The sequence below is a fragment of the Schistocerca americana genome, chromosome 7 (assembly GCF_021461395.2).
Source record: "Schistocerca americana isolate TAMUIC-IGC-003095 chromosome 7, iqSchAmer2.1, whole genome shotgun sequence".
NCBI lineage: Eukaryota > Metazoa > Arthropoda > Insecta > Orthoptera > Acrididae > Schistocerca > Schistocerca americana.
Window position 1 is genome coordinate 425,316,712 of NC_060125.1, and position 282,703 is coordinate 425,599,414.

At 42.4% G+C, this 282,703-nt stretch overlaps 1 protein-coding gene and 1 pseudogene across 1 annotated transcript; one reads left to right on the forward strand and one right to left on the reverse strand.

Moving 5' to 3' along the window:
• The first annotated feature begins 7,895 nt into the window (after positions 1 to 7,895).
• LOC124622980 (putative inorganic phosphate cotransporter) lies at positions 7,896 to 158,349 on the forward strand. Its single transcript, XM_047148769.1, has 9 exons — positions 7,896 to 7,941; positions 48,551 to 48,735; positions 66,872 to 67,105; positions 67,187 to 67,274; positions 92,095 to 92,339; positions 103,863 to 104,021; positions 104,110 to 104,239; positions 150,897 to 151,138; positions 157,882 to 158,349. The coding sequence occupies exons 1-9, from the start codon at positions 7,896 to 7,898 to the stop codon at positions 158,035 to 158,037; spliced, it is 1,485 nt and encodes a 494-aa protein (XP_047004725.1). The 3' UTR covers positions 158,038 to 158,349.
• On the reverse strand, positions 47,306 to 47,423 carry LOC124623361 (annotated as a pseudogene).
• Positions 158,350 to 282,703: the final 124,354 nt, after the last annotated feature.

Below are 282,703 nucleotides of genomic sequence, written 5' to 3' on the forward strand. Positions count from 1 at the left end.
TAGCGAATATTACAACAATGCCAACCATCCACAGACTGTACACAGCACAGCCAGTGATTTTCATACAGAACGCTACGTGGCGTTACCAATATAAAAACCTAAACAGGCTACTTACAACATAAGAGGATGGTAGTTCTGCCAGCACCATCACCAGATGGAATGCTATAGGCTGTGTACCCTTAAATGTCCAGACACAGCTCCAGGTGTACTTCTTGAAGGAGCATGATATCCAGGTCCGCCACTTGGAGCATGTCATCGAACTTGTGCGTTTCGATGATAGAGTATACGCCATTGACATTGACTGTATGCACATGGTAGGACTGGAGCTTCTTAAGGCAGAGTACGTAGGTGGAAATGGCGGCCTCTCGGTGTTAATAGAGACAATAGACCACCCATCGTTGTGGCAGGCATGTTTAAGGTGTCAGACACCCTCCCCCTGTTTTTGAGGCGGCTGCGCCATGTGATGGATGAGCCTCAAGGGTGGTGTCTGTTGTGTCTTCTGTCTCCATTTCAGCAGCCCAGTCACCAATCAGGGAAGGGGTCGGTGACGGCGTGTCGTCGTGGGTAATGAGCTCCATCGCCTAGTCTTCATCCTGAGCAGTATCTGTCATGGAGTCGTCTGGGGTGGACGAGGCTGCCGTCTGGTCCTCATCGTCTGATGCCTGCCTTGGTACTGATAAAGCCCATTGGCAACCATGAGCCAGAGACAGTGTTGGCAGCTTGCTCCCTGTCCCCACTCCATTGGTCGTCATCTGTCGCGAGAAGCCTTCCATGTGACGCTTCAGTGACCATTGTATCTGGGACCGCGTGTCCACCCCATCGAAGGGCTGAGGTCAGCACCTTCGGTCGTAAGGCCGACGTCTGGAAACTAAGCCTCTGGCACGGTGACAGTTGTGGTGATGGCAGGCATCGTGTCATTCAAGGGCGTCTCTTCGCGTGGCGCTGTAGCCAGCACGTCGTCGGCGGCTGAGCTCGCGTTTGCGTGAGGCTATGTCACGGGCGCAGTGTCTGCGCACACCCGTCGCACCGCGTCCACGTATTTCAGCGGCAAAACGGTCTACACCCCTGTCTGTACTGGTTCCACACGTAACACCTGGACAAAGCGGCGCTGTACGCAGTTTGATTGGACGTGGTCCCCTTGCCCACAGCTAGAACATGTCCGCAATGTCCGCCATAAATAATGATGGCTCGGTAACTGCCGATGAACGTACGATGTGTTAGCAGAGTTGGATGCTTACCTGTCGGACACCATTGAGAACGTGATACTTTTCAAAGGTGTTCCACTTCTCTTCCATGCAGCCTGAGATCGTGCCTTACGGTCGTAATGCGTCAATGGCGAGCGAGGCCGGGACTTTGAACGGCAGATCGAAGATGTGCGTCATCGCACCCACATACCTGCATGGTCCACGTTTACCGAGCTGACGTTACCGTCAACATGGCAAAAGCGGCAGCCGCTGATGGAACGTCGTACTAGGTTAACACACGCCTCTTTGTTCTTCATCTGCATGTGGACTGCACAGGAAATGATGGACAGATGAATACCTATCAGGTCGTGGGGATCGACATGCATGTTGTCTCTCAAAAACCGTTCGATTTTGTAAGCTTTTGGACGCCTCTAGGATTCGTCGACCGTGAGTTTCACCATCGCCTGGTAGTAAGAGAACACCATATCTAGTCACAGCTATAAATCTCAACTACGATCGCGGTAGCTCGCGCAGGCGAGTAAACAAACACTCGCGCAAAGCACTGCTCGGCTCGCCGCGCATATGCGCCGTGACGCAGCTGAAGGCCGACTGACTGAGCTACACAAGCACGACTCACGACCCGTCTTCACAGCTTTACTTCTGCTAGTATCTCGTCTCCTACCTTCCAAACTTCATAGAATATCTTCTACGAACCTTGTAGAAGGCCTCATTGCTTCTATGCCATGACGTGTCGCCGCTGTTATCCGTGCCAAAGGTGCACATACCGGCTATTAGGTAGGTGGTCATAATGTTCTGGCTAATCAATGTAACTGAAGTCGATTTACAGTAGAATTTTAGGACGTGTACTATTCGAACACTATGAATTACCTCTAAGACAACGATCTATTGACATAATGTCAATATGGTCTCAGGAAGTAACGTTCTTCTGAAACACAACTAGCACTTTACCCGCACGAAGTAATGAGTGGTATCGAATGATTGTTTCCATATTCCTAGATTTCCAGGAGGCTTTTCATACCGTTCCTCGTAAGTGGTTTCTAATCAAGGTGCCTGTTTATGAAGTATCGTAGCAGTTATGTCACTGGATTCGTGGTTTGCTGTCAGAAAGTCACCCATTAAAACAAGATGGTATCTGTTACTTCGGACATGTCCGAAAGAACAGATACCATCTTCATATATATATATGGTTAAGACTCACCGGACATTTGACCATCTTCTTCTGTGCGGATGTACAAACAGTGCCCGAACTCTTACAAGAATCGGTAGTAAAGCCGCGAGTAATGAGTATATGGGCAGGGGCGCTATGAGTATAGTGCGGGACAATAAGTTGCGAATGTGGGTCCCACGACAGGCGTGCCAGAGATAAGTTCCTGCAGTCGCACTATCCTCTGTGTGCTCGTTAGCTTAGATGCCGGCACGGTAGCTCAGCGTGTTCGGTCAGAGGGCTAGCTGCCCTCTGTAATAAAAAAAAAAACTGAGTTAATGGATCAACAACGAACTGAAACGGGTGTCTTTCGACGTCCGCCCAGAGCAGATACAACGAACGAAAACGAACAAAATGAGATTTAAAAAAAAAGCGTGTTCAGTCAGAGGGTTAGCCGCTCTCTGTAACAAAAAAAACTGAGTTAATCGATCAACAACGAACTTAAACGTATGTCTTACGACGTCCGCCCCGAGCAGATGCAACGACCAAAAGCGAACAAAATGAGATTTTAAAAAAAAAAATGATGGATAGAGCGTCTAAACAGGAGATCCCAGGTTCGAGTCCCGGTCGGGGCACAACACATTTTCACTCTCACCGTTGACTTATATCAACGCCTGTATGCAGCTAGAGGTATTCATTTCATTGTAAGAAGTGATACATGACATTCTCCAAAAAAAAAGTACTGAAGGACCTTATATCGTGCGTGCTCGTTTTGACATCGATAGCTCCTGCTCGTTATTAGCCTCTCTGGCCGCAGTAACTTCTCGAGAACTTTTTGGCCTGCAGAGGGTCAGCATTTAATGGCTGTCGCGGCCAGGAGGCGCTCTCGAAGTGACGGGTGGTTGAACGGTGTGTTTGACAGTGGCTGAAGTAAACGCCGTGACGTCGTGTCCGACCGTGTCCTCGCTCGCTGCTAAGAGTTGCGTTTTTGGTCACTGCTGGTTGGGTGGGATTGAATGTCGGCTGGAGCCGTGATGATTGCTCTTTGAAATAGCTATATCTACACAATGCATCAGCCCGACTTGCTCTCTGCATTTGAATTTGCAACAAGCCTGTGTCCACTGTGGTGCCGCGTTGGGTTCCTGTCTGCCGGTTCCAAAAACTGGATGCAGTGGCATCTGGTGTGTAGCACCCGTTGGTTCCTGATTCTTAGTATCTCGCCATAACACTTACTTGATGGCAGCCCTCGGTCGAGTGGTCCTTAACTTACTTTTCGATCTGCCAGAAATTGTGGTGAATGTCCGATTACTGCGTGCTTGATTATATTGTGCCACGTAGTGACTATTCTTACTCGCTATTCTGGTTACCCATGGTGACGTGTAAACATCTTCATTCACGAATACTTTTAATGATCCCACTCAAGTTACATTTCTATGAACGTATGTGACTAAACTAGTAGAGCTTGAGCTAAGTTTGGTTGCATCTATGTTAAAAATTTGTTGCTTATTTTGCAGTTAGATCCTTCATGCGCAACGTTCACTTTTTTACTTTTATTTACCGTGTCTACCCGCGTTGCAAATGAAAATTTTTAGTTAGTGGTTCGTATGTTAGGGGTTAACTTGACGTATCTGTTGTTTATATTATGGGTCCAGCTAAAGAGGCCTGAGTATTATAAGTGCTTTTACTGGGAGTATGTATCTCTCTAAAGGCGATCGCCATCCACACTTAAGTGAAGAAAGAGAAACTGCATGATTCTACGACTCCTATCTATATTATACTCGCTCGCTTGAAACGAGAGGTCTTCCTTCTAATTATCTGCAAACAGCCAAGTGATAGTGGATGGCTGATGTTAACGACCTGTTAGACATTCTGTATTCAGACATAATTGTCGAAGGAGTGTGACTAAATGTAAGTTAAATGTTTATTTGACACTACAGTAGTGAAGCCCTGGTCAAAGTACATAAAATTTTTCTTTAAATTAAATTTAAGTTGTCCTTTTCAAATGTAAAACATCAGTTGGAGAATATGTCACTTTTTTGAAAGAAAAAAAAAACATGTACTGTGACTATGGCTTCAATATTAAAGTGTGAAATAAACATTTACCTTGTTAGCTACTTTCAACATGTTTTTGAAACTAGTAATGTGGAGTATGCAGGTTAATTTTATAGACTTGTGATCTGATAAGATCTCTGTGCTAAGCATCTCTAAATTTTTTTTTATAACTTAATGCTGGTGCCAAAAAATATTTTTTTAAATTTCATTCTGCCATTTCTGAAAAATTGTGTAATATATTTCAACAGTTACGTTGTAAGTTAATTTAATTGATTCTGGGGGTAGCTGCTCAGATTTCCTTACATCATTTTCTATCTTTTAATAAATTGGAAAAATGCACAGATCTACTAAAGAGACTGATTAAATAAACATGTTAGTACATCTGTGGCTCAACATCCTTCCACTCAGCTCCATATCAGACTGCAGCTCTCTGCTGTTCCCAATCTATGTAAATGGTTTAGGAGACAAATTGAGCAGCCCTCTTTGTTTGCAGACGACGCAGTCGTTTACCGTCTAGTAAACTCATCAGAAGATCTAATAGAAAAACGGATTAGGCAACATATCTGTCTTGTGTGAAACGTGGAAATTCACTCTAAATAAAAAACGCCTCAGGTCACCCACATGAGTTCTGAGAGTAATCCATTACATTTCGGTTACACGACAAACCACACAAATCTAGACAGTCAGTTCGCTTAAATATATATTGATTACTATTACGGACAACATAAATTGGATCGATCACATAGAAAATATCGTGAGGAAACAAATTAAAGACTGCATTTTATCGGTAAAGCACTTAGAAGATGCACAGATCTACAAGAGAGACTGACTACACTACTCTTGTCCGTCCTCTTCTGAAATATCCCTGCGCGATGCGGGATCCTTACCAGATAAGAATGCTAGAGATTATCGGAAAAATTGAAAGAAAGGCAGTTCGTTTTTTGCTATCGTGAAATACAGGAGAGAATATCACGGATATGATACGTGAGCTGCGGTGGCAATCATTATAACAAAAGCAATTTTCGTTCATCGAGACATTTTCACGGAATTTCAATCACGACCTTTCTCCTCGGAATTTCAAAATAATTTGTGGGTGGCCACCTACGTAGGGATAAATGATCATCGTAATAAAATAAACAGAGATCCTTTGGGAAGATGTAGGATTTCGTTTTTCCCTCCCACATTTCGAGAGTGGAACGGTAGAGAATTAGTCCGTACGTCGGTTCATAAACCTTCTGCCAAGCACTTGAGTGTGAAGTGCAGAATTGTCATATAGATGTAGATGTAGATGAAGGGCATCCGTTACTTGTTCTTGAATGCAGGCGCAGATGACAGGGAGGTACGATGTTCATGTTGCACAATACTGAAATCCATCCCTGTAGTGGTCAGACATGATCCACGAAAGCTTTTGCAACTAGTATGCCTGCCCACATGTTTTCTCGTAGTTCAATATCGGGCCATTGTCACATACAAATTCCCCTCAAATTTGGGTACAGCATGATTCGAACAGTCGGCCAAATGATGACCCGCAGAGTGGTCTCATTCAAACTCTGTCAGGCCCTGATAACGGAGTCTCACACGTGTAGGCGGCATCTAGGTGTCTCGCACAGTTATCAGCACACGGCACCGTTCACGTTCTTTACACAGGATGGTTGCTATTAAAGTTTAAAACAAGTCGAAGCGAAGTGGATGAGGCTGAGGCAAATATTTTAAAATAAGGCACATGGGCCGCATATGTCGGGGAATACCCCAAAAAGGGATGACAAATGTTGAACCTGTGGCATCTTCAGATGGCATACCTCGCCGCACTTGCAGCATTGGAGGGTATCGGTCTATCGCACGTGATTATAGCAACCCTAGTCAAGTATTCTCGTCGGTTGGGCTCTGAGCCTACGTGCCCGACTCGGCGTGTGAGGGATAGGGCAAGAGTCTTGCGTCTGGAAGGCAGTAATTTTTTCACTGCGTTATAAGTTATGTGTTTATATTGGGATAAGATTATTAGATTATTTACCGGTATGGCGACCTCCTATGACTAATTGCAAAGTACAGTACAACAAAAATCTACCACATTTCGTCACAGATAAGTGAGTATTAGCTTCGGAATTGTGTCGCTAGCAATAAATCATCTATATGTTCCTTACTAAATAAAGTATACAAACAAAACAAGAAGAGACAAAAACAAAGAAACACAGAATTAAAACAGCTTTTGCTGGATTACAGAGAGGACAATAATTTTATAACTTCTAAGTTTACAACAGATCGCATTTGCAAAAGGTGTTAGGTAACAGATTAGCGTAGAGGTGGGATGTGTGGACTGCTCCCTTACCGGCGAGGATAGAATGGACAAGCCCAATCGCTGAGCCTGCGGCGAGGTATGTCATCTGGTGACGTCACATGTTCAGTATTTTTCCTTCAGTTATGTGGTATTGCCCGATATTTGCGGCCCCATGTGTCTTATATTAAATTATTTTTCTCTGCGTCACCTACGTCGCTGCGGGGGTTTTTAAACGTTTATGAGTCACACTGTATACACTATCAGGCCTGATAACACCACTAAACACGAACAACACTAATGTACCCTGATGGCCTTTCTACCAATCTCAGTGGACTGCATTTCTAAGCGTTTACGTAACCTCCTATGCCAGTGTATTTCAGTAGAAAAAAGCTACAATATGAATCATATAGCAAAACATTTACTGCTTTGCAGACTTCCACTTGTCGAAAAGAGTGTTTCGGCATTTCGATCAGTTTATGGTGAAGAAGTTAATACTAGTGAAATGATCACAGACGGATGTGGTACGAAGCCATGTCCATAACTGAAAAGAAGGATTGGGTTTTAACATCCTGTCGACAGCGAGGTCATTAGAGACAGTCATACACACAAAAAAAAACCGTTGCTTTGAATTAAAGCAGATGTAATTCTCGAGACTACATTGTTCAACACGCCTCACTAAAACAAAACAGCTATATGCCTACCATTATTCAATTGGTGAAGTTTGTACTGCTATTTTGTGGTGATATTCCAACAATTTATCTCGTTGCCATTTTTCGCGAAACTAAAAAAGTGGAGAATTGTAGTCATATATGGGTCCGAAACTGAGATGTCTTTGCGACAAGTTCAAGCCAGGACCTTCACAGTCGCGTACAGCTAATTATGATAGTCGCCAGCATTGCGAAATAGCACTGGAATCTGCACAGAAGGTCCTCCAAATTCACGTGCAAAGGCCTTTAATCGGTGATTGCCTAATAAATTTTACTGATAATAGCTGAAGAGACATTCTTCCCATTCAGTATAATCAATGGGGAATTGGAATAACCAAGGAGTAGTTGGAGAGGAGCAGATAAGCTACCGATACTGTGTGTCCGAGATCTGATGCGAAGATTAGTTTAAATAATCGTGCTTCCAAATGGTACGTCTTCGCTGGCCACTCGGGGGAGATAGTGCTATAAATTAAAGAACGACTGCTACTATCAGTTTCAAACAGTTTCTCACCATGTCTGCCAGCATGTCATCCCCTTCTGCTCGCTGCAGAACATTTAGTGAGTACTTTCATGCAACGGTTTCCTATTTAGTTACTGGTCTCTTATAGCAGTGATGGAGTTCAAATGTATGTGAAATATCAGCCCTATACAAGCGGACACAGACTTCTTGTAGTTTCCATTTAACTGTATGTACATATATTCATCGTATTGAAGGAACATATAGTGTAAGACTATCCTTAGCCGAGAAACATTTCATTTAACATTTACTTCCTAAGGAGTCTTAAGAATAAAACTCGACGGGCTTCGAGCGTTTATTCTCATTTATAGCTTGAGACGTGTCAGATTTTTTACATTTGGATAAATCTAAAGCTTTGTGATTAAATCAGCGGAAAGCATCGTAAATGTAAAAGTACAAATCATAAAGCATCTGAAATATTAAACCAGTTCTCGGAAGTATCTCGTTTCGCATGGTAAACAGATACGAATAAATGATTATTAGTAGGAACTTTTTCCTCACTGAGTAGTAAGCTCGTATTAACACAGATGCATACTTTCCTGTAACCGAAGCTTAACGGATGAAATGCCTATCAATACAATCGGTAGCTCAAGATATAATAAGCACTCACCAGCGAACGAAATTATTATAAAACTGGAGTCGAATAAGCATTTAATTTATTTTTCATGACAAAACTTTTCCGTCCATCTACAATTTGAAAAAGAAGAGCTACGCTGGCGGAGAGGTACTCTCCACGCTGATTTCCCCGCTTTTCCACTCTGTATGGCAAAGTTCGTCACTGCTACCATCAAGAGAACGCTTTGTCACCCTGATACAGAGAAACGGTATTTTCTAAAAGCTTCTCAAACCTTCTATAAATTCATAAAATTTCAATCAATAATTTGGCATCCATTCAGCATGTATAGAAGGTTAATCGGACCGTAATCTATCGTTTTCCAAACTGCAGCGACCTCAATATTACATGAGGAGTTACCACCACCTCGGTTCTATTGAATCTCTGGCATTATGGACTAGCCGCCGATAGCGTTGCTATCACTAGAATTAACTACGTTGGACTAAAGGCATCCTTATTTATTAAATTAGCTACAGAGGGGTCAAGAAAATTGCAGCTACTCTTTGATAATCAATATTAATGGAACAAAATGACATACCGTCACAATTCTTGTACTGGGGGAAGGTCGTTTTATGTGTTCAAAGTGACCTCAGTTAGCAGCTAAACAACGCCAGTGTCGCTGATCTACGGCTGTCAGTGTTGCCGGTGTGACAGCCGCACAGGACGCCTCAATGGTTTCTCGTGGCTCGTTCAGTGTAGCTGGCTTCTGTTGATAAACTTCATTTCTCAAGCTCCTCCAAATGCAAGTGCAAAGGCCTTTAATTAGTGATTACATAATAAATCTTACTGATAATAGCTGAAGAGACATTGTTAGGTCTGCAGACCGTGGTGGATACTCAACAGCTACTCCTCGATCTATCCATCATCCAGGTAGATTTTCATCCAAGTAATCTCTGACATCTCTGTGGTACTGAGAAGGAGCGCCATCTTATTATAGGTAAAATGTTTCATTTCCAGACACGTCTCGGACGGCAGGTAAACTCGATGATTGCGGCATATGATAATACAGCTCACAAGTTACGGTTCCTTCAAAGAACAATGGGCCAATCAAACCGCGCGATGGCAGACCACACAACACGTTAACATCTGGTAGATTAACATGTTTGTCCACGTGAACGTGCGGGTTTTCAGGGCACCAGTACATTCAGATGGGGAGGTTTACAGTGCCGTTCAGTTCTAACTGCACTTCGTCAGACCAGATAACCATCCCTGCAAACCGTTCATCCTCGCGAAGCATGGCTTCGAACTGCGTCGTCCTCGCTTATAGCGTGCACTGATCTTGGAATGTACACTTTCCACTTTGCAGCCTTCAGAATTCGTCGTACGCTTGATCGGGATACCCCACATTCACATGCACCCTGCTCCGTACCGACTACTAACAACTCGTGTCCTCTTCATCGTCTCTTCAACTTAGTTTTCTAGCTTATGATGTTAACTCGCTTGTACATGCAAACACGTCTGACAGTGAACTTCAGAAAATAAATTGGCTAACGAATCAACTTCATCAGTGATTGCTTCCAATCGATTTCCTTTCCTTATTGTCTCAATCTGAATATGAGATGTTATCTATTTCCTTACATCCTGCAACTGATACTTTCTTTTTCCTTATCTGAATTCACTTCATTTAAGATCATCGTAGTAAGATGTGATATCTCCTTTATTCGAAAATTAGTCTGGACAATTTCTTTATTAAACCTTACCATTCTCTTTATGTCACAGATTTTGCCTCACTATTCTATCTATATCTCTCTACTGCTCCTTTAGTAGAGGAGGATATTCAGTTTTATCTAACAACCTACCTCCTCTCACTTTTCCTTCAATAATCTCTCTGGGAGCAATCCCTGGTTGTCAAGGATTCGTTCTAACTCCACTAAGAATGCTGCCATTTGGTATATTTGTTGGCACAATAAGTTCGGCTTCGACTCCTCCACTCATGCCTACTCATTCTGCCAGGTTAACTTTCAGGTGATATTTAGCGGTTACACATGTTGCACATCACATGTACGTAAAATGCTTTAAAATTGTGGGAGATTAAATGAACACCAGTATTAGAAATCAACCTTGCTGGCTGTCCAACCTTAGGAAAATAACCACACTTCAAAATCCTAATTAACGCTTTCCTGTTAGCTACTTTAACTATATGTAAATTTACATACTTGGATCTGAGCTCGAAAGTAACTACTATATACAGGGTGTTACAAAAAGGTACGGCCAAACTTTCAGGAAACATTCCTCACACACAAATAAAGAAAAGATGTTATGTGGACATGTGTCCGAAAAGGCTTAATTTCCATGTTAGAGCTCATTTAATTTCGGCAGTATGTACTGTACTTCCTCGATTCACCGCCAGTTGGCCCAATTAAAGGAAGGTAATGTTGATTTCGGTGCTTGTGTTGACATGCGACTCATTGCTCTACAGTACTAGCATCAAGCACATCAGTACGTAGCATCAACAGGTTAGTATTCATCACGAACGTGGTTTTGCAGTCATTGCAATGTTTACAAATGCGGAGTTGGCACATGCCCATTTGATGTATGGATTAGCACGGGGCAATAGCCGTGGCGCGGTACGTTTGTGTCGAGACGGATTTCCAGAACGAAGGTGTCCCGACAGGGAGAAGTTTGAAGCAATTGATCGGCTCCCTAGAGCACGGAACATTCAAGCCTATGACTCGCGACTGGGGAAGACCTAGAACGACGAGGACACCTGCAATGGACGAGGCAATTCTTCGTGCAGTTGACAATAACCCTAATGTCAGCGTCAGAGAAGTTGCTGCTGTATAAGGTAACGTTGACCGCGTCACTGTATGGAGAGTGCTGCGGGAGAACCAGTTGTTTCTGTACTATGTGCAGCGTGTGTAGGCACTATCAGCAGCTGATTGGCCTCCACGGGTACACTTCTGCGAATGGTTCATCCAACAATGTGTCAATTCTCATTTCAGTGCAAATGTTCTCTTTACGGATGAGGCTTCATTCCAACGTGATCAAATTGTAAATTTTCACAATCAACATGTGTGGGCTGACGAGAATCCGCACGCAATTGTGCAATCACGTCATCAACACAGATTTTCTGTGAACGTTTGGGCAGGCACTGTTGGTGATGTCTTGATTGGGCCCCATGTTCTTCCACCTACGCTCAGTGGAGCACGTTATCATGATTTCATACGGGATACTTACTGTACCTGTGTTGCTAGAACATGTACCTTTACAAGTACGACACATGTGGTTCATGCACGATGGAGCTCCTGCACATTTCAGTCGAAGTGTTCGTACGCTTCTCAACAACAGATTCGGTGACCGATGGATTGGTAGAGGCGGACCAATTCCATAGCCTCCACGCTCTCCTGACGTCAACCCTCATGACTTTCATTTATGGGGGCATTTGAAAGCTCTTGTCTACGCAACCCCGGTACCAAATGTAGAGATCTTCGTGCTCGTATTGTGGACGGCTGTGATACAATACGCCATTCTCCAGGGCTGCATCAGCGCATCAGGAATTCCATGCGACGGGGGGTGGATGCATGTATCCTCGCTAACGGAGGACATTTTGAACATTTCCTGTAACAAAGTGTTTGAAGTCACGCTGCTACGTTCTGTTGCTGTGTGTTTCCATTCCATGATTAATGTGATTTGAAGAGAAGTAATAAAATGAGCTCTAACATGGAAAGTAAGCGTTTCCGGACACATGACCACATAACATATTTTCTTCCTTTCTTTGTGTGTGAGGAATGTTTACTGAAAGTTTGGCCGTACCTTCTTGTAACACTCTGTATAAGGGGCATTCAAATGAAACCCGGTCACTAGTGTAAAGTAACGGTAACGATTTTATTATCTCAAAAATGTAGTTCTACACAGTACACATACTCAAAAATACTCGCCAAAACTGTTGGCACATTTATCCCATTGAGACACTAGCCGGTAGATTCCATCGTTGAAGAATCTAGTATGCTGCTGTCGGATCCAGACCTGGACCCAGTCACACACTACATCGTCCACTGCGAATCGATGTCGTCGAGGGCTTGTTTTGGAGGTCCTAACACGTGAAACTCACACGGTGAAAGGTCGGGACTGTACGGTGGATGTTCCGGCGTTTCCCACCGAAACTTCTGCCGTTGATGGGGAAGCAACTGCGCATAGATTTTTCGGAAGATCAAGTGTTGATACATTCTTGTGTGCGCGGTGCCCACACCCAGTCACCTATGGATCTCGTCCACGGTGATTTTGCGGTTGTCCACAACCATTTCCGGTGGGATGACACGGTGATCCTGTCCAGGACGGGCGTCGTCTTCCAGTGACTCGCGCCCCTCAAGGAATCGTTCGCGCCATTCCACAGCATTTGAACGACTCAGACTGTACTCACCGTACACAGCCTTCATCCGTCGATACATTTCACGGCTTCCAGCTCCCTCTGCCGCCAAAAATAGAATCACTCCTCGTTGTTCCTGCTTACTCGCCTGCATGTTCGGTAGTGCACAATAACTTGTGTGACCACATTCACTTTGCCGTGAAACCACACTGGCGCTATGCAACATCAATCGGTGCACATGCGTCAGTCTCTCTACCAATAGATGGCGCCACCATACCCGCAGTTACGTGGTGTCACCCTACGTGTAAGGCAAAGGGAGACGCAGTGACCAGATTTCATTTGAATGAACCTCATAGTTCACACCCCCCATTCCTCAAGGCAAGTATCCAAAAATGTCTATCATGGCTAAGTCCCATAAATGAGAAGGTATTTTAGGATAAGACTAAATTTTCATTTTTAAGATTCAGTGTTTTGTCTCCTGATACAGTTCACACATTCGTATCTCCCTTCAGTTGATTCTTTTAATTCTCTCAACAGGAAACATTTGTAACAGGATGTAGACACTTTCGTATCCCAAGATGACCATGCACACTATGAATATACTATAAATTAACTTACAAATATACTTCACTGTTGTCCTAACCTTATTTTACTTGTATTAAAAAGAATACCCTTATAGCATACCCACATTTCTTTCCACGATTGACTCTCTGCGGTTAATAGCAATGTATTTGGGCTCTCCATGAGTCACTCCCTACTGTTAACAGCAATGTATAAAGAGCTTCATTGATCCAGTTATCCCTGTTTTGCACCTTTTCCAAGTTTTTGATAACCATTCTAATATCTTTTCATACTCTAAGTTGGTAACTCTACAAACATAGAATTCTTTCAACACCATTAATATCTCCCTATATACCTAATGGTAGATGAGACATTGCATCAAGTATTCGAGTAACTTTCCCTTTTACATATCTTATTTTCGGATTGTAAAGAAATATGCCCATCTAATCAGCCTGCTATGCAACAGTTTATTAGTAATTAAAAATTTGAGTGCCCAGTGATCTGAATATACTATTACTTTGTAAGCGTAAAAAATATTTAAATTTCTTAACAGCCCAGATAATTGCTGAGGTCTTCTTTTCGGTAGTGAATTAGTTTCGCTGACATGAAATCAACATTCTACTAGGAAAAACCAAGATCATTACTTAGATTTCTCATCGCTTGCTACATTCTTGAAACACATGACATCCGATCCCATATCCGAATGCATCAACTGCCATACAAATCTCGTTATCTAAAAAAAATTGCATGTCTGAAAAATTTTAGGATTACTCAGGTCAGCTCTCTCTTTAAGAAATCCTATTCTTTCTGACATTTTTCCTTCCACTTCCACTGTGATTCAGCTTCCAGTAGCTCACTGAGACTAAAGCAGCTCATCACATGATGTGGCACATATCTTCTACACAAAATGTTAATGCACAAGCGATTTTAATTGTTTTTTATTTCTGGGAGGAGGAAAATTTTTTATAGCTTCTATCCTTTTAGGATCAGGTGTGTTGCCTTTCTGGCTTGCAAAGTGACCCAGAAATTTTATTTCACTGCACCCAAAATGCGATGTTAATTGTTATTTCTTTCTCAGCCTCTGTAACAACGTTTCTAAAAGTACAATATGAAACTCCCAAGTTTTGCCACAATCAATACATCTTCATCTTATGCAAATACTTTTTCTAACAGTTCCTGTCCTAGAGCAAGATCCAGTGCTCTTATGAATTGAGCAACTGACACACGGCCTGAAAGGTAACACTTTAAACCTGTTGCACCTTCCGTCAAACAGGAAAGTTGTATGCTACCGAGAAACTGTCGCAAGGGAAGCCTGCCAGTATTCTTTTATAAGATCAGTTGTACTTAAACACTTGGCGTTGTGAAACATGACCGAAACCTTATCCACGGGAAGAAGTCGATCCCTCTCAATCTCAATGCTTCTGAGTAACATTTGAACATCAAGAATTAACTTAATGTCACAATTAGGCTTCCGTGCAGCTATAATTGGAATACAACAGGAACTGTCAGACCATTCAGTAATTCCTCAACTGGTCAGACAATTTACATTTTCTTCGGCGTCCCGTTATAATTGACATTTATTCAACTTAACCCATACTTGTTTATTATTAGCATTAATATACAATTGCTCTTTTGATAAGTCTAACAATAATTCATGACTAACCAATCAATCTATTTCATGTAACACTGGTAAATTTTATTAGCAAACACCAACATCGGCTGTTGAACGGTTATCTGTAAAACGCAGAACGTCAATAAAACTTTTTCGTCCACTTTCCTACCATTAGACCCTTTTCAGGCATCGACTTGCACATTAGTCACTGGGAAGGATAGGCATTTCCACTCATGGTCGTTATGTAGAAGGTTCACCTTACTATATGCATCCAATACAAATCTGCATCTAATATAAATACAATACTTCTCCTTCAATATTTCCGTGAACAATTAGGTAGAAATCTTTTTCTCTGTTTCCTTCCTTCACATAAGCAATTCTTCACTTAAAAGTTGCCTATCCTGGTATCTCAAAAAGCATTCTTATGTCTGTTATTACTCTGTTAAGCACTAGTCATAGGAATGGCTTGAATAATTCTGTAACTTCTTGTATAACTATTCGGTCTTTAGGTTGACCAGATACTGCATTCCTAAATTGAACCAGCTTATAGTTACTATGATTACTGTTATAAGAGTTACCTCTATTATTATTGTGGTGATTATTACTAACATGTTCATTCCATCCCCATGTGTTTGTCCTTTATTCTTAGGTCTTGGGAAGTAAGAACCCCTAAATCCATTATAGTTAATGCGTTCTTCCTTCTGGAATTTGCTTTTCCCATTACTCGACTTATGCCCGTTTCGTTTTACCTCAGCCCAGTTCGACATTCTGGTTTCAGTTTTTCCTTAGCCTTATGTAGGTACTTCAGATGATCCAACAGTTCTAATGGAGGTTGAGCCTGAGTCCACGTCTCTCCTACTAAATGCCCTCTAACTTTGTCGGGCAGGCATGTTATCAGTACTTCAGTCACGTATACGCCATTCACCGGTTCGTCAAAGTACAAACCTTGGTCTAAGTGATAATGTACAAAATTCCTATAACCATATCAATTCTCGACATATTTCTAATGACCAAATATTTCTAGTCTCAGTTTTCGTTGAGCATTTTCTGACTAGTATTTGGCTTCAAAATCTTTCATGAACTCGTCAACTATAGGAAACCTACGTAAATTCAGGATTCCTCATTGTAAAGCATCTTCTTCTAAATGACTAACAATAAACCGTTTAATCTTATTATGACCCCAAGATAAAAGTAAATCTCCACGAAAAGCCTTTAAGAAACTAATGGGATGTACAAATCCATTTTGCTCGAACCAAGGTAAGTTATTCCTGTTATTTTTTATCCTCACTTTCAACTCTTCCATTCAGTCCCTGCTATTCATGCCTGATCTACAGGTTTGGGTTCTGTCTACACTTCTGTTCAATGACCTTTGGATATAAGAGTCAGTGCGATCATTATGATCATTAGAACATCTTGCGTCTCTGCTCTCTGAGGTTGAAGTTAGACAACCTCCGTACTTAAACGAAGCTTCCTTTTCCACATTTCCCTTCTTTCCTGAAATACTGACTTCTGAAAAGGGCAAGTCAGCTTCCTTCATCTTTTCAGCTAAGCACCTGTTCTAATTCATGATTTTATATAAGTCTCAAATCTGATTTTGCATTTATTAATTATTTTATGCTACCTGTTCTGTTACGACTTTCAATAGTAGACTGACACATTTCCTGGGCCACCTGAAGCTTTTCAATCTGCCCAGTAAGTGTCTCAAGCTCCCGATTTTCCTATCAACATTTCCATATTTACGGCTGAATTCTGTGGGTAATATTTGTCTATCGCCCTTCGCATCATCCAATCCATTTTTCAGGTCCACCTTTAAATTTTCCTGTTCTGACTTTAACTCGTTTTGATGTGCAGTCAAACCTTTAAGTTCTTCCTCCATTTCTAATAATAGAATAAAACCTAGGCTTTTTATAAATACTCAACACCCTTATTAGATTTATAACTTAGCCTTAAAGTCCTAACACAATGAAGACCACCAAATTATAGAATAACAACATCGGAGTATTACACCACTAGGGCCAGTAAAACAACAAACCACTTCAGCAAGATAGTACAAAGCTACAAATTTACTATTTGCCTGAAAATGATCCCTTTGATGGTAAAATTACGAAAAAATTCTGAATACCCAATGTTTCTTTTAAGTTCAGGTTTCTTCGTGTCGCCTTCTACTGTAGAATTTTAGCATTGTTATCTATGCTGGCACGAAGGATCGCTGCTAGACCAGTCAGTGGTTCGCCCTGCTGCTTAATATCGCCAGCAAACCTGGACAGAACTTACAACTATTGCTTAACTACTGGTACTATTACAACTCAATAAATAAACTTCTGTCTTCTTTTTCGAGATTTAACCCAAGTTCCCGTAAATGGCTAGAGCTACCATTCCTTGTAAATTACATCCTATTCAAACTGTGTTGGAGGTTGAATAATTATTTGAGTATTGAAACCCACACACGTACCGTAATGCTAAACTCCAACATAATTTTCTCTAATAATGTAATATTGGGGAGAAGTTCCACACTCAATATAATGGCAAATAGCATATACGATTATTGCTCTCACAGAAAATATTATTACCTCATTCGCAAGCAAACTGGTGTCTCAGACTGCTTTTCGTGTTAGAAAACATCCTGGATCCCACAATCGCCAAAAATTCTGTGATGGTATGCGAAAGTAAAGTCCTGCTACATACTGTAAACCTGCTCCTTCCAACCAAAAATAATTTATTTTTTATGTTTGTTCTACGTAACAGCAACTTTATGCACGTTAGTGTCTTAGTTTTTCTTAAAATTATTCCAATCTCTCTGGGTTCTGAATGTTAGTACCATAATGTGGTTAAACACTCCGTAATAGGTAATTAAATTGTTAATACTGTCTATTTTTACGGCTGTTATGAGAAAACGTTGTCGATAGCAATAAAACCATCGGAAGCTTCAATTCAGCTAGAATTTTACCTTTAATTACAACAAATACGTGTGTTTGACTGAATCTGTAGCATCGGTCCTGTGGTTAATGTCTTAAGAAATCGTTAGCTTCTAGTCCTTTCCGTAAAGTTTGCATTAATAATATGTTGGTGATAGAACAAGCACTTTGTAGTTCAGTATCCTCTCGTTTGTAGGACTAATAGTAATCTGGTAGTGAAATCAGTCTAATTAACTTTCTGATAGACACTCATCAACAGCAGCGGAAGCGGACAGATAACTCGTTACTGAACAGGAGTAAATGATTTTTTATCTCTTACCTTGTTCGTGAAAAATCCCAAATTTATCGCCTGATTACAGATTCAACGAATCTGTAATCAGCCAATTCTATCGTATTAGAAGATACAAGACTTTACAAATTACGATACGACTCACGTTTCCCTCTTGTTAGTAACTTAAAAAACACTAGCACTGTCTTTTTAAACGTTTATTTCAGCCTCCTTGTTTTCAACTCAGAGGCAGAGCGTGAGAACGTGAAATCCACTAGTGACGCTCAGTGTTTATTCCTTGCAAGCATAGCGCATTTTGGAGTAAAAGTTTTTTCCTTGCTGATTTAGTATTGTGACTTCTTTCGTGATTGAAAAAAAAATGATGTTGTGAAAGATATGTGGGTTTCGTTTCTGATCTACAAAGATTTGCGTGATAACGAATCAGCGATATATTATTTACCGTTCACAGTTTGGATTCCGTAGAAATGTTGGAACACGTGAGGCAATACTGACCCTACGACTTATCTTAGAAGCTAGATTAAGGAAAGGCAAACCTACGTTTCTAGCATTTGTAGACTTAGAGAAAGCTTTTGACAATGTTGACTGGAATACTCTCTTTCAAATTCTGAAGGTGGCAGGGGTAAAATACAGGGAGCGAAAGGCTATTTACAATTTGTACAGAAACCAGATGGCAGTTATAAGAGTCGAGGGACATGAAAGGGAAGCAGTGGTTGAGAAGGGAGTGAGACAGGGTTGTAGCCTCTCCCCGATGTTATTCAATCTGTACATTGAGCAAGCAGTGAAGGAAACAAAAGAAAAATTCGGAGTAGGTATTAAAATCCATGGAGAAGAAACAAAAACTTTGAGGTTCACCGATGACATTGTAATTCTGACAGAGACAGCAAAGGACTTCGAAGAGCAGTTGAACGGAATGGACAGTGTCTTGAAAGGAGGGTATAAGATGAACATCAACAAGAGCAAAACAAGGATAATGGAATGTAGTCGAATTACGTAGGGCGATGCTGAAGGAATTAGATTAGGAAATGAGACACTTAAAGTAGTAAAGGAGTTTTGCTATTTGGGGAGCAAAATAACTGATGATGGTCGAAGTAGAGAGGATACAAAACGTAGACTGGCAATGGCAAGGAAAGCATTTCTAAAGAAGAGAAATTTGTTAACATCGAGTATAGATTTAAGTGTCAGGAAGTCGTTTCTGAAAGTATTTGTATGGAGTGTAGCCATGTATGGAAGTGAAACATGGACGATAAACAGTTTAGACAAGAAGAGAATAGAAGCTTTCGAAATGTGGTGCTACAGAAGAATGCTTAAGGTTAAATGGGTAGATCACATAACTAATGAGGAAGTACTGAATTGGATTGGGGAGAAGAGAAGTTTGTGGCACAACTTGACTAGAAGAAGGGATAGGTTGGTAGGACATGTTCTGAGGCATCAAGGGACCACCAATTTAGTATTGGAGGGCAGCGTGGAGGGTAAAAATCGTAGAGGGAGACCAAGAGATGAATACACTAAGCAGATTCAGAAGGATGTAGGCTGCAGTAGGTAGTGGGAGATGAAGATGCTTGCACATGGAGTAGCATGGAGGGCTGCATCAAACCAGTCTCAGGACTGAAGACCACATCAACAACATTAGTGTCAATACCCGTAAGTAAATCGCTTTTAATATAATTTATTATTTCATCTTGTCCTGTTAGGACTCAATAGTAGTTTTATGGGTCCTTTCCTTAAAAAACCTTCCAGTTTATTATTTTTTCTCTTGTCTTAAGTTAATATTCATTTTCATTACCATTTAATTAGTTAAGGAAACTGCTAACCGCCAAAAACAAAATCTACCTTTGGTATACCCTTTCGAGGGTTCACTTTCAGTAATAAAGAGTAATATCTACTCCTAATTTGCCCTTTATTTAATATTCTAATATTTTATTCTTTGTAGGACGTTAGTATCTTAACTTGTAAACTGATTGAAATCAAGGATCATGTCTCTATAGAAAAAGGGATTGAAAAGTTGGCTATCTAGTTTTGAATACATGTACTGAAGTTTTATTCAGTAAAGTATATTATGCAATCTTAATGGGGTGGACGAGAGCCAGTGAGCCCCAAACCTATTTGCCATCTGGCCTGTACACACACAAAAAAAAAAAAAAAAAAAAAAAAAAAAATGCTAATACTACCGTCAATTCAACCCTCGATCTAACATATGGAACAAAACTCAATCTCTCCAGGTGTTGGCGTCTGGTTGCAGTTTCATCTCAATAGTGCTGGAGAAGCCTCTGACACTTGTCATAGATTTCTCTTAGTGAATACTAGTGCTGACCGTGATTCAGTTTAATGGTTCCTGTACTGAAATTCTCAAAAGGGTGATGGAGAAAAATTATTATCCACGCTGCAAAAAAGAAATGGTTCAAATGGCTCTGAGCACTATGGGACTTAACATCGGTGGTCATCAGTCCCCTAGAACGTAGAATTGTTTAAACCTAACTAACCTAAGGACATCACACACATCCATGCCCGAGGCACGACTTGAACCTGCGACCGTAGCAGTCGCGCGTTTCCGGACTGATGCGCCTAGAACAGCTCGGCCACCGCGGCCGGCTTATCCACGCTACACAATTTATGCTAAAACACTAATTTCAAGTTCCGTAACCAACTGAATGGCACCTGATCGCAAAAAATACACAACGCTTGAGTCGTTCCTACAAATTCACTGATGTCTGCACAACTAAACACTGTCAGTTACAACCAGGAAACACACTGTCTCTAGAGAGAGATCTATGCAATCCTACCATTTCAATAACACGGAATCAAAATTGTAGTCAGTGCCGACTACCAGAAACAAGTGTCCTCTTCATCGTCCGCTTAAGCTCAGTTTTCTGTCTTACAGTGTTAACACATAACCACAATGCGTTTATCAGCTGTGTAGTACTAATTCTTTAATACTGAGAGGCACAAATCTTGTTTACATATCCTTTTTACCCGTAACGATATTATTTGGTTCTTTTGTACATGAAAACATCTTTGACTGTGAATAAATTGGCTAGCGAATCAACTTCATCACTGATTTCTTCCAGCCGGTTTCCTCCCTTATTGGCACAGTCTAAATATGAGATGTTATGTATTTCCTTACATCCTGTAGTTGATAATTTCCTGTGTCGTTGGCTGAATTAATTTATTTTAAGATCACTATGGTATGATGTGAACTATGGGGCGAAGTTTTATTCAGCAAAATATATTATACTGGCGATGGTGAGGTGTCTGGAGCTGTTAGCAGTCAGTGAGGTGGTTGGGTCCTGCCCAACCATGATGAGTCATGGAAGCATAGGTATCTGGAGTAACTACTAACTGCGACATCTGGCTGGCGGCATTTGGACCAGGCAGGCGCCCAGTGACTCAGTGGCTCAGAGGACTCGCTCGACACTCTGCCCCAGGCAGGCGGTCTGTTCAGGATGACAGCTGAGTCGTTACGGCCACATGGAGGAAGCCCACACTACGCCAACTCAATGACTCGACGGTTCAGTGTATAGATTGTCCAGATGGCCAGTATTTATACCTATAAGTGTGGGTTTCTTGTGATGTCGCCGCGTGCCGAAGTATTCTGGGTGTAGTAACTCACTGGTCACTGATCGACAGACTATACGTCGTTTAGTGAAGACTTTCTGATAGCTCATTGGTTTGAAAACGGAATTATGCTTCTGCAAATACTATATTGAACAGCTGAGCTGAATCACCTTGCACATTGTGCCATAATTGTTCGACGTCTTAGATCAGTGGTCAGCGCATGGGCTACCATACAGTGGACACATGTTGGAGTCCAGACTGGGTTGGAGATTTTTTCTACGCAGGGAATAGGTGTAGTGTTGTCCTCATCATCATCACTGACACGCAGATCATCCAGTGTGGCAACAACCGGAAAGACGTACAGTTCGGTGGCCGAACTTCCTTAGGTGTGGACTTCACATCACCAATACCATACGATCACTTCTTTTCTTCCCACTACACTGTTAGCAGGAAAGCTATTGCCGTCGAGTCGCATTACATGAAGTTCACTTGAAAGACACCACTTGTCATAGGACATAGGGACAAATAACTTTTTCCCATTAACTAATGACCATCATAAGATGCATCCAGATCTGTATGGTCTTTGATGAATCTGCTATGTAGCAGCGATTGACCTATTTATGTTCTTTAATTATACACAGTTTGGTTTCACAGTTGACTGTAGCCACATACAACACCAGAAGAGTCTTTACATGTGTGTACAGAAGCCATGCAGTTAAATAATTGCACGTATACCAGAATAAACAATGATGAATTGTGTGCTCAAGTGCTGCTACTGCTGCTACATAATCTTGACTAGAGCTTAAGCTACTGTAATTTAATATGATTTACACTGAAATATGCGATAAGGTGGACAAGACATTCACTCTTATCTCAAAGATAATAGAACACCTGGTGTTATCATGTTTGCTCAACCTGTAACATATCATTTTCTGGCTGACCCTGCTGCGCCAAGGTCTATGGTAATACGTTAGACAGGACTGCAGTCACATCTGATATGGTTTCCGTTTCTATAGCAGGATTCACATGTATTTGATAACGTATTAACATTGAAATGTAACGTATTTCCATTAATTACAGGATACTCACAGGAAATAAGTTATATCCAGGTGTTACAGCAGCAATATGAAATAGATGTAGAGGGTCCCTTAGCTGGTTCCACTGCCAGAATTGAGGGAGACTTTCTAGTGAGATGCGAAGGACAAGAGCAGGCGGCTTGCGTTTCTGGGATAATCGGCGATAATTTGTCACCTAGTTTTGTTGAAAATATTGAGGCGTAGCGCCGTATAACGATCCTGCCTTGGAGGTGGTTAAGTGGGAGATGTGTGTCAGAGCTGGAGAGTGACAGATGGTAATGCGAGACTGGACGCGCACGTACTTTATCTATCATCCGATAGAGGACAATATTGGATAGGAGGACTGTGATTTTGGTTTCGATTGTGTCCACTAGAGTGCAGTAATGTAATAGAATGTTTTTCATAAACCGTTCTAGTATTTTCATAAAGTGTTATTATTTCTTTTTGTGTATTTAAATGTTATAAATGTGTTTTAGCAGTATGAATGATGCGTGAGTGTGGTATAAGGTTAATATGGAGGTAATTGTTTTACGAGTTATATAGTAAGGTATAGTGTGGGAACATTTCGAAGAAGTATGGATATGGACAAAGGGGATTTTTGTAGAATAGTTTTGTAAAGTAAGTTTATGGTAAAGGGAAAGTTAATTCGGGTATAAATAACAATAGTAAATAACGTTATGCGTAAACAAAATTTCAGCATATTAGATAATTAAGTCGGTAAAAAGTGCAATCGTGAGTTTTACTATTTTGCGATTGGTTATTGATGAAAAGCGTGGGTTGACGCGGGAGAATGTTGTTTAGCTATTGGCTGCTGAGTGAATTGACCAATGGTAAAACAATATTCTTCGCGCGGCGTTCTCTTCTGGTAGAAAAGACTTAAGAGTGTTCTAGAAAGGAGTCGAAGCCCAGCCATGAAACAGATCGGACGTGTGTAGTAGTAGTTCCGATGGAAACGATAAGTTGCCGGATCTAGCAGTGTTTCATTCATCAAAAGTGTTGGAAAGTGACGCCATAATTATTCCGATGTATGTGTAGAAATTTCTGATTTTTTAAGTGAATTTTGTGACGAGAAAAGACATATATTCCGCGTGGCGTATTGAGCAGGTCGGTGGCTAAAAATTTTGACTGCATTTGGTACCGACAGACTTAATATTTGGCGAGCATTATCAATCAAAAAGAATCAGTATTTTTATAGCTATTACGTTTTCGAGAAATGAAATACCATAAACTTGCTAACGTGAGTGAAAGGGATTGTGAGTGACTGTTAAGACTAGCACGGGCTTGGCAGTGATACTTGTTCACCTAAGTTTCAGATTATATTAATTGAGGACAAGATTTCTAAACTTTCATTTCGTGTTTCTCCCGAAACGTAGATTAGTGACTTAAATTGGAGCCTGGTTCACATAGAAGTACAGTAGGTTTCACTCGGCTTTCCTACTGATGATCTACTGAGACAATATTCACAGGTAGATGCAGGTTCGTCGTAAAGGGACGGAAAGAACCGCGCCGCCGCAATATCTCTTAATGTTGTCTACCGAGATCCATTGCGTCTGGTGAACAAACACTTGGGTCCTCGGTCGGGATCTGCGAGAGAGAGATTATGGGATATTGTCAGACCACCGATTAAGGAGGAAACTTTTATTGGTGCACTCTGATCAATTATTGGAATTGCTACACGTTTAAAACAGTCTTTTATCGGTCGCCAGCCTGATTTTTGCTTCTTCCAGCTGTTACTGCAGTTTTTCAAGGCATGCTTCCAGCAATGTACAGTGAGTTCGACGCCGTTCAAAGACGTTCCACACATGCTAAATAGAAAACAGCTCTACTGAGCATGCTGAGGAGCATTTTGTTGAATGCCTTTGGTAATGTGAGAGCTGTGTACATGGACATTGAACTGTTGGGTAACGCCTCTGATTGACGTTGGAACAGAATGGACAGGATGGGTGTACACGACTACCCAAAATTAACACAAAAAGCATCAGAGGTAATGGTCACTCTAGTATCCCATCGCTCCAACAGTACAGAGACAGACTCGGAGAATGGCGACAAAGCTACTCGTAAAGCGCATCGTTTCGCCTTCGACAGCGGAGAGTCCAGAGTCCACGATAAACGTGTTTCTTGAAGATGGCTGTTCTCTACAGGAAATAAATATCTGGCCAGGCAGTTTGGTCAACGCTTCGTACCACGTTAGATTGAATCTCGAATAAAATTGTTATCTCCCTTTTTTTGGCCTTGAACTTTTGTTTTGGAACTCACTGTAGTGGAAGGTTGTGTTAGACGATTTTGGCTTTGTCTATCGTTACTGATTTGGGCTCACGTTACATCCAGTCGTCACATTCACTCTATCCTGCATTTTCGGCCATCTAGTTAGTGCTAATCTCGGTTTCTACGCGAAGAGTATGGAATGACAAAGAGTTACTGAAAAACATGTTGAACGAGTGCGAGTGTTTCACGCTTAGCCCCAAGAAATATCCCCACCGAAAGTTTGTCGGCCTCTCTTTTTCGGTGAATTAACTGTAACTGATGTTTCTTATCTTGATGTGCTACAGCTGTGGCCCGTGCCTCAATGGGAAGAAGCTGAACAACACATCTTTATTTGGGAGCAGGCTGGTGCGCCGCCTCACTGGCATAACTAAGTACGCGACTGGTTAAATGGCGTTGTATCCGACCGGTGGATTGGGCGCAAAGGGCCAGTTGACACAGAATTTCATGCATAACCGCAAGACACACGATCTGGCGCGATCATGTGTATGTGCCTCCGATATCAGGTGACCTATCCGACTTAAGAAACAGTGTTACTGCAACAGTTCAAATGGTTCAAATGGCTCTGAGCACTATGGGACTCAACTGCTGAGGTCATTAGTCCCCTAGAACTTAGAACTAGTTAAACCTAACTAACCTAAGGACATCACAAACATCCATGCCCGAGGCAGGATTCGAATCTGCGACCGTAGCGGTCTTGCGGTTCCAGACTGCAGCGCCTTTAACCGCACGGCCACTTCGGCCGGCTGCAACAGTTACTCCTGACACATTGGTCAAGGTTTCGGAACAACTCGCCTGTCGACTAGATGTGTGATCAGTCTTCACACTGAATAATTGTAAGAAAAACTGTTTGTGTTTCTCTTTCATTTTGTACATTATTTATAATTGTAAGGTGAATGTAATATGTGCTACAAAGCCTTAGAACCTTTACACTTATTTTGAAACGCTCTGTATTAATGAAGGGGACCATTTATCCAAAAAAGAAACAAGCGATCACTGTAACAATTTGGTTTATTATCGTAAAGCATCGACATATGAATTACCCACTGAGATATGTATGTGAATGTTTAATAGATGGATAGTGGAGATCGTAATTATAAAATCTAATCTTGGCATAGGTGGATGAACACAGTAACTGCATAATCATGGAACTAAGTTACAGATACGGGCAATGACTACGAGAAAAGTATGTAGTTAAAGAAAGAACGCGGAAAAATAGTTACGAACACTAGTAGACCCGCCAAAGTGCATTATAAAGGCCAGTAGCTTGCTATGAACGTGAAAGCTGTGCAGTTAGACCCTGTTGAAAGTTAACTTGCATCCCGTCTTCTTTGAGTCGGTGACTGCAGTGGCGGCTCATTCTTACCACTCTCACGCACGCGTATGTGAAAGGCGGAGACATCCTTTGTATGTATCGGTCGTCTGGCAGCAAGTCTTTTCCTTTCCATCTCGCAACAGCGGGTGTTATCTATCTTAACCCTCTGAAACGTGGCTGGTTCTGCCAGTGCAGCAGTCTTGCCGGCCAATAGCAACAGGCTTTGCGAGTTTGTAATTCCGTAAATAAGTTAAACGAACTCATACTCCGACAGATTTTTCTCTTGATTAACAAGTGTTGGCCTGCAATGGGCAAAGAAAAACAGAAAATCTCTCCCACGCCATGACACGCTTCTAAAACACCCCTGTCGAATGGCGTACATATAGGCAAATGTGGGAAGCGTGTGTTCAACGGAAATAGTTATTCTGAGCCAATCAGACAGAACATTGCAAGGGCTTCAGACTAAAATTCTTTCGTGCCAGACCACAAGTAACAGTGGACCCACGCTTCTCCTGTTTTAAACCGACCAAGGGGATGTATACATATCTCTGTATATACATTCATGTCACCTCCTTACGTCCGACTGCATGCGCCGGATAATCTCAGGAACTGCTGCAGTGATTTTTATCCGTTTTTACTAATGGATACACTAATTGACAGGGAAGGTTTTCGTATGTAATTTATAAAGATTTCGTTTGAGTTGCCTTACTTCTAGTTGTCACAGCTCGAGAGAGCGGCAGTGCCTTGATACAGCAGAAAGGGTGAACAAATATGCATCTCGTGTGCTGGTGTTATGGTGACGCATTTGGCTGGAAACCGAAATGTTGTGGCATCAAATCCTGGCTGGGTCACATTTTTCTTCAGTCTGCCTTTTAATTTATCATTGACCTGTCAGTGATATGGAAATTTGCCAGAAACGAAACTGGGTCCGGATTTCACGTTAGACTGTAACTCTCATTTTCCCTGTTGCATAACCGATTGGAGACATGCAAGTCACCTAAATGACATCCAACTGATTGCAATCGTTTCACAATAACTGCGGCGCAGTAGTTAGTACACTGGAATCGCATTCGGGAGGATGACGATTCATACTCTCGTCCGACCATCCAGATTTAGGTTTTTCGTAATTTCCCTAAACCGCTCCACGCAAATGCCGGAGTAGTCACACTAAAAGGGCATGAATGATATCCTTCCCCATCCTTGAATCGTTGGCACAATCCGAGCTGTGCTCCGTCTCTAACGACCTCGACGGGACGTTAAACCCTACGTAGCGGCAAAACAAGGAAATCCAAAACCTGTGGTTTTCAATTATTTATGCGTAGAGTAAAACGCAGCGTGGGATGCAACTTTACTTCGTTTTTATAAAGAAAGTTTTGTACTAGCGCAGCAGACGACACAAGTTTCAGCTTTCTGCTTTCCTTGAGTGAAACATAGTTGCAAACACGATTCTTTGCGTGGTGGTGTGTCAAATATTATTTATTTGGACACTTTGAAATTATAGAGAAGACTGGTAAACGAATCTCCGCTAGCTAAAAGGGGATTTAGCTCTTTCAAAGATCCTAAAGACTTGACTGGAACACTTTCTTTCAAATTCTGAAGGTGGTAACGGTCAAATACAGGGAGTGAAAGTCTATTTACAATTTGTACCGAAACCAGATGGCAGTTGTAAGAGTCGAGGGGCATTAAATGAAAGCAGTGAGACAGGGTTGTAGCCTGTTCCCGATGTTATTCAATCTGCATTTTGATCAAACAGTAAGGGAAACAAAAGAAAAATTCGAAGTAGGAATTAAAATCCAAGGAGAATAAATAAGAACTTTGAGGTTTACCGCTGACATTGTAACTTTGACAGATACAACAAAGGGCCTGGAAGAGCAGTTGAATGGAACTGATAGTGTCTTGAAAGGAGGATATAAGATGAACATCAACAAAAGCAAAACTAAAATAACGGACTGTAGTCAAATTAAATCAGGTGATGCTGAGGGAATTAGATTAGGAAATGAGACACTTAAAGTAGTAGACGAGTTTTGCTATTTGGGGAGCAAAATAAGTGATGACAGCCGAAGTAGAGAGGAAATGAAATGTAGACTGATAATGGTAAGGAAAGCGTTTCTGAAGAAGAGACATTTGTTAACATCGAGTACAGATTTAAGTGTCAGGAAGTATTTTCTGAAAATATTTATATGGAGTGTAGGTCTGTATGGAAGTGAAACATGGACGATAAATAGTTTAGACAAAAAGAGAATAGAAGCTTTCGACATCTTGTGCCACAGCAGAATCCTGAAGATTAGGTGGGTAGATCACGTAACTAATGAGGAGGTACTTGTTGTTGGGTTGTTTTTGGGGAGGGAGACCAAACAGCGAGGTCATCGGTCTCATCGGATTAGGGAAGGACGAGGAAGTAAGTCGGCCGTGCCCATTCAAAGGAACCCTCCCGGCATTAGCCTGGAACGATGTAGGGAAATCACGGAAAACCTAAATCAGGATGGTCGTCCTCCCGAATGCGAGTCCAGTGAAGGAGGTAGTGAATAGAATTGGAGAGAAGAGGAATTTGTGGCACAACTTGACTAGAAGGAAAGATCGGTTGGTAGTTCATGTTCTGAGGCATCAAGGGATCACCAATATAGTATGGGAGGGCAGCGTGGAGGGTAAAAATCGTAGAGGGAGACCAAGAGATGAATACACTAAGCAGATTCAGAAGTACGTGGGTTGCAATAGTTACTTGGAGATGAAGAAGCTTGCACAGGATAGAGTAGGATGGAGTGCTGCATCAAACCGGTCTCTGGACTGAAGACTACAACAACAACAACAACAACAACGACAACAACAAAGATACGAGCACAATCTTCTTGAATGTGATTCAGAAATAAATTGAGGATGAAGCCACGAGATTTCTAAATACTTCTACAGATGGTTGGGGGACAAATTTCATAGTATGCCGACAATTTAAGACAGTCAATTTCTGCTCCCTCTAGATTACTAATCACGAATCGCACCCTTCATTCACTGCGGGTTCTTCGAACAACAGGCAGTGAGTTACTGAGCTTTGAAGCAGCGTGATAAATATGACCATTAACGGAATGACAACTACCTTAATATCAGGCTGTGATGTGAGACTTATAATTTGAAATAATCAAATATTTTAACCTAGAGTTTCCCCGCAGTTGTCTGAAAACAACAGCATAGCGAAAAAGCATGAAAATAAAAAAAAGGAAAATGTGACGTATTGTGTTTTTAAGATTCAAACAAAACGTTTTCCGAAATACTACTTCAGTAACTTTGCTTAGTTTGCATACAGTACGTTCTTTCAGCAGCGCAGGAGATGACTCATCTTTCAACTTTCTGCTTTCTTTGAATCAGATCTACATATGGACACAATTCTCTGCATGGCACGGAGAAGAAGTCTGCCATAAAGAGTCCACGACAAAGAATTGCGGTAATGAGCAAGAACAACGCATTACAGTGCCTACTAAGCTGTACAAGAAAAGAGTTGTCACACGAGCTAATGTTGTAGCTCATGTGAGTTTTTTCCTTATTTTTTCTTTTACTTGTGCCACTTCAGGCAGCCACAAATACGTATTGAGTCACTCACTCACACATACACCCATGATTCGCGTAAAATGATTACATTGGCTGTAAACATGTTACTAACATCACGATGTGCTCCAGTCATGTCGAGAAAAACGCCAGTTCAATACAAAAGACATGACATTCACGCCTCCAAATAACTTTCCTGCTTTGCAGTGTTTACATCGCATAAGTTATGCGAAAATGATGGTATTCACTTATTTAACGTTTCGCTCTAGATTTTATTCATGGCCCCCAAATAAAATACGCTACGCCAATCAAACCATCTGACCGCAGATACTTAATGCTACCTGTGCGAAGCCGGGACGGATTGCTAGTAACATTATGAAATATGTCGCGTGACAGTCTGTGAATAAGCTCCTAATTAATATTGGTATCAGATTAAGAAAGGCTACGACACGAAAGTCACAGCAATCTATGACTGTTCTCACCAAAAAGAATGAACTTCTTTCTGAAAGTTATTGCCGATGCTCTAATCAGCGACACATTTGCAAATGACCGTCATTGATATCAATACGGTGTTTGTTCACACTGCAGATTAGATCCAATGCCACTGATCCCTCCACAGGCAACTGGAGAGCCATGGACATTAGCAAGCCGTTTCTGACATTCGATTTACGGAAGGCGGTTATCACTGAAACAACCGGTTTTCGGTTATGATAGAAGCTAAAGAAATGAATTAAAATTTGTGTTACAGCCGGAACTTGAATTCAGGTCTCCTTGCTTACTATGCATGTGTGCTCGCATTCCTACAGCTTCTATCATTATCATGAATAAAGTTGAGACTCAAATTTCTCAAGGAAAATGAAATTATGTCAGATCTGTAGACCACCCTACACCTGAGATACAGGCAGAATTTCCCCAACATGTCCAACACTGGAGCACTATTTCAATACCGGAGAGCCTAGGCAACAGTGACGATTTAAGAAGGGGAAAATAAGCTGGAGACTTGAATTGAAGCTTGTATTAGGGAGGGCACTCGTCTAGGGTAGTCCATGCAGCTGTATTACCTCTACTGCTGTGGTGGTATAATGGCTAGCACAATTGCACAATAAGCAAGGAAACCTCCGTTCAAGTCCTGGCTGTAGCAAAAATTTCAATTAATTTCTTCAGCTTTCATTATAATTGTTGGATGACTAAAGGCTGCAACGATGGTTACAGTACGACCGTGGAACATACACTATGTGATCAAAAGTATACGTACACCCCCTAAAACAAAGGTTTTTCATATTAGGTACATTGTGCTGCCACATATGGCCAGAAACTCCATATCAGCGACCTCATTAGGCATTAGGCATCGTCAGAGAGCAGAATGGGTGCTCCGCGGAACTCACGGACTTCGAACGTGGTCAGGTGATTGGTTGTGTTTTTGTGTCATACGTCTGTACGCGAGATTCCCACACTTCCCAACATCCTTAGGTCCACTGTTTCCGATGTGATAGTGAAGTGGTAACGTCAAGGGACACGTACAACACAAAAGCGTACAGGTCGACCTCGTTTGTTGACTGACAGAGGCCACCGACTGTTGAAGAGGGTCGTAATGTGTAGTAGGCCGACATCTATCCAGACCATCACACAGGAATTCCAAACTGCATCAGGATCCACTGCAAGTACTATGACAGGTAAGTGGGAGGTGAGAAAACTTGGATTTCGTGGCCGAGCGACCGCTCATAAGTCACACATCACGGCCGTAAATGTCAAACGACGCCTCGCTTGGTGTAAGGAGCGTAAACATTGGACGATTAAACAGGGGGAAAACGTTGTGTGGAGTGACGAATCCCGGTACACAATGTGGCGATCCGATGGCAGGGTGTGGGTATGGTGACTGCCCGGTGAACGTCATCTGCCAAGGTGTGTAGTGCCAACAGTAAAAACTCGGAGGCAGTGGTGTTACGGTGTGGTCGTGTTTTTCTTGGAGGGGGCTTGCACCCCTTGTTGTTTTGCGTGACACTGTGACAGCACAAGCCTATACTGATGTTTTAAGCACTTTCTTGCTTCCCATTGGCGAAGAGAAATTCGGGAATGGCGATTGCATCTTTCAACACGATCGAGCACCTGTTCATAATGCACGGCCTGTGGCATAGTGGTTACTCGACGATAACATCCCTGTAATGGACTGGCCTGCACAGAGTCCTGACTTGAATCCTACAGAACACCTTTGGGGTGTTTTGCAACGCCGACTTCGTGCCAGGCCTCACCGACCGACATCGATACCTCTCCTCAGTGTAGCACTACGTGAAGAATGGGCTGCCATTCCCCAAGAAACCTTCCAGCACCTGAATGAACGTATGCCTGCGAGAGTGGAAGTTGTCATCAAGGCTAGGGGTGGGCCATTACCATATTGAATTCCAGAATTACCAATGGAGGGGGCCACGAACTTGTGAGTAATTTTCAGCCAGGTGTCCGGATACTTTTGATCACATAGTGCAAGTGCAAGGGAAATGAGGTTTTCTCTAAAGTTTTTGGTTACAACAGGAGGTGAGTCGGACGGGCGATAGAAAGATCCAATTACCATTTTATGACCATTCCTGATACTGAGTCTTGCCCAAATAGTCTCGCATGCCGCTTCAATTTCTGTTTGGTGAGTCTGCAACAAATACACCGCCTTCATTTCCCATTAGCCTATCCTTTCAATGTACACTTGAATTTTTCCCAAAAATTTCACAGGTTTCAACCAGCTTTCTGCGCCTGTTGTTATGTGAGCTGCATTGCGTTTCAGGATCGTTTCAAACTCTGGGACTTTGTTGCAAGTGATTCGGCAGTTAACTATTAGTATTTTAATATTCCCGCCTGTGAAGGACATTCTTCTGCATTTTACACTTACACTTCTGGGACTCCTACAGCTATTGTTGTCTAGACTGGATCAATAGTCGCCTAATCCAGAAAACCCTTGTGTCCACCCTCCACACAGTCAGGTACGTGGGTAGCCTCTGATGGGTAGTGCACATCTGACCCATTTAGGGAGACGCTAGCATTCTCAACTCTATGGGACAAGTGCAGGAAGTCGCAGCCTAGCTTGTCACAGAACCTTCGAAGTGTCTGGTTCAGTCATGCTGTTTGATAGTGTGACTGGGTTCTGACATAGGAATAACGATCCATTGGGAACGACTAACCTATCCTTGCAGCACGGAAAGTTTATTAAAATTTGCAAGTGCGTTCCCGTGCGCGGTTGTCGAATTTTTACCGTTTTTATGCTGTTTGTAGGCGCGTATTGCAGCTTAATAAAGCCACTTGAGCCTGATAGGCAAAGGAAGCTTATTAATCGTGAATCTTTAATACCTATATTTTGACACAATATTGATTTTTCAGTCTCATACAGAAGAAAGGCTGACCAGCAGAAACGTGGAAATTTGGGCAAATAGAAAAATTGACAATGAAAGATGTTCACCTCACCCCTACCCTCACTGTACTCGGTTAACTTCATGAAACAACGACTATTCGACATACAATAAAATACCATGAAGTCCAACTAAAAGAATAGTGAAGAAGATACCTTCATATGAATAAATTCAACAACATAGATTGAAAGAGAAGCAAAACTAACGAATTAACGTTTACAGATATTTCGATTTAATGCTGATCCCAGTAACGTGAAGTTAAACGGAGAACAGAAATATGCTGCGAAGGCATAAATACTTATCACGATGATAAGTGCCAAATACTAGTACTGTATTATCAATATTCACTGGATTTTTGAACGACTGTACCAAGAACATCATTCAAGCTACTTATTCTCCAAGAAAATTTTACGTTCACCTTCTTTCTAAAATTTCCTAAATGAAACAGCATTTCAACAACTAAAATTCCTATGTTCCATGCTGATAAATGCAGTCCCAACTCTGACTGCAGTTACGACTCGTAGTAGTGATTTTCTTCGTGCATCTGATCAGTAATGTCAAAATAAAAGGCAATAAATCTCTATTAAATGTAATGCATGCTTACCGCAAATCTCTGATAAGGGCTCCTCAGGTGGTGCATTCTTCTTCCATGGTGTGTTTTGGTGTTATCTGTGGCCCCTATTACTTTAAAAATGTGTCTTACTCACTGATCAAATAATCCTGATCGACGTTATTCGGGCGACTTCTGTAACTTTTCATTAATTTTGAAATTGGCCTTTCATAAGTATTCCCCTAAAAACTGTACGCATCCAGTAACAATTGTGAGACGTGTTACTGTGCTTCTTCGATATAACATCTCCTCTACGTAATTACTCGTCACCGTGAGCAGACTCTACCCCCGACAGCGGTTAACAAATGCTCCGACTTGAAAATCGGTAGAAATATTCTCTTTTAAGTGTGTTTGGTTGGGAGTGGGCTTGGATTTTCTGGAAATTGCCCCTGTGTCGTTCGATCCTGTAGAACTCACACGGCGCGAGTGATTCTTGCTATGCAGAAATCATCAGATTCTTTTAGAAACAGTTCTGTAGCTTTCAGAACACTTGCGAATGTTCTCAGTTCCTCTGAAAATTTACGTAGTATTGTGTTGTTAAAAATGACAATAGGTAAAAAAACGATTGAGACAGAAATAACATTAATATAACATTAATTAAGAAATGAGATGTTATGAAATGACCTGGAATGTTATAAAATAATTAAATGGAGTGTTATGTTTAGAATTTTTGCTGTCTGAGAGTAGAGCCTACGTAAGATGAAGTTTTACTTGATCACGTTAGTCCTGAACAGTAATATAATACTAAAAATAGTGTCAGTATCAACTGAAAGGACCAAGCTGCAAGGAGCAAAGAAAGAATGTAAAGCAATGGAAATTTCGGTCCCTGACGCCATACATGGCAAATCAATAAAGGAAATTATTGTGAATAAAACCGACTAGCTCGCTTAGGAAAATTCTTTTATTTGTTACGCCGTTTCGGCTACTGCCATCACCAGATAATAAAAAACTTCGAACTTGCTAAAGAAGATTGAGTGCCAGTAGTAATACTCGATATATGATGATTGCAGCAGCCGAAACGGAGTGATAAATAAAGAAATTTTGCTAAGTGATTTGGTGGTTTTATTCACAGCATATGTATAATGGAAAGTTCGGGCCGATTATGTTAGCAGCAAGTGAAAGCTGAAAGGTGAATGTTTCATTCACAATTTCAGTGATAATAATGTAGATTCGTAGCCGGCCGGGGTGACCGAGCGGTTCTAGGCGCTATAGTCTGGAACCGCGCGACCGCTACGGTCGCAGGTTCGAATCCTGCCTCGATCATGGATGTGTGTGATGTCCTTCGTTTAGTTAGGTTTAAGTAGTTCTAAGTTCTAGGGGACTGATGAACTTAGAAGTTTAGTCCCATAGTGCTCAGGGCCATATGAACCATTTGATAATAATGTAAATTTTGGAGATAATAATTTTCACTTTTTTAAAGCCGACACGTTATAGCAGACATTTTATTTATTTATCTCTTTCACCTCATGCGATTAGAATCTGTAGGCCCTCTCTTAAATCAGACCAGAGTTTAAACTTAGAAAACTTGCACCACTTCGTTTCAGTAAAAAATGATATTTATGATATTGTAAACAGTAATATTAATGGTTGTAATAAAAGTGGAAGGCCAACGAGTTTTCCGCAGTGGTAACAACACCGGTTCCCGTCACATCAGCCAAGTTAAGCTCTGTCGAACGTGGCTAGCGTTTGGATGGGTCACCGTCTGGGTCTTCCGAGGGTTGTTGACAAGCGGACTACACTCAGCCCTTGTGAGGCCAATTGAGGAGCTACTTCATCGAGAACTAGCGACTCCGATTACGAAAACTGTCAACGGCCGGGAGAGTGGTGTGCTGATCGTACACCCCTCCATATCCGTATCCAGTAACGCCTATCGGCTACGGATGACACAGCGGCAGGTCGGTACCGTTGGGACTTCATGGTCTGTTAGGGCGGAGTTTGGTTTTTAGACAGTAGAAAATGCAAATTCAGTCAGGCCTAAGGGTACAGAAGTGAAATACTTTGACATATTGTGGGTAGCAAGAAATGCTGCCACTGCTAAGAACGTAAGGAAATAAGAACGCGTTGGTGGAAAAGTTGGCGTAATGGGGCAAATGGTTCATTTAAAATAAGAGAAAACGATACAGCGGTAGAGTAAGTTAGTTTCTACTTCACACAAAAATGGTTCCTTTTTCCTCAATGCGTTTCCGTAAAACGTGATGACGCATTCGAAAAAGTAACTGAGTGAAGTAAGGCGAAATCAACTGCTGAACAATAACGCAGTTGATATTTTGCTATAGTGTTATACGTGACCACCGCCCATGTGGACGTCAACATGCAACAAGCACCCACAGACGACAGATGGCAGCACTAGCAGTAGAGGGTATAACGGGGTGGGGATGGGGGCAGGGCGCGGACAGTTGTGCAGTCGTTGTTATAACGCGGAAACGGAACGATATATCTGTTGTCCAAAAGTGTAAGATCATTGGCTTTCGAAACGGCTAAGTTTGTAAGCTGTTCGCATGGGGCCATGGTTAAAATACCGTACAGGGCAAAATGGCGCTCTCCAAAACCGGCACCGAGGCAACTGTGGTGAATCATGGACGACAGATGACAGGGGCGACCGCCGTCAGCGGAGATGTGTACGGGTGAATAGACGTGCAACTGTTCAGCAACTGACCGCCCTGACGAACCAAGGGACTACCAACAGTGTCGCCTCAACTACCCTTTAGCGAACGTAGCTGCGTAAGGGCATCCTCAGCAGGTGCCTAGTTCATGCACCCATGGTGACTGCTGTTCATGGGCAACGAAGGCTGAATTTTGGATGCCAGTATCACTACTGGAAGCCCACTGAGCGGCGACAGGCGGGATTTTAGGACGAATTACATTCTATGCTCCATAGACATGAAATGTCTGAAAGTAAACACCCTGCAACAATCGCCGAAAGTCTCCAGGACAGGGAGAGTTATGGTCTTGGAAATGTTGTCGTGGCATTCCCCGGGTGGTTTCGTCATACTGGAAGGCACATGTCTCAACACAAGTAGACATCTATCTCTGAGGACTATGTCCAACCCTGCATGCAGTTTGTTTTTCCTCGTCACGATGACACCTACCAGCACGACAATGCAGCGTGTCACACAGCTCGCAGTGTATGTGCTTGGTTCGAAGAGCACCAGGATGAGTTTGCCGTACTGCCTGGCCACCAGACTTTGCAGATTAAAACCCAATCGAGAACCCGCAGGACACCTCAGTCGGTCTCTGGGCACCATGGGTCCTCAGCCGAGAAATCTAGCACAACTGGCCGTGGCATTGGAGTCGACATTGCTCGACATCCCTGTCCTTACTTTCCATAACATCACTGGCCCTCCTCCTGCACGTCACGTAGCGGTCCGAGCTGCAAATGGTGGTTATTCAAGCTTTTGACAGTTGGTTACGTTAATGTGACTGGACGGTGTAATTGCAAATCACGGCCAGATCAGCGTAAGACTGAAATTTGGTGTGTTGGAGAACAATAGCTACGTTTTGATACGTAACGGGAGTGTTACGCAGAATGTTGGTGACTCTTTGTAAAAATTAGTAATAAGAGGTTCCGACTATAGACATCTTTAAATCCTTCACGAAAAACCGAGCGCGTTAGCGCAGTGGTTAACACTGGAACCGCATTCGACAAGATAACGGTTCAAATGCGGGTCCAGCCATACATACCTGAAGCAAACTCCGGGATGTTTCCTTCGAAAGGTCACGGCCGATTTCCTTACCTCTCCTTCACCAATCCAATCCTGAGCTCCCTCTCTAGTGAACCCTTTGATGACGGGACGTTAAACACTACTCTTCCATTTCTCAAGGACAATAAAAGACACTGATAAATTTTGTACATAATGAATTTTTACATGGAACTTTTGACCGAACACTGAACACAAGCACTTTGTTGACAACTTGCAGTTATGCGCCGGTGTGCCGGTCGATGTGGCCGTGCGGTTCTAGGCGCTTCAGTCTGAAACCGCGTGACCGCTACGGTCGCAGGTTCAAATCCTGCCTCGGGCATGGATGTGTGTCCTGTCCTTAGGTTAGTTAGGTTTAAGTAGTTCTAAGTTCTAGGGGACTGATGACCACAGATGTTAAGTCCCATAGTGCTCAGAGCCATTTGAACCATTTTTTTTAAGCGCCGGTGTCCTGACATGCGCCGCATATCTTCTAAACATCATACGGTTTGCGTAAATTCTTCATATCATAATACAGTTGAATCTTCCTGTAACTGACCTTTTGAATCATTTATGTTGTTAAAAATTCGCGGTACATTATTTACTTACGATATACGCCGTTCTGGATAGCGTCCACGACATTTCCGGTCTAATTAAGAAACATTCTGTATATTGAGTACGACTTATTACACTGTCTAGATATAATGACTTGGGAATTTGACTGTTGTGGTTGTAACTGTGCAACAAGCTACATCTTCCGGACCAGTGACTTAACCTATAGCTTTCTGACACATCTTCCTTCTTTTTCAATATCCTTGATTTCTTTAATAATATGGAGGGCTTATTTCAATAGCGCTACAAGTCCATTACCTCCACTTTTATGCCTATAATACTTCTCACATTAATGATCCAAACTAATAGAAAGAAAGGTTCATCTCTAGCAAGAGGCCATAAGCTTGAATATTTCTGGTATCTCAACTGCAGATTTTTCAGCGCTCATTTAACTTTGGGACTCTGTATCTCAAAATGAACAAAAATGGACTTGTACCACTATTGAAATAAGCCCTACATATATAATAAATTATTCACCTTCCTACAGGGAAAAAAGAGTCCTTAGGTTCTGAAACAAAACCATTTTTGTTCAAAATTTTAATTTCCATGCAGAAATAAGAAAATGTCTCAATCATAAAGGCATTGTTATCGTGAAATATGGACCAATTTCGATAGTCTTCTACCAGACACAGTCATTCGCAATTGGCATTTAATTTTAGTTTTTTCAATTTCTTAACTATAAACTTCAAAACTAAAGTACAACTGATCGTGAAGACTTATGGGGACATTGTATGTGAAATTCGTTGAAGTTTTACATTTTCAATTTGTTACTCCATAATGTACTTTGGACTTTCCTGAACGTTTTGGTATATAATACATTAAAATCAGACAATTGTGAGACCTTCAAATAATATTTTGAATGTTGACATCTGACTGCCAAATTTCGTGGCTACGCGTACACTGCCACAGTTGAGCAGTCATATCTTGGGAACTACACAGTCTAGAAGGCTGTGAATTGCTTTGTTTTGTGCCTACTGCTATGTCTCAGATGTTGGAATTACGAATAAACAAATCAGTCATTTGTTTGTGATACTAGTTTTCGTTGAAAGTAGTGTGATTATCCGCTATTTTTAGTAAGCTAACTTCTATTGCTTCTTATACGTAAATAAAATGACTAAGCGTAAAAGTAACTTCAATAAACGCAAATTTGCGGGTAACATATATGTGAGACTTTTTTTCATCGAATGTCAGCCGATGAAAAACCATGTCATACTTTGTGTCCACCTCCACCAAACACTTGGTGTAAATAGAGGCAAGCTGAATTTTCTGGCACCCTGCATGAATCTACACATAAACATTCTCTTCCTTTGGCAGTAATGGGGGCAATCAAACCTATTTACAGAGATTTGGTAAATCCTGATCCAGAAAGTGAATGAGTCCTTCAATAACGTTGTGTGGTGCCGTGTGCCTAAAAATGTATTTGTTGCCCTTATGACTTTAAAGTTGGCAGTGTCTTATGCTGTATTAACTTTTAATGGGGGGAACTACAAAAGACTTAAGGTTCTGGAGAAGTTAGGGGTAAAATTTTGACAGAACACAGCTAAAGGACAGCGGGAACTGGATGAGCTTCGTGTACGTGAAGCAGAGTTAGCTGCTCAGCAAATGACAATAGAAGCAAGAAAGAAGAGGAGGGAAGCACTGGACTGTTGTGACACTGAAGAAGACGCAGACAATGGGCCAGGGTAATTCTAGTGCATAAAAGATGCAGAAATGTAAGTCTGTATAAGAATTTGTAATAAAAAAAAGTTTTAAACATCAATATCTCTGAACTACATTTTTTGCAATAAATGACCCGTTTTCTAAAAAAGTACTGATGGTAGAGAAGTGAGATTTTCACAGCACGCCAAGTGTGAGATTCAACATATATGTAACTAGAATAATTGAAATATCCTGAGTTATTTTGTTTTTGTCTTTATTTATTTACAAAATTCTGTCAAGAAATTAAATATATGAAGAAAAGAAAAGTTGACATGTCCCACAATACAATTTTAGTAACAATTCTAGTTCAGTGTATCTAGAAAGGTGCATTCAATAACTATGGAAAATTGTAAGTTAATGTCTTAAAAAGTTTCCAAGATAATGGGTCACAAAATTCGATGTTTTAACATTGGCGGCATAGGGCATACAATGTCCCCCTTAACATTCCAGTGTGCATGATACTTCTCTATTCAGCTGAGATATTTCTTATCTTTACTTTCGCTAATACACTATTATTGTAGCATTAATTTTCGTCATTACTCACATACCTAAGATTTACCAGGAATAGATTTACATGAGAGACTAATAAATGACAAACTGACGTTATGTACCCCAGTAGCTAGTTGAGAAAAGCCAAGTATAACGCCTACATAGCCCAATGCAAATTTCAACTTTAATTGTCGCTTCAGTGACATTGGAAAGCAATAATAACCTTCTAGGAAGATCCAAAACAATGAACACTATGCTATGAAGTGAAAGATTAGTTCTGGAAAAGTCGTTAGACTATGAGGAAACCTTTCACCTCCAAGTACTTTCTCCAACGGGGTCTAGTTCAGCAAAGAATGCGCAAGATATCTGATGAGTTTGGAATGTGTATGTGTAAGGGTTGGATCTTTGAGTCAGATCAGTAGTCTTGTCTGCGAAGAACGTCGTTAGGAATGTTGTCCAGTTGTCCACGAAAGACAAGTAAACGCCTTCTAGAGCTGATCCAGAACTTCGTTTTAATCCACGAGACAGTTTCCCACACAGGGAAGTTTAGATTTTAAGTACATAATTGTGAAGCAGCTTTTATCAGTAGAGTTTTTTATAATGTCTTACATCAATATGACGTGGAGGCAATATCTGTCTGGATTCGGCAATCAATGTATGTTTGTTAGAAGACTTATCTAGGCGTTGATAATGGAATCACTTGGCAATCAGTCAGTTCCCACATGAAGAGGTATTCTGTCTCACAAAGAAACAATAAACAATGAGTGTACTTCAGTTCTAAATTGAACAAGAGGTAGATTAGTTAAAAATTTAAGATATTCCATACATATTGGATATTTGTTTTTCTTGCTAACAATGTTTTTGTATTTTCGTACGTCTATACCGTATTAAGAGTGTGCATAAGGCACTGCTGCAAATTTACTGACGCAATGCAGAAGTCCAGCCTTTAACTTATTCTCGATTCATTTAACGGTAACCAATACCTATTTTGTGTATGTATCGTCGCCAAAAAACATTATCTTACTGGAAATTACTCCTGCAAGAGGTACTATTTATATTTTCAATGACACTGCTTTATGAGGATCAATTGATGAACCAATGACTTAAAATTATAAATTTAATAAGTAATTTGTCAATCTGTTTAGCTGTTTAGGTCCCAAATAACGGTACTCATTTTTTATCAGTTAGAAATTGACGTTTTGATCTGCAGTTTACTTTGGACGTAGAATCACATTTACTTTCAAATTATTTTCAATCAGCTAGAATTTTGTATTTCAGTTTGATCCGGTCAGAAGTGGTGAGAAATTGTTCCTAGAAACATTAGTAATTTAAATAGCTTGTATGTGACAGTATAATATTTTTTTTAAGTTTGTGGATAGTAATAAGAGTGTTAAAAGGAGAATTACTAATCGTCAGAAATGCGCTAAAGTATTAGGTTTGACCCCAATCCTTTCCACGGTCTCTCATGGAGCAAGGCTGTGTCACGCATTCATCGGACGGAGCCTTTAAGTCTAGCCGTGCATTTGATAACAGTGCACTGGAATAGACCGCATTTCATCCTAGCCTTTCGGCCTAATTATTGCCAGAAACATAAACAAGACTCGACTCTCTTATAATCATTCGTCAGAATCACGAACAATAAAGGGTTTTATTTAAAATGTAACTCTCACATTCCACTGCCATCTCTGTTACTCAAAGTAAGCGAACATGTGTGTACCGGGCTGCAATGCAAGAAGTGTTTTCGTCTTCTGTACAGTGTGATTGTCTGATAAATCTGTAATTAGCCGTGTTAACATTCTGCACTGATATTCACGATCTCGCATCCGAGTGTCAAATATGCTTCCTTTTAAATTAAGTAAACGCTTCATGATCGGTTGCGATGTTGCTAATTACCGAATTTGTGATGCAATCGCCGGTTCCAAACAACAGTACAACTCATGCCAACACCATTAGCACCTACTGAAATGCAGAGGGAATAATATGCGTATTTCCTAAATTTGTTCTTTATTTGACCAACAAACACAAGAAGGCAGTATAAAACACGAAGCCTTTTTACGGGAACCCTGTCAATATTTACCCGAAGAAATTTAGGGCCCTCTGCCGGAATAGCAGTCCACTGCTTTAACCACTGTTTTACCTATCAGTTGTCCTCTTTCGCCGTTTGGATATTTAAAAGGGAGCTCCGCATAAACTTCTGGTCAATACCTACAGCTCTTCTTATTAAAAATCTTAAAAAAAATCCTTCCTGTAAAGTAAAATCCTCCCATGCATAGAAAAATTCGTTATGGTCCGAGATAACAAACTTTCAAATTGCGACAAATTATCACTCACAAGACAATGTTTTTTCAGCAGCTGCATTTTTATTGAAACATGTTTCTGCAAGCACAGTACGGGAAGCTATCAGGGTCCCCTGTGCGGCGAATTCCAGTTCTGCAGGCATCTCTCTCTTCTTGGTGATTTGTATCATACAGAGTGAAAATTCGACCATTAGCCAAGAATGATAAACCAATATTATCATCTGACTGTAGGTCAGCTCGGTCATAGCCTTGGAGTATATTATTCATAAACAGCTGATGAACTGTCGTAAGCCTGATGGCATCCACGGCTTCCCAAAACACCATAGAAAAGCAATTGCATGAGCCAAAGATGCTGACAATATTACACAAGACTGGTCATTCTATTGTTAATAGAGGTATCGGGCTGTTAATTTACTACTTGCTTGGAATGGTGCATCGGAGAGTGAAATTTATGATTTCCGACAGGTGGGGTATCAGATAGTTCATTTATTAATTTTGGGAGCTGAGTTATCGCATAACTTGTATATGAATGTGCTTCTGTCATCCAAATCAGTTTTGTAGTAACATGTGTGTTTTTTAAATTGTATTTTTATATTTTATTAACTATTAAGCTGAATAAACTCCTAATCGAATGAAATTATGTGTTCCAAAGACATAGTAAGTCACAACTTTATCTATGATAATGAATACAGGCCAAAGCAACGGATTAAAATTCGTACCAAGGCCGGGATTCGAGGGAGACGTGCTACAGTATTCCAGTCAGCGGTGTTAGCCCTAGTGCCTCAGTCGTGTTGTGGCTCGAGTATCTTCTCAGTAAGTGCGAGACCTGAGTTTGAATCCTGGCCTTGCTGCAAATTTTAATTCATTCCTCTGGCCTGAGTAAATTACTACTTTGTTTCATTACTACTTTATTTTAATGTATCAAATGTTTTATCTGAGCTATTGTAAATACTATACTGAAACTCAAAACATATTTACAGCTGCTATACTCACCCAATCAGAGTCTATGAATACAAAAATAAATTTAAAAGAAATGATGATGATGATGATGATGGTGAAGTCCCATCCTCCTCGACAGCGCGTAGGGGACGATGAGGGAGACCCGCACCGCCGTACTAGGCAAGGTCCTAGCGGAGGTGGTTTGCCGTTGCCTTCCTCCGACCGTAATGGGGATGAAGACGACACAAAAATATCCATTCATCTCGAGGCAGGTGAAAATCCCTGACCCCGCTGGTAATCGAACCCAGGACCCTGTGCTCGGGAAACAAGAACGTTACAGTCCACGAGCTGCGGACTGTAAAAGAAATAACGATAATTAATTAAAAATTAATTTTATACAAAATAATAACTGAATTCTACAAAAAGACAACGTATCCTTAGATCAGTTTTGCTGTTAAACAATTAATTGTATGCATGATCCTTGCTCTCGCACCACTTTTGGCGGACATATGCTTCATTCAGTCCCAGTCGTGTTACAACTCATGTTGAGAGGAAATCAAAGTGGTATGTGAGAGCTCATGAAGATGGTGTGGAGATATTTAATATTCATAAATAGAAAAAAGTCATTCCTGAAAAATGAGTTTAAAAAAAGTTAAGTTTTGAAATACTAATCCTGTGATCCAATGTTAATATTGCCACGATTCTGGGACCAGATTACAATGGAATTCAAACAGTGGATAAAGCACTGGATGACAACAAAAGACCAATAATTTTTTGTTGCACTCTCAATTTGTTTAGCTAATTTCTTTTTCATAACATCCTAAGTAGCTTTTACACTTCTGAATACAATACAAAATCACATAACTTAGCCGTTAATAGCAAAATTGGGAAGCTACAACTGAAATTACAGCAGATATGATGCGACTGCTTTTTACATTACTTGATTTCAGCTAGGATTTTGACACTGTTTATTTTTATATATATTTTATGAAAATTAAACGGCAGAATTCCTCACAAAGTCCAATTGTATGGTCCAACAGGTAGCTGAAAAAATGCGATCGGTGAGTCTTCTATGACAAGAGAAATAATGGAAAAATTTGCTCACAGTTGTTTTCCTCTCTTTATATCAATATATCAGTGTCATTTCTCCTGTGTTATATTCCTGTAGTTGTAGTTCATATTCTGACGACATCTACCTGTATCTAACCGTCAGTCCTAAGAACTTATCTCCTGTCCTTTTTTTTTTTTTTTTACTGGTGTGGTGTGGTACACGCTACGTATTACTCTCCTGTGCCAACCTCTTCATCTCAGAATAGCACCTGCACCCAACCTACTCAGTTATTTACTGGATATATATACCATATCTGTCTTTCTCTGCAATTTTTACCCTCTGCTGCTCTCTCTACTACCCTAAGGTTATTTCCTGATGCCTTAACAGATGTCCTGCCATTCTCTCCCGTCTTCTTGTCAGTATTTTCCGTCTTTTCGTTTTCTCGCTGGTTCCCTGGAGAACTTCCTCATTCCTTACCATATCAGTCCACCCGATTTTTAACATTATTCTTTTACACCACCTCTCAAATTCTTCATTCTCATGTTTTTCTGCTTTCTCACCATACTTAACTGCTGTCCATACAATGCTGTGTTCCTAATGCACATTCTCAGAAATGTCTTCCACAAATGGAGCCTGTGTTTGGTACTAATAGACTACTTTTGGCCAGGATTGTTCTCTTTGTCATGTCACTGCTAGTCTGTGCTCTACTTACTGCTTCCGCCGAGAGTTACTTTGCATCCTCGGAAGCAAAATGCCTTCATTTCTTGTACTTCGAGTTCCGCTATTTTTGCTGCTCCTCGTTACTTCCGCCTTTCTTCGGTTTATTATCCATAGCGTGTGCTCATTACACTGTATAATCCGTTCAGCAGACCCTGTCATTCATCATCACTTTCACTGAGGACAGCAATGGCATCAGTAAATGTTAACATAGGTATACTTTCGCCTTGAGTTTTATACCCAGTCTTCCTTTTATTTCAGTAATTGCATGCATGAATGTCCGAAGGAAAGTTTCATCGTACTTTTGAACATCACAGATACAGAATAATGCATATACATAATGGATGTATGAGCGCAGGTTGTAGACACATGGTTGACGACATATGGAAGTTTGGGTCTGGTTGACAGTCGCGCTCGGGTAGCCCAATAGTAAGGCGACAACTAGTGTTAAGAAAGAAATTCGGGATCGAATCCTAGTCTGCCACAAAATTTCGTTGTCGTCACGCTGTTACACAGCTGATGGTTGTCTGTATCCGCAACTGCGAGTACATGTCATGTTTCATAATTGGCTGAATACAAACACGACTGATATATCAAACAGCCACACGCAGTAGTACCAATATTTTGGTAGAAAGCTGCTGTTGCAAACTTCATTTAAATTGTTATATAAAGTACAAATTACTCAATAAATGATAAAAGCCACATTTTTTAAATACACTCTTAGTTCTGTACTGTAAAGGATGCGCTAATTATCTTGACACACAAGAATTAAGTAGAATTCAGAAAAAAGTTCGGCCGCGTGGAGTGGCCGCGTGGTTTAGGGCGTCATGTCACGGACTGCGCGGCCTCTCCCGCCAGAGGTTCGAGTCCTCCCTCGGGCGTGGATGTGTGTGTTGTTCATAGCATAGGTTAGGTTAAGTTAGTTTAAATAGTGTGTAAGTCTAGGGACCGCTGACCCAAGCAGTTTGGTCCCTCAGGAATTCACATACATTTGAACATTTTTGAAAAAAGTTCGGCTTTCCAAGTAGTTATATAAACGGGTTGGTGATTTCTAATCTGTACCTGTTTTTCCTGCAAGTGTAAATTTTTGCGTGTATTTGTCTTACATCGCCTGTCATAGACAAAAGCAGGTGTGTGGCTAGCGGCATATAGCGGTATGTTCAACAGAAGCATTACTCTTGTGTAGAACTATTTTAGTGAAACTGTAGCCAGCCAATAGATGTATTACGAGCGATTGTAACTCACGGTGGTGACGGTTAGTAAATCCAGCATACATCAAAGGCACTGTAGCGTATGAAAGCTGTATTGCAGGATGTTTAAGAAATGGGCCGGTATCAGTAGATTATATTATGATTTTAGCATCATATTTAGATCGTTTTAGTTGCCGTCGGCAGGGGCAGAGACAGCAACTGGCCATTTTAACGAGGTTCAATGCCATTTCATCCAGATGTCACCGTAGTATTCGTCCCCAGTGCTATTTTGGTAGATAGTAAAGGCATATAATTTCACTTAATTATATCTATTTATTCACCGATTTTTTAAAACCGTGTTACATTTGTCCGAATATTACTTTACACTAAGTATCAAGAAGTCTTGGATGATACATTCCAATGAAACTTCATCACGGAACATTATCACGAATCAGTTTCTCCCACACTCCTTCATGGTTTCTACTCACTCTATTGAAAAAGGACTCCGTCGTCAGGCCACGAGTGGCCTACCGGGACCATCCGACCGCCGTGTCATCCTCAGTGGAGGATGCAGATAGGAGGGGCGTGAGGTCAGCACACCGCTCTCCCGGTCGTTATGATGGTATTCTAGACCGAAGCCGCTACTAATCGGTCGAGTAGCTCCTCAATTGGCATCACGAGGCTGAGTGCGCCCCGAAAAGTGGCAACAGTGCATGGCGGCCTGGATGGTCGCCCATCCAAGTGCCGACCACGCCCGACAGGGCTTAACTTCGGTGATCTCACGGGAACCGGTGTATCCACTGCGGCAAGACCGTTGCCGCACACTATTGAAAATCAGTAGAAGAATCTGTGCTACTGCGATGGATTTCAACTCAAAACGTAAACTCCGTCCACATGCCCTTGCAGGCCAATAGTAGCCGACCAGCCGACATGACATCCTCCGCGACTGGCATCACTAGATGGAGGGGCTAAGGGTTAGGACACCGCTCTCCCAGGCGTTGTCAGTTTTCGTGACCTGTAGCCGCTACTACACAGCCAAGTAACTCCTTAATTGGCATCATGAGACTCAACGCTCCCTGTTCAAATTCTCACACCAACGAAAAATCCCTGGCAGTACTGGGAATCGAATTTTGGGCCTCCGCATGACAGTTAACCGCATTGACCAATAAACTACAGAGACGATCGTGATGTAGTTCAACACTTCACAAACAGAAAAAACTCCAGGCACTACTGGCATGTGAGATTCCTCTCTAGAACTTCTGAAGAGAGGCCAGACAGTCAGTCATTAGGAATTGCAGAGCTTCCTCGCTTTTGGAGAAATGCAAACGTACAAGGTGCCGTGCTCTCCCCACTAATAGATTCAAAGTCATAGCCAGCTTGTCTCGCCCACTAGTGCAGCAATGCAACAATGACATTGGGTTCAATTACTGATGTTTACAAACAGAATTAGAAAATTCTTTGCTAACCTGCTAGTCATCGGCTTGCCGGTGTGGCTGAGAGGTTCTAGGCGTTTCAGTCTGTAACCACGCGACCCCTACGGTCGCAGGTTCGAATCCTGCCTCGGGCATGGATGTGTGTGATGTCCTTAGGTTAGTGAGGTTTAAGTAGTTCTAAGTCTAGGGGACTGATGACCTCAGATGTTAAGTCCCATAGTGCTCAGAACCATTTTTTTGCCAGTCATCGCTTATAAGTATAACTAACAATTACAAAGAGCGCCTTTCACTGGAATTAGGCTTACGAAAAATTTTATTACCGTAAAGAGATACAATTCGAGACTATAAGGAAAGTTTTTATTATTTTTTCCGACGGCAGATAATGGTTATGTTACACTCATGAAAATATAAAAAGAATTACGTTGTTTGAATACTGTTTCCACAATGTTGAGTGCGTCGAGGTCTATTGCAAAACAACTTTGTCTTTAGACTTGCATGTGTTACCTGTTGCAGCTCTGTTCCCACTTCGCGCTGCCATAGCATTTATGGGTATACTGGCAATCCTGTGCCAGTATATATTAAAGGTGACCCTGTCGGTGGCTATTGGAGGAATGGTCAAACCCGTTCCTCAGGAAAACTCTGTGGATGAAACTTGTCCACTGCCAGGCTCTGCAAACACAAGCTCGTCAGACATTGAGGTATGTGCAACTGCAGTGTAGTAACGCCATCTACAGTTTATTGAATATCACAGACGGAGTACAAATAGCGCAGATAAAATTTGTACCTGAAATGAAACTAAAGGGTTGACAGTTTAAATTTGTGCACGATAGATATTACTGAGTTTTCGATGTGGTATATGCTTCTCTTGTTTTGTATTTATTTGTTCATTTATTCAATTAACATGAATCAAGTTTTTGTTGATTTTGGATTTGATATGGTACTTATGTGTTTAAATAAAAGATAGTATTAGAAATTTATGTTTTGTATCCTTTGCAGTACAGGATCCAATGGATGTGAGACTTGAAGAAATTCATATCAAGGATTATATCCTTACAGCAGTTTTAATCAATTTCACCACACCATTTGTGGCAGAAGACGGTGATGATTGTGGTGAGGGTTGGGATTATAGTTAATGGCTTTATTACTGTTCTTAAATTGTATAACACATGTATACTGCCCAATATTTCTAGATACAATGGGAAAGGTGATAAAAGTGACCATTAATTAACTTAGAGAGTAGGTTATGTATACAGCGAACTAAGAGAAAAAGAAAACAAGGATAAAATCCAAAAAATAGTAACAAGAACTTTAATTATTAGTACGTAAACGGTGGTTAACATTTTCAGAACAAATTTTCACTCTGTAGTAGAGTCGTGCTGATTTGAAACTTCCTGGAAGATCGGAACTGTATGCTGGTCCGGGATCCAATCTTCGGACCTTTGTCTTTCGTGGGCAGCTGCTCTACCGACAGAACTATCCAGGCACGACTCAGACCTGCCCCCTGTACACCATCTCCCACCTTCCAAACTTATCAGGAGTTCTCCTGCGAACTTGCGGGACTGGTACTCCTGGACGAAAGAATACTGCAGCAGATATCCACACTATCCTTCCATCCAGGAGTACTAGTTCCTCAAGGCTGCAGGAGAACTTCTATTAAGTATGGAAGGTAGGAGATGGTGTACAGCCGGAAGTAAATCAATGAGGGCGGGTCGTTGCTAGAACGCTTGCCCGAGAAAGGAAAATATCCCAAGTTCGAGTCCCCGTCCGGTACACATCTTTAACCTAGGGTGTCAAGATGTTTAGCATCTATGATACTACAGTTGTATTTAACATAGTTAGAAAAGATGGTATAACTGTGAACTTTTAAGTAAATTCTGGAAGTAAAGAAAACATGCAAACAATTTGATCTCATTAAGGGCCTTATATTGGTGTGCATCACTGACACTGAGGAATACTCGTCACATGGAAGTAAATGTCTATTTTTTTAAATGTGTTTGGAGAAGGATCCGAAGCGTTCCATTGAGCGAGAAGGTAAAATTGAACATCAGAGCCGCAGCTGCGTAGTTGAACGCGCACGCTGCAGCAGTTTCTGTTTATATACATGTTTTAGTTTAACCTTTGTTCTCAAATGCTTCTGTGAGGAAATGAATTGCATGCGTGTATTGAACTGTGTTGACTGGTGTCGATTAACTGATTCTAAGTTCTTACGAATTTTTTCGAGCGGTAGTGTTACGTGAGCTGACTTTGTAGGGTAGTGACAGCTAGAAAAACTGTACCAGCACTACTTACTGCATCTCGCATCTGCTAAGGTTAGTGTTATATTCCTTGCTGTATTCACGAATATAGACTAAAGACGGATAGGGACTACGCTTCTTGTGTACGGTTGCTGGGGGAACTTGTCACTGTTCGCAAACAGAAGATGTGTTGGCCACAGTAGACAGACTACAGGCTGTGCCCGGGGCTGCAGTGAAGTTGAGCCATCTGGAACAAACGCTTTGGCACCTCTGGTGCCTATACCGTCACCTGGAGACTAGAAATCAGAGAAGAGCTCCGTATACTCGCTTTAAAATCACCAGCGAGTCCTGTGACGTCATCACCGAACTCGCCGTCTCCGTGTGCCCCGTAGAAACTGCCGCAGCCCGCCCGTCGCCTGAGTCTGTTGTCGGGTACAAGTGGACTCAATTCGCTCTGGAAGGAGAGCGATTACACGAGTTGGGAAGTATAGCCGCGGACTCGCGGCATTCTCGCTACATAAGCAACTGTTCTGAAAGAAATTTCCGCCATTAAGCTGTAAATTACTATCCATTTGCTTCACACGATCAAGATTTCAGCCTCATAGTCAGTCGCAACTGCAAGTTGAAATGTCACAAAATGTCTGAACCGCCGAAATGACAGAAGCAAGTTATATACCACTTTCAAGATTCCATTATGCAGCCACCCGGTTGCAAATAACTTTTAGGTACGGAGGCCAAGGTTTAGACACCTATTAAGGATGTCTTCATTAGAATAAAATTTTGATAAACCCAATAAAATAATACAAATGGTTCAAATGGCTCTGAGCACTATGGGACTCAACTTCTGAGGTCATCGGTCCCCTAGAACTTAGAACTACTTAAACGTAACTAACCTAAGGACATCACACACATCCATGCCCGAGGCAGGATTAGAACCTGCGACCGTAGTGGTAGCGCGGTTCCAGACTGTAGCGCCTAGAACCGCTTGGCCACCGTGGCCGGCAAAATAATACAGAGAAAATTAAGTATGACAAGAAACATGTTAACCAAGACGACGATTTTTACGACGTACAACGTTTACTTACATAAAATTACATTGCTAAAAAGCGATAGTCAGAATTTAGAGCAGCTATGCTCAAGTCAAAAGTAAAATGAAACGTTCCAGCCTTTGCCACGTGTGCCCCACTAGGAACAACATCAGACTAATAGGCCAGTGGCTTCCATTGCTGCCACGAAAACAACGCAATTTGCTCGGCCTATCTGACGCGGTCAGTAACATGTGCCCATTTGAGACATTGTATTAGAAATGATTCAAAAAACGACAGTTAATTTTGAAAAAAATATGTGAAGGAAGAGATATTTTCATTAAGTCGCCGGAAGAGAAATACTTCAATAATTTTTCAGCTGCTGATCTGGTATTTTGCCTTATGCTCGGTACGTAGAGACCTTCTGTTCATATACACTAGTTCCCGGGAAAGAATTCAGCATTTGTTTGAAACTTTTAATAGTTTTCATGAAAAAAAAAACAGCTTTACTTGTGAATTAGAAAATAAAAGGCCGCCAGCTTAATTACTTGGATCTCAGTATTGTTATTGACAACGACAGACTTTTTTTCGGTATTTTTCGAAAAGTCACTAATACAGATCAAATTGTGCCCGCTACGTCAGTGCATCCTCATTCCCATAAGATAGCATTTTTCCATTCAGCCATTCATCATGCAGTTTCTCTACCTTTGTCGCCTGAATGTAATAAAAATTATTGGAGTTAATAACGGCTATGATCCCTCGTTAGCTGAAAAGCTCTTCAAAGCTAAAACTGACGCTAAAGTAACCACTTTACACAGCAGTGCTGCTCCTGACAGTAACAAGTACAAAAAAATTTTCTCGATTCCCTTTTTAGGCTCTATTTCGTATAAAATTTGTCATCTTCTGATTAAAAACGTATACATTCAAAGTTACCTTTTTCTCGAATAATAACTTGCAAAAAATCTCATTCTCTACCTCAAGTCCACAGTTGTTCCTATACACTTTCAGGAGTGCATCAAATCACTTGTCATACCTGTCCCGTTTATTATGTAGGACAATCTGGAAGGTCTTTTAGTGTCAGGTACAAGGAACATTTGTTAGGAAAAAGAAGCACTAATGTACACAATCCTGCTTTTGCTGATCATCTGCTAATTTCCGGACACAAACCGAAATGCGCTGAAGAAATTTCCATTTTACGTAGAGAAAGGAAAGGTCATAGGCTTGATGTATTGGAAGAGCTAGAGATATTTCTAAGAACGATGGCGTTATCGTAAGTGAACAGTTACAACTAAGTAACAAAAAATTTTTCAGTGGTTTTAGTCCACTGCTCGGGCAATTTTGATTCCTTTATTTTTACTATGTTTTCCTATTTCTGGTTCCGAAATATCATTTTCTTCGAATCTCATAGATATGTGCTACTAAAGTTACCATCATGCAAATATTTTCTGGATTGTACGGCTGTTTCTAAAATTCTTCTATATCATTCTGCCTTTACATAATAGTTATTTGTGTAAAGCTCTTAGTTATATTTGATATGATTGACTACTGTGTATTTTCAAAAAGATATTAAGCCTCCTTCTTTATATTTGTTTTTTTTTTAAATTAACTGTCGTTTTCCCAATTATTTCTGTTATAATGTTTCAAATGGGGACATGTCACTGTCCGCGCCTGATAGGCGGACCAGCTTGTATTGTTTTCGTGGCAGCAATGTAAGCCAGTGGACCAATCAGCCCGATGTTGTTCCTAGCTGGGTACACCTGCCAAAGGCTGGATTGTTTTATTTCACTTTTGTCTTGAGAATATCTGCTTTGAATTCTGACCATTGCTTTTTAGCAATGTAATTCTACGTAAGTAACCTTTGTACGTCATGAAAATTGTCATCTAGGTTAATGTGTTTTTGTAATACTTAATTTCCTGTGAATTATTTTATAGGATTTATCAAAATTTCATTTTGATGAAGACAGCCATAGTAGGTGTCGAAATCTAGGTCATTGTACCTAACAGTTATTTGCAACCGATTGGCTGTATAATCCTATGTTGAAATTGGTATACGGTTGCTCAGTAACAGCCGTGTTTAAAACTGCTATATACAGCTGATCGTTTAGCAGTGAATATTGTTCTGTTTATACATACATTTATAAAGATACAATTTCTCGAAGACGGCTCTAAATTTATTTTAATATCTAGTACCTATTCAGAGAATGCCTAATATTTACATGTTTTCAAGGCGTTGCTGAGTCTGTAATGACAGTACCAGAAAACATGACATGAGGATGAAATGCAGTCTGAATGGTGGTTAATTATTCAAATAAATTACAGAAATAAATGATAAATCATACAACTCGTTGTTACCCTATAAACGCAAGTTGCCATTACCAAATGAATAAAAAAATAACACGTTTTATGGGGGCAGTATATGACAGCAACGTTAATGTGTGCCGGGTTTTCGTTCGATGCAGCACATATATTTTCTCACGGTGGAGCTAAAATAAACAAGAACACAACAATTTTGTTCGCACTGACGAAATTTGTGTGTTTTTCGTCTGAATCATGGACTGTAGCATGAAATTTATTCCCGATAACCTACCTCCTCCTAAAGGAACAGATTTGCAGTTCTGTAAACTTCCGTCTTACACCGACCACAGTATCAGAAAACACAGTTTCGTTAACGACCATCTGAGTCAGGCAATCGATCATTTCACATTGTCATTGCTGCATTAGAACAGCAAGACCACTAGTCACGACCAGCCTTACTCTCACAGCGCCACACTTCTGACTTGTCATATCCGCGGAATTACAGCGGGAACAAAAGAAGCCCATTAGCACTGATGTAATAGCGATGCCTTGATTTTTGAAGTACGCAGTCTGAAACATTTGTCTCGTTCTCGCTCAGTTTCTGATCGCTGCAGTAGACGCTGACGTTCCAGGGCCTTCCGATCCACTCTTCCTGGCCAGATCGACGTTTACCTCATGTCGTGAATCACAGTAGAGCAGCGATTAGCAGTCTAACAACACTTTATTACATAGCCACAGAACATACAATACAACATGTCGAAGATACACTGTCCTAAGAGTAAACAAACAGTTTCTCACTTGCCAGAATTACATCACTCTGTGACATCCTCGCCACCCTGGTCGACCACCAAAGGTACGGCCAGCTGCACAGGACGACTAATGATGTGACCTTCTGGTGTCCGGAGTATTATCGTCCTTACCCTGCCGTCTCTTCCTGGTAGTACCTTTTCTATCCTGGCTTTCTTCCACATATGTGGATCACCACGATGTCGCCAGGGCGAAAGGGGATGACTCGTCCTGATGGGCGTTTAACTTCATGGTAGTTCCGTAGCTCCAATAGGTATTCTTTAATCCAACGGTTCCAAAAACTGTCACAGAGTTGCTGTCTCAGTCGGAATTCCTTTGTTAAATTCGTGTTCGCTGAAGGCTCTGGTCCAGTCGGAATAGTCATAAGTTTTTCTCCCGTCAGAAAATGGGAAGGTGTGGGTGCATCAGAGTCATCTGCTGGTGTGATGGGCCTGAAGTTCACCGCGGCTTCAATACTGATCAAGATGGTGTTCAGTTGTTCCTCAGTGAGCTTTGCGAGTCCCAATACCTTCCGTAGGCAACGCTTTATAGTGCCCACCATTCTTTCCCCCACCATCCTCCCCACCAAGCCGCCCGGGAGAGAATGAATTTCCAAGTAATACCGTGGTGGGCGAGGAACTGATAAGTTTTTGTGGTGGTTAATGCCTTCCAGATAGTGTGGAGTTGTTCACAGTTGGTAGACCATTTTGATAAGGGGAGACTGGTCAATCTCATTAGGGTTACAAGTTCATAGTATATAGTTATAACCAAATTATCACCTTCTACTCAGATCACAAAGTCGTCCATGTATGCAGTTTCGTTTATAAGTGGCGCTACGGTGGTAAATGCTGTCATACACTTGTAGGCAAGTTCTTTTAGTGTTGCAGAAAGTAAAAATGGGCTGCAGGTCAGGCCGAATGGGAGTCTGTTAAAACGGTATTCTGTTAGTTCGTCCGTCGTTTGAAGATTTCCTGTTTGATCCTGGCTAATTTTGAACCAGAAGAATCTGATCAAGACTTTGTCCTTTTCGTTCAAGGATAATTGAAGGAAAGCTTGTGTGATGTCCGCGACGATAGCCGTAGAATATAGTCTGAAACGCAGTAAAATTTCCAGAATCTCTGTTAATAGGTTCGGTCCTACTTCTAATACCTCATTCAGAGAAGAAGATTGTTTTCGTGAGATGAAACGTCAAAGACTATTCTCCACTTAGTGGTTCCGTATTTCTCTTTCCTCACTGCATGATGAGGAAGATAAAATAGCTCCTTTCCTGAGAGTGGGGTGGGAGCGACCTCCACTTGCCCCTTCGTAATGAGCCGGCCGGAGTGGCCGTGCGGTTAAAGGCGCTGCAGTCTGGAACCGCAAGACCGCTACGGTCGCAGGTTCGAATCCTGCCTCGGGCATGGATGTTTGTGGTGTCCTTAGGTTAGTTAGGTTTAACTAGTTCTAAGTTCTAGGGGACTAATGACCTCAGCAGTTGAGTCCCATAGTGCTCAGAGCCATTTGAACCATTTGAACCTTCGTAATGTAGTCTAGCGTAAGATCGAAATACATTTGCTTAACTGTCTCTTGACGTTGAAATCTTTCCCTAAGGTGCTTGAATCGTTTTTCCGCGATAGGTCTGTTACTCGAAAGCACTGTATGTTGCCTTTTGGGAAGTGTAACCACTGCTCGATGATCCTTTATAGAGAAAGATGCTCTAAACTCTTCAAGAAGTCTCGTATCCTTGTTGTTCACAGATAGATCCTGGTCGGCAGTAATCCCTATAGTTTCTAAGTCCCAAAAGCGTCTGAAATCATTGTCCGAGTCCAGAGGAGATCGGTCAGTCTGAGCTAAATTTACCACGGTTGCATGCACACAGGCTTGTGACTTGTTATCACTAAGTATCCAGCCAAACAGAGAAGGAACTAACACTAAGGTTTCAGAGATGCGTATGGGCGAATTGTGCTCACTATCTTCCAATAAAAATCGCCCCCTACAAGAATCTCCACGGGAAGATCTTCTGTTGAATCGGTTTTCGGATCTGTTAGCGTAATCTTACGGGCATCTGGTAAACTCTTTATATGTTGTGGAACCGAAGGCTGGTGAGAAATAACATGAGTACTTTCGAAGGCAGTAAGTGGCACTGAAGAATTCTGCCAAAGCCCCTTCATATTAAACTGAACAAGCCTGCGGTGGCGTGGGCGTGTAGGGTTTGATTCAAAGGAACAAACGGTTAGTTCATGTCGGTCTACCGTTTGCAGTTTCAGATCATCAATCAGCGATTTTGCTATGAAGCTGGACTGACTACCTGCGTCCAGTAGACATCGCGTTGTCCTGCTCAATCCTGTAGGTCCTGAGACGCATACTTGAGCTGTCTGAAGGTACGTGTATCCGTGGGGAGCGACAGATACCTTTCCCACGGAAGTGACGTTTGTCTGACCCGCAGGACCCCTAATATCCTTTCGTTCCTCACAAATGGAATTATGATGCAGTCTTTTACAGTTAACACACCGAGCCTTTTCTTTCTTTTTGCAATTTGACACTTTGTGCCCACGTTGAAGACAAAGAAAGCATCTGTTTGCTAGTTTCAATTTATCTATTCGATCATTAACGCGTATGATCTTCTTACAGTATTGCGCCCAATGACCGCAAGATTCGCAAAAGACGCAGAACGGTCCCTTTACTCTGGTATCCTTCGGAGTCGATCTTTTAGATTTCACGTGTACGTGAAGTGTGGACGATGTGGGAAGGTTACTAGAAGTGCTGGAAAATTCACCGTGTATCTTCTGCATGGTAAGCGCCCCGTCGACTTCCTCTTTCAGAAACTCCATCAGTTGCAAAATGTCCCCTTCGGATATTCCTGTACGCTTGGCATGAATTATCCAGCGGCTGCATATGTCATCCGGAAAAGCGCGTAAAATTTCGGCGCGAGGACTCGGCCGTATCCGTTCACGTCTTCCCCAAGTGCCCGGAGAGCTTGAATACGTCGCTGGCATTCAATGAATGTTGAATTAAGTTCCTCTGGGGTGGACAACTGAATTGGTTTTATGGCTTCGAGATAATCTAAGTGGGCTTGAATTATTCGATCCTTGTTGCCATAACGTGCTCGGAGAATCCTCTTCGTTTCTGCGTACGTCTCGTCCGTCACCGCAATACCGTCCACTAAATGCTTTGGTTCTCCCGAGAGATAGCCGCGAAGAAAGATATGTTTATTAATTGTAGTTACCGTCGGATCTTTGTCAACCGACTGCTCAAACTGCTCCCAGAATCGCGCCCATGTCTCGAGATCGCCTGAAAAAGGCTCAAGCTTCATTGGCGGAAGTTTTACTGAAGCTGTGGGAACACTCATTGTTACAGATTGTACCGGCGGATTGTCGGGAATCTTTATGTCTGCTACCGATTTCGCAAGCTGTTTCTCTATTTCGTAAGACAATCGAGAAATTGTGAGTTTCGCGGTGTCTATATAATCTTCACATTTAAGAACATCTTCTTCGTATTCGTCATCGTCTAACAACTCGTGAATATCCTCATCTAATTTAACGAGGCGGTTCAGAACGCTTCCCAATTATTTTTTTTTCTTTATTGTGATTTTAATACCAGTATAACAGGTAGGCTGGCAGCAGCACAATACGCCGCTCTTCAGCCAAAGATAGTACAATGATAAAACAGAGAAGACATATGGGTTGGAACAAAACGCCGGGAGAAAAACAGGAGACACATGAACAGAAAAAAACATGAAGCCGTTCACACTCGAAGACAATGCACACTACAAACTGTTGACACGAGGCACAAACACTGAAGATGTTGATGGCACTGGTGAACGATGGAGTGTGACGGTGAACACTGAACACTAAACATGACGGCACACACGAAACACTGATGGCGGTGATCTCCGGCGCGCGAATGTCCACTTAGTGTGTGCGAATCCGGGGACCTGCCAAGAGGGGAACAGGGGTGAGGTGGGGGAGAGGGAAGAAAAAGGATGCCAATGGCTGAGGAGACGGGGGCAGGAGGAGAGGGACAGGGGAGGGGAGGCCCAGGGGAGGAGGGGGGAGAAAGGGAGGAGGGAGGGAAAAGGGAGAGAAGGGAGGGAGGGTGCCCAGAGGAGCAAGCACAGGAGGAGAGCGGGAGGATCAAAGTTGGTAGGAGGGGTAGATGGAGGGGAGGAGGGCATCATCAGGGAGGGGGAGCTGGCGGAAGCCACCTTGGGAGAGGGTAAGGAGGGTGGAGAGATGGAGACCGGGTGGACGTGTGAATACAGGCGCGGCAGTGGGCAGGGGTGGGAGAGGATCGGGGAGAGGAGCGGGTGAGGAGGATCGAGTTTGTGGGAGGTGTACAAGATCCGCATCCTTTCAAGGAAAAGGAGGAGGTGGGGGAAGGGGATGGATCGTACAGGATCCGCGTGGGGGAGGGGAGACGGATGCAATAGGCGAGGCAGGGAGCATGACGTTCAAGGATTTGGAGGGATTGATAAAAGGTAGGGGGGGCGGAGATCCAAGCGGGATGGGCATAACAAAGGATAGGGCGGATGAGGGATTTATAGGTGTGGAGGATGGTGGAGGGGTCCAGACCCCACGTACGGCCGGAGAGGAGCTTGAGGAGACTGAGTCGGGAGCGTGCCTTGGCTTGGATTGTCCGGAGGTGGGGAGTCCAGGAGAGGCGACGGTCGAGGGTGACGCCAAGGTACTTAAGGGTGGGAGTGAGGGCGATAGGACGGCCATACATGGTGAGATAGAAATCAAGGAGGCGGAAGGAAGGGGTGGTTTTGCCTACTATGATCGCCTGGGTTTTGGAGTGATCGCTTCCCAATCTGTCATTGTAATATTTATAATCCACGATTTCCGATGTGTCTGACAACCTTGCAACTTCCGCTACGAGTCGCGTAATGTTTGCTCTTTCTCTCATACGTTTTCTCTTTAGAGAGTGTAATTGTGCTTCTGGTTTGTGGTCTGTCATGCCCACTCCGTCCGATTACTCGAAAATTTAAAGCAGTGTCGGCTAGGGATCAGCTGGACCTAGTAAGGCGTTATCTTTGGAGCGCTAGTCGAAGTAGTTGAATCGATGGTCGCTAGATGGCAGCACTAGTCATAAACAATCTACAGGCGTACCGTAGGATATGATAATTCGTTAAAGCGCCAATCGAACAGCTACAATAGCAGTACAGAGCGGCAATAATGTAATCAGTTGCCTTTGCAAATGGCACTACAAAATATGTTGGGTGATAATTCAATTGAACTTAACTGTGAATGCAGCCGGTTGTCGGCGAAGAGCTTGTTGCGTGGTGTGACAAATCGCTGCGGTAAGCCCCCTCGTAGTATTGCCGCGTGACGTGCGTCCAGAATTCGTGTTTCACAACGGCAATCGTGGAAATTGTCTCCCGGGTTTCGGCACCAAATTTTTATGTCGTGAATCACACTAGGGCAGCGATTTGCAGTCTAACAACACTTTATTACATAGTCACGGAACATACAATACAACATGTCAAAGGTACACTGTCCTAAGAGTAAACAAACAGTCTCTCACTTGCCAGAAGTACATCATTCTGTGACACCTCACGGTGAATTATGAACAGTGGCGGGGTCACGGTTCTCTAGGCGGAAGGGGATACTGAGTACTGGCCGCACGGCTGTCGTCTTAGGACTTAAAACACGGTTTGACCAATGCTGAAAGTATGTCTGAGCCAGTACAGGGCGTCTCGTCTCCTGGTACTGGGTGCTATCACTCTGAAATATTTGGACTCGTATGGATTGTGGGTTTGCTGGCCACTGGGTGCTGGTTATGAAGCCCCTACGAAAAAAGCTGGCTTGTCGAGAAAGAAGGCCATTGCCCACCCTGTTTGCATGGCGGGTGGACTGAGCTCACTCGGCGCACCCAGATGCACATCGTGGCACACGTCGGCAAGAATGACACCTGCCGAACGAGTTCAGTGGCTGGTTGCTTTGGTGGTAAGAGCTAACCTCGCATGCATTATAGACGCATAGCTACCCTTCTGATGCAGCGTTCTCGAAATCGCTCGTGCTCTTCTGGTCTGCGCCCGGATGTAATGCTTGAATCAGATGTTAACATGTTTCTGGGACTATCTTTGATGCGTATTTCTCGATCTTGCCACGAAGAATTGTCAGAATAGGTTACGCGTACATTACAAGCAGGAAGCGGCTGCTAGGGTAACGCACGCGGTGAGCTCATATGGGTTTTTAGGATGACAAATACCTTCTCACGTACGATAAGATACGTTCCGATTTCAGAGAGGGAAGAATTTAAGTCCCATTAACTAATGGGACCAGATTCGTCGCAGCAGATCGGAGAAAGAATATCTTTGTATCGTGATAGTTAACGGCAGGAATGTCTATAAAGATGCCAGAACTAGTCTCACTCAGTATGCAATGCAATAAACGTTTTTATGTTGATGATAAAATGACAATCACTGCACCAAGATCGATCCTCTGCAGCTCTTCAGACATTCCACTATAATTTTCTAGCGTTGCGACTTCTCTGTATATAATAGCAGCATCCACGAAAAGCTTCACAGAAGTTCTTAAGTTATTCAGTAGGTCATTTCAATGTGTTATATGGTCCTAAAAAGCTCCCTCGGGTTCGCCTGAAGCTAGTTTTACGCCTGAACGTATTCGTCTGTTAAGAATGACACGTTGTGTTCAGTTCTGCTGGGAGCTATTCAGTAATGGTGGTAGTTCAAGCATGTTTACAGCTAATATTTAGTGAGGTTAGTATAAATTCCGAATGGGAAATAATTTGGGTGAAGTGTTCAAGCGGGGAGCGGAGTCAAACATAATAATCGGATGCGTTCATAGTCTCGTTACCTCAGGGGCAGCAGTGGCGGAATATTTGAGGAAACATATGTAGAAATAAGCGCGTAAATTATGGCGGATGCTACGGACAAAGAATAGCGTGATACTGTTGGAAAAGCCTCATTTGAAAATTACGTTGAGCAGTTAATCCGACAACCGAATCGCGAAGGTAACATATCAGATGTCCTGAAACCCGAATTTTATGGTTCAATTAACGTAGAACAGAATATCTGTGAGCATAAGGCAGATGCTGCCGGATTGGATATGACTGTAGAAAGGAATATAAAGAAAGGTACGAAGATACGAGGGTCATTCAATAAGTAATACCCCACTTTTTTTTCTCAGAACATATTTATTGTTAAGAGTCAGAATTTTGTGACAATATAAATCAACAAGTCCTGTCCATATCCTATTTTTCTACGCAGTCTCCATCACGTCCTATGGCCGTACGCCAACGTTGTGGAAGAACATGTCTTCCCTGTGGGTAAAAGCTTTTGTCCTGTAGGCGTAGCCACGTTTTCTCTGCATGACTGACACTCTCGTCATGTTCAAAGTGTGTTCCGCGTAGAGGTCCGTGACAGAAACGCCTCTCCGTCGGTTTCAAAACGCTCCAACAATTCAAATGAAATTCCTTTCTTTGAATGTCGTGGTCCGCTATGAGCATTCGTGGAACTCATTGTGAGCACCTCTTTGAATGTCCGAGAGTCTCGATCTTTGTAGACGCACTTCCAATGCTGATCGACAACTGTAGAGCCAATCGTCGAGTTGTGATGCGCCGGTCGCCACGAATAATAGCATCCGCACGATTCAGCATGTCTGGAGCAGTGGCTGTGACAGGACGTCCCGAACGTGGCTGATCACGGAGCTCTGTTTCTGCATTTCCTGAGGCTGTAACTTTCCTTACCCATCCCCCAACTGTACTCCTATCAATTGTGTCATCGGCATACAATGCACACAAACGCTTACCGCGTTCACCACGGTTTCTTTTTTTGCACACAAGAATTCAATAACAGCTCGCTGCTTGTAACATGAGTCCTAGGTAGACGCTATTTTGACGCCGTACTACGGCTCTGTCATCTGCCATAACGGTTCGAATCTTCACCGGCGCACAGAACAAACATCAAATGTGTAGCACCAACAAGGAGGTTTGTCTACATATGTTAGTGGCTTTGTAAAAAAAATCTGGGGATTTCTTATTGCACGACCCTCGTATTTGTGCTTAACAAGTATGACAAGAGACTGATCTCATATTACCTGAGTGTCAACATGAAATATTCACCTCTGAGACTAAAAATGTTGAACGTAAATGGGCAAAGTTCAAGATTATTGTACAATATACTATACCTTTGACAGGTACGTACAAAAAATTTGTGACAGACGGGAAATATACACCATAGTTCGACAACCACGTTAGAAAGCTGCTGCGAAACCATAGAGAGTTTCGCTGCTAATTTCAATGAAGCCAAAATCACATAGACAAACAAAAACTGAGGGAAGCCAAAAGTTATCGCAAGGAGGACCCAAATGTGAAGCTTTCTACTAGTAGGAAACTAAAACTTGTCTCTACCGAACCAACAGAGAATTCTCAGAAGAATTGGTCTTACGTTAAATCAGTAAACGGATCAAATTTGTCCACACACTAGGTGACCATTTTCGCATAGAAAAGGAGGATCAAAAGTATTTCACTGAGGAAGATCGTACATTGTCAGACAAACGTCATAATGACAGATATCAAAGTAAATGACAGCGGTACTGAAAATCTACTGAAATCGCTCAACAGACGAGAGACGGCTGGACCTGATTGGGTACCTGCACGACTGTAGGCAGAGTAAGTGAAAGAACTTGTTCCGCTTCTGTCAGAAGTATACTGTATATCACGGGAGAAACGACGCATTTCCATGGGTGCATTAATTCGGAGGAGATTTTCGTTTTCAAGAAGGGCAGTAGAACAAACGTACAAAACTATAGGCCTATATCACTGACGTCTTTATGTTGTATTTTGGAGCTCGCTTTGTGCTCTCCGCTGTAGAAATCAAATGGATTTCACAAACAACGGTCGTCCACGAGACCCAGAAGGCAGTTGACACCGACGCCCAAGTTGATGTCCTGTTCCTTGACTTTCCGAAGGCATTCAACACATTTCCGTGCTGATATCTAATGAAAAAAGTACGACCGTATAGAATATCAGACCAGCTTTGTGACTGGAGTGAATAGCTCCTAGCAGAATTGAACGCAGCATTTTATTCTTAATAGAGAAATACCTTCTGGCGTAAAACTAGCTTCGGCCGTGCCCAAGGGAGCTCTGCACGACCATATAACACCGACAAATGACTTTCTCAATAGCTTAAGAAATTCTATGAAGCTTTTCGCGGATGTTGCTATTATATACAGAGGAGTCGAAACGCTAGAAAATTGTAATGGAATGTCTGAAAAGCTGAAGAGGATCGATGCCTGGTGCAGTGATTGTTAGTTTACCCTCAACATGAACAAATTTAATGCATTGCGGATGAATAATCATTACTGCATGATAGTGCGATTACAGAACGATCACATGGAAAAGCCACATCCCATAAAAATCCGGGAGTGTGCGTACGGAGGGACTGCGTGAAAATAATCCCAGGTAAGCCAGATTCATTGGCTGGTTCAAATGGCTCTGAGCACTATACGACTTAACTTCTGAGGTCATCAGTCGCCTAGAACTTAGAACTAATTAAACCTAACTAACCTAAGGACATCACACACATCCGTACCCGAGGCAGGATTCGAACCTGCGACCGTAGCGGTCGCTCGGCTCCAGAGTATAGCGCCCGGAACCACACGGCCACTCCGGCCGGCGTAGATTCATTCATCCCCTAGAAGTGTAGTGCACCCACGAAGAACGTAGCATAGAAAACCCCCGCTCAATCAATACTTGAATATTCGTAATTAGTCTGGGCTCTGAACCAAATAAGGTTGACAGAGGAGACAGAGAATTTCCAAAGAAGAGCAGTGCATTTCGTAACAGGCTCAATTAGTAACCATGAAAGCATGGAAGCTCATGGAATTCCAGCAGCAGAACCATCAAGAGAGGCGCTGTTCATACAGTGTGATTTACTGCTAAAATACCGAGAACGTGTGTTCTCAAGCGATTCAACGAACATATTGTAGCCTTCCATGTATATCTTTCAGGAAGATCTCGGAGGTAAAATTAGAGAGATTGTAACTCACACGCAAGCTCATCAACAGTCATTCTTTCCATTGGCCATTCGCGATTGGAACAGGAGAGGCCAAAAGCGACAGTGCTGCACAAATTACCAGCCGCTACACGCCATAAGATGGCCTGTGAAGTACTGTTGTACGAGGGCAGTTCAATAACTAATGCAACACTTTTTTTTCTGAAACAGGGGTTGTTTTATTCAGCATTGAAATACACCAGGTTATTCCCTAATCTTTTAGCTACACAACACTATTTTTCAACGTAATCTCCATTCAATGCTACGGCCTTACGCCACCTTGAAATGAGGGCCTGTATGCCTGCACGGTACCATTCCACTGGTCGATGTCGGAGCCAACGTCGTACTGCATCAATAACTTCTTCATCATCCGCGTAGTGCCTCCCACGGATTGCGTCCTTCATTGGGCCAAACATATGGAAATCCGACGGTGCGAGATCGGGGCTGTAGGGTGCATGAGGAAGAACAGTCCACTGAAGTTTTGTGAGCTCCTCTCGGGTGCGAAGACTTGTGTGAGGTCTTGCGTTGTCATGAAGAAGGAGAAGTTCGTTCAGATTTTTGTGCCTACGAACACGCTGAAGTCGTTTCTGCAATTTATGAAGAGTAGCACAATACACTTCAGAGTTGATCGTTTGACCATGGGGAAGCACATCGAACAGAATAACCCCTTCAGCGTTCTAGAAGACTGTAACCATGTCTTTACCGGCTGAGGGTATGGCTTTAAACTTTTTCTTAGTAGGGGAGTGGGTGTGGCGCCACTCCATTGATTGCCGTTTTGTTTCAGGTTCGAAGTGATGAACCCATGTTTCATCGCCTGTAACAATCTTTGACAAGAAATTGTCACCCTCAGCCACATGACGAGCAAGCAATTCTGCACAGATGGTTCTCCTTTGCTCTTTACGGTGTTCGGTTAGACAACGAGGGACCCAGCGGGAACAAACCTTTCAATATCCCAACTGGTGAACAATTGTGACAGCACTACCAACAGAGATGTCAAGTTGAGCACTGAGTTGTTTGATGGTGATCCGTCGATCATCTCGAACGAGTGTGTTCGCACGCTCCGCCATTGCAGGAGTCACAGCTATGCACGGCCGGTCCGCACGCGGGAGATCAGACAGTCTTGCTTGACCTTGCGGCGATGATGACACACGCTTTGCCCAACGACTCACCATGCTTTTGTCCACTGCCAGATCACCGTAGACATTCTGCAAGCGCCTATGAATATCTGAGATGCCCTGGTTTTCCGCCAAAAGAAACACGATCACTGCCCGTTGTTTGCAACGCACATCCGTTACAGACGCCATTTTAACAGCTCCGTACAGCGCTGTCGGAAGTCAATGAAACTATACGAGACGAAGCGGGAATGTTTGAAAATATTCCACAAGAAATTTCCGGTTTTTTCAACCAAAATTGGCCGAGAAAAAAAATGTGTTGCATTACTTATTGAACTGCCCTCGTAGATACAGACCTTTTATAATTCCCAAGCAGCCTGCTAATATCCATACCAAACAATTTCGTTAACTCCTCATAAAATATCTTCCGAAATACATTTCAACCGTACTAAACAATCACTCCACCGGTTCTTTACACACTTTGTTCTAAACTATTTAAACCCCTACTTCCTTGCTTCCAACGTTTGCTTATTCCTTTCCAAGTTATCCACTCTAAACTAACCAGATCATTAACCAGAGTCATATTTTAGTTTTCATCTCGTTGCTCTGCCATCATAAAAGTCCAGACTCTTGCCTCATTTCGCATGTAAATCATAGGGGCATATTCATATTCTTTTTCAAATTTTAGAGCACACATTTGTTCTGCAATTAAATACATAGTTTTATTCAGCCATATTTGTCAGCTGTAGTGTTATAGTTTCTTCCCTACCGACTCTTCTCCTTATTTTATGACAAGTTTTAGAGAGCGAGAGGGATCACCATGATGTGTAAACACTAACAAGATATTTTTTATGTACTTTTACGATGTTTTAAAGATTATTAACTACGTTAATCTCTAAATAGTTTTGTTTTGGTGGAGCACCCCGAATACCAGCATCATCATAATTGGGAGTAGTGTGGTTTTCATACTCGGGTGAACATTTTGATTTAGGTTTTCCATCATTTCCTTACCACATGAGGTGAATCCCGAGAGGGATCTTTCAACAGTGTCGCGGCCCATTTAATGCTTGTTCTTATCCAATGTGAGGTAACGGTACGTCTTCGAAAACTCTTCATCACTGTCTTTAGAACGTTAACTTACAGTCCTAAACCATAAATTTTCTTCTGTTTTTGTTTAATTTGCATGTCTACATCATATTAACTCATTATCGCGCTGCCACAAAGATACGAAATACATCGCTGGTGGTAAATGTTCAGGTTTAAATTACCAGAATCAACTTTCGGTTCTGACGTTATAGGTTACTACAAAAAATATATTAGAACTGACCTGGCTTCTTTTCACTCCAGCTGTTGATGGATTGTGTGTCACGTTTTGTGTGTTTCAGGGAGGAGAATTTGAGTGGGATGAGGTGATGCAAGGTTACATACTGTCCTCCTACTACTACGGGTACGCAGGAGTGAACATAGTGGCTGGTTACGTTGCTGCCCGGTATAGTGCCCGCTGGGTTTTAACCATAGGACTGCTCGCTGCCGGTGTTTTCACGATCTTGGGTCCTGTCTGCGCCAGTGCGAGCCCGGTGGTTTTCATGATAACACGAATACTCGTTGGAACATTTTCAGTAAGTACTTTTGAGGTACGACGTAACACTTCTGTTCTGCAGTCATTTCTAAAATACTGAACATGTTACCATTCTTTTCAGGGTGTTATTATACCATCAATGCACGTTCTAGTTGGGAAATGGTTCCCCGAAAACGAGCGACAAAGACTAGGAGGACCTATTTTCTCAGGTAATGTCCATTTCGACTTTCTAAACGCAGTGGAAATATTCTTCAAAGAAGGCCAACTTCCATGGGACAACGTAATAAAACATGTGACTTATGCATAGATACTGTAACATTTTCTCTCACTGTTATCACATCAGTTATAATGAATCCCGAAAGAATTCCGTATGAGCTAACGTACACTCTAAGATAAAAAAAAAGAACGAACCACGAAGGAACTATCCGATGGGATGGAAATCGGTAGATGTTATGTACGTGTACAGACAAACAAACGATTACAATTTCAGAAAAATTACGTGGTTAATTTAAGAGAAAGTGGTTCACAAATTGAGGAAGTCAATAACGCTTTGGTCCACCTCTGGTCCTTATGCAAGCAGTTATTCGGCTTGGCATTGAATGATAGAGTTTTTGGATGCCTCCTGACGATATCATGCCAAATTCTGTCCAATTGGCGCATTACATCGTCGAAAACCAGAGCTGGTTGGAGGGCCCTCATCATAATAATCCAAACGTTCTCCATTGTGGAGAGATCCGTGGACTTTTCTGGCCAAGTTAGGGTTTGGCAAGCACAAAGACAAGCGGTAGAACTCTCGCCGTGAGTGTGAGGGTTGAAATGCCGCTGTGTTGCAAGGGTGCCGCGGATCACAACCAAAGGGGTCCTGCAATGAAATGAAGTGGCACGTCAGAATATCACTCCTCGTTGTCGGGACGTATGCCAGACATCGGTCACGTGAGTATCTCACTGCCCACCGGGGCATCTCTAGACACGTCGTCACTGGTCAGCGAGGTTCATTTTGAAGCTGGACTCCTCACTAAAGACAGTTCTAATCCAGTCAATGAGATTCCAGTCCGAAGACCTCTTTGATTGTTATCTGCAGCACCTTTACAGCAAAGCGATATGTCGACGATATTCTACGCCCATTTTTGTTGCCCTCCATGACATGTCATCCTGGGCTCACATTTCAGCTCGATAATGTCCGGCCACAAACTGTGAGAGTCACTGTGAGAGTTTCTACTGCTTGACTTCATGCTTCCCAAACACTACTTTGGCCAGCACGATCCCACCTCTCCCCAACTGAGAACCTTTTGAGTATGATGGGCTGTGTCCTCCAACTAACATGCGATTTTGATGATCTAATGCGCCAATTGGGCAAAATTTGGCACAATGTACTTCAGGAGGACATGCAGCAACTCTATCACTAAATGTCAAGCCAAATAACTGGTTGCGTAGGGGCAAGAGGTGGACCAATCCGTAACTGACTTGCTCAATTTATGGAGCTCTTTCTTTTCAATAACTCATCCAAGTTATCTGAAATTGTAGTCATTTGTTTATCTGTACATGTACATCACATCTAATGGTTTCCGTCCCAGTAGAATAATTCTTAGTCTTAGAGTGTATTTGATCTAGTCCAAAATGATACATGTTTAATTTGTGGTTCCAAACTGCGTTAATCACTCAATGAATTACTGTAAGTGACGACTGACGTAGACAACAAAAAGATTTCACAGAAAATGTTCCAAATGAGCAGCTGTACATTCATATCGCAACAAGTGTAGCAGATGTTATCCCGTTCTCCCAGTCATTTAAGAAAATTGGTATCTTTGTTGGATTTCATTCTCTAACATAGTTCGTTTAATTAATATGAATGAAGTGTCTGTGAGTTTACAGCCAGGCTCATGGGAAGGGATTTTAAGTTTCATTTTTGAGGTACAGTGGGTAGTCCATCTAATCAGATTAGTTCCAATCACACAAACTTTGAAAAGAGTGTTTTAGTTTTAAAATCTCAGCTATTCGCTGCTTACGATTTATACAAATATGTAACACTGCTCGAGGTAGTGTTCACACCTATATTCATCAAAAAGCACTCATATACTCAGATATCAGTTCTCCATAACAACTTCAGATCAATCCAGTGCGTAGTTATCCTTGAAAAGCGCAACATTCATTCCCAAATACTACTGATATTTACTCGCAAGCCAGATTAAATAAAATGATCAGAAATTTGAAATATATTATTCGTCGGGTAACTTCTGTACAATAAGTCTCGATAACTTCCTTTTGACATTTCCGTCACTGCTTACCTCCAGACAACGTAAGATTCCAAGATAATGGAAGGTTAAGCACTAAAAATTAAATGTGTTTTAATCACAATAGCTCAGGCAACAACACAGTTTAAGAAAATAGGGCGTGGTCAGTTTAGAATATACTGTGTTACATCAAGACAGCGTGAAACTTTCAGTGTAGTAGCAGGAACCTGACAATGGCGAAAAGTTATGTTTTAGAGCAAGGGCCAAATGGTTTCCAAGTAATTATGGATAACAATCTTGATTGAGATACCTATCACTAGAGGCAGTAAAGACACCAGAACTTAAAATTGGTTCCTCTGACTGGTCGCAGTTTCCTGTACGTAAACATAACATATAGTGCGTGTTCTATCTATAATTGATAAGTATAAGCACTTACTGTTTGCAAAAGACTGTAATAAATTCGACCAATTTCAAAAATTAATATAGACTAAAATCAGTTACACAGAATTTTAAAGTATTCTTTACAGTATTTAGAAGTGCATATGTGAACACCATTTCCATCAAGACGGTACATGTTTGAGAATTTGGTGCGTAGTTCCAAAGAGAAAAAGAGCCATGTCTAGTGTAGCATACAGATCCTCAAAGTCTTCCCTATCCAATTCCTCATTCTCAGAATACCAATCAATTATTCACTGCTTGCTTATCAACGGTGCCCGCATTTATCACCTTCCTGTCCCAAGCCCAACCATTCCGTTGCTTGAAATGCCAGAGCTACAACAACCATCTCACCCAAGATTCCAAAAATCCTCTCATGTGTTCCCATAGGAACCCCAATCAACTCCCAAAAAAACTGTCCCTGCCTAACTGTAACACCCTAAAAGAGTTTTTCAACTCATCTATTTCTCTGAACGTTATCAAAGCCTCCTCACAGTCAACTTGAAATGATCATCCACATCTGCCCTATCTATACACTATTCCATCCAAACGGTTCATGGATTCCCGTCCAGCCACTAAAGATATATTCAGTTTTGCAATCACAGTTTTCTAAAAAAAACAATCCTTCGACTGTTCTCATTTTACTCCGTGTTTTTAGTGAGCAGTCTACTGACTGGTTGATGTGAGCCACCACAGTTTCTGTTCCAGCTACTTCATCTCAGAGCAGCACTTCGTACTTTCTCAGTTATTTTTTGGATGTATTGCAACCTCTGTCTTCCCTCACAGTTCTTACCTTCTACTGTTCCCTCCAGTACCTTAAAATTTATTCCGTGATGTTTTAACATAAGTTTTGTCACAGTGTCCCTTCTTCTTGTCAGTACCATATGTTGTTTTCTTCATCTATATTGGGGAGAACCTCCTCATTCGTTTTCGGTTCGCCTAATTTTCAAGCACCACATCGGAAACTCTTCATTCTCATCTTTTCGGGTTTTCTCACCATCCATGATTCACTTCCAGTCAATGCTATGTTACAAGAGTAAATTCTCGGAAATTTCTTGTAGCAATGTCATGAGCGAATCTTATCGTTGATATCCTTTCACCCTGGATTTTGACCCCATCTTGAACCTTTCTATTATTTCAGTCATTGGTTCTTCGATGTATTAAAGATGAAGAAAAGAGTGGCGCACTTGGCGGCCGGCGTGCGATTCCTCATTCCAGTTGCAGACAAATGTTTAGCTAGCAAAACCCAGTCCCACCAATAGGTTTAAGAGAAAGGTGATTTAAAAAACTAAGATGCAGCAACGCACTGCATGCAGCGTGACCAAGGAGATGTGGCGTGAACTTTCCCAGTACTGTCTCTCGCGTCCGTCGGCCGTCGTAATTTAATACATATATTATTATTGTTATTATTATTTTTTGATTGTTGCCGACTTACATGGTGGGCCTTAATAAAAATGATATTTAAGTTGAACAATGTAATAAACTTTTCATATTAATTTCCTCGGCTAGTCAGTTCACTTTAAAGCAAGAAATCTTTAGTTATTAATTAAAATTGCGGCCCACACACGCGCGAGAGTATTTTTCTTACCTCCGTTAACCATTGTATTGTAGTCAGAGTCCTGGCTCTGGGTCTCGGCTATGGTACTGAAAATAAGAATCTTAAAGCTAAGTATTTTCTGCAACGTCGGGCGACTGTGGAGAAAAATTAATATTATGTTAATAGCGGGCGAGTTTTCGCTTCCGCTAATTTTTCATAAGTTAATATCGCCACGTAATGGCGTCGTTGGCTGCATCGGCCGCTGCGATTGTTGAGCTGTAAATTACTTGAATGCAGGTTAATTCAAGGAAGGCGGACATGAAATTGGGATCACCTCTTACAAATTAAAAGTGCACAATAATATTAAATCAGTATATTATATGCTTAACTCATACAAATATGCTTACATCTGCCAGCACTCTCAAGATGTCCCTCTATGTACATTCAAGACAAAAGAGGAAGTAAGTTCGACTAAAAAATTAACAAAAGAGTGTAACTTGTCGTCTCTTTAGATCATTCTGCCATAAATTATTTCTTTGCAATCTAAACCTACACAGAGAAATTATTATTTTACGGCACTGGGGACGCTATATGTCCCATTAGTTCAGTGAGATGAGGCAGTGCCGTGGGGAATGAATGAGCAGACTCGCCTGTGTTTCGAGTCGCGTTCTTGCCAAACTTTTTTTTTTTCAGTTACAGCATCAAAATTTATCCAATTTACACCTCCACAATGTGGTATCTTTTGTATTTCTATCTGTTGCTGTTACCTTTATCTAAATATTAAGACAAAACGTGAGCTTCTTACAGATGTATACGATCACTTTGTTTTGTTCATAACATAAATAAAACCAATAGAAAACGATAGTGAATACAGTAACATCGTCTGTACTCAGTGTGGTACAAAAAAACGCAATAAGTAGGCTATACAAGATTGCACGTTATGCTACGCATAATAATTCCAGTAAGTACGTTTGATATCTAGGCTTATCTTCACACAGAAACGTTCACTTTAGAGAAGATGTTCAAAGCTACCACCTCGAATTTGTAAACATTTATTCCAGTCAGTACGTTTGGTATCCAGGCTTATCTTCAAACAGAAACGTTCACTTGAGAGAAGGTGTTCAAAGCTACCACCTCGAATTTGCAAACGTTTATTCCAGTCAGTACGTTTGATATCCAGGCTTTTCTTCAAACATAAACGTTCACTTGAGAGAAGATGTTCAAAGCTACCACCTCGAATTTGCAAACGTTTCGCCACTCACTGGATCATACTTTGCTGGGCATTACGCAACACACCTGCATCCAACACTGCCGAAGTGACATGAACACGTGGTATTAGGTCGTGTACGTCCATGGGTGAAGTAATATAAACTTGTTCCTTTAAGTGGCCCCACAAATAAAAATCTAGTGGATTAAACTCTGGAGAACGTGGAGGCATAACAGTGGACCTCGACAACCAAAGCATTTCCCTGGAAACGCTTCACTTAAGGTGTTGGGTACATTCATTCCAACGCGTGGCGGTGCACCATCATGCTGGAACCGTAGCTGTCGCCGAATACGTAGTGGAACTTTTTCTAATACGTGAGGCAAAGTATTGCAAAGAAACATACGATACAAGGGCGCATTCAACTTTTCCAGCAAGAGATAAGGACCCAAAAGCCCTCCTCTCACGATTTCAACCCAAAGGTTTTTGCCAAAGCTTGCCTGAAATCCACTTTCACAGGTGACATGTGGTTTACTTTTCGACCAATAATGGCAATTATGGAGGTTGAAAGTACCTTCACGGGTGAAGCTAGATCCGTCAGTCCGTATCACATTATTTATAAAATGTTCGTTGTGTTCCACTCGCTTCAAAAACCATTCACAAAACTGTACTCGTCGAATGCGGTCTTCAGGCTGCTGGCGCTGAGTTAACATATAATGATATGGAGGCAGTTCTTCAACGTGCAACACTCCAACAGTGAGCCTTCCAGATATCTGGAACTGCCTTGCAATATCACGGGTACTTCGCCGAGGGGACTACTGAACGGTTTCTAGAATCGCGTCCGTAGTTTGTGGGGTACCTTTAGTCCTTGAACGACCTCTGTCCAGTACTTGCTCCACGCTACGAAAAAACATTCTTATCGGGATGGTGCATTTGAGGGTACCATGCAGTGCGAGCAGCGGCAGCACCAACAGCTTGGTTATCGGATGAACCCAGCACCAAAAGCATATCGACGTATTCATCGTGTGTGTACTGAAGCGCTTAACAAGAACCTGACAAAACCAGTTATGGTTGCGCTGTGCGCGGTTAGTAGACACATGAATGCAGTTTAATGGATCCCATTCTGATATGATAGGCTATTGTAATATGACAAAATGATGTCCTGCCTGTAAATGATGAGAGCTAGGGAATGGACGTCTACAAAATAAAAATGGAATCTAACGAGAATTCGAACCATGCCTCAATGGTTAATGTGGGTTCGATGCCACAGCTGTCTACTCAGTGTGCCACGATGCGTGATACAGTAGTGTGGTGTGATACACATCCTCTGTACATTCCTTTCGCTGCACGATGTGACAGTGCTGAAAACTTCTGGTTTTCATACATGTGTTTTGGTAATGCGCGCGATCTGATTTTGCCAGATAAACTTTCTTTAGATGTGTATTTACACTTTGAGATTTGTCCACGTCGTACATGCTTAAGTCCACTGTTACGAAATTTACTCTTCAAGCTGTCTCGCCAAGGGTTCCATTCACCTTTACAGTGTAAGACTTTGGCCCGTCTATTCGATAGCAGAGATAGGGTTTTTGCAATAGGGACACGCTTTTTGTAATTCCAAGAGTCATCCTACAACAGTACTTTTGCTTGACTTGTGTAATATTACAGAATTACGGACTTGGTCTTTCACGAATTATTCTCCTTAATTCTATACCTAATTCCATCAACGTAGACGTCCTATTCTCTATTTTACACATTATCATAATAGCCCCTTACGTCCTATCAGTATATGGAAACGATTCAAGTGTTCAACAAGAGGAAAATGACATAAATTATTTTCAAAAGAGGAATATGTGATAAAGTCACTGTTGTCACGTGTCTGATCCTAACTTCTGGAGAACGGCCGCTTAACCCACGAGTGGGCAACCGGCAAGCCCTGCAGATCCGGCCCGCGTTTGGTTTCATATGTCGTGAGTAAAGGAGGAATGTCCATGACGCGTAAATAAATGTAAACATCTGCTGAGGGGTGGACATAAAAAGAATGTACCATCAATAAATCGTGTCTTGAGACATATGTTGTTGGCGTGGCGTGACAGGAAAAGAGGTGCCATTGTCATTGTTGCGTTACCCCTAAACATTACCGCCGTCACGGACGCTACAGTTGTGACTCAGGCGTTAAGAGCGCTGCTGTTGCGTTACGTAACGAGGTGAACCGCGACCTTAAGCAAGTACCAAAGGTTCCCCATGCCTGTCTTAAACTTTAAAACTTATCCTCTTTTCTTCCATAAATGTAATCTTATCCCCTTGACCTACCAACAAAATTCTTCATTTACAGAGCCAGTTTCGGTCGACTGACTATCATCAGTTTCATAAAAATAATCACACCATCCTATTCGGCAAAATATAAAATCATTAACATAAGCTGATAAAATAAAAAATTAGACACTGTTATCATATAGTAATACCGTTAACGCCGACTGCAGTTACAGCGCGAATGAGTTCACTATAAAGCACATCACATATATATATATATATATATATATATATATATATATATATATATATATATATATACTTGGAGAACGTTAAAACCAACAAACTGCAGGGACGGATTCCTGGCTGGCCTGACTGGAAATGGAGGAAAAAAGGTCCTGTAGTCATGTGTACGGACATGCACCTTTGCCACGGTAGATGGCGCTGACGAATGGTACTCACCACGTGCCCTTTGGTCCTTGTGTTTTGCAGGCTATGTGATTGACGCAGCGTACTGTACACAGCAGAATGATCCGGTATTTGCGTCGGGAACAAGCCGAGATGGTGTTTGTGTACTGCCAAGCTGATGGAAACGGTCGAGAGGCAGCATGGCTATACCAAAAAAAAGCACCCTCACAGAAAAAAATGGGTCAAATGGCTCTAAGCACTATGAGACTTAACATCTGAGGTCATCAGTCCCCTAGACTTAGAAGTACTTAAACCTAACTAACTAAGGACATCACACACATCCATGACCGAGGCAGGATTCGAACCTGCGACCGTAGCAGCAACGCGGCTTCGGACTGAAGCACCTAGATCCGCTCGGCCACAGCGGCCGGCCCTCTTGGTTCTTCTTCATCAGCGGTAGTGCAGAGGAACGATTCGTCGCTGAACACAGAGTGACACCATTCGTTAGCAAAAAATGGTTCAAATGGCTCTAAGCTCTATGAGACTTAACATCTGAGGTCATCAGGCCCCTACACTTAGAACTACTTAAACCTAACTAACCTAAGGACATCACACACATCCAGGACCGAGGCAGGATTCGAACCTACGACTGTAGCAGCAGCGCGGTTTCGGACTAAAGCGCCTAGAACGGTTCAGGCACAACGGTCGGCCGCACCCTCACAGACACCAACTACATCTCCCATCACAACATTTCAAGCCCTCTTAGGACGTTTTTGTGATCATAGTCCCTAATAGTCGAACGTGCAATTAGGCGGCGGACTGTGCGTTCACCAGATTTGGAGGCCCGGATTCTACAGGATATTGAGAGTAACCCTAATACAAGCTCCATGCAAGTCGCCCGCCAACACGGAGTAAGCCAAAGTACGATCATGTGTGTCCTACACGACTACCGCTACTATCCCTATCACCCGCAGTCCCATGGAGATCATTTTAAACATCGGTTGTGACGTGGATGTGATGCAGCTCTGTAGTGTGTTCCGGGGCAATTTGTTGTCGTTGCAAGGACACCGTCACTGTTGGGACACATGTGCATAGAATCTTTTGTCTCTTCTTCCAGTCAGGAATCCGTCCCTGGAGTTTGTCGGTTCCATTAACGTTCACCCTGTAGACTGACGATACCGATTACGAAAATTGACAACAGCTAGGAGAGCTGTGTGCTGACCACATGCATCTCCGTATCCGCATCCGATGACACCTAAGGGCTGAGGATGACGCGAGGGACGGTCGGTACCGCTGGGCCTTCACGGCCTGTTCTGACAGTGTTTGTTTGTTTTCTTTTCTTTTGTGGATTTGCGCTGTAATTTATACTACGATATCACAACAACAATAACAATGATTTTATCATCTGGTGTTAATGGTTCTCTATTTCGTCTAATATGATGCTATGAATACTTTAACGCACCTGGTGATGGACAGTTGACCGTAACTGATTGTTTGAATAAGGAATTTTATCAGGAGTAAACATGACATTTTTCAAACACACTGCCGGAAAAAAATAGTACACCGGGAAAGACGACGCTGATTTTGATCCGATGACGGGATATACCACTTGGGTACAGTGGATGTGCTGATAATGGCTTCAGCGTCATCCGCCAACAGACAGTGTAGTGGCATAGCTATTAGAGCGTCATCTGTGTCTATTCTTTATTACGGAATGCTGACAGCCAGAACGCCAGGTGTAGAAATCGTGTGAAGCAAGCAGGCAGCCATGCCATGGATATGCACTCGTGTTTCCTACAGTTTGAAAGGAGGCAGACTGTGGTTTTCTGAGTGGCGGGAGGTTTTTTTTACGGAGAACTGCTACTCAAGTTGGATGTGCGGCATCGGTTGTGAAACAACGCTGGTATCAGAGGTCACGGAGCATTCTCACACTCGTGGACGAGGTTCTGGGCGTCCACAAACACATCTACATCGTACTCCGCAAACCACCTAATGGTGTGTGGCGGGGGATACTTTTTGTACCTCTGAGCCCTCCAAGCCTGTTCGACTTCCTAATAGCGCATGGGAAGAACGATTGGCTCCAATTTCTCGGATTTTCTCCTCATGGTCATTACGCGAGATTGTTGGGGGGAAGTAATAAGTTGTCCGACTCTTCCCGGAAAGTGCTCTCTCGAAATTTGAATATCAAATCCCTCCGTGATGCACAACGCTTCTCATATAATGTCTGCCAATGAAGTTTATTGTGAATCTCCGTAATGCTCCCGTGCCGACTAAACGATCCCGTGACGGAACGTGCCGCTCTTCGTTGGATCTTCTCTCTCTTCTATCAGTCCTATCTGGCTGGGGTCCCAGACAGATGAACAGTACTCAAGAATCGGTCGAACAAGCGTATTTTTAGCCACTTCCTTCGTCAATGAGTTATATTTCCAGAGAATTCTTACTATGAATCTGAGTGTGGCAACTGTTTTCTCACTATTTATGTTATGTTGTCATTCCACTTAAGGTATCATATTTTACGGCAGATATTACTTGCAGCTATTTTCCATCAATAATGTAGCTATACACTAGTGGATTTCTTTTCCTATGTATGCACAATATGTTGCCTTTACTTACGTTCAGGGTCAACTGCCAGAGCCTGCACCGTTCATCAGTTCTCTGGAGGTCATTCTCAAAATCGTTAATCTTCTGACGTTGCTACTTTGTAATAGACAACAGCATCATCTGCGAACAGCATTGGAAAGCTTCTGACTCTTTCTACTAGATCTTTTATATATATATATTGTAAACAGTAACCGTCCTACCACACTTCCTTGCCGGCCGCGTGGTCTAGCGGTTCTAGGCGCTCAGTCCGGAACCGCGCGACTGCTACGGTCGCAGGTTCGAATCCTGCCTCGGGCATGGATGTGTGTGATGTCCTTAGGTTAGTTAGGTTTAAGTAGTTCTAAGTTCTAGGGGACTGATGACCACAGATGTTAAGTCCCATAGTGCTCAGAGCCATTTGAACCATTTTGAATCACACTTCCTTAGTGTACACCGGAAACTACTTTTACATCCGTCGATTTTGTTCCGAGGTGTTGTCTTCTATCTGCAAGGAAGTCTTCAATCCGGTCGCAAATCTGCTCCAGTACTCAACAACCTCGTACTTTTTCCACTAAACGGCAGTGTGGGATGGTGTCAAATGGTTTCCTGAAGTCAAGGAAGACGGCATGAAACTGAGCGCAATTGGCTACGGCCCTGTGGGTCTCTTGGAAGTACAGAGCGAGCTGAGTTTCGCAGGATCTCTGTTTGCGGAATCCCTGTTGGTTTTTAGGCGAGATTTTCCTTTTCCAATAACGCTATAATTCTTGAGCATGAAACATGTTCCATAATTCTACAATAGATTGATGTCAGCGCCCGCCCTAATCGTCGTCTTGTAAGGGCAACAGAGGCAGATAGTACAGATACCACGGCACTTATAAAAGGGCTTTCGAGCCAGGGTCTGCCAACACGAACTATTGCGAACCAGTTACTAGCAGTGTGACAAAAGGGCACGCACATCTGTAGCCGTCTTACACTCCCGCCAAAGCATCGACGTGCATGCCTCGACTGGTGTCGTTAGAGGATTAGGTTTGATTATATGTACGTTTCGTTCCAGTTGATCCATAGTGAGAAGATCCTTCAGGATGTAGAATATGTCAGAGGAAAACAATACACAATAAATATTGACAATGGAAACAAATATGAAGATGCTAATGTACCTTCCACAGATCCTAAGCGGTATGATCGTCATGGATGTGGAATGAGTCAAAAAATATTTAAACAGATTTTCATTTATGAGGTATAAACGCTGAATAGGAGACTCATTTTACAACACATACTTACAATGATCACATTGCTGCACTGAATTTGTACGGAGATCAGATTGTACTAATATTAGTAACACACACACACACGCACACACACACACACACACACACACACACACACACACACACCAGTTATTTCTGCTAAGAAATTCATCAGTGGAGTAAGTGGAGTTGGCCACAATAAATCCTTTAGGCTCCTCTTAAACTGAATTGTATTGGTAGTTGAACTTTTTATGGCAGCTGGTAAGTTATTGAAAATGTGTGTTCTTCAATAATGGATACCTTTCTGGACCGAAGTAAGTGACATTAAGTCTTTGTGAAGGTTGTTCTTATTTATAGTATTGATTCCGTGAACTGAGCTGATGGTTTGTAAAAGAGATATATTTAAATGTCAAATTTCATTAAAGAATAAATATGTTGGTGAGCAGTAGTTAATATCCCTAGATGTAAAACTGGCCTCTGTAGGATGTTCTTGAGATCGCACCACAAATAATTCTTATTACATGTTTTGTATCCGGAGAACTTTAGCCTTTCTTGTTGGGTTATGCCAAAAAATAATCACATATGGCATATGACATTATGGAATGAAATTAAGGAGAGTATGACAGCTTTTACATTTTTATATTCCTTATGTCTGACAATATTCGCATTGCAAATAGAGATGCGTTTAGGCGCCTTAGCATTTCTGTGGTGCTCCTACCAACTGAATTTATTATCAAGCTACAATCGCAAGAATTTAACACTGTCCACTTCTTCCATCTATTTGTCATCATATTTTAGGCGTGTACTGGAAACCTCTTACAAGTTCTGAATTGCATGTAGTGTGTTTTTTCAAAGTTTAGTGACAAAGAATTGGCTAGAAACCATTTTTAATGTCCATCAAAACTTCATTAGTCGATCTTTCTATGACTACAATTGATTTGTCATTTATTTCAATGTTTGTATCATCTGCAAACAAAAAACCTTGGCACCCAGTAATGTTACTTGTGGAGGGTCATTGATATGCACAAGAAAAAGCAAGGGCCCTGAGATGGAACTTTGTGGGACGCCAGACGTAATTAGTTCCCAGTTGAATGATGGCTGATAACTGAATTCATGCATATTTCCTAATGACACCATTTATTTCCTATCAGAGATGTAGGAACTGAACCATTTCATAGCATTTCCTCGTATGCTGTTATATTCTAATTTACTTAAACGGATATTGTGAATTACACAAGATGGAATGGCGAGCCGTGGTCTTCAGTGGATTAAGCACATTCTGCCTGCACATAAGTGATAGTCGTTTGCGCGTATGACCTAGGCCTAATGAGCGCCGTCCAAAACACATTGGCCCCACACCAGGTCTTTTCGGCTGGGGTGGGTTAAGCTTCAACTCTCGTTCACCTTTGGTGTTTTTGGAGGGGACGCTAACCAGAGCTCGGTACGTGCAGAAAGTTGTTAGACCCGTACTTTCCCCATTCTTACAACATGAACGTGATGTGTAATGCTCGCCCACACATTGCCCATGAAACTTAATGTGCTCTGCAACAACTTTCCTGACCAGCGCGATCTCCGGACTTGTCTCCATTCGAGCACTTGTGGTATATGATGGGACGATAAATGACTCAGGCGACTCGTAAACCAATAACTCTTAAAGAATCACGCAAATAGGTGAGCAGAAATGGAATAACATCTTCTTTCTTCTTCTTCTTCTTTATCGTCGCCTTGTCCCACGTCAAGAAGGGTCGGTGTTGCTCTTCTGGATCCTTCTCCTACAATAGTTCCCATCCATTGCCTCTTCCTTCTTCCATCCTTTCTCCCTTAGGTCCCCGGATATCTTATCCTTCCACCTCATCTTCGGTCTTCCTCTCCTTCTCGCTCCTTCAATCTTTATATCTTCAACTCTGTTTCCAATATACTCTTCCCCCTTTTCTCTGTAAGTGTCCGTACCACCTTAGTCTGCTCTCTTATATCTTTTTCCCCGTGGGTCCCACTTTCACAGCTCTTCTAACAAATTCATTTGTAATTCCGTCCTTCCTTGTTACCCCACACATCCACCTCAGCATCTTCATTTCTGCCACTTCCTCTCCCTTTCCTGGGCTACTGTGACTGGCCATGTCTCTGCCCCGTGTATCATAGCAGGCCTTACCACCGACTTGTACACTTTCCCTTTCAACCCAATGCTCACCTTCTAGTCACACAACACTCCACTCATTTTCCTCCAGTTGTTCCAACCGCAATTTATTCGGTGTTCTATTCGCTTTCCAGTCCTCCATCCCTCTGTATGTACGACCCCTGGTATTTAAATTTGCAGGCCGATTTCAGCTCATCATCCTAGATCTTGCAAGACCTCATCTGCACATCCTTCAGTGCTAAATATTCTGACTTTGTCCTGCCAATTTTCATCCCTCTTTCTTCTAATGCCTTCCACCAATCCTCCAGCTTTTCCTCAAGTCTGTCGATGCTCTGCTCACAAAAAACCACATCATATTCCACGGTGCTTCCTTCTTCACATCTTTCACCAGTACATCCATAATCAGGTCAAAGAGGTAGGGACTAAGTGCAAACCCTTGATGTAACCCTGATTTTACTGGAAACTCCTTTGTCATGCCCACACTACTTCTCATCTGTGTCATTGCTCCTCTGTACATTTCCTTCACTAACCTCACATACTTCTCTGGCACGCACTGCTCTCTCATGCTTCTCCATATTTCGTCCCTTGGGACTCTGTCATACGCTTTCTCAAAATCAATGAAAGCCATATGTAGATCGGCTTGTAGCTCCCCGTGTCTCTCCACTATCCGCCTTAAAGCATGTATTGCATCAGTTGTTTCTCTTCCAGGCATGAACCCAAACTGTTCTTCACACACCACAGTCTCCTTGCGTAATCTTGCTTCTATAACTCTTTCCCAAATTTTCATTGTGTGTGCCATCGGTTTAATACCTCTACAGTTACTGCAGTCCTGCACATCACCTTTCCCCTTAAATATTGGGATCAGTACACTAGTTCTCCACTCGTCTGGCATCTCCTCCTGTCGCCAAAATTTTCTTCATTAAATCCCAAAGGGGCTCAATTCCCTTTTTACCGAGACATGGAATAACATATCCGAGGACAATATTCGCCATCTGTTCTATCAAATGGATGTCAGAGTCAGCGCCTGCTTTGCCATCCGTGGAGGCTACACTACTTACTAATATGGGTGTTTCAGCATGGGTCGGTGCCTGTACCTCAGAACCGCTTGTGCTGTTGATATATAGAAGTAATCATTTCATGTACTCCATAAGCACTGTTGTAACAATAAATTTTGAGTAAAGTCGTAACCTGTAAAAAGGTGTACTAATTTTTTCCGGCAGTGTATTTACGAGCTGAGGGACAGCACCTGAAAATATATCCTCTCATCCCCGAGAGACCCATTGAGCATATGGTGTTTCATGAACAGTGCAATACCACTGCTGTATTTATTCAAGCACCCGCGCTCTACCCGCTACAACCTGTGCACCCTTAATTCAACTCCTATTACTAAATACCACTTCCCCCTCGTCATATTTATCTGAAACCTGATATTTCACCCATTATGACTGTTATTCTTTACACTGATTCTGACAAATGTCTTAGGTACATTCTCTGTTACCATGCCTACTGAACTTCGAGGGACCAGTAGCGGTGTAACGACGACGAGTTCGCGAGGGTACTGTTAGAGGTGTGGAGGTGGTAGCAGAAGCAAACACAAGGTCCTAGAGAAACAGGCGGAAGCTTTGAAAAGCATGGTGAACTTATTGCATTATAGAGGAGGCCAGTGCATGATCTAATCCAGCCCTTACGCACCAAAGCGTAAGAAAAAGAACTTTGTCATGATTTACCATGGACCCTACCAAGTGATAGAGACTATTTCAATAGACAACGTTAAGCTACAATTGCCGGCGAGGTCAACAAAGGTGCATATCGAACGCTTGCGACTTTTCTGAAGCATCCCAGAGTTGATCCCAGGAGTAGTCTGCGTGGAGGCACAGAAACCGGGAAAAGTGGAAAAGTACAAGCGAGAGTACAGAGGCAACTGTTTGAAAGGTACCATATGCATTAAGATCGAGGAAGTAACATGGGTATTTTATATTGCAAATGTCGGTATTTACTCTTATTTACGATATTATGTGGGAGGTATCGAGTTGAAATATATTCTAAAAATAAAACAAGAACTAAGTTCCACTTAGGAATTATTCGAATGGGACACAAGTCGGTAGATGAGCTGTACATGTACAGACAAACAAATGATCATGATTTCAGAAAAGTTGAACCGTTTATTCAAGGAAAAGTGCTACAAAAATTGAACTAGTCAATAACGCGTTGGCCCACCTCTTGACCTTATGCAAGTATTTATTTGGTTCTGCATTAATTGATAGAGTTGTTGGATACCCTCCTGAGAGATATCGAGCCAAATTCTGTCAAGCTGGAGCGTTCGATCGTCAAAATCCCGAGCTGGTTGGAGGGCCCTGCCTATAAATCTCTAGACGTTCTCAACTGTGGAGTTAGGGTTTGGCAATCACGGAGACAGTAGGTAGAAACTCTCGCTCTGCGGGGGCGGGCATTATCTTGCTGAAATGTAAGTTCAGGATGGCTTACCATGAAAGGCAAAAAATTTGGGGCATAGAATAGAATATCGTCGACGGCTATGTTGTAAGGGTGCCAGCCAAACCGGTCATGCTATGAAAGGAAATGGCACCCCAGACCATCACTCCTGGTTGCCAGGCTGCATGGTGGGCGACAGTCATGCTAGGATGACGTCAGACACCTCTTCAGCTTAGAAATACGCGTATTCTTCAGAAGCTGACAATTGAGGTGATGAAGTACACAAAGCCATTGGAGGACACTGTGAATCGAGGCCTGAGGATTCCGCAGGCAGGGGTAGAGCTGCTGGACCCAAAAGTCATCAGACAAGATTTCTACAACCGCTAGCGGACAGTGTTTGGGACACGAGAGTGAAAATGACATGCTTACAACAGGCTCTTCATGACATATTGCACAAACAGTTGAATCCTGTTTTTCCGTAGCCCGTACAATATCTTTTTGGTTTGAAGTAAGTGCAGAGGGAAACTACTGTCAGAGATGAGATAGGTGGTGGCGTCCAGTCGACAGAGTTTGGCTTGCTGTTATCAGATGGCATCAGTAGAGATCAGGACGGATCAGGCACAGTTGTACCTACTGGTTAGGATCCCAGTAATGGGCAGGAGTGCACAATTTGACTAGAAGAACGGATCGGTTGGTAGGACACGTTCTGAGGCATCAAGGGATCACCAATTTAGTATTGGAGGGCAGCGTGGAGGGTAAAAATCGTAGAGGGAGACCAAGAGGTGAATACACTAAGCAGATTCAGAAGGATGTAGGCTGCAGTAGGTACTGGGAGATGAAGAAGCTTGCACAGGATAGATTAGCATGGAGAGCTGCATCAAACCAGTCTCAGGACTGAAGACCATACCAACAATAACAACGACCGTGTGGTAGTGGTAGCGAGTTGCTACGAGTAAAGAAGGCTCACAGGACTGAAATGATTAGAACTGTTGATCGACCAGACGGTATGTGACATAACATTTCCAACCTTCCATGTACCAGCTACGGTGGTAGGAATTACTCGCTTTGACATAACACAGCTGCAGCTGTATTGGCGAAACAAACCACTAGAGGTATTCCTAGAGCAGAATCTAACCATCCTGAACCGTACTTCGGGATCAGACCTGGTTCATTTCCTGAAATAGTTAACAGCCACACAAGAAGGGCGAATTTCTGCAAAATAGTTGGTGCGGCATGTTCAAAAGAATAGGGAAGGGCAACGTAGAGTAACCGTCACCTTGATTGTCGCTATACCTTGCTCTAACTCGGCTGTGCATAGCCTTGATCTCTTTCAGGTGAAGAGCTGGCCAACAAACCGAATTTCGGTTAAAAATCACCGAAAACTGGATCCCTGGAGTATGAAAGTGGTGAATGAAAAATATTATAGTGTAAATGTCAGAGAGACATGTATTTCTTAGTGTCTAAGAGGCTGTAAGCCCACAGATTAAGCTCTGAATATTTGCAAGGAGAACAGCGAAGGGGACAGAGAGCGAGAAGTATAAATGCTCAAGGTAATGAGTGTTCCAAGGAAAATAATGAACTGTTAACTAGGTAGTCCCGAGCAGCTAAGTGGTAGCGTAAGAAGAAATTTAGCACGTAATGTTTGTAAGTTAAATACAGACTCTCAGCTGTGTAAAGTGAGGCACAGGATATTTGTGTAATAGAAACTTGTGTGGTACATGTGATGCACTTTGCAGCTCAGTATTAAGGGAGACCTGAGGGGCCGGATCTTTTAGGCGGAGGAGGGTAGTGTATCGCCACTATTCAAAAATGGTTCAAATGGCTCTGAGCACTATGGGACTTAACTTTTGAGGTCATCAGTCCCCTAGAACTTAGAACTACTTAAATCTAACTAACCTAAGGACATCACATACATCCATGCCTGAGGCGGGATTCGAACCTGCGACCGTAGCGGTCGCGCGGTTCCAGACTGTAGCGCCTAGAACCGCTCCGCCACACCGGCCGACTTGCCACTACTATTTTGGGGCAAAATCTATGAGAGGATGTGGTGGAAAATTGCCTCAGACTCCGGTAGGTGGTGACAACAGTGTGTCGTCACTTGGGGTAACATAACGGCAATGTTGATTTGTTGCACGACCGGCTAGGCTCGCTCTGAGTGACCTACCGTCATAGTGGTAATGCATGGCACAGGCAAGCGGATTTCTCCATCGTTAGAGTTTCAGTAGTGTGGGAACAGAAACAGCACATTGACACAGAATGTTCGTTGCTATATGGAATAAATAGCTGTCGATTTTGCAACAGATTCATTGTCAGCCCAGCAACCTACCAGGATGAAGGGACTAAGCCAGACGAGGAGGCGCAGCAGCCATGGGTTCAAATCTCCGCCGCAGTAACAGTTTATTGCACTGAGTTCACCCTCTGGACTAGGTGGCACGGCACGACTTCTTACCTCACTCGATGGATTCGTACCCAGGGGCACTGAGTCACATCCCGGGCACAGCAGCTGTCTTCCGAGAGTGCAGTGGGCGCACACTCTCGCTGCACGCTTTGCCTGCCCATGTGCGGCTATTCATACCGTGGTTGGCCACCTCCCTTAGCCTCCTGTTCATCTCCACGCGCTGCTGACACCTGTGCCGTGGCTCGCGCAGTAGGTGAGCAGGTGTCAGCAGAGCAGGACGTGAGCACGTGATGCAACAAGCAGGCTGGTCGCCAGCACCCGTGACTCTGGGGAGTGGCTTACTCCCCACATCACCTCAATGCTGACGCAAGAGTAGGAAATAAATTGTTAATTTTGACAGCCGCTTCCCTCTGGACCTTCATCGGCATGTCACGCAGCCTCGTTCCTCAGCCTTTTGACATCCTGAAAATGTAGATACTCTATCATCCCGCCACCTACGAGACCAGCTATACTACATGTAGAGAAATGTTTCACACCACGTTCCGTCTTCATTGAAAGAGATCTGGCCAAGACTATCGTCAAAGAATTTTCCACGCAGCAGAAACTGAGAAAATGATCTTGGAATGTGTGACAGGTAATTCATTATTAACCACCAGTGAGACTGTCCACGACACATACTCTGCGAAGACTACCACTGAGCAGTGCTGACAGTTACTCCTCTATGATAGACGCCATGTCCAAAAAGGAGCGAAATTTTGAATCAAAGTTCATTTTAAGAAGTGCATTAGGATCCACTGAGACTGGAGGTCTATATCTACATCTCCATGGATAATCTGCAAATCGCACTTAAGTGCTTGGCAGAGGGTTTATCGAACCTCCTTCACAATAATTCTCTATTATTCCGGTCTCGAAGAGCGCGTGGAGAAAACGAACCCCTATATCTTTCCGCGCGAGCCCTCGTTTCCTTTATTCTATTATGAAGATCGTTTCTCTTTAAATAGGTCTGCGTTAACAAAATATTTTTCACATTCGGAGGAGAGATGATGATTGAACTTTGGTGAGAATGTCCCGCCACCACGAGAAACGCCTTTGCTTTAATGATGTCCACCGAAAATCCTGAATCATGTCAGTGGCACTCTCTCCCCTATTTCTCAGTAACACAAAACGTGCTGCTTTTTTTAATTTTCTCGATGTACTCCTATCTGGTAAAGATCCCACTCCGCGCAGCAGTACTCCAGAAGAGGCTAAACAAGCGTAGTGGAGGAAGCTCTTTAGTAGATCTGTTGCGTCTTCTAAGTGTTCTGCCACCAAAACGCAGTCTTTGAATCGCCTTCCCCACAACATTTTTTGTGTGTCCTTTCCAAATTACGTTGTTTGTAATTGTAATTTCTAGGTATTTAGTTGTAATTACGGCCTTTAGATTTGATTGATTCATTGAGTAATTGAAGTTTAACAGATTTCTTTTAGCACACATGTGGATGACCTCACTCCTTTCATTATTTATCGTCAACTGCCAATTTTCGCACCATACACATATATTTTCTAATTCGTTTTGCGATTTATTTTGATCTTCCGGTGACTTTAGTAGACGATGAACGACAGAATCATCTATAAACAATCTAAGGCGTCTGCTCAGATTGTTGCCAAAATCTTTATTTAGATAAGGAACAACAGAGGTCCTTGGGGAAAGCCAGAAATCACTTTTGTTTTACTCGATGACTTTCCGTCAATGACTACGAACTGTGACCTCTATGACCGGAAACCACGTATTCAGTCGCATAACTGAGACGATATTCCATAAGCACACAATTTGATTACAAGGCGCTTGTAAGGTACTTTGTCAAACGCCTTCTGGAAATCTAGAAATACAGAATCAATTTGAAATTCCTTGTCGATAGCACTCAGCACTTCGTGTGAGCAAAGAACTAGTTCTTCACAAGAACGATGTTTTCTAAATCTGTTCTGTCTGTGTGTCGATAGACCGTTCTCTTCAAGGTACTTCATAATGTTCGAACACAATATATGTTCCATAATACCACCGTCATAATGATATGGGCCTGTAATTTAGTGGATTACTCTAATTGCCTTTCTTAATATTGAAGTGGCCTATGCAGTTTTCCAGTCTTTGGATACGGATATTTCGTCCAGTGAGTAGTTGTATATGAGTATTTAGTATGATGTTATAGCATCAGCATACTCTGTATATACTCATGTTCAGAAAAAACCGAACACCTTGAACGACTGCGTGATGGAATCGAGGCGTATAAGGCGCAAATGGCGTCCTGTGGTATAGCGATCCATGCTGCACTCTAGTGGTTCCACAGTTCATCTGTGGTGCTTGGCATTGGGTCTCAGCGCTGCACCCGTCGTATCTCCATATCCCACACATTTTCAGCTGACAGTAAGTCTGGTAATCTGGTGGGCTAGGGGGAAAGGCTGTCATCTTGAAACACCAAAGAGGCACCTATTCGTGCAGCGCTGCCATTCGGATGCGTCGATCTACTGGGGTGTCATCTGGATGGTGCGACCTGATTGCATCTCGTCGTGTTCTACGGCCTTCCGTGAACCACTGTGCACACATCCGTTGCACTGATAAAACACTTCGTCCCACACGAGGAGCAATTTTCCGGATGGATGCATCACATTCGCGTCATGCCAATAATACGCCCTTTCAAATCACTGATTTGGAGGTATGGTTGGAGTATACGTTTGCGAGGCATCCTGCACCTCTGTTCAAGTCACACTGATCCATTACCTTCGGTTTGTAGCGACAACGAGAGCCGCACGCTCGTTTTGCCGGTAGGTGGTGTTGCGCCTCGTTATCGATGTTGACGTCCGCCCCAGTAGCTGAGTGGTCAGCGTGACGGACTGCCGTCCTCTGGGCCCGGGTTCGATTCCCGGCTGGGTCGGAGATTTTCTCCGCTCAGGGACTGGGTGTTGTGTTGTGTTCATCATCATTTCATCCCCATCCGGCGTGCAGGTCGCCCAATGTGGCGCCGAATGTAATAAGACCTGCGATATGGCGGCCGGACCTGCCCCGCGAGGGGCCTCCCGGCCAATGACGCCAAACGCTCATTTCCATTTTCCATCGATGTTGACTTGAACCCGCGGGCCGGCATGGGTCAATTGCTAATCATTTCTGCAAAACATAATAACATACAGATTCTGTGAATATGAACGTTCTATCTCCAGTCGTTTAAGGAGTTCTGTTTTTTCTGAACATAATCAATACAGTTCGCAACATCAAAACTTCGCCCTATATTGTTCATATTCAGGTCAGCTGTGTTTTATTTTCACGTTAATACTTCAACTTAAATTGAATAAATGCTACGCCCTTAACCATGTAATGACCCAATTATGATTTTGCAGAAAACAGAAAAACTCACGCCGACAGCGGAATGAAGATGATAGTCAGTAGTTTTTCACAACTGGTCAGTTTTCTAATGTGTGTTGAACTCTTTTATGTGTAAAATGTGTTTTTAAAAGAATATACATATAACGAATGTAAAAAAAAATGAGGGGGTGGTAGAGTGGATCATAACAAGCATATCTCACTTAACAAACCATGTCCGCATCCCTTAGCATACGACACTAGCGCCGCGCGCTGCGAGGAGGCCATTGGAACCGTCATGGCAGCACGTCTACAGGACAACGTTTTCAATGTATTTGTGGCGTCAAAGTAAATGAGAAGTCGTGGTGAAATGTTATAACCTTTATTTGAAAACAATTACAAAAAGTGCTCGAAATTATGCCCCACTGCTTGAATGCAACGACTCTGGAGTGACTGTCGACTCTCTCAAACACTCCTGGCAAAGTAGAAATTGCATCGGGTGACCCCAGAAGAAAAAAAAAACAACAATGTGCTTCAAGTTGGGTGAATGTGCAGACCATGCCACCGGCCCACCGCGCGTTATCCAGTTCTCACCAAAAGTTTCATCCAAATGAGCTCGCACTGCGTGTTGGAAGACCACAGGTGCACCATCGTGTTATAACCACATTCTCTGTCGCACTTAATGGAACATGCTCCAGAAACTCTGGCAGAGTTTCTCGTAAAAAGATTAAGTATCTGTTTGCGTTCAGTCGCAGGTGGAACATAAGAGGGTTGGAACTTTAATAGCAGCAACTATTTATTTGCAGCTCGTACAAAATAGATACGTGTTTCAAAGCTTTACTGACCTTCAAAGTAGTCACCAGCATTGTGTATAACCCGTTGCCAGCGATGTGGAAGTCGTAGGATACTCTTAGCAGTGCCAGTTGTGTTGATAGTTCGAGCGGCGCGGTCTATTGCCCGACGAATTTGTAGCAGTTCTGAAAGGAATGCCCTGAAGTGTTTCCTTCAGTTTAGAAATCGAGTTGAACTCACGAGGGCTTAAGTCACTGAAGTGCAGTAGGTGGTATAGCACATAGCAGCCTCATCAGTAAAACAAATCAGTAACAGCTTGCACTGTACGTGCTTGACCATTGTCCTGCAAAATGATGCTCAGGCCCTGCAGAAAGTGTCACCACTTCTTTCTCCATACTGTTCATTTTTGGAACACTGCCTACGACCAGCTTAGAGACAGAAGTGATGACACTTTCTGCAGGGCCTGACCGTCATTATGCAGGACGCTCAAGCACGTACAGTGCAAGCTGTTACTGATTTGTTTGAATGTTGGGGCTGCTAAATGCTATACCACCTACTGCACTCCACTGACTTAAGCCCTCGTGAGATCAATTCGATTTCTAAACTGAAGGAAACATTTCACGGCATTCGCTCCAGAACTGGTACAAATTCGTCGAGCAACAGACCGCGCCGCTCGAACTGTTAACACAACAGGTATTGCCAAGAGTATCTATCCTACGAGTTCCACATCGCTGGCATCGGGTTATACACAATGCTGGTGACTTCTCTGAAGGACAATAAAACTTTGAAACACATATTTATTTTGTACGGGCTGTAAATAAATAGTTGCCATTATTAAAGTTCCAACCCTCGAATATGCACCGAACAGATTATCACCTACTAAGCAGGCCCAAATGTTGACAGCAAAGTGGTCTTGGTGAAAAAATGGCTCAAAGTGCTCTGAGCACTGTGGGACTTGACATCTGAGCTCATCAGTCCCCTAGAACTTACAACTACTTAAACCTAACTAACCTAAGGACATCACACACATCCATGCCCGAGGCAGGATTCGAACCTGCAACCGTAGCGGTAGCGCGGTTCCAGACTGAAGAGCCTAGAACCGCTCGGCCACAACGGCAGGGCGGTCTTGGTAATTATGTACAAAGGCGGCGTCTGGATTTTCCCCTTGCCCACACGTGCTGATTGTGGCTGTTGAACATACCCTCTCGTGTAAAGGATTCTTCATCCATAAAAAGGTACGCGGTTCGTAAAGTCCGGTTGAATACCATAAGTTTGCAAAAACCACTGACAGAATTGAATTTGACGTGGAAAATCGTCTAGGTTAAGGGCATGAACCTTCTGAAGGCGGTAGGAGTGCAAATCACCTCCATGCCACAAATGCCAAATTGTGGAATGGCTTACATCCGTTTCCCATGGAGCACTACGGGATCTTGAGGGTGCGTTTTCCAACAGTACTAACGCTCCTTTCAAGCCCTGGCGTATGCACTGTGCGTTGACGACTGCCCGTCTTGCCTTCGCATCTGTAACACAAAATGAATATACCGGGGTTCGAAGTAGGCCTTAAATGTACATGTGCCATCACGAGGACGTGCCAGTGGAAAATGTATGACAAGTGAACCTGTCTCTGGTAGGGATCTGTAAAATGCGCGTGGATCTTGTACTCGATGATTCGTAAATCACCGAATGTACAACCCTTGAGCAGCGTGAGCATTTCCATCCGCCGACCCGGAAGCACAGTGCATGTCTACCCTCCCTCCCAAGAACAACGCTCCATCATAAAACTTTAATCCGACGTATCTTTTATGTTGATGTCACAAATTCGTTGCCCTTGCAGCCCTGCTACCATGATGGCTCGGATGGCATGCTGTGTGCCTACCGTCTTGGCGGCGCGCGACGCTGTTAAACGACTCTTAGCGCCGCACGCTAAGGGATCCCGACATGGGTTGCTATGAGGAATAGCTTGTTATGACCCACTCTACCAGCGCTATCATTTTCTATATTCACTTTAAATACACCCTATTTTTTAATTAATTTATTTACTTCTATTTGTAGCGTCATACCTGGGCACTGTAATATCAATGGCATTGTCTGGAACCATTGTGAAGAACCTGGGCTGGTACTCTGTGTTCTACATTTTCGGCGGCGTCGCAATAGCTCTAGTGATTCCATGTTTGTACTTTATCTACGATGAGCCTGAGTCGCACCCTAGGATCACAGAGAAAGAAAAGGACTTTCTTTTGACTCACACTGGTAGAGATCTGACAGAGAGCAAAGAGAAGAAGGAGCTTGAAAAGGAGGTAAGCAGTCTAATGCCAGTGACAGAGTTGTCGTTGTTTGTATGAATTAACCAGCTACCTGGTAATTTCCTACGATATTAGTGGAACAATGTATGATAATTTTGATATACGCTACCGGAATATATGCCTGTAATCTGTTATCTGCAACGACATTAACTATAACTAAAATAATAAGCATGTGTTGCAGTTATGGCAAACTGACGAAACATTCACTGTCCATGGTAGCTTCATTCAATCCATATTCAAAGTCCAAACCCTACGGAAAATTTTTAAAGTCGTATATTATGCGTTCAAAACTATTTCAGAGAGAGAGAGAGAGAGAGACGTAGCGCATTGTTGTCTGGGAGACTTCATGTTACCATTCAGCGGCCTAACTGAATTCCACGGCGCACAATGGCCCCATTCCTCGCGGTGTATGTGAGTTTTGTCTGCAGTGTGTTTGTTGAGTGTAGGTTACTGTAATGGATACGTTTGTATACTGTGGTGTCATGTTTACGTTGTGTGATCATACCAGAAGGGAGAGGGTGAAACCTGGTGCCAATCATAATCGACTCCTTTGAAATAGAACCAAGGAGGCACCGAGCTTAACGTTCTCATCTGTTGGACGGATCACCGTAAAATTTGTCATATGTCCTCACTTCACGAGCCACCGCAGAGGGGTTTGGAAAGTAATCCAGGACATTAAAGCAAAGACAGGGGACGAGAATTTTACTCCACCATTTCTCCCTCACTTGCCGGCCAAATACTGGCAGCGAAAACATCGTCGACTGCCAGCACTGGAACCGGCTCATCTCCGAGTCGAGTGACGCCACACACGTGTGTGTTAGCGACCTCGGTAACGGAGGCGGATTACCATTTTAATGCATGTAGACAATGGCCCGCCCAAGTATAAACAGTCAGTACATGAACGGTATCACACAATTCTGTCAGTCGCTTGGCCTTCAGCCACAAGTATAACGACGGAACAAAAATTTCACGAAATGTATCTAGGACCAGGATTCACGCTACATCCAGTGTGAAGTTTTATTGCCACCCAAATTACACCCACAGCACTGGTGTGTTGCTCCTGGCTCCTCGTAACCCTTATATAGTGCTAACTGCATCTTATATTTGGGTACGAAACACACTCACTGCACCAGTAAGCAATTTATTTCACAACATTTAAACTATTCAAACACTAACTGAGACTCCAGCTGTGTAATTCAAAATGGTGCCAAGGACCAGTTCTTATTTTATCAGGTGTTCTAACAAATGTTCTAATTACAGTCCCTCACTCGTTCAGTAAAAGAAAATCATTTACTATTAACAGCATACAAAGATAACATTCGATATTGTGAAAAGATTTTTTATTCCGATTCTTGCGGCAGGCTCAAAATTTACTTGTTAGTGGCATTGTCTCTTAATTATGATAATTAGCATTATTAAGTTGCCAGGGTCAATAATTGAATTAAATACACTCACACAAGTATGCGCCACGAAGAAATTATCCGAATGGGAGAGAAATCGATGAGTGTCATTTACATGTAGATACAAATAAACGATTACACTTTCAGAATAATTGGACGATTTTTTCAAGAGAAACAGCTTCACAAATTGAACAAGTCAGTAACGCGTTGGTGCACGTCTGGTCCTTATGGAAGCAGTTATTCACTTGGCATTGATTGAGAGAGTTAGTGAATCTCCTCCTGAGGGATATCGTGAGAAATTCTGTCCAGTTAGTGCGTCAGATCGTCAAAATTCTGAGCGGGTTGGAGGACCTCGCCCATAATGCTAAAAAACGTTCTCAATTGAGGAAAGATTTAGTGATCCTGCTGGCCAAGGTAGGGTTTGGCAGCCACGAATACGAGCTGTAGAAACTCTTCGTGTGCAGGTGGATGTTATCTTACTGAAATGTAAGCCCAGGATGGTTTGCCATGAAGGACAACAAACGGGGTGCAGTATACTGTAACGTATCGCTGTGCTGTGAAGGTGCCGCAGATGACAACCAGAGAGGTCCTGCTATGACAGGAAATGATACCCAGACTATCAATTCTTGTTTTCAGGCTGTGTTACGGGCGACATGTAAGTTGGTACCCCACTGCTGTCCGAGGCGTCCCCAGACAAGTCTTTGTTGGTCATCGGGGCTCAATTCGAAGCGGGACTCATCACTGAAGATAAATTCTGTTCCAATCAGTGAGAATCCAAGATGAAGAAAGACGTATTTGGAGACGCCCGGACTGTTGTGGCTGTGTTACAGGCGACATGCAAGTTAGTATCCCACTGCTGTCCGAGGCGTCCTCAGACAAGTCTTTGTTGGTCATCGGGGCTCAATTCGAAGCGGGACTCATCACTGAAGATAAATTCTGTTCCAATCAGTGAGAATCCAAGATGAATAAAAACGTATTTGGAGACGTCCCGGACTGTTGTGGGATACCAAACTGATTGTCGCCATCCACACTGCACAACAACCAGGAGTAATAGCCTTGAGTGCCATTTCCTTTCATAGCAGGACCCCTTAGATTGTCTTTTGCAGCACTCTTGGGGGACAGGGGTATGTCGACGACATTCTAAGCCACGTTCCGTTGTCCTTCATGGCAAGTCATACAGGGCCTACATTTCTGCAAGTTAATGCCCGAGTGCATACGGCGAGAGTTCCTACTGCTTGTCTTCGTATTAGACAATGCCTATCTTGACACTAAAGTCGCTGGACCTCTCCCCAGTTGAGAACGTTTGGAGCATTAAGGACAGGGCCCTCCAACCATCTCTGGATTTTGACGATCTAACACGCCTATTGGACAGAATTATCACGATGTCCTTCATGTGGTCTTCCAACAACTCTATCAATTAAAACCAAGCCGAATAACTGCATGCACACGGGCCAGAGGTGGCCCAACGAGTTATTGACTTATTCAATTTGTGAAGCTCTTTCTCTTGATTAAATCATCCAGTTTTTCTGAAATTGTAGCCTTTTTATGTCACTAAATGCACATCACATCTACTGGTTTCCATCCCATTCGGATAACTCCTTCGTTGTGCAACCATTTTTTTGTCTTAGAATGTACAAAAAATTTATGAAATTAGACTTGTGTTATTATTACTGTTTATTAATAACACTGCTTACTTTAACGTTAGTGTGTGTACTATTATTTATTTGTGAATCATAAACCATAGTTCGTTAGCGATTTACCCCATATAATGGCTAATTGTGTGTAGCTCTGATAAATCTGCAGCGGAAAAGCGTCATGCATTGACATCCCATTTGTCATTGTATAGATTTTTATTCGGAAGATATTAATTTTCTTGCAAATTACTTAATTATTTATTTCAGAATAATGTTGAAATTGTGTTCATCAGTCTGAAAACTGGTTTAATTCAGCTTGCCATGCCAGTATCCTGTACAAGCCTCTTCATCTCTACATAATTACTGCAAACTGCATCCACTTGAATCTGCTTGCTGTAGTCAAGCCCTGGAGTATACTACTTTTCCTCAAAACCTTCCCCATCCCTTTACATGCTTCCTTTCATAACCAAATAGACTTCGCTTTGATGACTCAGGATCTGTCCAATCAACAGGTACCTTCTTTTTGTTCATTTGTGCCATAACACTTTAATTGCCCCAGTTCCATTCAGTTCCTCTACTGCTTATTCGATTTACTCATCTAATCTTCATGACTCTTCCGTAATACCGTATTAAGTATTTTATATCAACAATACATGTTATCAGTTTTCTTTTACACTAGAAGTTAATGCTTGAATTTTGCATTTCAATGGTGTAGTTGATTTCTGAGTAGCTGAACTGGTACAGGTAGCGATTATTCATATATGTAAATTGAGGATATCGTCTGCTTTGTTCCAGTTTCATTGCCCAGGATGGGCCACCATTAGCAGATTTATGTTTTACGATATTGTAGTCTCAGTTGCCTAAGAACTCTGGAACTGCAAAGTCAAATAAGTATACGTAAAAAAACCATTGGCCTTGCATGTAATCCTCGATAATCAGGTTAAACTCTGCGTCCTCCGTGGTCTTATGAATAAAGCGTCACCTAGCATAACTCTTCATGTGATATTTGTAATCAGTAAGTCTGCTGATTACTGAAAGTTATGTTAGTTATGTTGTGCTCCCCCCCCCCCAGCCGTCGCAGTGTTTGAAGCAAGCTGTAACTTGTCATATGTAAACACGATGCAGAGCTTAACTGCAATAGTCGCTGGAGTTGATGTCTTCATTCGTAAGACGGTTTCGATGCAGCTCTCCACACTAGTCTATTCTGTGCAAGCCTCTTCGCCTCTTTATGGCTACAATAGCCCACCACTATTTGAACCCGCTGATTATTTTCTAACTTTGGTATCTTTCCATACTTATTGCGCTCCACATTTCGTTTCATTACGAAATTGACGATTCCCAGATGCTTCAAGATGTTTCCTATCAACCGACTACTTCTTTTAGCAATCTTTTTCCTAGTCTGTCTCAATTTCTCATCATCAGTCATTCTAACTATTCATTGAATTCTTAGGATTTCTCTTTAGTAGCACATTTCAAAAGCTTCTTTGCCGATTTATATGGTAATAAATACGCAGCCAGTCGCTTTTTTATTTTTTGGTACTATTTATACAACCATAAACATGTTTTCGAGCCACTGGAGGCGTTATCAGATGGAGGTGTTAGAAGAACTTTATGCAGTGGACCAAGTGCTAGCTAGATGCTGTGCTGATGCTGCTGGCGGAAATGAAATGAAATCGGTGACGAAACGTGTATGAAACCGAAAGTTTCTTACGTTTTAGGTACTTAAAGTGCACTGCCCTGGGTATCCATATCAAACCTGTTTCTATAATGTACATTATCAAGCTATGTACACAAATATACACAGCATTTAGCTGTAGTTGGTTTTACACTGATTCACAGAAGGTCAAAACTGGATGTTTTCACAAAGAAAATGGAAATGATTGATATTACACTTTACTACATCACGGTCTTTGACATGAGATGATTGTATTATTACTAGTACAGATATTGTTTTTAAGTAAATTTTGCTAGCTGCAGGAGTGTTTTATATTGGCATTCTGTAACTCATATATATGAATGTAACTCATACATATATATATATATATATATATATATATATATATATATATATATATATATATATATATGAGTTACAGAATACCATAGTTGTTACATAATAAGGAGAACAAAATTAATGCAGGAAGATGAGTGTGTGTTATTGTTGTTACTTTTGACAATAATAATATATATTCATCATCATGCATTAATTTTATAGTCCTCATCATATCACAACTATGGAATTCTGTAACTGACATATTAATTACATTGTCTGAAGATAGGGGTAACAAAAGGAAAAAAAAGAGAAAGAGGGAGAAAAGAACGCGATAATACATAAAATGCTAGCCGTGTTCACTATTCAGTACGCTTATCTTACTTACGTTTTTGTATTAGTGCACATGTTAATACACTGTGCAAAAAATAAATAAATAGAAATAAAAATAAAATAAGATAAAATAAAAGTACACTTTTTCGAAACACCATAATCGTCTCCCACTGCGATGCATAAGTTGAAATTTGGCTCAGAGATGGCTACAACCTCCCCTTCCTCTGTAATGGTGCAAAAGCGTGGCGCTCTGTGACGTCATCCTTGGTCTTGGCGATGCTAGGAACAGCTAGATGTGGATACATCCAAAAAAAGAAAAAAAGATTACTTCTTAGAAATTTATGAGATGTGTAAGGTGGGTTAATGATGTGACATTGGCACCAAATTTCACTACAATTCTGCCTAATCTAATGGCTTCGTGCACGCGTCACACCGCCTCTTGTCCACATTTAACCCCCTCCCCCTCCTTCCTCTTTTGCTTTTGACGTCTCCGCGATGGAGGTTAGAATCCCGACACCTAACGTTGAAATAACGCTGTTTTCTCATGGAAGCCCGAGGAAAACATGTTAGACAAACCGCCGCTCTCAATAGACATGAAAAGCCCTGAGAATGTGGGATAAAAGGCGTTAATAAAACCACGCCTCTCCTTGTGACGTTGATTCCCAACATATCATGGTCAAAAACGATAGATTGCAGTGCGATGGGCAACAGAACAACGTCTTAACAACGTTCGTTCGACACTGCTGACACCCCCTGTCGATTGAACTCTACTCCAAGAATATAACGATCTTCAACCCCACTGAACATTATCTGATCCCTTTGGACTGTAGTGAAACCGCAATTTTGCTCTGGTATACAGGTTCGGAACAACTGGGGACCATTCAAAACCATTCGACGAAATTTGAACGTGACGTGAAGCAGCAAAGGTTGTTTATGCTTTTTTAGCTCTACTGTTTCTCGTCTTCCTGTGCCCTGATTATGGTTCGATACAACGCTGTCATTAGTATGAATAAAGCAGCGAAGGGTCCCTCTAATACCTGCCACATTGACAACACCCTCAGTACCATCCACACTCCTTTGATGAGCGCATTATAAATGTACTCGTCAGAGATTTTGTCACCTATCTAGCTCAGTGGTGTCTTAGGTGGGGTTGCGTGGTCTCAGACGTTAGAGCAGTTGCAAGGCACCACTCAGCTGGTTGGGTGACAAAGTCTCTGACAGGTACACTTTTAATGTGCTCAACAAAGGCGTGTGGGTGGCACTAAGGGTCTTGCCAAACTGGGAGGGCGGTGGAGTCTTGGAGAGGTCCTTGGCAGTTTTATTCGCACACATGTTAATATTGCACCAATCCATCATCACGCCTCAGGAATGCGCGAGTCAAGAGGACTGAAAAAGCATAAACATCCTTTTCTGACTTACATCACGTTCAGATTTCGTTGAATGGTTTATAATAATCCCTAATACAGCACCCTGCATACCAGTGCAAAAATTTTGGTTGCACTACACTCCAAAGCGGTCAAGTCACGTTCAGTAGGATTCCTGCCCCACAATGTCCTTAGAAAAGAATTGAAACGTCCGAAGGGTGTCAGCAGCGTCAAACGTCATCAAGAACGTTGTACTGTTGTTCATTACACTGGAAACTGTCGTTTTCGACCGCGTAACGTGTGAGAATCAAAGACCCAAGGGAATGAGTGCTTCCATTGACGCCTGTTATGTTCTAAGGACTTTTCATGTCATTTCTGAACGGCGGTATGTCTGAACTGCTTTCCTTAGCCACCCATAAGGACACCATGTAATTTTAAAGCTGGGTGTCGCAGTACTGACCTCCATCGCAGAGACGTCAGAAGAAGGGGTAAATGCGTGTCAGAGGTGCCGTTCCTATGGGAGACAATTACAGTGTTAAGAATACGTGATACTTTCTTGTGCAGTGTATCTACCAAATACTTCTGCTGTCTACATAAAAAATATGATCTTCTTGATGCTCACAGTAATATCCGTTGACAAAATATTTATTTTCTTTGAACTGACGAGACGCAAAGAAACTTTAAAGAGTGGAGAGCCGTCGCCCGTATATGCCAATTGTGGACTACTAATACACTGTCTCTAGCTCTCTCAAACGATGTTCTTACAGTGTATTTTAAAGAATCACTTTTGATTTCGCCTGTCCTTTTAAGTGATCTGCGTGTTGCCATTTTTGTGCGTCATGTAACCTAAAATAATCTTGCAGATAAATTTCCAATCAATGCAGCTATAACGGTTCATTAGTTTAGTATAGAAATGTAATAGCGGATGTTGTAATCCTCCTACGTACTGCTCAGTGTTCAGTTATTAACATTCCGTCGCATACTTGTTCGCGATATATTCTGAGGGTGAATACGTATATTCCCTTTAACTTGCAGTTCCTTCATTTGCTGGATACAACGTGTATGTTGGAACTATCAACCCATGTGATTTTTCTCCACCTACGCCAGATGCAGTCTCTGTTCCTCTCTGGAGTGTCGATATGTATTTCCATAAAATACCCGTAGTATTTTTTTAAAATGAGAACGTGCATGTAAACGATCTGTCCCACGCTCCAGTTAAATATTTTACTACACAGTGAGTAAATTCAACGTACCATTTCGTGCAGAAGCGTATGCATATCTGGCGTTAGTTCGCAGCAATTGTTTCACTCTTTATGTGTGTACGGTTAAAACGCAGTAAAGCAAGTACAATGACATCCAGACGGTTATTCCGGACGCACACGTAGTTTTGCGGGAGAATGGTATTGATAGATGTTCAGAAAGGTCCAACATAATATTTTTAGGGTGCTTCCTGGCGGTTTTAGCCGTTACAGCTGGGTTACTTTCTGTGCAAGGAGGTGACGCTCTAAAACATCGCTCCAAATACCGAAAGGAGCTTTCTGGATACATCATACCCACACATAAATGTGGTACCCAAACTGGGCTCTGTGTTGATTGTCACCTCAATGAAAAAGAAAGCAAGGTAACGCATGGGAACCGATTGTCAGGCACTTAAAAGAGAGTAGATAAATCTTGATGTCTGCTCGGATGAAGCTGGAGACCCGACAAGCGACAGAATGTGGCGGAAAACATTGGTTCATCAAACCGTATTACCAGATGTCTGTTACCCCCAGTGCTAATTCACATCCGACATAAATGTACCATCAGTATGTCCTTGCTTGTATTAAGACATTAATAGACATTATTTCTGGCACATCTTCACTTTCTGCTTTACCTATCTACTATGTTTCTATTTGTATAACATAACAGTTCACTTGAAATTATTCCTTTCCAGTTTTACCAAGGTCCACATTTGGATCAAGTGCAATTTTACTCATAAACCTAAAATTTCAGTGAACCTTCTTTCCTGACGTAAGTTTTCTGCCCAGCATCAGCGCTTGTTGTAGGGATCGGCAGTTGCCCGTCAAAGTACATAAATATAAGTTTAAATTAGGTAATGTGCAAAGCTAACTTCAGGTCGAAAGATGGTCCCAACACTTCAGCGCTTGTTACGTGTGGTCCTCAGATCTTTGAACTTACTCGCGAGTCACCCTAAAATACACTGACGGAAAGAAATCACTATACCAAAAAATAATGTAGAGTAGTGAAATTTCGGGAATACGTTTGTCTAGGCACCATGTTTCAGCTATCAACATTGCAAGAAAGCAGGTTAATGTAATCGCAAAATAAGCCATTCCAAATCTGAAATGTTGGTACATCAATAACCGGTGTAACCGCCAGCATGTTGGATGTAAGCATGCAAAAGTGCATGCATTTTGTTGTACGCATGCCGCATGTCAGTCTGTGAGATGAAGTTCCATGCATGTTGCCCTTGGTCGTCAATAGAGGGACGGTGAATGATGTTTGTGAATGACGCCGCAGTAGTAGTCCGATGACGTCCCATATGAGCTCGGTTGGAGACAGATCGAGCAGACCAAGGCAACAAGTCAACTCTCTGTAGAGAATGTTGTGTTACAACTGCGTCATATGGGAGAGCGTTATCCTGTTGGAGAACACTTCCTGGTATGCTGTTCATGAAAGCAGCACAAACAGGTCGAATTACCAGACTGACGAACATTTTTGCAGTCAGGATGCGTGGGATAACCACTAGAGTACTTCTGCTGTTATATGAAATCGCACTCCAGATGTAGGCCCATTGAGTCCAGCACGCAGGCAGGTTGGATGTATGCCCTCAACTTGCCTCCTCCTAACCAACACACAGCCATCACTGACGCCGAGACAGAAGCAACTTTCATCAGAAAACACAACAGACCTCCCCGCTCTCCAATCAGCTATTGCTTGGCACCGTTTAAGTCGCAAATGGAGTGGTTTGGGGTCACTGGAATGCACACTGCAGGGAGCCTTACTCGGAGATGTCCATGAAGTAACTGATTTGTAACAGTTCGTTGTGTCGTTGTGGTTCCAACTGCTGCTCAGATTGCTGCTGCAGATGTGATACGATGCGGCAGAGCCTTACGCCGAACACGATGATCGTCCCTCTCGGTAGTGGCACGTGGCCATCCAGAGCCCTGTCTTCTTACGACCGTACATTCCCGTGACCACTGCTGCCAGAAATCCTGTGCAGTGGCTACATTCCTGGAAAGTCTTTCCGTAGTACCACAGAAAGAACATTTAGCTTCTCGCAGCTCTATTGTACGACCTCCTTCAAACTCAGTGAAACCTTAAAGGCATTCTTGACTAACATCAAATCATTACGTCCTGTCTCAAAGGTAACTGAAGCTCACGTCCGTCACTGTGTGCATTTGCAGAAAACCTGATTGACATCCTCCAGTGACGCTACCAGCTATACCATTGGATCGAAATTTGAACAGATCGCATTTTTCAGATATAGAGACACATCTACCAACGTCCGTTTATTGTGCACTACTTCTTCTTGATTTGGTGATTTGTGTCAGTGCGTGACGGAAGTTCCGAGTCATGGTGCAATTGGACATATTCATGCGTTTTAACGTACCTTCACTGCACAAATCAGTTTTTTTTCGATAAGTGCACTACGTGAAGTGATGTGGAAGGATCACAGCGCACTGGAGAAGGTAAACCACAGGCAGAAGCTTATTAAAAGAAACCTTAGGTTGTATTGAAGGAGCCTCGTCTATTGAAAGCTTAAGTAACGTTTATCTTTCTGCGGCACTTACCAAATCGGTTTCACTCTAAAGAGTGGTCAGACCAAACAAGAGAAGACAATTTTGTGATGCGTTTGTTTGTGTAGTATCACAGCACTTTAGAAATGTTCAAAAGTCATCAAAGAGCCATAAAGACAACCTTCCCCCAATCACAAGAAAAATGAGCAGTAGATGTACATGTACATATGTGCACCACATGCCATTATACGGCGGGGGCGGAGGGTATATGTTGTCCCTGTGTCATTTCCACGTCCATTTCCAATTTGCTGTTACATTCGCAGATTGCACACGGGGAGGGAAGATTATCGGAACTCTACTGTCTTCGTCCACATGTGTCTAATTTTATTTTCGCTCTTACTTCGCAGCAAATAAATATGAGGACATGTTGACTCGTATTGGAGTGTTAGCGCTCGCATATTGACAGCAAAGGTCTCTGCGATACACTGCTGCATTCTGGAGTGCAGCCACTTGAGTTTGCAGAGCGTTTCTGTGGCGTTTCCTTGCTAGCTAAACAAACTCAAGAACAGGCGTCCAGCTCTTTTGTGAGTCATGTGTATCACTTCCATTAATCAAACTTTCTAAGGACGAAGAAGAGAACTTCGCACATTTAAGTTCGACAACTTACGGTGTTAACGGGCATTCAATATGTAAATTGGCAGCAAAAGAAACATAAAACTCGTGACTAATGCAAAAAACCGAAATTTCAGCAATGAGATGAAAATAGAACCTGAGATATTTCCACCTACCACTTCTACGAAGAGGAACGTTCAGCTAAGCCAACAACGGAAGAAAATACGATGTTGTTGTAATAGCGCTATTGAATATCCTTTACAAGTAGTTTACTCTTTAAATGTTATATTTTATTCGATTAAAAGGTTAAAACTGCCTGGGAAAAGCAGTTCAGATAGCTAAACAATTGAAGCTTCTTTCTATAAACAAAGCTTTAGGAGATGGTAGTATAGCCAATGAATACTGTACTCTTTAGAGATAAAATTATACGTATTCTTAATTCAGCAGGATGAAATCATTCGTAACCCGTGGCCCGCCATTCTGACGTGCCCTGCTATGTGGACGCACTGTCTAGTTGGAATTGGAGGAGCGTGGGTCAATTACACCCTGCTGTCTGAATTGCCAACCTACATGGAAAATATATTACACTACGACATCGACGAGGTGAGCATCTCCACACTTTGGGCGGAAGTGAGCGCATTATCGATTTTTGTGACAACGCTTACTTAACACTGGTTCACCCATGTTTCAGGCTGGCCTCATCTCAGCCCTGCCTTATCTATTTGGTTGGATGAGCTGCAGTATCTACAGCTTTCTGACAGAGAGATTAACACGGAGAGGAGTGCACATTATGACCATCTTCAGAGCATGGGACGCAGTATGTAAGTATAATTCCCTAGTTATACGAGATGTTTCATAAATCATGTTACAGATTTCTGTGAATAGTAGAGGGTACTTATCAGATAGAGTTTTGATAGGGAACCCGTGTTCGAAAGTATATCTTTTTGGATGCAAAATAAGTTTGAAGGTCGGAAGACTTTCAAATCTTTCGCTTCACGGTACGCAAACAAAATGAGAAAAGGGCGCCGCTGTCAGTCCTATTGTAATTATGACATCTGGTACCATTTTCGTCCGATTACAACAACGGCTACGAAAAACATTTACGTCGGCAACTAGCAGGGCTGATTGTGGTGTTCGACGAACGCGCTGCACTCTCGACTTTGAAGATGGTGTCCTTCGTTACGCAGAAGAGAACCCTGAAACGTCCCCTTTGAACAATTATGCATGACTGTGCTTAAACTGACACACAATATTTTGTTAGCGCAACGCAATCTGACTTTCAAAATTCCCTACAAAAGAATGGCTCTGACTAACATTAAACTATACCTTTCACAAATCACTTACCTCACAAAAATCTTCGCTGCTCAAGCTACTGCAATACAGCGAGCGCCACTACTGCCAGCTAAATAAAAGATTCAAACTATGGAAGGCACTAACTACTGATAGGGATAGTTAGCAAATGAAAGATATTAATAGAGAACAAACAATGTATTTACCTTGATATCATCATATATAAATATAGCAGTTCATGACAAACTTCAAAACTCCGCCATCTCTCTCCCCACATCCACCACTGCTGGCGGCTCACCTCCAACTGCGCAACGCTACGCGCTGTTCACATCCAGCTGCCGCTGCCCAACACTACAATGGCGAGTATTACAACAATGCAAACTACCCACAGACTGCACACAGCACAGCCAGTGATTTTTCATACAGAGGTGGCGTTACCAATAAAAAAACCTAAACAGCCTACTTACATAGAGAAAACATAAACAGCCTACTTACATAGAGAAAACATGAACAGCCTACTTACATAGCCCCCATGCTCCCCACAAAAAAAATTTTACAAATTGGTTTGGGCGTACATCTACACTTTTTCCAAAGATTGCACCTTGTAATTTAATCTTACGTAACGTAAGTGTGGGGCAATCGTTCGATTTGTTGCATTTGCTAAAGGCTGTTTCACTGATTACTGAAATGGGACTGCCAGAGTCAAGCACTGCCGTAAATTTTACGTCATTTACTGTAATGTGAATCACAGGATATGCAATGTTGTTATGATTTACGTCGTGTTCTTGGAGTAAGATGTCCCTAATGTCTTCCATTTTTACGTAATTACTAGCTACGGCAGCTGCGTCGTTAGTTTCATACGTGCGTTTTGTGGCTGCCTGCGGTGTGAGTCATTGCCTATTGTCTCTTTGTTGGCGCGCGTCGTTATTGGGATTTGGAGACCTAACTTCTACAAATTCACCGTGACGAGAGGGCCCTGCCCTGTTTAAATCCCGCCAGTTCTGATGCAATTCGGGTCTGTCGTTACGATCACATCGTCTGTCGTCATGTCGGTAGTTCCTGTAGTTTCTTTCTTGTCGGTTAAGTGGTGGAGAATTTCTCCCTGAATCGTAACTGCGCGCTGGACCGTTGCGTCTCAAGTTATTCTGTCTCCCGTAATAATAATTGTTTTGGTTCCCATATTGTCTGTTTCTCTGATTGTCTCTGTGATAGTCATTACCGCAGAGAGGTGATCTTTCCCTGTAATTATTACTACTCTGCCAACGGTTGTCATACGGGTGGTGTCTGTTTTGGTCACGATTTGCGTTGTGAGAATAGCCTTGTCGCGTCCAGTTATTATCGAGGAATTGTGACGGATGTGACCTGTAATTGTTGTGTTCCTGTTTCCGCATTCCGCGATTGTCAGTGTCAATTTCCAATTCTTGTAACAGTCCCTGAAAAGCTTCAATGTCGTCTTTGCAACGTCCTGCCAAAATAATGTGTCGTAAATGTTCAGGCAATTTGATTAAGCAAATGCGGATAAGTTCTGAGGGGCTGTATGGGTTTGACAGGTACTGATTCTTGTGCAACATGTCTTCAAAATATTTCATAAGACTGGAAAATTCAGATTGTTCGAAACGTTTCATCATTATGATGCTTTGTTTTACTCGGTCTTGTGTGGCCTGAGACCAATATGCTGAGAGGAAGGCATGGTAAAACTCTCCTTCACTGTGGCAATCGTGAATGACCGACCGCATTCTTACAGCTGGTTCATTCTCCAAGTAGCCACACATAAATTCTAATCTGTGTTCTAACGACCAGTTGGGAGGAAAACAATGAGAGAATTGATGGAGCCATGCTTGTGGATGAATGTCGTTGCCAGAATTCTTAAATGTTTTGAATTTACGTGTAGTAATGAACAGCTTATAGTCAAAATCATCATGTCGGCGAGTCGCATATCGGTCGTTGTTAGGTCGTGTCGGCCGTTCCATATCAAAATTCGGTGCACATTACCAATTTCTTTCATAACTTCCGAAATGCCCTGTGTTATTATTTTGTGGCTGTTCCGTATTTCTGTGTCCCTCTTCCCGTATTGGGGCGCGAGTATCCTCTGAAATACGTAATTCTTGAATTACCTGTGTCAGCTGATCTTGTACTTCCCGGATTTCTCTTTTGTACTGTGTATTGATTTGATTTTGATTCTGTTTGAATTTTCTAATTTGTTCATACTCTTCTGTGTCAGTGAAGGCTACAGGTGTTGTGTTATTCAGATCATCATCTACCTTTGTAGATAAGTTAGTAAACTGATCTGAAAGTTCAGCTACTTTATCCGATAGTGAAATTATTTCCTCTGTATGTTTTTCTGAACCAAGTTTCAGAGTATCTACTGTGTCCTTTAAGTTTTCCTGAGTTTTTGCAAGTTGCGTAACCGAATCGGTAGATGCAACTGAGTCAATTTTAGCTTGCAAGGTGTCGTGATTTTCATGAACAATGGTTTGCAGTTCTTTTATGGCTGCTTCGTGATTCTGTAATACATTTTCATGCCGCGAAAAAATAGGTTGAAAATGCTCACAAATTTGTGTTTTTACGTCATTACACACCTTTTGACATTTCGATTCGATGTTATGTAACTCAGTGGTTAAATCTTCACGTGTTTGTTCAAGTGTAGTGTCTAACTTTTGAAGATTTTGTTCCATTGTGTCTAACTTTTTGAGATTTTGTTCCACTGTGTCTAACTTTTTGAGATTTTGTTCCACTGTGTCTAACTTTTTGAGATTTTGTCCCATTTGTCTCTGATTTTGTTCAAGTGTTGTGTCTAACTTTTGTAGTTTTTGTCCCATTTGTTGCATTAACTGTAATAACAATGCACTGGTGTCTGAAACATGTTCCTCAGTGCTTTTCGGCAGTGAAGTTGCACCGGCAACATTCACATTTTGACAAACGGAAAATGTGTCTTGACTCATTTGGGAATACGGTGAGGACGCAAAACCTGAATCTACAGTATTTTCAAAATTGTGTCCTGTCATTTCGGATTCCTGAGGCGAGCTGTTGCCGACCGATCGATCGATAATGCTTCCCTGTTCACTACCTGTTTCACTGTCTACACCATTGTTTGCAGCCCGCTCCATTTCCCTATGCACAATTACCAAATTACTACTTTGAACATCAGTTAATTCATTACTCGGTGGCGCTAACACACTGCTTTCATTTTCACTGTCATTTCTCAGTTTACTTTGGAGCCTAGTATTACGTTTTTCACACGTCATTATTGTCACAATATTTCACACGACAACACAGAAAAGCACAATTTGAAGAGCAATAATAAGAGAACACATTAACATAACACTGAAAATAATATCTAGTTAATTGCAGCTGCGAAATACTTGGTGCAAATCTACATGCATGCCACAACTGTTTTACTGTACAACAATGAAAGACTGCAACTACAAAGGAGATTTTCTCTACAATTACACGGTAGCAATAAACAAAATCTACACTAATTACACAAACTACAACAAAAAATCAGAGGATTCCAGTGAGGTATCCTCGGCTAAGGGTCGCCATATGAAACGTCCCCTTTGAACAATTATGCATGACTGTGCTTAAACTGACACACAATATTTTGTTAGCGCAACGCAATCTGACTTTCAAAATTCTCTACAAAAGAATGGCCCTGACTAACATTAAACTATACCTTTCACAAATCACTTACCTCACAAAAATCTTCGCTGCTCAAGCTACTGCAATACAGCGAGCGCCACTACTGCCAGCTAAATAAAAGATTCAAACTATGGAAGGCACTAACTACTGATAGGGATAGTTAGCAAATGAAAGATATTAATAGAGAACAAACAATGTATTTACCTTGATATCATCATATATATATATAGCAGTTCATGACAAACTTCAAAACTCCGCCATCTCTCTCCCCACATCCACCACTGCTGGAGGCTCACCTCCAACTGCGCAACGCTACGCGCTGTTCACATCCAGCTGCCGCTGCCCAACACTACAATGGCGAGTATTACAACAATGCAAACTACCCACAGACTGCACACAGCACAGCCAGTGATTTTTCATACAGAGGTGGCGTTACCAATAAAAAAACCTAAACAGCCTACTTACATAGAGAAAACATAAACAGCCTACTTACATAGAGAAAACATGAACAGCCTACTTACAACCCGACGACGAATACTCCAACTATTGCCGTTGTCGTGTGTTTCTTAGAGCTCACAGATAAGGAAAAGTTCGTAACGTGGCCATATCTCTCAAAGGTATACCAATTCCTAACCAATGGGCGCTGCGACTACCGCAGCACAACTGCAAAATCGTGTGGGAAAATTTAGCGATGACAGTGATAGCAGAAGGTGCCAGATCTACTGGGTACAAATTGATAAACCAGACAATAGCGACCAACTCCTAGTTTTGCTCCATCCAGTTAAAACCGTCAGCCGCATGTGGATATTGTAATTCGGAGGACACAATCGAACATGGTTTTGAGCGCCCGAAATTTGTCGAAATATGGCACACAGCAAGGGACATGATTCGACTGATAAGTAGAACGGACATATATAATATGCAGGTTTCTAATGCCATGATACCAGTGCGGAAAACGTTTCCCGTAGCAAAGCGATACGCAACAACGTAGATCGTGGCACACGCACTTCATATAATTTTTGGACTTATATTAACGGACAACTTACAGTACCTGGCGTACTTATAGTATGACCACGTGAAAGTAACTCGTCACCCTAAATAGAGACTTATGTACGTGGATTTTCTCATGATTCCAGTATGTAAAGCTTATGATAGTATTTTGACATGAAAGCTCATGGAAGAACAAAAAAAAAAAAAAAAAAAAAAAATTAAAAAAATGAAGAAAAAGAAGAGAGGAAATATGATGTGAATTCTACAAAAAGTCGTCTAAGAGATAACTCGATGGACAATTTGTTGCAGATTTACGAAAGTTGTAATTTATATCATTATTTTTCAGATGAGTTTGTTTTCTGTTATGTGAAACTGTTAAATGGTAAACAAATATCTTAAAAAGCTGTTAAGGGGACAGCTCGCGTAAAGCGGGAAATCCGAGTTCGAGTCCCAGCTCGGCAAAAAAAAAAAAAGATCACAGCTCATTATATCCACCGTGTGCATACCCTGGAGTGGGATATTTGAAAGTGATCTGACCTTTAAACTTATTTCGCATCCAAAAGGGTGCACTTTCGGACATGTGTTCCCTATCAAAACTCTGTCTACTAATTCTCTTCTGCAAGCCTTTGAAACCTGTAACAACAATTGTGAAACACTCCGTATAACTGGACAGCAACGCTTTTCAAAATAACACGCCACGGAGCCAATCCAGAAGGGCAACAGGCCAGACTGAGTAATTCCATGTTGCTCTTCAGTCGTTGGGATTGACGACTGGTGGAGGCGTATCAGTCTATGGCCAACCATGACAAGATGCTTTCAGTGAATTAGAGATCTGGCGAAGAAGCTAGCCAGGACGACAGTCCAAATCCCTCTGTACCGAGATAGATCAGGATGGCCCGCGCAACATGCGGTCTTGTTGAAAATAACGATACGGTAGCCTCGCCAATAAGACATAAATGAAACATCTGCTATCCAGATTACCAACTATGTGAATCGGAAGTGATCGTGTTGTATTGTGTGTTGTGACACCATACCACATCAGGTGCAGGGTCGGATAACGGTGACGAATGCAAACTGAACATTAGAGACCGGATTAGATGCAACATAAGAAGCTCAAAATATGCATGAAAAAATACATGAAAAATGCTTAAAATATGCATGGAAAGTGATGCTAGATCAAATAATAAAAAACAAAATAGTTGCTGCATTCGATATTTCTCAAAGTTGGACGTGTGCATATCGACTGCGAGGAAGAGGGCCGGACACCCGAAAAATCGGGACATTTAGAATGCTGATCTCGTGATCTGTGTCCTCTGTGGTAGAGTTTGGGCAGGATTCCTCTTGATATTAGTTTTAAAAAAATTGTAAAATAAGACGCACGCTGTGTTTTAAATACTATTCATTTTTGCTACTGTTGTCGGTAACAACTGAAAACGATGCGAGTTAGCCGCCACTAAACAATCGATATGCACAGGTGCAACTCGAGATATATCGCATATGGAGGGGCACGCACAAGAACTCCATAATATTTTATTTCCAAAGCAACATATAATCATGATTCCAGAATGAGATTTTCGTTCTGCAGCGGAGTGTGCGCTGATATGAAACGTCCTGGCAGAATAAAACTGTGTGCCCGACCGAGACTCGAACTCGGGACCTTTGCCTTTCGCGGGCAAGTGCTCTACGATCTGAGCTACCGAAGCACGACTCACTCCCGGTCCTCACTGCTTTACTTCTGCCAGTATCTCGTCTCCTACCTTCCAAACTTTACGGAAGCTCTCCTGCGAACCTTGCAGAACTAGCACTCCTGAAAGAAAGGATACTGCGGAGACATGGCTTAGCCACAGCCTGGGGGATGTTTCCAGAATGAGATATTCACTCTGCAGCGGAGTGTGCGCTGATATGAAACTTCCTGGCAGATTAAAACTGTGTGCCCGACCGAGACTCCTTCTGGAAACATCCCCCAGGCTGTGGCTAAGCCATGTCTCCGCAGTACCCTTTCTTTCAGGAATGCTAGTTCTGCAAGGTTCGCAGGAGAGCTTCTGTAAAGTTTGGAAGGTAGGAGACGAGATACTGGCAGAAGTAAAGCTGTGAAGAACGGGCGTGAGTCGTGCTTCTGTAGCTCAGATCGTAGAGCACTTGCCCGCGAAAGGCAAAGGTCCCGAGTTCGAGTCTCGGGCGGGCACACAGTTTTAATCTGCCGGGAAGTTTCATATAATCATGAATTTTTTTAACTACATTAACGTTTAATTAATATTATCGGACTAAAGTATCGTTTATAAATTATTTTGCATTTTACTTCTGTTGTAAACATTAACGATCATATACCGTTCGGTAGTAAGATTCTGTCTCCGATCACTCAAAACATTTTTATGAGCTGAAAAGGACCGTTCTGCACCAATTGAGGTACATGGGCATATTTGTATCTGGGTGCTTTGTAGGCACTTATTTTTTCTGGCAAAAGTTCACCCATTCCATTAATAAAACTATCAATTTGGTACAAGGGTCCATAGCCTGGGTTATTGTTAAAGATCTTTTCAAACTTTTGTTTAAGTTTTCTCGGGCATACCTCCGGCATGATGAATTCAATAGACTAATTTTATTCATTAGCTGAGTAGATTATTCACTGCCAAACCCAGAGTTTAAAGCTTTTTCATACTCACAGGTATATAGGAAAAATGAGTGCTAATCACTGCAACGTTTTTTTTTTTTTTTTTTTTTTTTTTTAATACTGGAATAGTTAAGTGGCTCCTTGTACTGGCACGCCGGCCGAAGTGGCCGTGCGGTTAAAGGCGCTGCAGCCTGGAACCGCAAGACCGCTGCGTTCGCAGGTTCGAATCCTGCCTCGGGCATGGAAGTTTGTGATGTCCTTAGGTTAGTTAGGTTTAACTAGTTCTAAGTTCTAGGGGATAATGACCTCAGCAGTTGAGTCCCATAGTGCTCAGAGCCATTTGAACCATTTTTTTTGTACTGGCACACTGCCAAAGCCTCTGCAATATCGAAGTCCTTTACTGCGACTCTGACGGCCTCGAAATGTTCATTTTAAAACAACACAACCTCGACCCACGTATCCCAACGACTTACCATTGGTTCGGAAAGTAACGGCACACTTGGCAGTGTTCCTTTGTAGGGTTTGACGCGAGCAGGCGCCTTAAGGAACACTCTTTTCGTGGATGAAATAAATTTTTTTTTTTTTTTTTTTTTTTTTTTTTTTTTTTTTTTTTTTTTTACATTGCTAAACGCGGATCGTACTTCTTCAGCAAGGCGATGTACTCCGTCAGCAAAGTACGTCACATGAGTCAAACTGGGATGAAATGCTTGGATGGCTTTCCCTGCTTTTATCATGTAGGGAGCAGCATCTGAGAGAGACACCAACACCCTTTTATCTTCCTGAAAATACGTTTCTAATACCCTCATTCACAAATCTGACGATTGTAGAATCATTTGTCTTTTGAAGTTTCACGCAGGCCACTAAACAGAAAGAAGAAGGCTCGTCTTTTAATGCACCAACAAATAAATTCGCAATGTAACGGCCACAGGTATCGTCAGTTTCGTCAACTGAAATCCAAATAATTTTGCTCTTGAGTTCATTGCGTATTTCTTCCAGAACACATTGTGAGAACGTAATTTTTATGCAATGTTGATTCATCTCGTACATTTTGATTTAAGCAATATTTACGCAGGAAACCTTCGAGTCTAGGATTTCCAAGTTTGTGAAGAGGAATATCACTTGCAGTGAATGCTTCACATAGATCCATGCTAAAGCGATTTTTTCGGCTACCTTTGGAAGTTACACCGCTGCTACTGTTACTTGCCGCTTTCAAAAGTTGTTGTCATAGGCCTTTCCCGAGATATGAAGAATTTTCTTGACATATTAGTCAGTTTGAACTTTTTTTTGCACGAATCGTATTTCTCATAAACTGGACAATATAAAAATTTCCGTCGTATGTAAATGTTCCAGAAAGATCAACTATACACGAAGCATGTCTATTTTCCAGGAGGTGTCGTGCGCCACACGCTACACGTAAACACATTAAACTTTGTACAAATAAAAAGAAAACTAAACTGTAACAATGAACGTGTGACTAATAATTTGCGTAATTTACTTATTGCCGACGCCTGCGGTGTGACAGCGGAGGGGATTACGCGGGTTCGCAGACGGCAGGCGCATTATCTCTGCCTGCCTCTTCCTGTTCGCTAATCAGTTCGCTAGCCAGTAGCCTGTCGGATAGGATCGCAGTCACTCTGAGGAGCAACAAAACGAAATCGCGCTAGAGCCTGCCAGTCTACATTTTTAAAATTTTGTAAACACATAGCGAAAGTATGCATCATCACTAGCTATTGGTTAAGATATGCAATAACTGGCGAAAAGCAACCAATTATGCAAATACATATGCAATATACAAATGCATATAATACGACCTGTAGTGATCGTGTTTGTTCTCCTTAGAGCTTCCACACATGGAGCCCATCTCCTGACTCAAGGCACATGGCGTGGCTCCACGATTATTGACGGCCGAACTTAACAATGCGGCGTTGACCCTACCGAGCCCCCGTTTACACATCGCATGATGGTCGTGGTATCCTGACCGACGCGTGCAGCAGTATCGCTGAACGATAAACCACAACCACGATAGGCCGGGACTCGACCGCTGTCGAATTCAGACACGTCCTTATACATATTTTTCCTTCTTACACGAAGCTTATCACGACATTCTCACGAAGAAACAACATTCAAATATGATTTCTGAATGAGAAACCCACTGCGTAATATTTCTTCGTAGGCACACTGTTTATAGAGTTATTCCTACTATGTTCGTGCAATGGCGGTGGAATGCTCATCATCTGCACATCAAAGCATGTAGTTATGCCAGTTTGGCGTTTTTGAATGGAATCTTGAAGTGTAGTTCACGGGTCGCGTTTTTCGCTAGAACTGTCCCCGCTAAACCTTCTAGACGGAGAATCCATGGTTAGCAATTGCTGACACAATCAATAAACGACAGATGGATGAACGTGCATTTTGTCATCTCTGACTTTCACTCTCCCCTCAACTGCCACCGCAGTTTATTCGCTCAATGATGGCTCAACGAGACTCTCAGTTTCCTACGAGGTGTGTGCGAAAAATAATGAAACTCACAACACTGCGAGCGATCTGGCAATGCTGCGTTCCTCTGCTGGTGTAGAGCGGTGTGTTCATCCCTTACAGATTCAGTTCGAGTTTCAGCTCTCTACAGCCATCACCTGGTTTTGGAGAACACCATCAGTGAAGTTGTGTTCTTGTCGCGTGTTACGAAAATGGAATAACGGAATTTAGAGCGACGTTATGCCATCGAGTTTAAACTTGGGGAAGCCGCGAGTGTGACCCATGAAACGTTGAAACAGGCCTGTGGGGAACATTCCTTATCAAGAGAACAAGTTTCCCGCTGAAACAAATCATTTTTGGAAGACCCAGAACACGTTGAATGTGAACTCGCTCAAGCAGACCTTCAACTACAAAAACCGACGAAGACGTCGAACGTGTGTGCTCTTGTGGGATCAGACCTCCAGAACAATCTGTCAAACAGGTTTTTTACAAATATATTCTTGTAAGGCTCAGGAAAAGGAGCGACCGACTGAGACCAGACATTGCAGACAAGTGGATGCTGCATCATGTCAACGCCTCATTTCACACTGCCACTTCTGTCACGGAATTTTGGAACTCAAAAATCATTACTGTTGTTCCACAGTCCGTCTGCTCACCTGATATTGGTACTTATGACTTCCTTCTTTTCACGAAATTGAAAAAGTCTTAAAAGGACGTCATTTTTGGGACTCTAGAGAACATTAAACGAATGTGACTGTCATGTTAAGGGCCCTAACAGCCGAAGCCTTTCAGCGTTGCTACCAAAACTTGGAATAACGACTCCGTCGGTGTATAGCAGCCGAAGGGAACTACTCTTAAGGGACAATATTGTTGTTTTAAGAAAATAAAAACTCTGGTAAATAAAAAATCAGTCTAGTATTTCTGTTATCTAACTCGTCTACTCTCGTTCTCAGAGCACAGCAGTGGTAACACTGTACTTAACTTCAGAGTCAATTATATTTCGCTTTCGTGAAATATTGTCACTTTTATCACCAGTGCAGTGTTGTTTAGGGGTACGGTCTTTAACAAGTAATCAAACTGTCCTCAGTCCTGGGTTCGAATCTAGTTACCGATTAAAACCTGAGAAAAAGTCATCATCAATCACGGCTGATGATTTTCGGTATAAGTAGTCACCCTTGTTTTGACAACAGCCTTGTCAAAGAAGGTGGAGGAGTGGACGGAATTTCAGGGCACCCTCGTCCTTTTTATTAGGGCAGAGAGTGAGTTGCTGTGAACAGGTCAGTAACAGGATTATTCTCATCAGAATCAACAGAAAGTGAACGCCAACAACAATAGTAGGAATGGAAAAGGCGTTCTGGATACAAAATGACCTGTAACCATCAGCTCAACTACATGTAGCGGCAGAGGCAAATGCATGACTTCATCATTCCCTACCGCTCTCCTTCTACCACACCCCACTCATTCATCTGATCTACACCACTTTCCTCCAATTAGAACAGTCAGAGAGTTTCTAAACCAACACACATATGTAGCTCAATTACAACGGAGTATGTTACAGCCTTTAAAAACGAAACGGCCAATCAGTATGTACCCCAGAGGAGGTCATGTTGTTCTGTGTCTCCTGCTTGGTGTCCAAAGATGACTTGTTTTATCTTGGTACCCACTTGTTGCAAGGCAGAATGGTCCATCAAATTAAGTGCCACAATGTTATTTCCAAGTATAAACTGTCTGTATTATTTATCAAAATACGTAAAGACGCTGGCACTCCAGCAAAATCTCACTGTGCTTCGATCTTTGTACCCTAAGTAAAATAGTACTTTAAATAGATGAAAACTTGTCGGTCTTGTTTATCCGAATACATAGACATATGTTCAATAATAGTACTAAACAATGGGGAGCCCTTTTTCCCCTCTAGTGGGTAATCTTACTATGGAGGACTTTGAGGATTAAGCACTTGAGTCTGCTATTTTAAAGCCCACGGTTTTCTGGCGTTATGTAGATGATACTTTCGTTGTATGGCCTCATGGCAGGCAAGAACTGGAGCAATTCCATTGTCACTTAAATTCATTACATGAGAACATCAAATTTGCGATGGAGATTGAGAAAGATGAGACTTTACCCTTTCTAGACGTACTAGTACACCGTATGAATGATGGGTCATTGGGACATTCTGTTTACAGAAAATTCATAAAAACAGTTCTGCATCTCCACGCAGCTAGCTGCCATCACTCCACACAAACTGCTGGTGTTCTTAGTACCTTTACATTGGACGCATTTAATACCGGACGATGAAAATCTCGACGATGTTTCCAGAATGAGATATTCACTCTGCAGCGGAGTGTGCGCTGATATGAAACTTCCTGGCAGATTAAAACTGTGTGCCCGACCGAGACTCCTTCTGGAAACATCCCCCAGGCTGTGGCTAAGCCATGTCTCCGCAGTACCCTTTCTTTCAGGAATGCTAGTTCTGCAAGGTTCGCAGGAGAGCTTCTGTAAAGTTTGGAAGGTAGGAGACGAGATACTGGCAGAAGTAAAGCTGTGAAGAACGGGCGTGAGTCGTGCTTCTGTAGCTCAGATCGTAGAGCACTTGCCCGCGAAAGGCAAAGGTCCCGAGTTCGAGTCTCGGGCGGGCACACAGTTTTAATCTGCCGGGAAGTTTCATATAATCATGAATTTTTTTAACTACATTAACGTTTAATTAATATTATCGGACTAAAGTATCGTTTATAAATTATTTTGCATTTTACTTCTGTTGTAAACATTAACGATCATATACCGTTCGGTAGTAAGATTCTGTCTCCGATCACTCAAAACATTTTTATGAGCTGAAAAGGACCGTTCTGCACCAATTGAGGTACATGGGCATATTTGTATCTGGGTGCTTTGTAGGCACTTATTTTTTCTGGCAAAAGTTCACCCATTCCATTAATAAAACTATCAATTTGGTACAAGGGTCCATAGCCTGGGTTATTGTTAAAGATCTTTTCAAACTTTTGTTTAAGTTTTCTCGGGCATACCTCCGGCATGATGAATTCAATAGACTAATTTTATTCATTAGCTGAGTAGATTATTCACTGCCAAACCCAGAGTTTAAAGCTTTTTCATACTCACAGGTATATAGGAAAAATGAGTGCTAATCACTGCAACGTTTTTTTTTTTTTTTTTTTTTTTTAATACTGGAATAGTTAAGTGGCTCCTTGTACTGGCACGCCGGCCGAAGTGGCCGTGCGGTTAAAGGCGCTGCAGCCTGGAACCGCAAGACCGCTGCGTTCGCAGGTTCGAATCCTGCCTCGGGCATGGAAGTTTGTGATGTCCTTAGGTTAGTTAGGTTTAACTAGTTCTAAGTTCTAGGGGATAATGACCTCAGCAGTTGAGTCCCATAGTGCTCAGAGCCATTTGAACCATTTTTTTTGTACTGGCACACTGCCAAAGCCTCTGCAATATCGAAGTCCTTTACTGCGACTCTGACGGCCTCGAAATGTTCATTTTAAAACAACACAACCTCGACCCACGTATCCCAACGACTTACCATTGGTTCGGAAAGTAACGGCACACTTGGCAGTGTTCCTTTGTAGGGTTTGACGCGAGCAGGCGCCTTAAGGAACACTCTTTTCGTGGATGAAATAAATTTTTTTTTTTTTTTTTTTTTTTTTTTTTTTTTTTTTTTTTTTTTACATTGCTAAACGCGGATCGTACTTCTTCAGCAAGGCGATGTACTCCGTCAGCAAAGTACGTCACATGAGTCAAACTGGGATGAAATGCTTGGATGGCTTTCCCTGCTTTTATCATGTAGGGAGCAGCATCTGAGAGAGACACCAACACCCTTTTATCTTCCTGAAAATACGTTTCTAATACCCTCATTCACAAATCTGACGATTGTAGAATCATTTGTCTTTTGAAGTTTCACGCAGGCCACTAAACAGAAAGAAGAAGGCTCGTCTTTTAATGCACCAACAAATAAATTCGCAATGTAACGGCCACAGGTATCGTCAGTTTCGTCAACTGAAATCCAAATAATTTTGCTCTTGAGTTCATTGCGTATTTCTTCCAGAACACATTGTGAGAACGTAATTTTTATGCAATGTTGATTCATCTCGTACATTTTGATTTAAGCAATATTTACGCAGGAAACCTTCGAGTCTAGGATTTCCAAGTTTGTGAAGAGGAATATCACTTGCAGTGAATGCTTCACATAGATCCATGCTAAAGCGATTTTTTCGGCTACCTTTGGAAGTTACACCGCTGCTACTGTTACTTGCCGCTTTCAAAAGTTGTTGTCATAGGCCTTTCCCGAGATATGAAGAATTTTCTTGACATATTAGTCAGTTTGAACTTTTTTTTGCACGAATCGTATTTCTCATAAACTGGACAATATAAAAATTTCCGTCGTATGTAAATGTTCCAGAAAGATCAACTATACACGAAGCATGTCTATTTTCCAGGAGGTGTCGTGCGCCACACGCTACACGTAAACACATTAAACTTTGTACAAATAAAAAGAAAACTAAACTGTAACAATGAACGTGTGACTAATAATTTGCGTAATTTACTTATTGCCGACGCCTGCGGTGTGACAGCGGAGGGGATTACGCGGGTTCGCAGACGGCAGGCGCATTATCTCTGCCTGCCTCTTCCTGTTCGCTAATCAGTTCGCTAGCCAGTAGCCTGTCGGATAGGATCGCAGTCACTCTGAGGAGCAACAAAACGAAATCGCGCTAGAGCCTGCCAGTCTACATTTTTAAAATTTTGTAAACACATAGCGAAAGTATGCATCATCACTAGCTATTGGTTAAGATATGCAATAACTGGCGAAAAGCAACCAATTATGCAAATACATATGCAATATACAAATGCATATAATACGACCTGTAGTGATCGTGTTTGTTCTCCTTAGAGCTTCCACACATGGAGCCCATCTCCTGACTCAAGGCACATGGCGTGGCTCCACGATTATTGACGGCCGAACTTAACAATGCGGCGTTGACCCTACCGAGCCCCCGTTTACACATCGCATGATGGTCGTGGTATCCTGACCGACGCGTGCAGCAGTATCGCTGAACGATAAACCACAACCACGATAGGCCGGGACTCGACCGCTGTCGAATTCAGACACGTCCTTATACATATTTTTCCTTCTTACACGAAGCTTATCACGACATTCTCACGAAGAAACAACATTCAAATATGATTTCTGAATGAGAAACCCACTGCGTAATATTTCTTCGTAGGCACACTGTTTATAGAGTTATTCCTACTATGTTCGTGCAATGGCGGTGGAATGCTCATCATCTGCACATCAAAGCATGTAGTTATGCCAGTTTGGCGTTTTTGAATGGAATCTTGAAGTGTAGTTCACGGGTCGCGTTTTTCGCTAGAACTGTCCCCGCTAAACCTTCTAGACGGAGAATCCATGGTTAGCAATTGCTGACACAATCAATAAACGACAGATGGATGAACGTGCATTTTGTCATCTCTGACTTTCACTCTCCCCTCAACTGCCACCGCAGTTTATTCGCTCAATGATGGCTCAACGAGACTCTCAGTTTCCTACGAGGTGTGTGCGAAAAATAATGAAACTCACAACACTGCGAGCGATCTGGCAATGCTGCGTTCCTCTGCTGGTGTAGAGCGGTGTGTTCATCCCTTACAGATTCAGTTCGAGTTTCAGCTCTCTACAGCCATCACCTGGTTTTGGAGAACACCATCAGTGAAGTTGTGTTCTTGTCGCGTGTTACGAAAATGGAATAACGGAATTTAGAGCGACGTTATGCCATCGAGTTTAAACTTGGGGAAGCCGCGAGTGTGACCCATGAAACGTTGAAACAGGCCTGTGGGGAACATTCCTTATCAAGAGAACAAGTTTCCCGCTGAAACAAATCATTTTTGGAAGACCCAGAACACGTTGAATGTGAACTCGCTCAAGCAGACCTTCAACTACAAAAACCGACGAAGACGTCGAACGTGTGTGCTCTTGTGGGATCAGACCTCCAGAACAATCTGTCAAACAGGTTTTTTACAAATATATTCTTGTAAGGCTCAGGAAAAGGAGCGACCGACTGAGACCAGACATTGCAGACAAGTGGATGCTGCATCATGTCAACGCCTCATTTCACACTGCCACTTCTGTCACGGAATTTTGGAACTCAAAAATCATTACTGTTGTTCCACAGTCCGTCTGCTCACCTGATATTGGTACTTATGACTTCCTTCTTTTCACGAAATTGAAAAAGTCTTAAAAGGACGTCATTTTTGGGACTCTAGAGAACATTAAACGAATGTGACTGTCATGTTAAGGGCCCTAACAGCCGAAGCCTTTCAGCGTTGCTACCAAAACTTGGAATAACGACTCCGTCGGTGTATAGCAGCCGAAGGGAACTACTCTTAAGGGACAATATTGTTGTTTTAAGAAAATAAAAACTCTGGTAAATAAAAAATCAGTCTAGTATTTCTGTTATCTAACTCGTCTACTCTCGTTCTCAGAGCACAGCAGTGGTAACACTGTACTTAACTTCAGAGTCAATTATATTTCGCTTTCGTGAAATATTGTCACTTTTATCACCAGTGCAGTGTTGTTTAGGGGTACGGTCTTTAACAAGTAATCAAACTGTCCTCAGTCCTGGGTTCGAATCTAGTTACCGATTAAAACCTGAGAAAAAGTCATCATCAATCACGGCTGATGATTTTCGGTATAAGTAGTCACCCTTGTTTTGACAACAGCCTTGTCAAAGAAGGTGGAGGAGTGGACGGAATTTCAGGGCACCCTCGTCCTTTTTATTAGGGCAGAGAGTGAGTTGCTGTGAACAGGTCAGTAACAGGATTATTCTCATCAGAATCAACAGAAAGTGAACGCCAACAACAATAGTAGGAATGGAAAAGGCGTTCTGGATACAAAATGACCTGTAACCATCAGCTCAACTACATGTAGCGGCAGAGGCAAATGCATGACTTCATCATTCCCTACCGCTCTCCTTCTACCACACCCCACTCATTCATCTGATCTACACCACTTTCCTCCAATTAGAACAGTCAGAGAGTTTCTAAACCAACACACATATGTAGCTCAATTACAACGGAGTATGTTACAGCCTTTAAAAACGAAACGGCCAATCAGTATGTACCCCAGAGGAGGTCATGTTGTTCTGTGTCTCCTGCTTGGTGTCCAAAGATGACTTGTTTTATCTTGGTACCCACTTGTTGCAAGGCAGAATGGTCCATCAAATTAAGTGCCACAATGTTATTTCCAAGTATAAACTGTCTGTATTATTTATCAAAATACGTAAAGACGCTGGCACTCCAGCAAAATCTCACTGTGCTTCGATCTTTGTACCCTAAGTAAAATAGTACTTTAAATAGATGAAAACTTGTCGGTCTTGTTTATCCGAATACATAGACATATGTTCAATAATAGTACTAAACAATGGGGAGCCCTTTTTCCCCTCTAGTGGGTAATCTTACTATGGAGGACTTTGAGGATTAAGCACTTGAGTCTGCTATTTTAAAGCCCACGGTTTTCTGGCGTTATGTAGATGATACTTTCGTTGTATGGCCTCATGGCAGGCAAGAACTGGAGCAATTCCATTGTCACTTAAATTCATTACATGAGAACATCAAATTTGCGATGGAGATTGAGAAAGATGAGACTTTACCCTTTCTAGACGTACTAGTACACCGTATGAATGATGGGTCATTGGGACATTCTGTTTACAGAAAATTCATAAAAACAGTTCTGCATCTCCACGCAGCTAGCTGCCATCACTCCACACAAACTGCTGGTGTTCTTAGTACCTTTACATTGGACGCATTTAATACCGGACGATGAAAATCTCGACGCAGAATTAGAATTCTTGAAGAAGACTTTTAAAGACAATGGCTGTACTTCACGCCAAATGAGGAAGGCCATGCACAGTTGTAATAACAAGATGCAACGCCCTCAGGACGCTGATGACGATTATAAATCAACTACGTTCCTTCCATAAGCCGTGCATGTGTCTTCTAAAACAGGCTGTTTGATTAGGAAAAATAAAGTCGAGGTTATCTTCCGTCCAAAAGCGAGTAGCTTGGTTCTGGTTGCATGCGTTAAACAAGACTTACAACTGAAAAAAGCGGGTATTTACAAAATTCCCTGTGAGTGTGGTGCTGCGTATATAGACCAGAAGACACGAACTATCCAGGAGTGTTGTACAGAACACGAAAGATACAGCCGCTTTCGGCAGCCGTTAAAATCAACAGTAGCAGAACATTGTTTTCCATGGGACACTCAATGGAATACAATAGAACAAAAATTTTAGCTCTGGTTTCCAGTGTTTGGGATTCAGTAATACAAGAATCGGTAGAAATACGTCTTGCCGAGAATCTTATACATCATGTCAACGCTTTTCAACTAGATAAAAATTGGAATCATATAATTACAATTATCCGGTCATAGTGGAATCGACGGGGGTTAGTCGATAATCAATGATGGACCATCTCTCTCTTCCACTACCGTGGGCAGCACACACAACTCAACTATCCCACGCATGTCGTCACCTGGCGCATGCAACGAAGACACCAGCAAACTTCATGAGTGTGAGATTCGGCATAAATACCTTGAATGCACGTGGGCTCTTCAGTAGTTGTCTACTCACCCTAAATATGGCTGAACATCTCTCGGCCGAAATATCGTGACAGAATATCGACGGGATCCGGCTGCACACTCGAAAATTACACATCCGCATTTTAAAACTTTTTGTCAGATGATTTGTTGAAAGTAGGTATTTTTGAAACAATCTTTTATGCAGATTCTAGAAATAATTACCGTTTTTGTCCATCACGTCAGGTTTTTACTCAAAATAAAACGTAAGATTTTGACGATTTTCACTTCTCAGAACACAAATATATTCTAACACCATTTCACATAAGGTGAGTTTTTAATCAAAACACATTTAAAAAATAAAATATATTTAAAAAATACTACTCAGAATTCCCCTAATTCATTTCTTGATACATTTTATAAAAACAAGAAGGAAACAGCGTACCATAAACGTTTAAATTTTCTCTTCTTTGACTTCCTTGCAAATCCGTGTATATGATGACTGTCCCTCTTCAACATCCACTAGTAGTCAGCCAACACGGCTGCTGTCCAGTGTCGCTGATACCTCCTCTTAATGTCTCAGTGAAAACGTTCACTCTGCTCTTCAATATAATATCCCAAATTTCCGGAAAGTAAGCGATATGTGAGTGTAGTGAGTGGACTTTCACGCTCATTTAACAACCCATCAACTCTTTTCAACAATGGTCTTGTAATTAGGATCTTTGTTATTCCATAGAAAGTTCTCAGTAACTGATCGTAAGACGGTCATGCACCTACTTCTCTTTTGTTCATTGTCTTCTCGGAATCTTCATCCTTCGACCATTTCTTTATTTGAGGACTACAAAAAAATTCCAGCTTTCAATTTGTTTCCTGTGGTGAAGCGAAATTTATTGGAAAGTTATTTGATGAAGGGTCCATCCTGTGGTAGAGCCTTTACAAATTACTTCATCAAGCTCAGTTTTATTTGTGGTGGCGTAAGCATTACTTTTTTTGTTCTACAAGCGGTCCGTGCAGAATACTTTTAATTACAGGCACAAATTTATACACTCTGACCAAACTCTCACAATCCAATGATTTCGCCTTACCCGACTTTCCCATTCGCATAGAAAGAAAGGCATTTTTGCAAACTCATCTTGTTGTCCTAATAGCATTCCGATAACGTTGATGTCACTGCAGGTAAGCTAAGTGTGTTCCTCATACTGGATACTTGTTAAGAGTACCTTCATGTTCTCATACGTCCCTTTCATTTGAACTGGATGGGCCCCAAGAAGAAACCCATACACGCCTCCAATATGCAGTAACACGCCTTTAAAACTCCTCATTGACGAGTCTAGAAAAGTTTCCACTGTGTAGGATCATGTTCTGTGCAATAGAAGTGCATTTATTATTTCTGTGAGAATAAATGAACTAGGTCTTTCCCTCTATGTCTGCACCATGAGTAATGTGTTCCTGGTTCCAGAAGATTCTTACTTTTCAACCGGGAGCCAAGTAGCCCCGCAGATTCCTTAGGCAAATTCAAATCTCGTACGGAGCATGAAGTTCATTCTGGTAGAAAAGTCGTGGAGTAAATTCGAATTGAGGCTGGTGGACATCACTATCGTCTTCGGTAATTGCGTCAGTTTCACTTTCATCATCATCTTCTGCCACGTTTTCTAAAACAGCCGGAGAAAGAGGAGCATTGACATCTTCTCCAAGTGCAAACTGGCCTAATGGTAAAATCAATGCTTCGATACACAAGTTGCCTCTTATTTTCAGAACTTCATCCCTGAACATTAACTAAGCAGAAGTAACTGTCCTTAAACGTGATTTTTAGGTTCCTTCCACACCACTGGAATCATAGAGGGCATGAATGTTTTCTTTTTTTTTTGTCCACAACCTTGACATTCCAATAAAATAGCGGTAAATTCTCTTGGCGCCCACCCCTTGTGCGGTCACCAAGTTTCATTTTAAAATAAGCATGGTAAGCTTTTTACACAAATTCTGTTTAACCACTGTATAATTCCCAAAAGTAACAGAAAATATTTAGATTCTTCGCACACTTGCATGTTGGCATAGTAGTAACTATCAACTGTAGGCGAAGTATTTTATTAATACTGTCTTAAATATACAGAATAATCACAATATAGCACTGGTAACCCAAGCCTCTGAGACAAGCAACATTTTCATGGCCACACAACAACTACTAGCATCATTAGGTGCAACAACCAAAACGTACACAGGGTCATACTGAGAAATTTCCCTCCTACAATACGCATAACCTACTGATACAGCAATGTATCTTTGAATTCAAACTGCGGCGACTCTGTACGTGATAGGAAAAAACTGAAAACAGGTTTGGAATCAGCGTAAAAAATTGAGGCAGTATCACATTTTAGTTTTCGTTCATTTGATACCATGCAGAGTAGTGTTTGTTAGAAACCAGAACATAGTTTATAATCTTCTTCTGGTGTTGATTGTCTGGAAGGTTACTTGTGCACCATTCCAGTTTCATGTACTCTTATTGCCACAGCAGACAAACTACAGAACACTGTTAAACGCAACACAGCAACTGTGCCCTAAGCTGTCCATTAATTTACACCACATAGAAACTATTGGCACAGAGTACAGCGAAGCACATTGTAAATACTGTTTGTTGGCATTGACTACCCTTAGACAATCTACCATAGATTCAAACACACAATCCATTCTGCAGTTATAAATCATACTTTCCAATCTGGTCTTTAACCAAGGAAGACAGAAAAGTTTCTCATACATGTATATCATGAGCAATCTATAAAATCAATAAAATGGTTACTTATACCATTGTTCACTCCAGGGTTTTTGATTTGATATACAAATTTGCTCTATATATCTTTATTCTACAATTGAAAATAATCCACATTAAACTGACTTTTTGAGCAGTTTTGTATTTGTTCACAATCACATTGCTGTTTCCTTGGTAGTCTTCTTGCACACATAAGTCATGACTTAAAGTTAAATAGCCATATAGACCTATTTTGTTAAAAATTCCAACAAAATCTTGCGTTTTATCTAAATCCGTGAGGCAATAGTCGTTATCATGGACTTACTTCAATATCCTAGGCAACACATAAGTAATAGTTACATCCAACACTCATTTCTTTCTTTAACATTACAGACCATTCCTTCTCTAATTGTTCTTGACAGCCCGCTAGTGCACAGCTGACCCCACCCCCTCTCTTCCCTCCCTCTGGCAGCTACCTGACACTTGTCCAGCCCACAGCTCCGTAATGTGATAAATAAGACATTATGCAAGTTTGAATGCGTCCAACAAGTTTCGATTTGTGTTGCTGACACAGTCCACCTTACATCACACATATGCGGCTGCCCCTCCCATCCCTCCCTTTGCGTCCTCGCCATATGTGATCCCCATCCCAACCCTGTCTCCCCCTCGTCCCTACAGACCACAGTGAGTCCATAAATACACTCGAAACCTGAGAAAAAGAACGCATGGATCGATGCGCGTGTTGCGCGTGAGGATGGCTACCGAAAGCATGACGTGATGTAACTATATCGCCAACAGATACAGATGTTAATGATGGTAATGTCACCATATGAGGAATGTTTACGCAACAAGGCAACATAAATGGAACTTTTACCATTGTAGCTAAGCAACTGAACATGGGTAGACAATCTGGCAGATCACGTACACGCACTTTTTCATCTGCAGTGTTCATTCAAAAAGCGCTTGATGATAACCTTGGAGAGATAGGGTGTTTCATTCGTATAGTGTCTAATATTTTTGATAGAAGTAGGTGTCCCGAAAGAAGCTAACTTGCAAAGTATGGGCCCCACCAAACCCATCTAACCTCCAGATAGACAACAAAATACAAAATCAGTATATGAAAAACTTACTACGGGTGATGTCGTCATGACCTGGACTAAATTAATGCAGATTTGTTTTCAAACACACAATTTACATCAACATGAAGATACTGTTGTTTTAATAATTTTTTGTTGTGATAGACGTCGTTAAAGTGACCTGCCAAACAGTTATCAGACACAACATCATTTAACAACAACATCAACATATAATACACATAGTCCTGCTTGAGGAACATCCGCAACTGAGCATTCTAGTAGAGACTGGAGATACCGCTACAGTAGTTTGGACCTTTTGCACAAAAAAGGGGCTTAATATATCTTATTAAATACGAACATTGAAATCTTCAAAAAGCTATAAGCCAAGAAAGCATTACAAAAACGTCAGACATGCTCCAATAACTTCAATGTGGTCTCCACATTAGTAAACATAAATTGCAACACATACATTGTACTACCTTCGTTAGCAATCAGTTTCTTTATTCATCTCTAACAAAGAGAAGGCGGATTAACATTAAGACAGCAATCTGAAAACTGACTAGTATTAATACCATGCGTTAACAGCTAGACCGAGAAGAACTTATCATCCAGACCCCACATTACATGATAGTCTACACTAGATAATTAAAAGCACCTGTACTTAAAACTACCACAGGGAGTTTCGTCTTTTTTAAAAAAAGTTCTCTAAATAACCAGTTTACCCACAAGCCGTCACTTCCACAAAACAGCTCGCAACATGGACAAGGGCACATTCATCCAGTAAACATGCAGGACTTAACAATTGAATCAGAACATGTTATCCAGATAAAAACTTTGCCTAAATCACTTATCTGAATAAGGTATGTCCAGTAAGGAAACCAAAAGCTCCGAATAACAGATAGCAAAGCACACCAAGTCTCTACTGCCTCAATACCGCCAGTAGTAACACATCAAACTTCTAACGACAGCAGTCAACAGCTGCAACTCGGAATAGAGTTCAAGGCACTGATCTCAGGTAAAAAGAGCAAACCACACTGAGGTGACAAGAGTCATGGGATATCTCCTAATATCGTGTCGGATCTCCTTCTGCCAGGCGTATTGCATCAACTTGACGAGGCATGGGCTCAACAATTCGTTGGAATTTCCTTGCAGAAATGCTGAGCCATGCTGACCCTACGGTCATCCATAACTGCGAAAGTGTTGCCGCTGCGACGGCCGATGGCGGCCGAGCGCTTCTAGGCGCTTCAGTCTGGAACCGCGCGACCGCTACGGTCGCAGGTTCGAATCCCGCCTCGTGCATGGATGTGTGTGATGTCCTTAGGTTAGTTAGGTTTAAGTAGTTCTAAGTTCTAGGGGACTGATGACCTGAGATGTTAAGTCCCATAGTGCTCAGAGCCATTTTTTTTGTTGCCGCTGCAGGATGTTATGCGTGAACTAACCTCTCGATTATGCCCTAAAAATATTCTCGGAATTCATGTCAGGCGACCTTGGTGGGCAAATCATTCGCTCGAATTCTCCAGAATGTTCCTCAAACCAGTCACGAACAACTGTGGCCAAGTGACATGACATTGTTGCTTGGGAACATAAAATCTATGAATGGCTGTAAATTGTGTCCAAGTAGCCGAATATATCCATTTCCACACAATGATCGGTACAGTTGGACCAGAGGACCCACTACATTCCTTTTAAACACAGCACACACCGTTATGGAGCTACCACCGCCTTGCACAATGCCTTGTCGACAACTTGGTTCCATGGCTTCGTGGGGCCTGCGTCACATTCGAACACAACAATCGACAATTCTACGCAAATGCCACTGCTCTTTGTCGTTAACAGAAGGCCGTCGGCCGCTGCGTCATCCATGGTGAGGGATAATACCTGAAATTTGGTTCAAAAAATGGCTCTGAGCACTATGGGACTTAACATCTATGGTTATCAGTCCCCTAGAACTTAGAACTACTTAAACCTAACTAACCTAAGGACAGCACACAACACCCAGTCAACACGAGGCAGAGAAAATCCCTGACCCCGCCGGGAATCCAACCCGGGAACCCGGGCGTGGGAAGCGAGAACGCTACCGCACGACCACGAGCTGCGGACCCCTGAAATTTGGTGTTCTCGGTAAACTCTTGACACTATGGGTCTCGGAATACTGAAGTCCCTAATGATTCCCAAAATGGAATGTCCCATGCGTTTAACTGAAAGTACCATTCCGCGTTCCAAGCCTGTCAATTCCCTTTCGTGCCGACATAACCACGTCAGGACCTTTTCACACGAATCACCTGGGTAGCAACGACAACTCCCCCAATGCACCATCCTTTTAAACCTTTTATGCGCGATACTACCGCCATCTGTGTGTGTTCATATCGCTACCCCATGACTTTTGTCACCATAGTGTACAATCATAGTTTAGACCCTGTAATTTGTAGCCGCAGAAGACACACCACGCCCCACATTCCTCAAAGCACCACCCACAGCAAGTACCACCCTCACAATGTCTCCAAACGTCATGAATCATCCAGCCAATATTATCTGACCAAGACCTTCTTCCTCCCATCCACTGGCTACCCTCATTGTCTCCAGTATAAACATTCTTTACTGCCACACAAAGTTTCACCTACAGACCTCAACACCAAGTTGCTTGATGGATTGCAGCAAAACCTCCCCTTTTCACAATTGTGTGTCTTCTGACTCTGGTAATCATTACACACCCAAGCCATGTTAGACCCACACACATGCCGTGAAAGCCTGCATACGCCGTTCCTTTAAGCGGCTGGTGCGTACCGTCAATTCATGGCAGGTGGTGCGTTACAGCCTTCGCTTCTGACAGTAAAACCAGACTTAGATTTAAAATATGTGAGCGAATTGTCATCCAAAGATAAATTAGAAACTTCTTGTGATAAGACCACGTAAATTTGCGTACATGTAAATGTTCACAAGGTACGTCAACACAATGGCGTTAAAAAGATTACAATCTCGATTCATTAAACAGGAAAACAATATCCAAAAAATCTTACAACTTCGTAACTTTGGACTTCGAGTACGTTTACTTGAGCTTGTAGGGAGCGAGAAAAGAGGAATACGAAAGGTTCAGTTTCGTAATAAGAGCTAATTATCACTACTGACGCAGTAATAACATAATTAAGTGGAAGACAATACGTAGTTTCCTACGAGATATGCAACCCACACCACTGCCATGTATGTTGCGCAAGCTGATCTGGGCAGTCTGTTCTGCGTAATGTTCTGGAGATGTAACCATCAACTTAGTTCGTCTTGCATGGCACAGACAAGTGACCAGATCGGGTACGACCTTGTACATAGCCTGAAATGAAACAATCAGTTGAATGGAAGAGCAATTTGACTGATTTGATTCTCATTCCACAACGTCTCTAATTTCAAAATACTTTCGCGTCATTAGTGAACCTGCATAAACCAAATTTATGGAAAGTGAATGTATTAGTATAAAGAAGGAGAATAAATGATAAAATACATTATTACTGGCTATAAGGAAAGAAAGACGCTGGCAGGTATACGATCACAATGTAATGATGGTAGAATACGCAAACCCGAGCCTAAAAAAATCGTAATGATTTGTCAAAAGGCATTGCAACACTACGACGCAAAGCAGGTTTTGTTCAGTGGCAAAAATAATTAAATTAGCATGACAGCAAACATTAGGCTACCCTGTAGTAGTACGGTGGAGGCAGCCACACAAGCATAATATTCGTTCACTTTTCAACTGGGCCAGAAACTTCGTTCCGACCAAACAGAACTGATGTCTGACATTAAAATAAACTTAGTGGAAGATTATCAGAAACCATTAAAAAAATTGTGACACTTTTGGAAGAGGATCTGTTATCATTAGATACTGAAGACTTGACTGATGAAACTTTAACACAAAAACTGCTATAAAACGGGAAATACATCATAACAGATGAGAGAAATGCGATAAAATACAGAGCAAAAAGTATTCGACGTCGTTAGAAAGAGCTCTAGGAAGGAAGTGATATATTCCGCCAGCTTGTCAATAGAATTCCTCGCAAAATATCAGAAATGTCTGAAAAAACAGTCAAGTCAGATGTGAAACGAGATTCTAAAAACGGGTGCTACCTCACCTGAAGTGAAAGGAGTTTTAGTTAAGACAGCCGTATAGGTGGAAACAAGTTTATTGAAAAACAAACTGCTAACGTCGTACAAGCAGATAGAAATGCAGTATATATAAAACCAAAGCATTAAGAAATATGAAACCGATCATATCAACTGTAATCCACTAATCACCTTAAATGCGTTACCTCTGTGACATTGATTAATTCGTCTAGAGAGTACAGCAAACAAGCAAACTATCTGGATTAAAACTCTGCCCTTGACCAAACTGTAATCGTTGTAATTTTACAACGATTGTTCTACCATGTTCCTTGGCGATGGACGAGGCAGAAACGAGTATTCATTAGTCCACCAAAAAATCCAAATCCAAGAAGAAAACTGAAATCAGTATAAAAGCTTACCTGTATAATTTGACAACAAACACTACAAAACTGCTATAAATCAGAAAGTACAAAAACAATTATGTGCTTATTTACTAGCAATCTTACCATATTATGTCATGCTGCAGAGCAACACAGTAAATGATACTTTTATTCCTTTTATTACGTATCAAAGTTTAATAATAATGGGATCAGTCACAGCAACTGCACACAGAACTCGCCAGTCCCCAAACTGAAATTTGCGGAAGCTAGTCCGGATTGTGTACAACAGAATCTACTGAAAGAAAGTATAAGAGTACAAGACTATTATGACTCGATACCTGTGGTGTCATCTGCCTTATCGGTCCTGAGGTATGTGATTTTTCCTTCCTTAATATGCATAATTATTTCTGTGCATTTTGAGACCTTACTATGTACCTCGATTTCAGTGTTAGATAACTTATCATTCGCCTATAAACAAGTATAGTGAGTTTACCTATTTACTATGAATCATAATTTTATTCTGTTGTATACGATTTTTTGTCATCTGATTAGGAAAAGAGAAAGTATGCTGGAACACATTCGAAGGGCGATACTGTTCGGTTCAAATCACGCTCTATGTGAATTTTTCATCTTATTGAATAACTGAGACATCCTTTAAGTTGTTGCGGACAAAGCTGGCAACTCCATATTGAGCGTGGTTAATTCGGGACACTAACTTATAGCCTGGGATGCGCCTTCGCTTCCACAGAGCGTTGTCATCTCCAGTATGAGTCTCTTGCAGCGCTAAGACGTCCGCCCTATTCTCTCTCAAAATTTTAGATAGCTATTTCGCCCTTATTTCTGGACAGTCCCTCAACATTCAGTTGACATATTCTGAGCACGTTTCCAGGTTGGGTCTGAACAGTGCCGTTTGTATATGGTTTCATATTGTTGTTAATTTCGTAACCTCTGTTGAAGATGCATTCGAAGGCGAAAAAAGTAACTGCTCACGTGGAGGTCTCTCGCTTGGCGACTGAGACCAAACGTTTCTAAAACCGAGGTAAGCCTGTTCCACCTCTCTAATCGCCTTTCATCAGCGATGATCAGTCCACAGTTCAGCCGTCTTGGCACAGCCAAATACAACGAAAGCCCAAAATACCTGGGAGTAACTCTGGACAGAACTTTAACATACAAAAAACACCTTTCCAACTTGGCCAAGAAGATACAAACACAAGTAAACCTTGTGAGAAAGCTGGCAGGCAGTACATGGGGAGTAACTACATTAGTCCTCCGAGGAGCATCCCTCACCCTGGTATACTCTGCAGCAGAATACTGTGCACCAGTTTGGCACCGAAGCGCCCATGTAGTGAAAGTAGACGTCCAACTGAACTCAGTAATGAGAGTAATTAGTGGTACAGTCAGGTCTACACCTACTTGCTGGCTACCACTGCTTTCAAACATCTGTCCGTCGAAAGGTTGCTCTTCACAACCTCTGTCAGCAAATTTCTGAAAACAACTCGATCCCTCTTCATGACGATTTGCTATCACTGCTCAGGAAACGCCTCAAATCTAGAAGACCAGCATATGAAATGGGAGTCCAAATGCTATCCACAGGATTCGACCAGGACGTAGAGAGGAAACGTGTGTGGCAAGCTACAAGATCCCGAAACCACGGACCGAGCGAAGTGGCGCAGTGGTTAGCACACTGGACTCGCATTCGGGAGGAGGAGGGTTCAATCCCGTCTCCAGCCATCCTGATTTAGGTTTTCCGTGATTTCCTTAAATCGTTTCAGGCAAATGCCGGGATGGTTCCTTTGAAAGGGCACGGCCGATTTCCTTCCCCATCCTTCCATAACCCGAGCTTGTGTTCCGTCTCTAATGACCTCGTTGTCGACGGGACGTTAAAAAACACTAACCTAACCTAACCGAAACCACGAACTTGTAGACAATCCAACAGTTCCAGTTCCAGGCTTCCACCAACCAAGGGAGGTGTGGGTGCAGTTAAACAGACATCGGACTGAAGAGGGTAGGTGCAAATACAATATGCACAAGTGGGTCTTTTCAAGTGACAGTGTGTGTGACTGTCGTGACACCCAAACAATGAGCCAATCAGACGCTTCCCTGGTGGCACTGGGAAGCCCCATGAAGCATCCCACGAGGCACTCTGCTGGATCGAGTCCATCAACATCCGAGTGTTGTCTGAGCCGTTTTAAAACTTGTGTACTGCATATCGCACCACTAAAAAATAATTAATGTAGAGTAATGAAATTTCGGGACTACATTTATATAGGTAATACATTTAAGTGATTAACACTGGATGATCACAGGTTAATGTAAGTGTGAGTTAAGCCATTGCAATGTGAAATGCTCGTACATTAATAGCCCGTGGAACCGCCAGAATTTTGAATGCAAATTTTCAAACGTGACGCATTGTGTTGCACGGGTGCCGGTTGTCAATTTTTGGGACGGAGTTCGAAGCCTGTTGCTCACTGTTGCTCGATAGAGGGACGGTTAATGTTGTTTGTGGATGACGCTGGAGTTGTTGTCTGACGATGTCCCATATGTGCTGGAATGGAGACAGATCTGGTGATCGAGTAGGCTAAGGACGTCGACTGTAGAGCATGTTGGGTTACACCAGCGGTATGTGGACGAGCTGATTCTTTTGGAAAACTCCCCATAGAGTGTCGTTCATGAATGGCAGCGCAACAGATCGAATCATCAGATTGAAGCATGTATTTTCGGACAGTGTGCGTAGGATAACCACGAGAGTGTTCCTGCTGTCATACGAAATCTCACCCCAGACCATAACTCCAGGTGCAGCCGGTCCGGTGTGTCTAGCACGCAAACAGGTTGGTTGCAGGCCCTCAATTGTTGTTCTTCTAACCCCATACGGCCATCACTGGCAATGAGGCAGAACCAGCTTTCATTAGCACACACAAGAGCCCTCCACCCTGTCCTTCAACGAACTGTCGCTTGACACCACTGAAGTCGCAAATGGCGGTGGATTGGGCTCAGTGGAATTGACGCCACCGGACGCTCGCAGTTGTCCTTGAACTAACCGATTTGTAACAGTTCGTCGTGTCACTGTGGCCCCACCTGCTGCTCAAACTGCTGCTGCAGATGTAGGACGATGAGCCAGAGCCAAACGCCGAACACCACGGTATTCCCTCTTGGTATTGCCATGTGGCCGTCCAGAGACCGGTCTTCTTGTGACTATATATATGTTGTGTTGGCAGAAGAGCCAACACCGTGTTACGAATGGAGGCCGAAATGCAGGCGTTTTAGCTCACGCAAGCTGGCGTGAGGAGGGAAGGACTATACTGACGTGAGGTCTGGAAAATGACAAGGAATTAGAATTCAGAAAGTGGACGTAATTAGTTTGATACTTAACTTTAATCCATTAATGATAAACGTCGCTCTTGACAGTACATGATACATAATATTATTTGTTCAGAATACATTCATAGTAACTGAATATGGCGCCTTGCTAGGTCGTAGCAAATGACGTAGCTGAAGGCTATGCTAAACTGTCGTCTCGGCAAATGAGAGCGTATGTAGTCAGTGAACCATCGCTAGCAAAGTCGGCTGTACAACTGGGGCGAGTGCTAGGGAGTCTATCTAGACTAGACGTGCAGGTCTGCAATCACTGATAGTGGCGACACGCGGGTCCGATGTATACTAACGGACCGCGGCCGCTTTAAAGGCTACCACCTAGCAAGTGTGGTGTCTGGCGGTGACACCACAATATACTCCTGACCACCAGTGTTAGCAATCGTGTACAGTGGCTACAGTGCTGCCAAATCTTTCTGCAGTATCACAGGAGGAACATCCAGCTTCTCGTAGCTCTATTACACGACCCCATTCAAACTCAGCGACGTGTCTATAATGGCGTCTTTGTCGCCTTAAATGTATTCTTGACTAACAAAAACTCACCACGTCCAGGCTCAAAAGAAAGTAACGCTCACGACCATTACAGCGCGTATTTAAAGTAAACCTGATTTGCTACTAGGGTCACTCTTAGGCGACTGGCACCAAATTTGAATAGACATCACCTTTCAGATGTAGAAACACGCCTAACAACTTTTGTTTATACCGCATGACTCCTTCTTAGCGTTGTGACTTTCTTTCTGTCAGTGTATTTGGGGTTTTAAGGACTGCAGTCAGCTAATTCCCTTCCCTCTCGCAAGCAACGACGCGATCACATATAACATTCCGACAATGAGGCGTGTCTGAGGCTTGGCTATAGGGACACGTCATTGTGAGTGGAACCAGGAAAAGTGGATGTAGTGCCGTGTTAACAGATAAGTCCCGGTTTAGCTATGTGAAAAGTGCCCGAAATGATAACACCGATCTTCTCGTCTTAATCAACATCACGTTAAGTACACATATAACACCAATTACATTTCCCTGTGGCACTGTGGCAGCTGCGGTTTGTACGGATGTTATCCTGCATTGGCATGCGCACTCTGTTCTTGGTACATATCGTAAGCCTCCTCCAGTAACGTTATTAAAAATTTGTTTTGATTAGCGTGCTCTCGTAACTTTGGCACTGCATTGCATTTTAAGGACAGCACTGGAGGGCAGACTTACACCCAAGGTACAAGCAACACAAATATGAACGTTTCTAACTGTATGCCTAGTGACACGTGCCCTATGTAACTCCTACACTTCCTGAATATCATTCCTTACAAAAAAAATCATGAGGAGGTCTGTTGAAATAAGTCACAGTTTAAATGAACATTAAACATATTGTGCTGTAATTGCGAAGGAAAATGTCCGTGAGTTACCTAACTCTCATTCATCTCACAGTTCCACTCACAAGAATGAAATAGCCATTGCTGTTATGTTCGATACGCTCGCCGTAGTACTGAATATTCTTTCATCAAATCCGAAGTTAGTCTTAATCCATGATTATTACACTTCCGCGTCCTTCTCCGCAATGCACGCTAGCGTTCGAACTGCTTGGTTGCCTGACCCAGGCTGGAAAGACTAAATATTCCGTCTTGTCCAATTTGTATATGACTGATGATGATCAACAAATATTAATGTTCTCACAAAACTTGCTCATTTTGACACGCAACCACGCAAACTGCGTAAACCCATTAACTGCCCTGCACGTATGCTCAGACCAGACTGACCAATTCTCGTGCGCCAAAGTCGGCAGGCGCCAAAACCACACGTCTCTCGTGATATGGGGTATCTGTACAGCCTGAACCTGGCATAGACAAGAGAGGGTACATTCGATGCGTAACTTACAGGATCGATATCAGTACCCAGTACACTTACAATAAGTACCCAGCTACATTCGACTTCCGATAACTCCCCAAAAAGACGCGGTTTGATCTCCAACATGAGCACATCACACAAAGTGGAGAGCCCATCTCGTTCAATAGAGTTAAATCTGATTAAACGTGTGAGATACTTTAGGACAAAGAATTCCAATCCTACCAGTGACACCGCACGCACGTCAGTCATTGCTGCTATCTAGATTGCGCCTCAGTAGCGTGGCTGTGGCGAAACTAGGCCACAGGTCAAGTGAACGCTGCTAGTCGGCGTCGCAGTTGCCGAAAAATCCAAAACTGTAGTAGCGGAAAATTTAAAAAAAATGTAAGATGGAGGCGGTGAGAATTTGCAAAAAATCCAAGATGGCACAAAAGTGCAGTTATGCTTTACAGACCCAATGGTGCCCTTTTCAAGAGTATCTGAATAATCTAAATTTTGCATCACATTCAGAAGTATCTGAAAAATCTGAATTTTGCATAAGCTGCCAACATTTTCAAGGGTACCCAAACTTGCTAATATTGCTCCATGTTTGAAAGGATTGTCTACATTGAAGTCATTTTCAAAAGCATTTGAGTGGTCTGAAATTTGTGCGATGTGCAAAAGTACTCAATTACTTTTCAAGAATACATAAAAATATCGAGAGTATTATTGCAACTTGGCATTGGTGATCTAGCTTTTGGGTTAAGCAGCACTTGTCAATGAGTTTCGTTCGACTAATTTATAACATACTTTGTGTAAGGCACAGTGGACGCTCAATCTAATGCGCGCATGCACGCTCTTGCTCTCCCTCCCTCTCCCTCTCTCTCTCTCTCTCTATCTATCTTTCTGTCTCTCTTCCTCTCTCACCCACACCCATTCACCAACCAACCCACCCACCCACCCACACACCCACCCACCCACCCACCCACACACACACACACACACACACACACACACACACACACACACACACGCACACATACACACACATAAACGCACGCACACACCTGAATTTTGGGCCATTTTCATAAGTGTCCAAAAGCCTTGTAGTATTTAGGAATGTTGGCGTCGTTTGTTTCGTTTGTAGTACATGTAGGTATGCAGTCAGCCGTATAATATCCTAAATATCACGCTAGACGAGCGAGTATAATGCTTGTTATACATTAGTAAAGCAACTTATCACAAGATATGCATACAAGTTAAACGGTCAGATGCTTTATCCATTTTTACAACGGAACACCTTCACAATGAGTCAAATAAATTAGAAATGCTGATAAATTGGCTATATTTATTTTTTAGAGGATAGCCCAACCACTATCAGTTGTAAGACAATTGTCTGGATATGAGATTCAAATCATGTCTTAATTTAATGAGTCATTAATTTCTGTAAGATCTCGACATATAACATTTTAAAATGGGAAAGACGAAGTTTTTCGTAAAATTCATACAAAGTCTCGTAAAACCGGCTGAGAAATTGCTCCAACACAACGAGCACAATGTCTCCCGATACTGAAACACAAAACTCTCCAGGAGATTATTTTCATAAAGACCAACCCCTCCCCCCCCCCCCCCCCCACCCCAGCGCTGAGGGAAGGTACCCCATTTCCACAGAAGAATAATTGGGAACACTAAAAGCTTTCCTAATTTGTGCAGCTCACACAGTAAACGAGTTCAGGATCCACGAAACAAAACAATTAATCAGGTAACGCAAGTTGCGACGGTAACTCCTGCAAAGTGTCAGTTGCTCAGAAAGTACGTAGCGCTAATGCGAAATGCTACACCAAACTTGGCAAACGTGGACTAGGGCGTGCCAGTCTCCACCAGATAAAGATCGCCCAAATCGGAGTCAGCAAGTGCGCTCTCCACTGGGCCACAAGACAAGAAGTCTCTCTTCCTTCCTGAAGGGTCGCAAATGTCTGAAATTAGTCTCCTCTAACTCCCAAATTTTTAGGAAACTCCACGTAAATGGGATAACCCAATCGTACTGCCAGTGTGGCGACGAAAATATTGCTTTATTTGTTCGAATACGGGGGAACCCTGCAGAAATTTCCCAATCTTGTCTTTTTTTTTTCTATTTTGAGCCGTCAGTCTTCTGACTTGTATGATGCGGCCCGCCGCGAGTTCCTCTCCCCTGCCAACTCTTCATCTCAGAGTTGCACTTGCAACCTACGTCCTCAATGATTTTGTGGATGTATTCTAATCTCTGTCTTCCTCTACAGTTTTTACCCTCAACAGTTCCCTCTAGTACTCTTTAAGTTATGCCCTGATGTCTTAATAGATGTCTCTTTTTCTCGTCAATGTTTTCCACATATTCCTTTCGTCTCCGACTCTGCGCAGATCCTCCCTTCATTCCTTACCTCATCAGTCCTCCTAATTTTCAAAACTCTTCTGTAACGCCACATCTCAAATGCTTCGACTCTCTTCTCTTTCTTTTTTCTTTTTTTTTACTTTTCCCGCGTTTCATGTTTCACCGCCATACAATACCGTGCTCAAAATGCACATTCTCAGAAATTTCTTTATCAACTTAAGGCCCATGTTTGGTACTGCTAGATTTCGCTTGGCCAGGAATGCCCTTTTTGCTAGTGCTAGTTTGCTTCTTATATCCTCCTTCCTCCGACCATCATGGCTTATTTGGCTGCCTAGGGAGTAGATTCCTTAACTTCATCTACTTCGTCATCACTAACCCTTATTTTAAGTCTCGCTGTTCTCATTTCTGGTCCTTCTCATTAGTTTCATCTTCCTTCAGTTTGTATTGTATTGTACGGAACTGGGGACCTAGAAACGACGGACCGGCTTCGTCCCCGCCGTGGCCCTCAGTGGTTCAAATGGTACATAATCCCACAACAACAGGCTACAGCAGTCCACTCATCCCACCGCCGCCCCACACCGAACCCAGGATTATTGTGCGGTTCGGCCCCCAGTAACCCCCCCCCCCCCCTCCCCCACCGCCCCGGGAACGTCTCACAGCAGAAGAGTGTAACCCCAATGTTTGCGTGGTAGAGTAATTATGGTGTACAGGTACGTGGATAAGACTTTGCGCAACAATCCCCGACATAGTGTAACTGAGGCGGAATAAGGGGAACAAGCCTGCATTCGCCGAGGCAGATGGAAAACCGCCTTAAAAACCATCCACAGACTGGTCGGCACACCGTTCCTCGATACTAATCAGCCAGGTGGATTCGTGCCGGGGACCGGCACACATTCCAGCCCGGAGAGCAATGCGTTAGACCGCTCCTTCGATTTACTCTCAGTCAATATTCCGAACTCATTAGAAAGTTCATTCCATTCAGCAGATCCTGTAATTCTTCTTCAAGGTCACTGAGAATATCAATTTCATCAGGGAATCTTATCATTGATATCATTTCATCTTGGATTTTAATTCCATTTTGGACCTTTCTTTTATATGCGTAATCGCTTCTTCGAAGTACAGACTGAACAGTTGGGGCGAAAGACTACATCCCTGTCCCACATCCTTTTTAATCCGAGCACTTCGTTCTTCGTCTCCCACTCTTATTGTTCCCTCTTGATTCTTGTACATAGTGTATATTACCAGTATTTTTCTATAGCTTACCTTTGTTTTTCTCAGAATTTCGAACACCTTGCACCATTTTACATTGTCGAACGCTTTTTCCAAATAGACAAATCCTGTGAACGAGTCTTGATTTTTCTTTAGGCTAGCTTCCATCGTCAACCCTAACATCAGAACTGCCTCTCTGGTGCTTTTATCTTCCCTAAAGCCTAACTTATCATCATCTAACACATTCTCACTTTTCTTTTTCTTCTCTGTATATTATTCTCGTCAGCAACTTTGAAGCAAGAGCTGTTAAGTTGATTGCGCTCTCGCACTTGTCGGCTCTTGCAATCTTCGGAATTGTAAAGATGATGTTTTTCCAAAAGTCAGATAGTATGTCGCCAGATTCATATATTCTGTACATCAACATTTTGTTTCTAATTCCCCCAACGATTTTAGAAATTCTGGTAGAGTGTTATCTATCCCTTCTCCCTTATTCGATCGCAAGTTTCCAAACCTATTTTAAATTTTGATTCTCATACTGGATACCCTATCTTTCCTACATTGACTTTTCTTTCTTCTATCAAGTCGTCAGATAAGTCTTCCCTCTCATAGAGGTCTTCAGTGTACTGTTTCCACCTATCTACCCTCTCTCTCCTTTGCACTTAACGGTGGAATTCCCATTGCACTCTTAATGTTACAACCCTTGCTTTTCATTTCATCGAAGGTTGTTTCGACTTTCCTGTATGCTGAGTCTGTCTTTCAGACAATCATTTCTTTTTTATGTCTTCTCATTTTTCCTGCAGCCATTTCGCCGTAGCTTCCCTACATTTTCTGTTTCTTACGTTCGTAAGTGACATATTTCTGTATTCTTGAATTTTCCTGAACATTTCGTACTTCCTTCTTTCGTCGTTCAGCTGAAGTATTTCTTCTGTTAGCAGTGGTTTCTTTGCAGTTACCTTCTTTGTACCTGTGGTTTTCTTGTCAACTTCTATGACTGCCCTTTTTAGAAATATCCATTCCTATTCAACTGATCTTCCTACTGAGCTATTCCTTATTGCAGTATCTACAGCGTCTGAGAACTTCAAGCATATCTCTTCATTCCTTAGTACTTCTGGTACCACTTTTTCGCACTTTTATTTTTCCTGGCCAGTCTCTTAAGCTTCAGCTTACTCTTCATCACTACTAAATTGTGATCTGAGTCTATATCTGCTCCTGGGTACCCCTTACAATCGAGTACCCGTTTTCAAAATCTCTGCCTGATCATGATGTAATCTAACTGAAATCCTGTCGTATCTCCCGGCCTTTTCCAAGTATGCCTCCTCCTATTGTGATTTTGTAACAAAGTATTCACTATTAATAACTGAAACGTATTGCAGAACTCAATTAGTTTACCTCCTGTCTCACTCCAACTACCAAGCCCATATTCTCCCGTACCCCTTTCTTCTACTCTTTCCCCTACAACTGCATTCCAATCCTACTGAGTTACCCGCTCAGTACCCTCATATACTTTCTTTATCTCTTCATCTTTAGCTTGCGACAGCAGCATGTATACCTGAGCTATTGTTGTCGGTGTTGGTTTGCTGTTGATTCTGATGAGAACAATTCTACCACTAAACTGTTCACAGTATCTCACCCTCTCCCTTTATACCATATTCCACTGCTGTTGATTTTATCCTATAGACATTGATCAGAAATCCTTGTCTTCTTTCCATTTCACTTTAATGATCCTCTTTATACCTACATTGAGCCTTTGCATTTCCATTTTCAGATTTTCTAGCCTCTGATATCCGTCACCCCGACTCTTAGAACATTGTCCTTTCATTGGTTATTCAACCTTTTTCTTATGGTCACCTCCCTCTTGGCAGTCCCCTCAAGGAAATCCGAATAGGAGACTAGTCCTGAAGGTTTTGCTTCAGACTCTTCCAATTACTGGCCATATGTCCTGTATATACGCGTTATGTGTCTTTAATGCAGTGGTTTCCGTTGCCTTGTGGATCCTAATCCCATTTATCATTGATGATTCTTCCACCTTTAGGAGTAGTTTCCCACTTCAAAAGCTAGAGTGCAAGTGCTCTAAACCTGGTCCTGTGCCCTCTTTGACAAGGCCGTTGGCAGAATGAGAGTGATTTCTTACCCCGCAAGTCGTTGGACTGTTCTTGGCTTCCAGATCGTATCTTAACATGCAAAAGGCTGGTATCAGCTGCTAGCGATGCTTCACACATTGGTCGATCCCTCCAAGCCAAAGCACTGTGGTGGATAAGACACATTTGATTGGATAACAAAATGTATGTGCAATGGAACAGTACGAATTTTCTGTCTGTCCCCGAGCAGAGTTGCAGTGGTCTGTTCTCAGATCTGCGTACAGTGAGGTGAAGTCGTCACACTCAGTGACACACTACAGATATCCAATGCCTTAACGACAGACTGCATTAAAAGGAGAAAACGGCATTTGTCGACAAAGTCGGGCGCAGGAGCTTACTGTAGCCGACTTCTGGAAACTGCAGTGCCCTGGGGACCAACATCTTTTCTCAAGAGCCTCTGTGGCTCACCTTCTGTGCTAATGCCAGACAATGAGACGGAAGCCTAGGCCTGCTCGTTTCCAGCAAGAAAATGTGAAGCCTTCTTCCCGATTTGGCAAGCCAAGTACTCCCCTTAAAAATAGCAAAAAAAAGCATAAAAATAATCAGATATCACACAGTCATGTTACATTTTATCAGAAAGTTTAACTTTCCTCTGTACTGTGTATACTGGCTTCATGTTCAAGTATCTGAAGTATGTGTATTATTTATCAAAATACTTAAGTGTGTAACTTGTATTTCCAAGTGCTAAATCTATATGAGAAAAATACATCAGAACCTTACTGTCACTTTCACATGTAAAAGATGCACCTAAACTATGGAAATGATGTAACTTGCAGTATTTCCACACGCAAATTGTCCCATAACTGTACAAAACACATGTGCTCTGCTAAAAACATCATATTAGGCAGGCAGGTGATATTTCTTCCTAGGCCTATACGAGACTATGCACGAAAGCGAGCCACAGTATGCACCGTTTTAGGGGGAAAGAAAACAGAAACACACACAATGTTTATATCAAGTATCACAGCGTGATTTCCACGTATAAGTGTTCATCAGAATACGTAAAGACTGTAACTTACATCGTTTCCACCCCTGAATAAAATCTTCTCGGTTTTCGTGCCTCGCCAATTCGAATAAAATTCAGCCATACTCTGGGCCAACGAGCAGCAACTTACGACGTGTACCGCAGAGGCGTAGACTGAGACAAGTTTTCCCACCCGCCCCCAAGATATAAGATATGCTGCGACCTGTTAAAGAAGACATAGCTCTTCGTGCGCCCGGCTTGTATGGTATCCCTTGCGAGTGTGGCAGTATCTATTTAGGTCGGACAATTCGCACAGTTGCAGAGCGATATACCGAGCACAAGAAACGCACTAAACAAAGGGAGCTCGACATGTTGGCCATGGCTGAGCATTGCTTGGAAAAGGGACACAAAATACAGTTTGAAACGACGAGATTCGTGTCCCATGTGTCAACATACTGGTATTCCGTTAGGCAAAGAGGTGGCTGAGATTACAATGAACAGCAACAGTTTTGGCTCTGAGCACTATTGGACTTAACTTCTAAGGTCATCAGTCCCCTAGAACTTAGAACTACTTAAACCTAACTAACCTAAGGACATCACACGCATCCATGCCCGAGGCAGGATTCGAACCTGCGACCGTAGCGGTCGCGCGGTTCCAAATTGTAGCGCCTAGAACCGCTCGGCCACTCCTGCCGGCAGCAACAGCTTTAATAGGGACCAGGGGCTCACGCTTAGTAAGGTGTGGAGATTGGTTTCGGATGTCGAAAGGAGGTAACTAAGGTTGCTTAACTCTTGTAGGGAGGCGGGGGCGGTAGTCACAAACGTGGCGCCGGCCCCTCGTACCACCTGACATCGCACGGTCCCGCGCGGGGCCAACGAGATACACGGGCCCTGCAACGAACTTGTGACGTCACGCTAGTCGGCCTGGCCGCCCCCTTCGCGAACGCTTGGCTTCGTGCAGGGACCACAGGAAATAAATTTTTGACTGAAAACGTACCCAGCAGAGGTCTTAATTTTTTTCGCGTGCTATCGACAAATTGCATGTATTTAACAACGCTGTCAAGAATTATTAAATTCGTCTGAATAATCACTAGGCCCGCGCCGGACACGGCTGCTGCACTTGTAAGACCTGCAGTGTCACGTGCTGTGACGTACGCACCATGACCTGTCTTTCTCGTGGGCATCGGTCCTGCGGCGGACCAGAGCTCCTATGAGCTACCCAACTCACTTTCCGCGCACGTGTCGCTTTGGCCCTCTCTGATTGGTGCCAGCGGCCCTAATCGTGGCTACATGAAGCGGAAAAGCGGAGAGCCAACGATGAAAAACTATATCTCACTCTGTTACTATGGTCGTGTGTCAGATAAAATTGCTAATACGTTCCATAGAGTCAACGTTACGATGGGTTTTCGGACAAATAATCAAGTTGGCAAAATACGGCGACATAGCCTGGATCCAGCGATTAGTAAGTTTAGCACAATCGGGGGTCTACGAGGTCAGTAGTGGCTCGTGTGCGCAGCATTACAGTGGACAGACTGGGAGGGATGTTCAGGTTACGTATTGTGAGCATGGATATGCTGGTAACCGTAGTTCATTAGGGGGCCGTATAAGAGATTTCAAGCATTGCTTAAGAAGCATTAATGGTGATTTGTCCATCCTGCACTGAGGTGGTAAAGGTACGGAGGGAATTGAAATTTACGTGAGCTATCAGGAGGATCTGAATCTTTTGATAAATGAGCAGGTAACGAGCTGTCTTAAACGGTTATTCGATTTCTTCCATGATGTGATAGTGAAAAACTAAATAAGGACTTTTTTAACAATATGTTAACCTTCAACTGCTTTTATACTGCTTTGCATTAAGGCCGCAACCTAAATACTGTGAAATTCCCTGTAAGTTACCTTCAGACTTCGTGCATTCACAGCTATAATCAATCGTGAGGAACTCTAGTGGGGCCGGCCAGTGTGGCCGAGCGGTTCTAGGCGCTTCAGTCTGGAACCGCGCGACCGCCACGGTCGCAGGTTCGAATCCTGCCTCGGGCATGGATGTGTGTGATGTCCTTAGGTTAGTTAGGTTTGAGTAGTTCTAAGTTCTAGGGGACTGACGACCTCAGATGTTAAGTCCCATAGTGCTCAGAGCCATTTCAACCATTTCAACTCTAGTGGGACTATCGTAAGTTTTCCTCTGAAAACTGTGTTTTATTTTTATTTCACAAGAAACTAGAAAGTTTCTGGTGGCTCTTTTTACTTGTTGTCATTTTTCATAATTTTAATGAAGAATAACAAAACATAAAATTGTTTTTTACTGATTTTATTTCTTAAACTTACGACGCATCATACGATGTAGAGGGCGCTCAACTTATGTACTCTGTTCTTTGATTATGGCTCCGTAGTGAGCCCGTCTCACTTCATGTTTTGGTTTTGAGTGATCTACGTCACTTACTGTATTAGACAACAAATGTTGTTTGTCAGTTCTGTATGGACGTCATTATGCATCCACTCAACCTTCTTTTCTAAGGAGTGGTATGTATTTCGTTTTGTTTAATTGCTCTACTCGATTTCAACAAGTTGAAATGCTAAGTCGCTGTATGTACTATTATTTGCATCGTTTCTTTGTACTTTTTTACTAGGCGCTCTGATGATGGACTTTGCTCAAAAAGCGCCAGCGCAGTAAAGGATTTCCTACCATCTAGATCTCCTTCATTTCAGCAGCCTACCAGCATTTTTAAAGTCATATTTATATTGATTGTGATTATGGCTTCATACTTCCATCAAGTCTTTAAGTCTTATCTACGGAAACTGCACAGATAAACAAACAAGGCAATGATAGTTGACCCAACCAACGGGCATCCGGAAGTAAAATAGTATCCTAACACCATAATCTGACAGTGGGTGTCAGTCACTCGATCTTGAAATTGTACTTAGACATCAGTTGCTGACAGTGTATTTGTAGCATGGATGACTTGGTCTAAACGGAATAGTATGCTCTGTTCTACAAACATTTTCTTGAATGCTGTTGCAACTGCACTGACTTGAAGAGTTTTTAGTGACGTTAACATGTGAAATCGTCCAACCCTCTTCACTGGACTGATACTTCAGAAATACTCGTAATATTTACGAAATTTGTGCGCATGTGGTATTAATACTGGTACCATGCATGCAACTACTGAAACGCTTTTTTTTTTTCATTGCGATAAATATTTCGTTTTAAACAGTTAAAACATCATCACTGGCAAATACTTCACCCACTAAGTGCTTTTAAACCTATCAATATCAACGCATTTTTGATAACATATATTACCAATATGGGTGTACTTTAAGATCAAAAAATGTAAAAAATAAAATTTTCGTGAACTGGTGTTGGCTCCTGTGAAAAACTTACTTTCTGAAGATGTACTGATACGTAAGTAGGGTGATGGAACTGAAAATAGTCAATATGACATTCATTGTGAAAAGTCACATCTACTACCACCTCAATGAGCCTTTGATTTTTAATTACCTACAAGCAAAAAAATTTAAAACAGTGATAGAACCTGGTACATGAATTTATTAGAAAAACGTTTTTTAAATATTAAAATATAAAGTACACAGCTACTTTAAAATATTTATAAAAGTTGGGCACAAAGCACACCTCCCCCTCGCCCCTCTTAGTATTGAGTTAATGTGGACGTGATGTCTGCTTGCACATTTCACTAAATTTTTTGCCAATGGCACGGCTGCATTGAATAAAAAAGAAACAGTGGGACCGCAAACGACGATCAACGAAACACAACAAGCCTCACAACGTCTATATGGGCAAAGGCACGTTCACGAACTTCCAACATGCTGGAATAATTGTGGGTCGCCAACTTCCGTTAATAAGTATCAACAAAAACTAGTCAAAGTTGCAAATTTCACATTTTTATTCACTTGATGACTAGTTTTGGGCCCGTACCCATATTCAAATCATCGTAACAAAGTCAAAAATGGTGTTTCCGATAGTGGAATAACCATGTCAAAATTGCTTAAATGAGCAGTTACAGTGCATATACAGGGTGTTTCAAAAATGACCGGTATATTTGAAACGGCAATAAAAACTAAACGAGCAGCGATAGAAATACACCGTTTGTTGCAATATGCTTGGGACAACAGTACATTTTCAGGCGGACAAACTTTCGAAATTACAGTAGTTACAATTTTCAACAACAGATGGCGCTGCAAGTGATGTGAAAGATATAGAAGACAACGCAGTCTGTGGGTGCGCCATTCTGTACGTCGTCTTTCTGCTGTAAGCGTGTGCTGTTCACAACGTGCAAGTGTGCTGTAGACAACATGGTTTATTCCTTAGAACAGAGGTTTTTTCTGGTGTTGGAATTCCACCGCCTAGAACACAGTGTTGTTGCAACAAGACGAAGTTTTCAACGGAGGTTTAATGTAACCAAAGGACCGAAAAGCGATACAATAAAGGATCTGTTTGAAAAATTTCAACGGACTGGGAACGTGACGGATGAACATGCTGGAAACGTAGGGCGACCGTGTACGGCAACCACAGAGGGCAACGCGCAGCTAGTGCAGCAGGTGATCCAACAGCGGCCTCGGGTTTCCGTTCGCCGTGTTGCAGCTGCGGTCCAAATGACGCCAACGTCCACGTATCGTCTCATGCGCCAGAGTTTACACCTCTATCCATACAAAATTCAAACGCGGCAACCCCTCAGCGCCGCTACCATTGCTGCACGAGAGACATTCGCTAACGATATAGTGCACAGGATTGATGACGGCGATATGCATGTGGGCAGCATTAGGTTTACTGACGAAGCTTATTTTTACCTGGACGGCTTCATCAATAAACAGAACTGGCGCATATGGGGAACCGAAAAGCCGCATGTTGCAGTCCCATCGTCCCTGCATCCTCAAAAAGTACTGGTCTGGGCCGCCATTTCTTCCAAAGGAATCATTGGCCCATTTTTCAGATCCGAAACGATTACTGCATCACGCTATCTGGACATTCTTCGTGAATTTGTGGCGGTACAAACTGCCTTAGACGACACTGCGAACACCTCGTGGTTTATGCAAGATGGTGCCCGGCCACATCGCACGGCCGACGTCTTTAATTTCCTGAATTAATATTTCGATGATCGTGTGATTGTTTTGGGCTATCCGAAACATACAGGAGGCGGCGTGGATTGGCCTCCCTATTCACCAGACATGAACCCCTGTGACTTCTTTCTGTGGGGACACTTGAAAGACCAGGTGTACCGCCAGAATCCAGAAACAATTGAACAGCTGAAGCAGTACATCACATCTGCATGTGAAGCCATTCCGCCAGACACGTTGTCAAAGGTTTCGGGTAATTTCATTCAGAGACTACGCCATATTATTGCTACGCGTGGTGGATATGTGGAAAATATCGTACTATAGAGATTCCCAGACGGCAGCGCCATCTGTTGTTGAAAATTGTAACTACTGTAATTTCGAAAGTTTGTCTGCCTGAAAATGTACTGTTGTCCCAAGCATATTGCAACAAATGGTGTATTTCTATCGCTGCTCGTTTAGTTTCTATTGCCGTTTCAAATATACCGGTCATTTTTGAAACACCCTGTAGATGGTATCTCCGAAAATGCAAAAGCCATGTCGAAAACGTGTAAACGAACAGTTACAGCGCATACAGATAACTCACCTGTATGCGATGAAACTGTTCGTTTTCACTTTTTTGACAAGGTTTTTGCGTTTTCGGCAACAGCATTTTTGATTGTTACCATGGTTTTAAAATGGGTTCCCGCCCGAAAATAATCATCGAGTAAATACAAAAAGTAAAATTTGCAACTTTGGCTGGTTTTTCGTGCTCTGAAAGCCATGTTTCTTTGTTCGCTGATATCGCAGACTACTCGCAACCACGATGTAGAAGTGATCAAAGGGAATTATTATGACGTGGTTGTGTGATGTGGGTGTGTATTTACAGTTTGAGTAAGTGAATGCATTTCTGGGTGCATACATAATTATTACTCAGCAACATTGGCGTTATAAACGTGTGGCAACTACACACATCAAAAAAAGTTTGCATCACATCGGTTCCGAGGGTCCGGAACCTGTACAGAAAATTGGAATAGAGATCAACATAAACATCGTTTCCGCCCTTTTTATTGCTCATGAAAACCACACATTGCATGTCGTACCACCATATAGTGACACCTTCAGAAGTGGTGGTCCAGATTACTGTACACACCGGAACCTCTAATACCCAGTAGAACGTCATCTTGCATTGATGCATGCTTGTATTCGAGATGGTATACTATCCACAAGTTCATCAAGGCACTGTTAATACAGTTTGTCCCACTCCTCAACGGCGATTCGGCGTAGATCCCTCAGAGTGGTTGGTGGGTCACGCCTTCCATAAACAGCCCTTTTCAATCTATCTCAGGCATGTTCGATAGGGTTCATGTTGGAGAACAAGCTGGCGAATCTAGTCGAGCGATGTCGTTATCCCGAAGGAAGTCATTACAAGAGGTGCACGATGGGGCGCGAATTGTCGTCCATGAAACGAATGCCTCGCCAATATGCTGGCGATATTGTTGCACTATCGGTCGGAGGATAGCATTTACGTATCGTACAGCCGTTACCGCGCCTTCCATGACCACCAGCGGCGTACGTCGCCCCCACATAATGCCACCCGAAAACAGCAGAGAACCTCCATCTTGCTGTACTCGCTGGATAATGTCTCTAAGGCGTTCAGTCTGACCGAGTTGCCTCAAACACGTCTCCGTCGATTGTATGGTTGAAGCCATATGCGACATTCATCGCTGAAGAGAACGTGATGCCAATCCCGAGCGGTCCATTCGGCATGTTGTTGGGCCCATCTGTACCGCGCTGCATGGTGTCGTAGTTGCAAAGATGGAACTCGCCATGGACGTCGGGATTGAAGTTGCGCATCAGGCAGTCTATTGCGCACAGTGTGAGTCGTAACACGACGTCCTGTGGCTGAACGAAAAGCATTATTCAACATGGTACCGTTGCTGTCAGGGTTCCTCCGAGCGGTAATCCGTAGGTAGCGGTCATCCACTGCAGTAGTAGCCCTTGGGCGGCCTGAGCGAGGCGTGTCATCGACATTTCCTGTCTTTTTGTATCTCCTCCATGTCCGAACTACATCGCTTTGGTTCACTCCGAGACGCTTGGGTACTTCTCTTGTTGAGAACCCTTCCTGGCACAAAGTAACAATGCGCACGCGACGCAACCGCGGTATTGACCGTCTAGGCATGGCTGAACTACAGACAACACGAACCGTGTACATCGTTCCTGGTGGAATGGCTGGAACTGAACGGCTGTCGGACCCCCTCCGTCTAATAGGCGCTGCTCATGCATGGTTATTTGCATCTTTGGGCGGGTTTAGTGACATCTCAGAATAGTCAAATGGACTGTGTCTGTGATATAATATCCACAGTCAACGTATATCTCCAGGAGTTCTGGGTGACGCAATTTTTTTTTTATGTGTGTATATTTCACGTCAGAAAATTACGTTTGATTAATTTTCTTGATCCTTGTTCTTGCATGTTTGAGTAAGTTGCAGAACGAGTACATGAGTACAGCTCTATAGCTTTTGAGTGAGACAGTGGATTTAATTTCATTACATTTAGCTCTGAATTAATAACTTTTGACTAACGCACTTAAGTTCATTAAATGTAACATAATGACTGATTAATGGTCCTTTGCATTATTTAAGTTTAAGTTGACGATCGCATTGGGTTATAACATGAGTGTGTACTTGATTACAACCGTGCTCTTGAAATGTTGGCAGCTTGTTTTGGGCCTGCGATCTGCTTCCTGGCGCTGACCTTCATCGACTGCGACGTGCCAGCCATCATCACGCTGTTCGTCTTCACCATGGTGTTCCGCTGCGCCATTTACGGCGGCTCCTACCTCAACCACATCTATCTGTTCCCTCGCGCCTACGGAAGCGCGGCTGGTCTTTTTCTGACTCTGGCCAACTCCACAGGGATCATCACTCCGATAGTCACCAGCGCTTTTGTATCAGGCCGGGTAAGTACTTGCAAAGTGCCTGGTACTGAACAGACGGGTAGACAAGAAACGGACCTAATAAAAACATGTTAAATAACGTTTCAACGATCGCTATTTCCACTTTTCACTTATGCTTTCATAGACACAGTCACATTTAACATAGTGTTGTGTCCATTGAGCTCTACAATACCACAATGAAGAACTCTGGTCTCTGTGCAGAGCACATCATCCTGCCTGCGAATTCCATTCGTTCGCATCGGCCGGCGTGTCGTAGACAGGCAAAAAGTTACTATCGGTCTGTACGTGATTAAGAACTATTTATTTATTTCTGGCTGTAGCCTTACTGTATCGGCGTCTGAGGCAAGGAACTATCAGGTTAGTAAAATATTGCAATACTTCACCAGAAGGCGGTCACACAAGCGAAATAATTTCTGCCTTCGCATAAGCTACGAAATTTTACAATATCGCATGCGGGTTTGTTGCTGCAATTGGCAACTGAAAACTTAGTGATTCAGAAATGTTTCGGGTGAGTCGCATGCTTACTGAGCATCTACAGAAAACTGACGAATATTTGTAACACTACTCCCCAAATCCGAGTTTGTTGCCTTGCTCATATATGTGTTCAAGTTGTCTATGCATAGTATTCAGAAATGCTGATGATCTTCCTCAAAACTCAATATTAAATATTATGCTGAGAGAATTTTGCTGCGGCATTTGCAATGCGGTACTTGTTTCTGTGAGGTAGACAGCATAAATACTGGTAAGCATTACATCATTCCATATGTGAATAATTTAAACACGTTTTTCGTCTTAGATTCAGAAGTAAGGGGGATTGGACAATTTAATATCATTACTTCCTTGGTTCATTCATAATTTTTATCATCAGCAGAGGCATGTCTGAGCAAACAATGTTAGCATCGTTTAATAGGTGTCTGGATTGTTCATCGCTCATTATTACAGGATGTAGACATACACTACACTGAGGTGACGTTTGTCACGGGATGCCTCCTAATATCCTGCCGGACCTCTTTTTGACCGGCGTAGTGCGGAAACTCTGTGTGGCGAGGACTCAACAAGTCGTTGGAAGTCCCCTGCAGAAATACTGAGCCATGCTGCCTGTATAGTTGTCCATAATTGCGAAAGTGTTGCTGGCGCAGGATTTTGTGCATGAACTGACCCCTCCATTATGCCCCAGAAATTTCCCAACGGCTCCATTTCGAGTGATCTGGGTGTCTAATCATTCGCTCTGACTGTCCGTAATTTTCTTCAATCCAGTCGCGACCAGTTGTAGACCGATGACCTAAACACAGCCCATACCATTATGGAGGCACCACCACAGTGCACTGTTGACAACTTCGGTCGATAGCTTCGCGAGGTCTGTGCCACACTCGATCCCTACCATCAGCAATTACAAATTGAAATCGGGATTCATTTGACCAGATGTCGTTTTTTCTGTCGCCTAGGGTCCAACAGATATGGTCACTGGCCCAGCAGAGGCGCTGCAGGCACTTGAATCACCTGAGTACAAGTGACATCTCCACGAATTCATTGCCGTTTCTTGCCTTGTGTATGCGATACGCACCTGTATATGTGTATATCGCTAGCCTATGACTTTCTGTCACCTCAGTATATTTAAAACTTTGGATAGTACAGTATATATTTTATCAGTTATTGCTGCATTTCATCACGCTGTTTCGCACGTCAGCAGAAAGTATAGACAAAGCTTAACTGAACAGTTTTCTGGCCAGTCTGATAGTTTTCGGATCTCTCTTGAGTTTTGAAATGATACAGCGAAACTGCACTAGTTTTTGAAGAATTCATTTTGTTCTCCAGAAATCTGATCCACTGTATGTCATAGGGTCGTGTAACCGTAGAATCGGAAACTACGTTCAAGCGACGCTTCGTGGCCGCCATGTTATCGTTGGCAAGAAACGAAATATGAGAATCTTCGGCCTGAACACTCAAGCAGCAGTTCGACATCGTGTTGAGGTAGAAATCAATAGCTATGTCGTGGCTGAAGTCGGCAGTGAGCACAAAGCAGTCAGTTCTGGTTGATATCAGTCAAGTTCTATTGCTTTAGCTAGTCCACGGCTTCCATTAAGTAACTTTATTTTTGTAGTAGGCCGTGGCTAATCCCACCAGACACCTCGCCGAGAATCTTCTTAGAGCACGCGAATACCAGTAGCAGCTGATAACTGCTTTGAACTGCACACCTATGTCAGCTTTTCAGCAATCCACGCAACATTATAACGAAGCGAAAATTCAGAGTTATCTTCGTGTTGTACTACACGTGATAAAACGTAATGCTCAAGTACTGAAAAATGAAGATCAGTTCGAGAAACATGGAATGAATAGCAATTGGAATGATACCGTATGCACGGATTTAGTCTTCGTGACAAGTAACACTGTTATTGCACATATTATCACAGCAGTTGTGTTACTATTCCGTAATGGATATAATGATAGAATGTTTCTTGTTTCTCTATTTATTTAACTGCCCTTATGATTGCACTTGTACTGGCTTGTCATGTTCCCCGTCCACTTCTCCGCACTTTATGTTTGCATGTCGGTCGTTTTCCAGTTCTGTCACTGAAGACTAATTTTCCGTTACATAATTGCTTTTTAATTTGTGTATTTTATTTATTGGTTGGTTTGTGCTGTATTTGTGTGATGGCAGGATGATACAAATTATTGCTTTATCTATACAGTCGTTATTTTTATAATGACTGTACTATCTGATTTGTCTGATGTCATTTCTATTGCATTTTCTGTTAATAGTTCACTATTTATTTAGTAGAGTATTTTGTTATGTAAATCTGTTTGTTGTAGATTTTCCTATTTTTTATTTATGTTTCTCTAACTTTTGCTACTTTTACTGTTAGCTTGTTTTGCTCATGTACTGGTAAATTTGCCATGTCAGTTGCTAGCTTTGTTATAGGTATAGTTGTTTTACAAATGTGCTGTAAAACTCTGGTTTCAAGCTGTATTTTAGTCCTGTATTGAGTAATTTTATTTCATTTGCGAATTCTGTATTGGTAAGATTTTTTACACACATGTAGAACTTTAGTGGTGATACAATTTCAGTCGTTAGTTTCCGTTTATAGTGCTGATTTTCGATTAACTTGTCAAATGTCTTTTTGAATGTTGTGCATAGGTTGCGACTGGTATGCCAAACATATCTATGTATGAACGCTGTAGTATAAATTAATAGTGTTACACTTTTGCTTGACTGTAAATGTGCTACGTACAGTTCTTGGTTGAGTTTTTCTTTATGATTTGCATTTCACACAAACAAAAATAAGATCAGGCAAGGATGAGGTACCTATTTTTTTGTAATCCGAGCATTTAAAAAATTTCCTGCGACGACTGCACAGAATAATGCATTGGACAGTCGGGAACAAACTTTGGTATCTGATGTAAAGAACATACAAGAAACCGTGAAAGTTGTCAATGAGATTATTACTAACATCGGAAAATCGAAATTCTTAAGGCAGAAAAAATTCTGAATTCTTCTGCAAAATTCTACATAAAGTTCCTAAAGGTCATACTCTGAACATCTTAGAAGAACTGGAAATTTACATACATACGAAAAAATATCCGAACGACATCCTTAAGGAACATATAGATAAAAAAAACTACTTAGAAAACTTTTTTGAAATAATAGAAAAAGAATAAGAACAAAAATGATGCAACAAATAATAAACAATAGATAATCTTAAACTTTTCATAACTTCACATTTGCGGTATCTGAAACGCAAAGACCGTCCCTGAACTTCTTCAGCCGGCCGGTGTGGCCGAGCGGTTCAAGGCGCTACAGTCTGGAACCGCGCTACCACTACGGTCGCAGGTTCGAATCCTGCCTCGGGCATGGATGTGTGTGATGTCTTTGGTTAGTTAGGTTTAAGTAGTTCTAAGTTCTAGGGGACTGATGACCTCAGATGTTAAGTCCCATACTGCTCAGAGCCATTTGAACCATTTTTTGAACTTCTTCTATATAATTTCTCTGTAAATATAAAGCATCGTATGAGTGAAAACGGTCAAACAACATTCAGGAAGTACTGTATAAAATCACTAAAAGTCCAATACAAAACAAACTGTGTGATATATAATAACGACATATTATTAAACTCGCTCCAATATGCATTAGGGGTGTCATTGCACCTAGACTTAAGTACAGTATGATGTATTGTTACACAGAAAATACATATACGTAAATATACTATAACAACTGCAAACTAGTCGCATGTTTGCTACCGTGGCGTCCTTAAATAATATCCAAGTCAGGGGGCAGAATCACGATGTTATACACATCACACCCAAGCGGGTTTATACTGAATCTGCGCACGTTGTGTAACGCAACCTTACGTTGGCCCTGATATAAATCCTACGTGGGGTGGCTAGCCTCTCTCATATTTTATTTATTAAATTAATTGATCAAAGTTCCCCCTCCGAAAATGATTATGGGAAAGGATTATGGTGAGTATGACTGTTTAGCAGAAAAATGTTGTCCTAAAAGTTTACAATTACATTTACTTTATTTGAATAGAACACAAAATTGATCAAGAATTTCTACAAGTAACAAACATGTATGTTAAATTAAACCAAATATGTAAATAATCCTCACTTGATAGAGGTGTTGCAAGAACTTAGTACAAACGACACTACGAAAAATCTGATGTGCTTTTCTCCCATGAGAAAAGAGGTCAAAGAGAAGAGGTAGAATGTTAATGTCGATAAACAAGTGGGTAATCAGATGCAGTACCACGAAATCATCTAAGGAGGCTAAGTGGTTCTACAGGTTTCACCGCTATGAAACCTCATTTCGAATTTTGGGCGGACGAAAAATCAACTGAAGTCTTACAGGAGGGAACTGCCTATGTTGCCGACAGTACGGCACAAGGCGGCGTGCTGTGCTGGCTTTACCATCTGCTGATGGGCTCTACCTCGGAGACAGCGGAAGTGCGAGCGCAATAAAGAACTAAGCGTTTTTCCATGTGGCTGGACAAGTTAAAACTGCGAATTAAATAACTTTTTTTCCATGTGGCTGGACAGTTAAAACTGCGACTTGAATTACTCTGGAACGAGGGTGGCAAAGTACGTGACCGGCTACTGTGGCCGCCAGGAACCAGCTCCCAATTCTCTTCCGCCCCGCGTCCAGAGAGAGACCGCTCCGCTTTCGTAGAACTCGGCCAATCATCGCCAATAAACAAAGATTTCGTCAATTATGGCCTTACAAGAAATTCTTCGAGACTCCCACTACCGTACTCCGTCAACTACGCGCCAATACCGTTCATTCCCACCAATTCCCGACGTTGACTTTAAACGTGTGCTGACGTAACAGTCGTGTAGCCTATCATAGCCTCTGCTAGGGCTTTGTGCAGGTATGTTCCTGGTGAAAGGCATCAAAAGAATGTGATAACTGAGACGCAACGCGGGGCGCTGTTCTGTCAGCTATCCCATGGAGCTCAGCAATTATTTCTCTGAAACATACCTAACAACAGCACAGTTGTGGCGCGAAGCTGGCACATCCCTGCTCAGTACATGAGGCTTTCGCGAGAAAACTGCCCCCATCATTGTAGAAATACGAGCTTGGCCCCTGAGATCCGAAATTTTAGAAATGCAAGAAAGGCTGGTTTGCTGGCTCTTAATAAGTGTATGAAGAGACGTGGGGACCTGCCGCCCTGCACAGTTATAAAGTCTCAACATGAACATTTGAAAATGGCGGTTCCACCGAAACGAAAGAGAAAGCTGCCAGCCAAGAATCGGGTCTCTGTCCGCAGTTCCCAATGAGTGGATGTCCCCCACACCTCGTGCTATTGTGAGCGGTTAGCCTCTTCACAGAGCAAAAGTTCCCTCTCGTCCCCTGATGAAATGAGCAGAATAAGGAAATGCATGCACCTTACTCCCAATTATGTACCTGCTAGTACATAGCATTCGATTACCTACTTTGCGTGACAGTGTAATGGTGTAGTGAAATGCATGCAGATTAATATTTTAGAAATGAAAGATAGGCTGGTTTGAGGGCCCTTGATAATTGTATGTGGAGGCCAAAGAACCTGCCGCCCTGCATAGTTATAAAGTCTCAACATGAACATTTGAAAATGACAGTTCCGCCGAAACGGACTCTTTCTGAATCAGTATAATCAAGACGAGTCAAATAACACAATCTGCAGCTAACCTTGTACCAACTGAAAGAAAAAATTGACCTTGTGTATACTGCGGGCCCAGAGAAGACGTTGTTATGTGTGAAATCAAGAGAAACTAGGGGAACATTGTGTTTTTCTTACGCCTAAAAATCAAAGTGATGAAACCCATACAGCATGCATTATTCTACACTGTGTCTTAAGTACAAAATCATACCATATTACATACACATAAAAGTGAAAGCAAAATATTATCTGGTGGAACGCCTAAGAAATGTTGGGTCAACAATTTGAATGAAACAGGAGACGATGAGCAACTAAATCATAAGGAAAAACTCAACCAAGAACTGCAGGTATCATATTTTCAACCATGGAAAAGTTTAACTCTAATTTTATTACCCATGCCACATTCTTTACTGTTCCAGACGCTTCCGTAACAGTTTTCCCTATTGCACACTCTTTTCTTTGAGTGCCTGTTGCTTTGGATGATACTTGTTCTGTTTAATTGTAGCAGTTATCTTACGCAATTGCGATTAGGCAGTTGCGATTAGCCCATTTATCTGAAATATCTTGTTTGACCGAGAGGCATTAAAGAGCACTTGTTTTGGAATTCTTTTACAGGAAACAGTACAGCAGTGGAAATACGTCTTCTACGTGGCGATGACAATTTCATTTATACCGTATTTCGTGTTCCTCATTTTTGGTTCTGTTGACAATCACGAAATTAAATGGGAAGAGCGCAGAGAGAAGAGGAGGAAACAGAAGACGGGCCCATAAACATGAATCCGAATTATGCTGACGCTGTGTACTTCAAACGAGGTAGCAAAACGCCGCCGAAACCTGTATGAAAATAATTGTCTTCTGTCCAGATGCATTTGTTAGGAGGAATTCAGTGACGTCAAAAGGATGTCGTCGTCGCTGAGTGACTGAATATTAATCTAGTACACGTGAAAAGCAACAATTCTTATCAGTCTTTGTCATTAATACTACTTTTGTAACAGTTACGGTTCTGTAAATTAGTGCTTTGTTTCTGCAAAAGTTAACAGCGATGTGCGCAGATCGAGATGAATGTATCAAGCAGTGACAGAAGAGCACGCTTAAAAATGTACTGTTGTGGTATTGGCACATCCGTACTTTCGACATATTCTCTAATCCTAGAGTAAATGTTCGTGAATTGTTGTTAAAAATCTAGTATTATGTTCTTTTAGTATACTTCTAAGAAAAGCTATGAGAATCTCTTCTACATTGCAAATATCGTAGCTGAGCCAGTCTCTTTATAGTTCGATTACCACTGTTCCTTCTAGACTGCGATACGATGCTGTAAAAATTGATAAATAAGGACGAAGCACTCGTAAAATTCTGCTATCATTCATAATCTGAGTTATAAGTCTTCCACTACATAAAACGAAATTACCTGCGCCTATATGCTAACGCAGAAAAATGGGTTACCCTTGTGTTTATTGTTCTGAATTACCTTATTGGGAATTAGTGAGATATTTTTGTGAGCTCTACGATACTCCCTTTTCTTTGATGTTCTGTGGTGTAACTAAACGAGCGATCAAAAAATTTCCGTTCGAAGGCCGTATAGTTCAGAAACGGTATGCCAATCAGGCAAAACCGCCGTGAACCCTGAGGCAATCTTGCACCAGGTTGAAGATAAGTGTTTGATGAAACCCTTGTCCTCCTACTGCGTGAAGTAATCCGTAACTGCTTGCTGCGCATCATCGTCCGGCAGGAATCGTCAACCCTTGAGAGTCTTTTTAAAGGGAGTGAAGGCGCGATAATCGCATGGAGAGTGATTAGGATTCTATGGCAGGTGATAGTGTCTTCCACTTGAGTTAGCGTTTCTGTGTTACAAAACGCCGATGTGGATGTGTGCGTTATCATGGAGCAACAGCAGCTCTTGTCGCCGTTTTCCCAGACATTTTGCCTTAATTGTAAGCCGCAATTTCTCCAGCGTTGCGCAGTACCGTTCCCTAAAGTTGGAGACACCAAGTCCCTTGAAATCGATAAGCAATCCCAGATCGAATGACGACGAGCACGGAACTTGGCACACCATTCCGCAAGGGTGGTTTTCGACAGACATGCTGTCCGATGCACATCCTTCATTCCCCGATGGATGTCCACCAGTGTTTGTCCTTCGGCAGCCAAGAAAAGAACAACATCTCGTCGGTCCTGTCTGTACGCATTTACTAATAACGTCGCAATAGTTCACGTTTCCACGTTTATCGCACGCATATCGGAAAGTCATGAATGCACACACTAATCCCTTGCTTACGTGTCAAGGGGTATATAAAGGCATCGGAGTCGTGCTACGTTGCGTATACGCTGCACCAACGCCCTCAAACGGAAACGTTTTGATCGCCCCTTACATATCGCAAAAGAAATATGCGTAGCATTATATAAATTTCAGACCTGTGAACACTAATTCTTCCAAGATTTGAGCTCTACGCCCTACGTTTAACAAAAACAGTCACTTAACAGACGTTGAATCGCGTATAATGAACCAACAGTACGAATATCTGAAAAAACCCACAAATGTGTGAAAGAGTAGTTGGTTACATCTATCAGCTAATGAAATGATTTCATCGATTATCAACACTTCTGTACTCAGGTTTTTAGTTCAGAGCGAATTTCGAAAGCTTTACGGGAGTCTCGTTTTCGATTGCCTTTCTACTTGTACCTATAGGTACATGCCACTCAGGTTTCTCCCTTCTGTTTTATTCTGTGGCATTGAAAATGACGCCGGCAGGTTTAAAGAGGGCATAGTAATTGCCTATCCACACAAGAGTAATATATTCCTTCTGCAACCCACATTTTTATTATGACTTTTGAGACTGAAGGTTTATGTTGGCAAAGTTAGGAAATAAGCAAGAGTACATGTGACTCAAAAAATAGTTTTAGACTACCAGTAACACTCAGATAAAGCCATTAGTTTGTTACCAGACATAAAATAAACTTAAATCTTACAAATTGTCTATTTATGATTGTACAACATACTGTACAATAATTTAATTGAAATGTGAAAATTAATTAACATTTTCTCAATGTGTTTATCATTTCAGAAGTTAGCATTTCAATTCTTCTTCATAGTAAAAATTGTATTTGCTGTCGCAGATTGACTGACTTGCGAGGTATAATATTTATTTCGTATGTGTAAATATAAGAGACTATCGAAAAGTATGAAACTATAAACTATCAATATTGTTATATTCATCAGAAAGGAGTTTTCTATGAAACAGTTATTAAGAATTAAATTATTCAAACGTTCTTCATGGATAATACCGCAAATGTAATATTGTATTTAAGATTGCCACGGAAAGTGACTCTTTAATCATAAGAACACAATTTAGTCTTACAAACAGTAAAAATGTCTCAAAGACATAAATAATACCGCTCTAGTATCATTTATGAGTTTGTATGTGACAGTGATGTTTGTATAGTAAATAAACATGTTGCCAAAACTATGAAAATACATATTTTAATTCGTTGTAATTGTTGCATCATATTTCCTCCTCAATAAAAAGAAAAACTGGAATCCTTCATAACCTAAGATGTTCCTGAGGTCAAAAACAATATACTTTCACTTATAAGAGAGGAATTTATAGTGTTTGAAGTACGGAACAATTTCATTTGTTTCTTTGGGATTTGTTTCTCATCCCTATGTCAATAAAAGGAAGAGGCTAACTTTCTTCTCTTTTAACTGATTCTGTTGAGAGTGTTACCGTTTTAGAGATGTCAGTATCGTAAGTCGTCCTGTGTGCTACTAATGAGACAGTTGAGTAATGTCACCAACTTCATAATGTAACGGTCGCTTCCGGCTGATCTCTCGCAGTTAATCTTTTTCCAAGATGATATATTTTACTATTTCTACCATAAACATCGTCGCTTCTTTCACAGAGCTTCCCCCTCCCCCCCCCCCCCCACGCCCCCACCAACAATGAATCATCTTCTCTAGAGGGACGCCAGCACCCGATTATCGCACCCACCGTACTTCTCCACCTCCCCCCCCCCCCCCCCCCGCGCACCCAACAATCAATCATCTACTCCAGAGGGACGACAGCCCCCGATTATCGCACCCACCGTAATTACTGCACAAGCCATTCAAACTATTTACCGACTGTAATTTTGGGAACAGCAGTGTCACCGTGTACGCCACGCCCAATGCTCTGGAGAAGCAGCAACCCAAAAAACCAGTCTTCATACTTGGAAAAGTGTAGAACTGCATACCTGCACATCAAAAGATAATATGACTACCCTGTTTGCAAAACTTGAGGATGACATATACATTAATATAGCATATCAACTACTCGATGGGAATGAACGAAAATGCGGGGGCATGTTGCCACAAGTCCAACAATCGTGCACAGAAAGCTGGACGCCACATGGCGTGAGGTCAACGTGACTATAGCGCCCTATGGTGCTGGCCCCATAACGCGCGGGAGATGAAGGGGCAAAGGTAGTGTGTGTCAGTGAGCAGTTACCGTGCAATGTGGTGGTGTTCTCCGTAGCAACATGGCCTGGAGACAACAAACGAAACTGGAAGCAAGACGAAGTGTAACGAGTGTAGCTTACGAGTTTAGTATTGCTCACAGAATTGTTTCACGTGCATGGGGAGCGTTCCGAATAACAGACACTTCTGTCCAAAGGAGAGGTTGTGAACGTCCATGGTCAACTGCAGCAGCCAGATGACCGCTACATTGAGCAACAGGAAAGAGGGAACCCATGTCAAATAGTGGGTGCAATTCCAGCCACATATAACAGAACTACAAGGCACGCAATCTCACGCTCCACGGAACCACGACGATTTCATGGGGGTTCCGTTGACACCCGTACGCCAGCAGCATCGTCTGTGATGTCAGAGAAAGCTTACGGTCTGCACCAACGGGGAGTAGGGTCGCGTGCTCTTCTCAGATGAGTGCAGATTGAGTCTGAGTAGTGATTCTGGCCGTACCCTCATATGACGGCTGTCTAGAAAATTCCGGAACTTTGTCTACAAAATTTTTGTACGCTGATATTTTACTTACTGTACACGGTCTCTTTCGAAACACTCTCCTACACAATCGATACACCGCTCCCAACGCCGTTTCCACTTCCGGAAGCAGTCTTGATACGCCTCTTGCAGTATCGCTCGAAGCGCCGTCTGCGAATTTTCTTTTATCTCGTCTGTCGTTGCAAATCTTCGTCCTTTCAGTGGGGTTTTCATCTATGGAAATAAAGAAAAAGTCCACAGAGGCCAGGACTGGAGAGTACGTAGGATATGGCAGCACAGTCATATCGTTTTCTGTGCAATAGGCACGTACCAACCGGGATAAATGTGGGGGTGTGTATCGCGATGCAAGAGGCATGAATTGTCTCGACACATTTCAGGCCGTTTCCTCCCAATATTTACACGCAGGCGTCGCAACACGTCCCGATAGCACCATCGATTAACAGTTTGTCGCCAGCCGTTGTAGCCGAGCGGTTCTAGGCGCGACAGTCACGAACCGCGTGACCGCTACGGTCGCAGGTTTGAATCCTGCCTCTGGCATGGATGTGTGTGATGTCCTTAGGTTAGTTAGGTTGAAGTAGTTCTACGTTCTAGGCGACTGATGACCTCAGATGTTAAGTCCCATAGTGCTCAGAGCCATTTGAACCATTTTTGAACAGTTTGTCCCTGTGGCACGAATTCGTGACGAGCTAATCCTTCAACGGCAAAGAAAACTATCACCATAGCTTTGACCTGACGATATTTTTTTGGTCTTGGAGAACCTTTCCCGACCCATTGTGAAGACAGAACCATGGTCTCAACATCAAAACCGTAGACCCACATCCTATCAACAGTGTTACGATTCTCCTAAGGAACATCTCTTTGGCATTTGCGTGATTCAAAAGCTCTTCACAGATTGCGAGGCGAAGGTGTTTCTGGTCTTGACCATGAGCCGTGGGACGAACTTGACGGCAAGACGTTGCATTCCAAGGTGCTGCGTCAGGATTTCATGACGTGATCCAGTTGAAATGTTACATTCTGCTGCAATCTCTCGGACATCCGGTCTTCGATTGGCACGCACAATTTCGTTGACGTTCCTGACATGAGCGTTGTAGGTAGACATCGAAGGCCGTCCTGAACTAGGGTCATCTTTAGCTTTTGTCCAGTCATTTTTAAAACTTGGGAACCTTTCCTAATACCGATTAAGGCTTATGCACTCATCACCGTAGACTTTCTTCATCTTTTGGTGTGTCTCTATAAAGATTTTCTTGAGTCACACGCAAAATTTAACTCTGCCACCTCGAACTTCGAAAATGTGAGACGCAACGTTCTTCTCAACTCAATACAGCACTGAGCAATAACTGAAAGACATAAAATAATAAAACTTATGGCAGTGACACTTTAAACACAGGTGTATGCAGGGATGCCAACCGCATTTCGCTCCAACACACCATATGCGGGAGATTACTAGTATTCCGAAAATTGTCGAACATCATTGTTTCGGTGGTCTAGGAGTTTCGGTGCGGGAGGCATAATGTAGCATGCCCGTACTGACCTCCAAATCTCTCAACACCGTACACTGGCTGGTCAATGTTACTGTGACACTGTGTAAGATGTCGTGGTCTCCTGCCCTTCATTGCTTACATATTCGGCCCTCACAGTCATATTCCGCACATCAAGACGCTTCATTCGAACCCAAACTCGATAAGATAAAGTCAATGTTGTATGAATTCATGTAAACGGTATGCAAATAACAAGTAAGCGCATCGTGGTTGAAATACTCGATGCTGGCGTACACACACACATTCAAGACACGACGGTCACAGGGGCTTTTAGCGTGGGAGACGCAAACTGCATGCCATGACGCCTGTCCCTTCAGAGGACGAGTCAACCTATCTGCCTGTAGAGCAGACAGCTTTTGCCCGAGTCAAAGGGAGAATGACCCCATGTTCGGATTGGAAGCCAATTCCACTACATTTTGTGGGAGGCCCAGCCTACGCATTCTTTACAAACATAGCACACAGTTTCAGAGGTTTTCACAGGGAGACAGCAAATGCCAAACACCAATGCTACAGATTTACGGATTGGTCGCCTTAAACGAAACGTCATTCTCCCATTTTAGAAGAGCAATGCTGATTGGCAGACGATATTCCTGATGCCTTGAGCTGAAGGAGTAATGGAAGAGACCGAAAGATATAGCCCTTCACGCCTGGCATGGAGAGGGGCCATTCCGCATTTGATCTTGGAGCGAGAACACGTAACTAAAGCATGTGCGCTCATACATGTACTCAAAGAGCAAGGAACAAGTCTCTCCTCAGTATTTCACTGGGAGAGCACCTCTGTCGAGAGCGAATTGGAGTGCGACTCTATATTGAGTTCTTGCGATTAAGCATTGTTCACTGTGTTGGCCTCCACACTTATTGTGCAGTGTGAACGGACAGAATTATAGTTAAACGCCTGCGAGCGAATTTTTGAGTGGCATCGCGGTGGACTGGTTATCTGACCGGTGTACCACGCCAATAGTTAGACTAGGGGCGAATAGGAGTCCTTGACGTCATCAAGGTGTAGGGAGAGTTAGACCGGCGAAGGTAAATCGAGATAGAACGAAAGTTATCTTATTTGTCAGCAGCGAGCGGCGCAGACAGCAGTCATCGCCGCTTACAGTATTGTGCGCTACAGCTCTTGCGAATCCCATATTTCCTCCACAACAGTAGACTTCACTGCATTTCACACGTGACAGCCTCGACCGTACCTAGCAACATTCTAACGGATAATTATTCAAGTTGAGTAGGCACGGCTCTCAGCCATTTTTCCAAGGCAATAACAATCTTAAACTTTGTATAGAAATTTCATTAGCGACTCCTATCCTTAACTCCGCATTCCGAAAAGAACCCGAAAATAACTTGTTCAGTTTATAACTAAAAGTGCCATTGTGATTTCTCAGATTTTTTTCAAAATAAATAATAATTTTCGTTAGTTTCATGTTTTTCTTACACCAACTAGCACTACTCCAGTACCCAAGTATCCCACTAGTTACGTAAGAAATTTTGTGAATTTTTGTGTCATTTCCTTACAGCGGACGACTCCAGAAGATATTTATTGCTGAAAGTTTTTCAGGCATTTCTCTTTAGAACGTTAGGAGCGTCTGTCTGACTTCTGTAGTAGTGTGGGGGTGGAAATTGCATCTTGCAGGAGCCACAGGGTAAAGGGTACATCTCAGATTAATCCGCTGCGCACAATGACAGAATAGCACCCACACATTTACCACAGAACAGTACCCCTTCCCCATGTACTTCTTTTCAGGGGTGCGTTCGGACGTGACTCCATTTTATGGATGAAGAAGTGCAACAGCATCCAACAGAGTAGGTGGAGGAGCCCTTGGAATGAGAGGATATTCGGTTAATGGACTGGCCTGCTCATTCCCCTAACGTAACTCCCATCGAGCACGTGTGGGGGATGCATTGGGTAGACTTATTGCAGCACGTCCACACGCACCGAAGACCAGCCATCAGCTGTCCACCGCGCTGATGGAGGAATGGAACGGCCTCCCCAAGGCCTCCTTACCAACCTTGTAGCCAGCACGACAGCACATGTTGCTGTTCGCAGTAATCACACACCCTGTTAAGAACCTTGTTCCGTCTTTTCTAATGTGACGACTTCAATGAAATTATTGTTGTCGAACAAAAGTTTCGTTTCTGTTCGTCTCACCTGCGTATTTCTTTCAGTTACCTTCTGAACTATAATGTAGCAGTTCTTTCTATGTATGGCCCAAGTTTCATCGAGTTAACTTAGTTGGCAGTGACGCACATGCGAAAGTTACTTTCGTCCTTAAGTTTTGCACACCAGTACACTAAACTAAAGAAAAAGTAGAAAGTTCACAGTGTTCATGTTTTTGGAAATAGTGTCAGTTAAAGTACCTATTTTAGTTTCTGAGACCTTCAAAGAAATAAAATTAGTTCTATTTAGAAGGAACTGTTTCATTGAAAATAGCATTTCTCAGATCTTAAGTCAGTTGCCATGTATAAAATGAATAAACTGATGCATTAAGTGTCAACTCACCGGGAACTAGCCTTCCTTCCCATTCTGATGGACGATACTCGCTTCTTGATGATGCCAACGAGCAGCAGCATCGGCACCGGCGACTGCTGCATATTGCATCCGCACAAACTCCTATTTGAAGTTCATTTTATGTGCATACTGAAATGGCATTATACGTCGAGTTTGGAGATGGGTAACAAACTCGGATATTCGTGGGAGCAGCGGTAGTACTGTTATAATCATTGAAAAATGAGTTTGATGTATAATCAACAGCTGCATTATCTCATTAGGGCAATCCACCATGAATGCACAAAACAATACCTATCGAACAAGGTGTTGAAAACAAACACGTCTGGTTTTTAAGCGAGTTCCTTAGTATAGGCTCTACACGACTGCCACGACTTAGTCTGTAGGATTTCGTAGCCAGTGAACAAATACTACACACATAAAAAATAGTTTTGCATCTCCTCGGTTCCGAGAGTTCCGGGACCTAAACAGAAAATTGGAATCGATATCAACATAAATATCGTTTTTGCCCTTTTTACTGCTCATGAAAACCACACATTGCATGCTGTACCACCATACAGTGAGACCTTCAGAGGTGGTGGTCCACATTACTGCACACACCGGTACCTCTAATACCCAGTAGCACATCATCTTGCAGTGATGCATTCCTCTATTCGTCGTGGCATACTGTCCACAAATTCGTGAAGGCACTGTTGGTCCAGACTGTGCCACTCCTCAACGGCGATTCGGCGTAGGTCCGTCAGTGGTTGGTGGGTCACGTCGTCCATAAACAGCCCTTTTCAATCTATTCTAGGCATGTTCGATAGTGTTCATGTCTGGAGAACATGCTGGCCACTCTAGTCGAGCGACGTCGTTATCCTGAAGGAAGTCATTACAAGATGTGCATGATGGGGGTACGAATTGTCGTCCATGAAGACGAATGCCTCGCCAATATGCTGGCGATATGGTTGCACTATCGGTCGGAGAATGGCATTTACGTATCGTACAGCCGTTACGGCGCCTTCCGTGACCACCAGCGGCGTACGTCGCCCCCACATAATGCCACCCCAAAACATCAGGGAACCTCCATCTTGCTGCACTCGCTGGATAGTGTCTCTAAGGCGTTCAGTCTGACCGAGTTGCCTCAAACACGTCTCCGTCGATTGTATGGTTGAAGCCATATGCGACATTCATCGCTGAAGAGAACGTGATGCCAATCCCGAGCGGTCCATTCGGCATGTTGTTGGGCCCATCTGTACCGCGCTGCATGGTGTCGTAGTTGCAAAGATGGAACTCGCCATGGACGTCGGGATTGAAGTTGTGCATCATGCAGCCTATTGCGCACAGTGTGAGTCGTAACACGACGTCCTGTGGCTGAACGAAAAGCATTATTCAACATGGTACCGTTGCTGTCAGGGTTCCTCCGAGCGGTAATCCGTAGGTAGCGGTCATCCACTGCAGTAGTAGCCCTTGGGCGGCCTGAGCGAGGCGTGTCATCGACATTTCCTGTCTTTTTGTATCTCCTCCATGTCCGAACTACATCGCTTTGGTTCACTCCGAGACGCTTGGGTACTTCTCTTGTTGAGAACCCTTCCTGGCACAAAGTAACAATGCGCACGCGACGCAACCGCGGTATTGACCGTCTAGGCATGGCTGAACTACAGACAACACAAACCGTGTACATCGTTCCTGGTGGAATGGCTGGAACTGAACGGCTGTCGGACCCCCTCCGTCTAATAGGCGCTGCTCATGCATGGTTATTTGCATCTTTGGGCGGGTTTAGTGACATCTCAGAATAGTCAAATGGACTGTGTCTGTGATATAATATCCACAGTCAACGTATATCTCCAGGAGTTCTGGGTGACGCAATTTTTTTTTTATGTGTGTATATTTCACGTCAGAAAATCACGTTTGATTAATTTTCTTGATCCTTGTTCTTGCATGTTTGAGTAAGTTGCAGAACGAGTACATGAGTACAGCTCTATAGCTTTTGAGTGAGACAGTGGATTTAATTTCATTACATTTAGCTCTGAATTAATAACTTTTGACTAACGCACTTAAGTTCATTAAATGTAACATAATGACTGATTAATGGTCCTTTGCATTATTTAAGTTTAAGTTGACGATCGCATTGGGTTATAACATGAGTGTGTACTTGATTACAACCGTGCTCTTGAAATGTTGGCAGCTTGTTTTGGGCCTGCGATCTGCTTCCTGGCGCTGACCTTCATCGACTGCGACGTGCCAGCCATCATCACGCTGTTCGTCTTCACCATGGTGTTCCGCTGCGCCATTTACGGCGGCTCCTACCTCAACCACATCTATCTGTTCCCTCGCGCCTACGGAAGCGCGGCTGGTCTTTTTCTGACTCTGGCCAACTCCACAGGGATCATCACTCCGATAGTCACCAGCGCTTTTGTATCAGGCCGGGTAAGTACTTGCAAAGTGCCTGGTACTGAACAGACGGGGAGACAAGAAACGGACCTAATAAAAACACGTTAAATAACGTTTCAACGATCGCTATTTCCACTTTTCACTTATGCTTTCATAGACACAGTCACATTTAACATAGTGTTGTGTCCATTGAGCTCTACAATACCACAATGAAGAACTCTGGTCTCTGTGCAGAGCACATCATCCTGCCTGTGAATTCCATTCGTTCGCATCGGCCGGCGTGTCGTAGACAGGCAAAAAGTTACTATCGGTCTGTACGTGATTAAGAACTATTTATTTATTTCTGGCTGTAGCCTTACTGTATCGGCGTCTGAGGCAAGGAACTATCAGGTTAGTAAAATATTGCAATACTTCACCAGAAGGCGGTCACACAAGCGAAATAATTTCTGCCTTCGCATAAGCTACGAAATTTTACAATATCGCATGTGGGTTTGTTGCTGCAATTGGCAACTGAAAACTTAGTGATTCAGAAATGTTTCGGGTGATTCGTATGCTTACTGAGCATCTACAGAAAACTGACGAATATTTGTAACACTACTCCCCAAATCCGAGTTTGTTGCCTTGCTCATATATGTGTTCAAGTTGTCTATGCGTAGTATTCAGAAATGCTGATGATCTTCCTCAAAACTCAATATTAAATATTATGCTGAGAGAATTTTGCTGCGGCATTTGCAATGCGGTACTTGTTTCTGTGAGGTAGACAGCATAAATACTGGTAAGCATTACATCATTCCATATGTGAATAATTTAAACACGAATTTCGTCTTAGATTCAGAAGTAAGGGGGATTGGACAATTTAATATCATTACTTCCTTGGTTCATTCATAATTTTTATCATCAGCAGAGGCATGTCTGAGCAAACAATGTTAGCATCGTTTAATAGGTGTCTGGATTGTTCATCGCTCATTATTACAGGATGTAGACATACACTACACTGAGGTGACGTTTGTCACGGGATGCCTCCTAATATCCTGCCGGACCTCTTTTTGACCGGCGTAGTGCGGAAACTCTGTGTGGCGAGGACTCAACAAGTCGTTGGAAGTCCCCTGCAGAAATACTGAGCCATGCTGCCTGTATAGTTGTACATAATTGCGAAAGTGTTGCTGGCGCAGGATTTTGTGCATGAGCTGACCCCTCCATTATGCCCCAGAAATTTCCCAACGGCTCCATTTCGAGTGATCTGGGTGTCTAATCATTCGCTCTGACTGTCCGTAATTTTCTTCAATCCAGTCGCGACCAGTTGTAGACCGATGACCTAAACACAGCCCATACCATTATGGAGGCACCACCACAGTACATTGTTGACAACTTCGGTCGATAGCTTCGCGAGGTCTGTGCCACACTCGATCCCTACCATCAGCAATTACAAATTGAAATCGGGATTCATTTGACCAGATGTCGTTTTTTCTGTCGCCTAGGGTCCAACAGATATGGTCACTGGCCCAGCAGAGGCGCTGCAGGCAATTTCGTGCAGTTGGCAAGGGCACTCACGTCGGTCGTCTGCGGCCATAGACCTTTAACGACCAATTTCGCAGCTCTTTCCTAAGGGATACGTTCATTGTACGTCCCGTATTGATTTCTGCGGCTGTTTCCCGCAGTGTTGCTCTTCTGTTAGCACTGACAGCTGTACGCAAACACCGCTGCTCTCGTTCGTTAAGTGATGGCCGTCGAACATTGCGTCTGCCGGGGTGAGAGGTGATGCCTGAAATTTGGTATACTCAGCACACTTTTGGCGCTGTGGATCTCGGAATATTTAATTCCGTAACGATTTCCGAAGTAGAATGTCCCATGCGTCTAACTCTAACACTTTCCCGTCGTGCGGTCATAATCGAGTCGAAAACTTCTTGACTTGAATCACCTGAGTACAAGTGACATCTCCACGAATTCATTGCCGTTTCTTGCCTTGTGTATGCGATACGCACCTGTATATGTGTATATCGCTAGCCTATGACTTTCTGTCACCTCAGTATATTTAAAACTTTGGATAGTACAGTACATATTTTATCAGTTATTGCTGCATTTCATCACGCTGTTTTGCACGTCAGCAGAAAGTATAGACAAAGCTTAACTGAACAGTTTTCTGGCCAGTCTGATAGTTTTCGGATCTATCTTGAGTTTTGAAATGATACAGCGAAACTGCACTAGTTTTTGAAGAATTCATTTTGTTCTCCAGAAATCTGATCCACTGTATGTCATAGGGTCGTGTAACCGTAGAATCGGAAACTGCATTCAAGCGACGCTTCGTGGCCGCCATGTTATCGTTGGCAAGAAACGAAATATGAGAATCTTCGGCCTGAACACTCAAGCAGCAGTTCGACATCGTGTTGAGGTAGAAATCAATAGCTATGTCGTGGCTGAAGTCGGCAGTGAGCACAAAGCAGTCAGTTCTGGTTGATATCAGTCAAGTTCTATTGCTTTAGCTAGTCCACGGCTTCCATTAAGTAACTTTATTTTTGTAGTAGGCCGTGGCTAATCCCACCAGACACCTCGCCGAGAATCTTCTTAGAGCACGCGAATACCAGTAGCAGCTGATAACTGCTTTGAACTGCACACCTATGTCAGCTTTTCAGTAATCCACGCAACATTATGACGAAACGAAAATTCAGAGCTATCTTCGTGTTGTACTACACGTGATAAAACGTAATGCTCAAGTACTGAAAAATGAAGATCAGTTCGAGAAACATGGAATGAATAGCAATTGGAATGATACCGTATGCACGGATTTAGTCTTTGTGACAAGTAACACTGTTATTGCACATTTTATCACAGCAGTTGTGTTACAATTCCATAATGGATATAATGATAGACTGTTTCTTGTTTCTCTATTTATTTAACTGCCCTTATGATTGCACTTGTACTGGCTTGTCATGTTCCCCGTCCACTTCTCCGCACTTTATGTTTGCATGTCGGTCGTTTTCCAGTTCTGTCACTGAAGACTAATTTTCCGTTACATAATTGCTTTTTAATTTGTGTATTTTATTTATTGGTTGGTTTGTGCTGTATTTGTGTGATGGCAGGATGATACAAATTATTGCTTTATCTATATAGTCGTTATTTTTATAATGACTGTACTATCTGATTTGTCTGATGTCATTTCTATTGCATTTTCTGTTAATAGTTCACTATTTATTTAGTAGAGTATTTTGTTATGTAAATCTGTTTGTTGTAGATTTTCCTATTTTTTATTTATGTTTCTCTAACTTTTGCTACTTTTACTGTTAGCTTGTTTTGCTCATGTACTGGTAAATTTGCCATGTCAGTTGCTAGCTTTGTTATAGGTATAGTTGTTTTACAAATGTGCTGTAAAACTCTGGTTTCAAGCTGTATTTTAGTCCTGTATTGAGTTATTTTATTTCATTTGCGAATTCTGTATTGGTAAGATTTTTTACACACATGTAGAACTTTAGTGGTGATACAATTTCAGTCGTTAGTTTCCGTTTATAGTGCTGATTTTCGATTAACTTGTCAAATGTCTTTTTGAATGTTGTGCATAGGTTGCGACTGGTATGCCAAACATATCTATGTATGAACGCTGTAGTATAAATTAATAGTGTTACACTTTTGCTTGACTGTAAATGTGCTACGTACAGTTCTTGGTTGAGTTTTTCTTTATGATTTGCATTTCACACAAACAAAAATAAGATCAGGCAAGGATGAGGTACCTATTTTTTTGTAATCCGAGCATTTAAAAAATTTCCTGCGACGACTGCACAGAATAATGCATTGGACAGTCGGGAACAAACTTTGGTATCTGATGTAAAGAACATACAAGAAACCGTGAAAGTTGTCAATGAGATTATTACTAACATCGGAAAATCGAAATTCTTAAGGCAGAAAAAATTCTGAATTCTTCTGCAAAATTCTACATAAAGTTCCTAAAGGTCATACTCTGAACATCTTAGAAGAACTGGAAATTTACATACATACGAAAAAATATCCGAACGACATCCTTAAGGAACATATAGATAAAAAAAACTACTTAGAAAACTTTTTTGAAATAATAGAAAAAGAATAAGAACAAAAATGATGCAACAAATAATAAACAATAGATAATCTTAAACTTTTCATAACTTCACATTTGCGGTATCTGAAACGCAAAGACCGTCCCTGAACTTCTTCAGCCGGCCGGTGTGGCCGAGCGGTTCAAGGCGCTACAGTCTGGAACCGCGCTACCACTACGGTCGCAGGTTCGAATCCTGCCTCGGGCATGGATGTGTGTGATGTCTTTGGTTAGTTAGGTTTAAGTAGTTCTAAGTTCTAGGGGACTGATGACCTCAGATGTTAAGTCCCATACTGCTCAGAGCCATTTGAACCATTTTTTGAACTTCTTCTATATAATTTCTCTGTAAATATAAAGCATCGTATGAGTGAAAACGGTCAAACAACATTCAGGAAGTACTGTATAAAATCACTAAAAGTCCAATACAAAACAAACTGTGTGATATATAATAACGACATATTATTAAACTCGCTCCAATATGCATTAGGGGTGTCATTGCACCTAGACTTTAGTACAGTATGATGTATTGTTACATAGAAAATACATATACGTAAATATACTATAACAACTGCAAACTAGCCGCATGTTTGCTACCGTGGGGTCCTTAAATAATATCCACGTCAGGGGGCAGAATCACAATGTTATACACATCACACCCAAGCGGGTTTATACTGAATCTGCGCACGTTGTGTAACGCAACCTTATGTTGGCCCTGATATAAATCCTACGTGGGGTGGCTAGCCTCTCTCATATTTTATTTATTAAATTAATTGATCAAAGTTCCCCCTCCAAAAATGATTATGGGAAAGGATTATGGTGAGTATGACTGTTTAGCAGAAAAATGTTGTCCTAAAAGTTTACAATTACATTTACTTTATTTGAATAGAACACAAAATTGATCAAGAATTTCTACAAGTAACAAACATGTATGTTAAATTAAACCAAATATGTAAATAATCCTCACTTGATAGAGGTGTTGCAAGAACTTAGTACAAACGACACTACGAAAAATCTAGTGTGCTTTTCTCCCATGAGAAAAGAGGTCAAAGAGAAGAGGTAGAATGTTAATGTCGATAAACAAGTGGGTAATCAGATGCAGTACCACGAAATCATCTAAGGAGGCTAAGTGGTTCTACAGGTTTCACCGCTATGAAACCTCATTTCGAATTTTGGGCGGACGAAAAATCAACTGAAGTCTTACAGGAGGGAACTGCCTATATTGCCGACATTACGGCACAAGGCAGCGTGCTGTGCTGGCTTCACCATCTGCTGATGGGCTCTACCTCGGAGACAGCGGAAGTGCGAGCGCAATAAAGAACTAAGCGTTTTTCCATGTGGCTGGACAAGTTAAAACTGCGAATTAAATAACTTTTTTTCCATGTGGCTGGACAGTTAAAACTGCGACTTGAATTACTCTGGAACGAGGGTGGCAAAGTACGTGACCGGCTACTGTGGCCGCCAGGAACCAGCTCCCAATTCTCTTCCGCCCCGCGTCCAGAGAGAGACCGCTCCGCTTTCGTAGAACTCGGCCAATCATCGCCAATAAATAAAGCTTTCGTCAATTATGGCCTTACAAGAAATTCTTCGAGACCCCCACTACCGTACTCCGTCAACCACGCGCCAACACCGCTCATTCCCGCCAATTCCCGACGGTGACTTTAAACGTGTGCTGACTTAACAGTCGTCTAGCCTATCATAGCCTCTGCTAGGGCTTTGTGCAGGTATGTTCCTGGTGACAGGCATCAAAAGAATGTGATAACTGGGACGCAACGCGGGGCGCTGTTCTGTCAGCTATCCCATGGAGCTCAGCAATTATTTCTCTGAAACATACCTAACAACAGCACAGTTGTGGCGCGAAGCTGGCACATCCCTGCTCAGTACATGAGGCTTTCGCGAGAAAACTGCCCCCATCATTGTAGAAATACGAGCTTGGCCCCTGAGTTCCGAAATTTTAGAAATGCAAGAAAGGCTGGTTTGCTGGCTCTTAATAAGTGTATGAAGAGACGTGGGGACCTGCCGCCCTGCACAGTTATAAAGTCTCAACATGAACATTTGAAAATGGCGGTTCCACCGAAACGAAAGAGAAAGCTGCCAGCCAAGAATCGGGTCTCTGTCCGCAGTTCCCAATGAGTGGATGTCCCCCACACCTCGTGCTATTGTGAGCGGTTAGCCTCTTCACAGAGCAAAAGTTCCCTCTCGTCCCCTGATGAAATGAGCAGAATAAGGAAATGCATGCACCTTACTCCCAATTATGTACCTGCTAGTACATAGCATTCGATTACCTACTTTGCGTGACAGTGTAATGGTGTAGTGAAATGCATGCAGATTAATATTTTAGAAATGAAAGATAGGCTGGTTTGAGGGCCCTTGATAATTGTATGAGGAGGCCAAAGAACCTGCCGCCCTGCACAGTTATAAAGTCTCAACATGAACATTTGAAAATGACAGTTCCGCCGAAACGGACTCTTTCTGAATCAGTATAATCAAGACGAGTCAAATAACACAATCTGCAGCTAACCTTGTACCAACTGAAAGAAAAAATTGACCTTGTGTATACTGCGGGCCCAGAGAAGACGTTGTTATGTGTGAAATCAAGAGAAACTAGGGGAACATTGTGTTTTTCTTACGCCTAAAAATCAAAGTGATGAAACCCATACAGCATGCATTATTCTACACTGTGTCTTAAGTACAAAATCATACCATATTACATACACATAAAAGTGAAAGCAAAATATTATCTGGTGGAACGCCTAAGAAATGTTGGGTCAACAATTTGAATGAAACAGGAGACGATGAGCAACTAAATCATAAGGAAAAACTCAACCAAGAACTGCAGGTATCATATTTTCAACCATGGAAAAGTTTAACTCTAATTTTATTACCCATGCCACATTCTTTACTGTTCCAGACGTTTCCGTAACAGTTTTCCCTATTGCACACTCTTTTCTTTGAGTGCCTGTTGCTTTGGATGATACTTGTTCTGTTTAATTGTAGCAGTTATCTTACGCAATTGCGATTAGGCAGTTGCGATTAGCACATTTATCTGAAATATCTTGTTTGACCGAGAGGCATTAAAGAGCACTTGTTTTGGAATTCTTTTACAGGAAACGGTACAGCAGTGGAAATACGTCTTCTACTTGGCGATGACAATTTCATTTATACCGTATTTCGTGTTCCTCATTTTTGGTTCTGTTGACAATCACGAAATTAAATGGGAAGAGCGCAGAGAGAAGAGGAGGAAACAGAAGACGGGCCCATAAACATGAATCCGAATTATGCTGACGCTGTGTACTTCAAACGAGGTAGCAAAACGCCGCCGAAACCTGTATGAAAATAATTGTCTTCTGTCCAGATGCATTTGTTAGGAGGAATTCAGTGACGTCAAAAGGATGTCGTCGTCGCTGAGTGACTGAATATTAATCTAGTACACGTGAAAAGCAACAATTCTTATCAGTCTTTGTCATTAATACTACTTTTGTAACAGTTACGGTTCTGTAAATTAGTGCTTTGTTTCTGCAAAAGTTAACAGCGATGTGCGCAGATCGAGATGAATGTATCAAGCAGTGACAGAAGAGCACGCTTAAAAATGTACTGTTGTGGTATTGGCACATCCGTACTTTCGACATATTCTCTAATACTAGAGTAAATGTTCGTGAATTGTTGTTAAAAATCTAGTATTATGTTCTTTTAGTATACTTCTAAGAAAAGCTATGAGAATCTCTTCTGCATTGCAAATATCGTAGCTGAGCCAGTCTCTTTATAGTTCGATTACCACTGTTCCTTCTAGACTGCGATACGATGCTGTAAAAATTGATAAATAAGGACGAAGCACTCGTAAAATTCTGCTATCATTCATAATCTGAGTTATAAGTCTTCCACTACATAAAACGAAATTACCTGCGCCTATATGCTAACGCAGAAAAATGGGTTACCCTTGTGTTTATTGTTCTGAATTACCTTATTGGGAATTAGTGAGATATTTTTGTGAGCTCTACGATACTCCCTTTTCTTTGATGTTCTGTGGTGTAACTAAACGAGCGATCAAAAAATTTCCGTTCGAAGGCCGTATAGTTCAGAAACGGTACGCCAATCAGGCAAAACCGCCGTGAACCCTGAGGCAATCATGCACCAGGTTGAAGATAAGTGTTTGATGAAACCCTTGTCCTCCTACTGCGTGAAGTAATCCGTAACTGCTTGCTGCGCATCATCGTCCGGCAGGAATCGTCAACCCTTGAGAGTCTTTTTAAAGGGACCGAAGGCGCGATAATCGCATGGAGAGTGATTAGGATTCTATGGCAGGTGATAGTGTCTTCCACTTGAGTTAGCGTTTCTGTGTTACAAAACTCCGATGTGGATGTGTGCGTTATCATGGAGCAACAGCAGCTCTTGTCGCCGTTTTCCCAGACATTTTGCCTTAATTGTAAGCCGCAATTTCTCCAGCGTTGCGCAGTACCGTTCCCTAAAGTTGGAGACACCAAGTCCCTTGAAATCGATAAGCAATCCCAGATCGAATGACGACGAGCACGGAACTTGGCACACCATTCCGCAAGGGTGGTTTTCGACAGACATGCTGTCCGATGCACATCCTTCATTCTCCGATGGATGTCCACCAGTGTTTGTCCTTCGGCAGCCAAGAAAAGAACAACATCTCGTCGGTCCTGTCTGTACGCATTTACTAATAACGTCGCAATAGTTCACGTTTCCACGTTTACCGCACGCATATCGGAAAGTCATGAATGCACACACTAATCCCTTGCTTACGTGTCAAGGGGTATATAAAGGCATCGGAGTCGTGCTACGTTGCGTATACGCTGCACCAACGCCCTCAAACGGAAACGTTTTGATCGCCCCTTACATATCGCAAAAGAAATATGCGTAGCATTATATAAATTTCCGACCTGTGAACACTAATTCTTCCAAGATTTGAGCTCTACGCCCTACGTTTAACAAAAACAGTCACTTAACAGACGTTGAATCGCGTATAATGAACCAACAGTACGAATATCTGAAAAAACCCACAAATGTGTGAAAGAGTAGTTGGTTACATCTATCAGCTAATGAAATGATTTCATCGATTATCAACACTTCTGTACTCAGGTTTTTAGTTCAGAGCGAATGTCGAAAGCTTTACGGGAGTCTCGTTTTCGATTGCCTTTCTACTTGTACCTATAGGTACATGCCACTCAGGTTTCTCCCTTCTGTTTTATTCTGTGGCATTGAAAATGACGCCGGCAGGTTTAAAGAGGCCATAGTAATTGCCTATCCACACAAGAGTAATATATTCCTTCTGCAACCCACATTTTTATTATGACTTTTGAGACTGAAGGTTTATGTTGGCAAAGTTAGGAAATAAGCAAGAGTACATGTGACTCAAAAAATAGTTTTAGACTACCAGTAACACTCAGATAAAGCCATTAGTTTGTTACCAGACATAAAATAAACTTAAATCTTACAAATTGTCTATTTATGATTGTACAACATACTGTACAATAATTTAATTGAAATGTGAAAATTAATTAACATTTTCTCAATGTGTTTATCATTTCAGAAGTTAGCATTTCAATTCTTCTTCATAGTAAAAATTGTATTTGCTGTCGCAGATTGACTGACTTGCGAGGTATAATATTTATTTCTTATGTGTAAATATAAGGGACTATCGAAAAGTATGAAACTATAAACTATCAATATTGTTATATTCATCAGAAAGGAGTTTTCTATGAAACAGTTATTAAGAATTAAATTATTCAAACGTTCTTCATGGATAATATCGCAAATGTAATATTGTATTTAAGATTGCCACGGAAAGTGACTCTTTAATCATAAGAACACAATTTAGTCTTACAAACAGTAAAAATGTCTCAAAGACATAAATAATACCGCTCTAGTATCATTTATGAGTTTGTATGTGACAGTGATGTTTGTATAGTAAATAAACATGTTGCCAAAACTATGAAAATAGATATTTTAACTCGTTGTAATTGTTGCATTATATTTCCTCCTCAATAAAAAGAAAAACTGGAATCCTTCATAACCTAAGATGTTCCTGAGGTCAAAAACAATATACTTTCACTTATAAGAGAGGAATTTATAGTGTTTGAAGTATGGAACAATTTCATTTGTTTCTTTGGGATTTGTTTCTCATCCCTATGTCAATTAAAGGAAGAGGCTAACTTTCTTCTCTTTTAACTGATTCTGTTGAGAGTGTTACCGTTTTAGAGTTGTCAGTATCGTAAGTCGTCCTGTGTGCTACTAATGAGACAGTTGAGTAATGTCACCAACTTCATAATGTAACGGTCGCTTCCGGCTGATCTCTCGCAGTTAATCTTTTTCCAAGATGATATATTTTACTATTTCTACCATAAATATCGTTCACCCCAAGCTAGATCCCCGGTACGGGACCACAAGTCCCACTGCCACACCTTCACCCGCCCATGTTAGGCAAAATTTTTCTGCCTGACTCATGTAGTACTATCACCGTCAGAGGGTGGTATGGGACTACAAGTCCCACCGCCACACCTCCAAAGTGAATTGCAGTGATGAAGTCACTGCCCTGTGGAAATTTACTGCCTCACCGACACAGTTAGACCGCAATAGACCGGTGATGCTGTATTGTAACTTATCACCCCGGACTACAAGTCCATTAAAAAAAAAAAAAAAAAAAAAAAAAAATAAATATCGTCGCTTCTTTCACGGAGCTTCCCACTTCCCCCCCTCCCCCTACGCCCCCACCAACAATCAATCATCTACTCTAGAGGGACGACAGCCCCCGATTATCGCACAAACCGTACTCCTCCACCCCCCCCTTCCCCCCCCCCCCCCCCCCACGCACCCAACAATCAATCATCTACTCCAGAGGGACGACAGCCCCCGATTATCGCACCCACCGTAATTACTGCACAAGCCATTCAAACTATTTACCGACTGTAATTTTGGGAACAGCAGTGTCACCGTGTACGCCACGCCCAATGCTCTGGAGAAGCAGCAACCCAAAAAACCAGTCTTCATACTTGGAAAAGTGTAGAACTGCATACCTGCACATCAAAAGATAATATGACTACCCTGTTTGCAAAACTTGAGGATGACATATACATTAATATAGCATATCAACTACTCGATGGGAATGAACGAAAATGCGGGAGCATGTTGCCACAAGTCCAACAATCGTGCACAGAAAGCTGGACGCCACATGGCGTGAGGTCAACGTGACTATAGCGCCCTATGGTGCTGGCCCCATAACGCGCGGGAGATGAAGGGGCAAAGGTAGTGTGTGTCAGTGAGCAGTTACCGTGCAATGTGGTGGTGTTCTCCGTAGCAACATGGCCTGGAGACAACAAACGAAACTGGAAGCAAGACGAAGTGTAACGAGTGTAGCTCACGAGTTTAGTATTGCTCACAGAATTGTTTCACGTGCATGGGGAGCGTTCCGAATAACAGACACTTCTGTCCAAAGGAGAGGTTGTGAACGTCCATGGTCAACTGCAGCAGCCAGATGACCGCTACATTGAGCAACAGGAAAGAGGGAACCCATGTCAAATAGTGGGTGCAATTCCAGCCACATATAACAGAACTACAAGGCACGCAATCTCACGCTCCACGGAACCACGACGATTTCATGGGGGTTCCGTTGACACCCGTACGCCAGCAGCATCGTCTGTGATGTCAGAGAAAGCTTACGGTCTGCACCAACGGGGAGTAGGGTCGCGTGCTCTTCTCAGATGAGTGCAGATTCAGTGTGAGTAATGATTCTGGCCGTACCCTCATATGACGGCTGTCTAGAAAATTCCGGAACTTTGTCTACTAAATTTTTGTACGCTGATATTTTACTTACTGTACACGGTCTCTTTCGAAACACTCTCCTACACAATCGATACACCGCTCCCAACGCCGTTTCCACTTCCGGAAGCAGTCTTGATACGCCTCTTGCAGTATCGCTCGAAGCGCCGTCTGCGAATTTTCTTTTATCTCGTCTGTCGTTGCAAATCTTCGTCCTTTCAGTGGGGTTTTCATCTATGGAAATAAAGAAAAAGTCCACAGAGGCCAGGACTGGAGAGTACGTAGGATATGGCAGCACAGTCATATCGTTTTCTGTGCAATAGGCACGTACCAACAGGGATAAATGTGCGGGTGTGTATCGCGATGCAAGAGGCATGAATTGTCTCGACACATTTCAGGCCGTTTCCTCCCAATATTTACACGCAGGCGTCGCAACACGTCCCGATAGCACCATCGATTAACAGTTTGTCGCCGGCCGTTGTAGCCGAGCGGTTCTAGGCGCGACAGTCACGAACCGCGTGACCGCTACGGTCGCAGGTTTGAATCCTGCCTCTGGCATGGATGTCTGTGATGTCCTTAGGTTAGTTAGGTTGAAGTAGTTCTAAGTTCTAGGCGACTGATGACCTCAGATGTTAAGTCCCATAGTGCTCAGAGCCATTTGAACCATTTTTGAACAGTTTGTCCCTGTGGCACGAATTCGTGACGAGCTAATCCTTCAACGGCAAAGAAAACTATCACCATAGCTTTGACCTGACGATATTTTTTTGGTCTTGGAGAACCTTTCCCGACCCATTGTGAAGACAGAACCATGGTCTCAACATCAAAACCGTAGACCCACATCCTATCAACAGTGTTACGATTCTCCTAAGGAACATCTCTTTGGCATTTGCGTGATTCAAAAGCTCTTCACAGATTGCGAGGCGAAGGTGATTCTGGTCTTGACCATGAGCCGTGGGACGAACTTGACGGCAAGACGTTGCATTCCAAGGTGCTGCGTCAGGATTTCATGACGTGATCCAGTTGAAATGTTACATTCTGCTGCAATCTCTCGGACATCCGGTCTTCGATTGGCACGCACAATTTCCTTGACGTTCCTGACATGAGCGTTGTAGGTAGACATCGAAGGCCGTCCTGAACTAGGGTCATCTTTAGCTTTTGTCCAGTCATTTTTGAAACTTGGGAACCTTTCCTAATACCGATTACGGCTTATGCACACATCACCGTAGACTTTCTTCATCTTTTGGTGTGTCTCTATAAAGATTTTCTTGAGTCATACGCAAAATTTAACTCTGCCACCTCGAACTTCGAAAATGTGGGACCCAACGTTCTTCTCAACTCAATACAGCACTGAGCAATAACTGAAAGACATAAAATAATAAAACTTATGGCAGTGACACTTTAAACACAGGCGTATGCAGGGATGCCAACCGCATTTCGCTCCAACACACCACATGCGTGAGATTACTAGTATTACGAAAATTGTCGAACATCATTGTTTCGGTGGTCTAGGAGTTACGGTGCGGGAGGCATAATGTAGCATGCCCGTACTGGCCTCCAAATCTCTCAACACCGTACACTGGCTGGTCAACGTTACTGTGACACTGTGTCAGTTGTCGTGGTCTCCTGCCCTTCACTGCTTACATATTCCGCCCTCACAATCATATTCCGCACATCAAGACGCTTCATTCGAACCCAAACTCGATAAGATAAAGTCAATGTTGTATGAATTCATGTAAACGATATGCAAATAACAAGTAAGCGCACCGTGGTTGAAATACTCGAGGCTGGCGTACACACACACACATTCAAGACACGACGGTCTTTTAGTGTGGGAGACGCAAACTGCATGCTAGGACGCCGGTCCCTTCAGAGGACGAGTCAACCTATCTATGTCGGCCGGTGACTGCCTGTAGAGCAGACAGCTTTTGCCCGAGTGAAAGGGAGAGTGACCCCATGTTCGGCTTAAAAGCAAATTCCACTACATTTTGTGGGAGGCCCAGCCTACACATTCTTTACAAACATAGCACACAGTTTCAGAGGTTTTCACAGGGAGACAGCAAATGCCAAACACCAATACTACATGAAACTTGTTGTGTCTAGACAAGACAGCCTAGACACAATGAGAGGAAGCCGAAAGGCACGCGCTAAGCTAAAGCAGGATGGCGTGAGGTCTGAAACAGGATACGTAACGAATGCTATAAAGAAAAGTACGTAGCTTCTGGAATACTTAACTTTAATCCATCCTTTTGGTACATCTGGAGATTGTGGCGATACAAGTGAGACTCTTTAGATACATGCAATGTTACTAATGGCGCCTTGCTAGGTCGTAGCCATTGACTTAGCTGAAGGCTATTCTAACTATTGGCTCGGCTAATGAGCAATGCTTCGTCCATGTAGTCGCTAGCAAAGTCGTCCGTACTACTGGGGCAAGTGCTAGTCAGTCTCTCGAGACCTGCCTTGTGGTGGCGCTCGGTCTGCGATCACACAGTGGCGACACGCGGGTCCGACATGTACTAATGGACCGCGGCCGATTTAAAGCTACCACCTAGCAAGTGTGGTGTCTGGCGGTGACACCACATTCCTCCCCCGCAAATCGGCGAACGGTCGTGTTATAAGGCTTCCGCCCGCCGTGGGGAGGACCCCATGTTGACGTATGCGATGAGGTGGGGAGCCCAACAACAGGCGAGGCTGTGCCACCCGCACCCCGCCATTCGGTCCGAGGGGAGCTAGGAAACGCCTGAAAACCTAGTCCAGGGCGCACGTCAACATGCGGCGTATGCGCCCGTAAAGAGACAGGAGGGGCCGAAGGGTCGACTTCCATTGCGTCGGGGTACCCGACGCGCGAAGACGCCATGTGGTCCGGAGCGGGGAAGAGTTCCATGGCGGAGGACGGCTGGTCACGGGAAGCGATCGGCGGCGCGTGACCCAGGGAGGCGCCCGGCGGCAGCAGCGAAGCGTCTAATGCGGGCGGCGCCGGTATGGTAAGTATGGTAAGTCACGAGCAAAAAACACACATTTGTCCTTCCGCAAGCGAAGACCATTTTGTCGCAATACTTGAAATAACGTTCGGAGATGTTCTAAATGTTCGTCTGCTGTCGTTCCGGAGATCACAATATCGTCCAGATAGTTCGCAGCAGTAGGGACCGACGCACAAACAGTTTGTAAATATTGCTGAAACAATGCAGGGGTGGATGCACACCCGAATGGCAGTCTTTTGAATCGGTACACACCAAGATGCGTGTTAACCACCAAGACGCGCTGGGATTCCTCGTCCACTGGTATTTGCAAGTACGCATCTGCTAGGTCCAACTTCGAAAAATATTTACCCGGGCACAGTGTATCAAAAAGATCTTCCGGGCGGGGTAAAGGATAAGTTGCAATCACCAATTGTGGATTCACTGTTGCCTTGAAGTCCACACAAAGTCTCAGTTTTCCGGAAGGTTTTGGCAAAATTACTAAGGGTGAGGCCCAGAGAGAAGCCTGCACACGTTCAATTACTCCTTGTGATTCTAAATCGTTTAATGTTCTTGCGACCTCATCACGCAATGCGTGGGGAACATTGCGCACTCGGAAAAATTTCGGTTGCGCATTTACTTTCAGTTCCAAATGTGCTTCATGGTTCTTAGCGCAACCAAGGCCCGGTGCAAAAATGTCTGCAAATTCTTCACACAGACGAGAAACACTGTCTGAAGGCAAAGTCTGATTCACTGATAGGACCTGATTTACTATAGACATGTTAAACAACTGAAATAAATCTAAACCAAACAAGTTCACTGCAGTAGAAGAACGAAGAACGCAAAATGACACAAGTTTTGATTGTCCCTTGTATGTTGCAAGAAGAGTGCACTGTCCTAACACAGGGATATGCTGTCCTGAATAACTATGTAGCTTAACATTCGCGGCACACAACGGAGGTTTGCCCAGTTGTTTGTACGTGTCGTGATTGATCAATGAAGCTGCAGCTCTGGTATCGAGCTGGAATGGGATCACTCTGCCTTCAAAGTCCAAGTCTACAAAAAGTTTATTGTCCGGCCGACGACAAGAGCGACTGTCTCGTGCAATTTGAACTGATACAGGTACAGCATCACTTGCTAATTGACGTGATTTCCGGCGACGTCGACGCACACTTGTTGTGGGACGAACACAGTCACTATTAGAAAGAGTGGCACTGGACGGAGTGGAATTAACTACATGAATGTCCACGGGCGAAGGTCCACGAGCCTGAGTGTCCTTGGTTCGATTCCGGCGCGAAGCAAAGGGCCTGGAATGATTAAGAGTGTCTGATCTGAGCTTTTTCTGGCAAACACTTTGAACATGTCCTTTCTTATTACAGTAAAAACAAATAGCTTGGCGTGATGGGCAATTGTCATGCGAATGTCTAGTAGCACACCGCGGGCATGATTTCACTGCATTTGTATGCTGTCGCGGCACACCTGGTTTAGAGCGTGGCGGCAGCTGCGCTGACGTGTGCGAGGGCAGTTTACCGGGCCGTACAGCGCGCCCGGCGGGCCAGTTAATGTTACACAGGGCTGGCAAAGTTTCAAATAATTCCTGAGCAAAGTCAAGCGTGTCTTGTCTATCCAATATGTCTATCACTTGCTGAAGGGAGGGATTAACTAGTTTCAAAATCTGTTCCCGTATTCGAACATCAGAAACGTTCTGTGCAATTGCATCACGTACCATTGTATCTGAATAAGGGAGTCCACATTCACACTCAAAAGCACAATCCCTTGTAAGGCCTTGCAATGTTGCAACCCACTCCCTATTAGTCTGACCAGCCGCATGTTTTGTACGAAAGAAAGTATACCTTTTCGCAACTACATTAACTGTTTCCTTGAAATAGGCATCTAAAACAGACAAAATTTCTTCGTAGGACAGAGTTGCTACGTCGCATCGGGGAAATAATTTCACTATCACACGGTACGTTTGCACCCCTACACACGACAATAAATGAGGCTGCCGCTCGTTACCTTGAATTCTGTAGGCGGCGAGATGAAATCCAAACTGGCGTGACCACTCCGTCCATGTTTCCACGTCTGCTTGAAAATTACGGAATGGGGGTGCAACTGCATGTTGTGGCTGCGGTAGCGATGAAGCGGCGGCGGCCGCATCGTTTTGCAGTGCACGTTGACACTGGATGAGCTGTCCAAGGGCATCCAATAACGCCTGCGTCTGCTGATTCTGCAAACGATAAAATTCGAACAGTACATCTGGCGAAGCCATGACACAAGTAAATGTAAGCAATTAGAAAGAACAAGACCATTTTTGGACTCGTCGCCAAAAATGTTGTGTCTAGACAAGACAGCCTAGACACAATGAGAGGAAGCCGAAAGGCACGCGCTAAGCTCAAGCAGGATGGCATGAGGTCTGAAACAGGATACGTAATGAATGCTATAAAGAAAAGTACGTAGCTTCTGGAATACTTAACTTTAATCCATCCTTTTGGTACATCTGGAGATTGTAGCGATACAAGTGAAACTCTTTAGATACATGCAATGTTACTAATGGCGCCTTGCTAGGTTGTAGCCATTGACTTAGCTGAAGGCAATTCTAACTATTGGCTCGGCTAATGAGCAATGCTTCGTCCATGTAGTCGCTAGCAAAGTCGTCCGTACAACTGGGGCGAGTGCTAGTCAGTCTCTCGAGACCTGCCTTGTGGTGGCACTCGGTCTGCGATCACACAGTGGCGACACGTGGGTCCGACATGTACTAATGGACCGCGGCCGATTTAAAGCTACCACCTAGCAAGTGTGGTGTCTGGCGGTGACACCACAAAACTTCCTGGCAGATTAAAACTGTGTGCCCCACCGAGACTCGAACTCGGGACCTTTGCCTTTCGCCAGCAAGTGCTCTACCAATTGAGCTACCGAAGCACGACTCACGCCTGGTACTCACAGCTTTACTTCTGCCAGTACCTCGTCTCCTACCTTCCAAACTTTACAGAAGCTCTCCTGCGAACCTTCTCAGATTAATCCGTTGCGCACAATGACAGAATAGCACCCACACATTCACCACAGAACAGTACCCCTTCCCCACGTACTTCTTTTCAGGGGTGCGTTCGGACGTGACTCCATTTTATGGATGACGAAGTGCAACAGCATCCAACAGAGTAGGTGGAGGAGCCCTTGGAATGAGAGGATATTCGGCGAATGGACTGGCCTGCTCATTCCCCTAACGTAACTCCCATCGAGCACGTGTGTGGGATGCATTGGGTAGACTTATTGCAGCACGTCCACATGCACCGAAGACCAGCCATCAGCTGTCCACCGCGCTGATGGAGGAATGGAACGGCCTCCCCAAGGCCTCCTTACCAACCTTGTAGCCAGCACGACAGCAAAGTTGCTGTTCGCAGTAATCACACACCCTGTTAAGAACCTTGTTCCGTCTTTTCTAATGTGACGACTTCAATGAAATTATTGTTGTCGAACAAAAGTTTCGTTTCTGTTCGTCTCACCTGCGTATTTCTTTCAGTTACCTTCTGAACTATAATGTAGCAGTTCTTTCTATGTATGGCCCAAGTTTCATCGAGTTAACTTAGTTGGCAGTGACGCACATGCGAAAGTTACTTTCGTCCTTAAGTTTTGCATACCAGTACACTAAACTAAAGAAAAAGTAGAAAGTTCACAGTGTTCATGCTTTTGGAAATAGTGTCAGTTAAAGTACCTATTTTAGTTTCCGAAACCTTCAAAGAAATAAAATTAGTTCTATTTAGAAGGAACTGTTTTATTGAAAATAGAATTTCTCAGATCTTAAGTCAGTTACCATGTATAAAATGAATAAACTGATGCATTAAGTGTCAACTCACCGAGAACTAGGCTTCCTTCCCATTCAGATGGACGATACTCGCTTCTTGATGATGCCAACGAGCAGCAGCATCGGCACCGGCGACTGCTGCATATTGCATCCGCACAAACTCCTTGTTGAAGTTCATTTTATGTGCATACTGAAATGCACCTAAACAGAAAATTGGAATCGATATCAACATAAACATCGTTTCCGCCCTTTTTACTGCTCATGAAAACCACACATTGCATGCTGTACCACCATACGGTGGTCCACATTACTGCACACACCGGTACCTCTAATACCCAGTAGCACGTCATCTTGCAGCGATGCATTCCTCTATTCGTCGTGGTATACTGTCCACAAATTCGTGAAGGCACTGTTGGTCCAGACTGTGCCACTCCTCAACGGCGATTCGGCGTAGATCCCTCAGTGGTTGGTGGCTCACGTCGTCCATAAACAACCCTTTTCAATCTATCCCAGGCATGTTCGATAGTGTTCATGTCTGGAGAACATGCTGGCCACTCTAGTCGAGCGACGTCGTTATCCTGAAGGAAGTCATTACAAGATGTGCATGATGGGGGTACGAATTGTCGTCCATGAAGACGAATGCCTCGCCAATATGCTGGCGATATGGTTGCACTATCGGGCGGAGAATGGGAGAATGGGAGAATGGGAGAATGGCCGTTACGGCGCCTTCCGTGACCACCAGCGGCGTACGTCGCCCCCACATAATGCCACCCCAAAACATCAAGGAACCTCCATCTTGCTGCACTCGCTGAATAGTGTCTCTAAGGCGTTCAGTCTGACCGGGTTGCCTCAAACACGTCTCCGTCGATTGTTTGGTTGAAGCCATATGCGACATTCATCAGTGAAGAGAACGTGATACCAATTCTCAGCGGTCCATTGGGCATGTTGTTTGGCCCATCTATACCGCGCTGCATGGTGTCGTGGTTGCAAAGATGGACCCCCGCCATGGACGTCGGGAGTGGAGTTATGCATCATGCAGCCTATTGCACACAGGTTGAGTCGTAACACGACGTCCTGTGGGTGCACGAAAAGCGTTATTCGGTATGTAGCGGTCATCCACTGCAGTGGTAACCCATGGGCGGCCTGAGCGAGGCACGTCATCGACATTTCCTGTCTCTCTGTATCTCCTTCATTTGCGAAAAACATCGCTTTGGCGTCACTCCGAGACGCTTGGATACTTCCCTTGCTGAGAACCCTTCCTGGCACAAAGTAACAATGCGCACGCGACGTAATCGCGGTATTGACCGTCTAGGCATGGCTGAACTACAGACAACACGAACCGTGTACATCGTTCCTAGTGGAATGGCTGGAACTGAACGGCTGTCGGACCCCCTCCGTCTAATAGGCGCTGCTCATGCATGGCTGTTTACATCTCTGGGCGGGTTGAGTGACATCTCTGAATAATCAAAGAGACTGTGTCTGTGATACATTATCCACAGTCAACGATTATCTTTAAGAGTTCTGGGAACCAGGGGCCACAAAAAATTTTTTATGTGTGTAGTATGGCTGCGTACGTTCCATGTGTCGTACGGAACTCGGAACGGGTTTTTTAAAGATCGATCAATTACACCTTCGCATTCTCGCTCGACTAGCAACATGCACATTGTCTTTCACGACGGGCATCCTTTGATTAGCTAAATTTTTAGAACGTCGTACTACGAGACCAGCGGGCTCACATACTATACGCATCACATCCCCCCCCCCCCCCCACTTCTGGCATCCCATTAGGTGATGTTCTATACGCCTCGCTATGGCGAAAGCCTGCTATTCGCTGTTTCACTTGCCTTCCCAACCGGCTTCCATACATTTATTTCAGTTGGCATTTCTCTAGTTAACTGTATCCTTCCTTATACAAAGATGATTTACAATCTCTATCTAATTCACTCTTTACTGTTTTTAATCTTATCCCATTTTAATATCTAAGACATTTTACTTTAAACTTTCAAAACGGGCTCGTCACTGTTACCACCAGCTATCTCGCTCTCTGAAATATCTTATTGGGCCAGCCTACAAACGACACAGCGCTGCCACAATACTGCTTAACACTTTGCCATTGAAATTAAATAAAAACAGTTTTTATTCAGAGTTACTGTAAGACCTACTAAATTCACTCTCGAAACAAAAGAGGGAAAAATGAATATTTGTTTTATACAAACTTCATTGGAAAAAAGACGTGCCATTAAAAAAACATAGAGGTTTAGATCTAAAGATCAATCGTTCTTTGTGTTACAACCCTTCAACAGATCGTAGAAATAAGATGAACAGAACACCTCCAATCGTGTTAAATAATGTAGTGCTCAATCAAAATGTTGATTGAGGCAGTAAACTGCCTCACTATCCATAGTTCTCCTGGAGGTGATTTTTCCTTGCCTTCCACCAAACAGAGAAAGAATTTTTCACAATTTTTCTAGGGGAGTCCAATATACTGTGGAATGACAGCTAAACTTCAACTACCGTCAGTGACACACGCTGAACACAGAAAAAGATTTATCCACAAACCAGTGACTCACGGAATGACCTACCTACACTTTTACATTGTCGTGGGTTCGCAAATATGTTCATGCAGTCTTGCATATTATTAGTTTCATTCTTAGAGAACTTGGGCTCTGAGTGGACTATATCATGTTTATTGCAACAAGTTTCTTTGTTTGGATCTATACTGTCAGTAAGTAGTTGTAAATGTTGTCTCACAATGAAGATCAGATAAGTCGAAGTAAATTAAGGTAAAAAAGGACTGATAACGCCAACTCGAAATGAATTGGAGGCAAGTAACGTTGATTGTGAGTTTTACAGGAAAACATTTCTATTTTTTGTTTGGTAGCGTATTTTGCCCATGTGAAGAAAGCCTATCAGCCAAATGTCGGTTTCAGATATTCTCGCTACTACAAGATTTTCACAGAGACGGATCAAAAATTACGTAGATTTGCCGAGAAAATAAAGATCAGTACTGGCAGGTTGTAAAGACATAAAAAAGATTGCTCATTTGCCTGTGTACCGTGGAGTGAAATGAAACTGAATGAGTGCTAAATAATAATTATTGGACGGTTAATTGATATCTCACGGATAAGAAGAAAAACAGATCTACGTTTTTCAAGAACTTACTATAATTTTTATAGGTGAAACATTATTTTTTCCACGAGAACGGGAAGTAATTACGATGCTGCTCTTTCAAAGTAGCAGTATGGTTATGCAGCAGAAGTGATGGAAGACGAATTTACTGTCAATGCCTTGTTATCTATCAGTCCGTGTCGTGGCGTATCTGGCTGTACTTTGTTTACAGGTACGAAGATTGTTGTCACTCAGTAATGGTTCAAATGGCTCTGAGCACTATGGGACTCAACTGCTGAGGTCATTAGTCCCCTATAACTTAGAACTAGTTAAACCTAACTAACCTAAGGACATCACAAACATCCATGCCCGAGGCAGGATTCGAACCTGCGACCGTAGCGGTCTTGCGGTTCCAGACTGCAGCGCCTTTAACCGCACGGCCACTTCGGCCGGCTGTCACTCAGTAACAGACTAAACTACATGGCTAACAAGGTATCGAATCCAGATTTCCGAATTATTGTAATTCGTTGATCTCTACGCTCTACATTAGGCCTCAACTATTTCTTCAAGTCTGAGGGAACAATCTCTATCGAGTTTGGACTAACATAAGCTAAACGTAGTACATATGTTGTGGTTCTGAGACACAGATGGTGCGTACGAACAAGCACGTTTTGACGCAGCTTATGTAGGATGGACCAATTTCGATAGTCAATTTTGTCAAAGATGTACAACAATTTTTGACGTTAAATAATTTTCTCTATGAAATATCCTGTGAAGGAGAGAAAAAAACACACTATTTGCCTTAAGGTAACATGCACCACTCCACATCCTGTCGACAACGAATAGTGTTGTAAAATATTCGTATTAACTGAAAAACGTATTTGAAATGAGACGTTACGTATGATTAATTATTCAACAACTTTACGAATTTATGTGTTTTTACGATTTGTAGTGATTATTCTACTTATTCTTTTCTTTCTGATTTAAGTTTTGATGGTATTTCGTGCACCAAAATCGCAAACTGCAGATCGACTCAGTTTAGATTTGAACTTAAGCTTGAGAGCTAACAGTCTTTAGGAAGATTCTTTTCTTAATTACAGCATCAGACATGAGAGGTGAGGTATTAGTTCGCACAGGACACTCCTGAGCTGCATTACGAGCTTTTTAGTCACAATGTACTCACGTGGCTAAGATAATTGTATTATGACGGAGTACTATGGTTGCTGTCAGTTGATTATCAGGCAATAAGAGATAACGCCGATTTTTTTACTGTGGTTAAAAAGAGTGTGCCAACTGGGTGCCTCCAGCAGTTTTTGGAGCCTTCGTACTCTTTAGAGCTAGGGATCTTTTTTTCTATTTTTCTTTTTTTTGTGAACTATTGCTTCCGAGTGGGTGTCACTGGAAGTGCAACTAACAGAGCAAATTGACTAACAGAATAGTTACACATCAAAATATTCCGGTCAGCATCGTAAATTATCACATGTAGTGTTACGCCATTTTATTGTATGCTAAACGGAATACGGCCAAAAAGTTTACAGTTTATAGCATACGCACTTTATTTTCAATCTGATGTACAACGTCCTGGTGATCTTCAGTTTCTTCCTTGTTGTTTTGGAGTTGCAGAGTTTATATTGGCGACGAATTTCCTGTCACATAAGTGGGGTCTGCATCTCGTGGTCGTGCGGTAGCGTTCTCGCTTCCCACGCCCGGGTTCCCGGGTTCGATTCCCGGCGGGGTCAGGGATTTTCTCTGCCTCGTGATGGCTGGGTGTTGTGTGCTGTCCTTAGGTTAGTTAGGTTTAAGTAGTTCTAAGTTCTAGGGGACTGATGACCATAGATGTTAAGTCCCATAGTGCTCAGAGCCATTTGAACATAAGTGGGATCTCGCAATCTCCGCGTTCTGTAACGCATGTGGTCGTTTAAGGGGGGCAGGACGTCAAACGGGCCGACTTCGAGAAGGAGAGGCATCACAGGACATTTTAATTTGCACTGTCTATACTTTTACAAATAAATTCATAAAACTTTGTCAGCATGACCAGGAAGGATTCAGGATTCACACTCATAGCAGTGGAAGTTCAAAAACACGAAAAAATAGTATTTTTTAAATGTGAAATTTCATAATTTTTTTCGCTTACTGTTGGCTGCATTTTTTGCTATAGGTACACTTTTTTTCATAAGTAAGAGAGATTCTTCGATGAATTTTGCACGGCTTACAAACCATACTTACAGGTGTATGAAACTCTAGAATTTATTTAATCTATGGAAAAATGAATGGGCTGTTACGTTTTAAACTTTGTGTTTAGAGAAAACTAGAATTTTATAGTTAATTATGTCAATTTAACCGACAGGGATAAGATACTGTGATATGCAAATGATTAGCTTTTCAGAGCATTCACACAAGGTTGGCGCCGGTGGTGACGCCTACAATGTGCTGACATGAGGAAAGTTTCCAACCGATTTCTCATACGCAAACAGCAGTTGACCGGTGTTGCCTGGTGAAACGTTGTTGTGATGCCTCGTCTAAGGTGGAGAAATGAGTACCATCACGTTTCCGACTTTGATAAAGGTCGGATTGTAGCCTATCGCGATTGCGGTTTATCGTATCGCGACACTGCTGCTCGCGTTGGTCGAGATCCAATGGCTGTTAGCAGAATATGGGATTGGCGTGATGGTATGGGGTGCCATTGGTTACACGTCTCGGTCACCTCTCGTTCGCACTGATGGCACGTTGAACAGTGGACGTTAAATTTCAGATGTGTTACGACCCGTGGCTCTACGCTTCATTCGATCCCTGCAAAACCCTACATTTCAGAAGGATAATGCAAGACCACCTGTTGCAGGTCCTCTACGGGCCTTTCTGGATACAGAAAATGTTCGACTGCTGCCCTGGCCAGCACATTCTCCAGATCTCTCACTAATTGAAAACGTCTGGACAATGGTGGCTGAGCAACTGGCTCGTCACAATACGCCAGTCACTACTCTTGATGAACTGTGGTATCGTGTTGAAGCTGCACGGGCAGTTGTACCTGTACACGCCATCCAAGCTCTGATTGACTCAATCTCCAGGCGTATCAAGGCCGTTATTACGGCCACAGGTGGTTGTTCAAAATGGTTCAAATGGCTCTGAGCACTATGGCACTCAACATCTGAGGTCATCAGTCCCCTAGAACTTAGAACTACTTAAACCTAACTAACCTAAGGACACCACACACATCCACGCCCAAGGCAGGATTCGAACCTGCGACCGTAGCAGTCACGCGGTTCCAGACTGAAGCGCATAGAACCGCACGGCCACCGCGGCCGGTAGGTGGTTGTTCTGGGTACTGATTGCTCAGGATCTACGCACCCAGATTGCGTGAAAATGTAGTCACATGTCAGTTCTAGTATAATATATCTGTCCAATGAATACCCGTTTATCATCTGCATTTCTTCTTGGTGTAGCAATTTTAATGGCGCTGGGAGTGAACTGATGCGACAGTTCGCCCATGCAGTACCTGTGTTCAGAAGAACACTGCAACGTTCCTTTGGACATACATACATGACCATAGGAACATTGCATCGTTCTGCTTAACAACAAAGGCACTGTAATATTGAATTTATCCACCGATACCGGGTATCATCTTTCAATTAAAATATCTGTCCCTGTACGGGATTACATAATGTGTTTACGAGTACAGGTTGTGGCGCAGGAACGACAGCATCTGCAAGTTTGGATCTGGTTATGAGTCATGCATGGACAGGACAAAGCGATTAAAGCGACCGCTCCCTTAAAGCGGGAAATTTGGGTTCGATACTCTCCGGCACAAATTGTCATTGTCGTCATTCCCATATAAAACTAAAGGTTGTTGGTATTCGCAACGGAGAATACATTTTATGATGACGTATTTCCCAATTAATCGCTGAGTTGGAGCTTGCCTGAGGAAATACTGTGAATAAAGTGCTGTGATATTTTCTTAGATCTGATGTTTGGGCAAATTGTCGTGGTCAATAAAACAAGATTGTTTTGTTGTTGTTGTTGAGGTCTTCAGTCCAAAGACTGGTTTGATACAGCTCTCCATGCTACTCTATCCCGTGGAAGCCTCTTTATCTCTAAGTAATTGCTGCAACCTACGATCTTCTGAATCTGCTTCATCTCTTGGTCTCCCTCTACGATTTTTATTCCCCTCCCATCTCCAAACTTCCCTGCAGTACCAAATTGGTGACCCTCTTGGTTTCTCAGAATGTGTTGTAGCAACCAATCCCATTTTCTAGTCAAGTTGTGCCACAAATTTCCTTGCTCCCCAATTCTATTCATTAGTTACGTGACGTACCCATCTAATCCTCAGCATTATTCTGCAGTACTGCACTTCAAAAGCTTCTGTTCTCTTCTTGTTTCAACTGTTTGCTGTCCACGTTTCACTTCCATACACAGCTGCACTCCATACAAATATCTTTAGAAAAGACTTGGTGATGCTTAAATTTATATTCGATGTTAACGACTTTCTCTTCTTCAGAAACACTTTTCTTGCCATTTCCATTCTACATTTTACATCCTCCTACTTCAGCCATCATCAGTTATTTTCTGTCCAAATAGGAAAACTAATCTGCTACTTTCAGTGTCTCATTTCCCAGTCTACCTGCCTTGGTATCACCTGATTCAATTCGACTACACTCCATTAACCTCGTTGTGCTTTTGTTGGTGTTCGTTTTATATCCTACTTTCTAGACACTGACATTTTTCTTCAGTTGCTCTTTTGAATCCTTTGCTGTCTCTAAGAGAACTGAATGTCATCGGTAAATCTCAAAGCTTTTACTTCTTCTCACTGAACTTTCATTCCTACACCAACTTTTTAATTAGGTTTCCTGTGCTGCTTTCTCAGAGTACAGACTGAGTAACGTAGGGATAGGCCACAAAACCGTTTCACATCCTTCTCAACCACTGCTTCCTTTTCATGCCCCTTGACACATATAAGTGTTGTCTGGTTTCTGTAAAAGTTGTAAATATCCTTTCACTGCCTATAGTTTTCCCCTGCTACCTTCGGAATTTCAAAGGCAGTATTCCATTCAACACTGTCAAAAGCTTCTCTATGTCTACAAATACTAGGAACGTAGGTTTCCTTTTCCTCTCGTGTTCCTACATTTCTCAGGAATTCAAACTGGTCTTTCACGAGCTCAGCTTCTACCAGTTTTTCCATTGTTCTGTAAAGAATTCGTGTTAGTATTTTACAAGTATGACTTATTAAATTGATAGTTTGGCAATATTCACACCTATCAGCACCTGCCTTCTTTGGAATTGGGATTATCACATTCTCCTTGAAGTTGAGGGCATTTCACCTGTCTCATACATCTTGCTCACCAGATGGAAGAGTCTACATCTACATCATACTCCGCAAGCCACCTAATAGTGTGTGGCGGAGGGTACTTTCGGTACCACTATCTGATCCCTCCAACCATGTTCTACTTGCGAATAGTGCGTGGGAAGAATGATTATCGATAAGCCCCTGTATTGGCTCTAATTTCTCGAATTTTCTCCTCGTGGTCAATACGCGAGATTTATGTGGGGGGAGGGGGGGGGGGGGGAAGTACTGTGTTGTTTGACTCCTCCTGAAAAGTGTTGTCCAAAAATTCCAATAGTAAATTTCTCCGTGATGCACAACGTCTCCCTTGAAACGTCTACCAGTGGAGTTTGTTTAGCATCTCGTAACGCTCTCTCGCCAGCTAAACTATCCCGTGACGTAACGCGCCGCTCTTCGTTGGATCTTCTCTGTCCTCTCTATTAGCCCTACCTGATAGGGATCCCAGACAGATGAACAATACTCAAGAATCAGGCGAACAAGCGACTTATAAGCGTGGATGACTTACATTTCCTTAAGATTCTTCCGATGAATCTCAGTCTTGTGTCTGATTTTCCCACTATCTGTTTTATTTGGTCATTCTACTTAAGGTCACTCTGGATAGTTATGCCTAGATATTTTACGGCAGACGCCGTCTCCAGCTGTTTGTCATCAATAGTGAAACTGTACAGTAGTGGATTTCTTTTCCTATGTATGCACAATATGTTACATTTATTTACGTTCAGAGTCTGCACCATTCATCAATTCTCTGCAGGAAAAAAAAATACTTTTATTAATCTGACACGTTCCACATCATTACGAAGTGTCGTATTCATGATCTATGGAACAAGTACTAATCTAATATAATATAATCTAAACACTGATCGGAACTTTTACATGTTCACACTGTCAGAATTTAACTTAATGGAGTGAAACATACTGCTAGAGAATAGTTGTATGCGCTTCGAAAAAAAGCAAAGGAGCCCTTTTTATGTGCTACTATGAGCAGTACAACCTAATGGTGAGAGTCAGCTACAGACAACCTGGTAATTTAGTAACCATAGGGCAGTGAAGCCCCTAACTCACGACTGCGATTACAAAATCAAAATATTTTAAAAAACCTACTCCAGTCCGGAATTTTCACAGGCGTCCTGACGACATTTTTACAGTTAGATATTATAATAAGTATCCTGGAATATGCGGAAAAACATGAGTTAAGACTTGGAAGAGAGTGTATCAACTCTGCAAAGGATATCGATAGGACGGCCCAGAAATTTCAACGAATATTGAGGCTTCATATGTTACAGTACTACAAACAAAAGTTTCCAATTCTTAAATATACACTTGCGACCACACTGTCGTACAATTCTCACAGGGACTTAAGTCCGGGGAGTATGGTGGATGGCACAGTACTTCCCAGTCTCACCGACCGAACAGAGCAGCCACAGCCTCCGCTGTATGCGCCCTTGCATTGTCGTGCAAAATGCTGGATGTGTTGCCCAGAAAGAATATCCGCTTCTTTCGCAAAGCTGATCGCAGGTGATGCTCCAAAAACGAACAGTAATACGACTTAAGTCCTCGTGACTTTTATTTGAGTCCGAAGATGAAAGAACCACTTCGTGACGTTCGCTTCAGAACTGTTCCAGAGATTCGACAGGCAGTAGCCCGCTCCATTCGCACCATCAAAAGAAGAGGCTCTGCTAACGGTATACTACGCCTTCCACATCACTGGCAACAGGTTCAAGACAACATGTAACTCTTTTATATCTGTTGTGAATAAATAGTTGCCACTATTTAAGTTCCAACTGTTGTATATAGTTCAGGGTAGACATTAAAAACATAGCTGTTGGTATATAGCTTCTACTTGCATAATAACTGACTGATCGCCAGATTTAACTAAAAATTGTATGAAACTTCGACGCAGATCAAATATGTGTGCTGGACCGAGAATCGAGCTCGGGACCTTTGCCTTTCGCGGGCAAGTGCACTACCAACTGAGCTACCGAAGCACGACTCACGTCCCCTCCTCACACCTTTACATCCCCCAGTAGCTTGTCTCCTATCTTATAAACTTCACAGAAGCTCTTCTGCGAACCTTACAGAACTAGCACTCCTGGAAGAAAAGATATGGCGGAGACATGGCTTAGCCACAGCCTGGGGGATGTTTCCAGAATGAGATTTTCACTCTGCTGCGGAGAATGTAAACATCCCCCAGGCTGTGGCTAAGCCATTTCTCCGCAATATCCTCTCTTCCAAGAGTGCTAGTTCTGCAAGGTTCGCAGGAGAACTTCTGTGAAGTTCACAAAGTAGGAGACGAGGTATTGCCGGAAGTAAAGCTGTGAGGACAGGGCGTGAGTCGTGCTTGGGTAGCTCAGTTGGTAGAGCATTTGCCTGCGAAAGGCAAAGGTCCCGAGCTCGAGCCTCGGTCCGGCACGCAATTTTAATTTGCCAGGAAATTTCATATCAGCCCACACTCCGCTGCAGAGCGAAAATCTCCTTCTAAAAATTATATATTAAACAGAACCAATAGTGTAACCCACACATATAATAAAAATGGATGTATGTCTTGTGTTTACGCTCCACATCTCATCCTAAACTGAGCCAGAGGTGTAACCTACACATATTATAAAAATGGATGTATTTTTGTGTGTACGTTCCACATCTCCTCCTAAAACACTGAAACTATTTCAACCAAGCTTGGTGCGCATATCCCTTACTTTCAGATAAAAATCGCTGTGGGAGTAAAGATCACCTACTTTTCATATGCAGGAGATATGACGTCATAAACAATGAGATGCGTGAAAAGCAGCCGCATCTTGCGTGACATTTAAATTTATTACTTCTGTTATACTAAATCATTCGCAATAAATTTTGCAGATCGTTCCACATAAGCCGCTACGTGCACCTACAAAACAACATCACAGTACCACGCATAGTTCAGGACCTATGACGTTATAAACACAGATGCGTGAAAAAATGCCGCATTTTGGATTATGTTAAAATTTATTACTTCTTTGCTGCTAACTCTATTCGTAGCAGTTTTTGCAGACAGTATTTTCCACATATGCCGCTGAATGTTCTTACACAAATATATCACTGTATGCTATATACCGTGTTATCAAAAAGTCAGTATAAATTTAAAAACTGAATAAATCATGGAATAATGTAGATAGAGAGGTACAAATTGACACACATGCTTGGAATGGCATGGGGTTTTATTAGAACAAAAAAAAATACGAAAGTTCAAAAAATGTCCGACAGATGGCGTTTCATCTGATCAGAATGGCAATAATTAGCATGACAAAGTAAGACAAAGTAAAGATGATGTTCTTTACAGGAAATGCTCAATATGCCCACCATCATTCCTCAATAGCTGTAGTCGAGGAATAATGTTGTGAACAGCACTGCAAAGCATGTCCGGAGTTATGGTGAGGCATTGGCGTCGGATGTTGTCTTTCAGCATCCCTAGGGATGTCGGTCGATCACGATACACTTGCGACTTCAGGTAACCCCAAAGCTAATAATCCCACGGACGGAAGTCTGGGGACCTGGGAGGCCAAGCATGACGAAAGTGGCGGCTGAGCACACGATCATCACCAAATGACGCGCGGAAGAAATCTTTCACGCGTCTAGCAATATGGGGTGGAGCGCAATCCTGCATAAACATCGTACGTTCCAGCCAGGCTGGGGATGATGCGATTCTATAGCATATCGGCGTACCTCTCACCCGTCACGGTAGCAATTACAAAACCAGAATCACGCATTTCCTCGAAGAAAAAAGGCCCGATAACAGTAGATGTGGTAACTCCAACCCATACCGTGACTTTCTCGTCGTGCAATGGAGTTTCCACTACAGTTCTAGGATTTTCGGTAGCCCAAAGTCTGCAGTTGTGGACGTTGACAGACCCTCGGAGAGTGAAATGAGCTTCGTCGGTCCACAACACGTTATTCAACTAATCGTCATCTTCCGCCATCTTTTGAAACGCCCACACCGCAAATACCCTCCGCTTCACTAAATCGCCAGGTAACTGTTCATGATGCCGATGGATTTTGTACGGATAGCATCGGAGGGTACGCCTAAGTGCCAACCAAACAGTAGTGTATGGAATGCCGGTGCGACGTGCGACTGCACGAGCGCTGACTTCCCCCTGAATAGACGAACCCGCTACAGTCTCTATTTCTTCCTGAACTGTCTCAGCAGCATTACGCCTTGTGCTCGGTTGGCCACTACGGGGTCTATCGTCTAAACAACCCGTGGCTTCGAACTTTGAAATCATTCTCGCCACAGCTGCATTTGTCAACGGACCTTTACCCGTTCGAATCCCCTTCCTATGGTGATAGGATCTAGCGCTGAACTAGCACATTCCCCATTCTGATAATACAGCTTCACTAAAAGGGGCTTTTCAGGTAACGTCAACATGCTGCGACTGCTGGCGCATCTGAGTTTCTCTCTCATTACAGCTCCTTTTATACAAGATTGTCATGTGCAGTCACTGCCGTTTTGCTGTCCAGAGCTATCTGTCGGACATTTTGTGAACTTTGTTTTTTTTTTTGGTTCTAATAAAACCCCATGTCATTCCAAGCATGTGTCCCAATTTTTACCTCTCTATCTACGTTATTCCGTGGCTTACTAAGTTTTCAAATTTATTCTGACTTTTTGATCACCCGGTAGATCAGGTGGTATGACATCACAAACACTGACATGTGTAAAAAATGCCACACCATGCATGAAGTTTCAATACACTTATTCTTTACTGCTAAGAAACTCCTGCAGGCTAGTCAACTTAAGGAATTCCCTGACACCTGACAGTGTTTTTGACACCTTTCAACCGCAAAGAGCAAACGGCTACAGGCGAAAACAATAGCCTTCTATAAAGCTATGAAGATAAGTTGCCGTAGAGACATTTACAAAATCGCGTTGTTGACAAGTGAAGCAGCTGCTCCCGGCGTAAAGAAACTCTCCCGGATACTGTACTTACACATTTGTACATTATGACTATTTCATTGTAGAACTGTTTCATAATTTCAAAGGTGCTTTCATGAATACAGGGAAATGAATTTTTTTTCGATATTACACAACAGACATATTTCACATTTCGTTTACGTCTCTAATAGAAAACTGACAAAATGAATACCCAGGAGGCGCCAGGTTTGTCAGTTAGATATTTAATAAATCGTAAGGGCTAAGTGAAAATATCTCCAATACCATGTGATCCTCTTAGTTGAGCAATAAATAATCAAAATCGAAGAGCACAGTAACAGCCTTTCTCAACTAAGGATTGTGCATATTCAAGATGACATTGTTTTGTGTGTATATCAGGCTGAGAGTAGACGATTAAGAGCTTAAGCATATGATTAATGAGAAACCAGTCTGCTTCTAGGTTCCCCATTTTTTTAAAAATGAAACTTTACTTAATAAGAAATAAACGGCGCTACATACATTTGCGCAAGGGAAAAAGCACTAGGAAGTATGCTAGGAAACAGATATTGGGATGTGTGGGATAAATCGCTATCAACATCGATGAAATTCAGTTAAAACTGGACTGAACATTTATTGTATCATTAATGTCTGAATGACATTGTAATTTGAAGATACAGACCATCAGTTTGCTGCAGAATTCTTGATCATATTCTGAGTTCGAATATAACAAATTTACTCGCGCCCGAAAATTTTATATCCACGAATCAGCACGGTTTTAGAAAGCATCGCTTGTGCGAAACTCAGTTTGCCCTTTTCTAACATGATACACTGCTGACTATGGATGAAGGACAACAGGCAGAATCTAGACTTCAAAGGGTTCAAATGGCTCTGAGCACTATGGGACTTAACATCTGAGGTCATCAGTCCCCTAGACTTAGAACTACTTAAACCTAACTAACCTAAGAACATCACACACATCCATGTCCGAGGCAGGATTCGAATCTGCGACCGTAGCAGCCGCGAGGTTCCGGGCTGAAGCGCCTAGAACCGCTCGGTCATCTAGCATTTGACGCGGTGCCGCACTGCAGACTGTTAACGAAGATGCCAACATATGGAATATGTTTCCTGATATGTGAGTGTCTCGAAGACTTATTAAGTAATAGAACCCAGTGCCTTGACCTCGGCGGCGAGTGTTCACCAGAGTCAAGGATATCTTGAGGAGGACCACAGGGAAATGTGACAGAACTGCTATCGTTTTCTGCATACGTAAATGATCTGGTGGACACGAAGGGAAGCAATCTGTGGTTGTTTTCTGATGATACTGTTGTGTACGAAAGGTGTCGAAGTTGAGTGATTGTAGGAGTGTGCAAGATCACTTGGACAAAATTTCTAGCAGGTGTAATAAATATCAGCTAGCTCTAAACGTAGAAAAATGCTAGTTAGTGCGAAAGAGTAGGAAAAACAAACCCGCAATGTTAGAAAACAGCATTAGTAGTGTCCTGCTTGAGACAGTCACGTCGTTTCAGTATCTGGGTGTAGCGTTGCTAAGCGACATGAAATGGAACGAGCATGTGAAGATCGTCATGGGGAAGGCGAATGGTCAACTTCGGCTTTGGGAGAACTAAGGTAATGTGTGGTTCATCTTCAAAGGAGACCGCATATCGGCCTGTTCTTAAGTACTGCTCGTGTGTTTATAATCTGCGCCAGCTCGGATTAAAGGAAGACATCGAAGAAATTCATAGGCGCGTTGCTGGATTTATTATCGGAAGTAATACGGAGATGCTTCAGGTGCTCAAATGGAGGGAAGGTGACGTTCTTTTCTGAGGAACACTTAGATAAATGGCATTTGAAGTCGACTGCAGAACAATTCTACTGTCGCCAACATCCATTTCGCGCAAGCCACGAAGATAAGATAGGTGAAATAAGGGCTCACACGAAGGCATATAGATAACCATTTTTGCCTCACTCTGTTTGCTAGTGGAACAGGAAAGGAAATGACTAGCAGTGGTGCAGTGTGCCCCCCGCCACGCACCGTACAGTGGCTTGCTGAGTATGTATGTAGATGTATAAACACAGGCTATCTATGATGTATCAATGCCTCGACAGGCTAAATTGACGATACAGTATTTCTCTCTCCCTGTGCGGGAATCACGAAATGTGCATAAGGATTGTGGACACTGGGACATATGGAAGTTTGGTCGGTCCTGGAGGCGGGTTCGGGTAGCCTAAATGGTTAAGGTGAGCTCTGGCGATAAGCGGGAAATCCGGGTTTGAGTTCCGATCCGGCACACATCATCATCTGTCACAACTAACTGAACTACCTTGCCTCATGGGTTCCTGAATCTTTGACAATTCGTGAAAGATGGACAGTCTGACTGGCCAGTATCAATCACACGCTTCATACCCACACTAGGATCATACAGGAAAGGAAAGAAACTAGAACAGTTAAAATATAGATTATCATCATTTACAGTCGGAAAAAAAGTATGACCCCCACCGGCCTACGTATGAATAATAACACATCATGAATATGGGTGTGGAAGGTGGAGGAAGTACAGATACTCAATGAACCTACATAAAAGCGTGTAAATCAGATGATTGCAGAAGATGTATGAAACTGTGGCTGTCATTCTTTATCCCGGCATGGTTTTGTAAATTCACCGAAAGCATCACATGCTAATGGTATGCAAAATGAATTTAACTTGGGTAAAACATTGTGAAATGGCCCATGGTGAGACCTTTCACTTCCTGCTGGTTCGTCTCACCATAATCCATCCGCACGTCCTCTATCTGTCGAATTAAGACGCATTTGCACTAAACAGTATTAGATTAAACAGAGAATATGTTGAGGATATGTTCCTCTCTAACCTAAGCTAACTTAACCTAACGTAACCTAACCTAAGCTAAGCTAACCTAACCTAACCTAACCTAATCTAACCATACCTAACCTAACCATACTTAACCTAACATAACCTAAGCTAACCTAACCTAACCTAACCTAAGCTAACCTACCCTAACCTAACCTAATCTGACCTAACCTAACCTAACCGGACCTAACCTGACCTGACCTGACCTGACTTGACCACACCTGATCTGGCCTGACCTCACCTGGCCTGACCTAACCTGACCTGACCTGACCTGACCTGACCTGACCTGACCACACGTGATCTTGCCTGACCTCACCTGGCCTGACTTCACCTGACCTCATCTGACCTCACCTGACCTGTCCTGTCATTTCGTCTCTCACTAAACTGACTCAATTCCTTAACTATAGCGTTAGGTAATGAGTGACTTCAGTGAGATAGCACGTCTAACCGTGGCTGCATTGGTTTTAAAACAAGAGGAGCTTTGAAAGTTAGTACGACTAAAACCTTTACATCAAAGACAGCCTCTTATACTTAAACCACTTTTCTCAACACCTAATGACTTTATCTTGTTCCCCATTTGTCGTATATTCCAAACCTTCTTTGTCTCATCCAGTTTCTTTAATCATACTGTTGTAACACGCAGAAAATACACAAATAATCCGAAAAAGATTAACTGCTAGACACACTTCTAGACTAGTACTACACACTTCTTTATGCCCACTACCCTTTTTCCTTTCCTCCACTTTGAATGTGAACGAGATGGCACAATGTTTGGATCAGTGGACTCTCACTCTGGAGAACGACGGTTCAGATCCCCGTCGGGTCATCCAGATGAAGATTTTTCGTGGTTTTCCTAAATCGCTCAAGGCAAATGCGGGAATGTTTCCTTTGAAAAGAGCACGGCTGATTTCCTTTCACATCTTTTCGCAAACCGACTTCGTGCTCCGTCGCTAATGACCCCTCCCTTTTTTCCACTTTGAATCTCACTTTTCATTGCTCTCTCGTTCATACAAAACCCATTCGCGACAGTTCTTCTCACGGCAGTGGTTACGGTCGTTGCATTTAGAGACTGTTATGGAGAGACTTTTGGCTTTCCATTAGTGTCGCTTCTGTCGGTGCTGAGATCCACCCATTGATACGAGGCAGAGGAAATTATCCTGTTCGACGGAGCGGTTCGACAACATCATCTCCTTCCTCGTTGCGGACGATGTCCGCGACTGGCCATTACCCATTAACTTCGTCTCTTTCTCAACTGTGGGCTATGTTCACAAATCTCATAACATAGGCCGTCCAATGATAGTTCTGCGGCCACCAATTGCCGATCTTCGTGACGTGGTTTGTTGCGACCTATATCCAGTCTCCTTTCTTTCGCTGCTTTGGCACGATATCGGCTCGATGCTCTTCGCCTGTATCGTAAGAACAATGAAAGCCTTTCCCTAATTTTTCCAAGCCTCTATAAAAAAAGCCAATAACATAACCTTTCTACACCTTATTCTTTCAAACATTTGGAAGGAAACACTTTGAATTAACGAAGATCACACTTTATAGGTTCTTACTTCCATCTATGTATCTATTTCCTTAAATGTATGTACATCAAAAATTTGCTGTTCTAACTGGCGCTCGTCCACTTAACTTCGCAACAACACCAAAATCCGATTGTCTCTCACACTAGCGATCAAGACTGGTAAGTCCATTCTCTTACACATCTAAGATTGAACACTATTATACGTATATCCCTAGCGCTTGTAGCTGTTTAGTCTCTTTTCCTAGATTTCGTAGTGACATTTATCATTTATAAAGTTGCTCGTTAATGACACCCCTATGCAACTGATGAATATTTGTATCAATACAAGTAATATTCTGTCTCTTATCACATTTTATTGCAGTCTTCATGTTCAACTTCATCTCGACTCTCCAACCAGTGCGTTTTCAACTCATACACACCAATGGTCTCTGGCCGTCTATACCACAATCTCTAGATTCCTCAGTGCTCTTTCTAACTTACCACTTAGATTGTCTTATCGACTTATATATTCAAACCCCAACTTAGGACCACTTCTTGCCTATTACCTTTTAGGTTTCATCTTATATGCCTGTAAATTCGTTTCAGAAACTCAAAATTATCGTGCTTCCCTTGTACTTGCAACATCAAAGCCTCCCAAAATAAGAACTATCCACGGGCTAAAAAAAAGGAAAACTCTAGAGAGAATAGAATAAAGAAGACAGCAAAACAAGGAAAAGAAGAACTGGAAGAATTGTGCTATACAGCTCGAATGCGCACAGTCGCTCGACTGGGAAGCTTCCTAAAGACAAGGAAACCCCCTACGCTTGTTTCTGCATTTACTAAATGTAAATGTCGTGTGACTAGGGCCTTCCGTCGGGTAGACCGTTCGCCGGGTGCAAGTCTTTCGATTTGACGCCACTTCAGCGACTTGCGAATCAACACAACACCCAGTCCCTGAGCGGAGAAAATCTCCGACCCAGCCGGGAATCGATCCCGGACTCTTAGGATTGACATTCTGTCGCGATGACCACTCAGCTACCGGAGATGGAATCTGAATTTACTGAATACACCTCTTTAAATTTAAGATATTTACTAACCCAAAAACCGTTTTTGATTTGAGATATAGTAATCGAAAGACACTTGTATGCAGAGAACTTGCTGCCAGGAATGGACCATGATATAATAGCAAAAAGTTATTAATTTCGTCTGACACCTTTCCCAAAGGCTCTTTTGTTTTTCTCAACACGAAGTCGCCAGGCTTAAAAATGGATGGCATAGCCTTGGCATAGTGCACTTTCTTCCTCTGCTTTGCTTTCTGCAACATCAGCTCCGTGGCCAATTTCCCTATCCCATCCCGAGAAGGAGGAGGAGATTAGTGTTTAACGCCCTATCGACAACTACACTATTAAAGAGGGAGCAGAAGCTCATATTAGGGAAGGATGGAGAAGGAAAGCTGCCGTGCGCTCCCACAGGAACCATCCTGGCATTTGCCATAAGCGATCTACGGAGATCACGGAAAAACTAAACCAGGAGGGCCGGACTCATCCCGAGTTAGTACTAGCCTCATAAAGATATTAACTTCCTCGTCAATGATACTGACGGGCTTTCTACCAAATATTAATTCACATGATACAAAACCAGTGGCCTAAAGCCAAAATTCCCCAAATGACTAATAAAGTTCGCCCAGTTGTGTTTCTTTGATGATAGAACGTACGTCATAACATTCAAATCATTCATTATGCACCCATTTGGGCTGCCTATACATGTCTAAGTTATTTCTTTCCAGCATTTCCTAAAATCTGTTCACTGTAAACTGTGACCCACTATCGGACAGTAAAGACCGCACTTTACCTGTTTGTACGAAATGGTCCTTGTACATTTTTGCCGCCAATACCTTAGTATTTGTTCATCTGATAGGGTAGATTGCACATGTTTGAAGAAAACGTCTGACAGAGAGTGGACGCACCTGCCTCTGGACATTGGCATGGACGAAAAAAATCCACTCTGTGCCTCCACTTGTATACTCTGTCTAAGGTGTTCAATCGGTACAGAAGCTGCCCTTATTTTCTGACGTTTATCACATTCTGTCATTTGCCATTGCACACACAACCACATGTTTTCAAAAATGACTGTGTCTTGCTACTTAGCAATAAATTTGTATACTCCATTGTGACCACAGCTCTTATGAATCAATTCCATCAGAGTTTCTACATGTTGATTAGATAAGTACAGTTTCCAGTCCTCCCTGTCTGCTTTTCTTTGGCAGAGAAGGATTCCATTATGGTATAATAACCATAATGGATTTTGTAATGAACTTTCACCTTAGTGAGTTTTCTATGAACCTGATATTTTCGTGACTTATCTGAGATGTTCATTCCAGTTCAGTTGTCTATGTATTTCTTGGCATATTCATCTAATTGTGGCTTCGTTCCGTGCGCCGCTCATGAAAAAGACGTGTATATGTTCCGAAATTGGACCCGGCTGGTTCTGTAAGCCTTCTGCTTGCATCTGGTAGGGAGCCTGTGCAAGAATATTATCTATCTCTCTTTTGATCAGAATCTAGCACTGTCTCTACTCTAAGTTTCTGTACATTAATTACTCCTATCTTTTGCTCTCAATCTAATTCTCGTACATATTGAACTTCCAAAGAACCGACACGTCCATCCTTAAGTTTTACGAAAAGCATCGATACAAGCCTTTCCTCTAGTGGCAGTTGCAAATGACACATAAAAATCCAGTTTGCTACAACAGGCATTTGCCTACAATCATATTTACTCAAAGCTGAATAATAATTAAAATGTATGTTGTACCATGATGCCCTGAAAATGCAAAGGCAGTAACACTTCTTGCCTAATAGTTTTAGACAACATTTGTGATGCTCTGAAAATCGTGATACTAGACAAATGGCAATGCCTCAAAAGACTCCAGCAAAATTGTAGAAAATTAAGACCAACCGTCTATGAGAAACTTAGGCTTTACCTCACTTGCCCCTTCAGTTACAATAGAACTAATGTCATTCCTAGTTGGAACTTATGTCATCCCTAATTGGCTGCGGCTCCTCACGCCATAAATCTTCAATCTTCTTCCTAATCTGACTTAAGCAGTGAATTTTCGAGGTTTGCTTTCCCCGTAGGCAACCAATGGAACTCTCTCAACGTCCTCTGTAACACTCTGCCTGTATATTAGAAGGTAATGCAGTATTATCATTCAACTTAAAAAGCTATTTGTACTTGGATTTCCAGTCAAAAACAGACCTGTAAATAATAGTTTTTCTTCTATAAGCACTTTTATGCTTCCAATTTATCAAGTTCTACAAACTGTAAACATTCACAACCTTACTTTCCTCCGAGTTCCGGTTTGGAGCCAAAAATCCCTTTCTTGCTAACTTAAGTTTCTTTTATTTCCTTCTTTTTCTACAGCATTATATGCTTGTTCACTAAATAACCTTGATATGCCGGACATGTTATCCACCCAGAGTTCATCTGAAATGTCATGATGTATAGACCTGCTAAAGTGGAGGTCACTCGGCACTGTGCACAAGTCCTTCACCACATGCGTGCCCCACCACCACTTATCAAGGTCAACTGTGTCGGGCTCCTCAAGACCAGGGTCACTAAGACGCCTCATCAGCTGTGGCACCTGCACAGCTCGCAGACAACTTGTCTCTGGGCGCCCATGCCTTGCCCCATGAAGGTGAAATATGGTGGCACCATTCAACGCTTTGTTCACTCTTCAACCAGTGTTTTCCGATGCCATCACAATGAAGCGACATAAAATCTCATTGTCTCCGGTCTAAAGCAATATTTAGTTTCACAGACCATGGCAGACATGCTGACTGTCATCTTTCACCCCTTCACAGTTTGAGTTTTGCCGGCCGGTGTGACAGAGCGGTTCTAGGCGCTTCAGTCTGGAACCGCGCGACCGCTACGGTCACAGGTTCGAATCCTGCCTCGGGCATCGATGTGTGTGATGTCCTTGGGTTAGTTAGGTTTAAGTAGTTCTAAGTTCTAGGGGACTGATGACCTCAGATGTTAAGTCCCATAGTACTCAGAACCGTTTGAACCATTTTTTTTTTTTTTAGTTTTGCCACATACTGCAGCCGTGGACCATATGCACCAGCGTACCGCCATCTTGTCTTGCCAGCGCGTTCTTGTTTCCACCATAGTGAGCGTGTAAACCATGATCATTCCTGTGGCACAAAACTTGGGCTTGCACAGCCGTCTTGGTCGGTATGTCCAACTGTTTTTTGCTGCTAAGGTTGGCCAAATGACCATCACAAATAATTAGCTGCTTGCCCTGCCGTGTGCGTGTCACTGCCCCGTAGCTTCCAGTTTTATTCGCCCAGTTGAGCCTATACGTATTTCTGTACTTATAAAACTAAAACTTTATTGCCTTTTTCGCTTAAAAATATTTACTGAACATTTGACTGATGTTCTTAATGTACTTTCCTAATTTAACAGAACACTTTGTCCTATCAAAAGTTATATCAAAATTAAGAATTGATTGGATAGTTTTATCTGCCACAGAACGATGCTTTAATCGTCACCACAATAAGTCGCTGCCTACCTTACACAGTACTGCACTGAGGTTCCAATCAGCTTTTGCAACAGTACATGGCCTCAGTGAGACTTGACAAGTGCGGTGGTCACTTACCGTGAGGAATGTCCTGCAATCGAACTAAAACTACGAAGGTTGACAGTCAGCTCTGATGGAGCAAATGTTATTCAACGTTACCGAAGAAAAGGTGAAGAACGCATGAATGTAATTAAATTTTGAATTTGAATTTGAGTTCCGTCTTACAGAACATATTTTATTTTTATTGACATATTTACATATTCTATACTAAACTTACCCTAAACTCAGACACGGGATGGATCATGAGACATCTCTTTAATTACAGCACTCTCGGTACTAATACAAAATTATAATGTGCAATGTGCTCAAAAAAGTTATCATGTTAATAATCACTTAAAAAAAACTCATGAAAATTTCCTTCAACTTAAACGTATTCTCAGCAAATTTATATAAGAAAAACGACCATTGAATTTATTCATTGTTCCTTGGCTCTGAGGGAGCGTTCATTGTCATATTATTATGATGTTTATGGCGAAAAGTGTTTAGTGTAATTGTAATCTTCAAATGAGCACTTTTATATACTCAAATTATTACTTCAAGTTACTCGAACCGTGGAAGCAAGAGCTATTTAAGAGCAATGACAATTTAAAGCAGTAAGTTAACGTCTATTTTTCATACTGCTTCACATATTCTGAAATACTGACGGAGATCTCAAACGCTACTGGTAGACGGTGAGGTGCTGCTGCTGGGGCGAGATCGCAGATAAATGAGGTCTTCATGCCTGAATGATGTCTTCATGCCTCATTATGGGTGACTATTATTGCAACAAGCCATTTTGCTCGTCGCCACCATTAAGCCGATGGTAGCCACACCTAACGTTGAGATCAATATTATTGCGGGAACTCTCTTCTGCTACCACTTACGGATATTAGCACTGATTGCATTAATTCACAATTTTCAGCTTGTCTTTACACCCGCTTTGCACATGGCTCGGCTACACAAGGACACCTTGTCCGCCGAAAAGAAAATCCAAAGTGGATCCCCTTCATAACTGCATTTATTTTATTCTATTGAACGAAAACTCTTAAACCTGAGATAGCGTCGGTCATTTCTTTCAGAAAATAACAATTAATAAACGATTTAGAGCTATTAATAATTATTGTGTAGCTATGTTCATTTAAATGTTCCAAGACGTCATGGCTTCCTTTGATACAAGGGTAACGATGGGCATGATGAATTTCTCTCGTAAAGTATGAAAAATTTATGAAAAATCTGAACAAAAATTTAGGTTGCGTTACAAATGGTTGTTTGTACAAAAAGAGGCCATCTAGCGATGTACCGACACAGATTAAAAAATGAGTGGAAATCAAAGAAGAGAAGAATGAGAATTCTCAGTACCTATTCTGCAGTCACATAACCGACGGGTACCGCAAACGCACTACTGGCCATTAAACTTGCTACACCACGAAGATGACGTGCTACAAACGCGAAATTTAAGCGACAGGAAGAAGATGCTGTGATATGCAAATCATCAGCTTTTCCGAGCATTCACACAAGGTAGGGGCCGGTGGCGACCCTACAACGTGCTAACACGAGGAAAGTTTCCAACCGATTTTTCAGACACAAACAGCGGTTGACCGGCGTTGCCTGGTGAAACATTGTTGTGATGCCTCATGTAAGGAGGAGAAATGCGTACCATCACATTTCCGACTTTGATAAACGTCGGATTGTAGCCTATAGCGATTGCGGTTTATCGTATCGCGACATTGCTGCTCGCGTTCGCCGAGATCCGATGACTGTTGGCAGAATATGGAATTGGCTGGTTCAGGAGGGTAATACGGAACGCCGTGCTGGATCTCAACGGCCTCGTATCACTATCAGTCGAGAAGACAGGCATCTTATCCGCATGGCTGTAACGGATCGTGCAACCACGTCGCTATCCCCGAGTCAACAAAATGGTTCAAATGGCTCTGAGCACTATGCGACTTAACTTCTGAGGTCATTAGTCGCCTAGAACTTAGAACTAATTAAACCTAACTAACCTAAGGACATCACAAACATCCGTGCCCGAGGCAGGATTCTAACCTGCGACCGCCAGAGTCAACAGATGGGGACGATTGCAAGACAACAACCATCTGCACGAACAGTTCGACGACGTTTGCAGCAGCATGGACTATCAGCTCGGAGACCATGGCTGCGGTTACCCTTGAAGATGCATCACAGACCGGAGTGCCTGAGATGGTGTACTCAACGACGAACCTGGGTGCACGAACGGCAAAATATTTTTTCGGATGAATACAGGTTCTGTATACAGCATCATGATGGTCGCATCCGTGTTTGGCGACATCGCGGTGAACGTACATTGGAAGCGTGTATTCGTCATCGCCATACTGGAGTATCACCCAGCGTAATGGTATGGGGTGCCATTGGTTACACGTCTCGGTCGTCTCTTGTTCGCATTGACGGTACTTTGAACAGTGGACTTTACATTTCAGATGTGTTACGACCCGTGGCTCTACCCTTCATTCGATCCCTGCGAAACCCTACATTTCAGCAGGATAATGCACGACCGCATGTTGCAGGTCCTCTACGGGCCTTCCTGGATACAGAAAATGTTCGACTGCTGCCCTGGCCAGCACATTCTCCAGATCTCTCACTAACTGAAAACGTCTAGTCAATGGTGGCCGAGCAACTGGCTTGTCACAATACGCCAGTCACTACTCTTGATGAGCTGTGGTATCGTGTTGAAGCTGCATGGGGAGCTGTACCTGTACACGCCATCCAAGCTCTGTGACTCAATGCCCAGGCGTATCAAGGCCGTTATTACGGCCAAAGGTGGTTGTTCTGTGTACTGATTTCTCAGGATCTATGCACCCAATTTGCATGAAAATGGCCGGCCGCGGTGGTCTAGTGGTTCTAGGCGCGCAGTCCGGAACCGCGGGACTGCTACGGTCGCAGGTTCGAATCCTGCCTCGGGCATGGATGTGTGTGATGTCTTTAGGTTAGTTAGGTTTAAGTAGTTCTAAGTTCTAGGGGACTGATGACCACAGAAGTTAAGTCCCATAGTGCTCAGAGCCATTTTTTTATTTTTTTTGCATGAAAATGTAATCACATGTCAGTTCTAGTAAAATATATTTCTCCAATGAATACCCGTTTATCGTCTGCATTTCTTCTTGGTGTAGCAATTTTAATGGCCAGTAGTGTATGCAGTGAAACGGCCTTACGGCACATGCATGCTCACCGATTGAAACAGGCAAAGATGTGGCTCCAGACCAGAGGGTGCTGTGCACGCCGGTGAGTAGAGAGTTTGAAGCGAGACCTGGAGAGTGACAGACCGAGGCGGTCGGCGGAGTGAAAGGAGCGCACGCTGTGAACGGCCAGCTTCGGGGTCGGCGTTGCGTACACGCACGCCCACAGGGGCGGTTAGGTTTGAGGAGAGGAGAGACGGGTGGCCGCTGCCAACGGGAGCGTGTGCGGCAGAGCACGGAACTTTGTTGGCACTGGGCTCGTGGCCGTGGCACCGTGTTTGGTGCTGAGTTGTGACACATACTGCTGTCTGGCTTCGATTACGCCCAAACTTTGTAAACCAGTTTTCTGACTTTCGCCCAGCTTACCATTAACTTGGCCGAGTGTCTAAGACTTAATGTCCGCTTTGGGATATGGGGGTGAGAGTGAAGGCGAGTGTGTGCTCTGTTTTTCCACGCTTAAGGGGGTAGGACGTCAAACGGTCCGACTTGGAGCAGGAGAGGCAACACAGGACATTTTAATTTCCACTGTCTATATTTTTACCAAAAAAAAATTCATAAAACTTTGTCAGCATGACCAGGAAGGATTCACAATTCACACTCATAGCAGTGAAAGTTCTAAAACATAATAAATTAATTTATTTTACATGTGAACTCTTACTAATGGCAGTATTTGTTGCTATAGGTACACTTTTCTTCATAAGTAAGAGAGATTCTTCGATGAATTGTGCACAGCATACAAACCATACTTAAAGGTGTATGACACTCTAGAATTTTCGAAATCTATTAAAACTGTGGTAAAAATTGAGGTAATTAACTATAAAATTTGTGTTTCTCCTAAACATGAAGATTAAAATATAACAGTTCATTCGTTTTTTCACAAATTAAATAAATTCTAGAGTTTCATACACCTGTGAGTATAGTATGTATGATGTGCAAAATTCATCGAAGAATCTCTCTAACTTATGAAGAAAAGTGTACCTATAGCAACACACGCAGCCATCAGTAAGACAAAAATGATGAAATTTCACACGTAAAAAAATTTATTTTGTTATGTTTTCGAAGTTCCACTGCAATGTGTGAATCCTGAATCCTTTCTGGTGATGCTGACAAAGTTTTATGAATTTATTTGTAAAAGTATAGACACTGGAAATTAAAATGTTCTGTGCTGCTTCTCCTGTTCCAAGTCGGCCCGTTTGACATCCTACCCCCCTTAAGAAGGCGTTGAAAATTTGAAAGGCAACGATTTGACTCAAATTTTCTATATTAAACTCAGATTTGTACAGTATTTCTTTCATTTAGGTGGCCTTATGCAAGCGTGCAACGTAAATTATGCTGTATCTAATTGTATTTTTCTGTCTGTCATAGTGTTCTGTATGATTTGGCCATCACCTGAAGTTACCTTGTACAGTACGGGCATTTGGAAAAGGTGACATAAAATGGCGCTTTTCCCTGTGTGTAAGCTGACTGAAAATTTAGCGTGCCGTGTATGAGTATTGCTGGGTAACTGTATGAGAAGCTCATATGCCTTTTGTTGAGTTTGTTCCATATTATTAAGTCTTTTGTTCCTTGTTTAATGAGAGTTCAGAAACTTGTCTTTAAGTGTGTGGTTATGGTTTTTCCTTGATTACGCACGGCCGTTTTGTTGAAGAAATGTGACCTTTTTAAGCGTTTCTGCACTCCTCTGACTTAGCGCTGCCGTTCTTGTTACTTAAAGAATATTCCAGTCTCACTTCCCGTAAATAGTTTGGTTGTTGCCATCGCCCCGTCAGACTTGTTTCACCTTGTAAGATTAGACTGTTTACATGTTGGTTTTCTAGTTACAAAGCATAATTAGTAGCATTCTTTTCCTAGTTACAAAGCATTAAATAATCGCATTCTTTTCCCAGTTACAAAGCATCAGTTACAAAGCATTATTAATTGATATTCATTTTTCAATATAGTAATAACCAGTAGCCTTCTTTTCCCAGTTACAAAGCATTATTAAATAATCGCATTCTTTTCCCAGTTACAAAGCATAATGAATAGCATTCACTTTCTAGTTACAAAGCATAATTAGTAGCATTCTTTTCGTAGTTACAAAGCATTGGTCATCTCTATACAGTAATTAGTAGTATTCATTTCCCAGTTACAATGCATTATTAATTAATCATCATTTCCCAGTTACAAAGCATTATTAATTAATAGTATTCATTTACCAGTTACAAAGCATTATTAATTAATCATTTGTCATTTGAATATAGTAATAATCAGTAGCCTTCTTTTTCCTAGTTACAAAGCATTATTAAATAATCGCATTCTTTTCCCAGTTACAAAGCATAACGAATATCAATCATTTTCTAGTTACAAAGCATAATTAGATAATCATTGGTCATTTCAATATAGTAATTAGTAGTATTCAATTTTCAAGTGACATATTATTCATAGCTGATCAGCATTACTCAGAACTCTCTTAAACTGGTATCATTATTTGGGACTGGTAATACTTTTTTTTTGTTAGCAATGCATTGCGTTGGGTAATTATAGGGGGAAGCAAGAGAGAAAAATTTGCTTCTGGGTTGTTGGTGTAAATGAAAATGTGTAACGTCATTCGTCATAAGTCAGCTGTGGCAAGATTATGAAACAAGTAGAGTATATATAATCACATTCATAAATGACATAGATTTAATGAACAACTGCTTATAGCACATTAATTTCATAAATAATTTCTCCTGCAAAAATATATAAAAAATGGATTATTAAGCTGAAAGAAGAAACGCATTTTATGCTGAAAAGTAGTGAACTTCGAATTAACAGGTAGTGAAATGTGTATAAAAATGTGTTCCATAGCTGTCCTTTCCAAAACCTTCAGTCATTATACTATGCAATATAACACCTGCTCTCAAAGCGAACTGCAACAAATACTTAAATAACTACATAGCATAAATACGTAACTTCGACAATATCCTCATCTGTAAAGAAAAACTTCATTATCCATCACTTCATTATCTATATTATCATAACTCCATTATTATCATCACCTGTAAAGAAAAACTTCATTATCCATAGTAGCATATTCTTCATCATTATTCATCAGCATTCATTATCATCTGCAAAAAAATCACTTCATTACTCATTACACAAATATTCCTTATCTCTAGCATATTTCATCACTAAAACTAAGATGTGTAGTTCTGTCTGACAGCCTGCATCAATCGCTTCGTATTCTGAAAGAAAAAATTGGTTAAGACTGCTGTTCTACGATGTGTATAGTATATTCTTGTTAATGCTTGTTAATTCTGATCCATTTACTCGTCCTCATAAGGTTTTTGCATCTTCTTTCGTTTATTCCGTAGGTGAAATTCCCATTTCTGTTTAATTTATTTCCTTTACACGTTATTTCTTTCTGAAAATGATGAACAAAGATTAATGTCGTGCATTTACATCATATACTCACTAAATAATGACTGGTTTATGGTAACATAATTAAGCATTTAGCATAACATGACAGAAAACGTAATATGTGAAAAACAGTGTTCAGAGGCAAAAATGTACCCAATGTATCACAATGCAGCAGCAAAAGAGTAAAGTAGTCACGATGTTGGGATATCATAAGGCAAAATGTCAAAGTCAACTGGTGTTTGCTATATGTTAACTATTTTCATAATGCATACAAACAAACATGAAACAATCGTACATACATAAAAAAAAATGGAAAATGTGCACGGTCTGATGTGTAACGACAAGTAAACCGACCAGCTAACCTTACCTTGCCGGGCACTTGCCAAGAAAAAATTCGACAGTCATCAGTAAGTAATCACATAAATATAATTGCATAAATGGTCATAGAATGTGTACATTCATCTGGAAAAATATGCACGGTCTGATGTGTAACGACAAGAAAAGCGACCTGCTAACCTTACCTTGCCGGGCACTTGCCAAGAAAAAATACGATAATCATCAATAAGTAGTCACATAAATATAATTGCAGAAATAGTCATAAAATGTGTAAATGGCATCATAGCATGTTAAATCATAAAGTGTCTTCATTCAATAAAGGGTTTAATGTTAAAGACATGGTGGTTGCCTTTACTTTTTCTTGTTCTCAGAGTTTCGACATGTACTACATTTGGGTGAGGAATGCTGCGAATCCGATATGGACCTGCATATAGAAGTTCAAATTCACTGCACTTACCTTTTATTCTTCTGGATAAATAGTGTGTGCGTACTAATATTTTCTGTCCAATGTGAGAGTCTCGGCGTGTACAAACCTGTTTTTGCTGTCTTCTCCGGCGCTCTGCGGCACGTTTGATGTTGTTCAGCGCAATGTCAATTATTTCGTGGTGTCGTAATCGACGAGATGTAGGAAAATTTACTAATTCTGTAATTTTGTTTGGTGGTTCAACGTTTTTCAGTATAACAGACGGAGATAGCATAGTGGATTCATTTGGAATGGAATTAATTACATCTTGGAATGAGAATATGTATGTGTCCCAATCAATATGTCTTTTGTGGCAGTATATTCTACACAGTTTACCAATTTCTTTCATTAATCGTTCACAGGGGTTCGAAGAAACATGGTACTTGGATATATAGATCGGAGAAATGTTTCTAGCTCGTAACATGCGTGTCCATATAGCAGAACGAAATTGTTATCCATTGTCAGAAATTACTTTCATCACATGCCCTACATGAAATAGAAAATGTTTTACAAATGCTTTCGAAACAGTTTTAGCAGTATCTTTGCGTAACGGAGTGAAAGTAACAAATTTTGAAGTGAGTTCAACAGCGACAAAGATGTAGCAAAAACCTCTGTTAGTTCTAGGAATCGAACCAAAAATGTCTACAGCGGCCATGTGTCTTAATTTAACAGGTAAAATGGGATATAATGGAGGAATATGTGAAGTTGTGTCTGACTTAGCTTTCTGGCAAATTTTACATGACGCTAAAACTCGTCGTATACGTTTCTCCATGTTGGCAAAATAACAGTTCTGTCTCAGTATAAGAAAACATTTTCTGGCTCCGTAATGTGCGTAACTTAAATGAGTATACCATATTAATTTGTTAACCAGTTCGTCAGGAATGCATAATAACCAATTGTTGCTGTCAGGGTGAGAGCGGCGAAACAGAATGTCATTGCGTACAGTGTAATGGTTCCTAATCGTAACATTATTCTTATTTTGCCAAAGGTGTTTAATTTCTTTCCACACACTGTCTTTACTTTGCTCTTGTGCTATGTCCTGTAATGACGACGAAATAAAATTTTCAAATGCAACTTGTTGCATGTACATCACGCTGAAATTTGCTTTGTAGAAGTTGGTTGCGACGTCTTGCTGATTGTTGCTGAGAGAACGAGATAGTGCGTCTGCTATAACATTTTGTGTGCCGGGAATGTGAACAATTGTAAAATTAAATTCCTGTAAATAAAGCTTCCATCTGCTTAATCTGTCGTGTGTGAATTTAGCTGAAAGTAAAAATTGTATAGCCCTATGGTCTGTGTAAACGGTGGTGTGTCTTCCATAAAGAAAGTGCCGAAATCTCGTAAAAGCCCAAACAACACATAATGTTTCCAATTCTGTAACGGAATAATTTCGTTCAGGAGGTGACAGAATGCGGCTTGCAAATGCGATGTTTTTAATTACTGTTGAGCCATCTCCTTCAATTTCCTGAAAAATGTGTACGCCTAAAGCTGCGTTGGAACTGTCAGTGGCAATGGAAAAATTTCTGCTAAGATCTGTGTGCGATAAAAGTGGTGTATTCAACAAAGCATGTTTCAAATAACATTCTCGTGAACAAAATTCTGCGTGTCAAAAGTATTGTTTACGTTACTGGAATATGCAACCTGTACTGTATCTGGTCAAATTCTATCGTACGTGCTGTTATTTACTGGAGGGTGCTGTGGTATATCCTCTATTTGAACTGTTCTGTTATTTCTTCCTGACGTATTACGCTATATATGACACCTATTGTCTGGTTAATTCATGATAATATGTTGTTGCTGAAGTTCTTGCTGCTGAAAAGATCGACTGTTATTAAATGTACGCTGAAAAATTGTGCTCATTAATTTTACGTCTGTGACGATAGACATTTCTATACGGCGCATTTGCGATAGGAATTGAAATAGTGTGTTTCTATACGTAGTTATTTCTTTGCTGCTCTGCGTTACTATTTGCTGTAGCTGGGACTATACGTGCACGCGGCGAAACATTAAAGTTTGGTTGACCTTGTAGACTGCATTGTTGGTTAGGTATGCTAAGCGGCTGACTTTCATGCTGTTATGGAGAAAAACATCTATTGTTACCAAAATGCATTCGCTGTTACTAATAATTTTACGCATACTGATGATTACGATTTTTATCTGTTATTAATATTACGGCGATAGTTGTCATTTCGGGAGTGTCTAAAGAGAACTGTCACTTTCGGTAAAATTTGTCATATTGGGTTTTTTGCTACTTATTTCTTAATTCTAGATAGAGCAAAAGTTAAAGAGCTATTTTGATAGATATAAAGGATAGTAGAAGAGAATGCAGCAGTGCAGAAAACTAAAGATGAAACAGCACTACTACAGCTCGGGGCCCTATGCACGCTACGGCACATATTCATTAAAACGTAATGAATCCCCTGAGGTCAATTACGCACTGCAAATAAGTTTCAGCTTTTGTGTTACAGGCAATGGCGGTAAAAATTCAGAAGCAAATTGTTGTTCTCTTGCTAATTCCAGTTTCTGCATTATAGGCAATGCTGATGAAAATACAAAAATAAATTCTCGTATCCAGTTCAAAGCCAGCTTCTGCATTACAGGTAATAGCGGTGAAAGTACAAAAATGTATTGTCGTATACGGTGCAAATCGTGTATCTGTGCTCTGTCATTATTAAATTCCTTAGATTTTCTTACGGATAAAAATTGTTCGTAATCTACGTTCTCGTCACTGAATTTGAGAACACGTTCAGGTTTGTGTGAGAATCTGTTTGTCTGTATCATTTCGTACTTCAAGTTGCGTAGCTTTTCAGATTTTAAGTCGCATAGCTTTTCGGATTTTAAGCCGCGTAGTCTCTGCAAATTGCTTAAGTTACACTGGCTATGTGAGTGTGATAAATGCTCGCAACGTGGCGGATTCTGTGACGTATTGGTGACTGAAATAGTTTTCATTTCTGTTACTTTAAAACTCTCGTCAATTTGATTGTTCTGTCGTTCACGTTTATTATCGACTTCCTTATTCAGACTGTGTGAAATTTCTGGTAACTTTAAATTAAACTCGTCGCGTATCTGTGTTGCGTTTGCTGAACATTGTTCAGTGACTGTATTAATTTCATCTTTAACTAATTCTGTTGTGCCTAGACGTGTACTACTTAATTCTTGTGCAACAGTGCCAACTTCTTCATTACTGTTATTAGCACAAGCCTTAGTATCCACACGTAATTGTTCTTTAGTGTCCTGACATTGCACGGTAACAGCTGTAATCTGTTCACTAACTTGTTTGTTCTGTTCGTTAATGTTGTCTTGTTTTTCGTACATCAGTTTGAAACTTTCTATCATTTCACTCCGTTGTTTGTGCTGTTCATCAAGTTTTTTAATCATTTGTAGCAATAATGCTATAATTTGATCCTTAGTAACATTACCTACTCACCTACTCTATTCTCTGTACTGTTTGATGGCGTACCTGCAATTGTCGCGTTTTGTGTGACCATTTGGTCATTCTGTAATTTACAAAAAGGTTTGCCCATCGGATGCGCACTGTGCGTCATTATCTTGGAATTAAATAGATCTGTCCTACTTTGAGTATACTGTTCATTTTCATTAGAGAAATTTGTCTGTGCGTTACTTGAATTTTCCAAGCCGGGTGTGTTAAGCTGGGCAGCGCTCATTACAATAGGGCGCCCCGCGTCATCAATTGTCGTCAAATTAACACAGGAGACAATTGAGTTCGTTTGTTCATCAGAAAGTAAAAATCATCATTAGTGGTTGGAACGCACTGATTGTCAGTGAACGCAGGATTGTCATCATTACACTGCGTGTCACAAATGCTATCGGTGAAGTTGTTTAAGCCGGTAATTTCATTCATTATACTTCGCGATACACTATTCACAGTCTTTCGCGGCATTTTTACAATAGTCACAATTATTCACAAATGAAATAAGCACAATGCAAAAAGCAACAAACAAAAATACAACAGAGCAACGAATTGCCGATGATCTGAGGAAAGAAAGTCATAAAATTAGTAAAAGCGTTGCGCCAAATGCTAATTACATTTTAGTTATTAAAAGCAGATATCTAACTACTTTTCAGAAGATTCTCAACGAAATACGATCCTGGACCGGATGTCGCTAAGTGTAACTTCCCCGGAGAATTTTGAAATGGCAATAATTAAATGTTAATGAGAATAGAACCTAGTGTAACCTCCCCGCAAAAATGAATGAAATTATTTAAAATGTGAATATTCATTCTGCTAAGTGTAACCTCCCCATAATTATTATTAAATGATATGAATTGAATGAAAATGCAAATAGAGCCAACTGTTAGCTTGTCACAGTAATAAAATTCAATGATAATAAAAAATGTGAAAAATGTTAAGTCCCTACAAAATTAACGTTAAGATCAACCTGCTAAATTTTATAAGGCTAGCTGCGCTAACCTTAGGCCCTGTGCAATAATTAATCTGATAAATTAATTCTGGCAGGAAAAGCATAGGAAGTATTGTTTCAATTGTAATGATTTTTTTCTTAAAAGAGATTGGTTTGAGAACAAAATTATTATTGGCGCAATTCTTGAACAAATTAATTACAGTTAACATACAATACATTATCAGATGTGCGCAATGCTGCTTCATTACCTTATTTAAAAAATATACCTCGTCTCGAACCTTGACCAGAGACCCATGTCGACGCCCGCCGACTCCTCACACACAACTGCGACTGTCTCTCGCGCGCTACTAGCACGAACGAACTACATGCCCTCGCGACTCGGTACGTACCACAACTGCCTCGCAACTGAACTGAACTCTCGCGCGGTCAAGCGCAGACTAGCAACGATAAATAACTCTCTGGTCAGAGATTCTGTCATGCTTCGCCATCGCTGCTACCGAATACATACGTGTTTCACCACATACTGTCTCCCATCAAGCGTCTTAGGCTCTATTTTCGCCGATGACTTGCGATCTGCTGCAGTTCTCAATGGCCTGTTTACTTAAGCGACGACTTCAGCGATGTCTCGACCGTATTTACTCGTGGAGCATCGATGACGGCTTCCACTTTTCCACTGCAAAAAGTGGTCTGTCTGAACTTCTGGCGACGTAAGGAGTTTCTTCCACGGTCCTTACGTCTCGGTCCTGTTGCTCTTCCGTTTGTCGAAACCACGAAATTCTTGGGTCTCACGCTTGATAGGAAGCTCTGTCGGTTCTCCCAAATACCTTGTGTGGCAGCAAGCTGTATCCGATCTCTAAATATCCTCCATGTTTTAAATAGTACTTCATGAGGAACGGATCGAAAACTCCTCCTCCGATTATACCAATCTTTTTTTCAATCAATAATGGACTATGGCTGTCTCGTTTACTCATCTGCACGACCGTCTATTTTACGCCATCTCAACACAATCCGTCTTCGAGGTAGACGTTTGGCCACTGCAGCTTTCCACTCTAGCCCAGTTACGAATCTCTATGCAAACGCTGCTGAACTACCGGTGTCATACCGGCGTGCTGCTCTCCTCAGCAGATACGCGTGTCGCCTCTCCTTTGTGCCCAACCATCCATCCTATGCGTCCTTTTTCGATGACTCCTTTGATGGCCAATACGGGCTCAGCGCAACTTCTTTGTTGCCTCCCGGAGTGCGCTTTCGGAAGCTTTATCGTACGTTACGTGCCGCTTTCGCGATGGGTGAGAGCCCTTCACCGCCTTGGTTTCGTGCAGGGTGCGCGTTCACTTGGACTTACTTCGCTTCCGAAGGACATTGCTCTAGATTCGACCTATCACTGTACGTTTCCCGAACTTTGCACGCAACTTGGAGGCAGCACCTTCGTCCTCATTGAAGGCTCTAATACCGACCGTGATGTCAGATTCTCCTTTGTCATTGGTAACAAATATTTTAGATACCGACCTCTGGAACATTACTCGATTTTAGTGCAGAGATTTTCGCCCTCTATCAGGCCATCCAGTATACTCGACAACATAGACTTCTCGGTTCTATATTATCTTCCGTTTCACTTAGTGCCCTCCAGAGATTCTGTTTGCTGTACATATACCACCCCTTAATATAACGAATCCAAGATTGCCTCCACTTGCTCACTGATGATGGAGCCAACGTGATGTCCATGTGGGTCCCTGGTCACGTCGGAATGTCGGGGAATGAAGCTGCCGAAGCTACTGCGAAGGCTGCAGACCGTCCGACTACCTAGGTCTTTTAGCTAATCTGCTCCTCCACACGATCTCTGCGTTGCCGCACGTAGGAACGTTCTGTCACTCCGGCATGAACACTGGTTTCCTCTACAGGGAAACAAACTCTGGGAAATTAAACACCTTCCAACGGCTTGGACGACCTACTCTCGCCTCTCTCGTCACGAGGAGATACTTTCAGCTAGTTTGCGTGTTGGGCATAGTCTTTTCAGTGTCCGTCATTTGTAATGTGGAGACCCCCACCACACCAAGCTCACTCCAGCCAACCATTGACAGTGCGCCATCTTCTGACCCAATGCCGATTTTATAACTGTGTGAGTGGATGGGTGCTATTCTGTCATTCTGCGCAACAGATTAGTCTGAGATGTACCCTTTACCCTGTGGCTTCTGCAAGATGCAATTTCCACCCCCACACTACTACAGAAGTCAGACAGACAGACGCTCCTAACGTTCTAAAGAGAAATGCCTGAAAAACTTTCAGCAATAAATATTTTCTGGAGTCGTCCGCCGTAAGGAAATGACACAAAAATTCACAAAATTTCTTAAGTAGTAGTAGTGCTAGTTAGTGTAAGAAAAACATGAAACTAACGAAAATTATTATTCATTTTGCAAAATTTCTGAGAAATCACAATGGCACTTTAGGTTATGAACTGAACAAGTTCTTTTCGGATTCTTTTCGGAGTGTGAAGTTACCTCTTAAGGATAGGATTCGTTAATGAAATTTCTATATAAAGTTTAAGATGGTTATTAACTTGGCAGAATGGCTGGGAGCCGCACCTACTCAACTTGAATAATTATCCGTTAGAATGTTGCTAGGTACGGTCGAGGCTGTCGCGTGTGAAATGCAGTGAAGTGTATGGTTGTGGAGGAAATATGGGGCTCGCAAGAGCTGTAGCGCACAATACTGTAAGCGGCGATGACTGCTGTCTGCGCCGCTCGCTGCTGACAAATTAGATAACCCTCGTTCTATCTGGATTCACCTTCGCCAATCAAACTCTCCCTACGCCTTTATGAAGTCAAGGATTCCTATTCACCCCTAGTCTAACTATTGGCGTGGTACACTGGTCAGATAACCAGTCCACCGCGATCCCACTCAAAAATTCCCTCCCAGGCGTTTAACTATAACTCTGTCCGTTCACACTGCACAATAAGTGTGTCGGCCAACACAGTGATCAATGCTTAATCACAAGGACTCAATATAGAGTCGCACTTCGATTCTCTCTCGACAGAGGTGCTCTCCCAGTGAAGTACTGAGGAGAGACTTGTTCCTCGCTCTTTGAGTGCACGTACGAGCGCACACACTCTCGTTACGTGTTCTCGCTCCAAGAGCGACAACGGAACGGCCCCTCTCCACGCCAGACATGAAGGGGTATATCTTTCGGTCTCTTCCATTACTCCTTCAGCTCAAGGCGTCAGGAATATCGTCTGCCAATCAGCATTGCTCTTCTAAAACAGGAGAATGACGTTTCGTTTAAGGCGACCAATCTGGAAATCTGTAGCATCAGCGTTTGGCGTTAGCAGTCTTCCTATAAAAACCTCTGAAACTGCGTGCTATGTTTGTAAAGAATGCATAGGCTGGGCGCTCCCACACAATGTAGCGGAATTTGCTTTTAAGCTGAACACGGGGTCATTCTCCCCTTTCACTCGGGCAAACGCTGTCTGCTCTATGGGCGGTCACCGTCCGACGTAGATAGGCTGAATCGTCCTCTGAAGGCACCGGCCTCTTGGCGTGTGGTCCACCTCTCCCGAACTAAAAGCTCTTGTGGCCGTCGTGTCTCGAATGTGTGTGTGTACGCCAACCTCGAGTATCTCAACCCTGGTGCGCACTTGTTATTTGCGTATCGTTTACATGAATTCATACAACATTGACTTTATCTTATCGAGTTTGGGTTCGAATGAAGCGTCTTGATGTGCGGAATATGATTCTGAGGGCGGAATATGTAATCAACGAAGGTCAGGGTACCACGACATCTTACAACCGTTTACGTTTTAACGTATGTTTGTAATCTGAAATACCAGTTGTTTTACTAGATGCAGCAAGAGCTATAGATCGCGTTTTACTTTTTATTCGTCTTAGTAACATGGCGAAGGAAATTTAGCTTTCAACTCTTTGAGTGACCTCGTCAAATGGGAAGTGGTCGTTTTTAGTTATTGCTGTACTCCAGTCGATTAGGCTCTGAATATTATTGACATCTAATTCATTAGGTAATTGACCATATTAATATAAGACATGGGTGCTTATGGCGTCAACTGTTTTACAACCTAAAGTACTGTAACAACAGCAAAAACAACCTCTTATAACCAAAGTAATCTAATCACCGCACGCCGTTCCTCCTTGCTGCAGACTGCAAGCAAGAGCAGACATGTTTATGATGCCACGGACACAAAGCAAGGGAAGTAGTCTGGTTCAATGGCGCGTACACGACTGCTGTGGTACCAGCTGTAAGCGTGCATGCGCAGAAGGCAGAGGAAATATTATAAAGGTCCGTTACGATGAAAGTGTAGACGTTTCTTGACATCCCTTCGTCTTTTTTTAAGAACTCATAAATGAAAGCTGTTATTTAGACATGTTATGAACATAGTTAGCGTCACAGTCAGCTCGAAAACAAGAGAATCATGGATCACCTGTGATGACCAGTTACCATAGAGTGGAGAATGGAGCTACAGCTCACTTTACTCTTCAAGTGTGGGGATTCGTTAATGATCGATTTCGAGGCTGCAGGCTTGGGCTTAGTTCAGGAGCAGGTCCAGACCCACTGAAATGGCCGCCACGAGGCCAGGACCTTACCACACTTGACAGCTCGTTATGGACAATACCCATGTTCCATGTGGCTCGACGTCGGTACTGGACCAATGGTGCATAGCGCCACTGTTGGATAAGTTTTTCAAGCACAATCCCTGCCAAGGAAGGATGGAATCTTATAGATCTCTGTGTAAAGTATGATGGTGCACACAAAGATCTATCGGATACACATTTATTATATGTAATACTCCAATGCACTGTTCTGGACAAAAAAAAGTGAAACACTCGAAGTGAACGAGGGAACGAAATGGAACTTCACTATTTGAGACGATGTGTGATGGTATTTCAGTGATTAAAAATTCTAGTCAAACTTACAAAGAGTTTGGCAGTATGAGCCCACTTCCCTATATGATTTTGTATCTTCTCTGGTCTCTATGTATGCATTGATTCGGTAGGGGAACGTGTCATAAAGCCGTTGTATTCTGTCTTGAGGCAAACTGACCACATCTGTTGTAACTGGTCTTTGATATCCTGGCTACAGGCACTGCGACAGGGTCGACGACCGAGCTGGACACACACAATGTTCCATTGGGAACAGATCTGTGGATCTTGCTGCTCATAGGAGTACCTCAACATCAACCGTACACTTTGTACAGACACGTGCCATTTGTGAACGAGCATTGTCCTGGTGAAAATGACACCACAATGCTGTCACATGAGACGTGGTACATGAGGACGTAGAATGTTCGTGACATACCGTTGCGCCGTCAGAGTTCGCTCAGTCCTTACCAGCCGTAAAGTGGAGCCATACCTGATGGCTCTACACACCATGACGTCAGAAGTAACACCGTTGCACCTCTCCAAAAGAATGGAAGAATGGGACCTCTCCCAGGTCGCCTCCGTACTCACTGACGATGGCCATCCGGGGTAGTGCAGGAAGGCGAGTCATCCCTGAACACAATGCGATGCCACTCATCAGCAGCCGCACCTCCAGATCACGGCTCTACTTCAAACGCAGTCGACTGTGATACAGTGTTATTGACATCCTAAGCATATACGATACTTCCCTAGTCTTGAACTGCCTGTCTCCGAGCAACAGTGCGGAACGATGGAGAATGTTGCAGGGAGACCATTATTTGCTCTCGCATGTCAGGAGCACATGTCAAGGTGTTACCACGTGCCTGGTACACAATACAGCATTCTACATTGTGCTGGTCCGAAGTGCTCGTCCGTAACTTCGGTGACGAATAGACCTGCCCATCCGTTCCTATGCGGTCCAGCATCGATTCGCTGTCACATGCGAACGCCTCACAAATCTGGATATCAGACGATTTGACCAGCCAGCCAAAAGGAGACACACATTGAGGCGCCTCTCAACACTGCTAGGTGCTGATAACGCTGTCTCGCGACATTTCCGTATCCTTCATAGTGATCACTCAATATGTGACCCTTACATACCATACCAGGCCAAATAACAAAACTAAACACGAACAACACTAAAGCACTGTAGCGGCCGTTCCACCTCTCTCAAAGAGTTGCAACTCCAAATCATATACGTACCCGCAGACAATGAGTGGTGTATAAAGTTACATTGACATCCGATCATTTCTTCTGGATGCTTCACTTTCTTTGCCAGGCAGTGTTCGTTGTGTGTACTGTTTTGACCTAAGTGTACAGGGATTGCTCGGAAACATTGTAATTACAATTGCAATAAAAGTGCCATCATTATGACAGTCTGGAAAATAAAGAAAATGCCAGCCGTATTTCAATCCAGAATAAACCAGAGATACATAGTACTTGAATTTTGCGCGTTGCAAATTGAATCGGCACTAATGTCTGGTTGGACTCACACCTTGTATCACACGCACGAGACTTATTAGGTGACATTTTCTTCGAGCGAGGTGAGCGCCGTATCCCCTAGAAATCACACCACGTGTATTTGAGAAGATCACACTCGCCAGACTCGAACGCTACCATCAGCACTTAGCACCTGAAATCGGGACTCATCTCACCAAACCAAGGTTTTCCATTCGGCTAGGGACCTAGATGACGGTCAGCTTTAGGAAAGGTAAAGGCACGACAGAGGCAATTCATACGTTGCGGTTAATAATGGAAGCAAGACTAAAGAAAAATCAAGAGACGTTCATAGGATTTGCCGAACTGGAAAAAGCGTTCGACAATGTAAAATGGTGTAAGATGTTCGAAATTCTGAGAAAAATAGGGGTAAGCCATAGGGAGAGATGGGTCGTATACAATATGTACAACAGCCAAGAGGGAATAGTAATAGTGGACGACCAAGAAAAAAGTGCTCCTATTAAAAAGAGTGTATGACAAAGATGTAGTCTTTCGCCCCTACTGTTCAATCTGTGTATCGCAAAACCAACGATGGAAATAAGGTTCATGAATGGAATCAAAATTCAAGATGAAAGGATATCAATGATACGATTCGCTGATGACATTGCTATCCTGAGTGAAAGTGAAGAAGAATTACATGATGTGGTGAATGGAAGAACAGTATAATGAGTACAGAGTATGGATTGAGAGTACATCGAAGAAAGACGAAGTTAACGAGAAGTAATAGAAATGAGAACAGCGAGAAACTTCATACCAGGATCGATGATCACGAAGTAGGTGAAGTTAAGGAATTCTGTTACCTAGGCAATAAAATATCCAATGACGGACGGAGCAAGGAGGACATCAAAAGCAGACTAGCAATGGCAAAAAGAGCAATCCCGGCCAAGAGAAGTCTACTAATATCAAATATCGCCCTTAATTTGAAGGAGAAATTTCTGAGAATGCACGTCTGTAGTACAGCAGTGTATGGTAATGAAACATGGACTGCGGGGAAACCGGAACAGAAGAGAATCGAAGCATTTGAGATGTGGTGCTACAGCCGACTGTTGAAAATTAGGTGGACTGATAAGGTAAGGAATGAGGAGGTTCTGTGCAGAATCGGAGAGGAATGGAATATGTGGAAAACACTGATAAGGAGAATGGACGGGATGATAGGACATCTGTTAACACATCAGGTAATGACTTCCATGGTACTAGAGGAAACTGTAGAGGGCAAAATCTGTAGAGGAAGACAGAGATTGGAATACATCCAGCAAATAACTGAGGAAGTAGACTGCAAGTTTTGCTCTGAGATGAAGAGGTTAGCACAGGAGAGGAATTCGTGGCGGGCCGCATCAAACCAGTCTTAAGATTGATGACAAAAAAAAGGAACCAACCGATATAGTCACGAGCTCAGGAGAGCCGCTGCAGATGATGTTGGGCTATTAGTAAAGGATTTCGCTTCGGGCCGTATGGCGCCGTAGCCCATTACCGCTAAATTTCGCCGGACTGTACTAACAGATAAGTTCATCGTATGTCCCACATTGATTTCTGCAGTTATTTCACGCAGTGTTGTCTGTGTACTAGCGCTGACAACTCCATGCAATCGTCGCTGCTCTCAGTCGTTAAACGAAGGCCGTCGGACCCTTCGTTGTCCATTGTGAGGGGTAATGCCAGAAATTTGGTACTTTGGCACACTGTTTGTTGTGTCGGCTACTGTGGAAGTCAGAACCTATACAAACAAGGAAGGTGAGAAGTTGCGATTCCCAGCAGTAGGAAACCAATATCATCTGTACAAGACAGTTGTGGAATAACTGAACACTTTATTTCTACAAAGAAGAGAACCATTACTTAACTTGTATGTGCCTTTGTGCCTCCTACGTGTAGTTACTTTTACTACTCGCAGAACGCAGACTGAGTATCGTCTTCCTATTACTCAGCACTGATGCTCTCGAAGTCTGCAACCCAACTGGGCCGACAACCGATGCGCGGCTGGTTAAATCAGAGGTGACAGGGGGCCCAGAACTCGGTGTTCCTGGAGGTGTGGCACTGACCGCTCTTTCGAGAGGCGCGTGGCTCAGCGCCTTCCTGATGCCTTTTCAAGGCGCTCCCCTGGTCTGTCTATAGTTGATGCTTTAAGACTGCCCACTCTTGACACTGTGGTGCTCGGAATATTGAATTTCCTAACGATTTCCAAAATGGAAAGTCCCATGCGTCTAGTTACAATTACTATTCCGCCATCAAAGTCTGTTATTCCTGTCGGAAACTTTTTCGCATGAAGCACTTGAGTACAAATGACAGCTCCGCTGATACCCTGTCCTGTTATATCTTGTGTTTGCGATACTACTGCAGACTGATTATCGTCTTCCTATTACTGAGCACTAATGCTCTCGAAGTCTGCAACCCAATTGGGCCAGATAGACTGTTGTAATCTCACGTTTCGTCCAATACTACGTTGGACATCTTCAGAGGTATGGCTGGTCCTGCTGAGTCCTGCCGACAGCAGAACCAGCCATATCTCTGAAGATGTCCAACGTAGTATTGGACGAAATGTTAGGAACAGAAGAATTCCATGGACCACGGCCATATAACCCGGAAGAATTTTCAACAACAGTACCATCCGGTCGTGAAAGCCTTCATCGTATGTTGTAACCTCAGTCTATATGAGCAGCAGCTCCCTGTGCAACATGTCCCCCCACCCCTCACAGGAAGTGTATGGTGGCTTTAGTGATGCTCAGATTTACGATAATCCGCGGAGGTAGCTAGCAAGATAGCATTGATTGTCACTTTAAGCGGAAATGTTGAAATGCTAGAATCTTCTGTTGCTCCCCCACTGGACAAGTTCGATTACTCCTTGACGTCTAGTAATACAATGGGACGATATCACACACTGAATTTCAATCACTGGCATTTGTGCGAGCCTTGTTCGATAACTGTGACATCTCAAGATTCGACGACGTCGTTTGGCCTTCAGACCAGATTCATCCAATTTTCCACGCGTCATTTTAATCATGAGTAATCAATATGTGACGTTCTTGACGAGATACGATACATCTGAGAATATATGTGATAAACGGCATAAGTGCAGGAATGTCCCTCCGAACAGTAAATGAAAATGCTTACCTTTGCTCTCTATTGTGAACTCCATGACTGGAATACCACACCTTCACTGTTTTAAAACTGCTGGTTTCCAAGATGTAATTCACAAATTTAAAGAACACAAATTTTGCAGGTTTACCGTCTTGTGCTGTATTATTAATATGTACTAATCATAATCCATGGATCCGCTGAATGGAGATTGTGGAATGCGGGAAGGTGCCAGAGATGTGTAATTAAGTGCTATATAGTGATATGACTTAAAAGTACGACATTTTATTCCACTTCAGAACAACTGTTAACCAGAATATAAGAAAAAAAAATCTGGCGTTCTATGCGTCAGAGCGTGGAGTGTTAAATCCCTTACTTGGGTAGGTAGCTTAGAAATGGGAAAAGCGAAATGCAAGGGTTGAGGCTGGTTACAGTGCGAATCAGTGCACTTCAGTGGCAGGAAAAACAGAATTATCACTAAATAAGTAGACAGTGGTAACGCAGGAGTAGCCCTAATAATGAATTAGAAAGTGGAATGTGAATGAACTACTACGAACAACATAGTAAACAGGTTATAGCCAAAATAGACACACAGCAAAGACTTGCCACACTAACACAAATATATATACCTGCCAGCTCCACAGATGATGAAGACATCGAAAAAAATGTTTGAGGAGATAAAATAAATTATCCACTACTTTAAGGGACACGAAAACTTAATTGTGATTGCGACTGGAATTAGATAGTAGCAAAAGAAAAAGTAGCAAAAATGCCAGGAGAACATGGATTGAGGGAAATAAATGAAATGAGGAGCTTCACAGAAGAAATTTGAACAGAGCATAACTTAATCACTCCTAGCACTTATTTTAAGATCATGAAAGAAAGTTGTGAATGTGGTAGAGATCTGGAGAGATCAAAAAGCATCAGACATATGTACAGGAAGGAGAGATTTTTCGAAATCAGATTTTAGACTGCACTTATTTTCAGATGCACTATAGACTCTGACCAAAAGTAATTTTATAAACAGGAAATTAAAGAAACTGCAGAAAAATACGAAATTATGGAGATGGAAACTAGATAAAGTGAATGAACCAGAGGTTGTTGAGAATTTCAAAGCGGATACTAGAAAACTACTAACTGAAATAGGCGGAAAACATACAATTGGAGAAGAATGGGTAGCTTTGAGAGATAAAATAATGAAGAAAGCAGACGATTAAATAGGCAGAAAGACAGACCCCAGAAGAAATTCTTGGATAACACACGAGATACTGAATTTAACTAGTGAAAGGAGAAAGTATAGAAATACCGCGAATGAAGCAGGCAAAAGGGACTATGGACTTCTAAAAATGGGAGTGAGGGAAAGTTTAAAATAGCAAAGACGAAAGTGATAGAATAGGAATGTATAGCTGTAGTAACACAATTGACTTTGGGGAAGTCAGACGCCGCGTGTAGGAAAATTAAAGAAACCTTTAGAGAAAGGAGAAACAGCTGTATGATCACCAGAGTTTCAGGTGGAGAGCCAGTACTAAGAAAAGAATGGAAGGATGAAAGGTAGAACAACTACATAAAGGATAGAAACTTGCAGAAATATTATGGAAATCAAAGAGGAAACAGATGAAGATGAATACCAGATATGATAGTGCGGTAAGAATTGACGGAACACTGAAAGACAGTGGAAAATTGTACTGAAATGCAGGAGGATCTGCAACGAATTGACGCATTGTGCAGGGAATGGCAACTGAATCTCAATGTAGACAAGTATAATGTGCTGCGAATACACAGAAACAAAGATCCCTTATCATTTAGCTACAATATAGCAGGTCAGCAACTGGAAGCAGTTAACTCCATAAATTATCTGGGAGTAGGCATTAGGAGTGATTTAAAATAGAATGACCATATGAAGTTGATCGTCGGTAAAGCAGATGCCAGACTGAGATTCATTGGAAGAATCCTAAGGAAATGCAATCCGAAAACAAAGGAAGTAGGTTACAGTACACTTGTTCGCCCACGTCTTGAATACTGGTCAAAGGTGTGGGATCCGTACCAGATAGGGTTGATAGAAGAGATATAGAAGATCCAACGGAGAGCAGCGCGCTTCGTAACAGGATCATTTAGTAATCGCGAAAGCGTTACGGAGATGATAGATAAACTTCAGTGGAAGACTCTGCAAGAGAGACGCTCAGTAGATCGGTACGGGCTTTTGTTGAAGTTTCGAGAACATACCTTCACCGAGGAGTCAAGCAATATGTTGCTCCCTCCTACGTATAACTTGCGAAGAGACCATGAGGATAAAAGCAGAGAGATTAGAGCCCACACAGAGGCATACCGACAATCTTTCTTTCCGCGAACAATACGAGACTGGAATAGGAGGAAGAACCGATAGAGGTACTCAAAGTACCCTACGCCACACACCATCAGGTGGCTTGCGGAGTATGGATGCAGATGTAGATGTAGATGAAGTCGGAACAAGACATAGGTAATAAGCAACATTCCCTCAACATTATTGAGATAATTGGGAGTACCGACAATGAATTTTAAGACGTCCTTTTTCCGCAGTCGCAGTTATACAAGTAATGTAGGTTATACATCGTCTTTTGTGATTGCAGTAGTGGCTGGTAGAAGTCACCTATTAGTAAAATGGATAGTTTCGACTCGAAAGCCATCTTAATTAACACAGAACCAATTAATGAAGCATATACAAACATGCAAGGTGATCAACACATGTTATTAAAGCCGATCTGTAGGTACCTATGCCTAGTCTTCAGCCTCATGTATCCAAGTGATAACGCTAAGTTAGTATTAATAAGGAAATCTATGATTAATTAATAAGCCCATAATAGAACTGCCGTTTATTCAAACTTCTTAGAATAACTGTAGTAGCACGAAGACTTCCGGCATAAGAAGTCAGCCTCATTCTGCCAACGGCCTTGTCAAGAGGGCGGAGGAGCGGACAGAAATTCAGGCCACTCACTTGTCCTGGCGGTGGGAAACTGCCCCTAAAGGCGGAAGAATCAGCAATGATCAACGCCATGAGGATGCAGAAGGCAATGGAAACCACTGCATTAAAGACACGTAACGTGTATCCACAGGACATATGGCCTGGAATCGAAAAAGTGTCATGATGATTTCTCCATTGGTAAATGTTTCCAGAGTAGACCCCCATTCGGACGTCCAGGAGGGGGCTGCCAAGGGGGAGGTGACCATGAAAAAAGACTGAATAATCAACAAAAGGATAACGTTCTTCGAGTCGTGTTGTGGAATGTCAGAAGCTTGGACGTGATAGGAAAACTAGTAAATCTGAAAAGGGAAATGCAAAGGCTCAGTCTAGATATAGTGGGGGTCAGTGAAGTGAAGTGGAAAGAAGACAAGGGTTTCTGGTCAGATGAGTATTGGGTTATATCAAAAGCACTGAAAATGGTATAACGTTATGAACAGGAAGGTATGGCAGAGAGTGTGTTACTGTGAGCAGTTCAGTGATGGGGTTGTTCTTATCAGAATCGACAGCAAACCAACACCGACACCGATAGTTCAGGTATACATGCCGATGTCGCAAGCGGAAGATTAAGAGATAGAGAAAGTATATGAGGATATTGAAAGGGCAAATATGGACTTGGGACAAGCAGTGAGAGAGGAGAAAGACAAATTGAGTTCTGTAATAAATTCAGGCTAGTAATAGCGAATACTCTGTTCAAGAATCACAAGAGGAGGAGGTATACTTGGAAAAGTCCGGGTGATACCGGGAAGATTTCAGTTAGGTAACATCATAGCAAGACAAAGATTCCGAAATCAGATATTGGATTGTAAGTTGTACCCAGGAGCGCAATATAGTAGTGATGAAGAGTAGGCTGAAGTTTAAGACATTAGTCAGGAAGAATCAATAAGCAAAGAAGTGGGACGCAGAAGTACTAAGGAATGACTAAATACGCTTGAAGTTCTCTAAGGCTATAGATACAGCAGTAAGGAATAGCTCAGTAGGCAGTACACTTTAAGTGGAATGGATATCTCTAACAACAGCGATCACAGAAGTTGGAAAGGAAAACATAGGTACAAAGAAGGTAACTGCGAAGAAATCGTGGATAACAGAAGAAATACTTCAGTTGATCGACGAAAGGAGGAAATGTTCTTGGAAACTCAGCAATTCACAACCATAGGTGGAAGCATAAGCGGCCAACGACTCTATTAACTAGGGCATAACCACCTATGGCAAGCTAACATAGACCTACAAGCGACAACGTCGTTAAGCCCCTGCACATTAGCAACGTTAACTAGATATGCCGGCTGCTATTAAAGCCGACCAACAGGCTACAGCTGGGAAACCGAAAAGCTCGCACATTGACGCACAAACAAACCGCCAGCATTACCCTACACTGTGAACCTGATAAGTGACCGATCGGACACAATACGATGATGAACCTAACTGTTATAGGTACGCTGACTCAGACCGAGAAATCAACACCGGATCCCAGCGGCAGACGCCGAGTAACAGCACCGCACAACGACAAAGATATCGACCTGCATGATACCCACTACTAACAAAGCCTACCCTTGCATGAGCTGTCGCAGGCAGGAAGGAAACCGCTACTGCTCGTACAACCCGACCTAACTATCGCAGTGTTGTTTCCCCCCCCCCCCCCCCCCCCCCTTAGCTCTTGCCTTGGCACTTTTTCCCTCTGCCCTTTAGACCGCTACCCTTCGTTCAACTTCAGACCCACATCCTACAAAACCTCACTTTAGTGAAAACTAACCCTTATGCAGAGATGGCAGTAGACCTTTTGTGTTGGCCATCATGCCGGTGTGGGTACTACAAAAATAACTAAAAAATAATAGTAATAAAAACAGGAATAGAGAAATGGAAGTCGTTGAGGAATGAAATAAATATGAAGTGACTGGAAGCTAAGACGAAATGGCTACATGAAAAATGTGAAGAAATCGAAAAAGAAATGATTCTCGGAAGGACAGACTCAGCATACAGGAAAGTCAAAACAACCTTCAGTGCCATTAACAGCAAGAGTGGTAACGTTAATTTCATTGTTAATACAGAGGAGAGAACGGATAGATGCAAAGAATACATTAGTTGCCTCTATGAGGGGGCTTGTCTGATGAGATAGAAGAAATAACAGGAGTCGCTTTAGCAGAGATAGTGCATCCAGCTTTAGAATCAGAATTTGAAAGAGCTATGGAGGACTTAAGACCAAATAAGGGAGAAGGGGTAGATATATACCATCAGAATTTTTAAAATCATTGAGGGAAGTGGCAACAAAACAATTATTCACGATTATGTGTGGAATGTATGAGTCTGGTCGACATACCATATGACTTTCCAGAAAATATCATCCACACAATTCCGAAAATTGCAAGAGCTGACAAGTGCGAGAATTATAGCACAATCAGCTTAACAGCACATGCATCCAAGTTGCTGACAAGAATAATGTACAGAAAAATGGGAAAGAAAACTGAGGATGTGTTACATGACGATCAGTTTGGCTTTAGAAAAGGTAAATGCACGGGAGAAGCAACTGACGTCGCGTTTGATAATAGAAGCAAGACTAAAGAAAAATCAAGACACGTTCATAGGATTTGCCGACCTGGAAAAAGCGTTCGGCAGTGTAAAACGGTGCAAGATGTTCGAAATTCTGAGAAAAATAGGAGTAAGCTATAGGGAGAGACGGGTAATATGTACAAGAGCTTAGAGGAAAAAATAAGAGTGGACGACCAAGAAGGAAGTGCTCGGATTAAAAAGAGTGTAAGACAGGAATGCAGTCTTTCGCCCCTACTGTTCAATCTGTGTATCGAAGAAGCAAAGATGGAAATAAAAGAAAGGTTCAGGTGTGGAATCAAAATTCAAAATGAAAGGATATCTATGACACGATTCGCTGATAACATTGCTATTCCGAGTGAAAGTGAAGAAGAGTTACATGATCTGCTGAACGGAATGAACAACCTAATGAGTACAGAACATGGACTGAGAGTAAATCGAAGAAAGACGAAAGTAATGAGAAGTAGCAGAAATGAGAACGGCGAGAAACTTTACATCAGGATTGCTGGTCACTAATTAGATGAAGTTAAGGAATTCTGCTACCTAGGCAGTAAAATAACCAACGAGGGACTTAGTAAGGAGGACATCAAAAGCAGAGTATCAATGGGAAAAAGGACATTCCTGGCCAAGAGAAGTCTACTAGTATCAAACATAGACCTTAATTTCAGGAAGAAATTACTGATAATGTACGTCTGGAGTACAGCACTGTATGGTAGTGAAACATGGGCTGTGGGAAAACCGGAACAGAAGAGAATCGAATCGTCTGAGATGTGATGCTACAGACGAATGTTGAAAATTAGGTGAACTGATAAGGTAAGGAGTGAGGAGGTTCTGCGCTGAATCGGAGACGAAAGGAATATTAGGGTGGTAGGAAATTCCCGTACGGACTTCTAGGGTTTGTCGAGGGGAGTGAGTACATCGTATTTTGAATAAGAACCCATATCCGGAACCGTCACTCAACGAGACTACAGAGCGTCAAAGTTATAGGCGTGGGCGTCTGTAAATGTACGTATACACGGGGTGGTTCCGTGATGATGTTACAGACTTTCTAGGATGATGGAGAACGATAAATGGACGAATTTGATGTAAGGATTCCTGTACCGGAAACGTACGAGTCGAACGTCATAAACGAAGACCGTTCTGATACCTCTGACAGTTGAATACATGTGCCGGTTCTTGTGTTGCAAAGAGTGTAGGGATGGTAGCTTTCAGAGGAGGTAGTATGGACAAAACCAAGAAAAAATGTCCAATAAACGTTGACTCTAAAATCCTGAGGAGCTATGACCTTTCGTTCATTTTGTCTAACGTGAAACACATCTCCCCTACTGAGCAAGTGTTCATAGCTGTAAACGTACGCACTTTAGAGCCCATGTTTATTGGACATTTTTTTTTTTGTTTTTTTTTCCATACTACCACCTCTGAAAGTTACCAACCCTACACTCTTCGCAACACAAGAACCGGTACATGTATTCAACTTTCAGAGGTATCAGAACTGTTTTCGTTTATGACGTTCGACTCGTTCGTTTCCGGTACAGGAATCTTTACTTCAAATTAATACATTTATCGTTCTCCATCATCCTAGAAAGTCTGTAACATCATCACGGAGTCACCCCGTGTATACGTACATTTACAGACGCCCACACCTATAACTTTGACGCTCTGTAGTTTCGTTGCGTGACGTTTCCGGACGTGGGTTCCTATTCAAAGTACGATGTACTCACTCCCCTCTACAAGCCCTAGAAGTTTGTAACGGGAATTTCCGACCACCCTGTATAAGGAGAAGGAACAGGATGATGGGACATCTGTTAAGACATCAGGGAATGACTTCCATGGTACTAGAGGGAGCTGTAGAGGGCAAAAACAGTAGAGGAAGACAGAGATTGGAATACGTTCAGCAAATAGTTGGGGAAGTAGATCGAAAGTGCTACTCTGAGGTGAAGAGGTTAGCACAGGAGATGAATTCGTGGCGGGCCGCGTCAAACCAGTCATAAGACTGATGACCCAAAAAGAAAAAAAGAAAAAACGAAGGGGAACGAGCCAAATGACGGACCCTGACTGCTTCAGAATGACCAGCTAACCCTCGCACATATTTTCCACGGCTTATGCAAACTCATACCTCTTTAATTCCCTCCATTTTTTCGCAAATACATATCTTTGGTACACGGTTTATATTAATCAAACAAAAAATACAAGTGATGTACCTCAAAAGATGCCTCACATTAATACACGATATTTGAAGAGTACACAGAAATCTAAGTCTCACGACATGATGACATGGACAAAATTACAAATAACAAGCCAAATACAATGATCACAACATATTTGGTCACCAGAAAATTTAGGCTTCTTTGGGCTGTTTAATAATATGTGTACATTAGCACTTAGTACATCACTTTAACATAACGTCCCAAAAATTTGCGATACGGAGACATGTATCAATTGAAAAGCATCACTTCGGAAAATTTAGAAGTACATGCGTCATGCAGTTGACCTAGAAACTATAATAGCAATAAGCTCTCAGAGCTTTGAGAGCCTCATAACTCACAATATAAAATCAAAGTGTACGTTGACCGTTATCAGCATGTCACCAAACAACATGATCATGAACAAGTCTGCAGAATAAGAAGGTAAAATGGAGGAATGCTGTCTTTTCAGACGTTCCGCCTGCCCATGGGAAGTCAGTGTTTGTGTCATTTTTTCTTCTATCCGCCGTTCATCAACTTCTTGTGGTTTTCCTGTTCTACTCGTGGACTTATGGATAGTGTCGGACATATTTGCTGACAACAGGTATGGTCAGCCTGTGTGTGTGTGTGTGTGTGTGTGTGTGTGTTCACTTATGGTCGCAAGCCCACCGACGTGGGCAGCCCCTAACGCAAGCAACTGGAAATTAGCCTTTGTTAAACATAGTTTGTGATTCCTAGAATTCCTTGCCATTTTCGTGACTCTTGGTTTTCATGTTACATTGTTCTCCAAAGGTTAGCAATTAAATTTGGCAGTTGAAATGATAATGCCACAGTTAAAAGCAACCCGTCTCCCTTTGAACACGAGTGCAATATTTCGACTTCTGAAACGGAGTGCCGGCAGGAGTGGCCGTGCGGTTCTAGACGCTACAGTCTGGAGCCGAGCGACCGCTACGGTCGCAGGTTCGAATCCTGCCTCGGGGATGGATGTGTGTGATGTCCCTAAGTTAGTTAGGTTTAAGTAGTTCTAAGTTATAGGGGACTGATGACCTCGGAAGTTAAGTCCCATAGTGCTCAGAGTCATTTGAACCATTTTTGAAACAGAGTAAACAGCTACAACAGCGGACCGTTTTATGCAGTAATCGATTGTTAGCATTTGTAGGACGTACGGTGCTCAGGGTAGTAGTTACTTTTAATAACAGCTAACGGGCCACACGATTTCATACAAACATATTTATTATCCTATTAGTTACGAAGCATGTTGTCACAAACACGGATCAGAGCGAACTAACTACGGGTCCGTGTTAGTTGAACTCCCTCACCTCAGCGATATTGTTCCGGGCGACTCCACGGAGTTGCGTCCCCATATGTTCTTCTGTCAGATTTTCTGTTTATTTCATCAGTGAAGTTCCTCTTTGCGATCTGCAAAATGACTTTCTTGATAGAAGAAAGAATTAAAATTATGGAAAGCATACCTGAAAACCGGTTCGAGTAAGGTAACTTGCGAAATTTCTGGAGTCAAGTATCCGGATGGAGGACTACCAGCAAAGACAGCAATACAAAGTCTATATAAAATCTGGCACACCTACAGATCTGTGCAAAATGTAAAACGACAAAGAATTCCATCAGTTCGCCCGCGAGAAATTATTGCAGACATTCGGCGAAGTATTATTCAGAGCCCAAAGAGGTCTACACGTAAATTGCCCCAATAGGTGCCTGTAAGTAGAAGGAGTTGCCAGTGGACATTGAAAAGTCTTAATTTGAGGCCATATCATGTGATGGTTATGCAGCCATTACGGGAGGATAACAGTCAGAAACTTGTACATTCCTGCACGTACCTTTTGAATAACATCAACGATGATTTATTAGAACCTCTCCGTGACGTCACGAGCGATGAAGGAACGTTTCATCTACCTGGTCGTGTGAATTCACAGAACACGAGTTACTGGGCAACGAAGAACCCTAACAGTGTCTCATCATGATGAAAAAATCGGGGTTTGGTGCTGTGCAACAGTAAGGCTGTCATTGGACCGACATTTTTTGACACTGCTCTCAACACGGTTACACATAAGGAAATTTTTAATACATTTTGTGGTCAACTCACTGAATATGAAAGACAATACTCCTTCTGCTAGGAAGAGCGGCAACATGCCACACGTGTAAGGTGTCCCTGGAACGAGTCCTTGATGTCTTCACTGAGGAAATGAATGGCTCTGAGCACTATGGGACTTAACATCTATGGTCATCAGTCCCCTAGACTTGGAACTACTTAAACCTAACTAACCTAAGGACATCACGCAACACCCAGTCACTGAGGAAAGAACCTCAGCAAATATTTATGTCCATCACGTTCAATAAGAACACTTGATGAGCGATGTCTATGAAACAAATACACACACAATAAAGGAACTGAAAGACAACATCAGCCGTGAAGTCAGTATCCGTACTTTACGCCGAGTTTCTGAATATGCTTAGAAGTGCACAGCTGTTTATTGATGTTGCAGGGGGTCACTTTCAACAGCTTCTATAAACGTATTTTTCACTGTCTTTTTCATTGTAAATAAATAGTAAGTCTATTTCATCTCTTCACTTCGTATTTTCACTGTATTTCCTTTATACTTACAGGTGCTACTGTTATCTGCGCCAACCTGTAACCTTGTATAAGCGCTTCTATCAATACGTTGTTTTATGGGGGGGGGGGGGAGGAAGGGCGGGAAATTCATTACGCATTACAACAGCCCTCCCCCGCCATGCCCCCCCCCCCCTTCCGCCAACCCCTCACGCCACCTTGGATCCGTGCCTTGATGAACGTGTTGACTTTCACACCATCTGTGTTGGAAGTCACATTTGACGTGTCTCACAATGAGAAAACGTCGCCTGTGAAGACCGCCTAAGCATCGACTTGTGTAGTGCGGCATGTGACAACCTGCCTGAAGCAGGGATTTACTTTGTGTTTTAAAACAACCGCGCTATATCTGTTACTGCTCGCATTTCACTCAGAACATTGTAGACAAAATCTTGCGCTCTACCAATTAGCACTCAAACCAAGACACTTAGCGTTTATCGGCTATGCAATTCAATAGCTCATGCCGCCACACTGGAATCTCTACTGTAGCTTCTAACACGTGTGAAGCCACATCTGTAGGATACATTGAAGCGTCCAGAAAGCACTTGATTTTTCCACTTATCGGTATAGCGACGGTATCCACGCGTGAACCGCAACATTAAGGTCAAAAATTGGTTCAGATGGCTCTAAGCACTATGAGACTTAACATCTGAGGTCATCAGTCCCCTGGACTTAGAACTAATTAAACCTAACTAACCTAAGGATATCACACACATCCATACCCGATGCAGGATTCGAACCTGCGACTGTACCAGCAACGCGGTTCCGGACTAAAGCGCCTAGAACCGCTCGGCCACAGCGGCCGGCGCAACATTAAGCGTTCGTGATTTCTATATAGCAGAAATCAACGTAATGGCATGCGTGTCACAAGCAGAACACGCATCGAATGGCGTCTAACTATTAACATGGGTAGAATCAAAGCAGATTCGATGCTCCAGTCTCAATCGGCACTGTGAATGGAGCTGTACGCATCACTAACGCTACGCAGACCATATGGCGACCATCTTGTGCTACGATCATCTTGAGCAATCGAGCATACGCTAACCGTTGCGTGTTCACAGCTCGTGGTCTAGTGGTGGCGGCACGGTAGCTCAGCGTGTTCGGTCTGAGGGCTGCTCGCCCTCTGTAATAAAAAACTGAGTAAAGGAATCAATGATCAACTTGAACGGATGTCTTGAGACGTCCGCCCACACCAAACGCAACGAAAAAAAAAGAAAAAAGAAAGAAAATGGCTAGCGTTGCTACCTCTGGATCACGGGGGGTTCGATTCCCGCCCGGGTTGGGTATTTTCTCTGCCCGGAGACTGGGTGTTTGTGTTTTCCTCATCATTCCATCATCATTATTCGTGCCAGTGGCTAGACTGGATTATGTAATAATTGGGACTTGGTACGGTCGCTGATGACCGCGCAGTTGAGCACCCTACAAACCAAACATCATCAGCATCATCACCGCTGCGTATGTCTGTCTTCTTTTCACTGGTTCTATACACGGCTCACTGAATGAGCCCAAAGTCACACTATAACAAACCCTTATCTGGAGATAAGGTTCTCTTCTTTGGAACTCACCCGCTTGCTAATTGTGTCTTTTGCTGCTATTAATTTTCACATTTGTGATAATTTCGGTGTTTCTTTGCTGAGCGAATTTTCGTATTTTAATAATATGAATGAAAGAATTGTTTATGCTGAGGTACAAGCCTGGAAAACGGAAATGACGCATGATTTCCCCTGATATTATTGCTTGATTTTGACAGAATTAATTTCTAGGTGCCATAGATTGTACATTAAAGAAAGAAATGTTTAGGTAGAGTTGAAGTGGTCTACTATCTAGGAGTAGCACCTTTCACAAATGTGAATGCAGAAAAAGTGACAACAGTTCGAAAGTGTTGTGTGCAATCATCCTCCGCTGAAAGAGCTGAAATTTTGCATTATTTTGCCTAGAAAAATGTGGAACGTCCTCCACTGTAAGATTTGAAATTTTATGTTGTTTCGCCTAAGGTAGCTTTAGAAATATTACTTATTTGCCTGTAAATAAAATGCACCTTTCCTCCTGGGCAAATAAACTCTTGAATTACAATATTTATGCTTCTGTTGTTCATGAACTAAATTTCAGTGCTTAAAGACGTTCCCATATAATACAGTTTCTGCAGTAGTAAATTATCACCACAAACATGTTGAATGTGTTAATATTTCGGAGAAATTCGGGACTTTTCAACAATACTCCTCAAACCGAACTCACTCATTGTTTCAGATCCTCACCATTTTCTTCTGTAGTTAGGGCATGCAATTTAACATTAAATCGAGATTCGTCTCGATCAACGTGACGGCACAGCGGGCAAAATATTTATTTATCGCAAGGAATGCAGACATATTTGTTAAAGCCTATTTCTGTTAATGAAACTTCAGCCTGGAAAATCTCAACCAAACAAAAAAATAGCGACTCTTAAATAACGAATTTACTGTTATTGCTGCACTATTTCAGAAAACAAAAGACTTCGGTAAGTGACTTTGGTCACCATTGTCTTTTGGAATACTGATCTAGGGTGTGTTAAGGAATTTTCCAGTCTGTATAATGGTGTAGCATTAACTGTAATTTGCAATGTATTCTCCTTGTAAATATTCCTTGAAGCTGTTAGCTGGCTTATGTATATAACGAATGTATGTATATAGCGCTGGATAACGAATCGGTATTCAAAGAGAAGGAGAATGCTCACCATTATAACACTTCAAGTACAAATACGTTCTTTACTTCTTCATGAAGCTCGTTCTGTCTCAAGAAGGGATGAATTACCTGCTAAAAAAAGTCTATGAACACTATCCGAGTGGTTTGAATGCTTAAACTGAAGTCAATTCTATACCCAGCACATAAATTGCTGTAAGCAATGGGGAAACTCCGACTTCTTATCGTAGGAAGTGTTTTACTGGAGGTGGTTCGTCATTGCATTTCTACGACATGCTGTACTGAGTCATCTCTGTATCGGTGTCATGAGGACAGTTGATTATGGAATGTAACATTACGTTTTTATTGTTGTGGATGATTGAATGGATGGAAAGAAGGGGGTGAAACTACATCATCAAATTTTCACACTAAGAGAAACTCTACTGAAGGATGGAATATAATGCAGATGTTGGCACACAGGCTTGCCACCAGGAGATTAATACCTATGTATTGGAGCAATCCCTCCACTGTCGGTCAAACAGTCTTCCATCACCAACATGCAGACCACGCACATCCGGATCGATTGCCTCCAAAATAACGTGCATTAGCAATCTTATCTACTAGAGTGGTTTCATATAATGCCTTACAGATAGCAAAAATAAATCTTCGTTTAAAAAATCTGCAGTAATTATAGTAGATAATCATAAAAAACATAAATGTATTTCACTCTATTTTTCATTGCACTACACACGACCTTGTTTATGACACTATAGCTGACAGCTGTGGTGATCATTCAGGAGAACCAAAGGTCATTCACGATTGACAGCACGATAGCATCTGTCTTGTCGAAATCACGTCAGCCACAGAGGTATTGATATATCTCTTCAAGTGACTGATGGCCACAACTAACGTCATTAACGAGTGAATATTTAGATCCAGGAATTTTCAGCTTGTTGTTGAGGCTACGTTTGATATATCAATTACAGCTAAACTTACGTTAAAATAAATGTCCGAAATCTATGTTATATAATGTACATTGTTGGACATTTCATTTGCAATGCGAAAAAGGATAGCGAGCAACAAATTTGACTTATTATGCATTTGCAGGGTAACTTTTTCCACCGAGTACAAACTGTAGGGATTGATCGGTGAGAAGATATGAAACAAAGAAAGTCTAATGAACTTACGTGCGGAAATGCATGGTTTCCATGCTATTGACAATTAATTCAATCACACTTTGTTGTTGAGACTGCTGTCTAATAAGCGCCGCGCCGTGCAGCCACAGTTACAAAAAATGGCTATGAAATCTATGTTATATAATGTACATTGTTGGACATTTCATTTGCAATGCGAAAAAGGATAGCGAGCAACAAATTTGACTTATTATGCATTTGCAGGGTAACTTTTTCCACCGAGTACAAACTGTAGGGATTGATCGGTGAGAAGATATGAAACAAAGAAAGTCTAATGAACTTACGTGCGGAAATGCATGGTTTCCATGCTATTGACAATTAATTCAATCACACTTTGTTGTTGAGACTGCTGTCTAATAAGCGCCGCGCCGTGCAGCCACAGTTACAAAAAATGGCTCTGAGCACTATGGGACTCAACTGCTGAGGTCATTAGTCCCCTAGAACTTAGAACTAATTAAACCTAACTAACCTAAGGACAACACAAACACCCATGCCCGAGGCAGGATTCGAACCTGCGACCGTAGCAGTCTTGCGGTTCTAGACTGCAGCGCCTTTAACCGCACAGCCACTTCGGCCGGCCCACAGTTACAGTATGCATGATTTCCTCCTAGAGGGTGGTAATGTTCCTCATACATTGTGCCCTAGCGCCCTCTCCTTCCGTAGTAATTGGTAATGTTGTGTCCGATTCACTTTTCTTACTAACTCACCTTGTAGTGGTTGTGATACAGCGTTGTAGACAATGGTTCCTTATTCGAATCGAGAGCTTGCCGATATGGTGTTTACTTACGGAAAGGCAAATGGCAACGAGCGACGGCAAGCGAGGTTGTATCAGGTAACCTATCCCCGGTGACAACAACCACAGCATTCAATGTTTGCATGTTTTGCTGTTTGTCTGAGACAGGGTCGTTTCAGGAAGCGTGAAATCATGAAGGACGTACCCGATATGTTCGGACACCAGACTTGGAGGGAAATGTTATTAACACTGTGGAAGGCCACCATCGTGTCATTAATTGGCCCGCCAGTACAGGATAAGACAAGATATGACAATTGTTACCACCATTATCACTTACAGCGTGTTGAGGGCGTATTAGCGACAGATTTACCACATCGCGAGCAGTTTTGTCACTGGTTTCTTCACTAGGCAATCACGATTCCGGGATTTGTGTCATCCATCCTATATTCACAGATGAGGCAACCTTTGCACGGAGTGGTATTTTCAACTTTCATAACAGTCAGTCACGTGTGGGATAGCATACAGAACGGCCATGATATGGTAACAGCGAATCATCAGTATCGGTGAAGACGGAATGTGTGGGCCGGGATAATTAGCGACCGTATTTCGCTACCAGTCTTCCTTCCAAGCCGCCTAACAGGCCGGAAATATCGGCATTTCTTACGGGTGACTTTGCGTCGACTGCTGGAAAAAGTGCCGTTGATGATTCTAAGCCGGCCGTTGTGACCGAGCGTTTCTAGGCGCTTCAGTCCGGAACCGCGCTGCTGCTGCGGTCGCAGGTTCGAATCCTGCCTCGGGCATGGGTGTGTGTGATATCCGTAGGTTAGTTAGGTTTAAGTAGTTCTAAGTCTACGGGCCTGATGACCTCAGATGTTAAGTCCTATAGTGCTTAGAGCCATTTTTGATTATTCGAAGAGTTTTGTGGCTGCTACATGACGTTGCTCCAGCCCGCATCGCCATTAACGTCCGAACACACCTCAATCGTGTCTTCCCTGGTCGATGATCGGACAAGGGGGGCCAGTTACATGGTCTGTTCGTTCACCGGATCTCAATCCGTACGATTTTTGGTAATGAGGCCATCTCAAAAGTAACATGTATGTGGAACCCATTCCAGATATGGAGACACTGGAGCAGCGTATTCATGCTGCCTTTGACACTGTTCGGGAGCAGCTTGGCCATGTGAACGTGTGAGAGAGAACATGCTATGGTGCATACACGCATGGGTTGAGGCACATGGATACCATTTTCAGCACACTGTAGCTATGGATGCATGGTACAGCGCGTATTATACCGCAGTGTGTGTAACAATGTATGTTTGAATAAATGATCTCTAGCATGGAAAACATGCATTTCCGGACATAAGTTCATTAGACCTCTTTTGTTCCGTATCCCCTCATCGATCAATCCCTAGAGTGTGTACACGGTGGAAATAATGACCCTGTGTAGTATATACAAACATATCCAGCAATCACGGGCCCTGCAGACCAGCTCTGCTACCATAAATTGCCTCTCCGTTTTGGGCTAGGTTCCCAGGTGACTTCAGTGCTCAGGGCTGCCAGTGGTGTAGTGGCTACATGTCCTGCCCAATGGATTCTTTTGCTCCTCAGAGTCTGTAGGATTGTTAGTTGCTGCATTAAGAGGTATATTTGTCCATTTCTTCCTCCTCCTCCATACTTTTCTTTACCTAAGATCGCCGTGTGGGGTAGCCGCGCGGTCTCAGGCGTCCTGTCACGGTCCGAGCGGCTTGGCCCTGTTGGAGGTTCGAGTCCTCCCTCGGGCATGGGTGTGTGTGTCGTCCTCAGCGTAAGTTAGTTTAAGTTAGGTTAAGTTAAAAAATGGTTCAAATGTCTCTGAGCACTGTGGGACTTAACATCTGAAGTCATCAGTCCACTAGAACTTAGAACTACTTAAACCTAACTAACCTAAGGACATCACACACATCCATGCACGAGGCAGGATTACAACCTGCAACTGTAGCAGTCTGGCGGGTCCGGACTGAAGCGCCTAGAACCGCTAGGCCACAACGGCCGGCTAGTTTAAGTAGTGTGTAAGCTTAGGGACCGATGACCTCAGCAGTTTGGTCCCATAAGACCTTACCACAAATTTCCAATTTTTCTAAGATCGGTCCCCATATTTTCCTCATTTCTCTTCTTTCAAATATTAATAGTTTTTATCATTTTCTCGTTTAGTCATGCTCCAGGTTTCTGAACCGTACATGGCTGCTGGGCACACCATCATGTTATATTTTCTTATCTTAACGTTCGTTGATAATGATTTTAAGCTGAGCGTCTCACTGAGAGACTACAAGCATTTCATTACCACTGATATTCTATCCTTGCTGTTCATTCCAATGCTTTTGTTACTGGTAAACCAAGACACCAAGTACTTGAACTGGTGAACTTCCTTGAATATATATTTCCTGCTCTTGTCTTTTTCATAACTATATGAACTCGGTCGTGTCTTGATTCACCTTCACCTCAACATTCTCTGCATAGTTGTCCTTTTTCTGGTACATTTCTTTCAATTCGTGGTTATTATTCACTTAGTAATGCTACATAATCTTCATATGCGAGACATCTTAAATTACGCTCCATCTGTCCTCCAGGACACTCTTGTTGCCCACATTCCCTTATTACTTTCTTTAACATGATGCTGAACAAAACACATTGTATGGTGCAATTTTTTTTGTTTACTTATTCTAGGATTGAAGACAACTGTGTAAGTTGAAATGACATGTTTAAGGTCGCAATATTAGTACAAATACACTCGCTATTACACAGTTTTCGATGTGACAACAAAAAACAGTTGTCAGGATAATGCATCTCGTCAACATCAAAAAGTGAAATAATCCTAAATACAACAATATTAAATATTAACTCCCAGAAGGTTAAATTATCCTAAACATGACAATATTAAAGTTTAACTAGAAGGTTCTTTACAAAATTGTTCCTATACTTACTTTATGATGTTGGTCAGTACTACGAAAATCGTCCAGTTCCGGTTCAAAATTCGGTACTATCTTTAGGATAACAATCAAGTCTACTGTGGATGGTTGGTTATGTGACAAATTGAGCTAAAGATTACCCAAGGCCGCTTGAGTTTACAGTGTACGCTAGCTGGTGAACCAACACGTTTACTCATCTGCACACGGTATTTACCTTTAGCCGCCATGAACTGTCGTCTGCTAGGCCGCTCTCTTCCGCTGAGCCCGCATCTCGTGGTCGTGCGGTAGCGTTCTCGCTTCTCACGCCCGGGTTCCCGGGTTCGATTCCCCGCGGGGTCAGGGATTTTCTCTGCCTCGTGATGGCTGGGTGTTGTGTGCTGTCCTCAGGTTAGTTAAGTTTAAGTAGTTCTAAGTTCTAGGGGACTGATGACCATAGATGTTAAGTCCCATAGTGCTCAGAGCCATTGGAACCATTGGAACCATCTTCCGCTGAAATTCCTATAAGACTAATTACACCTTCGCTGAATTTTCCAGCAGAAACTTCAAAAATGGTTCAAATGGCTCTGAGCACTATGCGACTTAACTTCTGAGGTCATCATTCACCGAGAACTTAGAACTAATTAAACCTAACTAACCTAAGGACATCACACACATCCATGCCCGAGGCAGGATTCGAACCTGCGACCGTAGCGGTCGCTCGGCTCCGGACTGTAGCGCCTAGAGCCGCACGGCCACTCCGGCCGGCCAGCAGAAACTTCCCCTATGTTTCTCATTATGTGAGAGAACATGTACTCATACCTAGTCTTAGAATGCAGCGATATACACTCGCATGGTTGGAGCAGCGTGCGTATTATAATACCCTCACAGTTCTCACAAGAACAATTAACTAATTGGCTGGTTCGTTTCTCCACAGGTGGAGCTAAACGATGCTACAGCTAATTTCTAGCTGAATATCAGCCGCTGTGAACGCAGTGTTAACACAAATGACTCCTCTGTGTCGTACAGAGCACCTGTTCTGCGCTTGACGCCAGTTCAGAGAAGGGTCCCCAAAAATTTCCGTCTTGTCTTCCTCATAGCCAAACTGTCTCCCCACCTGGGTTCTTTAATTCTTCACGTCAAGGCTTTTTTCGACCAATGGGAGCGTTCCTCTTATTTTGTGGAAGCTCTCTCTACCAATCGCAAGGTCCCTACCATTAAATTGCGTCGAAACTTTGGCTCTTTTCTCCTTCCTATCGCGTTTCTGCTAATCGGACGTTTTGTGCCCATTCCAGACGCCTAAATGCGTACATTGTCTCTCTCACGTGTGTACCACTCACTGGACACGTGATCGAAAATGCGTCACTGGTCTTGTTTCGTATCCATTCAGGATTCTGAAACACAGTTTTCTAAAAGCTTTCTTTCCAGTCCTCCCTCAGATGGGCCGTTATACTCGCTCTCCCCGTCTGAGTCACCTGGTCGGTCGTTGACTTTCCGCCTGGAACACCCCTTTAAGTGGTTTCTGTGGTACCCCCTGTAGTGTGGCCTTGTCTCTGCCCACATCCCTCTGAATTCCAAACTACAACACCTCTCGCTGCTTGTTTCATCTTCCGCTCAAACATGCATTATAGGAATGGTGTGTTAATTACCGTCGATTGAGTTTCATCCCTTTTTGCGTTACATACTGCTAGGCAAATTTGCTCATTACCGCCAAATTAAGTTAGGTATCATATTCACTTTCCCATTGCGATGTATAAAGCTCTCATGTAAGGTGAGAATCTGACCTTCATTTATTCTGCCACCTTACAACGTGAGAGAGTATTCCTTTGTCTGAGTTCCGTCTTGGTTCACAGGGTGCTCTAAAATTCCCCTTACAAAATTCTACCAGCACTTTTAAAAGTAATTTATTAGGTGTGACCAAGTACATCATTTCTTTTACAGTTCAACTCATTAGTAAACATGGGTCAATGTGGCAACCACCAAGTTCAGTGGTGAATGATGTAGTGGTACGCACCCTCCCTCACATCTGGTGTCTCTGGAATCTGTCCTGCAGCGACCACAACACGTGACACCAGATCTTCTTCTATCTCTACAGGAGTCTGATAAACCAAACTCTTCATTCGACCTCAGAGGAAGAAGTCCAATGGAGTCAAATCTGGTGATCACGGAGGCCAAGCCGTTGGACTACCTGGGGCTGTCAATGTGTGTCCAAATCATTGGTCCAGATGTTCCCAAACATTACGTGAAAAGTGAGCAGTTGGGAAGTCATGCTGAGACCACATGTCTTGATAGACGCTCTGTGACACAGCATCCAATAACATGCTCAATACTTGTTGCAGGAATGTCAAGCAGATGGCACCTGTGAGCTTGGGTTGAAGCATGTACAATCGGGTCACATGACTATCCGGAATACCTGCCCACACATCAATACCAAATCCATGTTGGAATCCCTGGACATGCATGGCATTGGGTTTTCGTCTGCCCAGACATGGCTGTTTCGAGAATTGAGAAGACAATCCCTACTAAATTTACATTCATCTGTGAAGAGAATGCGCTGTGGAAATACTATGGGCTCGTTGATACAGCGGCGCAGTAGCTGCGCGCAGAACTCAACGTGCAATATGCAAAATCGGCTGGCTTTAGTGGTTGTATCCTTTGGAAGTGGTATGGATGCAGTTGTTACTCATGCAGAAAATACCAGATGGTGCTGAGAGCAACATTCGTTGCTTGTACAATTCTTCGTGTACCCATTGATGGGTTATCTTCAACGTGACGCGCTACGCCTGTTTCCAATTTGGGTGTGCGGCGTCTCCTTGAAGCCCCATAGTCACGCATGTTGACTGTGAAGGTACCTCTTTCTCGAGGCCGTTGTGTAATTATGGAGAAAAGGGTATGCGATGGAGTCGTACATTGTGGATAACGATTCTGATAAAAGCAACGAGCAACTCTTCCGTTACACTGAGCTTCGCTATGCAGAAAGATCACATCGGTGCATTCCCCAACGTGTCCTCAGCAATGTTGCTCTAACACTCACAGACACGTGAATAAGGTTCGAACCAGCTCTGAGGGGTAGGATAGGCATCAAATAACATAAGCCGATCCCACGTAAGCACACCAGCTCGACTACCCTCTTGCATATCTAATTAGCAAACATGTTTCCAAACGGCTGTAGCACGGAAACTACTTTTCCGAACATGAGTTCCATTTCAAAACATTGTCTTCTCAGTGCCCACCACTAGTCCTAGAAGTTCGTAAGGGGAATTTTAAAGCACCATACCATCGCGTCCTGTGTGCAGGGTGTTCGAAAATTCGCTTTACAGACTTCTAGCACTTGTAGAGGGGAATGAGTATGCAATACTTTGAATATAAACCCATGTCCGGAAACATACCATTTCCGTTCTAGTACGGTTTCAATTCATATGTGTAACGCATCCACGTCTGTTGAGGGAAAGAGAAAAGTCTCAGAGTTTCTTGTCTTGGTATGCAATAGGATAGACAAAATAACGTGTACGACGTCAGACGATCACCTGATTTCGCTTAACGTCTGCCTTGTTGCGAGACCTATTTGATGCGTTTGAGTCTCCGATACATTAAACATGGTTCGGTACACGTTTTCGGAATACACAGATATCCTAAGATATCCCAATTGTGTGTGGAGAAGCTCGAGGTAACGGAACAACTCCTAGTCGGCTGTATCAAAAACGTTTCTGCAATGTCGCACAAACCTTTTGCCCAAGTTACACTGCGGCTCTGACAAACAGATATCTTCACCGAGAGGATGCAGGACTGTGGTGCAATGCAGCACGCCAGAATTTAAGGAAGCTAAACTACACGACGTTGAAGATAATCCGTCAACGAGTGCTCGAACAATTGCGAGTGCATTGGGTGTTATCGACTGGGACGTTCTGTGTGAGTAACAATTACATCCGCACCACTTAAAAAAGGGTAAAAACTATGGATCCAGCATTTTTTTCCACACCGCGTCGCTTACTGTAGGTCGTTCTTGCACCTCTGCATCAGCACTTGCCTGATTCCACGTCGAGTTCTGTTCACAGATGAATGTAAGTTCACTGGGAATTGTGTTCCGAATTCGCAAAATAGCCATGTCTGGGCCGACGAGAACTCTTGTGCCTCGCATGTTCAGGGGTTTCAGCATCGGTTTGCTATTAATATATGGGCAGGTATTCCAGTCAGTCACGTGACTGTAACATACCTCCTTCCACTCAAGCTAACTGGTCCAGCATACTTGATCTTCCTACAAAACGTATTGGACCCATTCTTGGAACCTGCGCCACTGAATGTCCTTCAGGAAATATGACTTCAGCATGATGGTGCACCACCTCACTTCTCACTTGCGGTTCGGAAGACATCTCAACAGACGATATGGTGAGATATGGATAGGTCGTGGTGGTACAAACTCGTGGCCCCAGCGATATGCGGATTTAACTCCTATGAACTACTTCTTGTGGCGTCGGAAGCAAAATTCAATTTACTAGGTTCCTGTAGAGACAGAGGAAAATCTGCTTGCACAAGTTCTGACATCTACACTAGAAACTGAAGAGACACCACGTGGAATGCAGAGTGTGTACCAGACATGCTTCATAGTTACAATGTCTGCAGTATCGCAGTATCGTTGGTGGTAGCCACATCCACCAGCCGTTGTCATATATATGTTCTGACGTAACTTTGTAACGGAAATTCTACGTTCTTTTTTGTTTTGGAATAATGTAAACACGCAGTGTTAATACAAAGAAATGTGCTTAACTGATAACTGGATGTTTCGTCATATTTCCTTTCGAATTGTTACCTAATAATTGGATTGTGTCACTCCTAATTCAGTCCCTCAAACAGAAGCGGATGAGTTCAACATCTGAACTGAAACCGTCGTAGAACGGATACGGTATGTTTCCGGACGTGGACTCCTATTCAAAATATTATGCAGTCACTCCCCTATACAAGTTCCAAACTTTGTAAGGATAATTTCCAAATACTCTGCATATGTTTCCATAAGGTATATACATGGTGTTTCAAAATTTCACCTACAAACTTCGAGGTGATGCAGAAGATGTCTTCAGAAACAAAGTAATGATAGGAAACCGTCTCCTGGAACGTCATCGAACGACGCTACACAATCTCGAAGTTATAGGCTCCGTCTCCTGTATATGTACGTACTGGGTGGTTATAATTAAACTTTCCCTATTTAACACGTTATAACACGGAAACTAATTACCGTACGAGCGCCAAACCTGGTAGCATTAATGACAATGACATGGGGAAGATGAAATAATGCAGGACCAATTCAATCGAAATGCTTTTAATGTACTGCTACTGCACAGCATACCATTACATACCGGTACCATTACTGCTACAAAAGAGGCCCAATATGGCAACCATCAGTGTCCAGAAAAGTCTGAACGCGCAGTATTGCATTCTGCATAGCAAAATGAAGCATTTCCGTAGGTATGCTGGCTACCTCTGTTGATATGCTGCACTTCAGGTCAGGACATATGTGAATGTTCCCCTGGTAAACCCTGTCCTTCAGATAGCCCCACATCACAGGGAGCGAGATCAGGTGATCATGCCGGCCAAGCATTTGGAAACGATCGGCTGATAATTGGATCGTTTCCAATTGTGTTTCGGAGAAGCAGGTGAACTTCACTAGCGACGAGCGATGGGGTCCCTACTCGCATGAAAACTGTTGAGCTCAATTCGTCTCCTGTAGGCCAAGTATGACTGCTGGCGAAGCATATCACAGTAACGCCGGCCAAACGCATCGCACGTCTTTGTTCCTTGAGCGCCAACCTGTTCAAAGACGAATGGGCCAATGATGAACGTAGCCGTGAAGCCACACCATACGGTGACACGTTCACCGTACAGAGGAGCTACATGAACAGTGAGTGGAAGTGAATATCCCAACACTCGGCAATTCTTTGTGTTTCACCTCACCCGTCAGAGTAAACTGAGATTCGTCCGTCCATAGAATGGTCCAGGGCCAGCCCTCGTCTACTTCAATCCTTGCGAGACAGTGGAGAGCGAAGTCACCACGTCGTTGTACCTCCTGTGGTGCAAGCTGCTGTACGGTAGGGATCTTATACGGATACCATTTGAGAATAGTTCGAAGTAGCTTCCGTGCAGTGGACCAACGGATTGTCAACTGCTGTGAAATAGTAAGTGCACTGCCTGACGATCGGGAATTGGGCTCAGCGTTGTCTGCCATAGCAACTGCGATTTCATGTTTCACCTGTGGTGCAACCGGTCGTCGGCCTCTTCCCGGAGCGACTCCCAGTTCTCCAGTTGATTCGAACTTCTTGCTCCGCACAGCAAGTGGAGAGAGAGAACCCTTCCGTAATCCTTTCAACTGGCGGTATTGTCGAAGTGAAGCTATAGCATTACTGTTGTTTTGTTACTAGAGCTACACCAATAATACTCTATTCCTTTTGTCCAAGCTCGTATTGATACGTCAACAAGTAATCTGCGACTTGTCAGGTGTGTGATACTATGAATCACGATGACTGATCACGGCATCTGGTGGCCATAGTTGGAATTGGAGGGTGGAGCTGTGGCGCATGGAAATCATGCACCCCCATACTCTGTACATTAATGCTACTAAGTTTGCTACTCGCACGGTAATTAGTTTCCATGTTATAAACATGTTAAATAGGGAAAGTTTAATTACAACCACCCAGTATGTACAGGGAGATTTCGTGATGATGTTACTAACTTTCAGGGATGGTGGAGAATGATAAACGTATCAATTTGAGGTAAGGTGCCCTAGTCCGGAAACGAACGAATCGAAAGTTATAAGCGAAAATCGTTCAGATACCACTGACAGTGGAATACGTGCCCGGTACTGTTGTTGCTAAGAGGGTAGGTAACTTTAAGAGGTGGCAGTACGGACCAAAACAAGAAAAAAGTCTAGCAAACATGGGCTCTAAAACGGACACCTTAAGAGCTAAGAGCACTTGTCCAGTAGGGGATATGTGTTTCACAATAGCGAAGATGGACAAGTGTTCATAGCCCTTAAGGTATGCATTTCAGAGCCCTTGCTTACTGGATCTTTTTTCTTGTTTTGTTCGATACACCACGTCTGAAAGTTGTCTACCTTACAGTCTTCGCAATAACAGTGCTGGTAATTGTATTCCACTGTCAGAGGTATCAGAACGGTTTTTGTTTGTAGCTCCTAATCGTTCGTTTCCGTTGCAGGGTTCCTTATCCCAAACTGATACATTTATCCTTTCCCATTATCCCTGAAAGTTCGGAACATCATCATGGAATCATCCTGTGTATACAGACATACACAGGAACCGGCGCCTGTAACTTCGACGCTCTGCAGTGTCATTGGATGATGTTTCCGGACACTGGTTCCTATCTTCATTGCGTTCTTCAAGACACCTTCTACACTCTCTCGAAGTTTGTCGGTATAATTTTGAAATACCCTGTATAGCAGCAAAAACAAATGATTAAAATTGTGGGTGATTTGGGAGTGTAATGCTGCAAAATTAAGTACACCGAGCCGTCGCATCTAGCAGTAGCAACGGCCTCAATTTGACTGGGCAGCGAGCAGAGCTGGGCTAAATGCAGCGTCATTCTACGTTGCTTTAACTTATGCATTTATTAATCTTACTGGTTACCGAATGGTGATCAGCCAGTCCCCCAGCAGAAGTTTTCAATGGGACAACGTGCTAACAAAAGCAACAGTCGAACGCTCTTTGTATCGAGGCAGGTCAGTATGTTCAACGAGTGATGAGGCGTTATCTTCTTGAAAGGGAGACCTCCAAGATGAGGCACAGTCCCCGGCCTCTGAAAATCAGAAATGTAACGACTGCTGTCCAAATTATCGCTAATACAAACCAGATGTGGTCATGTTGCATACACAATGGTACTCCACACCATGGTGTCGGATGACGGATGACGGTCCCATACGACGATGATAAATGCGATATACCAACGTTTGTTCTCCTCTGACGCTCCAAACATGGATACAGACGTCATCATGCTATACGAAGGATCGGAATTTGTGTGAGAATATGACGCAGTGCCATTCTTGTGTCCTGTGTTGCTGTTGTTGGGCACACTATTGTCAGCGCGCCACTCCTTGCTGCTGCAAGAAGGGGAATCCGCAACTATAGTCGCCATGCTGGCAGTCCGAGATGCGCCACATGTTGGCACATTGTCTATGTGGATATTCGCCAAGCACTGATCAGCGTGACGTGGTTGTACAATCTTCCAAGACCCAGTGAACAATATGCCTGTCGTCTCTGGCGCTATTCACGAGGATCCGCCCAGATCCAACATGATGCTGCGGAAGATCCTACTGAACCCTTCAATTCCATGTTCGCGTGACACTCACATCCTGACCATAGCGAGCCGTGATATGGTGCAACGATAAAATGCAATCTCCGATAGGCCACGGTCATGTAGACGTTTCTACATGAGGCATAACACAGTCTTCTCACAGACAGCTAATACTCAAATATTATTTCTGAGTAAGACAGCTGGTGTACAATTTGAAACAACGAGCAGATACAGCTGCACAGTGTATCCTGTCACAGTAATGTGACTACCGCATATGTTCGACGTCAACATGCAATAACCACTCACAAACGGCAAGTTATAGCGCTAGCAGTGGAGGGTCGTAAAGTGTGTCGGTGGGAGACGCAAACAGTGCAATCGTTGTCGAATGCTAAATGGAGCAATGGATCTAATGCCCAAAAGGGCATGATCATTGGCTTTTGGACCAAGGATAGAAGCATTTCCGAAACTGTTAAGTTGTGAACTGTTCGTGTGCCGCCGTGGTTAACATATATAGTGCATGGTAAAATGGCACTATCCAAAACTGGCCCCGAGGCAGCTGTGGTGCACCACGGGGCATAGATGATCACATCTGCATCTACGTCTACACGGATACTCTGCAAATGACGTTTAAGGCCTGGAAGGAAGTTCATCAAACCACGTCCACAATAATTCTCTATTATTCCACTCTCGAGCAGCACCCGGAAAAAACGAATACCTGTATCTTTCTGTGCCAGTTCTTATTTTCCTTATTTTATTATGATGATAGTTGCTCCATATGTAGATCGGTGTCAACAATATATTTCCGGATTCGGAGGAGAAAGTTGGTGATTGACATTTCATGTGAAGATACCATCGCAACGAGAAACTCCTTTGTTTTAACTATGTTCACCTCAAATCCTGTATCATGTCCTTGACCCTCTCACCCCTATTTCTCGATAATACAAAACTTGTTGCCCTTCCTTGTACCTTCTCAACATACTCCGTTAACCCTGTCTGATAAGGATCCCACACTTTGCAGCAGTACTCCAAAAGAGACGGACAAGCATACTGCAGGCAGTCTCCTTACTAGATCTATTGCATATTATAAGTGTTCTGCCAGTAAAATGCAGTCTTTGGTTCGCCTTCCCCACAATGAGCAACAGCCTTGCCGCAGTGGATACACCGGTTCCCGTCAGACCACCGAAGTTAAGGGCTGTCGGGCGTGGCCGGCACTTGGATGGGTGGCCATCCAGGCCACCATGCGCTGTTGCCATTTTCCGGGGTGCACTCAGCCTCGTGATGCCAACTGAGGAGCTACTCGCTCGAATAGTAGCGGCTCCGGTCAAAGAAAACCATCATAACCACCGGGAGAGCAGTGTGCTGACCGCATGCCCCTCCTACCCGCATCCTCAATTGAAGATGACACGGCGGTCGGATGGTCCCGATGGGCCACTTTGGCCTGAAAACGGAGTGGTTTTTTTTTTTTTTTTTAGATTTGATTGATTTATCATTTATCATGTAACCGAAGTTTAAGTGATTCCTTTCAGGACTCATGTGGGCGACCTCACACTTTTCATTATTTAGTGTCGATTTTCGCATCATACAGGTATAGTTTCTAAATCGTTTTGTAATATGTTTTGATCTTCTGATGACTTTTTTAGGTGGTAAACGACAGCGTCTTCCGCAAAAATCCTAAAATGGCTGCTCAGATTGTCTCCTAAATCCCTTTCGTTTTACTGGGTGGCTTCCCGTCAATTACTACGAACTGTGACCTCTCTGACAGGATGTTACGAATACAGTCGCATAACTGACTCAGCATTCCTACCGATACCTTTCGGAACCTCGCTGATACTCTTCTTGCACATCTCACGGTGGTCTGCGCTGTACAACGTGGTTATTCTGGATTTGACAGTTGGTCATATTAATGTGACTGAACACATAAATTCGAAAAGGTCCGAAGGAAAATTAGGATTTAATGTCCAGTCGACGACGAGGTCATTAAGGATGGGGCAGAAGGTCAGGTTGTTCTTGTTAAGAATGAGGAAGGAAATCGGCCTAGCCTTTCAATCCCGGAATTTGCCTGGAGCGATTTACAGAAATGATGGAAAACCTAAATCTGGATGGCTGGATGTTGAATCGAACTCCTCTTCCTCGCTTGCGAGACCAGCGTGCAGAGGACTGTATTTTCTGGCTCAATGTCGCAATCCGAAATATGCTGTCAGTAAACAGTCGTGTTGCGCTACAAATTAGTGACAAATCGGGAGAGTAAATTTTCTAAGTTGGAACAGTCAATCCGGAAGTATCAACAGCCGCCAGCCTGGAGTCATAAACATTTCAACACCGTTTCTCTGTCAGATGCTCTCAACCTCTACACTCTTCAGCAAGATTGCGGGCGAGCTCAGCAACAAATTGTTAGAACAAAGCAGACCGAACTGCATTCGTAACGTTGGATAAGAGACACTAGGCAGGACGCGACATCGCCTAGTAGGGGTTTCATGAAGCAGTGAACACAGTGCAACAAAGCCGTTAAGCAAATATAATGGAACTGAAGATCGCAGACGACTCGAGAAGAGCAAAACCGATTCGTTCATTACAAATAATCTCCTCGACGGCATAAGTGCGCCACCCCGTTAGCCTTGGCACTCAGTCATTAGGATCGATGACATTCATATCATTCACATTAGATTCTCCGGTTATGGTATGCTAGCATCTTGTGTTTGAGATTATAGAAGCGTTGGTGCTACACCTGCTATCTTACAACGAGATCGACGATTCATAGTCATGCATAATGAAATCCGCCATCCAGTACTGAAGTCAGTGCAGCAGCCAGTACTGATGGGCAGTCCAGGAATCTACCAACATGGCTGTCGTCCATGGGAGAAGCTAGCCCTAAAGCTACGGCGTCGCAAAAGTCCGGCGGGCCAGGTTCATCATTCAGTATGAAGTCACTGCATCCTACACCGCGGTCTACCTGATGTGGCAACGTGGGCAGTTGTCTGGGAGGGACTGAGTTCTCCGGAAAACGATGTGTGTACCAAGTACACACGTCGCGGTCACTGCCATCCCGAAACTGGTTAACCGATTTAACGTACCTACTTCGCTAGCAGGTGGCAAACCGCACATCGGAATATCGTCGACTTCCACTCGGAGCTGATGCAGCATCCTTAGCAGCCTTGAGTCCGCTATTGGATTCAGCAGATTCCTCTCCGTTTTACGTAGCCACCGGTGTAATGGTACTTGAATTACGTAACCATTACGGCACCTCAACTCAACCTCTCGATACCAGCATTATTCTGCTGTGTTTCTGTAGATTTGATTCCATTAATGTAGAGGTACTTTGATACACCGATATGTTTATGTTGCAATGATATTATTCTTATGTGTATTCTTTCTTTTGTCACTAAGATCTTTAACGTACTTGTAACTCTTGATTTTTGGGCGCACAAGCAGTTGTTAGAGAGTCGGACCTTGAAAAAGTCAAGTCTTGGACGTCATGGTGGAAAGACGCATAACGTAGTCAGCTTATAAAATGTGAACTTTTAACAGTGAGGAAGATGTTTTCAAGTATGTTTTGTATTGTGATGTGACGTTTTGTGTGTTACGTGATATTGCAGCAAAAGTAATAAAAAAGAAGTGTAACTTAAATTCGGAGAGCTGATTACTTTTTTACGTCACCATTGTCCTGCAAAAGTGCAATCTTCAAGAATGGTTTGTGAAACACATCTATAAAACTTTTGAATATAGAAAAAGAAAACCTAGGCCTCTTTGCATCCGAGCTTGGAATCATCACCACCTAGATTTTCGACGATTGAGCCATGATTTTACAACGAGACCAGCGTGGGAAACACGAAAAGATGAGTGCCTAGTTTATTAATTATTACATGAAATGACTTTATTAACTGTGCTCTAGTGACACCTGCCACATAATAACTTTGTTGTTGCCCGAAAATGCAGTATTTAGCAGCGTGAGCAACACCACAATCATTATTAAATTTTGACCTTTGTTGTGGTAGGGTTGTTACACCGGCCATTACAGAAGACACAGCAACAACTTGTATTCTGAGTAATAAATGGAATAATCTTGAATACTGTTTTACTGCGTCTACTGCTTCTAAGGATATCTGCATCATGATAGAACAGTGGTGGTTCTTAGGCCGGCAGTGGGTGACCCACACAAATTGGTGGTCAGAAGTGCTCTAAACCAGCGCCCGTAAGAGCTGGAGAGCAAAGATCCGGCACAACAACATCATCAATGAACTGTGAGTCAAGGAAAAGACGTAGTTATTTGTTCTCATGAGAAAAAAGCTGTATTCTTTGTTGTATCCACGTTAAGACTTAAAGACTTCGAAGTTACCTTATATAAACCAAGAGAATCGAGAGATTATTTCAATTCAAAGGTAATAATCGGCCAAATTACCTTGTTCCGACACTTCGTAAAACTTCTACTAGCAACATGTACTACGTGTAGAAAATACGGTCATACAGGACACGATTGATCAGAGTGTCGCTAGTTAACGATTAAGTGTAGGAATTAGATGTAATTGTTTTATTTGTGCAACTGTGACTATTGAGTTCTTGTTGGAAGTAATACTAGTTTGATTTATGTAAAAGCGAGAAAGGTAAATTGCACTAAAATGGCACAGACACAATTAGCTAGTACTAAAGAGGTGATAGAAGTTCTTACAGAAAAACTTTCCAAATTCTTAGAGGATAATGAACAACAGAAAGCATTTAATTAACAGCTAAGTCACCAGTTACAAGCTTTATTGGCAGAACAACTGCCACAGTCAGGTTTGAATGATGTTAAAACTATAGTAAATGTTCCCACTTCATCCGTTGATCCTTCAGCTACAAATCTCATAATCGCCGTCTCTGGGACAACAACAGAAGACGCTATTATGTTTATAGACGATGTATAAACTACGGCAGTGTTAAGCAGCTGGTCAGATGAAACATGCTTGCAGACGACAAAGCTACGCATCGCGACGAAACAAAAACCTATATCTCATATCAAGTAGTGCCTAATGAGGTGTCCACATTCACGGAGTCAGCAGAGGGTTTCGCTCAGACGCTTAGAGAACAGAGCAGTTTTTAGGGATAAACTCAATAGTTTAAGACAGAAGGCGAGTGTAACAGTAGAGAAATTTCAAAGCCAGATGCGCACCGAGTCTTGATCAAAGAAGAGGAAAATAGAGCGTTGCACGTATTTCTCAGAGGGATAGATCCAGATTTTTCACGACGGTTGCGAATGGAAAACTCCGAGGACGTAGCCACAGCATTTTGCGTTGCTATGCATTTACAAGAAGAGGACAGAGTAACTACGGTGAGTACTGAACGGAAGATGTTCAGATCTGGTAAAGAATGTATCGCTGTGGTCAGCAGGGACATTTATTGGCACATGTCGTCAACCACAATGTTATAATTGCCAACAGTTCGTGCCTAAGACTTGGTATTTTCAGTTTAGACGACAGGACAAGTTCAACGCGAAAAAGAAACTGTTAAACGCAATCATGAATGTTCCTTCCGTCGGAAAGCGTTCCCAGTACATCGCGGCTCTGTGAAAACGTACGCAGAGATGCATTGTTACTTGACAGCTTGAAAAATAAAGGGAAGTATAAGCTTCAGTAGGTGCTGGGGCACACATATCAGTCGCGTGTCTGGACCTCATGGACAAGACGAGACTGAAAACACCGAGCTATAGATTGTGTACAATAGGGGATAACAAAACAGATTAAAAGGGGACAACACAGCTCCATTATAAGGTAGGAAACACATGGTTTCAGAAGAAAACTGAAGTGTTGTCGACTGGTGGGCAGAGATTTTCTGCGATACTCGGATTAGACTTTCTGGTTAGGCATCATGCTAAAATCTACCACTGTCAACAAACAGTCGAACTCAACAGTGGGTGCAACAGTTGCATATGTTTCTACGTGACAAGGCACACGCATTGCTAAGGTATCACCAACTAAATTGTGTACAACTACATTAAACGTTGTTTCGCGAGGCAGAATAGAAGCAGTCACCAGAAGTTAATTTGGGCTATGAGAGATGTTGCTATTGCACAATAAGTATAATAGAACCTATGTCGAGCAATGACGTGCCGGATGAATAATATTGTTTTGTAAGAAAGAGGATGGAACACGTTAGGGAAATAAACGACCAGCTTATAGTGCCAATAAGCCTGAATAGTTTTGAAATTAATCAAGTAAGTCTTCCGAAGGGACTGGTAGCAGATACACTACAGGTACACAATGAAGAGGACATTGATGGGTCAGAGATAGAGCACACGTCCAGCATGTATGTGTTACAAGTTTAGTCAGGTAAAGGGTAATGATCAGTCAGTCATGGAGTCATTGCCAGTTCGGTACACGGACTTGTTTAAATCAGAAGGTCCTCTAGCAGCCACATCCATAACACATCCTCGATTCCAAAAGACAATCAGGCTTCATGCGCCACCGCACCATAAGCAGTATATGTTACCAAAACATTTCCAACCGTTAACAGGACAGTTCGCATAACAGAGCACAGCAATAGTCCATGGTCAGCAGCGACGCGTTTCGGGAAATGATCCCGAAACGCGTCGTGCGAAAAGTAAAACAAAGAAAAATCGTGTCTGGTAGTAGAAGTTTTATTTATAAACAAACCTGTTTTCACACTCGCAGGCTTTCAAAAACCATTTATAATGTATCAAATCAAATAACCAACGAATCAAGGTGCCACGTTTATTTCTGTTAATTACATATAATTACATTCTAATACTGCCTACAGGCAACAGAACTGGTCGTTCGGCATTACCAGTAGTTTGTGTGGAAGAGACATTTTTAACGTTATTTTTATTTTACCATAGTGTTGTAGACACACTGTTGAACTAAAACATTATGACCATCCATTTAATAGTACGCTGGTCTATGTTTGAAACGCAATACAGCAACGGTACTGCGTGGCTTGGATTCTACAAGCCCTTGATAGGTTTCCAGAGCTATGTCGCAGCAGACGCCTAAGCACAGCTCACACAGTTCCCATGAACTACAGGCCGGGGGTTTGTGGGCGTGAAGCTGACGTACGATAGCATCACGGAAGTGTTCCGTTGCGTTCAGAGCAGGCGAATTTGGTGGCAAGAACATCACAGCTAAGTTCACTATCATGCTTCTCAAACCACTGTGACAAGATTCTGACCTTGTGAGACGAAATGTGAGCAGCAGCCATTCGCCTGTATGATGGCATATCCATACATGACGATCAACCCGGTGTAACAAAAAATGTGATTCATCCTGCCAGGCGACACATTCCAGCTGATCCACTGTACAATCTCGGCAATACCGTGCTCCTGCAATCGTAATTGAAGATGTCATTGGGTCAGAATTGTGTGGTATCACTCTTCGATTCACTCAACAGGTCTCACAATTGACAACGGAACTGCAAATTTCGTCAGAAGCCTATATGGATGATGCAGCGGACCCAATAGAGCACATTCACTGAGCCCCACCTCCAGCAACTCCATGCTATGAGCGGCCTCTGTTGCTGCAAAACAGGACGCCAGCGGCAGCCACTCAACCCTATTGCACCTGAAACCGCTTCGCTATGTGATGCTACACAAATGGACCCTAGTCACGGCTGTGACACCACCATTCATGCTGTAGTGCAGGGAGCCTCTTCCTTGTTGACGCAGACAGCGAACTCGGTCTCTTCCTACATTATTTGTGATGAGTCTTCATACGCTTGGAGAAATGCAAATTAACTATATCTTCTGTTTACTGTGTTAACTCGTTTTTTAATCTTTCCTGCTCCTCTTCAACTTTCTTAAAATGGCAGTTGTCACACAACTCCATAGACCACCTCTCCTTATCTCCGTGTATGAAGCCTTAAACAACACACCAGAACACGTCAGCGTCATCTGCTGCAGATTTCCATGTTCAACTATATGCACTGAATGGTGGGCACTGAAAGACTTGTGGCTACACCAACACTGTACTCCGTTAGATCTTCCACAGATCACCAAGTCATGGTTTCACCATCCTTTAATCACTTTCCACAGATGCTCAATACAGTAGCAAATGAACAACAACCAACCAGTTTCACTGTGAATCCATATCCATATTTAAAAGGATTTATGTGTGTCTGTATGCATCTTTCAAGTCTCCTCCTAAACCACTGGATCTAGTTGAACAAAATTTGGTAAACATGCTATTTATTGTATGGAAAAAGTACTGTGGAGTAAGTGTCATCTTGCTCTCATGGGGGTGGGGATGACAGTGAAAAAATGTTCGTTGTGCCTGACATCTAGGCTTCTCCACAAGACCAACTTGCTGTGGGGGTAGTATCACAATGATTTCCAGGGGGTATGCATGTGAATGGGCATAGCAAAGCACAGAGGGAGAGGGCAGAAGGAGATGCATTTTTGAGAGGGGGATGCTGAGATGCACAAAGAAAAGCGGAGGATGAGATGGACATATAGAGGTGGAAGTACAAGATGGACGGTGGTGGAAGTACAAGATCGACAGTGAACAGGGGGGAAATACCTAGCCTTCTTTCTTTGCGAGCACATGAAGCTGGAAAGAGACCTGAAGCCACGTTGCCTTCCCCACTGAATCGTCCGTGACACAAGAGATGGACAAAGAGGCATGGGAGGATGAGATGGACAGACAGAGGTGGGATGATGAGATGGGCATAGGGAGTAGAGAGGAGGAGATGGTCAGAGTGAGGGGGATGAGGAGAAGGTCGGAGAGAATTGGAAGGAGGGAATGAGAAGAGAGGGGGAATGAGGAGATATACAGAGAGACACAGAGGAGGAGGTGGTAGAAGAGGGGAGCTGGAGATGATAAGAGAGGAGGGAGGAGTTGGAAAGGGCTCTGAGCACTATGGGACTTAACTTCTGAGGTCATCAGTCCCGTAGAACTACTTAAACCTAACTAACCTAAAGACATCACACACATCCATGCCCAAGGCAGGATTCGAACCTGCGACCATAGCGGTCGTGTGGTTCCAGACTGTAGCGCCTACAGCCGCTCGGCCTCTCTGGCCGGTGGTGGGGGAGAGGATGGAGATAGGTGGGAGGAGGAAATGGACAGGTAAATGGCCAAGAAAGAGATGGATAAAGAGATGGTGCTGGAAGAGATGGTGGATAAAGAGATGTGTGGACTATCAATGCTGTTTACATAATGTCAAGTGGCACACACACACACACACACACACACACACACACACATATATATATATATATATATATATATATATATATATATATATATATATATATATATATACTCTCTATAAGGACATCCAGTGCTCATTGATTATGGAGTCAATCTCTTCCTCATGGTACCATTTGCCTGTTGTCTGTAGGGGCATGGGATCAGCACACTGATGTCACGACCATTGTTAAGTTCCCAGATTGAGGAACCACTACTTGTCACTCAGGCATCTCATCAACTGGCCCCCCTAGGCTGAATGCACCTTTTTCTAGTCCCACCAACCAAACACCCCTGGCAGTGCAGAGAACTGAATCCAGGTCCTCCACATAGAAAACAGATATGCTGATACATTCCTAACTCATTCTTCACTAAAAGATTTTGTTGCTATTGTTATCTCTTTCCTGGGGTTGTTTCTCTGAAGCCAGCAACTATTCCAAACCACAATCTTATTATTATTATTATTATTTTAGTTATGTTTTGTGGCTGATTTGATGTGACCTGCCACGAAACCATGATACATAAAAAATGTATTTCATATAAAATTTGAAATGTAATTAACTTCCTTGAAAACTTTTTTGGGAATCATGACTGAGGATGAGGAGTTCGTTCATCTGGTGATCTCAAAAGGCTCAACAGGTTATGTACAGCCGTTGGGGCAATACGGCATTCTACATTGGAACAACTTCATAAGAAAGTTTTTAGATCCAATTCTGATGAATGATTATGATGTCACTCTCCACTTGAGAAAGAGTATAATCAAGCTGCAGTGACTAGCAAATAATCAGTTCTCTTTGTCAAGGTTTTCCAGTGTACTGAAGTATGCCTGACACAAATTAGGATATTTAAAGTGTAGCCTACTACAATTTGAAACCCTTCTGAATTTTGTTTTATATTGTACGGTCAGTCGTGCGTTCTATGTAAGAAAATTTGTTCATTTTATGTGCATGGCGTATAAAACGTCATGTTTTAAGTATTTATTGACAGATTATCATTAATGTAACGATTTTGTATCCTAGTAATGAGTTACATATTATTTTCAATTAACAAATTACTCATATGTTAAACGCTAAACTAAAAGAAAAACAAAAATATGAACACAAAATGTAAAATAACAATTTAACACATAAAGCAAAAAGTAATTAAAGTAAATAATTAAAATAATATTCAACATTTAGATTTTCTAATTAGACATGATGAAAATACTCCACAGCACATTGGGTACTGATTATTTTCCAAAACTGGTATTTCAGATACCAGGTTTATTCAGTATGGGTGTATGTGGCGTAATAGCTTCTTTAATTTATTTTGTAACAGTAATTTCCATTTTCCAAAATTAATTAATGTTGGTGGGGTATTTTGCAAAATTTCAGATTATTACAAAAATTGATTATACAGTTTTCAAGGATGTTAATGACATTTCAACTTGTACATGAAACACTTTTTTATGTACCATGGTTTCGAAGATATTCCCTCTAAACCTTATATACCAAGTTACCTTTCGAGGTATGTCTTGCCCGTTCAGAGTGAAATCGGACAAAAACGAAACAACACACACTGTATTATCTTGACCTCTCTACATACCCGTCACGTCCCATCAAAATTGGTCATTTACGCCTGGGAATGGTTCCTAGTCAGTATCAAGGATGGGCATGAAACTGTAACTGGATCCTTCTATCGACCACCAGTCTCACCTCCTGATGTATCTGGGACCTTTAAAGGAAACCTCAGTTCGCTTGTACCTAAGTTCCAGAATCATGCTGTAATCGTCAGAGAAGACTTTTAGCATCCCACAGTTAATAGTAATAATTACTGTTTTGTTAGTGGTGAATGTGACAAGTTATCCTGTGAAACATGCCGAAATGTCTTCTCTGAAAACTACGTAAAGCAATGTTTTCGGATCCTCATTTATGATGGAAATATATTAGAACTAATGGCAACAAATAGCACTGACCTCCGTATGCCAACCGTCTCTAATGACCTCTATGTCGACGGAACGTTAAACCAAATCTTCCTACTTTCGATTTTTCCCCGATGTCCATATCGAAAGTGGTATCAGTGACCACGAGGCAGTTGTAGCAACACATGGTATAATGAAAGCGTAGAATCAAGGCAGTCAGGTAGATACAGAATTTCTCGATTTCCGAAAGGCATTTGACTCACTACCACACCGAAGCTTGTTAAAGTACGATCGTACAGGGTATTACGGGGAATTTATGACTGGATTGATGGTTGTTTGGTAGGGAGAACACATCACTTTGTCTTGGATGGGGAGTCATCGACAAATGTAGAAGTGACATCGGGTGGGCCGAGCGAATGTGTTGCTGTTCATATTTTATATTAATGACCTTGCAGACAATGTTGACTCATAGTAACCTCAAACTTTTCACAGGCGATGTTCTTAGCTCTGTACAGTGGCCACACTAACAAAATCGAACTCAAAACCTGCAAAGGAACTATGTTCCTGCACCTGTGGGAGACCAACCGAAAGATTTAAAGAGCAGATGTCTCCACGAATACGGATTTGTCGAGCCACACACATTCATTTATGTAAGCTCGATACACTTTCCAATAAACAATAAAAATCTAGTTGATCCCGAACTTCATTTCATAAAATCTCTGTTGTCTCCTCTCTGCTTCAGTGATAAATTAACGTGAACAACTGACGTTAATCAATACATACTACGTGAAGAAATGCAACGACACCTCTTTAGGAATTCTGCAATATTCACAACTGCTACACGTGTCATTCATAAACTAACAATAAGCAGTAACTGATTGGTAATGATGAGAGTTGCACGGTATCTGATAACAGAGCTGGTCGCTACATATGTTATGCAGAGTTCCTTGGATAATTTTAAGTATAAATTTGACACTACCAGATTGATTACAGAGACGATAAGATATACGACGCGTATAAAACGAATAAGATTCTGTTGTCAAGTCCCCACAGTTTCCTCATAACACTGCGTAGCGATAGCTTTCGCTAACATGGGCTGCAGAGGTACAAGTAAGTTCCTTCAACTGAACGATTGACATATAAGCGTACTTGTAAGTGTAGTTCTGAGGGGGGAAAAGGAAATTAACAAAAGCGGATCACGCCACCACAGTGGATGATATTCCATATTTGATCGTGATGCGTAAAGCTTTTTTTTCTCTGCGTATATTCAACGTACTGTTACATATGACAAACACATCATCGTGTTATGGATTTGATTCCGGACGTATATATGATTTTTTAATGTTTCAGAATGGTCACGGAAGATATCACAAAGAACTTTCGTATAATAGCCTATTGCATTGCATAAGAATTACCAACTTTTTGTCTGGTAGAAATGCAAATAACACTGAAACTTGCAACGTGCACCAGGCGGAAACTTATTACCATCAACTTCTCTCGTTTGTACCACTGATACGCATTGCGAGCCCAAGTAGAGATCACCTACTTCGACTTTAAGATCGTTCGATACAATTAAGCAAGAATTTCGAATGCTGATTTTCTGAAATGGACAATTTTTTTTTCTCAGTTCCTATGTGGCAAATGAAGGTTTATAGTATATTAACGAATTCTTCCCTCATTAGCAATTCTTTTGCTGCGACAGTATAAAATATACAGCTTCATTCATATTTTGGTCGATCTAGTTACAATAGATGCGCATATGTAATTTTATTCACAATATTATGTATCAAGATTAAGTGTTGCGTGTGTAGTGTTAGGATGAAAAAGGGCCGTTACGGATTTAGGTAAAATGGCACAGTTACGTGAACATTTCGCGATGCTGAAACAAGTTTCGACCAGCCACTAGCTATCTTCATACTGTCAACAGATAAGAAACGGATAAAATGAATCTTTATAAAGACTACGAAAAATAAATATTAGTATACAGTATCTACAGAATCTCAAGTAGAATCTATGTAGTTACGGAATGTCAATATTCCACAAGAAAGTTTTTTAGAAGAGTGGTACAAAAGTAAGTTTGTTAATGCTGTTTGACAAGTCCTCTGACGAACTTATTCTGTAGACAAAAACGATAAATTTAATGCGTCCTTGCGTGGAAACCTCTAGGTCAGATCTGAGACGAAATGTAATCGAACAGTCAGTTTATGGTTTCATTTTGCCGGATACTGGGAGCGAGGCAAAAAGTATGATTACCTTTAGTTACATACGATTTTAAGAGTCCAATATTAATTGTGTAAAACTTTTACCAAGAGAAAAGACTATTGTTGGCATCAGGTACTGTACATATGTTCGAAGATTTCAAGAGTTTTATGGTTGTGCTATGAGACGGTTGTCAAAGAGATTTAAAGCTTCGTGCTTCACCTCTTTCCAATTAAAAATTGGATCCTTTTTCTCTTCCAATATCATATTTGTGAATATCGTTATTACTTCCAAACACGAATGGAAATTCAAAATGTTCAGATATGTGTGAATTCCTAAGGGACCAAACTGCTGAAGCCATCGGTCCCTAAACTTACACACTACTTAAACTAACTTAATCTAACTTATACTAAGAGCAACACACACACCCATGCCAGAAGGAGGACTCGAACCTCCGGCGGGAGGGGCCGCCTAGTCAGTGACATGACCCCCACGCCGCGCGGCCACTCAGCGCGGCTGAATGGAAATTGACAAGAGAAATTTAATCGGTGAATAAATACACAGATATGTTATAATTAATTAACCCAACTACTTAAAAACAGATGACTACATGGATTTTTGTGTGAGTATGCCTGTGTGCGTGTGTGTGTGTGTGTGTGTGTGTGTGTGTGTGTGTGTAGATCCCACACACGTCTGGAGATAGTCCAAACCATTATGTTGTGCGACACCAAGTGAAAATCTGTAGGTGATTTAGGTGATTACTGTGTTCTCGAAATAGGTAATAATTCTCCGGTCATGCCATAGTATGGAAGCATATTTCGATCTGACGTCTATGAACTGGCAGACGAGGATAAAGAATGTCATGACTTTGTGACAAATGTATTTTCTGAAACGATAGCGAGCAAGTGGTGGCCCAAGCCGTGCAAGAGGAAATGAACTGGATCTGGTGTCAAAAAAACAGCTCTGAAATTTTAGAGCCAGTGAACGTATCCATGGAAATCAGCGACCAACAGGCACATTAAAGAATATTTGATTATTGCTATTGAATAAAAAAATTAAGAAGTCGATACAAGTAACTAAGTGTATTCCCACGAATAACTCGTGCAAAATTTCGCAGACTGTTAGGCGTAGTGTGATATCCAATTCTTTCTTAATGTTTGCCTTATTAATCTTATCATATAATTAAATCGTTATGTTAAAATACCACTTATGAACCTTTTTCCTCGATAATCCTAAATAATTATATTTGTTGCTAGATCCACAACGTTTTATTATTGTTATCACCTACTATACTCCATCTGTATTTAAACAATGTTTTAACTGTCATATGTGCTACTTGTGTGATAAGGTACTGGCCGCTTGATATATACATCCAATGCCATTAAAAACGACAGAACTCGAACATAGCAAAAAAATTTATCCATCATCACACGCCACATTCTAGCTTGCAACGTACAGTCAGAACAGTATGTGAATTTAAATGTTTTGACAGGTTCTCTGTAAAAATTTCCACTCGCGTTTCTGTCAATATGATCTCCTAGTACTTTCACCTTTCATCCATATTTATTCATTCTTGTTGAAATACAACATTACTACGTTCTGGAAATAGACGGGTCATTTCTTTCTAAAGTTTAACGCAAGGCCTATTTCATAGAAGCATTTCTTGATATTTGCAGAAGCACAGTTTATCTATTTTTGTAATAATGCATCACTGGTAGATTCAGTCACATTATGCACATGTACCACACACAAAGGGGTGTGCATTCGTGTTAAAATTAAAAATGTAGTTCACTGTCACAACTTTAACTGCGAATATTAGATTTACAAATTGAAAACCCCATTTCATGTTGCAATCCGTGCATATTTATTTATGTTACGGGCGCATATCGCCTTTTTTTACATTTAGGGATCTTCAGTTGATTTAATCTGGAATAGTGTAGTTTTGGTTTCATATGAGATATTTATAAATTAGGAAAGACTTCACGCCATGATTTTTACGATACTAATTTTATTATTTAGAGTTATTCTTTTTTCCAGCCTAAATCTGCGTTTCATCTCCTCTAATCATTGGCCAGAGGTAGCACTGTCACTTATAAAACTTTTTTCGACACTATCTTTTTATTTTGAAGTTTTCATACTTCGTCAGCTAACTGCTGTGGGGTACCACTACTGGTCTGGAATGAATTGCAGAGTTACCTTACGAGAACTGCGAGCGATAACTGTCGTTAACTGTATGTCTACTTGCTTTCTCTTTTCTTATCTGTTTACGTAAGTGTTGCCACGCTAACTTTGTTTCTTTCTGTTTTGAGATATAACAGTCAAAAAACAAGAAAGCTTGCACGTACTTGAAATTTACTGTAAACCCACAATAGCTGACACAATCATACACCAAACCTTGAACCATCCAAACGCACAACAGCAAGCAGCACTTCGACCTATGATCCACAGATTATAATGCAATGCCATTCAACGAATAAAACTACAAACGAGAACTAGGAATTGTATGCAGATAGCCACAAACAAAGGGTGCAATAGCAGCACAAAATTCAAATGGTTCAAATGGCTCTGAGCACTATGCGACTTAACTTATGAGGTCATCAGTCGCCTAGAACTTAGTACTAATTAAACCTAACTAACCTAAGGACATCACACACATCCATGCCCGAGGCAAGATTCGAACCTGCGACCGTAGCGGTCGCTTGGTTCCAGATTGTAGCGCCTAGAACCGCACGGCCACTCCGGCCGGCTAGTAGCACAGTCACAAAGCTAACAACAAAATTAAAAGAAAAAACATCAAATACGAAACAACAAGCAACAACGCTACGTAAGCCAAAACAAAAACACACACAAGCACACATTCAGTACCATAACAATAACACAGAATAAAAATCAGGAAAATATAAGAGAAGACACAAGATGGTACACAAACTCACACACTTCTAGCATTTTCAAAAAACAAGGCATTAACATAGGATACAAAACAGACAGTTCTGTCGAAAAATACAATCCAAAAATAATAAAAAACATACTGTAGGGTTGTACCAAAAAGCAGATATGTATTAATTACAATGTAAAACATGTGATTAAGAGATACACGGGGCAAGTAGGTAGAACGTTCGATATCCGATACAGAGAACACACGAGAGTCTGAGAGCAGGAGATAAATTATTCCACATTTGCAGAGCATCTCAGAGAACATAATCTGAACCCAACCACTATAGTAAAAAAATATGAAAATAAACATAATAAACAATAAAAGACACCTTCTAACCTTGCAAGTAAATTATCAAATACAAGAACACCACAGCTGCAAAGAAAAGCCTTTGAGTGACCAAGTGTACTTACAAAACAACTCATTGTTGATGTTAATAGATAAAATAATAGAAAAGATTCCCAGCAGATGATCATCAGAACAATGCTACAAAACTTCTTTCCCATCACTTTTCGGTGATCTCCTCAACATAGTGTTGACACCAAAAATCCAGTAGTCTAGTCATCTAGAACTCTTAACCCGCTCTCTGATAGCTATTAGATCCATATTCAGCTCTTCGCAATGCCCTACTCGATTAGCCACAAATTTACCAACATGTTGTTAAAATCTCTGTATTTCCAAAAAAAGAAGAAAAACATTTACACGGGTATACACAACTATGCATATACACACACACACACACACACACACACACACACACACACACACACACACACGCGCGCGCGCGCGCGCGCGCGCGCACACACACACAGAGAGAGAGAGAGAGAGAGAGAGAGAGAGAGAGAGAGGGAGATGAGACAGAACAAAAAGATATACTCCATAACAATCAGGAAAAGAGACGCCAAGTAAACGTACTGTTAAGACAGAAATCGCTGACAGTTCTCGCAAAAGAACCTGTTCGTGTCTGACAAATAGTGATGTTCCACAGCAATTAATTTACGATAAAAGATAACTACAAAACAAAGATAGTGACGCGAAAATGTGTCGATGTTATAACGGCTCCGTCGGTGTTCCTCCAGCCCCTCTATATTAGGTCGCAATCCGTCCTTACTTTTCGAGCAAACTTTCCGTATAGCGAATTTCATTAAATAATTCCCCCAGGGATACCATGATGGATGCTCCAGGTGAGAACACCGATTGTTAAGGTATCACGAATTATAATTCATTCAAACACTCAGTAAACATTAACACTTTTCATAACATTCCGCATTTCAGTCTACATGCCACAATTTGCTAAAGATCGCTTCCACACTGATACTGAAGCAACGACCGTTTGCACCTAGTTATTGCACTACAACATTACCAAGAAAAAATATTTTTAACACCATCAAAACAATCCACTTTGTGTCCATGAAAGATCGATAAAGAAAGATAAAAACATCCGTAGTAGGCTGTTCGACCACAAGTAGTCGGAATTAACTAATCGCACGATTAAATAAAAATCACGTAAAGCCCTACTACGAACTATGTTTACGTTCATTAAGCATCTGGAGGCTGTGGATCCCCCAAAATACAAAATTTTAATATTATTCTGTTTTTTAATTCATTAGTTCATAATTAAAGTAGCTAATAAAGTAAGAAACTTCTTAATTAGTCAATGAAGCAATCAGTTCATAAGGTCAATCAATAAAGCGCTGATAAACGGACAGTAATAATCATTCATAAAATCTTATGTCATTACTTTCATCATAAGCAAAGGTGAAATATTGTCATGACACAGCAAAGAGAGAAGTAATGACAGGCTTTACAAAAAACACACACACACACAGATAAATAAATAATTAAGGTGATAGCCACTATCATTGGAAATTAATGGATTCGAAAAGAAAAGGAGAGGAAGAAGGGGGCAAATGTTATTTCAGTGGCACACAGTACATTAGACAAATACATGAATATGTACACACCTTACATCATTACAATATCCAAAAATATTTTTTCGTTGCACTTTTCTATTACATTTAATCACTGCACTCATGTGTACTCTGCTGTTTTGATAAATGTCTAACTAGCATAGTAAATGCTTCACATGGCGTTCATAATGGTGTCGCCACTTCGCATCACGTGGATTTGTTAATAAACACCCCATCGAAGGTGGCTTACTGGGTAGGGCGACCGTGGAGTGGGGGAAGGGGGAGTCATGATGGCTGCGCTGCTCGCCACAGTGCAGTGGTAGTGGTAATGTAGAATGATAGGACGTCACCAAGCGCCACTCGATGGAAAACTTGTTAACTATTAGATGACTGCTTTGTTCACAACAATGTGTTGGCTGTTATAAGGAAGCATGGCTCGTTACCTCCGTGCGTCGCTCGGCAGAGAATTCGTAAACACTTGGATGTCGTGTGTTGTGACATTGGTTATACTTTCCAAGAGCCAGCAGCTTGCACTTTCCAATGCAGCAGTGACATAGTGTCGCCTTGTTACGGCACCTCATAAACACAAGAAAAACACGTGGAAGGATCGCTTCACATTAACAGATCCCACCGCAACAAAAAAAATGTAATCATCACATGCACATAGTACAATTCAAAATCATGCAGTGGCAAACTTAAAGGACATGCACATTGTGATACGGCAATGTGAAGACACTGTACTCTCACAAAGTGATTTGACAGTATTACCTCTAACGTATGACCAGATAAGAAGAAACGCAGATTTCAGTTGAAAAAACCAATAACTGAAGTAATAATTTGGTAATGTAAAAATATTGGCGTGAACGCTTTTCTAATCTACAAATATCGCATGTAAATAAAAAGAAATTAAACTTGCTGCGGATAATAGCCACACTAACAATCTTGTTTTACAGTGTACCCTGTGAATTTGGAAACCAATGACAAAGATAATTAGCATATTTCTCATTTAGTTTTTCACTGTAGCCTGGTGGCAATTCCCAAGAGCATAGACACAGAGACATACACTGGTGTCCAAAATTAAAGCAACAAACGGAAATTTTGCAAAGTTGTCTTTATTTTGCCACAAAACAGTATAAGCTGGTGACAGTAAAGTAGAAACAATGTAAAGAACACAGAACGTAAACAAGTGCAACATACCGAGCTAGGTGTCGCAGTGGTTAGCACACAGGACTCGCATTCGGGAGGACGACGGTTCAATCCCGCGTCCTGCCATCCTGATTTAGGTTTTCCTTGATCTCCATAAATCGCTCTAGGAAAATGCCGGAATGGTTCCTTTGAAAGAGCACGGCCGACTTCCTTCCAAGTCCTTCCGTAATCCGATGAGACCGATGACCTCGCAGTTTGGTCTGTCCCCCAAAACAACCCTCTGGCAGCGATACAGACCTGACAAAGACGGGGCATGCTGTGAATGATGTCATCAATCTCATGTTGTGGCAACAAAGCCCATACTTACTGCAGAGACGCTCGCAAGTCTTGGAGAGTGATTGGTGGATGCTGACGTGATGCAACTCATGTTCATAGCGCGTCCTAGACATACTGTATGGGATTCAAATAGTGAAAACGAAAAGGCCACGCCATGCTTGCAATATCTTCCATTTCCAAGAAACCATCAACCACTTGTACTCTATGAGGTCGAGCAATAATGTCCGTCAATACGAAGTCTGGGCCCACAGCACCTCGCAATAAATGCACATGAGGTCCCTAGATCTCGTCACGTTGCCAGACAGCAAGTAAAAGTTGCCGATTCACCTGTGCAATTTCATGAAGAGCTGTTCGAGTGGTCAATATAATCTTTGTCAACACCATTATGGATCCTCCCCGATATCGGTCTCTTTCCACAATTTTTGGGTCCCAAAATCGTGTTCCACATTCCCACCACATGCGAATATGTCAAGAATCACACTCCAGACCAAATCGGGAGTCATCTGTGAAAAGAACATTAGCCCGCTGTTCGACCGCCCAGGCAGCACGTTGACGATTCCACTCTAGACGGTCCATTTTGTGAAGCTGCGTCAGAGGTACACATACTGCAGGTCTCCGACGTTAACAGCCACTCTGACGGAGCCTTCTGTACACTAAGGCAGTACCGTCGTGCCCTTCCAGCCAACTAACGGTCCTCTCTTTCTGACGTGGTCGGCCCTTCCCTGGTATTTGGGGAACAGTTTCGGTCTCTATAAACTGTCGCACATCCGAGAAACAACAGAACGATTCACATTCAGCCATAGGGCCACATCAGTTTGCGACTTCCTGAGTCCACTCTTGCAATGGTCCTCCGCTGCAGAGAGTCTGTAGGTTTATTCTCTGTGCAATATTGCACCATCTGTGACTGTGTACTTAGCGATCATGTGTGTAGTACTACCCGGAAAACACTAATCCGTTTGATAGGTGTCCTGACTTCGTCGCTGGCGTGGTTGTCCGTTGTCTGGAATACCACCACCTTCCGTGCAAAACACGATCGTACGGACATCTGTTGACAGTTCGTAAGATTATATCGTGAATTACATACAGGACGGGAAAATAGCTGTTCGTTGTTTTAATTGTGGACACTAGTGTAGTTATGTTGGAACCCCCAACACACGCGGCTGTAATAGAATATCTTCTTTATTGCAGCACTGATTCCGCTGCGCGCTGTAATCGGCTTCCTCGGTTTCCTGGGGATTGTCCTCCAGTACATACTCAAAGTCACTTTATCGGTGGCGATTAATGGCATGGTCGTGCACTCTACAAATACGGAAGTTGCAGATGAAACGTGTCCTACGCCAGACAACGCAAACGCCAACTCCTCCGGTACCGCTCAGGTATGTATCACCTAAGGAAATTGGATGTGTTATAGCATAAACCATCTATGTAGATGTTCCGCACACAACAGGTATTAAATGATCAAATTATGAATGAAAAAACATATGATAGTGGTATAATATTCCACAACATTTATTATTTTACAGTCCGGTTTCCTACTGTTACGTCATCGTCAGGTTCAAAGATAAATATGTCTTGTGAAATTGAGATCAAAGACTACAGATTAGTGCATCTACAGAATACGTCAGTTGGTTTCCAAAGATGACTATTGTTAAAGTTTGATTTAGGGCTAAGCAGAGAGTGCGATGTAAAATTATTTAGCGAATGGTATGTGTTCATCAGAGACAAAGGTACTGTCAAGAGTGCCACAGGCTACTGTGATACGACCGCTATCATTTTCTATGTATATCTTGAGACCAGGGTGGTCAGCAATCTGTGATAATCTGGCGATGATATTGTGGTTTGCGGGAAGGTGTCGAAGTTGAGTGATTGTAGCAGGATATAAGATGACTTAGGCAGAATTTCTGGTATATGTGATAAACAGCAGCTATTTCTAAATGTAGAAAAATGGTATCTAATGCTGATGAGTAGAATAAACAAAATCGTAATGTTAGGGTAGAGCTTGACACAGTCACTTCGTATAAACATATGGGCCTAACGTTGCAACGAGATACGAAATAGAACGAGCATGTAGAGACTGTGGTAGAGAAAACGAATGGTCGACATCGCTTTATTCGGAGAATTCCAGGGAAGTGTGTTCATCTGTAAAGGCTAGTGTGACCTGTTCTTGAGTACTGCTCGATTGTTTGGGATCCGTACCGGCTCGGCTTAAAGGAAGACATCGAAGCTGTTCAGAGGTGGGCTACTAGATTTGTTACCGGTAGGTAGGAAAAACAAGCAAGTGATACGGGCATGCTTTAGGAACTCAAATTGAGATCCCTGGAGGGAAGACGGCGTTCTCTTTGAGGAACACTATTGAGAAAATTAAGAGAACTGACGTCTGAAGCTGACTGCAGAACGACTCTACTGCCGCCAACGTACATTTGGCTTAAGGACCACGAAAATAAGATATGAGGAATTTGGGCTAATACGGAGGCACACAGACAGTGGTTTTCCCCTCCACCTATATGCAAACGGAACAGGAAGGGAAATGACTAGTAGTGATACAGGGTATCTTCTGCGACGCACCATACAGTGGCTTGCGCAGTATGTATGCAGATGTAGACGCAGAAATAAAATGGGTGACACGTTGAATAATGAACTGTACTACAAATTACAAAATATACTTTGCTGACATGTTCTAAGGGAATGACTGAACAAGATAATCTTGTCCTTAACAGGCCCAACAGGTCCAATATTACGGAGCGGTAAAATATTACAAGTGAGAGTAAACAGATAGCCGGCCTGGGTGGCCGAGCGGTTCTAGGCGCTACAGTCTCAAACTGTGCGACCGCTACGGTCGCAGGTTCGAATCCTGCCTCGGGCATGGATGTGTGTGATGTCCTTAGGTTAGTTAGGTTTAAGTAGTTATAAGTTCTAGGGGACTGATGACCTTAGAAGTTTAGTCCCACAGTGCTCAGAGCTATTTGAACCAGTAAACAGATAAGTGAAACAACTGTAAAATTTTAACAGGGCAGGTGTAATTACAGTACCTGAAATAGAGGAATAATGGAGCACATAAATGGAAGGGGTAATTTACAGAGTGGTTTGCAGCTAGAGATGACCAATAAAGGAACTGTATCTAATCACTCAATACTAAGCTTGAGCAAGTGAACATATATTTATTTCAAGTTAATTCGTATTCTTCCGTTTGTGGATGCTACGTATGACTTCATCATGCATCTTGCATCTTAAGCAGGAGGTCTGCAAAAATAGAGTCACCTTCTCCAACTCCTATGGTGTGGGTAGTGCCCTGAAAGACTGGTCTATATATAATTTAACCCAGTAAAAAGTGATTTAGTGTATTCCACTCTTTTCCAAAGCTAAACTGCTGTCTTTAATATTGGGCAAAGCGTGCCCAATAGTGATGAGTACATAAAAAAAATGTCGTGTGACTAGGGCCTCCCGTCGGGTAGGCCGTTCGCCGGGTGCAAGTCTTGCGCGTCGATGGGTATGAAATAATGATGATTAGGACAACACAACGCCCAGTCCCCGAGCGGAGAAAATCTCCGCCCCAGCCGGGAATCGAACCCGGGCCCTTAGGATGGACATTCTCTCGCGCAGACCACTCAGCTACCGGGGATAGACGATGAGCATATAAAACGATGGTTTAATGTTCCTGGGTTATAGCTTTCTGGCCATGTTCAGCGAGAATATTCCTAAATATGGAACCTTGCATCATTTGTTAAGGTCTTGTAGTGATGCCGGTCTGGCAGGGCAGCAACCATCCGCTTGAAAGGACACGACAGAAGTTGGGAAGAAAATCAGACTTTACTTTTGCAGACCACCTGGTTAAAGAAGGCCAAAGTTGCAATGTGTAGTACGAAGTCTTACATAATACCCACTAAGGGAGGAAGATGAACTATCTTGAAATAATGGAAATTAATAAACATTTATTCACTTGCCCAAACTTACATGGATCCACCAGACGTGTTGTGATGGGCCCTAGGTATGTTGAAGAGGGACGTGTCCTGACTAGGCGGCTAGCGGCTTTTCATGCGACGACACCTATTTTCGAGGAAATCTATGTTGAAGTTGAAGTTGCCTGTAACGTTAGTCATTTTGTGACTAAGCAAGCGTACCTCAGTGGTTAAGGGTCATGCATACCACGCTGGCGGTTGGGGCTCAAATCCTGCCTATGCACTTTCTGTTCAGTTTCATCGTACAGAATATCCTTAAACAGTACATGTCATGCAAAATAATTCAAAAATAGTAGTTTCTCAGCTATAATTTCATTAATAAATCAATACTTACAGTTAACTATCTTGAAATGCGTATTCCGTTTTTTACAGAATAGATTACATATTCGCCTTAATCGCATCCTTGCATCGCTTACTGTGTTAGAACAGAATTCCAGATGGTATTTGTCGTAGAACGGCCTTGCCGCAGTGGATACACCGGTTCCCGTGAGATCACCGAAGTTAAGCGCTGTCGGCCGTGGCCGGCACTTGGCCGCCATGCGCTGTTGCCATTTTTCGGGGTGCACTCAGCCTTGTGATGCCAATTGAGGAGCTACTCGTCCGAATAGTAGCGGCTTCGGTCAAGAATACCATCATAACGGCCGGGAGTGCGGTGTGCTGACCCCACGCCCCTCCTCTCCACGTCCTCCACTGCGGATGACACGGCGGTCGGATAGTCGCGATGGGCCACGTGTGGCCTGTAGACGGAGTGGTTTTTTTTTTATTTGTCGTAGAAACAACCGGAACTCCAATTCGTAGAGCATCATGCACACTTAATGAAAACACAGTTCGCTTCAATTCAAACAGATTGTCCTTTTTTTCGATCAACTTCGATGCGAACGACTCGTATTTGGTGAGACCTGTGAAAACAGGGCGCTAATTTGATGTAAAATTAAAGAACGTATTTTTATGAACTCTTCCCTCGAAACGATTTCTCTAATAGTCTTTAGCAAGTCAAGAGCATTTTGAATTGTTTTCGAGGAAACTACTTGTAAATGTAAAAGTAACAGGGTTGGCAAACCTGTACCACTAGCGTGATAACCGTGAACTTTCGCTGCTGCGTTACGCTCGCTCGGTCGAAACACGCCTAAGGCGTACGCCTGAAACTTAAACATAGTTTTTTTTTTTCGGAAATTAGGGGCCGACGCTAGGAAAGCAGCTAGCCATGTACTCGAGTACAGATTACGACAAATTTCTTATCTAGCATATGCAGAACTTCGATGCACATCCTGCAACTATAGCATTGTTTCTGAATAAAATTCCAACACCAGTTGCACTTTTCTTTTTATTTTAACATCCAAGACAGATTTCGGCCCCGAAAGCCATTATCCAGTTATATACATCAGTCGTGCTGAGAGAACCCATGGACTTCGTACTTTACCTACGCCTCTTCAGCAATTAAATTCGCTCCGTCCGAATATAACTTCACAATGGAAGTGGAAAAAGATTCTACTTTACATTTTCTTGATATTTTGGTACGAAGGAAACAATATGGAACCTCGGGATACAGCGTCCACCGCAAGCCAACGCTATAGATCTATATTTGCAAGCCGCAAGCTGCCATCATCCTGCACAATGCGGTAGTGCATTACTTACGTTAGTTCGTAGAGCGCGTGGTATCTGTCCAGTCCTTTTGACGGCAGTGTTCTGACAAAACTGTTATTCTGAGAGATAGGTACGTAATGCATTCAGGCCCAAGCGCGTTCAATCTATGGAGCAGAAAGGAGCTATGAAGACACCCACCACTTTGGCCTTTTTGCCGTATTTTGTCGCCATGTCGTCAAGAATCGGGAGAGTCCTCGGAGAGATATGACATTAAGTGTGTTTTTCGATCATCAGCAAAACTGAGGAACCTGTTGGGTTCTGTTAAGAATGATCTTGGCCTGACAAAACGTGGTGGGTACAAGATTCGTTTTCAGTATGGGGAGGCATATACAGGGTGTTACGAAAAGGTACGGCCAAACTTTCAGGAAACATTCCTCACACACAAATAAAGAAAATATGTTATGTGGACATGTGTTCGGAGTTCGGAAACACTTACTTTCCATGTTAGAGCTCATTTTATTACTTCTCTTCAAATCACATTAATCATGGAATGGAAACACACAGCAACAGAATGTACCAGCGTGACTTCAAACACTTTGTTACAGGAAATGTTCAAAATGTCCT

What these genes read in the sequence shown, in the direction of transcription:
- LOC124622980 (XM_047148769.1), top strand. Translation starts at nt 7,896, where the DNA reads ATGTCTGCCAGCATGTCATCCCCTTCTGCTCGCTGCAGAACATTTA. An exon ending in TGCTCGCTGCAGAACATTTA is followed by an intron (nt 7,942 to 48,550) that starts GTGAGTACTTTC and finishes TACCTGTTGCAG; the next exon opens with CTCTGTTCCCACTTCGCGCT. An exon ending in CAGAGCATGGGACGCAGTAT is followed by an intron (nt 104,240 to 150,896) that starts GTAAGTATAATT and finishes AAATGTTGGCAG; the next exon opens with CTTGTTTTGGGCCTGCGATC.